Raw genomic sequence first — 230,000 nt, 5'->3', positions numbered from 1 at the left:
GGGGTGAAACAGGAGGTTCTCTGATCCTCACCCAGATCCATCAGAACCTAAACCATCCCAGCCGAATTTGTCGATGTTTTTCAGATGTTACAGATGTAAATTTCTGCAGATCCACTGAACGACTCCGTTACGATTAAAATGGACAAAAAAAGACAAAAGAAAGAAAACAAGCATTGTGGAAGCATAAAAACAGGAGAAACTGAGTAACTGGCAACACAACAACAATATATACTAATAGTCTTCTGACATGCACTCAGAGGGATCTGAAAATGCTTTGAGGATGGATCCAGAACACATCACCCAACATCACACTGCCTTTGATGCATCATGGACATATTTTAAATATTGGAGTGTGTGGGCAGCTAGTGTCCACAAATATACTGCAATTCAGATAAATGAGTAGAAATGAAAGCTGACTGTGTGAGTGACTTTTAAAATAGCTGTAATTATGTGCTGGTTTTGAATAAGGTTCATTTTTGGAGCTGGCAAATTTGGTTCATTTTGTGCTGTTAACACAGAAACTGTGTGCTGGTCCCGGTAAGTACTTTCTGAGTCTGTCAATAGAATAAATTTAGTTCACCCCCCCCCCCCCCCCCAAACCCAACCAAAAAAACAAACAAACAAAAAAAAAAGTCACAGATGCTGACTCAGCTTGCAACTTAATCAATTACTCCCACTAGGTGGTGCGGCGGGGAACAACTATTCTTCCCAATAATCACTTTTTAATTCAGATCATAATTATTTTGCCAACTTCAACAACCACAAATAAAGAAAAGTCCAGTTTAGACAGCAGGAGTGTGTTTTTGTTGAATCTCCCATGAGTGTGACATTCATCAGACACTCTGGACTGTTCTTTTCATCTGGTCTGTTCTTTTCATCTGGTCTGTTCTTTTCATCTGGTCTTTTCATCTGGTCTGTTCTTTTCATCTGGACTGTTCTTTTCATCTGGACTTCTTTTCACCTGGTCTGTTCTTTTCACCTGGACTGTTCTTTTCATCTGGACTTCTTTTCACCTGGTCTGTTCTTTTCATCTGGACTGTTCTTTTCATCTGGACTTCTTTTCACCTGGTCTGTTCTTTTCACCTGGACTGTTCTTTTCATCTGGTCTGTTCTTTTCACCTGGACTGTTCTTTTCATCTGGTCTTTTCATCTGGTCTGTTCTTTTCACCTGGACTGTTCTTTTCATCTGGTCTTTTCATCTGGTCTGTTCTTTTCATCTGGACTGTTCTTTTCATCTGGACTTCTTTTCACCTGGTCTGTTCTTTTCATCTGGACTGTTCTTTTCATCTGGACTTCTTTTCACCTGGTCTGTTCTTTTCACCTGGACTGTTCTTTTCATCTGGTCTGTTCTTTTCACCTGGTCTGTTCTTTTCACCTGGACTGTTCTTTTCATCTGGTCTGTTCTTTTCATCTGGTCTGTTCTTTTCATCTGGACTGTTCTTTTCATCTGGACTTCTTTTCACCTGGTCTGTTCTTTTCACCTGGTCTGTTCTTTTCACCTGGTCTGTTCTTTTCATCTGGTCTGTTCTTTTCATCTGGACTGTTCTTTTCACCTGGACTGTTCTTTTCATTTGGTTTGTTCTTTTCACCTGGACTGTTCTTTTCATTTGGTCTGTACTTTTCACCTGGACTGTACTTTTCACCTGGTCTGTTCTTTTCATCTGGACTGTACTTTTCACCTGGTCTGTTCTTTTCATCTGGACTGTTCTTTTCACCTGGACTGTTCTTTTCATCTGGACTGTACTTTTCACCTGGACTGTACTTTTCACCTGGTCTGTTCTTTTCATCTGGACTGTTCTTTTCACCTGGACTGTTCTTTTCATCTGGACTGTTCTTTTCACCTGGACTGTTCTTTTCATTTGGACTGTTCTTTTCACCTGGACTGTACTTTTCACCTGGACTGTACTTTTCACCTGGTCTGTTCTTTTCATCTGGACTGTTCTTTTCATCTGGACTGTTCTTTTCACCTGGACTGTACTTTTCACCTGGACTGTTCTTTTCACCTGGTCTGTTCTTTTCATCTGGACTGTTCTTTTCACCTGGACTGTACTTTTCACCTGGACTGTTCTTTTCACCTGGACTGTTCTTTTCATCTGGACTGTACTTTTCACCTGGACTGTTCTTTTCATCTGGACTGTTCTTTTCACCTGGACTGTACTTTTCATCTGGACTGTTCTTTTCACCTGGACTGTTATTTTCATCTGGTCTGTTCTTTTCATATGAAATTCTGAACTCATTTGTGAGTTTCTGAATGTCAGCAGGTTGCTCGCTGTCTCCACATCCCCAACATGTGCCATTCTTCACTTTTCCACACCTCTGTGTCCTCCTGCATGTGGCTGCAACAGAACTGGACCTTTGACAGCTGACAGGCAGGTGGCGCACACGTCACAAATTTACTCACTCACTCATTTATATTTTTGCAGCACGAGCCCTTTGTTGTTATTAGCATAAGAAATTTAAATTATGTTTCGAGTTCCACCTGCCTTATGTTTGGATTTGCATGGGCTTAATAAATGTTTCATACGCGGCGGACCGACGGTTGCCATGAAGCAGAAAGTCACACAATCTGTAAATGTGACAAAAAAGAAAGGAAACAAAACAAATCACAGCAGATAAATAAGAGGTCGTGTGCAAAAGACCTTAAAATCTGCACCCTGCCAATTTTCTTAAAGTTATTGTTTAATATAATGAAATTAAATGATGAAAAATGATTGTTCCTCTGTTGGTGGAAGTTTCTTTTTTTTTTTTTTTTGTCCGAGTGAATTTTCTTGTCCACAGATATTTGATCACGAAAGAGTGAAATCAAGTGATTCATCTGCTGCACACATTTTAATAACTTCACCGAAACGTTTATGAAAGACACAGCATTTAACACTATTTAACAGTGAAGTTTAGAAGAGTAAGAAAATGTCTTTTTTTTTTTTTTAAAGCGAGTTCATGTGGAAATTTGTAGCAATTGTTTGGTGAATTTGAAGAGGATTTTGATGAGTCATCACCGAGCGGTTCTGGTTCTGGTGTCGGGAGCAGCAGTGGACCAGAAAAACACACACAAAAACCCGGTATGTAATAGTTTATTTGCCCGTTGAGGCCGTTTGAAAAATGTTTGAGTTTGGTGGCGGTCACCCCTTTTAAATGATCTTTTTACTTTTGGCAGTGGAATCAGTTACAACCAGTGTTGCCACAGTTACTTTGAAAAGTTACTTTTTTAAATTAATTGTAGTTTATGGCAAAGACGGTGTCAAAAAAATTCTTGAAGGTCCACATCGTTTCAGACATGAAGAACTGAGATTTTTAAAGTTCCGAGTGGATGATGGAACATTTCAGTTCAAATTGGGTGGATAGTTTTGTGGACTTTGACATAGAGTGGATGTTTAGAAGACACGTCTCAGTGGGAACCTGCTGCTGTTTCTGTGTAGGCTCTCAGTTGTCCAGGTGGTTTCCATAGTAGAGAAGCTTCTGTTTATTCTTCTCGACAAGGGTCAGACAGTATGGGGTTAAAATGGTCTCATTAATATTTGTACATGCACACAGGGTGATCTACAAATAATAATTTATTTGCAAATGTGTTCAGATATCCACAAATGCAAATTTCATATTTGTAACTTGTAAATTGGTCTTTGCAAATAATGTATTTGCAAATAGAAAACTTAATTTGTAAAAAAAAAAAAATTACATTTGTAAAACTGGAAATTGTATTTGTGAATTGAGTTTCAGCATTTGTGGATCACCAATTACATGCAATCATCGCTTTCCTCTGTGACGTAATTTTGAGACATTCTTTTCGCGAAATCCACAGATCCACAAACAAATGCCTACTGATTCACAAATACACACTCACGCACACTGGATATCCACTAGATGGCAGTGTGGTTCCATTCATTGATGTGGCTGAAACTGTATGCTCAGGGATGAGAGAAGACCGACATTTCAGAATAAATCATTTCACTTTACCGTAATGGAGGCATCTGATGGATGGGTATGTATGTGGCGATATTGTCTGCAAGGTCAGTTATTTTTTTAAATCAAGCAACCCAGCCCATTCGAAGATTCAAGCTTCTCTGCTACGCTGCTGTTTTCTTGTTCGGTGACACAAGTACTAATTAAAATGTTGAGAAGAAGCCACTTCAGCATCTGGGGCACACAGGGGCTGATGGGAAGGCATCGGGACAAACAAATGCACGTGCTTGGCGGCAGACGCACGATAAATGGCATTTCTCATTAAAAATAAGCATAATAAATGTTTCCCAGTACATTGGACTGTGTTGTTACGGAAGCGTATTGCATTCACTGGATTAAAAAAAGACCGCTGATCTCGTAGTTAGGAGACAAGATCAGGTGTCTAAATTGTTTGATGTACGAGGTCTGTGAGAAAAGTATCCGACCTTTTTATTTTATGCAAATAATATATGGATTTGATTCATATGTTTTTACATATGACCTCGTATATATTCTTCCGTCCTTCCAGTCCCTCAGTAAAGAAGCGGGCTGAGCTTCAAACCCCTTCAGACGGAGTTTGAGGAGCTGCAGTGTGATAATGACACCCACTGCTGTTCAGTTAGTTCTTTCTCAGGAAGAACAAAGATTTGTGTCAGGCTTTGGGTCCTGTTTGCTGGTTTTGGTTTGCTTATATTGTTTTGTCTCTTGCTGGGGGGTTTTTCCTGTCTGGATCTGTCTGTCGCTTTCTCTGTTGTCTGTGTGTTTTCTGGTTGTGGGTGTGTCCTTCTCCCTTGCCACTCCTTCTTTTTGGGGCGTTCCACACACACCTGCTCTCAATCTGTACCTCATCACCTGGGTGTACATAAGCTCCTTTGTTTGCCTCATTTCTTCGCCAGATTGTTGCGCCTTGTGCCTACTCTCCAGCTCTGTATTGTATTCTTGTCCTGCCTGCTTCACGTGTGTTACGACTACCTGCCTTTATCCTCGACCACGCCTACTGCCTGATGTTTCTGTTTGTATCACTCTTGTTGGACTGCCTTTCCGTGTACCGAACCGCGTTTACTGTTTCAGTAAACTGCTGTGTCTTACAGAGCTTGTTGTCAGAGTCCTGCATTTGCATCCAGCCTATTCCACCCTTCAGACCTGACAGAAGAATCTGGCCAACAATGGACGCAGCGGACTCTACGACTTTCCAGCTTGCGGTACGTCACCACAGTAAGCAACTTGCCCAACAAGAGGATCAGCTCACCGCTCTTAGCACCGGTCTTGGTGACTTAGCTCAGCGACAGGATGCTTTCATGACGTCCGTGAGCTCCCAGTTTGAACAGCTCCTGTCAAAACTTCCTATTCAGGCCAGCCCGGACCCAGCAAGAAGCAACACCTGCTCCCCGGTGCCACTTCCGCCCGCCGCCATGACGACCATTGCACCGGAAGCAGCCATCTGTACTCATCTTTCCCGCCCTGAACGATTCTCCAGGGAAACTGGTGACGTCATGCCCTTTATCACGCAATGTGAGTTGCATTTTGAACTGATGCCCTGTATATTCCCGTCCGATCGGACGAAGATAGCATACTTGATCTCCCATTTGTCGGGCCGGGCTGCAGCGTGGGCTACTGCGGAGTGGAGCCGTCAGTCGCCATCAGTCGCCATCTTGCTCCTCCTTTCAAGCTTTCACCGCGGCGCTCGAGCAGATATTCCAGCACACACCGCCGGGACACGAGGCGGCGCGCTCCCTACTGAGGCTCAAGCAGGGCACTCGCCGAGTGGCGGATTACGCTGTGGACTTCCGCATCCTGGCCACCAAGAGCGAGTGGAATCCAGCTGCACTTCAGGATGTGTTCTTCCAGGGACTGTCCGCCGAGATTCGTGATAAGCTGATCGCCGCCGAATTACCCGAGGAGTTGGACTAGTTGATCGCACTGGCAATCTGGATCGACCGACATTTGGCGGAACGATCTCGCCGTGAGCCGCCTCGTCTGCCCCCGCGCCTTCGCCTCGCACCCGAATCCCGCCACGGCTCTTCACTCCGACGTCAAACGGCCTGGGACTAACGAGCCGACGCAGCACGGACGCATGCATCTGTTGCAGGAGGAACAACAGCGGAGACGTGATGAGGGACTGTGTTTCTATTGCGGTAAATCAGGTCATTTGAATGCTTGTTGTCCAGTCAGGGGTGCTTCTGAAGACCTCAGGCCTTAGTACGGGTGAGTCACAGCTCTATTTTTTCTTGTAATTTGCAGAATTATATTCCTGCTCAATTGCAATCTGATCACAATTCAGAAATGGTGCATGCCCTCGTAGATTCTGGGTCTGATGCCAATTTAATATTACTCTCCCTCGCCAAGTCCTTGCACCTTAAATTGTTTTCCATCTCACAACCTCTGGCAGTCAGGGCGGTGGATGGACATGAGCTTGGGAGAATCACTCATCGCACTCAGTCCGTCCGACTAATTATCAATGAGAACCTTGTGGAAACAATCAGTTTTTTAGTGCTGGATAAAATGACTCACTCCATCATTCTGGGACATCCCTGGCTGCAATGGCACAGTCCCAATTTCGATTGGGCTAAGGGTACGATAACTGGATTGGGGCCTTCGTGCCCCGGAAGATGTTTAATCAGCCATAAGCTAATGCCTACGCTCGTTCAGAGGGACCTGGCCGGGGTCCCGCCTTGTTATCATGACCTTGCAACAGTGTTTAGTAAATCTAACGCTAAATCACTCCCACCTCATCGTATGTACGATTGCGCCATTGACTTGTTGCCTGGGGCCAGTCCTCCCCGACGGAAATTATACTCGCTGTCCACCCCTGAACGTCCCGCCATGCAGGCATACATACAGGAATCGTTGGACGCAGGATTAATACGGCCCTCATCGTCCCCTGCAGGGGCAGGATTTTTTTTTGTGGAGAAAAAGGATAAGATGCTTCGGCCTTGCATAGATTATCGAGGGTTAAATGACATAACTGTGAAGAACCGTTATCCCTTACCTTTGATGTCATCCACTTTTGAATCACTGGAGGGGGCTAAAGTATTCACCAAATTAGATCTCCATAATGCTTATCATTTGGTCAGGATTAGAGAGGGGGACGAATGGAAGACGGCGTTTAACACCCCCTCCGGTCACTGCGAGTATTTGGTGACGCCATTTGAGCTTACTAACGCGCCGGCTCTCTTCCAGAACCTAGTTAACAATGTACTATGGGAGTTCTTGAATACGTTCGTGTTCGTATATCTAGATGATATACTGGTTTTCTCCCCTGACCTAGAAACGCACACCCGGCATGTACGGACTGTGTTACAAACCCTTTTAAGGAACGGATTGTATGTCAAAGCGGAGAAATGTGAATTCCATAAGCCTACTGTATCCTTTCTGGGTTTTGTTATTTCGGAGGGCAAGATTCAGATGGATCCTGAAAAGGTGGCTGCAGTACGTGATTGGGCGGTGCCCAGTTGCCGTAAAGAAGTTCAGAGGTTTTTGGGATTTGCAAATTTCTATCGCAAGTTCATCCGAAATTTCAGTTCGGTCGCTGCGCCACTTCATAATGTAACGTCATCGCTACGTGTGTTCAAGTGGACACCGGAATGTGACGAGGCCTTTAAGATCCTAAAGCAACGGTTCACTACCGCCCCAGTGCTACTCCTTCCTGACCCCGCACGGCAGTTCGTTGTTGAGGTTGATGCATCCAATGTAGGCCTGGGAGCAATTCTGTCTCAGATGTGTCCCACAGACAAACGATTACATCCGTGTACCTTTCTTTCCCGTAAGTTGTCTGCCGCAGAATGTAATTATTGCATCGGCGATCAGGAGCTGCTTGCGGTCAAGGTGGCCTTGGAGGAGTGGCGATACTGGCTTGAGGGGGCACAGATACCATTCTTAGTCTACACTGATCATAAGAATTTGGCTTATTTACGTTCCGCAAAGCGACTAAACGCTCGCCAGGCTCGCTGGGCAATATTTTTCAGCCGATTCAACTTTGTGATCACTTACCGGCCCGGGTCAAAGAATGGTAAACCAGACGCCTTGTCCAGACAGTTTGATGACCCCAATGCTCCAACAGATCCCGGTAATATTTTTCCATCCACATGCTTTGTTTCTGCGATCACTTGGGACATTGAATCACGCATAAAGGCCTCACTTGAGAATGAAACCATACCTACCGAATGTCCTGTCGATTGTTTGTTCCGGTTCCTCTTAGGGGGGCAGTTATCGAGTGGGGCCATAGCAGTCGCTTTTCCTGCCATCCAGGTATTAAAAAGACTGTTTATTCTCCAACAGTGGTTCTGGTGGCCTTGTATGAGTAGGGATGTTACTGAATTTGTTAATGCCTGTCAGGCTTGTGCCATGCACAAGTCCTCCACTCGTCCTCCTTCTGGGTCATTACTGCGTCTGTCAATTCCTAGACAGCCCTGGACTCATATCTCCCTGGACTTTGTTACTGGACTACCCCCTTCAAGGGGACACACAGTAATTCTCACTGTTGTTGATAGGTTTTCCAAAATGTGTCATTTTGTGCCTTTGCCGAAATTGCCTTCTGCCAAGGAGTTAGCAGAACTAATGCTCCAACATGTTTTTCGTCTCCATGGGTTTCCACAGGACATAGTCTCCGACCGAGGTCCACAGTTCATCTTGGGATTTTGGAGGGAATTCTGCCGTCTCCTAGGGGCCACCTCCAGTCTCACTTCCGGGTACCATCCGCAGGCAAACGGTCAGTCAGAACGGTGTAATCAGGAATTGGAGAAAGGTTTGCATATTTTGTGCTCACAACATCCATCCACCTGGTCCTTACAATTGTCATGGATTGAATTAGCACATAACAGTTTACCGTCAGATTCTTCTGGGTATTCGCCTTTTCACGTGGTTTTCGGTCATCAACCTTCTTTGTTTACCCCCGCTGATCTGCAATCTCCGGTTCCGTCTGCCCTCAGTTTGATCGTTCGGTGCCAACGGACCTGGGAGCGGGCTCGGCGGGCGCTCGTCCGTTCTTTGGCTCTTTATAAAGCTGCTGCCGATTGCAGGCAGACGGATGCTCCGGCCTATACTGTTGGTCAGAAGGTGTGGTTGTCGACGCGTCACCTCCCGCTCTGTGGGGTTCCTCGTAAATTGGCGCCCAGGTTCGTTGGTCCCTTCCCCATAACTAAAGTCATCAATCCTGTTTCGGTTTGTTTTCGGTTACCTGCTTCCATGCGCATCCACCCCACGTTTCATGTTAGCCAGGTTAAGCCTTATCGGTCCAGTCCGCTGTGCCCTCCGGCCGTTCCCCCTCCTCCCGCCCAGTGGGTGGACGGGGGTCCGTTTTTTACGGTTCGCCGGTTGCTTGCTTCGCGCCGCCGGGGTCGCGGTCTCCAGTATTTGGTGGACTGGGAGGGTTACGGTCCCGAGGAGCGGTCCTGGGTTCCCTCCTGTTTTGTGTTGGACCCCGGTCTTATTTGTGCCTTTCATGCGGCTCATCCTGCGGCTCCTGGGCCGTCGGGGGTCGGCCCTTGAGGGGGGGGGGTACTGTCAGGCTTTGGGTCCTGTTTGCTGGTTTTGGTTTGCTTATATTGTTTTGTCTCTTGCTGGGGGGTTTTTCCTGTCTGGATCTGTCTGTCACTTTCTCTGTTGTCTGTGTTTTCTGGTTGTGTGTGTCCTTCTCCCTGGCCACTCCTTCTTTCTGGGGCGTTCCACACACACCTGCTCTCAATCTGTACCTCATCACCTGGGTGTACATAAGCTCCTTTGTTTGCCTCATTTCTTCGCCAGATTGTTGCGCCTTGTGCCTACTCTCCAGCTCTATATTGTATTCTTGTCCTGCCTGCTTCACGTGTGTTACGACTACCTGCCTGTATCCTCGACCACGCCTACTGCCTGATGTTTCTGTTTGTATCACTCTTGTTGGACTGCCTTTCCGTGTACTGAACCTCGTTTACTGTTTCAGTAAACTGCTGTGTCTTACAGAGCTTGTTGTCAGAGTCCTGCATTTGCGTCCAGCCTATTCCGCCCTTCAGACCTGACAATTTGAAGTATTTATTGCACAATACTGACACCATCTGGTGCCTTTACGTCAGTACTGCAGGGTGCTGTGGAGGGAAATCGTGCCATCTGTTGGTCACGATGCTGTACTACACGCTAATTAGGCATGAATGTGGAGCTTTTAAAACGTTGTATCCAAATCCTATCTTTGTGTCCTCGCTGAAACCTCTGCTTTTCATTGTTTTACTCCACAGCAGGAGGAATGTTTGGGCCACGTCCTTCTGCAGATGCCAAGCATTCTAACATCGACCCTGACAAAACTCTGATATTCCTGGAAAACAAACACTGGTCAATCAGAGGTGAATAAACGTTTACTACATCTATTGAAGACCGTTGATGACATTTATAGACATTACAAAAATGGATACTGTTAATAATGCAAGCTTTTGGGAAATAGACTTATACATAGTTGTTGTTCTTGCTGTGCTTTGTTTGCTTTGATAAATTACTGCATACTCCATACAATAGATTTCATTTTTAGCAGTTCAGCAGATCAATAAGATTTCTTTGAGGGAACATTGAGTCTGATTGGAATTGAGGGAAGCTTTAAGTTGAAACTTCTGCACAAACCCAGTAATGTTTTAAAAAATACATAAAGTTTCGGCTGTTTTGTTTGTTACTAAATGTCCAAAAGAAAAACTACCAGAAGTCAAGTTTGTTTTATTTTCAGTTTTGTTGAGAAACACTTTTCAAGTCAGTCTCCTTTTTAAAAGTAAAATCTGAATAGTTGTGGTCTTTATGACATCATCATTGTGCATCTGCTTTAATTCTCCCATAAACAGAAACTGCACGTTGATTTAAAACAAATAAACAAGCATTCAAACTTTTACGAATATTTAGATTTTCAATCAAACACTGTCAGTTGAAACCAGTCTGTGCTTAACTCGCTGCCTTTGGGCTCCTCTTCTTCTTTTTCTTCTGCACTGGCTTTTCCAAGGAAGTGGCAGCTTTGTTGGCTCCATGTTTTGGCGTTTCCTCTGATACCTGACTTGAATCGGGTAGCAGCTGCTGAACCTCTGGTGTGTCTTCAGGTTCTCTGAGAACTGTCTTCTCTGCTGATAGTTCTGGGTCTGCCTGTGGATCAACTTTGACAGGATCTGGTACAGATACCGGCTGCTGGACTTTCACGTTGTCAGCTTGGACCTCTGATGTGTCCTCAGGCTCTTGGAGCACGGTCTTCTCTGGGGGCGGTTCTGGGTCTGTCTGTGGATCAGCTTTGACAGGATCTGGTACAGATACCGGCTGCTGGACTTTCACGTTGTCAGCTTGGACCTCTGATATGTCCTCAGGCTCTTGGAGTACGGTCTTCTCTGGGGGTTGTTCTGGGTCTGTCTGTGGATCAGCTTTGACAGGATCTGGTACAGATACTGGCTGCTGGACTTTCACGTTGTCAGCTTGGACCTCTGGTGTGTCCTCAGGCTCTTGGAGTACGGTCTTCTCTGGGGGCGGCTCTGGGTCTGTCTGTGGATCAGCTTTGACAGGATCTGGTACAGATACCGGCTGCTGGACCTCCTCAGTCTCACTGATTTCCACTGATGGTGCTTCATGTTTTGATGTGGATTCAGAGTGTTCTTCTGATCTGGACCCATCTGGTTTCTGACCATCCTGGGCTGGAACAGAGTCTGCTGTTTCTGATTTGGTTTCTCCTGCTTCTTCAGGAGGACGATCCACTGATGAAGGTTTGCTTTTGAACTGGATGAATGCAGAGGCCATGATGTCTTCATCCAGGTGTACTTCGTCCTCAACCTCATTGTCGATGGAAGTGTCAAGTAATGAGGCAGCAAACAGCTGCAGCTTGGCCTGCTCCTCCTTGAGACGGGCCATGTCCTCCGTTAGGACTGAGTCCTCATCCTGGAGCTCCTGCACCTCTGGGGTTGGGAAAAGGAGCGATGTCCCGGCAGCCTCGGTGATGACTTTAGTTGGGAATGTTGCCTGGCGAACATCTTTGATCTTGTTGTAAAGTCCTTGTCTCTCATCTTGCAGCGTTCGACACAGCTTCTCTAGCTTCTGGATCTTCAGGACGAACAGGTCAAACTCCTTGGATTTCTCACTTCTCTGCAGGACACAGACACACACAGTCAAAGACGCAGCCAGACTCCTCACAGCAAGAACCACTTAATGCCCAAAAACATCCCAAAGTCACAGTTCAAAGAGGAATCTGTTCAAGAAGACGGATTCATGTATGTTTGTGTGCTTTGGGTCACTTTGGGTCACACACTAAAATAACAAAGAGGCCTGAATGAGAATTTGATGACACCTAGTAGCAGGTTTTTATACTGCAGCCCATCCAGTGTATGTTCTGAAAAAGTGCACGTGCCAGCTCTGCACAGTTTTTGATCAAATGGAGGTATCTTCATTTTTCAAGGGGGGGTTGCCTAGCACCGACCCTGAGGTGGGTTTTATTCTGTTTGATGTTTGATACTAACATCACTGTAAAGCTTGCAGAAACAGTGTGAATTTGTTTTTCATCAACTCAAGCTGGATAGCTTTAATTTGCCAGCGACCCCGGTTACCTGACTGAGCGTCTTTCACAGTCATTGGGCCAAACTTGAAATAACCATAAATCTTGTGTTTTGTTTTTGAAAACGTTCATGAGGTTGCTTGTGAGTTTTGATGAAATCCACTCGAGGTTATTTTAAGTGCACAGTCAAAGTCTGGAGTCTCGGATTGAAAATCAGTAAGGTCCAGATCACAGTCAGGGGATCACACGAACAAATGGACCCGAATCATGAACCCTAGAGTGAGCTTAGAACCTATGACTTCGACTCAGCGCTCCGCCCCTGCAGAATATCTGTTCAGAACTTTGATATGTTGTGCTGACAAACAGACCCAGTACCTCTTCAGTCATGTCAGTCAGAGCTTTGTTACAGTTCTCAAACCGCATCTTCCAGAGATCTGACTCTTTCTCAACTCTCTTCATCTTATCAGTCATCTGAAAAATGGAGAAATAAAAACTAATGATGGAAACATGTTGAGATTCAGGATTTAGTCTCAGTAAATCCACTTCAGGCCAAAGTTTGCTCACTTTTAAAAAAAAAAACAAAACAAAAATTGCTTTAATGTGACTAGTTAGTAACCAGATGATTAACTACTTAATGTCTGTTTAAAAGATGTTTGAAGGCATTCAGATGCAGACATCAAGCAAATCCATCATTTAACGAGCTGTCTGAGAAAATCAGGCGGGGGTGTCCGGATGGCCCGACTCGGATTTTGATCAAATTTTCACCAGTTACCCTTCAAATAGATTGATTAGCCATGGTGAAGTTAGTTTTTCATCAGACCAAATTTTACCCCATTTTTGGTCAATTCAAAATTTGACATCAAAACACTCAGAGAATCCGTTACATTAAAATATATAATAAAAATGGCCAACTTTGACAAAGTGATTTTCAAATCTGAGCACATGGTTAGAAAAATTATGCATGAGGCATCATCAGGAAGGCCCTGAACCTCTGTAAATCACTGTCCGTTCAGTGGTACTTTTCCTTACATTTCTATAATCAACACTTTTTGAATTTTATAGGCAGAAGCTTTTAGGTTGGCCCTAAAAGCTGGTGAGCGGGAAATTTGAAATTCATCATATATTAGTCAATATTTTCAATCAAATCAATCTATTTGAAGGGTAATTGGTGAAAATTTCATCAAAATCCGAGTCAGGCCATCCGGACACCTACATGGCCACCTGCATGATTTTCTCAGAGACAGCTCGTTATTCTATTTCTATTTCTACCTCATTTTCTTATGTCTTGTACTGTTACAGGTATTATTATTATTATTGCTTATCCTTGCACATGCTGTTTGATGAACATTTTCCTCTACTTGCACCCGTCTTGTGTGTCTTTTAAGAGCTGACGTAACGTGAATTTCTCCTCTGTGAGATCAATAAAGTTTATCTTATCTTAAATTCTGAATCATGCAATTATTCGTGACCAATTAAGTCAACTGATAAGTCAGTTAAGTAATTAGTTTTAAATGACTTTGAGACATGAGTGAACAAACCACAGCTCATTGATTCATGAAACTACATTTTTAAATTATTTACATAAGTAGATAAAACTTTGACAAATTATTTCTTCATTTACCATTAAAAAAGACAAAAACCAAACTGTTTCCCAGACTCTTGGTCACCACCAACCTCATTCATTTGCTGTTTAAAGCGGACGTAGATTTCGTTGCTCTTAGCCAGCGTCGCCTGAAACTCGTCAAACTTCTGAGCGTAGAGGGCCAACTGACGACAGACAAACAGATATCAGTGACGGACAAACAAGATGTCACATCTGACAAAACAAAGACATCTGGTTCCAGCAATGCATTCTAGTCCGGGTGCCGGACTGTGGCTGCCCACTGCCCCTAGTGGTTAGACTGTGTCTGCCAGTAATGAGGATGGTTAAATGCAGAGGACAATTTTAATTTTGTGTGTGTGTATGTATGTACAATGACAATAAAGACTCTATTCTGTTCTAGTCCTGATCCAACTGGCTCCAGCACATTAGTCCAGAAGGGAGCTCTTTAATCTCTTTAGGTGAAATTTCAAGTCATATTTTTTTTAGAAAATTCTTGCCCATTCCACCTTGAAGCTGGATAAGTGGTGATGCAGTTTCTCCAGCCACAAAGAATCCTATAACTCCTTCAGAGTTCTCTGGGTGTCTTAGTGGCTTTCCTCACTCATCTCCTTGCATGGTGAGAGCTGAACCTCCAGACAGATTTACCAGACAGTACCAGACTGTTTGTATTTCTTACAACCCCTGGCAATAATTATGGAATCACCGGCCTCGGAGGATGTTCATTCAGTTGTTTAATTTTGTAGAAAAAAAGCAGATCACAGACATGACACAAAACTAAAGTCATTTCAAATGACAATAATTGTGGCAGTCAGTAACGGTTACTTTTTTAGACCAAGCAGAGGGAAAAAAAAATACGGAATCACTCAATTCTGAGGAATAAATTATGGAATCACCCTGTAAATTTTCATCCCCAAAACGAACACCTGCATCAAATCAGATCTGCTCGTTAGTCTGCATCTAAAAAGGAGTGATCACACCTTGGAGAGCTGTTGCACCAAGTGGACTGACATGAATCATGGCTCCAACACAAGAGATGTCAATTGAAACAAAGGAGAGGATTATCAAACTCTTAAAAGAGGGTAAATCATCACGCAATGTTGCAAAAGATGTTGGTTGTTCACAGTCAGCTGTGTCTAAACTCTGGACCAAATACAAACAACATGGGAAGGTTGTTAAAGGCAAACATACTGGTAGACTAAGGAAGACATCAAAGCGTCAAGACAGAAAACTTAAAGCAATATGTCTCAAAAATCGAAAATGCGCAACAAAACAAATGAGGAACGAATGGGAGGAAACTGGAGTCAACGTCTGTGACCGAACTGTAAGAAACCGCCTAAAGGAAATGGGATTTACATACAGAAAAGCTAAACGAAAGCCATCATTAACACCTAAACAGAAAAAAACAAGGTTACAATGGGCTAAGGAAAAGCAATCGTGGACTGTGGATGACTGGATGAAAGTCATATTCAGTGATGAATCTCGAATCTGCATTGGGCAAGGTGATGATGCTGGAACTTTTGTTTGGTGCCGTTCCAATGAGATTTATAAAGATGACTGCCTGAAGAGAACATGTAAATTTCCACAGTCATTGATGATATGGGGCTGCATGTCAGGTAAAGGCACTGGGGAGATGGCTGTCATTACATCATCAATAAATGCACAAGTTTATGTTGATATTTTGGACACTTTTCTTATCCCATCAATTGAAAGGATGTTTGGGGATGATGAAATCATTTTTCAAGATGATAATGCATCTTGCCATAGAGCAAAAACTGTGAAAACATTCCTTGCAAAAAGACACATAGGGTCAATGTCATGGCCTGCAAATAGTCCGGATCTTAATCCAATTGAAAATCTTTGGTGGAAGTTGAAGAAAATGGTCCATGACAAGGCTCCAACCTGCAAAGCTGATCTGGCAACAGCAATCAGAGAAAGTTGGAGCCAGATTGATGAAGAGTACTGTTTGTCACTCATTAAGTCCATGCCTCAGAGACTGCAAGCTGTTAGAAAAGCCAGAGGTGGTGCAACAAAATACTAGTGATGTGTTGGAGCGTTCTTTTGTTTTTCATGATTCCATAATTTATTCCTCAGAATTGAGTGATTCCATATTTTTTCCCTCTGCTTGGTCTAAAAAAGTAACCGTTACTGACTGCCACAATTTTTTTTCCTGATTTCTTATAGTGTTTCTTAAAGCCAGAAAGTTGCCATTTGAAATGACTTTAGGTTTGTGTCATGTCTGTGATCTGCTTTTTTTCTACAAAACAACTGAATGAACATCCTCCGAGGCCGGTGATTCCATCATTTTTGCCAGGGGTTGTAATGACTGATGGAATTCACATGTTCATTCCCTGACTATCTCAAGCAAACATGTGAAAGGTAAAAATAATCTTTATATTTAGTTTGTCCAATTACTTATGGCCTCTAAAAATGGAGGGACCTTATATAAAAAGGTGTGTAATTTCTCAATGGTTAATGTGATATTTTTTACTAAAGCTGAATGTTTCATTTTTAACTCCATTATGATGGAGAACAAAAGCAAAATACTGTCCGAATACTTATGGATCTGACTGTATTCAGTCACGTGCAAAAACTAAGCATAATAGAAAACAAACTGAAAGAACGTGATGAAAGTTAAATATCCATCAATTAAAAGAAAAAAAGAGTTTTGTTCCAAATCACAGTGGAAGTTGAATGCTTAAGGGAATTAGTTCCATTTCTGTTCTTGTCTAAAATGCAAACAGACGCATTCTGCAGTCAGACTGAGGGAATGTGGACTTGAGGAGGAAATCTGTCTTTGTGGTGGTTTGGCTGCTTCGGTTCTGTGTATTCACCTGCGCCTGCATGACTGCCCCCTGCTCTGCGAGTGTCTGAGCCTGCAGCTTCCACTCAGCCGCCTGAACCAGTAACTGGTCAAACAGAACAGAGACACACATCATCAACACGCGTGTGCTTTACCTTCTTCTTCATGGCCAGCTCCTGCTCCTTCATAGCGAAGCAATTCTTTGTTTTGTCAATAGCCTCTCTGAGCAGCTACAGAGACGACAACACGTCATCACCACACGCCAGCTCAGCGTGTGCATGAGAAACACACGCATCATGATCATGAAGCTGCTGAATGAGACGTCTCCACACTCACGTATTCTTTCTCCCGCTTGTGTTTCTCCGTGGCGTCGGCGAGCAGCGCATTCGCCTGCTGCAGTTTGGCTTCAGTCAGTTTGTGCTGCAGGTCACGATGATGAGTGATTTTCTCCAAACTCTAAACGCACACGCCATGAATAAATCACTAAACTTTATAAAATAACACTTTCATCATTTCAAATCAGTACGTTCAGCAAAAAGCTTTACGGTTGGCGGGTCCTCAGACTGCGCACTAATTGATTTTGAACTAATGGGTTTTAGATCTTAAAACCTTCTTCACATAGGTGAGAACTGGTTAAACCAGTTTAAAACAGGTTCAAACTATTTTAAGAGTCAACCAGTTTAGACTTGGAGAGAAAACAGTTTACTGGACACTTCAAAACCAGCTTCACAGGTCAAGTTGAGACTGAACACTTTTGTTGTGTGGGCCGCTGAAGAGGAGGTACTGCTGGCCCACCACCACCAGAGGGCACCCTGCCTGGAGTGCGGGCTCCAGGCACAAGAGGGCGCTGCCGCCTCACAGGAGCAGCCGGGGTGACAGCTGACACTCATCACCTGTGACAGCTGTCACCACTCATCTGATCTGCATCGGTATATCAGCAAGACGGCATCTCCACCTCTTTGCCGAGATATCGTTCTACCTGAAAGGTAATATTCTCAGCCTGACTGCTTGATAGAAAGCCTTTTTTTGTGATTTTTGTGAGTGATAACAGACTTTTTCTCCAACGAGAGGTGGAGGTAGCTTCCCTGCCGTGCAGATTGCTGGGTGCAGACGCACCCACGTTTAATTGTTTCTTTGTTCCTCGCCAGCAGTACCAGGTCCGACACGCGGAGGCAGTGGCCACCTGGGAGTTCGGGACTTGGCGGCTCCAGTATTCCCGGGGTCTGGTGGCGGAGGAAATCGTGTGGTTCCGGTTCTGCTTTGGACAGGCGTCTCCTATCTTCGAGCCTGCCCACACGACACCTTGTAATTTGACCGCTGATCTATTGTGTAATCTGTTGTGTTTGTTGTGCACGTTCGCAACAGTAAAGTGTTGTTATTTGACCTATTCCATTGTCCGTTCATTTGCGCCCCCTGTTGTGGGTCCGTGTACTTACACTTTCCCAACAACTTTTTCTGGATTCTCCCAGTTTTACTTCACTGCTGGTTCAGAAAATCAGCCAATATGTCGTTTTAAAAGCACTTAACTCGTCTGTTGCTGCTCCAGTCAAATTAAAACACACGCACACTTTCTGTGACTTTGTTTTTTAACCAGGTTGAGCCAGTTTGCCATTTAAATCCAGTGTAAACTATTAACATTGTGGAAACCAGTTTAATCTGGTCAGTGACTGGTGTAAGAAAATTAAATTTTTTTCTAAAACGGACAAAACTATCCAGCGTTAGTTCGTTTATAACTCACTAAGATAAGTCACTCTGAGTTCGAAGTGAAACTAAAGCTGTTCAAATCTTGTTTCATCCAGATTAAAAGTGTTTGAATGGAGTTAAAAGCAGCTCATCAGTCTTAAATCTGAAAATATAAATGAACTCATTTCAAACTGGTTAACTGTTAACAAATTCAGAAGAAGTTCAAATTGTTCAGACCAGTTTTACAGCAGCTGGTCCAGTTTAATCCGGTTTGTGTTGCTGGTTAATGCTGCAGTTTTGAAAAGTGCTGGAAGTGTTGACCTCTGACCCCTCACCTCCTCCCTCAGCTCGCACTGGTTCATGAGGCCCTCCAGTTTTTCGGTCAGGTTGGCGTTTTCATGGCACAGGTTGGCGTTCCGGGTGCTTTGCTGGTCGATCTGAGCCTGGATCTCAGTCATGGTCTTCTGGAAGTGGGAGCTGATCTCCTTCCGCTTCTCCTCATCCTCCCTGCATCGCTGAACAGTCTCCTCCTGCAGGAAGCCAGCAGGAGTCACTTTTCTCTGTCATCACAAAGTCCTCAGCACAACCTCTGACAACCTTCTGTTTACATCAGGAGGTCAAAGGTGAAGTGGGTGGGTGTGTCATACGTACCCTCAGGACGCCGTAATGTGTCTGCAGCTCACGGCACAGAGCCTCCAGCTTCTTCCGAGCCTCGGCGCCACGGCGGCACTCGTCCGTCAGGAGGGACACCCGCCGCTGCAGGGCACAGCGCTGGTTCTTCTCTGAGTGCCGCAGTGTTGCCTACACACAGTCGAGGCTTCCATCAGAACACCCTGAATACCCCGCGGCACCACTTCCACCAAGTCCAAACACTTTTCTCCTTCTTGAGCCAGTTCAAACACGGTTTAAACAGCTTGAGATTTTATTTTGAGCAGTTTAAAAACAGTTTCTCCTGGATGGTTAATGTGTCATTTAAACTGGTATAAACAGGATCTATACCAGTTTGAAGCACTCTGTAGGTCCAACATCTTATCAAATAGGAAATCAAAAGGTCAGTTTGTGAGATCTTGACCAGCCTTTCTTAAAGAGTGGTCCGTGGACCGCTGGTGGGCGGTGAGTGTACTGGTAAAATACCACATTTTAAATATCATCATATTCTAACTTCAGTGTTTCTCAGACGGTTTAAAAATGACTGGACAGTCTGATAGTCGTGTACATGTAACTGAGGAGACAGTTGTCAATATTAGCTTGTAGTCTTTCTGAGTAGGAAGCAGAGCTTTGGGAGAGTCAGGTGGTCTGTGAGATGTTTTTATCGGTTAGGTTTGAGAAACACTGATCTAGACAGACAAAAACACAAGCATTACTGATGTTCCCGCTGAGCCTTGGGTATAAAAACCAAAGCGAGACATATAACGTACATGAAAATATGGACACCAGAGGAAAAGACTCACCAGTTCCGTGTACTTGTGGAGGAGGTCTTCTAATTTCTCCTCTGGGGACGACAACGAGTTCAGACTTTGTGTCATGACAGACACCTCTGTGGAGACAGACGCCTTATCAATAAAGGGTTGAAAATAATATTTAGGTGTAAATTTATTTTAATTTGGACAAGTTCGCCTGAGGAGGCGAAACACTGACCAACATCGACATTGAGTTTTTATGGTTGAGTTTTCATCAACATGATATTTCTTATATACAACCCCTGGCAAAAATGATGGAATCATCGGCCTCGGAGGATGTTCATTCAGTTGTTTAATTTTGTAGAAAAAAAAGCAGATCACAGACATGACACAAAACTAAAGTCATTTCAAATGGCAACTTTCTGGCTTTAAGAAACACTATAAGAAATCAGAAAAAAAGATTGTGGCAGTCAGTAACGGTTACTTTTTTAGACCAAGCAGAGGAAAAAAATATGGACTCACTCAATTCTGAGGAATAAATTATAGAATCACCCTGTAAATTTTCATCCCAAAAACTAACACCTGCATCAAATCAGATCTGCTCGTTAGTCTGCATCTAAAAAGGAGTGATCACACCTTGGAGAGCTGTTGCACCAAGTGGACTGACATGAATCATGGCTCCAACACGAGAGATGTCAATTGAAACAAAGGAGAGGATTATCAAACTCTTAAAAGAGGGTAAATCATCACGCAATGTTGCAAAAGATGTTGGTTGTTCACAGTCAGCTGTGTCTAAACTCTGGACCAAATACAAACAACATGGGAAGGTTGTTAAAGGCAAACATACTGGTAGACCAAGGAAGACATCAAAGCGTCAAGACAGAAAACTTAAAGCAATATGTCTCAAAAATCAAAAATGCGCAACAAAACAAATGAGGAACGAATGGGAGGAAACTGGAGTCAACGTCTGTGACCGAACTGTAAGAAACCGCCTAAAGGAAATGGGATTTACATACAGAAAAACTAAACAAAAGCCATCATTAACACCTAAACAGAAAAAAAACAAGGTTACAATGGGCTAAGGAAAAGCAATCGTGGACTGTGGATGACTGGATGAAAGTCATATTCAGTGATGAATCTCGAATCTGCATTGGACAAGGTGATGATGCTGGAACTTTTGTTTGGTGCCGTTCCAATGAGATTTATAAAGATGACTGCCTGAAGAGAACATGTAAATTTCCACAGTCATTGATGATATGGGGCTGCATGTCAGGTAAAGGCACTGGGGAGATGGCTGTCATTACATCATCAATAAATGCACAAGTTTATGTTGATATTTTGGACACTTTTCTTATCCCATCAATTGAAAGGATGTTTGGGGATGATGAAATCATTTTTCAAGATGATAATGCATCTTGCCATAGAGCAAAAACTGTGAAAACATTCCTTGCAAAAAGACACATAGGGTCAATGTCATGGCCTGCAAATAGTCCGGATCTTAATCCAATTGAAAATCTTTGGTGGAAGTTGAAGAAAATGGTCCATGACAAGGCTCCAACCTGCAAAGCTGATCTGGCAACAGCAATCAGAGAAAGTTGGAGCCAGATTGATGAAGAGTACTGTTTGTCACTCATTAAGTCCATGCCTCAGAGACTGCAAGCTGTTAGAAAAGCCAGAGGTGGTGCAACAAAATACTAGTGATGTGTTGGCGCGTTCTTTTGTTTTTCATGATTCCATCATTTTTTCCTCAGAATTGAGTGATTCCATAATTTTTTCCCTCTGCTTGGTCTAAAAAAGTAACCGTTACTGACTGCCACAATTTTAAGACCTGTTCCAAATGGAGGCTAGCTGGTATCGTATTAGCAAGACGTGTCCCATTATCCATTATTAGAAAATCATGCTGGACGTGAACACTTCCAAAAACGGATCAGTTCACAAAAAGTTGAAAGACACAACTGGATTCAACAGAAAGTTTTCCATCACATAAAAATGTTACCGTTACCTGGGTGTGATACTCAGACTAATTAGCATGACTTGTTAGCATAGAATAGAAACTTTGTTATTGCACAGATACATGTGCTTATGAAAAGCTGTTAAATATCTAATAGTTAGAAATAAATAGAAATGTGTGACTATTTTGCCTTATTTTAGCTGATAAAAGTTTATAATTTGTTGGTTTGCAGAAATTGATATGTGAGTCAGGATTTAGTTAAATAGGTTTCAGAAAGAAAACAAAACTTCTTGGGACACTATGAAGTTTTTATTCTTATTAAAATTGTTAGTTGATTAGGTTCAGTAATGAAATGGGGAAATCATAGTTGATTGTTGGTGGAATACAAAACACTGTGTACCCGATTGATTATGCATGATCAGTCACAGTCCAACATATTTTAGTTAAATTAGCTTGAGTGGGTTTCACCTGTCTCCACAGTAAGAGTGATGTCATCAACTGTCTGTGCCTTCGTTTCCGTCTCTGCATCTGCGGTGCCCTGAAACATTAAGAAAACCATCTTCATTAGTGGAGAGCTCGTATTTCATCATCTGTTTGTTCAAACCCAGACGTTCTGTGCAAAATTCTCATTTTGAAACTTGGACAAAACAAATTCGCGTCAGTGGCCAGCTGTGAGTCGTCGACATATTGCTGAGTCACCATTTGTTCAATGTGGAGACGCTGTCATGTTAGCTAGTGGTGTTGCATAACACAACTCAGCTCTGCTGCAGTATAAATATTATTCACGTTATTAGCGTGTTGTCCGTGGGGATCCACGGGCTCTAGATTGGGTCGTGTTTATAAAATAAGTAGCTGACATTTTTCAAGGGTGGGAATAAATTATGCAAAGTTTCTATTGTGAGTTGGAATGGTGTGTGAGTCCAGAATGTTTTTAGAACCTTAGACCCCAACCGTTTTTAGAAGAACTCAACCCTTTTATTTCTTGTTAATTATATAATTTTTTAATGTTAATTTACCATTTTAATGGATTTATAAATGTTTAGGTTCTTGTTATATACGTATACATTATTATTATAATTATTATTACTTGTGTTTTGTTGTTTGATTTTTAAATGGACCACAAATGGAAATAAGTTTTACTTTCTTGTGTCATCCATGTATTTTTAATGTATTTACAGTTATATTATGTACTTACATTGAACTTACTAAATAAAATCACGCACATACGCAGACACTACTTCACTTTTAATATAAGAGATAAGACTTTATTGATCTCACAGTGGAGAAATTCACGTTACGTCAGCTCTTAAAAAAACACACAAGATGATTGCGAGTAGAAGAAAATGTGCATCAAACAGCGTGTGCAAAGATAAGTAATAATAATACTTGTAACAATACAATAAAATAAGAAAATGAGGTAGAAATAGAATATATATATATATATATATATATATATATATATATATATATATATATATATATATATATATATATATAAACATGATTGGAATTAAAAAATAGGAGCATCTTATTTACAATATGTGAAGTGGAATTTAGATGTGATAAGGCGACACTAGTGCTGGGATTTGTAAACAAGTTGTTATTGCACGTGATTTGTGGACATATTATTGCATGTGGTTATTTCACAGTGTTATTGTACACCCTGACAGCAGCAGGGAGGAATGACCTGTGGTATCGTTCCTTCCAGAATGTAAATATCAATGCCCATTGTTCACTGCTGTTAGCTAATATTCCTAATTACTCCAAAAATATTAGTCCTATCAAATTTATGTTTTTGCAGCATTCATCCTTGACCCAAAATACATAAATATACCAAATGGCAAATGTCAGCTCTCCCCAGTTTGTCCGTGATCAAAGCCATACGCACGCACATGTACATGTACACAGACGCCACTTAGCTTTTAATATATAGATGATTAAGTCTGTAGGCTAACAAGAGAAACAGTGACAACACAACACTAATAAAACATAAACAATAAAATTGTATTTTGCCACAGGTAAAATTTTTCCGTTCATTTATCAACAGTAATTTGAAGGCAGAAAATTAGTGTTGAACAATGTGTCAGCATTATTTTTTAGTTTCATAATTTATTAACTGAATGTGAGAAATTCTCTTCAAAATAAAAGTTGCATTTTACACATTTTGTTTGAAGTGAGACCAAATCTCTTCTGTGTACCTGCTCCAGAATGTTGGTGGTTGAGCTCCTGATGATGTCCTCCAGTCGCTGGTGGAACTCCTTCATGGGGTCAGAGGGCTCAGAGGCCCCAAAAGTCAAAGGTGGAGACACCATTGCTGCTGCCATTTGACTGTCAGGACTCTGATCACCCATGGAAGAGGAAGTGGCACCAGGCTGCATCAGAACCTCGACTGGCTTCACCGAGGTTTCCATCATCAGAGAGCTGGAGGTCAGAGACACAACATGCCTCAGTCTGCCGCGCATATGTCAGTGTGAACGTGCCGCACGGTCCGCCACGAGTATCACTGTGAACGCGCCGATTCAGTAGATTCTCACAAATCCAACAAGACCAAGCATTCATGATATTCACACTCTTAAGGTTATGAAATTGGACTATGTGAGGATTTGTGAGAATCTACTGAATCTACTGGTACCTTGTTTCCCATGTAACAATAAGAAATATACTCAAAACCTGGATTAATCTTTTTAGTCACATAGCACTACTATTATTCTGAACACTACTGTGTGTGTTTAAGTCGTGTAAATCCAGCAGACTTTTTTTTCACTGCTTCGGGGACGTCACTTTGTTGATGATTCAAAATGAAAATACATTTAGAAGCTTTTTAAACATGAACTTGTGGAGGAGCTCTGAATGATCACTGCAGGTGTTTATGTCATCACACAAAGGATGGATACACATTTTGCTCGTGTTGTTGTGGAAAGAGGAGTATTATCAGCTGTTGGGTTAAATTTAGCCTCCTGATCCAAACGCCGTCACGCAGACAGCTGTAGGGCTGCGGCTGAATTTAACCCCGTCCAAATATGGTTAGAAACCACATCCTGCTGCTGCAAACAACACCGTCAATGAACAAACAAAAGAAACAGCAGCAGAAATAATATAATCTAAAGTGCAGCAGTAACTGCCCGAAAATGTACGTCACATGATCACTTTCACACACATGACGGCAAACAAACACAGCAAATGTTCTGTTTCCAACCAAACCAAGAAGTCAGTAAGATTACTGAGTGACCGTGTGGCGTTCAGGAGCAGCTGATGAATAAAACACGACATTCAGCACAAACTCTGAGTACACACACAAAAGTACCACATTTAACTGTATCGATCTGCAAACAATTTATCAGTTAATTATTTCCAACATAATAAACAAACATTCAAAGCCTTTTCTGCTACCACACTGCAAATTCCTGTGTTATTTGAAGGCATCAGTCAGAATGAGGGAGAAAAATGATTTTCTCTCAAACTGTTTATGAAACACATTAAAACGCTCAAATAATAAACATACTGATTTTATTTAAAACACCTCACACAGAGGTTGTCTTGACAACCGTTCACAAAATGTCCTCAAATTGAAACTTTTGTAATTCAGCATTAATTCCATATAAAAACAAAGAAATAAAGATGTTTCACTGAGTCTCATCACTGCTTCAGATTTAAAGAGGCACAAATTAAGTCAAGAAAAACATTGACAGTGACACGATGGAGTTCAGTAAACCAGTCAATTAGCCAATCAGTCTCATCAGCTAAATGTCTCTCAGAGTTGACAAAAATACAGATTTAAAAGTCTGATTCAACTGGTTAAATCTTGGTTAACTCAAGTAAGACATCTGGTTGAAACTAGTTTAAATCCTTCTGTGGTTCTCCTTGTAGAACCGTGAACATCATTTTAATGGTTTTTGACATGAGTATAAAACCAGTTTGATTTAAAACAGTTTGATTCAAAATGAGTCTGGAAGCAAATCTTTGACAGAAAATCTGAAATGAGTTTTTTTGATATCCTGCAACCAAACAAACTGCTTTGGTGAGCATCAGGTTTAAACGTAGAGGAGTTTTAACTTTGGAAAAAGAAGCAAATCGTCACATTTGAGAAGCCGTAAGAGTTTATTTGATTATTTAAAATGGTTTATTACTTTAGTTATATGTCTGTCATTTAACAGATTAGTTAACTCGTTATTTCAGCTTGAACTAACTGCTACAATTCAAACTTTACTTTTCTGGTTCAAAGGTGTGGAAAAGGAATGAATCTCAGAGGTGGAAGAACTATAAAAGTGTTAATTATTATCTGTGTAGAGAAAAGGAAATTGTCTTACCAAGACCTGTGAAGTAGCTTGTGTGTGTTCTGACGGAAGCAGCAACAGCTGAGCCCCAAAATAACCCGACAGGCTCGCGCTCAGTAATGTGAGGACACCTGACAGCGTGCAGAAAGGCCGGTGCCTTTAATAAGTGCTCACTGCTTTTCACCTTTTACCTGCTTTATGACGTCACAGATGAATTTACAACACAATGTGCACCTTCATGCAAAATTATTGAACTCAAAGTAAAACTGGATCTCTCGGACAGAAATACAAATTTAAAGCCCAGAACAAGGGCCAGCTTTAAGAATCGGTGTTCCGTAAGCATGGAGCCAAACCCGGGTCTGGACTCTGCTGGTTCAGAGTTTGGATGTGGGTCTGTGCTGATTGGGTGATCCTGATGACATCAGCGTGGGTTGACCCCAGAGTCGCAGCCGGCTGATGCCGCCATCCGGGGCGATGACCAGGCGAATGTGAGTGATTGGCCGTCTCAGCATTAACTCTGCCCCTCGGTAGTGATGTCTGTGATGAGGATGAAGCTGCAGCACAGACAGAGACTTTGCAGTGATACAAAGATTGTTTTGGTTGCTTAATTAACTATTAAAAGTCATTATTTTCAGCTCAAATGAGTCACCAAAAAATCATTATATGAAGGAAAGGTAATTGCACTATTTTGTTTTACATTGATGATCAAAAGTATTGGTGTCTCTTGAAACAGATTTTCCTCCATCAGAACAGGATTAGTTTGTTTATTTTTGGTCCTACTACTCTGTGGCCCTGGGACCTTCAGGTCACTGTCCTTATTCTGTTTTCTTCCATTGGTTTCCTTCTTCTTTGATCTTGCACTTGTTTTTCTTGCCTTGTTACGGTTCCACCCTTTGACAGCTGTCATGGTTTGCTGTAAGGTCTGCATGACAGTCTGGTCATGGTAAGAGAACATCAGCTACCACATGGTCTCCAGAAAAACTCCGGTCATGATCCATCATGCAGTTGCCGCAGTGTTGAGAAGGTTAGGGCTACGCCAATGTTACATTTGGCCAAGGACACGTCCACACTTCACCTTGTTGCATCAGATCATTTATTATTTTGGAGAAATGTGGATGGACTGTAGTGTGCCTGGGTGGTTGTCATCCAGGACCCAAAGCATTTCCATAGAGTGGTGGATGTGGTGGCACATGGCACCAGCGATTGCTCACAAACCTGACCTGCTAACACGGGTGGGCAGCGAGGTCCGAGACACTGCAGGTTTTCCTTGGTACCAGTAACCTCAGCAGGTGATTTCATGAATGATCGTTAATGTAGAAGCTCATCAACAGCCCACCAGCTGAGGTGATTGATTACAAGGAAAACCTGCAGTGTCTTGGCCTTTGTTGCCCACCCCTGGTAAATGATCATGTGACTTCCCCAGGGATGGTGATAAATGACATCACAGGCATAGTGCTCATACTTTTTGTGATGGAAGCAGCAGATCCCATTTCCCAGCAGAACAGCTGGTCCAGAGGCACTGATCTTCCTCCTCTGGAGTCAAAGTGCATGCCTCGATCCTGCAGGAGTCTGGGTAGTTACCTGGATGGAAACACGTGTTCTGTTGGCTTCTGTGGTTAAAGTTGTGGGAAAAGTGGTTTGAAAAAAAGATGAGATGATTGACCTTTGAAGTGGCTGGTGTCGACCTCGATGCTGTTGATCACGCCACAGTGACCGAGCCGAAACACCGCCCACTCTGAGCCGGGTACCTGCAGGATCCCACGCTCGTCCACCTGCAGGACGCTCAGCACAAACAGCCACAGCGATGAGAACATGAGTCATGACGTGATGCTGCCTTTAATTCAGTGGACAGTAGATTTAAAGTAATCAGTGAAAGTCAGTAAACTGATCAAAGTGACTCAGAGTCAGTTTAATGACCAGCTGTCTGAGGCGCCCCTTAGGGCTGATGAAATACACCACATTGATGAAACAACATTTGGTCTTATATCGATAATAGAAAGGCAAGAAAAGCAGGCTTGAGTCCAGAAGGTGACAGGTTCAAATCTCTGAGCAGACAGGAAGTATGGTCGGGGAAGGTGAATAAGCTTAAGTCATTCTCATGACCAACTGTAAGAGGCCCTTGAGTAAGGTCCTTACTCTCTAACGTGCTGCTTGTGCGCAGTACAACTCATGGCAGCATGCTGACGCGTGTGTGTTTGCGTGCATGTGTGTGCGCGTGTAAAATATCTTTGTCAAGCGCTTTAAGCATTTGCATCAAATGGTAAAAGTGTGATAGAAATATAATGACATATTAAAACTGATCTTGTAATCATGGTGATGGTATCTGGAGAATCAACCTTCAGTTCTTTGGGTCGGTCCAGTTGGCGGGCCGTTTCCCATCCATCCGCCATGTTGACAGCAGAGCCGAGACCTGTGAACACAGCAGACTCATCTTCTCCTTTTTTGTGTGTGTGTGTGTGTGTGTGTGCAGGTGAGAAGTGCTGTCAGTGTCTGCATAAAATGGAAAAACACTTGAGCGTTGTCGTCCTTTTGCTGTTTAAGAAGATGGTTATCTAAGTGTCCCACCAATCACATTGCGTGGATGTCCAAAGTGGGCGTCACTGTAGCTCAGGCAGACTCCACCATTAGTCAGTGCCACCAAGTCGATGTCCTGGTGGGCGGAGACTGATGACCAGTCTCTCTGTCCGACACCATACACTCTCAGTCTTGCAATCCCACCATCTGACCACACAGAGACGAACACAGCGACAGTATCACCTGTGTACGTGGGTTTTGAACAGGTGTGTGTGTGTGTATACCTACCTGGGTACATGTTGAGGCGCAGGTGTGTGACTCTGTGGGGGAAGTTGACATGGAAGTAGTTATGGCAGCTGTCGGAATAACCAGGTTTCAGCTGTGACACGCCCAGCAGCGTTGGCCACGCCTCTGAGCCCAGCTGTCAATCATCCACATTGTTGTCAAAGATCTGTGCCTGACAGTGTCTGTTGCAACTTGATGACTGTTAAGGTGACCAGCTGATTAGCAGCGTTACCTTAGCGATGGCCTCAGTCTCACTGACTGTCGCGGCCATGCCGGTTCGATCTCCTGTGAGGGTGATGGTGGGCGGCTCATCTGGTGATGGACAATGTGACATCATCCCACATAGACAGTGTCAGACTCTGATCCAGAACAGATCCATGAAAAATCTGACTGTGAGTTCAGTCCTGATGACAGAACCTCTGATCCTGATCCCCGTGGATCGGCTCACAGTTCTTACCGAGACAGGTGGCCTGGATGGAGACGTAGGGGGCGTGGTTTCCAGTGAAGAAGGAGGTGTCCACATCAAATCCATATATCTGCCCAGGTATGCCCAGCTGGACCACACACCAGTCATGACCTTCAAAAACAAAACAAAAAAGCCAAATGTTTGTGTCAGAAAGGAAAAATGTTTTTAATGTTTGAAATATTCAATTCTTTTATTTGAATATGGGACATGAACCAGGTTTCCTCTTTCTCCTAGTCTCCCATCCGTCCATCCACTTTCCAAAGGCAGTGAACGCCAAAGGGTCAAAGTGCGGAGGATCCCTCTGTGCAGACACACAGACACCATGAAGAAATATCAAAATATTCAGTGTGAACAATTGGACAGAAAAACTGTGTTCATGAAAAAAAAAAACTTAAAAAAAAAAAACTGGAGAAGAAACTTCTTGGTCTCAATTTTAGTTAAATATAAAAGACAAAATAATGGATCATATAAGATGGCTCATTTCCTGTCTTGTGCACTTATTATTTTCATGCACAGTTTTGAAATAGCAGTTTGCTGAGACTCATTTCTGTGCCCATGGGAGTGTTGGTCAAAAAAAGAGGCATGGTCAGGTGTAGCGTGAGCATGTTATCCATCAGAGAAAAGTGTTACGTTTAAAATCCAGTGCTGTTTTTCCTTATTTTGTAAGCGCAACACTGACACACACCTTAAATAAGTGGGTTCACAATGCACATATACTCTGCCTGCACATATCATCACCAGTCAGTGTATTACAGTCGCTATAGTTAATGTTTTTTTTTAAAACCCAGCATGCAGGTTCCTCAGTGCTGAGGACCCCAGTGGCTCCAAAAGGACAAGGACACGTCCATGTTTCACCTGGCTGCAGCAGATAGATGATGTCTTTGTGGAGGTGCGGGGTGGACCTGTTTGTCTGTCTGGGTCTTTCCTCAATTATTTATCTTCCAGTGGTAAGCTGAAAGTACTTGTTTAGTGAAAACAATTAAATGCGTACCTTCAGCAGGTTGACAGCAGGAGCGAACCATTCGTCTGTAGCAAAAATAACCTGCAGCAGAAAACTACAGTGTCACAAATTACAGTTAAATTGCACCATCAAAAGAAACTGAGGGGGAGAGTTTGTTTAATTAACTAACATTAATTTAGCATTAATAAAAATAATTTTAAAATGACAATTTGTGAACATGTATTACTTTTTACATGACACCTGAATAGATCGTTGTCATTTGATTGGTGGATCTTGTGCTACTTGACCTTCATTTTTTGTCCCATTGCAGACTGTTGTCACCAGTGTGCATTTTTGGTACCATCTGTGTATCTTTCTGCCATTGTTTTGGCACTGTTGCACATCTCTATGACTACTCTACTTGCTTGACACGTAAAATGCTTCCATGATATGAGGAAATTAAATCCAGCAGCCGCAGTCTTCCTGAGGACATCTTTCACGGCTGTTGAAGCTCTTTCAGATGAAGAATTGGAGAAGTTCTTGTCATGATTTTTGTTGTATTGAAGGAAGCAGTCATGTTTCTCGATTCCAGATCACGTTTCACTAAAAGCTCATCAGCGCATCATCTCCCGCTGTGGCTGAACTCAGCGGTGTGTCAGCCAGTCCTGCAGGGCAGAGTGAACTGCTGGGTCCCCCAGCCCTCCACTTTCTCCTCTGAGAGGAAAAGGCTGTGTCATTTTAAATAAAATATCTATTGAGGTGTCATATAAAACAAATAGATGTTTATGAGCACAGTGGTCAGAATATTTGCATGCTTTGAAAGTTGGAACACACACCCATTCCACGAGGCTCCAGCTTTCAATGCATGGAAATATTCTGACTGCTGAGCTCATAAACATCGGTTATTTGTGTCAGGCAAATGCTATTTTGTTTGCATTTACTTTCTGGCAGGATTTGGGACTTACTCTCCCGCTGACACTCTCACAGGCCAGGTCGTTGAACTGCAAGAAGTCTGGTTCTGCCGAGGCCCGGCTGGCTGCTGGTCTCTGTGCCATGCTCTGACTGTGGATCTGGTTTAGTTTGAAGGCAAATATTGGTGAACCCGTTTGTTCTGAGCCTGACACCTGCAGCACAAAGTCCACCAGCTGCTCAGTCACTGACACCAACCTGTTGATTTTTGATAAAGCGCACGCGTCTCTGTAGAAGATAATTAACTACTGGTTCTGTGTTCATGTGTTTTAAATCTGTGGTGATTCCACCCACTCTGAAGCTCGTGAACGATGTCATCGATTATCTTCTTGCAGAGCGCATCATTCTGCAGAGATGGTGCTTAAAGCTCCAAACCACCTGTAGCTTTGATTTGATTGTTTATTTAGTCCCCATGGGGGCAATTCAGGTGCAGTCAGCAGTAAAAAATTACATTACATTCATAAAAACACATCATACAAGTTCATAAAAACACAGCAGAATAAATATACAAAACAAAAACCAAGAAAAATAAGGTGCGAGTCAGTGTAGACTTAAGTGCAACAGTGAGTCCTTAGGTGTTATTTAGGAGAGCAATGGCTGTGGGAATAAAAGAGTTTTTTAGTCTGTTGGTTCTGCATCTGGGCATTACCAGGCGTCTGCCCGAGGGCAGAAACTTAAATTGTGGGTGCAGAGGGTGTGCCCAATCTGCCATAATTTTCCTGGTTTTTGACACAGCCCTTGTTTTAAAAAGGTCCATGATGTCCGTGCACTGAGTTCCCATAATTTTACCACATTCCTTGACAATATTACAAAGACGGTTGCGATTCTTAAGGTTCAATAAGTTGAGCCAACACAGGAAGGAAAAGGTTAACACAGACTCCACAAAGCAACTGTAGAACATGTTCATGAAGACATCATCTACGTTGTAATTCCTAAGTTTTCACAGAGTGCATTCTTTGGTGGTCTAAATCTAGCTGGTGATGGATTTGATCTGGAGTGTTTGATCCGATTGATCACCGTGTGTTGTTGGATTGGTTGGAAAGCCGTGTTGGTGTGGCTGGTCTGGTTTCATCGTGGTCGATATCGTACCCACCTCTTGTATAACAACGTCACTTTGAAGGTGCTTGTGCTGCACTGTGGGCTGTCACAGGGTTCTGTACTGGGTGTGCACGCTGAGTGCTGCAGTGGTTTCCCATCATGCAACAGGACAGCTGGTTTTGACTGTTAGAGTTAGCTTTTTTTTTCTCGTTATCAGGATTGATGTAATGTCATGGCTGGAAAAAGAAGCATGTGTTGTTTGTGACACATTGCTCCTTTTTTCTTCCTGAAACATACATGTTTTACTCCACGACATCAGCTCACCTTCGGTTCTTGTTTGCAGGTGGTGAATGATGGCGTGACGACGATTGCCACAATAACACGCGGTTTGTGTGCACTAAAGTAGTGGGAGAACGTCCAGTTCTGCTGTGATTTTATGCACAAAATGTGTAATAAATCTTTAAAAATAAGATTATGAGAATATCTGTCATCTTGCTTTTGTTTGTTCTTGTTCTTAATGAGTTTATTTATGAATACATTTGTATTGTGTTCAGAATGTTGAAAATAATTATTTTGCAGTAAAACAGCATATTAAAATGTCAAATTTTAATGCAACAATTTAGGCATGAAGCCAAAAAGAAACCTTTAATGATTGCCCTTAATTAAAATTAAAATTTTAACATTATTCACAAATGGTTATTCAAGAGTTGGGGGGGGCTTTAATTTCTCTAAAAACAAAAGATTAAACAAGCAAATGATTTTTATTTTTAAATGTAGTAAGATGATAATCTAAAGAAATAGAGGGAAACGTGGGAATTTTTAATAATGTACAATGTAAACTAGGTTAAAAAACTAAGTAAACTTTAAAACGGATCAGGTGCTTTTACTCGTTCCCAGGTGCTGCCGACAGGGGGCAGTGTTGGACTATTAGTCAACAGTAAAACTGAAACTCCTGCTTCTTGTTACTTACCTCACAAATTGAGTTGGAACCAAGAAATTTTTCACACGATTTCAGAATTGTGAGAGCCACAACTATTAAAATGTGACATTTTTCTTTGACAATATAAAGGTACTTGCTAAGAATTTCTGACGTGCACATCAGTAACTTACATGATTAATATGACGGTTTGAAAAGAAGGACAGATATGAAACATTTTTATTTGTGAATGTATGACATGACAAACCTGAAGCTTGAAAAGTGGAAACTATGGTAGGTAAGAATGTGGACGTGTCTTCACAGGGAGGTGTGGTGAACCAGTCCTCCTCCAGTGACCTGACTCCGCCCTCCTGCTGACATCACACACATTAAAGTGAACATGTGACAGCTGCAGGACTCAAAGGTGAGTCTTTGTGACGTGTTCACTGACAGTTTTCTGAACACAAGTGTGTGTTAATTGTGTTAACAAGTCGTTTAATGTTTGGTCCTGGATGACAGCCACCCAGGTAAATAACTGGTCCATCCCCTCCTCTCCAAAGTAGCCATTGATCTGCTGCAGCCAAGAGAAATGTGGGCGTGTCCTATGCCAGTTGAAATGTGGGTCCTGAACACTAAGACATCTGTGTCCTGGATCACATCCAGAGAAACTCACCACATGGACTAAATGTGGTGTCTGATGTTCCCTCACAGTGTCAGTGATTGTCCTCATCTGAGTCTCACGGTTCATTGGACACAGTCATTCCAGAGGGACCCAAAGATCCTCCACATAGACCTGGGACCAAAGATATCCAGTCTTCACCTGAGGACACTGGTTAGAGTCTAAGTCTCAGGAAAACCAGGACCCTGAAGACTTGGACCTTCATTCTCCTGTGAAGGTTTTCGGTTTCACCACATGGCAGTGGAGTGTGATTGATTGGGCTTCTGAAAACACAAACACTGTCCCTCATGTGTCTCATTGTGGCTTTAATCATAAGAAAAGGTTGTGAATGTTTCAGATTTAAATGACGTCATGATGACGTGGATTGAAGATCTTCCAGCATCACCAGATTTGTGCTTTGCTCAAGATTAAACTTTTTGGTTTAAGTGTCCATCTTTGCGCTACACATCTAAGACCATGTTCCTCCTGAAACAACAGGTCCAGGGCCGTGTGCCTCTGTGGGTGAGAAGAACGGGGCCGTACGCCTCTGTGGGACCTCATTGATGTTTCAGTGTTTTAAGTCAAAGCTGTGTATTTTTTTTTTTTTTTTGTCATCAGTTTTCTGCGTGTGGTTCAGTTTGGTTTGTAGAACAGAGCTCTGCATGGGAGGAAATGACATCACTGTATGGATGTTTTTGTTTTGTTCTTTGTTTTTGATCTTGTTAAAATGCAGCCGTACTGAGTTTTCCTGCAGCGCTGTGATGATGTAACTGGGGCAACGTGTGCGTCTGCTGCAGAAACATCTTGTGTTACATTCAGGAAATGGCTGTAATGTAGGAAAACTGTTACTCAGGATGACCGACTGCCCAGAAACCAAAGGCCTCCAAAATCCAGTGAGAATCTCCAGCAGGAAACCAGAGAAGATGAAAACACAAAGTTTGTTGCAGGGTTCAGATGTCAAAGTTCAACAAATGTCAGTCATTATCTCAAACTGATGACATTAAAAAGGAAACGTGTCATCTTAACCTGATCACTGACAGAAAAACTGAACCTGGAGTTCTTACTTTATTTCATGTTGCTGCTGTAATGATTACTGTCATCTGTAGGGGGTGCTACCTGGACTTTAGACGGTTAAAGTATATATTTCTTCAGTGGTGGGCACAGCTAATCAAAAAGTTAGTTTAGATAACCATTAATCAAATAACTGAAAAGTTATCTTTTGTGATGCTAAACTGATAAACTGCTAAAAAAAAAAGTATCTTTATTACAGATAACTGATAACTTTTAGTATTGATTAGGACGCGGCCACATCAGATTAACTGTTGGCTTCTGATAAACCTGTTTCACTTTCACTTTACGCTGCTGGGTAAATTCAAGGATCACAAACACATAAGAATGCACGAAAAATGAATGAATGACAAAATAAAACCCCAAACTCTGTCATCATCTTTCAAAAGCAGTAAACCACAGTATTGGAAGTCACAGTTTATCTCAGTATTAGATACACCGTCATTTACGAACTAAAAAGCTTCTGCTTTTTTCACACGCTTTGAACTTTGTGGCTTAAACAACTGAAATACATCCATTAATGCATTGATTGGCAGAATAAAAGACACAAAGTAAATCTAAATTCTTACCTGTTAGTTTCAGTGGGATTCATTTGAATAAATAATCCACATAAAGATTCCTTTTTGAAAAATCCAAGACAGTGTCTAAATGTGAAGAAAAGTCCCTCCCTCTGTACACACAGCTGTGCAGTGAGAGCTCCCCCACAGAGTCTTAGTGATTACATTACAGCCACAAAGAAATAAAATAAGATAATGTTAAAATTAGTCCGTTTTGTTTCTGCGTTGAGCAGACGGTAACAGTGTAATGTCCAAAGTGAACCTGAACTACACTACCCACAATGCTCCCTGTGTCGACCGGCAAATCACGTTTTGCGCTTAATGATTATGTCTGTTATGTGCTGGGGTGTTTGGCTGGCTTGGTTTTTGTTTTCTGTTTCTCCCACCAGGTGGTATGCATTCAGGACTGAGTGGCTGAGCATTAGGACCTCACCCTGAACACCTGAGGCTTGTTTTCACGTGCAGGTCATCAGGACTCACAGCTGTGGTGTATTTTGTCTTGATCAGAGATTGTTGCATTTAAACCTTGAATGCACAGTGTGTGATTGCCAGAGACTCGACCTTGTGAGCAGACATGTGAGATCGACGTCAGGAGAACAATCTCACCATCACGGACGCAGAGACCGCTCCAGGTTTGACGCCACAGTCTGTGAAGGAGGATTGGGTGAGGTCTCACGCTCTTCAGCACACTTCCTGAGGTAATTTGGTTTTGGTGACTTTTATGAAGTAATGACAGTGGATTTGGTGTCCCTCACACCTTGTGTTAGTGAGCTGTCACGTTATGCTAATTGTCTAATCAGCTTCTGCTGCAGTGGAGATTTGAACTGAGTTGTTCTGTGCCTGCAGGGTAAGAAGCTGATGTATAGATTTAAGCCAGGAAGTGTTTGCTGATTGCGTGCACCTTTGAGTTGTGTCTCTCTGTGTGGAGTTGGACTCACCTCATGTTTTCTTTCTTCACAGACTCGGTTTGTCGCGGCCACCTGGGGGGTGTCGGCGGGGTCCCTGGGTCCGAACTGCTGTGGCTCCGGACCGTTTGCGCTGTTGAGAGCGCGCCGTGTTTCCACCTCACCAGACCGCGGACTTTTTGGTTGTTTAGCACTGCACACTGTTATGTTTATTAAATTCTGTTATCCTTTGAACCGTGCTCTGCTTATTTTATGCTGGGTCCTTTCAAACGCTGGGTCGGTGCTCCGACCGCGTCCGAAACATAACAGATGTCATCAGCAACCGACGGGCAGCCAGTCTGCTACAAACACACAACAGATGGACTAAAATGTTTGATTTTAGGGTTTACAAATGTTTTTGACTGTTAAACTTTGCTCACTTTACCAGCAAAAAAAAAAAAAAAAAAGTTATCTGAACTAAAATTATTGGAAGATAATTGGTCCGATGATGGTTTTAAAGCTAATCCGCTAACAAGAACATTAGCTTCGCTAATTATCTGCTATCAGATTAGCTGAACTGTGCCCAATGCTGCAATTCTTATGCTTTTAATTACTTAGTTTGACGTCTGGTCTGGTGTGATGTTGTCCTTGTTTCCCTGAGAATCAAACATCAATCCATCTGGGAGGAAATCCTGTCTTTGTCTGGAGGATCAGTGGAGTCCCACAGAGTCCAAAAACCACCATCAGGCCCTGGCACACATAGGAAGAGGCTGATGTGGTGCTGTTTAGTCCAGGTTCAGCTAAACCTCTCCAAATCAGTTCAGGTTTAACTAAACCACAGTGAATCCAGATTCTGGACAGCAAACTCAGTACTTAAACTTTTCAGTCCAGTTCCACTGAAGCAGAGGTTTCAGCCTCGTACCCATGAAACAGGATGTTCTGAGACTTTAATGTCTGACGGTGGGACATAAAGGATCCTCTCATAGGTTTGAAACGTGCTGCTCTTTGCTAATGTTAGAAGTCAGTCAGCTCTGGGGTGGGCGTGGCCAGCAGCAGCTTCTATCAGTTTAAAGCAACCGTTTTTGTTTTTTAAATGGGGTATTTTTGACTAAATCCTTCAACGTGCTTTTAAGATGCCTCGATCCTCTTGAAAAGATTTGGAATCCGTTTTAAGTCTGTTTATTTTGGCACATCGTACACTGCAGAAATCATCATTTTTGAAAATGCGACAATTTTAGAAAACAATTCATTAAAGAATTGTTTCTCATTTTTGGGGTAAATGTAGATAAATAAATTGAATTTGGACAGGGCGGCACGGTGGATTAGTGGTTAGTACTGTTGCCTCACAGCAAGAAGGTGGTGGGTTCGTTTCGCGCCTGATTCTTTTGGGGTGGAGTTTACGTGATTCTCCCTGAGTTCTCAGGCTCCTCCCACTTTCAAACACTTGCAGATTCAGTGAAGTGGTGACGCTAATGAGACCATAGGTGTGACTGTCTGTATGTCTGTCTGTCTCTGTGTCCCCGTGACAGACTGGCATCCTGTCCAGGGTAAAACGCCTCTTGCCCTATGACTGCTGGGATAGGCTCCGCCCCCGTGACTCTTAATTGGAGTAAGCTTGTGTAGAAGATGTTTGGTGTAAACTGAGGAGGATTTAGTTCTGGCTTTGATGTCAGTGTCTAATCTCAGCTTCAAAGACGAACATGATTCCTGGAGGTTTCAGATCAGATTTTTTTTTCTTTTTTGTGCCTATTTTATGACGACAAGGTGGAAACTAAAGGTGCACTCAGAGCGTGCACTCGCACCAGACCCAAACATTACCTGTTCCAGCAGAGACCCTGATCCAGATCTGTGTGACTGATTAAAATCACTGGATTAGATTTGTTGACACCCCGTTTCCACATCTGGATCCTGATCACAACTTAGATTAAAGACCTTCTGCATAGTCTTGTTAACAAACGTGATCACGTGACCTGGTTCTTTCTGTGGTTCAGAGTGTTGCTGTGGAACACGATGTGTCCTGGCAGGTTTTGGCCCACTGACTCAGAGGCTTTGTCAGTGTTTTTGGAAAACATGTCGGCATGACCATAGTGTCTGTCAGGCTCAGGTTCTCCTCTGGAAGCACTCCCGAGCTCCTCCGTCAAGTCCGGCTCTCTGGTCCTGATTGGCAGCCCGAGGGCGTCTTTCCACGCCACGGCCCGCAGTTAATCACTCCTGATGTGTTTTCCATCTGGTCGTCATGGTGACTGTGCTGCATGAGTTTTCCGTTGGTGCTCATTTTGGAAATGTGGTTCTGAATCTGGTTTTTGGAGGACCATAAGAGATGCTGAAGTGGCGGGTATGGGAGTTCCTGTCATTCTGTCTCATGTTGTAAAAATGTTTGTTTTTGTTGAAGCGGTGATGGGGACAGCCTGCAGGTGGCGCCCTGTATGATGGTTGTTTGATTATTTGACATTATCAAATAAGAACTGGTTTAGGGGTGTGTCTCCATGCCAGATGATTGGAAGAGGGCAATGATCCTGATTTCCCGGAGATGCTCCATCAGTGTGTGTGACATGGACTTGAGATTTCTGGCATCATTTCTGGAATGGACCTCCAGACGGCGCTACTGGGTTTATTGTTAGAAAAGACAAGTACACGTATTAATCTGACATGAGGCCAGCTTCTAACCCCCAGAACAAAAATCCTTACTAATTATATCTCCATCTATAGGTGTGGAGGTATAAATACAGACACTGACACAGCTGGATAAGCCTCCGGAACGTTTGTGTCGGTGCATCAAAGCTTCGTTTACATATGTTAATTGTACAGTGCATCCACAAAGTATTCACAGCGCTCACTTTTTCTACATTTTGTTATGTTACAGCCTTATTCCAAAATCGATTAAATTAATTTTCCCCTCAGAATGTTACACACAACACCCCATAATGACAATGTGAAAACATGCTTCACTGTAGGGATGGTGCCTGGTTTCCTTCAAACATGACACCATAGAGTTCAATCTTTGTCTCATCAGACCAGAGAATTTAGTTTCTCCTGGTCTGAAAGTCCTTCAGGTGCCGTTTGTCAAACTCCAGGTGGGCTGCCATGTGCCTTTTACTAAGGAGTGGCTTCTGTCTGGACACTCTACCATACAGACCTGATTGGTAGATTGCTGCAGAGATGGTTGTCCTTCTGGAAGGTTCTCCTCTCTCCACAGAGGAATGCTGGAGCTCTGACAGAGTGACCATCAGGTTCTTGGTCACCTCCCTGACTAAGGTCCTTCTCCACCGATCGCTCAGTTTAGACAGGCGGCCAGCTCTAGGAAGAGTCCTGGTGGATCTTAATTTCTTCCTTTTACAGATAATGGAGGCCACTGTGATCATTGGGACCTTCAAAGCAGCAGAAATGTTTCTGTACCCTTCCCCAGATTTGTGTTTCCAGACAATCCTGTCTCAGAGGTCTACAGACAATTCCTTTGACTTCATGCTTGGTTTGTGGTCTGACTGTCAACTGTGGGACCTTATATATAGACAGGTGTGTGTCTTTCCAAATCATGTCCAATCAGCTAACTTTACCCCAGGTGGACTCCAATTAAGCTGTAGAAACATCTCAAGAATGATCAGTGGAAACAGGAGGCACCTGAGCTCAATTTAGAGCTTCATGATAAAGGCTGTGAATACTTATGGGCATGTGATTTCCTAGTTTTTTTAATTTGCAAAAATCTTTTTTTTTACATTGTCATTATGGGGTATTGTGTGTAGAATTTTGAGGGGGAAAAAATTAATTTCGTTAGTTATAACGAAATGTAGAAAAGGGGAAGCGCTGTGAATACTTTCCGGATGCGCTGTATGGGAATGCTTAGGGTGGGGTATGGACACATTCCATTTACTGCCTAATTACATTTCTCGCTTCTTTTTACCTCCTCTTTTCTCCTCAAAAGCTCTCTCTGTCTCTTTTCCTTCCTCACTCCCCTTCTGTTTCTTTCCTTCTTTCTGCCTGGCTTGTATGTGCTGCCTGTCTATCTCCCTCTGGGTTAGGGATAAGGTTAACCCTAACCCTAACATTAAAATTTTAACCAAACTAATTTCGGACAAGTTGTTTAAATTAACGTCACTTCTGAAGTTTTATAAAGTGAAAATATAAGATTCAAATTCAAAATTCAAATTTATTAATTTAGATAGCACTAATTCACGATGAGATCGCCTCAAGGCGCTTCAAACATCATAAAAACAGAGAAAACTGAATTAAAAACTTAAAAACACAATACAAAGACAAAACCATAAAAGAACACAAGAATAAAAACACATAACACAATAATACTAATAAAACAAGGAAAATAAATAAGTCTTTAAACATGATTTAAAAGTCTCCACAGTATCTGACTGTCGTATGTGTGTCGTTCCACAGAGCTGGAGCTCGGTAGGAGAAAGCTCTGTGACCGGCAGACTTTTAATTCACCCTGGGAACACATAAAAGTCCTGCACCTTGAGAACGCAGGGCCCAAGGTGATACATAGGGCCTTACCAGGTCAGCCAGATAGGGAGGTGCAAGTCCATGAACAATTTTATAAACTAATAACAGTACCTTAATATCCGATCTTGCAGTGACTGGAAGCCAGTATCGGGACGCCAAAATGGGCGTAATGTGGTCAAACTTCCTGCTTTGTGTCAAAAGTCTGGCAGCAGCATTTTGAACCAGTTGAAGACCCCAATACTGGACTGCAGTAAACCAGAAAATAGAACATTGCTGTAGTCCAATCTAGAAGAGATAAATGCATGAATCAAAGTCTCAGCATCAGCCATAGACAGGATGGGACAAATCTTCGCTATATTTCGCAAATAGAAGAAAGCAGTCCTTGTAATGTCTCTAATGTGGAGGTCAAAAGACAACATAGGATTGAAAATTACCCCAAGGTTCCTCACTTTAACCGTATGATGTATAACACATGAACCTAAGCTAAGTGCTAGCTGATCAAATTGATGCCGATACCTCGCTGGAACAAGAACCATAATTTCAGTCTTATCAGAATTTAGAAGTAGGAAGTTACTAGACATCCATCTTCTCACTGATGCAAGGCAATCTTCCAAAGATTTTATGTAGATGAGATTACCAGCAGTTATCGGCATGTACAATTGGGTGTCATCAGCATAGTAATGAAAGGCAATCCCAGAACGCCGCAGTATATTCCCAAGGGGTGCTGCATAAAGGGAAAAATGCAGGGGGGCCTAAATGGAGTAATCCCAAAATGATTCTCCAGCCTATCAAGTGAAATATGATGATGCACGGTATCAAATGCAGCACTAAGATCCAACAGCACCAAGACCGTAGTGGTATCCGAGTCCATTGCTCACAAACGGCCTCAACTGGTTGGTTATATCAGACGGTTGTCAAATTATAACTTGACTTTTTGGCTTTTTGCAAAAGGCTTTTTTTAATATGCAAATAAAAAAGACATATTTTACAAAAGCACATTTATCTGTAAACACCAACGCACACCTCACATTAACGTGTTGGTTTTTACATAGAATGAATGAGTCAACCAATCGGTGTTAGCAGAGGCTGATTTTACCCATAATCCCTTTGGCATCTGTGTTTGTTACAAAACTTTAGAATTGGTGCATTATTTAAAATTAAAAGATATATGTTACATTTTAACAGTACAAATCACAGAATTGACATTAATGGAGTTATTCTATCCGGATTAACTTTTTTTTTTTTTTATCAAAACCATAAGTCAAAACTGCTTTATTTTTCCAAGACCTCTGCCTCATGACGACACTGCTATATGCTGTTAAGGAATAATGACGTATTTTTTGTGTGTGTGTGTAGAGTTGAGCTTCGCTGCTCCTCTCAACTGCTTCACTGCTGCAAAATATGTAGTAAACAGAAGCTTCCATTAGTGGGCAGGGTGCACAAAGACAGAAGTGCTGACTCATTGTTTGGGTCTCTGGTCGCCTATGATGCAACCAGAAGCGATTGTGGAGTTAAAACTCAAAATCAGCTTGTTAGTAGTTGCAAGTGTACCGGAGACAATACTGGCCGTTATCGGTTAGCTGTAGCTTCTGATAATTTTTTGGGTGGTTTATTGGTTTAGCTTCATAAAAGATAACTTTTCAGTTCGCTGATTAGCTGTTATCGAAGCTAACTTTTTGGTTAGCTGTGCCCACCACTGGTAAAGGGCTGTTAAGGTTACAAAAAATTGGCACACACAGTCTCATTCCAGTCAAAATACCAAAAGTTGGCAACACTGGATTTGTTAAAATACAGTCTGTCTGTCTGCACAGGTTTGCGCTCCATGTGTCCGTGGAATCTGGTTTCTGAGCCCTGCTGTGGCTCACTGGTGGATTAAAAGAAACAAAATCGAAGTTTTACACAAAAATGCAGAAAAAGTGAGTTTGTGATTACAGTCATTCAGACTTTGTGGCTAATTGAGGATTAACAAGTTTTATCAGTGAGTTTGACATTCAGCAGAATAATTTTTTGAGCTCAAATCAGCTTTTGCAGTTGTTTAAGGTCACATGTCTGTTTGCATTTTTTGAACCTGGTGAGTATTTTTTCAAGCGGCTAGAAAAAGTTTATAAAAATTAGTTTTACATATTTATATTTATATTTTAAGAAAACCGTCTGTGGCTGATGTGATTTTAATATTTTTAAAGCAGAATAATTGAATGCAGACGATGATAAAAATGTGCTTTTGTGTCAAAAGGTGACAAGATTTTATATTATTTCTGTTCTCAAATGATGAAATGATTTCCTCAGGCCAAAAGCTGAAGAAAATCACCATCTGTAAAATAATTGTTTCAGATTAGATTAGTTGGTTTTTACTGTAAATAAAGAATGAATGTGAGTTGACAGAGGGTCTAGTTTGACAGAATGAAAAGATCCAGATCCTAAACACAAGACGAGACAGATCCTAAAAACTGATGCACCAGCTGGTCCAGATGTTACTGCTGGACTTGGAGGAGCTGAAGTAGGAGGGGCCTGGCAGCATCCTGTTGGAGGTCAACAACGATGACGACGGGAAGTTTGCCGGAATGTTTGAGAGACGTTCACACCAAAAGTCTGAACTGGAAAACGTGTCTGCGTCCTGTGAAAAGTGTCACCAAAATGCACTTCAAATTTCTTTTTGATCATCCAGACATGATGCTGATCAAAAGTTATCAAAAGCTTTTCTCTATGTTGAAGTGTGTGGCCCCTATGACGCCGCAATTTTGACCCTTCACCATGGAACATCAAGTCATGATAACTCCTTCATGCTTCGTCTGATTTGCTTGAAACTTGAGCTGTGTGATGAAGGCCGGCCCCTGAACACACCTGATCACAAGGGGAGGCAGTGGTGCAGACACCAGGGCCCGTATATGACTGCTTGCAGTCCTAGTTTTATTTTGGTCTTGATTTCAGTGTTTCAGAATCTGAGGTTTGAGGAACACAAACACAGCTGGTAAGATCTGGACTCTTGTGGCGTGTATAAGGAACAGGTGCTGATCCCTTCATTTCCAATTCAGATCAGATGAATTCCTTCAATTTGGGGTGGGGGAGCTTTGTCGGTAAAGAATGTAAGGGGCCGCCCGTGGACTGGCAGATGGTCAGTGAAACCAGCCCACAACAACAGACGGCGGACTTCTCCATTGAGGCCCGCTGGTCTCAGCTCAGAACCACAAAGCGGGGGGGGGGTTAGAGTCTGACCTGTAGGGAGGCGGATCTGCTTTTGTGACCTCTGGTCCAAGAAAAGCAGCTGGAGAGAAATTGTCCTCCAAACAACTCTGAAGATTTCTGTTCCAGGCACAAACCTTCAAACCTTCTTAAAACCACATTTCATTAAACACACACACACATACTGAAAGACACAAGTGTTCAGACTGTAAGTGGATTTCTTGTAGTCAAGTGTTCCTAATAAACTCACCCACCCAACTGGATTTGAAACCTCTTCCAGGTGTCAGTGACCTCAAAGGGAAAGGTCAGAGGTCACTGACACCTTCAAGCGTCAGGCGTGTGTTGCGTCGCCATTGACCCTCCCTGTTTCATTGTCAGGATGGGTGTCTGGCTGTTCAAAAGGGCAACTATTCTGACCTTTGACCTCTTCTCAGCTCACTCAGAAAGTGAGTCTGAGGGTTTGTTGAGGTCGCGGGTCAGAGGTGCTGCACAGGTGACAAAGGCATGATTTCGTTTAAAGGCTTTTGTTTGGAAACGCCGGCCACATGTTGTTGACTGTGTTTTTGTTCATTTGTTGTTTGACCCGTTGACTTCAGCCTTTATTGGACACATGTCCACACATTATCCTGGAACAGGCCACGCCCACATGTCACCTGGCTGCTGCATGGTGACAACTGGAGATGGTCTGTGGTACAGTTCTGTGGTCTGGTACCAAAGCAGAAAGATTCAGTTTGAAGAGGGAAAAGAAACAGGAAACTTTGTGAATTCCACAACCCTAAAATAAACAGAGCGAGGTCTGGATTTACCAAAATAAAAGTCCTGTTGGCTGTGATGTCATGGAAGAGGTTTAGAGAGGGGCGGAGTTTGATACAAAAGGAAGGTCTGTGCTCATTGAAGCCCCTCCCTCTCTGTGTTCCCTCCAACAGAGGCGTGAGCAGAGAGGGAGGGGGGAGGGACAGACGGAGACGGAGCGAGCAGCTGGACAGAAAACAGCAAGAAAGAGGTAAAAACTCTTCATAGTTTTATGTTGAAAAAGATGATACCAGTCTTGATCAACTGATCCGTTTCTTTATTGATGAGTGTAAATATGTTTGATCTGATCCTGAAGGTTTTTTTTTTCTGTTGTCTGAAGTTTGATTTTAAAACATACACAATAAAAATAGTTTTGCTTTTGTTTAAATTTCTCTGCCTCCTCCTGATGTTGGCTTCATGTTTAACCCTGAGAGTGGGAGGTTCCAAACGGCGGGCCGCGACTGTCGGAGGGGTCCGAGGCTAAATGTTTCAAGGTGAACAGCTCAGAAACAAAAGGTGTGTTTTAGGATTCACAGCGTGATCTCAGAACCAAGTCTCGAAAGGAGAAATGAGCGAGTGCGAACTTCTAAACTGATCCAGATCCAGACCTGCTCCGGTTTCCACTTGTTGATTGACAGCTGTCATTGAGATCAGAGGATGAGTAAAAAAAAATGTTCAGTCTCACAGTATCAGAGAGGTTAAAAAATGATCTGGAATCCACATCAGGATCCAGATCAGGACTAAAACATGACGGACTGTGAGATCATCATCAGCCAGTGAGCTAGGCTGATTAGCCAAAGCACTAATTTACTTGTTTATTAAAGTTGCTGTGTTTATTAGTACGGTGATAACTCGACCCAGCTAGCTAATGCCATGTTTTCTGCATTGTCGCATGTTGATGATGTCACTGATCATTTTGCAGGTGGTGATGGGAAACACCGACAGTCGGCACAACAGTTTAATTTCTCCTGCAAAGTCTGGCTCGCTCCAGTTCCCTTCCAGGAAACGCCAAGTTCAGTCACCTCGCACCTGGTGGCGCAACAAGAATGATGGCTGCAGGAGCAGGGGGTGGAGCTACCAACCTCACAGCACCACTGGCCAGCTGAAGGTGTCTTGGCGTCACCAGCACCCCGTGCAGGACGACGCGCAGTACGCCACGACGTCACAGATGTACGAGGCACACGGGTCACGAGGGAACCACTTTGGATTCCTGGACAGCGGTGCAGTGAGTAGTGGGATTTACTCTAATGGGACCTCGGTGGCGAGTGGAGGCAGCCCAAAGGTGCTGCTCAGCAAAGATGGCAGCATGCGGGTGGAGTTCACCAAAAACAGGATGGTCTCTGCAGAGCCACAGTGTGTACCAGAATCCTCCCTCTGGACCAGCAAGGGAAGCTCCCTGAGCTCTGAGGGCTCCTGGTACGATTCGCCATGGGGGAACGGCGGTGAGTTGGCCGACAATGTCTTCAGCTGTCGGCAGACCCCGGGGGTCAGTGCTGCCGACTCTTCCAACCGGACAGAGGACCCCACCTCTGGGAATGCCTTCTTCACATCCCAAGTCAAAGACGTCTCACCAGGTTTTAATGCCAGTTTCCTCATTCCTGCTGCTGATCTTAACTTCGGCAGCAGCTTGATGCACGGCTGCAAAATCTTCTCACTGGGACAAACTGAGGACAGCGGAATTGGGGATTCAGTGATCCTTCCACCTGATGTCAAAGACTTCAGCCTGATTCCAGGTCCTGATGTGTCACTGGCTGATGGCTACACGCTGCCCGTCTTCCAGACAACGCAGCAAAGGACCTTCTCCTCAGGGCTGGTGGACACCTACGTCCAGGAGGATGAGGGTTTAGGAGGGGGCGGGGACCAGCTCTTCTCTTTCCACACACTGCCCTGCCCCAAGGCGGAGTCTGTTGCCTCAGCAACAAGGACCAGCCGTAAGGACTTTCTGAAGAGCCGCATCAGACAGCTCAGTGATTGGACAGGCAGCCTGAGCAGGAAGAAAAGGAGGATCCAGGTGAGATGTGAAACTGTCATCAGGGTGTCCAACCTCAGAACAGGACACAGTGTTATCGTTAATAGTGTTAACAGTCATTGTTATAACTAAAATGCATGACTGTACCAGTTGTTACTGTCCTGTCACAATAGAAGCTGTTGATGTTTCAGGTGTAATGCTGTCAATTTGCCAGAAGATGGTGCTATACAGAATAAGCAATGTAACCGTAGTCCCTCATCCGCCACAGAAAGTGAGATAATTTCCATCTTTAAAACTCTAAAACACACCAATTAATGATTCAGCTGCAGTTCACCCATATGTCCAGATGGTGGTACTGTGAGGAATAGTAATCCCGTATTCTTTTATAGAGGCTTTGCAGACATGTGACCTGGCCACTTCCAGGCCACTCCCCCTGGCCATGCTACCGGTCAAGTGCAGGGCTTTCAAGATTATTCACATGAGAAACTCCTTACATACTGTGAAGTTTTGGACAAGCTTTGAGATAAATTCATCATCTCTGAACCTAATAGTGGAGCAGCTGAACATACCAGGAGTCTTTCTGGTGCTGAATTACTGTGGTACAATGAAAAAAATTGCTGTTTTTGGGTGCTTGTACACAGCAGTTGACTAGACCTGGAGCAACATTATCACTGCACGTGTATGTACATGCATTAACGTAATAAGTTAATTGAGGATTGTAAACTTGCATATTTATAATAATGTTTAGTGAAAATGTTTCTCATTCTCACGTCTTCCGTAGAAAAATGTGTAATGCTTTTGTGGTGTGTTTATTTTTGATTTCAGTATTTCTAACCCTAACCCTTTGTGATATTGTTTAAAATTAACTTTATTGAACGTGGTGTGCCGCTGTGTGTTTGTGGAGAGAAATCCAGGTCACTCTTTTTTTTCTTTTTTTTGTGGTCCCTTGGCTTCCTTAATGTTTTAGTGGCACTTTTTTTTTTTCAAAACTTACTATCTCTAACCCTAGCTATGATGTAATAGAAAAAAAGGGAGGAAAGAGGAGCTGAGGTGGCTTGTTTTCACAGCCAAAACTTGACCTGCAGCCGTGGGTGGTCCCCCTGTGACTTCACGTGCAAAGCCTTTATAGGGTGAGCGAACCTGATGGCGCTACACATGAAAAACACTGGTTGCTTGAAATAAACCAGAATAAAGTCGATTTCAGAGTGCGTTGGTTCACCTTTTTTATTGTTTATGTTTCTGCGACCACAACCTGGACCGGAGCCTGTGTGGACATTTAACCGATCTTATTCACATTTTTAAGTGTAAAGTCTGTTAAGTCGTCATTGTTTCTGAGATCTCGCTCCACACGGACGAGCGGTTCTGATGATAGAGATGATAAACTTCCTGCCTGGTTTTGCCTCAGGAACCATGGAGCTCTGATGCCGGCACCAGTTTCCTCACCGGACTCTACTCTGGGCTGGATGGATGCGGAACTCTGTGGGCCTCTGATCTCCTCCACTTCCAGAACCAGGTACCTCTCTGCAGCTCTTCCAGAACCCTCAGTCCGACCAGCGATGCCCAGCGGCAGAACATCTACCAGAACTTCATGCAGGAGCTGGTGATGGGCGGCAGCAGCTTTGCTGAGCGGACGGACCCGTCAGAGGAGGATGGTGAGGAAGAAGAGGAGGTGGAGGAGGAGCCACATGCGGTTTTTGAGAAGGAGCACGATGCGGTGCGGCGAGCCGGCTGGCTCTCTTTCAAAGCTCTCATCACCATCGGCAAAGACAGGAAGGTGGAGTTGGTTGCTTGCCGCAGGTGGAGTCGCCACTGGGTCACACTGAAAGGTACAAGACAAGGACCGGCTACCACCAAATTACTGAAAAAAAATATTGGTGCAACTCATTTCCTGTCCATTTCAAAATAAAATGTTCCTTCTTCAAAAGAAATAATAATAATAATAATGATAATACAAAAAATAAATAGCTAAATTGTTTTTGTTCCACATCTTGTGTTTTTGTTCTGTTGTTTGACTTTGTAAAATACCGTTTGTCCACTTTAATATTTCTCAGTTTGTTTTTAGTTTGAGACCGATGAACTGATCCAGAAATGTTTTTTCAGGTTGCACGCTGCTGTTTTATGAGACGTACGGGAAAAGCAGTGGCGAGCACAAGCTTTTGCCTCGTTACATCCTGCTGGCCGACGACAGCATCATCCAGGCCTTCCCCGAACACCCCAAGAAGGAAAACGTCTTCTGCCTGAGCAACGCGTACGGAGACGTCTACCTGTTCCAGGTCAGATACCATCGGCCCTGACGACTCTCTGATCGTCACCTTTGTGTTCCGTTGTCTTTATCGAAGTCTTTGTTTTCAGACTCTGTTGCCATGGCAACCCAAAAACTCTCCAAGTCAAATGTTGAACTGATGAATGTGACGTGCTGTTTGTCTAAAAGTCCAAAATGTTAAACAAATAAATAAATCTGTTCACATGCAATTAAAAAACAGAGAAAATAATCAAAATTCCCATCCTGGGAATGTTGATTCTAAACGTCATAAATGACGTCAGAGGAGCTCACAGGGCTGTGAATCCAGAAACCCAAACCTAAGTCCACCTGTTGTTACTCTGATTCTGGTTCAGGCCGGCAGCCAGACGGACCTGGAGAACTGGGTGACGGCGGTCCACTCGGCCAGCGCCTCACGGCTGGCCAGACGTCACAGGAGAGATGACACGCTGCGTCTCCTCGGTGACCGGAGCCGCTTGCTGCTGCACCAGATTGACCTGGACGCCAAGATGAAGAAGATGGCGGAGCTGCAGCTGTCCGTCATCACAGAGCAGAAGAAGAGGCGAGCTGTGGAGAATCAGGTGACTGACAGCTGCAGGTCGTTAAATCACATCCTGGCCGTCACGACGACAAACGTTCTGAGATGTTTCATCAGCTGCAAGGCTCTTCATGCTGGGGTCAAAGGTCTCTTTGTCAGGCACCTATGGCACCGAAGTGGGAGGAGCTAATTTGTTGATTGGGTGACTTTGATTCCACAAACTGTCAACAGACAACAGTCAATCTTAGAATGAGTAATTAAAATAAATAAACAATAAATAAAAAACTATTTTGCAATAAAAAGCAGCAGAAATGATCAAATTTCCCCACACATCTCAAACTGTTGAAGGAAAAATGTAGTTCTGAAAAATATTGATTTTTTTTTTTATTATTATTATTATTTAAAAGCTTTTTGCAACAAAAGGTATACATTTCTATGGATTTTTGGGGCGAGTTTGATAATTTCGTAAATCAGTGATTTTGAGAATACACAGTCAGTCTGATCCCGTCAGGTCTCAGAAGCTAAGCAGTGTGGGGCCTGGTTAGTACTTGGATAGGAGACCTCTTCGGAACACCGGGGGCTGTGTGTGTTTGTCCAGGTAAAACTGGAAGGGCATCCGGCGTAAAACTTGCCAAATACCAATGCAGATCTAGCTGTATCTGCTGTGGTGACCCCAAACAAACGGGAGCAGCCGAATGGATGACAACAACAACAACTACTACTGATTTTGAGAATAAATTAGTAAAGTTGTGTTACAACTTGTGACTCTTAAATCTTTATCTTTCTGAAACATTCATCGGGAAGTGACATCTTGAGTAAAATGTGTGGGCGGAGCTTCGGCACAGTCTTGTCCTCACGTCAGTAACCTTCAGTGTTTGTGATTCAGATCCAGCAGTGGGAACAGAACCTGGAGAAACTGAACCTGGATCTGTTCCAGGTGCGCTGTTACCTCTCCAGCCTGCAGGGCAGCGAACTTCCCAACCCCAAAAGCCTCTTGGCAGTGGCCAGCAGACCCTCCAAGAGCATGCTGGGACGCCTGGGGGTCTTCTCCGTGTCCTCTTTCCACGCTCTGGTAAGAACCAGAACCGTAGAGTCTGACTACAAATACGCGTAATGATTACATTTAATCAAAGCTGAATCTGCTCGTCAGGTGTGCAGTCGAGACGAGGCGATGCTGCGGCGGCGAGGCTGCTCTCTGTCAGGGGGGTATCGCAGTCGGCGTGGCCTGCCATCCTCTTTGAAGGTTCTCCGCAAACCATGTAGACGCAGCTCGGACAACAAACTCACTCAGGTGACTTTCCTACTCAGAGACACAGAATTTTTATTATTGTGCCGTAAACTGTGGATAACTGTTCAACCCAAATCCATGATGTGAGAACACTTCTGACCTTCAAAAACAGCAAACTGAGGGCAAGATGTCTGTGGTTTTGATGATGATTTTGACTGATGATGATGATGATGCGTTTGCTGTCTGTGATTTTGACGATGGTGATGATGATGCGTTTGCTGTCTGTGGTTTTGACGATGGTGATGATGATGCGTTTGCTGTCTGTGGTTTTGACGATGGTGATGATGATGCGTTTGCTGTCTGTGGTTTTGACGATGGTGATGATGATGATGCGTTTGCTGTCTGTGGTTTTGACGGTGATGATGATGATGATGCGTTTGCTGTCTGTGGTTTTGACGGTGATGATGATGATGATGCGTTTGCTGTCTGTGGTTTTGACGGTGATGATGATGATGATGCGTTTGCTGTCTGTGGTTTTGACGGTGATGATGATGATGATGATGATGATGATGCGTTTGCTGTCTGTGATTTTGACCGTGATGATGTGTTCTTTGTCTGTGGTTTTGACGATGATGATGATGATGCGTTTGCTGTCTGCGGTTTTGACGTTGATGATGATGATGATGCGTTTGCTGTCTGCGGTTTTGACGGTGATGATGATGATGATGCGTTTGCTGTCTGTGGTTTTGACGGTGATGATGATGATGATGCGTTTGCTGTCTGCGGTTTTGACGGTGATGATGATGATGATGCGTTTGCTGTCTGTGGTTTTGACTGTGATGATGATGCGTTTGCTGTCAGTGGTTTTAACCGTGATGATGTGTTCTTTGTCTGTGGTTTGACGACGACGGTGATGATGCGTTTGCTGTCTGTGGTTTTGACTGGTGGTGATGGATTCACTGTCTGAGTTTGACTATGATGATGCATTCACCTTCTATGATTTTAATGATGATGTGTTCACTGTGATTTTAATGATGATGATGATGCGTTTGCTGTCTGTGGTTTTGACTGTGATGATGATGATGATGTGTTTGCTGTCAGTGGTTTTAACCGTGATGATGTGTTCTTTGTCTGTGGTTTGATGATGACGGTGATGATGCGTTTGCTGTCTGTGGTTTTGACTGGTGGTGATGGATTCACTGTCTGAGTTTGACTATGATGATGCATTCACCTTCTATGATTTTAATGATGATGTGTTCACTGTGATTTTAATGATGATGATGATGCGTTTGCTGTCTGTGGTTTTGACTGTGATGATGATGATGATGTGTTTGCTGTCAGTGGTTTTAACCGTGATGATGTGTTCTTTGTCTGTGGTTTGATGATGACGGTGATGATGCGTTTGCTGTCTGTGGTTTTGACTGGTGGTGATGTGTTCTTTGTCTGTGGTTTGACGACAACGGTGATGATGCGTTTGCTGTCTGTGGTTTTGACTGGTGATGATGTGTTCTTTGTCTGTGGTTTGACGACGACGGTGATGATGCGTTTGCTGTCTGTGGTTTTGACTGGTGATGATGTGTTCTTTGTCTGTGGTTTGACGACGACGGTGATGATGCGTTTGCTGTCTGTGGTTTTGACTGGTGATGATGTGTTCTTTGTCTGTGGTTTGACGACGACGGTGATGATGCGTTTGCTGTCTGTGGTTTTGACTGGTGATGATGTGTTCTTTGTCTGTGGTTTGACGACGACGGTGATGATGCGTTTGCTGTCTGTGGTTTTGACTGGTGGTGATGGATTCACTGTCTGAGTTTGACTATGATGATGCATTCACCTTCTATGATTTTAATGATGATGTGTTCACTGTGATTTTAATGATGATGATGATGCGTTTGCTGTCTGTGATTTTGACTGTGATGATGATGATGCGTTTGCTGTCTGTGGTTTTGACTGTGATGATGATGATGATGCGTTTGCTGTCTGTGGTTTTGACTGTGATGATGATGATGATGCGTATGCTGTCAGTGGTTTTAACCGTGATGATGTGTTCTTTGTCTGTGGTTTGATGATGACGGTGATGATGCGTTTGCTGTCTGTGGTTTTAATGATGATGTGTTCACTGTGATTTTAATGATGATGCATTCACTGTCTGTGGTTTTGACTGGTGGTGATGGATTCACTGTCTGAGTTTGACTATGATGATGCGTTCGCTGTCTGTGGTTTTGATGATGATGATGTGTTCACTCTCTGTGATTTTAATGATGATGTGTTCACTGTGATTTTAATGATGATGCATTCACTGTCTGTGGTTTTGACTGGTGGTGATGGATTCACTGTCTGAGTTTGACTATGATGATGCGTTCGCTGTCTGTGGTTTTGATGATGATGATGTGTTCACTCTGTGATTTTAATGATGATGTGTTCACTGTGATTTTAATGATGATGCATTCACTGTCTGTGGTTTTGATGATGAGTTCCTTGACAGTGATTTTGACTGTGATGATGATGATGCGTTTGCTGTCTCTGTGGTGGTCGTTAGTCAGATTATTACTCTGATGCACCAACCTGTAATTTTACTGTGGTTAACCCCCCCCATTTCGTCTGGTCTGTTAACGCTTCTTTATCTACCAGGTGGGCATTAGATAGTTGAGGTGGACAGCTGATTGGCAGGAAGTAAAAAGGTCATGGAGCCTTTAATTCTCCCAGAATTTAATCCCCCCCACCTCCTGCTGTCACATGACCTTTTCTCATGTTGTTTTTCTCTTTTTGGCTCTTTTTTTCCTCCTCTCATCATGATGTGTTGTTTCTTCTTCTCATTTTCTTTCTTATCCACTTCCCCCCTTTCCCCGTTTTATTCCCTTTCTTAATATCCTTCTTATTTATTAATTTCCTTCCCTCACTTCTTCACTTCTACTCCTCTTGTTTCCTTCTTTCCTTTCTTCTTTCTGTCGATTCTGGCTCCTCAGGTCTGATCCAGACCTGGATGTGACCACATCCTTAGCTCTTGGCTGAATTTCTTTCCTTAGGCATTCCTTTGCTCTCTTATTTCCTCTCCTTCCTTCTTCCCTCCTGTCCCCCGTCCAGCTGGTGATGTGTTTAAGTGCTGAAGTTGGACTCATTTCTTTCGTCTTTTAAATATCCCACATTCCACATTGTTATCGTCATCATTATTATTTGGTTGTTGATGTTTTCTATCGTCTAGTGATCACATCTTCAACTAGCCCTAAGCACTGACTGAGATCTGTGGACCCACTTTTTGTCTTCCTTTGTACTTCATACATTTATCTCACATTTTTAGTTTTTTTTTTCCACCTGTTTGTCATCTTTGTGTTAAACAACTTAATTTATTTCTGGGATCAATAAAATCATTGCTCTCCAGAAAAAGAAGAGTCCAAACAGTAGGACGCGGTGCCATTTGTAGGTCAAACGTTTGTACTGAATGTGCAATTCTAAGTTTTTTTTTTTTGTCAGTGGAACAAAGTCCCCAACTTACAGAATGTCTCTGAGTTTTAAGGTGTCCACAACAAATGAAGCAAATAAATAAACAAACAGACAGTGACCAGGCCGACCGGTCTGACCTCAGTGAGGAGATGATGAAGGTGACAGTCTGAGTGACCCTAAACTGGACGTGTTGGCCTGCAGTGTGAGGCATTGTGGGTAAGGCAATGGTGCCCAGAACAGCAGCTACAAACGTCATTGGGGACGTGTGGGAGGTCTGAAGACAATGGAACACAGGTGTGGCCGTGATGATGTGTTCAGGGAACCTCAGAGGATGAAATGATGCACGTACATGTAAAACTGTGGCTTCATGCAGGAAAAAAAAACTGAGAATTATTCAAAGTCAGGTCAGTCAGTGAACGCATCGTCATGACAGAATCACATTTTTAACTCTGAACTTTTCTCTGAGGTTGTTCAGGTGTGCGGTGGCGAGCCGTCAGCTGTCAGCATTTTCACCGTGAGTGTCTGCCGACAAGACGACATCCCGGATTTTGGTGAGAATTTGACTCCGCCCTCTGTTTTGCATGTCAACGTCACTCTGAATTAAATTTCAGGTTTTTTGGGAGATCAAATCAGACAAGTTAAAAAAAAATCTTTTCAAGATACTTTTGTTAAATTTGACCTTTGACCTCAGCAAAAGTAACACTCACCATTGGTATGATAAGTGACAGGCTTCTTTTTGGGGTCATTTTCAGGTCAGTTTGAGGTCGTGTTCTGACCACAAAGAGCACAACCATGCAAGCTGAGAGGTGAATGGACATTTCTGTCAGAACTGTTGGTCTTTTGTTTTTGTCTAAATTCTGGCCAGAAATGGAACTTTATCAATTTTATGGTCAAGATGAAATTTAAAGAGCAAAGATGGAGGGTCTTTGTGTTTTTAGTCTGTATGTTGACGGTTTCAGATATGGAGCTGCAGATGCTGAGAATCTGCCTCTAATCCAGAACCTGACCTTCTGGCATAGCGCCCCCAAGTGTTTTTTAACCTCCTGCTGTTTTCTGACTGCAGGTTTTACAGTGACGGGTCACGTGGACCAACGGGGAAAAAGTCACGTGTTTGTCAGCGAGGTCGACCCGCTCGGACCATCAGCCAGCAAAGGTAAAAAAAAAAAAAAGAAAAGAAAATCTGTGAAATGTAGCTCAGTCAAATTAACCCCGCCCTCTGTGTTCGCCGCCCCCACCAGGTCTCAGAGCTGGAGACCAGGTTCTGGCGGTAAACGGAGTCACTGTTTCCGGACTGGACCTGGACCTCCTTCAGAATCTCTTCAGTCTTCAGGAGCTCCAGCTGCTGCTGACCAGAGATGAATCTGATCCACAGGAACTGGATCCTGGTGAGCTCAGCCTGCCGCTGGCACCGGCTCACCTCCTCCCAGCATGCACTGCAGGTACAAATATGTTTTTGCCTTTGAAGTTTACAAAATTAAATATATGTATAAAACAAAAAACAACAACAAAAAAAATCAGCATGTGATGTCATATCCTGTTGTGTGTCTTCTGTTGAATTTTGAGTAATTGTTTTTCCAGCACAAAAAGAGACTTTTATTGTGAAGGCTAGTTGGCCCCAGGGGATTCTGGGAATACACACAAACTTTTTTCTGTGTTTGTCAAATTATTACAGAAAACCTGCTATTACAAAAGTAAATTTAACTGTGGGGGGTGAAAGGTCATAGGTCACAGTTTAGTATCATCGGAGCTGGAGGAATTTCTGATTTTGTGATTTCTGATTATTTTTTAAAAATCTCTGATTTATGTTCATCTGTTTGATGTTTCAGCGAGAATGCAAGCAGATGACGAACCCTCCAGACCGGTGAGGTCATTACAACACACATTCCCAGAATGCACTGCTTCACTTTATCCACAGTGATTCATGTTGTTTTCAGCCTTTTTAAATCATTGTTGTCATCAAAATGCATTAAAATAAAATTATCATAGTAAAGAACACAAAATCTTCAAAAAGTATAATGAACAAAACATTGAATAACAGATGTACTCTAATTCTGAAGTCCAAAATAAAATAAGTAAATAAGATATTAAATCATAAATTCTATAAAATCCATATATTTTACATTTTATATAAAATACACACAACTATTATTAAATGTGAATCATAAAAATAGTATTTGTAATAAAATGAACAAAGTCAATAATCTGATAAAATAATAACAAATGCAGATTGATTGATTTCTTTGACACTCTGCACCGCTGAGGGTTAGAACCAACAACATGCCGTCCTGCCTGAGCGCCGATAGCCACCAAACCAATCATAAAGATAATAAAAAGGAGAAAAAAATCTTTCAGTGATTTAAGGTTCCAAAAGTCTTCAAGATTATTAGAAATTATTTCATTTTTTTCTGTAATTTAAACTATAGATTTCATTAGTTTAAAGATTTTTATTTTGTCCTGTAAAAAGACATGAAATGTGTCTTTTCCACAGGTTCAAGCGCTGCTTTATTTCCCAGAAGCCTCTGGTGCTTCCTGTGATCCTGTAGAGGCAGATAATCCCACCTCTAATCCCAGAGCGCACTCTGTGTGTTTTTGGATTAATGGCGTCGTCAGAAAAAGTGCAGGATGTTGTTTCTGAGGAGTTCCTCCGGCGTCGCCCCCTTCATGCGACCTCTGATCCTGAGGGTGGGTGTTCTGTGCTGCGTCCTGCCTCCAGATGAGGAGGGGGAGGGGCCTCAGGAGGAGGCGCTGGCCGGCCTCGGCCTGGCGGAGTGTGCTGCGGAGGCGGCGGCCTTCTATCCGTGCTGCAGACGTCCTGCTGACGGATTCGTGCTGCTGGTAAAAACACGGCCCGGCTCCAGACTGAGTAGCTGCTGCAGAACACACCTTTAGGGGGCGCTGCAGTGCTTCCTGCTTAGCTCCTACGTGGGTGGTCATTGGTTCCGAACTTTGACATAAAGTTTTTTTAAAACTGAACATAACGAATCTAAAAGACTAAATGAATAAAAAGCTTCAGTGATGATGAAGCTTTTGTCATGTCAGTGAGACCGAACGACCAATCAGAGCGCCCCTACAACCCCGATTAATTACTCTTTTCTTCATATCTTTGACATTTTTTTACAGAGGAAGTGTTTTAATATTGGATTTGATTGTTTTGGGTCGTTGATGCTGATTTTGTTTCTTTTCCTGTTATTTTGGATCTGTGACCTTTGACCTGTCCTCTGGCCATTCTTCCTCAGGAAACGGACCACCTCTCCTCACTGAGCGACACCTTCCCAGAAGGCCGAGCGGCAGACAATTGTCCACGGAAGCCATGTCGTCAACAGGCCGTAAGCCCCTCCCACCTGAGCGTCTGCCAACGTCTTCGAAAAGTCATCGAGGAGCTCGTAGATACGGAGAAATCCTACGTCAAGGTCTGAAATACTGCAGTACTTCTGCTGCTCCATCTGAAAGTACTTGTTAGTCCTGTTTCTGCTACTATACATAGTACTGCTACGAGAAACACCTTTACTGCTTTTCTCCACTTTTAATACTAGTGGGACTGTTACTTCTACTTTGAGAGTAGGTTCTGGTACTACCAGTACTGAGGTAGTCCTCATGTGTAACTGTTCCAGGACCTGCTGTGCCTGTTTGACGTCTATCTGACGCCGCTGCAGACGGAGACGTTCCTCAGTAAGGACGAGGTGCGTTTATGTCATTATGGCTGAGTTATAAAGTCCTGAATCTTGTAGCAGCTGTGACCCCAAACGCTGCGTCTCACCGCCAGATGGAGGCGCTGTTCGGCAGTTTGCCTGATATGTTGGAGTTCCAGAGAGTTTTTGTCCAGACGCTGGAGGAGACAATCGCTTTCTGTCCAAACTTCAGCTGTCTAGAGACGCCTGAAGAGTTCAAGGTTCCAACATTCCCTCTGCTTCCTGTTTATATCTGCACCCGAAGAAACATCCACTATTCGCTGTTTCATCTTTTTCTTCTGTGACTGTTATTTTGAACTAAGTCGACATTCTGACTTTAGGTTGGTTGGAAATGTGAAACATGTGAAGTTGGATGTTTGAGTTCTGGTGTATGTAAAATTCTGCCCTCAGCTTCTCTCTCAGTGTATTTTTTTAATGCTCTGAAACTGATTTAAATTTTTGTGTTAGATTTTAAGCTGGTTTAAGGTCCATTTTAAGCACTTGTGTCTGGACTCTCAGAAGGTTCTGGTCTCTCTGGGAGGATCGTTTCTGTATTACGCCGACCACTTCAAGCTGTACAGCGGCTTCTGTGCCAACCACACCAAAGTCCAGAAGGTTCTGGAGCGAGGTCAGCGTCCACATGGACCTCTCTGCTTCTTCTTCTGGTTTTCTTTTGTCCACACTCACAATGATGTTCATCTGTCTCATGGTTCCTGCAGCAAAGACGGATGTAGCTTTCAAACAGTTCCTGGAGAATCGGAACCCGAACAAGCAGCACTCGTCCACGCTGGAGTCCTACCTGATCAAACCGGTCCAGAGAGTTCTGAAGTACCCACTACTGCTCAAAGAACTGGTCTCTCTAACTGATCCTGACAGCCCTGAACACACACACCTGACAGGTGCGTATTCAAGCCCCGCCCCCATTCCCACCCTGCTCTATATCACTATTTTTTTCCCCTTTCTGAAAACACAAAACTCTGAATCTTTCTTCTAGTGACACCTAGTGCATCATGTGTTGTTGAGGTTCCTGGTCCACAGACGGTGAACTGTCTTCGTTTTAGTGACTGAAGTGGTCCCACGGGTCAGATTTGAATTGATTTCAGTTTTAGTTCATGTATTGAGCAGCTTTCAGCAAACTCCTTCCCGCTAATACTAAGTATTTGCATGCAGACATATTTGACTCGTGAAGACACACAAACCCAGCTGTTACCTCACATCTTAGCCACGATGACATTAGAAAGTTACAGCGCAGAAGACAAGGAGCTGGAAATACTGATTATTTTACTGGAAATACTGACTTGGACCCGCAGAGGGTCGCGTGACCCCTCACATCAGTGACACATCAGCTCACCACTCGCTCACGAGAAGTGAACGTGTCAACAGAATGACACCACGTCAACAATGAACCTCAACTGAAATGCAGCGTTTATCGCAAACTTCATTATATTCTGTGACCTTTAAAAAATGGAGGTGGTTACACTCCCTTCAGAGACGTGGTCCAGGATTCTCCCCAGACATTTTTAGTATAGCGGTGCTGTTGGGAACTATCACCGCGCGCAACACTTCCACTCGGCGTATCTGACCTCATGTCCTGAAGCTTTTAGTTCTGTTTCTGGTCTGATTCTGTGCTGAATTGTTGATTAGTTACATTAATCTAAAATGTTTGTGTTTTGTTGACACACTGTATGTAACAAATGTTAAATAAACTTTTTTGAAAGAAAAAAGTAATGTGCAGAAAGATTCCAGACTTTTTTACACTTTCCCCTGCAGTTTTCAACTTGAAAAATTTGAATCACCAGCCTGGGGTCCTTCACTCACTTCAGAGTGTGAAAACCTCAGCTTGTCCATGTGGTTCAGATTGTGACACCCCTCTATACTGTTAAAAAGTAGAAAAACAAACGGTCCAGCTTTCCTCCACGAGGCAGCAGGTGGAAAACGTCTTATTACTCTGCGTTGTATTCTGCATCTGTCAGCATTTCTCAGCGTGTGATGCTCATTTTAGGAAAAGCAGAAACATCAGGCTGACACAGTGAAGAAACGAACACTGCTTCATCCATTAACGAAGCTTGTGAGCTTTCATTCGAAACTAAAGGTTCGGATTCACAGAGGCTTCACAGAGAGACAGGGGGTGACACACTTCACCCCAAAACTCTTAATTTTGTCAGAGTCTGTTGGATTTTGGATTCTAACGTGTGGTGACGCTGCTGTTTGTGTCGCTGGACACTGTTTTAGTCTCGCCGTGCGCGTGCACATGGAGAGTCTTCATGACGCGGTCTTTACAGGCTGGACACGCGGATGGATTTTTTTTTTTTTTTTTTTTTTTTACATTGGGAAAAAGTTGGAATACGTTATTTTCAGGAGAAAATGGACTTTCTATCTAACCGTGAGAGAACTTGGTGAGGAGCGTGGGGACTCCTTTGGTGGAGCAGACCGTGGAGATCACACGTGGATGACTGTTCTTCTCAGTGGAGCTGGTAGGGTTTATTTTAATTTTAATTTGTCTGTCTTGACGTGTTCTGTAACGGAACAGCGCGCTCCGCAGTGTGCATATGCGCACTTAGTTTTTGCACAGTGGAAAGCAGCTCCTTTTACCGTGACTGCATCAAAATGAACAGTTCTCACTTAAAAAACGAGTCATCATAACACCACAGCACACTTATGGAAACTTTGTAATTAATCTGACAACTAAAGACATGGATGACCTCTAATTTCCTGCTTTTAAACTCAGATAAAACTGAAGTTATTGTACTTTGCCCCACAAATCTTAGAAACATGGTGTCTAACCAGATCCTTACTCTGGATGGCATTACCCTGACCTCTAGTAATACTGTGAGAAATCTTGGAGTCATTTTTGATCAGGATATGTCATTCAAAGCGCATATTAAACAAATATGTAGGACTGCTTTTTTGCATTTACGCAATATCTCTAAAATCAGAAAGGTCTTGTCTCAGAGTGATGCTGAAAAACTAATTCATGCATTTATTTCCTCTAGGCTGGACTATTGTAATTCATTATTATCAGGTTGTCCTAAAAGTTCCCTAAAAAGCCTTCAGTTAATTCAAAATGCTGCAGCTAGAGTACTGACGGGGACTAGAAGGAGAGAGCATATCTCACCCATATTGGCCTCTCTTCATTGGCTTCCTGTTAATTCTAGAATAGAATTTAAAATTCTTCTTCTTACTTATAAGGTTTTGAATAATCAGGTCCCATCTTATCTTAGGGACCTCGTAGTACCATATCACCCCAATAGAGCGCTTCGCTCTCAGACTGCAGGCTTACTTGTAGTTCCTAGGGTTTGTAAGAGTAGAATGGGAGGCAGAGCCTTCAGCTTTCAGGCTCCTCTCCTGTGGAACCAGCTCCCAATTCAGATCAGGGAGACAGACACCCTCTCTACTTTTAAGATTAGGCTTAAAACTTTCCTTTTTGCTAAAGCTTATAGTTAGGGCTGGATCAGGTGACCCTGAACCATCCCTTAGTTATGCTGCTATAGACGTAGACTGCTGGGGGGTTCCCATGATGCACTGTTTCTTTCTCTTTTGCTCTGTATGCACCACTCTGCATTTAATCATTAGTGATCGATCTCTGCTCCCCTCCACAGCATGTCTTTTTCCTGGTTCTCTCCCTCAGCCCCAACCAGTCCCAGCAGAAGACTGCCCCTCCCTGAGCCCGGTTCTGCTGGAGGTTTCTTCCTGTTAAAAGGGAGTTTTTCCTTCCCACTGTAGCCAAGTGCTTGCTCACAGGGGGTCGTTTTGACTGTTGGGGTTTTACATAATTATTGTATGGCCTTGCCTTACAATATAAAGCGCCTTGGGGCAACTGTTTGTTGTGATTTGGCGCTATATAAAAAAAATTGATTGATTGATTGATTGAATCTGTGGTTCCGATTTTAACATTAGCAGCATTCAAGTGCGCGTTGAAACGTTTTCATCTAAGAAAAGGAGAAAATGAGATGACACTACACTATAGCGGCGCTAGATGGCAGTATGATGGAGTGGCGGTGTTCCCTTGTCTGGGGAGAACCCTGTGTTCTTTGTGATGTCACTGACCTCACAAGCTCAGATTAACTGCAGGTTGCTGTGCGATCTGATGGACCAAAAACAAGCTTGTTGATGTTTGTCATCAGTCTTGTTGTGATTATTTGTGCAAACATGCTTCCAGCGTACATTTGTGACATCACACATTTGTGTTTGATGATGAGGCAAACCTCTGGCCCCGCCCATTTCTTCTTGTCATTTCCTGTGCATTGTGACACTAATGGGTTTGTCCACATAGGGGCGCTGCGAGCCATGGAGCAGGTTGCCAGCCACATTAACGAGATGCAGAAGATCTATGAGGATTATGGCTCCGTGTTTGAGCAGCTGGCTGCAGAGCACAGTGACCCCGACAAACAGGTGAGACCGCCGCCGCACATGCTCTTCCAAACGAGTCACTGTGAACAGATCCTCTGCAAAGGTCACAGCCACAGAACCAAACAAAGCTGTTGGATTTGGGTCAGAGATTGTTTGGAAATCTTCCTGCACCACAGACGAATATACCAACACTAAGGGTGTTTTTAATGGAGTCTTTGTCCGCCATCTTGCGATGGTCAAGCAACTGGAAGGTCAGTTGGCATTACTTTGTTTTCACTGACTCTTTAAACTAATAGAATGATTTGATCAGTGATGTGACATCATTTGTTTTGATGTTTGGCTGAATCATTTTTTTTTTTATTCCTGTTTTAACCTCTGGCATCATTAATGCACATACACAAAGTCTGAACAAGGCAGTCTTTTTAGTTCTTAACTATTATTTACCTACATAAGATGGTGGCTGCTAAATAGCAGTTTACTGTAGTTCTGTGGTCCAGATCCAGACCAAGTCCTTTTTTTTGTTGTTTTTTTTAAATCTTACCTTGTTTTGCCCCCCATGATGCACCTGTGCTCCAGTTAGGAGAACAGACAAAGATCCCTTTGTGACAGTTATTTCATTGTGATGTCATCAGGTGTCCGAGATCTCCATGGGGGAGTTTCTGGTCCATTCCTCAGTGGCTTGGTTGAACCCATTACCCTGCATGGGACGCCTGAGGGAGGAACCGGAGCTGACTCTGTTTGGTGGGATCAGACATAAAACACATTTACATGTATACACCAGATTAAAGAGCCATTTTTCTCACGGCTCAAACCCAAAGCTTCGGCTTTCATGTTGCGTGAAGTCAGAGTGACTCATAGTAACGTCTGTTGTTGTTCTCAGTGTTCAAGCGGGCCATCGTTCTGGTTTACCGTGAAACGAGCAAGCTGAAGAAGAGGATGGTGAGTCTGCATCTGAAGGAAGCCAGAAAACCCAGTGTTATAAACTGGCCCGAAGGGCTTTCTGCCCCGTATTATAAACCAGCCCGAAGGGCTTTCTGCCCCCTGTTATATACCGGTTCGAAGGGCTTTCTGCCCCGTGTTATAAACCGGCCCGAAGGGCTTTCTGCCCTGTGTTATAAACTGGCCCGAAGGGCTTTCTGCCCCCTGTTATAAACCGGCCCGAAGGCCTTTCTGCCCCCTGTTATAAACCGGCCCGAAGGCCTTTCTGCACCCTGTTATAAACCGGCTCGAAGGGCTTTCTGCCCCGTGTTATAAACCGGCCCAAAGGCCTTTCTGCCCCCTGTTATAAACCGGCTCGAAGGGCTTTCTGCCCCCTGTTATAAACCGGCTCGAAGGGCTTTCTGCCCCCTGTTATAAACCGGCCCGAAGGGCTCTCTGCCCCCTGTTATAAACCGGCCCGAAGGGCTTTCTGCCCCCTGTTATAAACCGGTTCGAAGAGCTTTCTGCCCCCTGTTATAAACCGGTTCGAAGGGCTTTCTGCCCCGTGTTATAAACCGGCTCGAAGGGCTTTCTGCCCTCTGTTATAAACCGGCCCGAAGGGCTTTCTGCCCCGTGTTATAAACCGGCTCGAAGGGCTTTCTGCCCTCTGTTATAAACCGGCCCGAAGGGCTTTCTGCCCCCTGTTATAAACCGGCTCGAAGGGCTTTCTGCCCCCTGTTATAAACTGGCTCGAAGGGCTTTCTGCCCCCTGTTATAAACCGGCTCGAAGGGCTTTCTGCCCCCTGTTATAAACCGGTTCGAAGGGCTTTCTGCCCCCTGTTATAAACCGGCTCGAAGGGCTTTCTGCCCTTTGTTATAAACCGGCCCGAAGGGCTTTCTGCCCCCTGTTATAAACCGGCTCGAAGGGCTTTCTGCCCCCTGTTATAAACCGGCTCGAAGGGCTTTCTGCCCCCTGTTATAAACCGGCTCGAAGGGCTTTCTGCCCCCTGTTATAAACCGGCTCGAAGGGCTTTCTGCCCCCTGTTATAAACCGGCTCGAAGGGCTTTCTGCCCCCTGTTATAAACCGGCTCGAAGGGCTTTCTGCCCCCTGTTATAAACCGGCTCGAAGGGCTTTCTGCCCCCTGTTATAAACCGGCTCGAAGGGCTTTCTGCCCCCTGTTATAAACCGACCCGAAGGGCTTTCTGCCCCCTGTTATAAACCGGCCCGAAGGGCTTTCTGCCCCCTGTTATAAACCGGCTCGAAGGGCTTTCTGCCCCCTGTTATAAACCGGCTCGAAGGGCTTTCTGCCCCAGGTTATAAATCGATTCGAAGGGCTTTCTGCCCCAGGTTATAAATCGATTCGAAGGGCTTTCTGCCCCCTGTTATAAACCGACCCGAAGGGCTTTCTGCCCCCTGTTATAAACCGACCCGAAGGGCTTTCTGCCCCCTGTTATAAACCGGCTCGAAGGGCTTTCTGCCCCCTGTTATAAACCGGCTCGAAGGGCTTTCTGCCCCCTGTTATAAATCGATTCGAAGGGCTTTCTGCCCCCTGTTATAAACCGGCTCGAAGGGCTTTCTGCCCCCTGTTATAAATCGATTCGAAGGGCTTTCTGCCCCCTGTTATAAACCGGCTCGAAGGGCTTTCTGCCCCCTGTTATAAATCGATTCGAAGGGCTTTCTGCCCCAGGTTATAAACCGGCTCGAAGGGCTTTCTGCCCCAGGTTATAAACTGGGGGGGTGTAATTAATCTGTCTCTGCAGACTATTTTATTACTATTGTGGGTTCTTTTCCAGACCGGGTCTCGCTCCACTGATCTAGACCCCTTCAGGTTCTGCTGGTTAATTCCAGTTTCGGCAGTGCAGGTCAGATCGGTCACCATCACAGGTCAGTGCAAAAAAAAAAAAAAAAAAGTTGAGCCTTGTCAACTATTATAATCCAGATTTATCTGTTAAGTTGTGAAAACCAGTTGAATTTGGACCAGCAGGGGGCACTCTGCTGCAGTTGATTGATGGTGATAATTTATTTTAATTTTCAGGCTCAGAGGATCCATGTGTGTGGGAGCTGGTCCACAGCAGGTCAAAGGTCGAGGGACGACCGGAGACGGTATTCCAGCTGTGCAGCAGGTAAAGACTGAATTACAGCTTCAATATGAGTTTCAGGTGATTCATAAACACACGATGTTGCAGAATGTTTCAACATTAATCTCACTGTAGATTCAGGCTCCGCCTCCATCCTTTGGTTTGAACTTTAATCCACAAATATCAAATAAATTTGCAAAGAATTAAACAAAATACTGAAGCCCTAAAACATGAAAATTTGCTTTTCCAGGTCTGGTTTCTGGTTTTTAATTTCAGAAGTCGTAATATATCAAAATAAAATCAGAAATCAAATTAAAGTGACCTTTAACATTCACTGATGTCAGTTTTGTTGATACAGCAAGAATTTATGTGGATTCACTAAAAGTGGAAAATATATTATCTTTGTGTTTTGTTTCTTAGTAGTTGAAGCTTTTAAATTGTTAATTTGCATCACTGTCCAATCAGCGGCTGCCTTCATACTCATAAACGTCACATTTATGACACCTGCTGTAATTCTGCAGGGCCGGATCCAGGGGTGGCCATTATTTTATACTGTGATAGCTATTTGTCCATTCACTGGCATGACCTAGCTTGAACAGTTTGGTGCTAAATTGGTCAGTAATGCCTTTGGAGATGTAATATATTTATTATCTGATTTTTCTTATTGCTGTTGTGTGTCAATAGCAATTGGCCACTTTATTAGGTACGCGCCTCGTCTGAGTGAACATTCAGTTACTAATCAGCAATATTGATCTTTGAACACGTATTTTTTAACAGCAGTTTAAAAATTTTTTATTCTCATACTGTTAGCTGATTAGTTACGTTGAATTCAGTGACATCAGAGCCGCCCCTCAGACTTCAGCTAACATGATATAATGGGCTTTTTCAGTTAGGAAGTCTGAACTTTCTGAGCTCAACAAATGAAAGTCACCAAACCTACAGCCCCACCCATTCCACAAGACTGTCCAATAAGATTTCTACCTTCCATGACCACAGAGTCGATATTAGTCTGTGTGTAAATAACATCAGCGGTGAGGGGGCGGAGCCAGACAGACGATCAAATCAGTGGATCACTTATCAGGAGTGGTGGATTCATTTTGGTTTGGATCTCTGACCCGGGTCTTGTGGGTTTTGTGACAGCGGTTTGGAGGCTAAAGCGAGTGTGGTGAACGCACTGCGCTGCCTTAGAGATGGCACCAGGCACAAAGGCACTTCAGCGCCTCAAGGTGGCGCCGGTGCTCTGAGGAGGCAGCAGCAGTGCTGCTCCAACACCCAGAGTACACCTCGTCACGTGGAGGGCGGCACCGTCCTGAGAGGATCCTGTTCGGAGCAGCTGCTGCCGAGTCACAACACCGCCGAGCCAGAGGCTGACTGTGCAGGCAGGAGGTTCCGGCTCTGCTCCCTGACCGCTGACCTGGAAGCTCAACTCCAAAGACTGAACGTCACTGAGAAGGAGGGGGCGGAGCATCAAGGAGCCGAAAGGAGGAGCTGTAGTTGGAGGCGGAGCCCTGGAGGAGAGGTGGCGGAGGTAGGCAGCGTCTTGGAGAGAGACTTTAGCATTCAGAGCATGAAGTCCTTGATTAATGAGGACTGCTTCTACGACTCGGTGCAGGGAATTCAGTGTGACTCGGCCAACACGAACGCCGCCGGAGCAGAAAAACAGAAAACTTTGGAGGCTGATTCTAGAAACACTTAAATCTATTTGACTTTATGATTCTCTGCCGTCCAGCAAACGCCGCGCTCACATTAGCATGTTAGCATTGAGCTCTTAGATTGTTTCAGTGGGCATGGCTCGCTATGGTCAGAAACATTTGAATAAGTCATGCAGTTAAACTGGGCGGACCCTTAAGACAACATCCAAAACTAGCTGTAGCTCTCAGCACCATGTAATCCAGTGCAATAAAATCCTGTTTAGCGGTTAAAAGTTACTTTTAAAAGGAGAGTGAATAGTACAAGTCAAATCACTTCTTGAAGTTAACTGAACTGGGTGGCAACCACATTAGCCAGCTAATTAGCATGGACCAGTTACCACAGTGGCTGTCCATGCTAGTTTAGCTATTTAGCATCTTGCTGACTTGTTGAGCCGCTTTGTAATTAAATAATGTTCATTTGTTTTGCTAATGTTTGTTTATCACATAACGCCAGGCTGCTGCCCGTTCATAACTTTGTGCAAAATTTTAAAAGTAAAGTTGTGATTTTAAATATTTATTGATCATTAGCGCCACACGATGTCATCAAACCTCCAGCCCCGCCCATTTCTCTGCACTGCTCAGGTGATATTAGTTTTACACTCTACTGCCGCCCTGCAGGCAGTGAACTTACACGTTTTTACGAACTCTTCAGAGAAGAAAATGTAAGCTGTGTCGCTGAATGTAGTTTTTATGATTCTTTGGTTTTGTAGTTATTTGTATGTTGTAAACATTTTCTGTTGTTTTTCTTGACAAAAACAGTTTCCACATATATGAAGCTGTTTGACTCGTGTTCATCCTGGGGATTTTCTTTCTCTCTTTGTATATTTTGTGGATTTCTGTGTTATTTTGAGAAACATTTGTTCCAAAAAACTAATTACCTTTGTTAATTTATTTATTTTTAATATCTTTGTTCATCTTTTTTAATGTTTTTGTAAACATCGAATAAACTGTAAAATATTTAATGTTTTTCCAAAACCTTTGGCGATTTAATTCAGACTTATCGTTATTTGCATGTATTAGCTAGCGAGCTTCTCATAAACCTGCTGTACTTAGCATGCTAACACTTAGCATGTGATTTTTAATAATTTAATGATAAAATCATGTGAGCTGTCCAATATCAGTGTTAGCCTGTTATGCTAACAGCACACCCATTGTTAGAAAATCCTGCTTCATTCTGCTCCGCCTCTTTTTTAACTTGACCTCACAAACATGGTGTCATTTTGGAGCAGCAGGCAGGCGCTGAACTCGAGCTGCACGCCAGTGAGCATTTGGTCCCAAATAATCCAGCACTGATCCGTACGGACGTCGTCATGCAACCTGCTGCTGAGTTTTTTGACACTTCACTTTCTGTGACTTTGTGAACTGATTTACTTTTGAGATGATCACTGATTTAAAAAAACAAAAACAAAACAAAAACTGTTCAGTTCCAATGGAACAATCCCTCCTCTGAGCACCCATCCAATCTGACTGATGCTGTTGTTGTTCACTTATGTTCATTCGCAGTCGCCACAGCGGGGCCAGCACAGGTCTGCACTGGGTTTTGGCACAAGTTTTACTCCAGATTCCCTTCCTGACACAACTTGTTTTACGTGGAGAAACACACACACACAGCCCCGGTCTTCTGAAGTCATCTCCCATCCACATACTCACCAGGAGCCCACCTGCTTAGCTTCTGAGACCTGAGGAGAGCTCAGAGCAGACTGTCTGCATCGAGTTTGAAGTCTAATTAATCAAAAATAAAAACCTTTAGATTCTGCAAATTTGAACAATCCTGGAACTTTCATGAGACAGGTGTCTTGTGTGTGTGTGGGTATATGTACATGCATACGTACAGAAAAAAAAAAAATTAGACCGCTGATCTCATGAGATCAGCGGTCTAATTTTTTTAATCCAGTGAATGCAATATGCATCTGTACATACATCTGTGAGTATATATGTGTGTGTGTGTGTGTGTGTGTGTGTGTGTACAACCCCAATTCCAATGAAGTTGGAACCTTGTGTGAAATGTAAATAAAAACAGAATACAATGATTTTCAAATCCCCTTCAACCTTTATTCAATTGAATACACCACAAAGACAAAATATTTAATGTTCAAACTGATAAACTTGATTGTTTTTGTGCAAATATTTGCTCATTTTGAAATCGATGCCTGCAACACATTTCAAAAAAGCTGGGACAGTGGCAACAAAAGACTGGGAAAGTTGATGAATGCTCAAAGAACACCTGTTTGGAACATCCCACAGGTGAACAGGTTAATTGGAAAGAGGTGAGCATCGTGATTGGGTATAAAAGGAGCATTCCCAAAATTCTCAGTTGTTCACAAGCAAAGATGGGGTGAGGATCACCACTTTGTGAACAACTGCATGAAAAAATAGTCCAACAGTTTAAGAACAATATTTCTCAATGTTCATTTGCAAGGACTTTAGGGATTCCATCATCTACAGTCCATAATATAATCAGAAGATTCAGAGAATCTTGAGAACTTTCTACATGTAAGCAGCAAGGCTGAAATCAACATCGAATGCCCGTGACCTTCGATCCCTCAGACGGCACTGCATTAAAAACCAACATCATTGTGTAAAGGATCTTACCACGTGGGCTCAGGAACACTTCAGAAAAGCATTGTCAGTTAACACAGTTTGTCGCTACATCTACAAGTACAAGTTAAAACTCTACCATGCAAAGCAAAAGCCAAACATCAACAACATCCAGAAACAACGCCGCCTTCTCTGGGCCCGAGCTCATTTGAAATGGATAGACACAAAGTGGAAAAGTGTGCTATGGTCTGATGAGTCCACACTTCAAATTGTTTTTGGAAATCATGGACGTCCTGTCCTCCAGACAAAAGAAGAAAAAGACCATCCAGACTGTTACCAGTGCAAAGTTCAAAAGCCAGCATCTGTGATGGTATGGGGGTGTGTTAGTGCCCATGACATGGACAACTTACACATCTGTGATGGCACCATCAATGCTGAAAGGTACATCCAGGTTTTGGAGCAACACATGCTGCCATCCAAGCAACGTCTTTTTCAGGGACGTCCCTGATTATTTCAGCAAGACAATGCCAAGCCACATTCTGCATGTGTTACAACAGCGTGGCTTCATAGTAAAAGACTGCGGGTACGAGACTGGCCTGCCTGCAGTCTAGACCTGTCACCCATTGAAAATGTGTGGTGCATTATGAAGCACAAAATACGACAATGGAGACCCTGGACTGTTGAACAACTGAAGTCGTACATCAAACAAGAATGGGAAAGAATTCCACCTACAAAGCCTCAACAATTAGTGTCCTCAGTTCCCAAACGCTTATTGAGTGTTGTTAGAAGGAAAGGTGATGTAACACAGTGGTAAACATACCACTGTCCCAGCTTTTTAGAAACATGTTGTAGGCATCCATTTCAAAATGAGCAAATATTTGCACAAAAACAACAAAGTTTATTAGTTTGAACATTAAATATCTTGTCTTTGTGGTGTATTCAGTTGAATATAGGTTGAAGAGGATTTGAAAATCATTGTATTCTGTTTTTATTTACATTTTACACAACGTCTCAACTTCATTGGAATTGGGGTTGTATGTCAAATAGTCATAACAGTCCCTAGTTGCACCAGCATTTCACACTTTATATCTCTGTTACATACAGTATTTTACGATGGCACAATTACCAAGTGGTTTGTGCGCTTGGTAATTGTGCAGAAGGTTCCCGGTTCAAACCTCACCCCTGCCACATTTCTCCATGTAATGTGGAGTTGCATCAGGAAGGGCATCCGGCATAACACTTGTGCCAGAACCAACGCTGCAGGTCCACCTTGGATCTACTGTGGCGACCCCGAGTGAAAACAAGGGAGCAGCCAAAGAGACTAACATTTACAAGAATATTATTAATGTTTTTAAACAAAAATATCATCAAAAATTTCAAGAAGCACATAGAACCTTTATTATTAAACATACATAACAGAGCCTGTTTCCTGACATTGCTCCATGCAAATGTTATTTTAAAGATTGACCAGCAGATGTCGCCATATGTAATTGTATCAAAGCTTCAAAACACTGAACCATTGCTTCATATTGATTCAGTGGTTCAAAATGCTTCGATTTCTCAGTCACTAATTCTCATGAATAAAATACATCAACAGCCACTAATTATTACCACATATCCCGGATAGACTTATAATCATGAATACTTTGACGCTGTGTTGCAAACCAGGATGTTAATTAACGTGTGATGACTTTTAAACGCTTACTGAAGAACGAAGCAGAGAGTAACTCACCCAGATAGTATCACATAATGTCTAATCCAGTGTGCTTCTCTGTGCGCCTTTAAAACAGACTGATTCATAGCGCACGCAAAACACTTTGGCATAAATTTAAAAATTATTAAATATGCAAAAATGTGCAAACTAATTCTCATTCCTATAGCTGTCAATCAAAATGGGATTCAGCCTTTCAACTGATCATCCAATCTTTGTGCAGAACTCCAGTGTCCAGGCCCGCCCACAGCTCCATTCACCCCCAGAGACGCTCAGCATCTGGGGGCAGGTCAAAATCGCGCTTTAGCCAATGACCATCGCGTTTCATGACAATGAAAAAACCTTTCCAGGCAGGTATATTGAAGTGAACAGAGGCTCGGCTTCTACAGGAAAATGCACTGACCACAGACCGAATGAGAAAAGATTTATGAGAAGTTAACAAAATGGTCAATCAATTTGTGATAAGTAGCTGATTCTGAACGAACTCATCTTCAAGATGAACGTGTTTGAATGCATTTGTAGTCAATGAAATGATAACGAACTGTACATATTTGACCATTTAATTTTTTGACATTTTAGGGGAAGCCTAGCTTCACTTGTGTTCACTTGTACACCACCTCTGGTGTGTATATACAGTTGTATGCAAAGGTTTGGGCCCCCCTGATAATTTTCATGTTTTTCCTTTATAAATCATTGGTTGTCTGGATCAGAAATTTCAGTTAAATATATCATATAAGCAGATGAAGACAGTGATATTTGAGAAGTGAAATTAAGTTTCTAGTATTTACAGAAAGTGTGCAATAATTATTTAAACAAAATTGGGCAGGTGCATAAATTTGGGCACCCTTGTCATTTTATTGATTTAAAACATTTAGCACTAATTATTGGAACACAAAATTGGTTTGGTAAGCTCATTGACCCATGACCTCCTTACACAGGTGAATCCAATCACGAGAAAGGATATTTAAGGTGGCCATTTGCAAATGTTTCCCCTCTTTGCATATCTTCTAATGAGTGGTAACATGGGAGCCTCTAAACAACTCTCAAATGACCTGACAGCAAAGATTGTTCAACATCATGGTTTAGGGGAAGGATACAAAAAGCTATCTCAGAGATTTCAGCTGTCAGTTTCCACTGTGAGGAACATAGTGAGGAAATGGAAGACCACAGGCACAGTCCTAGTTAAGGCCCGAAGTGGCAGGACAATAAAATTCTCAGATAAGCTGAAGCAAAGGATGGTGAGAACAGTCATAGTCAACCCACAGACCTGCTGCAAACACCTACAACAAGATCTTGCTGTAGATAGTGTCTCTGTGCATCGTTCAACTATACAGCGCACTTTGCACAAAGAGATGCTGTATGATGCTGTAATGCAGAGGAAGCCTTTTCTATGTACACGCCACAAACAGAGTCGCTTGAGGTATGCTAAAGCACATTTGGACAAGCCAGCTTAATTTTGGAATAAGGTGCTGTGGACTGATGAAACTAAAATTGAGTTATTTGGACATAACAAGGGGCAGTATGCATGGCTGAAAAAGAACACAGCATTCCAAGAGAAACACTTGGTACCTCCAGTAAAATTTGGAGGTGGTTCCATCATGCTGTGTGGCTGTGTGGCCAGTGCAGGTACTGGGAATCTTGTTAAAGTTGAGGGTCACATGGATTCCAGTCAATATCAGCAGATTCTTGAAAACAATGTTCATGAATCAGTGACAAAGCTGAAGTTGTGCCGGGGCTGGATCTTTCAACAAGACAACGACCCTAAACACTGCTCAAAATCTACTAAGGCATTCATGCAGAGGAACAAGTACAACATTCTGGAATGGCCATCTCAGTCCCCAGACCTGAATATTATAGAAAATCTGTGGTGTGATTTTAAGCGGGCTGTCCGTGCTCAGAAACCAACCAATCTGAGATGTTTTGTAAAGAAGAATGGTCCAAAATACCTTCAACCAGAATCCAGACTCTCATTGGAAGCTATAGGAAGCGTTTAGAGGCTGTTATTTCTGCAAAAGGAGGATCTACTAAATATTGATGTATTTTTTCTTTTGAGATGCTCAAATTTATGCACCTGCCTAATTTTGTTTAAAGAATAATCGCACACTTTCTGTAAATCTTATAAACTTCATTTCACTTCTCAAATATCAGTGTGTTTGTCTGCTATATGATATATTTAACTGAAATTGCTGATCCAAACAACCAATGATTTATAAAGGAAAATCATATATATACATATATATATATATATATATATATGTATGTATGTATGTATATGTATGTATATATATGTATGTATGTATATGTATGTATGTATGTATATGTATGTATATATATGTATGTATGTATATGTATGTATGTATATGTATGTATGTATATATATATGTATGTATGTATATGTATGTATGTATGTATATATATATATATGTATGTATATGTGTGTGTGTGTGTGTATGTATATGTATGCATATATATATATGTATATATAAAATGAATGTGTGTGTGTGTGCTGGTGCATTCACATGCATGCAGATAAAGAGGTTTGTTTCTCTTCCCGTCAGTCTGATTATTGATTGCGTCTCGGGAGACTTGGTCTTGGGCAGATGGTTTGAATTGACTCCAGAACAATTATCGCTGCTGATGTGAAACTGATGTGGGGTCAAATGTCAAACTTCCAGCTTTAATGTGCTCATTTCAGCCATGTTGAATCAAAGTTTGCTGTTAATGTGATGTAAAACCAAAATGTTCACGTCAGAAACACCCACACATCCTTTTTTCATGTGTTAATTCACTTTGGCTGGAAATCTTTTGAAAATAAAAGCAGTAATTCTGCATCAGAAGTAAAAACCCAGCAGAGCATTCCGAGTGCAGCGTCTTCCACGAATTCTGGACTCATATTCTCACGTGTGTTTCGCCTGACTTATTAGCAGCTCACTGTTTACCCCAGTCAACTGTTGACCTTTAGGGTTACTTAGGGTTACATACTTGCATATACTACTTTTTGGTAAGGGACTTTACAGTTTTTTTTTTCACATATTTACGCTACATCCAGAAAGTATTCACAGCTCTTCACTTTTTCCACATTTTGTTATGTTACAGCCTTAGTAAATGGATGAAATTCATTTTCCCCATAAACTTCTACACACAATACCCCATAATGACAATGTGAGAAAAGGTTTCTTGAAATTTTTTTTTTCAAATTTATTAAAAATAAAGAACTAAGAAATCACATGTACATAAGTATTCAGTCTTTGCCATTAAGCTCAAACTTGAGCTCAGGTGCCTCCTGTTTCCACTGATCATCCTTGAAATGTTTCGACAGATTAATTGGAATCCACCTGGGCTAAATTCAGTTGACTGGACATGATTTGGAAAGATACACACCTGTCTACATATAAGGTCCCGCAGATGACATCAGAGCACAAACCAAGCATGAAGTCAAAGGAATTGTCTGTAGACCTCAAAGACTGGATTGTCTGGAGGCACAAATATGGGGAAGGACACAGAAACATTTCTGCTGCTTTGAAGGTCCCAATGAGCACAGTGGACTCCATCATCTGTAAATGGAAAAAGTTTGGATACACCAGGACTCTTCCTAGAGCTGACCACCTGTGTAAACTGAGCGATCAGGGGAGGAGGACCTTAGTCAGGGAGGTGACCAAGAACCTGAATCCGATTGAACATCTCTGGAGAGATCTGAAAATGGCTGTGCATCGACGCTCCCCATCCAATACTTATGTACATGTGATTTCTTAGTTTATTATTTTTCATAAATTTTCAAAAATTAAAAATAAATAAATAAAACTTTTTTCATGTCATTATGGGGTGTTGTGAGTAAAATTTTGAGTGGAAAAATGAATTGACTCCATTTGTAATATAACAAAATGTGGAAAAAGTGAAGCACTGTGAACACTTCATGAACGTACGGTTTCAAAACAATGTTCAGGTTTCTTAACCAAAACAACAAACATAAAACAAAAGAACAATACAGTATTTCTTTTTACAGTGCCGTTACTGTCCTGGATTAAACTGCTGCACCTCATCTTGATATTCATTTAGAATATGTATTTTATGACCTGCTGGTTTGTTGCATCCAGACATCATCCTTTCATGGGTGAGGATGAGCCCGGCGACGCCCACAGAGGCTTCCATGTTCCCACAGAGGGCGGCTCTTTGTCTTCTGCCTGGGCAGGTCTGATAACACCGGATGATTATGGTAATAACAGGCTGGGACTGCGACTGGACTCACTGCAGGGTCCCGGTGCTGCCGCGCAGGTGGGCGGGGCTCCTGGCTCTTATCAGTATGTTGCAGGAGGCGATACTTCACACAGTCACATGACAGGTGACAGTGCAGCCCAGCAAAGGATGAAATGGCGAGCTGATGGTGCACGACGACTGTTTAAAAGCTGAAATAAGCCTGTCAGTCATGAAAGGCATGGCGGCGAAGAACTCGGATACTTATTCTGAGTAATAACCAATAATGAGCTTTTACCGTCACGGCGGTAATTTTCCTTCAAGAAACGCTTTCACCACGAACTCTGAGAGCGAGGAGACAAAAACTAAAAAACATCACGTCTTCTGATAAACTGCTGCTTTTGGGAGGTCAGCTGCGACGCAGAGCTCCATTTCTGCAGCGTTGCGTGACGCAGTCGTAACTCGCCATCAACTCATCTGATGAGGATGCTGGTCTGCAGCTGCACTGACCTTCAGGCTGCAAACAAACCAGAACCACACTTTGGTTCTTCTGCTGAGAAGAATCCTGGTGCATCTGCTCCAGGACACCGGGTGGCATGAAGCTCTGTGTACTGTTGCCAAGGAGACAACAGTCAGAGGCGGGAGTTGAACACAGCCGTCCTCCACACAGGTGAGACTGATCCGGTTTTTGGACTCCTGAGTGCTTCTGTTGGAGCTCTGAGGGGATGAGGTAGGAAAACTTCTTGGAGCTGAGTGCAGACTTCCTCCACAGTGCTGATATTCCAGGAGCGACACTGCAGCTTTAAACACACATAATTGAGTGTCTGTGGGTCCGCGGGGACACGGAGTAACTAACACCGGCAATCAGTGAGGACAAAATAAAAGCAGACGGCCAGAAGATTTCCATCAGCAGCCTCAGCTGTGCGTCCGTCACGCTCCCTCGCTCACTTCAGTTCTCATTTCTCGTTCCGTTGCATCCCGTTGGCGCTGGTGCTGAGGAATTATCTGTTGTCAGAACCTGTGTGAGACACCGCCGCACCAACGGGGACCAGAGTGCCAGAGGGTGCTGAGCCATGCCGCCAGCCGCCGTTCAGATCCTGGCGTTGGCACTGGCGCTCCTGGGCATCCTGGGTGCCACGGTGGCCACTGTGCTCCCAAACTGGAAGGTGAGCATTGGCGTGTGGTTCAACATCATGACCCCCATCTCACAGATGCAGGGTCTGTGGATGGACTGCGTCTGGTACAGCTCCGGCGTGTTCAGCTGCACCATGAAGAACTCAATGCTGTCACTGCCGGCGTACCTGCAGGCCACGCGTGCTGCCATGGTGCTGTCGTGCCTGATCGCGTCACTGGGTCTCTGCCTGGCGTCCCTCGGGCTCAAATGCACCCGTTGGGGGGGCAGCCGGCGGGCAAAAGGACACACTGCAATGGCTGCAGGCGGCTGCTTCATCCTGGCCAGCGCCCTCTGCCTGATCCCCGCATCCTGGTTCACCAACGAAGTCATCACTGCCTTCCTGACCACGGACGCCCCAGACAGCAGCAAGTACCAACCCGGCGGAGCTCTGTGCATCACGTTCATCTCCGCCGGATTCCTATTAGCCAGCGGCATCATCTTTTGCTTGTCCTGTCCGGGGACAAGAACGGGACGGCCAGACTCCTCTGTGTCCACTGACCCTGATGGACCTCAACGGCGTGAGCTGAAAAGAGAGCAACAAAACCAAACAGTCGGTCTGCAGATGGACGGCGTGAAGCCACAGAAACCAGAGCAGCACTTCCACCTGTCCCTGTCCAGAGTCCCTCCAAAAGACGTGAAAGACAACTACAGCCTGAAGGAGTACGTTTAACCCTCACCACTGCAGAATGCTGCTGCAAAGACCTGCTGCTGGATTCACAGCAGGGTGTCCAGAAACAGAAGAGTGACCAAAGCGCACACTCGTGCATCCTGTCAAACCAAAGATCTGAAAACAAAAAATCCCAGCGCTCACTCTGCTGTGAAAATAAAACGTGACGGCACACGTTTGTGCAGCTGCTTCTGCTTCTTCATTTAAATGGAGCTGAAAAACGACGGGATGCTGCTGTGAAAGACTCCGATTCTGCCCCCAACCCTCACCTCACTTCAAAAAAAAAAAAAAAGACAGTTATGTCTTCTTCTTCTTTTTTTTAAAGATAATTATGGTAAAAAAAAAAAAAAAACAAACAAACAAAAAAAAAAACAGTTATAGTAAAAAAAAACAAAATGCAGCAACAAAGACAATAAGGGCATGTTTTTTTTTAGACAATTAAGATTTTTAAAAAGAGATATAGTATTTATTTTTAAATAAAATTGTGGTTAAAAAATGATTATCCAACAAAAGAAAAAAGATGACTGTTAAAAATAAAAGACAGTTATGGTTTCAAAAAGAATTACGGGAAAAGATTTTTGAGATTAGTGGTGGGAAAAACAATTATGGTTTTAAAAAGATAATCATTAAAAATACCATTATATTAAAAAAAAAAGATGACAAATGGTAAAAGACAATTATGGTTTTAAAAGAATTATAAAAATGATGATTATTGTAAAAACAAATACATTAATTAATAATGAAAAACACTTGATTGATTCTGGGTTTTTTAAGACAGTTATGAAAAAACTGTTACAAATTATTCAGTACCATTTTGGTAATAATTAATTTTTTTTATTATTATTCTAAAAAAAAAAAAACAGATGATTATGGTTTAAAAAAAGGAACAGAAAAGTTGATTGATTCCAGATAAGCGGTTGAAGATGAGTGAGTGAGTGAAGATGATTATGGTTAACAAAAAATAAGATTGATGGGAAAGAAGCATGTTTAAAAAGTGATGATTATGGGTTTTTTAAGACAGTTATAGAAAAAAGTTATGTTTTATTCAGTACAATTTAGATTTAAAAAATCTAAAATAAAGATGATTTTGGTAAAAAAAAAATAGTAATGGAAAAAAAGATGTTTTTTTAAAGACGGTTTAAGACAGTTATGTTTTAAAAAATGGTTATGCAGAAAAGGCCATTATGGTTTCTTAAAAAGAAGTGATTATGGTTAAAAAAAAAAAAAAAGGTAAAATAATATGATGGTCATAATATGCGTTCATGGTAAAATAAAACAATTATGTATAAAAAAAAACCTGTCTTGCTCAGTTTTGTCAGCTGATTGATAAACAAGGATTGTGTACCACCTGATGCACTTAAAAAGTATTTAGTCCTAATTTACTACATTTATGTCTGTTGAAGTGCTTCTTCTGGATAATTAAATGTGTTCCTGGTAAATATATAAATGCAGTGACTGAGTGAATTTATGTATTAATTAATTGTTTCATTTTTGTTTTCCTGACAAATAAAGGTCACATTAAATTTATTAGTTAATAAATGGATTAAAACTTTATGTGCAAATTAAAAACATCAGTCTTTAATATAGACTGTGGTATTTCTGAGTGTTTTAATTGTGGATTTCTGCAGATGCTTTACAGAGTTCACATTAAGCCGCTGTGCACAGCCTTGCTCAGCGGCGCTTCAGTGTTCTTCATGGCACTCTCTGACTGATCTGTCTGCAGTGAACCTGCAACCTTTGACAAATTCTAACCAGTCAAAAACAGGCCAGTTCGTTTTTTGGAGGTCGTTCCACGTGATGAATGTCCAACCTGAAAAAATCTCGCTTTTTTTTTTTTTTTTTGTGATTTGAGTCTCTGAGTTTGGTCTGCTTCAGGTTTCTTCCTCTTTATCATCAGATGGAGTTTTTTCTTCCCACTGTCTCCTGTCTGATTTTCAGACTCTACTTATGTGAAGCACCTGAAGGCAGCTTTGTTGTGATTTGGTGATATATAAATAAAATAAAATGAAATTGAATTAAATTGAAATTGCGGATACAAAGCTGATTCAACACATATCTGCCCCCTGGTGGATAAAATATTGAATGTTTCATCTTCACGAGGTTCCAAAGCAGAGATATCTTTGTGTTTGCATGAAAATGACTTTTTTAAAAGCTTATAACAGGTTTTTTTTTTTTTTCTTCTCTTCATAAAAGAAAAAAAAAAGACTGAACTTTAAAAAATGATTGTTTGGGATGAAGGACCGGGATGAGTCCGGGCGTGAAGGACGCGGTCTGCTCCAGGGTTCGCTGCGGGTGCAGGAGGTGCAGCGCGGCGTGGAGCGAGGTAATGATGTTCTTCATTTCCCATCATCGTCTCTCCACGGCCGGATAAACACGCCTCCTCCCCGTCCCCGCCCTCCTCCCCTGCTGTGCACAGAACGTACACCCTGACGCAGCGTGCACAGAGTGTGCATGTTAGCTTTGCCCTGAGCAGAGCTGTCAGTCACAGCTGACGTGAACGGCCACACGAGTGGGGCTGTTCAGCGGCACAGACAGAAGCATGAAACTCTCAGGGTTTGTTCTTGATGACACGAGCTTTAACTGAAGATGTCGAGGTCTTTTCAGTTTGACCTCTTGGGTCAGCTAGAGGTCAGTGACCTCCAGGATATGACATTTGTACGCATGACGTTAGAAACGGGTGTATCTTAGGACCTAAATGCGATGGAAATGGAAACCAAATATGTATTTCCATGTTTCTGTGAATGGGAAACTTCTGTCTGTTGGGTACAACACCCCCAGAGGTCAATATGGGGTCACCAACAAACTGAAGCAATCCTCCACTTTGACTCCTGGCTGCAGACGCTGACTTTGGAGACTCACATGCTGCTCTTTGTGAGGTCATTGAGGCAGCCTGACTTTGAGTGCTGGCTCTACATCTGCCTTGGATGTTTGCTCTTGACCGCGCCCATCATACCAGGTGGCTTTCAGTCCATGTGAAGAACACGGTCCAGCTGTCTGAGACTCATCCAGTGAGACATTCAGAGTTTGACTAGACAGTTTGTCATTCAAAAGAACAGCAACTGACCACTGCCATGAGCAAAATCATTGCGCAATTAAATGTTGTGGAGGAGCAATGGGACCGACTGAAAGACCAGCAGCATTGTGTTGGTGGATGATTGCTGGACCTGAATTAGCAAGACTCATATCAGAGTTTGAACACTCAGAACTCATAGTGAAATAACAGAGCATCATGATCAGCTGCCAAGTGTCCAAAATGCCTTTCATGATGTTCTTGTCTGACACAAGCCATGGATGCAACAGGAAACCCATTTCTGCAGACAAGGAAAGATCTGTGGTACTGGATCTTTGAGCAGGTCCCACTGGAGCCAAGATGCCTTCACATTTCATTTCAAACATGAGTCCAAAGAATTTTGATTTCGATCTCAGAGTCCTAATGTATACGAGGTCTGTTAGAAAAGTATCTGACCTTTTTATTTTTTTCAAAAACCATATGGATTTGAATCATGTGTGATTGCATCAGACAAGCTTGAACCTTTGTGCGCAAGCGTGAGTTTTTTCATGCCTGTTGGTTGCGTCATTCGCCTGTGAGCAGGCTTTGTGTGAGCACTGGTCCACCCCTCTCGAAAAAAGGTTGGATACTTTTCTAACAGACCTCGTATGTCACAAAGCATTGTGATGAAACCTTTAATGATTGGTGCTTTGATGCCTAACCTCTGCAGTTTTGAGCACCATCTCAGAATTTGTTGTTGGTGTTTGTACAGGACTTGGACCATTTGTGTCTACATGGAACAGTGTTACATTTTTGCACATTTTGAGAGCCTCTGAAGAATATCTGCTGCCTGCTTGAGTGGATTAGAGTCATTTCTGGGAAGGCTTCTTGAGGGTAGCATTTGTGTTGTCTCCTGATATTTTGAACAGTAATTTACTTTGGAACGTTTTGTCTATATGTGGAGAATATCTGCTGCTTGTGGAATGGAGTATGAGGCGTCTCCTCCACTACCTGCTCTATTTGGAATTTATTTGACCACTGAAATAGAGGCTGGCATTTTTTCAGGATTCCCACAGGATAGGAGTCAACTTTGCTATTTATCACGTGATTGGGACGGTACAGGATTAAAAGTTCATGGGAGCAGACGAGAGTGGGAACCAAAGTTTTAGGCAGCGAGCCTAAAGTCTTTAGCTGGCCCCACGCTCACCTGCAATTTTTGAAAAAGGAGGTCAAAAAAATAGCGGGCAGCTTTGCTTAAAGCTGTCTAAAATTAGGACTGGGTTCGATTGCTGCAGCCGTCTGTGTGTGTGTGTGTGTGTGTGTGTGTGTGTGTGTGTGTGTGTGTGTGTGTGTGTGTGTGTGTGTGTGTGTGTGAGAGAGAGAGAGTTGGCTGGATGGGGGGCAGGGGAGGGGTATGAGCGGCTTCAGTCAGTGCAGAGTGAGCACGCTGAGAGCAGAATGAAGCAACACAAACAAAATGTGGCCCTGCATTTATTTCTCCATGGACTGTTCTGACGGTTCGTCCTGTGCACATGCACGTTGATGACAGTTAGACTGAAATTATGAGATGAAATAAATGGTCAAAAAATTCCTTAAAAAATGAGAATATATGAATGGACGTTATAAAAATCACACGTGTGTTTAAAAAAAACCTGATGTGGAGAAACTCTGCAGTGATGTTCAGAAGCAGAAATCACATAAAGCAGCTGAGAACTCTGAACTTGAACAGGCTGTTATTTCACAAAGATATTTCTTTTAGATGACTTAATGTCGTTATTTTATGTTCAAGCACAAAATGTGACTGAGGAGGAGAAAAAAGAGGAAATGAACTCTAGTCAGAATAAAAATACACAAGCTGCTGATTTTTGTTATTTTACAAAGTTATTCGTCTGCAGCTCTGCATTTAATTTATTTCAAAGTAAGTTACCTCTTATCATTTTCAAAAGTCATGAGTCAAATCAGTCTGCATTGTTCAGTTTTTCCTGCGCATTTGTGTATTTTTTCCTTCTTTATAACAGTTTAGTGTTTGTTCTACAAAGTTTGAAAAAGCAATAAAATGTTCACACTTTTCTTTATAGCAGTTCAGTAATTTCAGAAATGGAACAGAAACAACCACAAATAAAAAAGTAGGGACTGTATGAAGATAAAATAAAAATGTTGTTATATTCCCAGTTTTTTCACTCACACCCACAGAAGCCAAACATTCTTTCAGAGTTGTGTCTTGGTGGCTTCCCTCACTCGTCTTCTTCCAGCATGGACATTTAGTTTTTGACAACTGCCTACCTGACACAGATTGACCATAAAGTACCACACTGTATGTATTTCTGAACAATCGACATAAATGAAGTCTAAGAAATATTCAGTGACTTGGAAATGTTCATGTTTTCATCCTCTGACATTTCTCAAGAAAACTGGCTGTAAAAATTAATAATAATTAATTCTTACATTTAGAATAAACTGCCCTGTTCCAGCCTTTTTTTGGAAAATGCTGCAGGCTTTAAATGCAGGAATGGATATATATTAACAAATAAATAAATAAAAATAAAGGTGACAACACAAAACATGAAACATTGGTTTCATACAGTCTGCAGTTACAGAAATAGAAATCAAAGTAAATGTCAGGATCATTACGTGTCCATCACCACCACATTTTGAAAAACTATAAGACCACAGGCCGTGCATTATTTATGTTTTGTGTCTTTTACTGAAGTGTTTTTTCTTATTTGGATTAAGGCAATAAGTGCCTCCCTGTATTACCACAGATGAACTCTTCCTGTTGCCACATCTTGTGAAATAAAACTGCAGAACACTAAAGCCTAAAAACTAAAAGAAGGACAAAATGGGAGCAGTACAGGAGCGGGAGTCATTCTGAATGGGAGTCATTTTACCAGGAATGGGAAGGGACAGGAATTTTTTTTTTTTTTTACTCTGGCCCGGGAGTGGGACGGGACAGGAGTGAAAATCTACTCCCGTGTCACACTCTACACTGGAACCAAAGAGCCAGGTCACATGACACACTTGAAATAAGTGCAGTATTTGATTATGTGCAATATCTACTGCCACTGAAATATCCACAGTTTTGTACATACTTTTCTCATATATATATATATATATATATATATATATATATATATATATATATATATATATATATATATTGCTACTACGTACTTGTATATTTTTTTTTCTTTTTGAATTTGTGCTCTGGACACACCTATTTCATTCTGTTAAATTTTCTTTCTTTTCTTTTCCAGACCTTTGAGTCTGCGTGTGGTTTTCTCTGGTTTATATTTGCACTGAAAAGCTTGAACCCTTCCTTTCGTTGTACTTGTTACAATGACAATAAAGACTCTGTATTTAGGATTTCTGTTTTCCTACTGATCCATAGAATGGTGTGTGATGTTGGAGCATTTATAGAAGAATCCAGTTCTGCTTCAGCAGGATGAGAGAGCAAGAAGTCCGTTAACCAGGGAACAGTCCAGGATCCAATCCTTCCTCTGGAAGGTCAAAGCTGCAGCGAAAGATGAGCTGTCTGGGGAAAAGTCCAAGGTCCAAATTCTGTCAAAGTTGGGCAAGAACCCATTGGGATGAGTTCAGTTCTTTGAACCACAGTCCAAGATCCAGCCCTCACTCTGCAGGGTGAAAAAACAGAACGGACCTGTTTGGAGGGCAGTCCAAGGTCCCTTCCCCTCTGTTTCTTTCTTGGTGTGAAGATCCTCCTTTCTACAGCTCTTCAAATTTTTTTTGAATAAAAGGAATATTATGGGGGAAAAGCCAGTCCACTCATTTTGAGTTGTTTGACACTTTCCTTTCACTGTCTCACATTTGTGCAGGATTTGAATTCCTCATTATGAAATAGAGACTGATGCCGTCTCTGCATCGTATTTCATTTTCAGGCAGATTTCTCTTGACAAGCTCTGAGCCGAACACATCCACATCCCCATCTCCATGGCCACCGTCACTCCAGGGACAACAGACATTCCTGGAAAAGTGTGGAATGTAACTCCTATCGTGTTGTCCGTGGGGATCCACGGGCTCTAGATTGGGTTGTATTTATAAAACAGGTAGCTGACATTTTTCAAAGGTGGTAATAAATTAAGCAATGAGTTGGGATAGTGTGAGTCCAGAATGTTTTAGAACCTTAGAGCGCAACAGAAGAACTCAACCCTTTTATTTTCCGTTAATTATGTATTTTTTTTAAATGTTCATTTACTGTCTTAATGTATTTATAAATTGTTTAGGTTCTTGTTATCATGTAATCACTATTATGTTATTAGCACAGTGGATTAGTGGTTTGCACTGTTGCCTCACAGCAAGAAGGTTGTGGGATCGCCTCCCACCTGGGCCTCTGTGTGGGTTCTGTCTGGGTGCTCAGGGCTGCCACAGACATGTTCTTTAAAGTAACCGTGAGCGTGTGATGGACTGGCGTCCTGTCCAGGCTAAACCCCGCCTCCTGGATAGGCTCCACCACCTGTGACCCTTAGTTGGAATATCTGGATGTAAAATGTCAAGCCCCTCATAGTGGGGCTATAGCGCCCCCTGCAGGTTGACATGTCACTATAGCCAAGGAGCAACAGGTTGATCAATAACATTTTGATTAGTGAGCTGCTATGGATAATCGTTGATCACAGACTTCATGTTCACTTTGCAGCTGTTGTCTTTATGAGAAATAAATCATTAAATCTTAAGTTGTATGTTCTGTGAATTAAAGTTAATTTATAAATAACTGATGGAATGTGAGACAGTACGCTGATAAATATTTGAATATATTTTTTACTTTTGAATTTAAGTTTTTCTTCTGTTAAAGCTTTATTTCATTATGATGGTATTTTTAGTTTATTTGGTCAGATGCTGTTGAAGTGACCTGAAAATCTTCTGTCTGTTGGAACTTTACAGGATGTGAATCTGCTTAAAATGAATTCAAAACCAGAAAAGTAATATTCTTAAAATGATTTTAATAGAATTTGTATTTAGAGTATTATTTTTTCTGACCCCAGTGACAAAATCCTGATTGGCTCATGTTCTGGTGCTCAGATCTAAACCAGTTTCTGAGAGGAAACCTAGACCTGCTGCATCCAGGTGATGTGTAGGCGGGGCTTCAACCTGTCACAGTGTCCTTAATCACATTCACCCCAAACAAACAAAACCAAAATCCTGTGGTGAAAAACATTTAGGATCATCCTTGGAATGTTTGTGACTTTCTAAACCTTTTGCAAACAAAGGTGTGTGTGAATATAATAACCACTTATTAAGAAAATGATTTTATGAAGAGAAATCTGAAATTATTTGACCAATAAAGTGCATTCTGTTAGGACCAGGACACGCTGGAGGGATTTCATCTACCACCTGGTTTGGGAATGCCACAGGATTCCCTGGGAAGAGCTAGAAGACTTGGCTGAGGTTAGGGAAGTGTAGGATGAAGGAGGTGGTGGTCTAGTAGTTAATCAGTGGGCCTGAGAACAGGGGATCCTCGGTTCAAATCCCCGTCAGGCCAGAAAATCACTGAGGGCCCTTGGGCAAGGTTGTTAAAACCCAAAGTTGGTCCGTGTGTGTGTGTGTGTGTGTGTGTGCACGCCAGGCACCATTGTAAAGTGCTTTGAGCTTCTGATTCAGATGGAAAAGTGTCCATTCAGTCCATTCACTGTGCTCTGTCTACTGCCACCGTAACCTGGATAAGTGAGTGATGGTTGAGAACTTATCTGACGAGGATGGACGCCAGAATAATAAAATAACAATGATACCGGTGATGCTAATAATAATGTGCATATGATAAGAACCTAAACAATTTATAAATACATTAAGTAAATTGACATAAAAAATATGTAATGAACAGGAAATAAAAGGGTTGAGTTCTTCTAAAAACTGTTGAGGTCTAAGGTTCTAAAACATTGTGGACTCACGCACCATTCCAACTCATGATAGAAACTTTGCTAAATTTATTACCACTCTTGAAAAACGTCAGATACCTGTTTTATAAACACGACCCAATCTGGAGCCCGTGGATCCCCACGACAACACGCTGTTTAGTCGCACCTTGAAGAACAGCTCCCCCTGGCGGTGAGCCGTGAGGAGCGGATGGATGTCAGCCTGAGCTCCAGCAGCACCTCCGTCCCTCCTCCGGGTGACTTTAATCGTTATTACGGGGATGGAGGAGGGCCTAGCTTTGATCAACATGGCGGACAACAAAGCCCACGAACTGGGGTAGAGCTCTCGGTAAGCGGCACCATGGACCAAGTCCACAGCTCCCATGAAGGCTTCGCCGGCGGCGGCGGCAGCTCCTACAGCCACTACCCCAACTACCGGACCGGTGCTGCCGGCTACGGGACCAGCGGATACGGCGGCATGATGAGTCCGTCCCGCCAGGGGAACTCCAGTCTCCTGGGTCCGAACAGCGGCAGCAGCAAAGCCGCCAGAGCCGTCGCCAGCTCTCCGGCCGGAGCTGCAGGCGGCGGCGGAGAGTTCCGAAGGTTCCCGCAGCCGTCGGGGGCCACGCCGACTCTCAGTCAGCTCTTAACGTCTCCCAACCCGATGATGGGCGTTTATGGAGGCGGATATTCTGATTACAGCAGCGGGCAGCAGGCGAGCGTGGGGCCAGCTAAAGACACCCAGTACGGCTGGAGAACACACACGGGGAACAGCACGCAGACCGGCGGCAGGACGCAGGTGAACACGGCCTCACTCGGCTACACCCAGCGGGCTTAGCATGAGCGCCACTAATTAGACGGAGCCATTGGGTTACGGCTAGCGTAGCTGCTGGGCTAGCTGTTGTTTTTATTCCCTCCAGACGGACGTCACCCTAACTTCCATTTATTAAAACTGCGCAGTGGCCCATAAATAAAAGCTGCGCAGGATAACAATGACTGAATAAAGTCAGAGTTCAGCTTCTGTGCCCAAGGTGACTCCGTTCTTAGCTGGCTGTGCTAGGCTAACATTAGCACGGCAGTTAGCCCCGTTAGCCTGTGGTTCAGGCCTAAAATGCATAATGATTTTAGTCACACTTATAGATGGTGGCTAATTCCTGAGCGGTGTGTTCTACCGGTGGTGAACAGGGCTATGCTAATGATGACGTGTGTTAGGAGAGAGCCTTAGAGCCCTCTGACCTTCACTCATGCAGATTAGCCACGTGGTCAAAACATACAGCTGACCTCTGCAACACGTGACTGATGGTCCTGAACCTCCCTCTCTGTCCATCTACCCTCAGACTCTGCTGTTACACTCCCTTTGCTGTTCATGTCTCACCTTGGACAACTTGTAAACATGACCTTTGCCTTGATTCCGGTGTCACTGACCAAACGGTCCCCCCAAAAACTCGGTCCGCCCTGCCTTCACTGGGCATGCATCATTAGCCGCAGTTCACCGATTAACACCTCATTTCTGCTTCAAACTGCCTCCAGTCATCATCTGTCTCAGTGACAGATATCTGAAGCTTTTCTACAACAATCTTTTCTACATAAGTTCAGCATTATTTTGTAATCAAAGACTGATAAAGTGATCAGAGCGCAGTGGCAAAATGAGCTGCGAGCTGATGCATTCACTGCGCATCAGTCATTTCAAAGGTTCATGGAATTTCGCCAAGTTTCTGCTTAAAACTGACTTTAGAATGATTTAAGAGGTTTTACTTTGTCATCTGATGGTTAATAATCCATTTGATCGCTTTAGGTGAAGAGACTCTGTCACACATGCTGCTGTGGTCCAAAATGACGCATGTGCAGTGAAGGCAGGGCAGACCCATTTTTAGGGGGTCCGTTTGGTTTGCAACACCAGCACCCAGTTGTTCCACTCAGATTGCACTCTGTGGATTCTTTCTGCACCCAGTTCTCCACCTGCTCGTCCTCATCCAACAGACTTTTAAAACTTTTCAGGTCGTCTCACTGCAAGCTGACGTCTGACTCCTGATCGGCATTAAGCCTCAAACGGTCTTATTCCTCTTAGTGTCCCGTCCTCTGTCTTCCTAAGTCCTAACCTAGTCTTTCAGTTCAGTATGTATGGTTAAGGTCTGGACTTCATTCTTCTCACTTCCTTGTTCCTGTGGCTGCACAGCATGATATGACCTGATCTGCAGCAGGTGGACGGCTCTTTAATCCTACAAGTCAGCACATCCTTAAGCAGGTCACTGATGCTGACCCACTCTAGCTGGAATCTGGTCTCTTCTGGTGATCCTGTGTGTGTGTGTATAGATAGATAGATAGAATATCTTTTACTTTTGTTTTTAACTTTTTTTTATACTTTCATGGCTTCATTGGCCATGAGTATGGAATTTCATTCCTTTTCCTTTCATGTATGAACCTTGACCTTGATGTGTCGACAGCGTAAACCTTCAGCTCAGGAAAGTCCATCCACAAACCTTGGAGGACTAATCATCTTATTGTTTCCTCAGAATGGAGCTGCTGATGTTGATCAGTTGAAGTAAACCTGCTGTCAGTTGTCTTCATTAAATAAAATGTTCCACCTCACACAGGCTGATATCTGAGAATATTGTAAATATTTCAGTCTATGTTTTGACATAAACCCTTTTTAAAAGTGACTTCTGTTTTGGGGAAAAACAAATCAGTTACTTCATTTCAACTTGAGTTTTTGAGAAACATTTTTAAAACCAGCATTTCCTCACTTTGTGCTGAATATGAGCTGAGAAGATCCTGCTCTTAAACATGATGCGAGTGGTAGAATATGAAACCATCATTTGTACTTTTTCATCCTCAGTATAAGTTCATTCTTTTGACTGTTTTAAGTGTGTTAACTTTCTAATGTCAATCACTCAGGATCTTACAATGATGACCATCTGATTTGATCCTGAAAAAACTGAAGTGGTAGAAAAGTGTTTCTTCCTAAGTGGAAGAAAATATTTAGATATATATTAAAAAAAAAAGTAAAGAGAAGAACAGAATAACTCCAACAGTGGGTTGGAGTTTCACTGGACATCTGCAGCGAGAGACTCCATGTCATCCAGGCCGAGTCAGCTGATCACAGCCGCCCTCTTCCAAAAGTCCTGCTTCTGTACGTGCACAGTACAAGGCCACAGCTGAAGGACAGAAGACCAGAGGACATTTCATCCACTGATCTGGATTCTGGACCTGCTGGTTCCCTCGTGGATTCAGACATGTTTTACAGTCACTGCTTCACAGACGTCATGTCTGATGAAATCAGCAGCAACATCCAGAGTAGCTTCAAATGAGATTGTTTTTGCTTTTCTTTAATGGCAGTTACCAGAGAACCGACACCAGGAGGAGACGCACAGATGTTGACAGGGTCCTCCACACAGATATGACTAATAATGTGTTTGTCTTATTCTAAATAGGTGACTATGGGTTACAAGTACAATTGTGAAAGATGGAATGTTGCATCTTTTGCTGAATTAAACATCCATTCCATTGAATGAATGAGAAAACATTCATTATTTGTTTTATATAACAGCTAAAATTGATCTTTGTCATTTGATATTTTATTAATTTATAAACAACAGAAAAGGGACTTACATTTTGGTGTTTGTCACTGGTGCTTAACAGTCTAACACAAACTTTAAATCGGAGTCTAAAATTGTTCTCAGTCAACGTGCAAAAACAGATATTTCAAAAACAGTTCTGACGATGTAGTCCGTGACGCCGGGGACCAAGTTTGTGTACTTCCTCAGTCCAGTGAAAAATCGCATCAGAAATTTGTCCAGCTCATCATCCTAACAGCTCTTCATGTCTCCAGATGGTTTATGGCATAATGGACTTTTTTGTTTTGTGTATGAGAAGAATTAACACCGTCTGCTTCAAATCGTCGTCCGTCAGCAAAACAAACTCTGCCATGTTTAGCTAAATGCCACCCCCGGTAGTGTGAGGGTGCATGGTGGTTGGAGCGTGCAATAGTACATTTCATATAGTACCGAAATTATTGTGGGCAGTCTAAGGCACACCTGTGCACTAATCATGGTGTCTAATCAGCATCTTGGTATGGCACACCTGTGAGGTGGGATGGATTATCTCAGCAAAGGAGAAGTGCTCACTATCACAGATTTAGACTGGTTTGTCAACAATATTTGAGGGAAATGGTGATATTGTGTATGTGGAAAAAGTTTTAGATCTTTTGAGTTCATCTCGTACAAAATGGGAGCAAAACCAAAAGTGTTGCGTTTATATTTTTGTTGAGTATAATTGACGATCACTTGTAGAACTTAAAAACATCAGAATCACCAATTGTTTAAGTGAATGATGGGAAATTGGTTGATTTTAGGTTAAAGTGATTTGTGGAATCTCATTATTTCATTATTTCCCCCCTGAAGGTGGCGCCTGCAGATGCAATGGCAATGAAACGCTCACAACTTTACAGTACAATGAACAACCCCTATTCTCAGCAGCAGGGGGCGCAGTACCCTGGTCAGTCATACAGCTCACTGTCGTCTCACCAATATCCAGCTGAAATGAGTGGCAGAGGGCACATGGGGATGGCAGGGATGCAGTGTTCACAACAGGTATGACACTATGACCTTTGACATACTTTGGAGATCCCTTGCATTCCAGTAGCACCTGTAACATTTGTTGTACCTGCTGTTCCATATCTGCATGGAATCAGGAGGTTTTCTCAAAGCACCAGCTGTTCTATAGATGCACGATGGGCTTTCTGCAGTGTCGGTTGTTATGCTACGGTTCTTTGTACGCACACCACCTGGTACATGTTTCATCATCAGACTAGGCACTAGATAGCACTGAGTAACATCAGTTTGAGCAGATGGGATGAGTTCGTCAGTGAAATCACCTGCTGGAGTCAGAGGCTGCAAAGGAAACCTGACCCCTCTTGGCCCTTTCTGGAATGTACGAGAACCACCACACAGTCCTGCAAAATATGACTTAATAAACACACAAACCTGGGTCAGGTGGGTCGGACTTGAGAGGGGCGTGTTCATGCATTTTTCATCACATGTAGAGTCATGCATGCTCCACCCCTTTATGCATTAATGAGTTTGTCGTCTAGCTGCTGTGAACATGGCACAGTACAGAATTTAGCCCAGACACGGGCTAATAGCTCAGACACGCAGGCTCCGTCCATTACAGATACAGTCTGAGTTAAACGTGTCTGATCTCCACAAAGCAGGAAGCTTTTTTCAGATTTTAAAGAAATGCGCTTTAGCAGATTTTGTCTGTTGGCCGTGTGACGTCTGACCGAAGTGTGCTGCTTGTCGCTGTTAGCACAGTAGTATGTTTTAATCCGTCCTCTGTCCTCAGACGGGCTCCCAGTACTCTCAGCACCAGAACATGTCCGGATACGTCTCACCCACTCAGCCGTCATACTTCAGCCCGCCCCTGCAGCAGACCGCCACCCCCAGCCAGTCGACATACCTGCAGCCCCGCCTACTGCCCCAACAGGTAGGACTGGGAGGTTGCGAACTATCACGAGATTTCTGATCATGATTACTAGTTTATATACACAGGGAATTTAAGCTCTAACTGTGGGTGATGAAATGATGTGAAAATACTTTTTTTTTTTTTTTTTTCTCTTCCCGAAAATAATCTCTTTCCCCTGTATTGGGGTGTCTTTTAGTTATTGTGCTTAATGTGCACCTTTTAATATTTAGCTATTTAAAATGAGGGAGATTGTGTGTGTTTTACCAATAATTACGTTCATGTAGCAGGAAGATGTCGGTGTGCTGTTCAGATAAATATGGACTGACCTCACATTCAAATGGCTCATTTGTCTTCAAAATTCTCTAAATATTCATCTATGACTCTAGAAATACACTTCATTACTTTGTTGGTTAGAAAAGCGCCTCGCCACTGGTCAGTGTTGACTTGTGTGGATTTAGTGTAGAGCTGCAGTGCCGCCACACATGACTGCTGAGGTAAGAAGCTGCCTGTAATCAGTCACTTTAAAATGTTTGTTACGTTTAGTGAGCTCAGTATGTGCACATGGGAATGACTCCTGTTGATAATATTTTGGTGTGTTCAGTCTTTTACTCTCACCCCCCTGCGTGTCCAATATGAAGCTGTTTATTAGCTTGTGACATTTTTAAGGTTCAAAATAATTATGTGCAAGTGTGTCGCACAGTGTGAGAAAAATCATTTCATTTATAGCAGCAGTGGATCACATGTTCTGAAATAAACTTTACTGTGTAGTTTATGTTGGAATTTAAATTTATGGTCTGAATTTCACTTTGAGAAGTTCTCGGTCAGTATTGAGTTGTGCAATTAATTCACAGATGTGTGTGTGTGTGTGTGTGTGTGTGTGTGTGTGTGTGTGTGTGTGTGTGTGTGTGGGAAACGCTGCAGGAGGCATTTGGTAGGCGAGGTCATTCTGCTGCTATGACTCCTGGGAAGCCGAGCCGTGAGGATGTGAGCCAGGAGGACAGACCGTCCAGCCTCCCGGTACGTCCGACATCTCCAGACAGCTTCTGGTTGAACTGGTCATGTGACCCTCAAATCCACATCATGTCAGTTATGTTGGCGTTTATTTGAACATCATCAAGTTTTCATTCAGTTGTCAGTCACAGCAGAGGGTGGAGCTGAAAGTAAATTATCACCATGAGCGTGTTGTGCAAACTGTACATTTTTATTTCAGGATAGTTACATTCAAACCAGGTGCGGGAGTGACATCACTGAGGAGCCAAAAGTTAGTGGACAAACTAACTTAAAAATGTGAAGCTTGTTATTTTTGTTTGAACAAAACTGAAGACAGACTGAGGAAAAGTCAGATGCAAAGCAGTTCATGAAATCACTCGAATTCCACTTCCTGTCACGTTGATGGTCCATTATCAGTCGAAGGCAGAACCTTCAACTGCAAACTCAAATTTACTCTTCATTCAAATAGGGAGGCGGGAGTAAATCTAATAACAGAGATCACTTCAGGTTTTCATAGAACATCACATTTTTTGAACCTTTAATGTTCAGTAACTTTCCAAAATTCTTTCTGTTCATTATAGGAAACCTGTGATGTGAGAATCTTCTCACCAATTAAGCTATTGAATCTTTTTAAAAACTCTGTTTGTAGTGTCTTGATTATGATTCAACACAAACATATTTGCTAATGATCACTCAGTAATAAAATCATTTTTACCTGAGGCCAAAATATGGCCATCGGGTATTGTGAAGACTTTGTGTCCGTCCGTCCATCTGTCTGTGCTCAGCATAAGTCCAGTCCTGTTACTGTCAGGGTCTTCAAATTCACAGGAAACATTCTTGGGACACAGACCTTACACGGGTTCAAAGATGGCTACCCTTGACCTATTTTAAGAGGTTAAAAAGTCACATTCTTTCTACACACTCTTTCATTCATTACATCCATTCTCTCTGTTGTCGCTGTGTTACATTTACAGGGTGTAATCTCAGGATAATGAACTTGCAGGACATTGAAGGGAGCTGACCTTGGCCTACTTTCAGGATTAAAAGGTCACATTTTATGTTGGGGTTTGTCCACCAGGGCAGTATATTGGTATTACTCTGAGTTGGCCAAGTGAAATTATATGTTGCATTTCCTATTTTTATGCTCAAATGGCCGAGGGTACTTTAGGATTGCATTCTATATTTAAAACCTAATGAGGTAGAATTTCATTTGCAAGAATCACAAAATGCAGATGCTGTAATTTTCTTACCTAAAATAATTGATGGATTTTTTAAAAGTAAAGGTGGTCATATTTTAAGTATTTATATTTAATTCTTTAGTTACAGGTTGAAATATTTACTGGTTTATATTGTTGATTATTTATGTATTATATGTTTTAATGTTACCAGTTTTGTGATTTTTTTTTTTTTTTTTTTTTTTAATGACTAGTTGTATTTTTATACGGTGTGTGAATAGTTTCAGTTGGGGTTAGAGAATCTGACAGAGTTCCAGCCCCTTACGATGTTTGAGGAAATAACTGTCAGCTTGTGAATCTGGATCTCTTCATCATCTCACTTCTTCTCTCAGAAGCTCCTCTTTGAAGTTTCTGGGTACTGTTGTTGCTATAGTAACCAGGCAGAAGGAAATGGCACAGTACAGAAATAAAAAAAATTAATGAAAACAGATGAGCAGAGTGGCCACTTTATTAACATTATTCATTATTACATTTCCAATCAATAGCTGCTTTGAGCGAGTGCTGTCCGTCAGTTCATTTGCTGGCTTGTTTTTAATAATTACGTGTTTAATCTCACAGTTTTTAAATACAACTGACATCAGAATTCAGTTCAGGGCATGTTTGCAGCAATTTCAGTGAGAACCATTTAAAACTAGATTAGTTCTATTTAGTGTTGAAGGCATGCTGCTGGTTTAGAGTCATTTGAAATTGTCGGGAAACAAGAAGTGTGCTCCGTGGCAGACATGGGGCCAAATACAAAAGTATTTGTATTTGAAAATACTTAAATACATTTTTCAGAGTATTTGTGTTTTTTGATTTTGAATTCAAAGTATTTGTATTTGTATTTCAAATACATCGCCGATCCCAAGTATTTACAAATACTTTTTCAAATACCTTTCAGACTTGGGAATCTTTGTGACACCGTGTTGAGACACACCAGATATGACATTTTATTATTGTTTTGTGATATTAAAGCAGATAACCCCTAAGCTGGAGAGGAAATGGCATCTCACTAATTTAGAAGATCTTCATTTAGCCTGGAAAAAGAGTTTGTTGCTCTATAAAAAAGCCCTCCGTAAAGCTAGGACATCTTACTATTCATCACTAATTGAAGAAAATAAGAACAACCCCAGGTTTCTTTTCAGCACTGTAGCCAGGCTGACAAAGAGTCAGAGCTCTATTGAGCCGAGTATTCCTTTTAACTTTAACTACAACCCCTGGCAATAATTATGGAATCACCAGCCTCGGAGGATGTTCATTCAGTTGTTTAATTTTGTAGAAAAAAAGCAGATCACAGACATGACACAAAACTAAAGTAATTTCAAATGGCAACTTTCTGGCTTTAAGAAACACTACAAGAAATCAAGAAAAAAAAAAATTGTGGCAGTCAGTAACGGTTACTTTTTTAGACCAAGCAGAGGGAAAAAAAAATTTAGAATTCATCATAGTACAGAAACAGCATTAGTGAAGGTTACAAATGATCTTCTTATGGCCTCAGACAGTGGACTCATCTCTGTGCCCCTCCTGTTAGACCTCAGTGCTGCTTTTGATACTTTTGACCATAAAAATCTTATTACAGAGATTAGAGCATGCCATAGGTATTAAAGGCACTGTGCTGCGGTGGTTTGACTCATATTTATCTAATAGATTACAATTTTTTCTTGTAAGTGGGGAGTCTTCTTCATGGACTAAGGTTAATTATGGAGTTCCACAAGGTTCTGTGCTAGGATCAATTTTATTCACTTTATACATGCTTCCTTTAGGCAGTATTATTAGACAGCATTGCTTAAATTTTCATTGTTACGCAGATGATACCCAGCTTTATCTATCCATGAAGCCAGAGGACACACACCAATTAGTTAAACTGCAGTAATGTCTTACAGATGTAAAGACATGGATGACCTCTAATTTCCTGCTTTTAAATTCAGATAAAACTGAAGTTATTGTACTTGGCCCCACAAATCTTAGAAACATGGTGTCTAACCAGATCCTTACTCTGGATGGCATTACCCTGACCTCTAGTAATACTGTGAGAAATCTTGGAGTCATTTTTGATCAGGATATGTCCTTCAAAGCGCATATTAAACAATTATGTAGGACTGCTTTTTTGCATTTGCGCAGTATCTCTAAAATTAGGTCTTGTCTCAGAGTGATGCTGAAAAACTAATTCATGCATTTATTTCCTCTAGGCTGGACTATTGTAATTCATTATTATCAGGTTGTCCTAAAAGTTCCCTGAAAAGCCTTCAGTTAATTCAAAATGCTGCAGCTAGAGTACTGACGGGGACTAGAAGGAGAGAGCATATCTCACCCATATTGGCCTCTCTTCATTGGCTTCCTGTTAATTCTAGAATAGAATTTAAAATTCTTCTTCTTACTTATAAGGTTTTGAATAATCAGGTCCCATCTTATCTTAGGGACCTCATAGTACCATATCACCCCAATAGAGCGCTTCGCTCTCAGACTGCAGGCTTACTTGTAGTTCCTAGGGTTTGTAAGAGTAGAATGGGAGGCAGAGCCTTCAGCTTTCAGGCTCCTCTCCTGTGGAACCAGCTCCCAATTCAGATCAGGGAGACAGACACCCTCTCTACTTTTAAGATTAGGCTTAAAACTTTCCTTTTTGCTAAAGCTTATAGTTAGGGCTGGATCAGGTGACCCTGAACCATCCCTTAGTTATGCTGCTATAGACTTAGACTGCTGGGGGGTTTCAAGTGACAAGTGACAAAGTTTTTTATTCGGCACACAAAATATTCAAATAGAAAAAAATGAACAATTCCACAAACAAACACAGACAAAACTAGTGAGTCCGAAAGGGTGTGGGCTGAAGCAAAGCTTATTAGCGCCCACCCCTGCTAGTACAAGTCCAACAATTCTAATCAGTCATATTTACATAAATATAAATTCACTACTACATGTCGACACACAGACATACACATCAATATACTATTCACTTATAATTATATTTATATAGTACCAGATCACAAGAAAGTCGAATCAAGGCACTTTACGCCAGTAAGGACTAACCTTACCAACCCCCAGAGCAAGCACTAGGCAACTGTGGTGAGGAAAAACTCCCTATAAGGAAGAAACCTCAAGCAGACCAGGCTCTTGGGGGTGACCCTCTGCTTGGGCTGTGCCACATATACCTATATACATACGTATATACTTTACAAACATAAATATATACATACATATACACAGTCACTTATATACATATACACCTACCCATATCTATATATCTACATACGCATATACATACCCACACATTCAAATATACAATAAGTCCCACTTATAAATTGAACATTCCATATAAATCAAATTATATTTGCTTCTTTATGATACTTAGACATAATGTTCTTTTTCTCACTAAGGTACTACTCATTCTAACCTCTGTTGAACATTTGTTCCATTTCCTCACCCCAACCACAGACACACAAAAACCCTTTACATTTGTTCTTACTGGTGGTTTCATAAAAATTGCACAACCTCTTAAACTATATCTGGATTCCCTCAATCGGAACAGACTCTGGACATGTCTCGGTAAGGCTTGGTTTTTCGCTCGAAATAAAGTTTGAATTGTAATGTAATCGACCAAATCAATGAATTTTAATAAATTTAAAGACACAAATAGAGAATGAGTTGGTTCACGATATTGTTTATTGCAGATGATTCGTATGGCTCGTTTTTGCAAAAGGAATATTGGATTGGTATTTGATTTGTAAGTGTTTCCCCATGACTCAACACAATGTCATATATGGTACCATCAGAGAATGATATAAAGTAAGTAACCCTTCTTGCGGCAGTAGGTCTTTGGCTTTATACAAAATGGCTATAGTTTTTGACAATTTTGAGTTCACATAATTTATATGTGGTTTCCAGCTAAGTTTATTATCAATTATAACACCTAAAAATTTATTCTCTGTTACTAACTCAATTTCCTTATTGTTTATAGTTAAATTTTTACATTTGGGTGCCTGTTTATTTCCAAATATAATACATTTAGTTTTCCCAAGGTTGAGTGACAACTTATTAGCGTCAAACCAAACCTTAAATTTTTCCAGTTCTTTCTCCACTATGTCCAGAAGCTGTTCAAGATTTTCACCGCTACAGAACACAGTTGTATCATCCGCAAAAAGGACACATCTCAGTGAACCCGACACCCAACTTATATCATTTATATAGATTATAAACAACAAAGGACCCAGCACTGAGCCCTGCGGCACCCCACATGTGACATCCCTGAGTTCAGAATTTGTATTATTGAATTGAACATACTGAAATCTGCCTTGTAAATAACTAGCTATCCATTCATATGCCAGACCTCTGATTCCATATTTCTGCAGTTTACTTAATAGTATTCCATGGTTAATTGTGTCAAACGCTTTCTGTAAATAAAAAAAAAAAACACCTATTGTGTATTGTTTATTGTCAATTGCAGTTGCTATACTTTCCACAAAGTCCATCAAAGCATGTGATGTAGTTCGAGACCTTCTGAATCCATATTGTTCTTCACAAATGATGTTATGCTTCAGTAAATAATCATTTAATCTTTTAGCAAATATTTTTTCCAAAAGTTTGGAAAATTGTGGCAGGAGTGATATAGGTCTATAATTAGAAAATGTGTGTTTGTCACCAGTTTTAAACAGAGGAATTACTTTGGCTATTTTCATTTGAGAAGGAAATTTACCAGTACTTGGTGACATATTGCAAATATAATTGAACGGTTTTACTATACAATCAATAACTTTTTTTAATAAAGCCATATCCAAATTATTAAAATCAGTCGATTTCTCACTTTTTGAACCATGAACCAGATCAAGTATTTCCCTTTCGTGAGTACCACCAATGAACATTGAAACAGATTTGTTAAACGTTGAATTATTTACCCAGAAGTTATTAGTTGATGAGTCAATTTTACTGGCAAGATTTTTACCCACATTAACGAAGTATTCATTAAAGTGTTCAGCAATAGACTCGTCGTTATCAATCGTGATGTAGTTGTTACTCTGAAAACATGAAGGATAATCTCTAGTTACTCTATTCTTTTTTACTATTTCATTTAATATGTTCCATGTGTTTTTGATGTTATTTCTATTTTTGACAAGTAACTCATTATAATATGTTTTTTTACTGAGTCTCATGATATTGATTACTTACTTTCAGCTTCCTTAGTTAGTAGTTTTATGAATTGTTTATATAGTATGTTTTTCTTTTTACATGCCCTCTGAAGTCCCTTAGTTATCCATGGTTTGTTGCTATATTGATTTCTATATATTTTGTCAACAAATGGACAGTGTTTATTATACAAACTGGAAAAAATGGAAATGAAAGCATCATATGACCTGTCAACATCATCAACAAAAACATCTGACCAATTCTGACTTGATAAATCCTCCCTTAAATTATCAATTGTTTCAGGTGTTACTTTTCTACTCATGAATTTGATATTGCTTCGATACTTACAACAACCCTCCAATGCAAAGACTGAGAAAACTGGCAAGTGATCACTGATATCACTGACCAGTAGTCCCCCACTAAGATTACCGGATATAACGTTAGTTAAAATATTGTCAATGAGAGTTGTTGTATCCATAGTTATTCTGTTAGGATGAATGATGGTTGGAAACAGTCCTAAACATTACAAGGTGTTTATAAATGAGGTAATTTGTGGATGATTGTGAGGGTTTAAAAAATCTATATTGAAATCTCCACAGACAAATAAATGCTTATTTCTGTTGATTTTGTTGTACATTCCTAAGATAATGTCTTCAAAGGTGTCAATATTTGTCCTAGGAGCTCTGTAAATGCAACTAACAACTATGTTTTTGGAGTTTATAGATGTCATTTCTATGGTAACACATTCCATGATGTTGTCCACTGTAAATGACATGTTGTTAATGAGTTTACAGTTATAATCTGACCTTACAAACAATGCAATGCCTCCGCCCCTTCTCGTCTGCCTATTAACCAGGAACAATTCATAACCATCAAGATATACCAGATCTTTATTATCCTCATTTAACCATTCCCATGATGCACTGAGTGTTTCTTTCTCTTTTTGCTCTGTATGCACCACTCTGCATTTAATCATTAGTGATTGATCTCTGCTCCCCTCCACAGCATGTCTTTTTCCTGGTTCTCTCCCTCAGCCCCAACCAGTCCCAGCAGAAGAGCCTGGTTCTGCTGGAGGTTTCTTCCTGTTAAAAGGGAGTTTTTCCTTCCCACTGTAGCCAAGTGCTTGCTCACAGGGGGTCATTTTGACCGTTGGGGTTTTTCTGTAATTATTGTATGGCTTTTGCCTTACAATATAAAGCGCCTTGGGGCAATATAAATAAAACTGATTTGATTTTGATATGGTGGATACAAAAGGATGCAATATTGATGGAAACAGAATTTTGTGAATAGAATATTGTGATAATTTGATTATTGCCTGTGATATTATAATAGTGAATTTGTGATCAAACATTCAATCCTTTACTTATCAATAGTATTTGGTCATGCTATTTTCACAATAAATTGTCACCGGTTTACCAGGTTTTCTGTTGATTTGTTTATAGTTCATAGAAAGTATTTGTATTTGAAATACTCAAAATATAAAGAATTTGTATTTGGAAAAAGTACAAACTATTTGTATTTAAATACAATGCAAAGTATTTGACCCCATGTCTGCTCTGTGGGCCATGTGCCAGGTCCAGGAATTATACAGTGCACCCGGAAAGTATTCACAGATCTTCACTTTTTCCACATTTTATGTTACAGCTTTATTTCAAAATGGATTAAATTAATTTTTTTCCCAAAATTCTGCACACTATTCACCTTATTCAGGAAGTCGGGTGGGCAGCTCCATTTTGTCAAACAACTTCCGGTTTGCCACTGCGTCTGATGATTAGCTACGTGGGAACATAGTACGTTAGAAGTGTCCAAAGATAAGCAGCATTAATTGTTCAGTTTGTGGGCACCACAACAACTGGAAGAAGAGGAAAATATCGCTTTCAGACTGATGTTTTGAACATGGAAAGGAGAGATCTGAGTGCTGTGGACCAGCATTTAACTTGTTCCCTCCTCCATCCTAAAGGCCCTGAATTTGAAAAATCCACCCAAACGTCCCTATGTCTGTTCATTTTATTTTGTGTAGAAAAAATCCACACCACTGCATCCTTACCCAGAGAATGGTTGGACTACAACGCTCCGTTGAAGAAGCCAAGGCAGATGCTAGTGAGACAAACGGGTTAGCTGTGTTTGTAGCGTCAGCTGCTATCTAATTTATTAATTTTCTGGCGCTTGATACAACCAGGCACTGCATGAAATAACACCATACGTATTTTAATGTTACGTAATCTTGTTGGGTAGTATTTTAACTTGATTCTAGCAGATATTGATAGGCTTCGGTGCTTTTATAGTTCCTCATAGCCAAACTGTCCACACAAAGTAGTTAATATCGGCGTACATAATCGAGGGCCGGTTTTTCATGACATCTTCCCGCTCCGTTATGACCTGTGAGTGAGCCAGAGTCATTCCCTTTGAGCTTTTAAAGTAGACCTGCATTGAAATAAATGTGGTCAGATTTCAGAAAGAAATAGCTGATATGTATTTATAAGACCCTTGTGAATGCAGTAAAGTAAATCTGTAAGTCCAGATTTGTAATTCAGCGGAGAAATCTTCGTTTAAAAATGACAAATTTGCAGCTAAAATTTAGCCCTCTGTGAAAAGTTTGTACAGCCGTATCATTTCCATGACGTCAGGGACAAGACGACGCGCTCCCGCCTTCAGTCTGATCCCGCATTGAAATTGATTTTATCTGTTAGTAATGTTACTTATACACATCCTGGTTTCAACGTGCAAAAGTAAGCTGCAATGAATGTGAGATACAGATCTGTGTGCTCAGATCAGCAACGACATCGACAGCGGGCGCCGTTCTTCCTCTCCCGCTTTCTTCCTCCACTGCGCTTATTAAGTCTGCGGGCTCGTTATCCGCCGACGCGGGCCACTCACACCCCCGTGTCTACTTTGCAGCCGGTGTTGTCAGATTCAGCGCACAACACCGGCATCACCTCTCTGTCTACTGAACGGAGCTGCAGCACACTTGGCACAAGTCCTGAGATTACGCTCGCTGTTTTAATGCGAAGCGGCCGGTACACCTGTTGCTGCGAGGACAGACTTCTTGCGGCAAAATCCACAGCACCGCACGTCTCGGCAATCGGAGCCCCAGAGCTCCATGGACGCTGAGAGAGGTTTATATATTTTTAATGACTGGGATTCTTTGCGGGTCTCGCCTCCATATCCCGCGATGGTACCGGAGGCGAAAGACAGTAGATTTTCATTGCGACACCACTCAATCAAATGTGCGTATGAAAAAGTCCCCCAAAATAATTTTCAAGCACAAATAAAAGAAATGTGTACTCACCAAACGTGCCGCAAGACAATATGAAGTTTTAAAAAAGTAGATCCTTCTGTATAAGACAAGAAAAAGGTGCAGATGCAAACTGATGTAAATCCACAAATTACAATTGGCGCAATGCATGCTGGGAGAGGGTCTTGTCCGTGACGTCTCAGCAGCGTCCATGATGAGAGGGACAATTTTGCAGAGGGCTAAATGTTAGCTGTAAATTTGTCATTTTCAAATGAAGATTTCTCCGTTGAATGACAGATCTGGGCTTGTAGATTTACTTTACTACATTCAGAAGGATCTCGTGTAAATGTAAGTCATTTTTTGTTCAAAAAATCTGACTGCATTTTTTTCAATGCAGGTCTCCTTTAAAAATGTTTTTGTTTCTACCTGTCTAATATCTTCTATTGTTCTATATGGAAAACACAGCACACCGGAAGTCCTAAGACAAAACGGAAATGCCTCTGTTGTAAAAGTGGGTGGGGCTGAATAAGGTGAATGACGATGTGAAAAAAGTTTTTTTTTTTTTTTTTTTATAGATCTTTGAAAATGTATTAAAGATAAAAAAGCCTTTGCCATGAAACTCAAAATTGAGCTCTGAGAGGTGAGATTGAGATGGTTTGAACATGTACAGAGGAGGGACCCAGGGTATATAGGGAGAAGGATGCTGAGGATGGAGCCACCAGGCAGGAGGAGAAGAGGGAGACCAAAGAGGAGGTTCATGGATGTGTTGAGGGAGAACAAGCAGGTGATTATGAGACAGAGGAAGGGTTGGGGTTTCCACATTTGTGGAAGTCTGCTGAAAACCTTTTGAGTAACAGCCACACTGGTCACATGACCTCTTTGGTAATGAGATTAAACCACACCACATGTTCATTTGAGAGTCTTGAACAGAAGACTTTTGTTGTTTTGTTGCTGTGCGTGAACATCACGTTAGAATATCTTCCATCATTTTAAGGTCTCAGCTGTGATGCACGTCGAGCTGCATGCGATTGGCTCAGCTGTTGGCAGGGGGTGGAGGGCAGAGGATGGGTTGCTGTGCTGCTATTGGCTGGCCTGAGGCCCAAGGACAGATGGGAGATTTCAACACAGTGCTTTTTTCTTCTTCAACTCCTTTTCTTTCTCATCCTGTCTTTTCTGCATTTTTCTTTTCCTTCTTTTATCCATTGGTTCTCTGGTGTCTCTTCTTTTAGTTTTTCTGAACTCTGCTGTTCTTTTCTGCTCCTTTGTTGTCTTTTCTCCACTCTCTCTAGCACCTTACTAGTTTCCTTCCCTCATTTCCTTCTCTGTGTTCTTTATTCATCTTAACATGCTCTTTTGTCACGTGTTCATGCTTTTCTGACTGAGTTGAGATAAACTGGTTTTAACTTTATTTTACATACCACAGTCCAGCATTAGGGGTCTTCAGCTGGTTCAGAACGCTGCCGCCAGACTTCTGACACGTAGCAGAAGGTCTGAACATATCACACCCATTTTGGCATCTTTGCACTGGCTCCCTGTCTCTCTGAGAGCAGATTTTAAGGTTTTGTTATTGACTTATAAGGTTGTTCATGGACTGGCACCATCTTATCTGGCTGATCTGGTGGAACTTTACGTGCCGGCCCGGGCTTTGCGGTCGCAGGATGCGGGACTTCTCTGTGTTCCCAGGGTGAAGAAGAAGTCAGCAGGTCAAAGAGCCTTTCTGTATCGTGCACCCACCCTGTGGAACAGTCTTCCTGCGACCGTGAGGCAGTCAGTCTGTGGACATTTTTAAGTCAAGACTCAAAACCTATTTTTATTCTCTTTCTTATGGATAGTTTTTATTTTTATTTGTTTTATTCTTTTACTTCTGTTTTTAATTTATGTATTTGAATTTTTTATTCATTTTTAATTATTTATTCAATTTTATGTTGACTTGTTTTATGTAAGGCGCCTTGAGACAGCTTTTGCTGTGATTTGGCGCATTATAAGCTAATTAAATTAAACTACAATACAACTTTCAAATGTCATTGACTAAATGAGCACCAATCTGGTTTTAAACTGTATTTGCTGGATGTAAACTCATGGTCAGCTGGATTTAAGGCTAATATTAAAGGATTATTAACCTCGCTTGCTTGGTCTGTACGAGGTCTGATATTTCCCCGCACAGACCGAGCAAGCGAGGTTAATAATTAGTTCATTATGTGGCTGTTCAGAGCTGTGTTTGCGTCTTGTTGGTCTTCATGTCCACTTGAGCTCGTTTGCTGTTAATTCTTCCAGTTCAAACTCATCAGTGTAATAAAATTCGCTTGGCGACTGCTCCTCTTCATTGCTCAGAATTTCTTTGTTCACTTTTTGTTTTGTTTAATTTTGCGCTGTGATAATTGTAAACCATTGCAAATCTGATCCATGATCTGAACCGATTGTCATGGCAACAGTCTCATATGGGAAAATATTACACCAGAAATCAGCCAATCAGAGCGTACGTACTGTCATAGCCATATAATGAAATCTTTTATTGTGGTGTATTTTATAGAGAGAGTAAGGTTAGATGTTATCTGTGTCACAGTAAGCTACTAAATCTCATATTCTTCATACAGCCAGTAGGGGGCACTAAACATCTGCATCAAAATTTACAAAAATGGTGAAATTTGAATGTTCGTTGTCCCCACTTTCAGAATGGTTATGATGTTGATAATCCATCAAGACTAGGTCCTAAGATGATACCAAATCTACCACACAGTTGCTGAGGTCCAGCTCCAGATGGACAGATGTTCTGAGGTGTTTTATGTGGGTCCCAGGGTGAATTCACAAAATTAATCAATAATGAAAAGTTATGAAAAGAAACTGATTGTTTCAGAAATGTTCTTTTGTCAGACTTTTTGGTACGTGCTGGAGATAATGTCGAGCTGTCAGCAGCGGATCTGCCAGGATTTTAAAGCCTGTTTCTTCACACATCGACTAATTTATTGGATGGTGACGGCTCGCCGTGACTCTTCGGGCTTGATGTAGTTTCGTAGGATGCAGTTCAGTTTCTGTGTCTGCCTTTGATTTGGACATGGTGGTTTTCCACATGCCATGATGTCACTCAAAACCTGTGGGACACTCGCATGACTCAAGCACAAGCGTCACATTCCTCATGTGTCCTCAGGATCTGTCCGGCTCCATTGATGACTTGCCCACAGGCACTGAGGCAGCGGTAACCTCGGGGGCACCAGGCTCTGGGGCCACTCAGGCTGACCAGGGGAACTCTGCCTGTTCACCCTTCTCCCCAAATGTCTCACCACGCCTCCCCCCGCCCACCCGCACAGCGCCCTCCCCCTCCCCTTCACCTTCCCCCACGGGGTCCAGCAGCCAGTCACGCTCTGGCCCGCTGTCGCCCACCAGCAGCGCAGCAGGTAGGACCACCCACTGCAGAGCTTTTTCAGAATTTTTTTTTTTTTAGAACATGGCAACAAAAGTAATGTATTTTTGAGTAAATTTGACAATATGGCTGAACAGTAGGTTTGATTTTTGTCCACTTTTGGCTCTGCCTCCATCAGGTTTCCCTCCTGCTCTGCAGCGCAGCACCCCGGGGCCCCAGGTCGGCCCGCAGCACTTAACACCGCCCGTGTCTGCTCATCCATCACCAGGGGGGCCCATGCACCAAGGCACCTACCAGCAGGGCGGTCCCTCCTACAGCCAATACGGGCCCTCAGGTACAGGACTCCCCCACCATCAATTTAAATTGTTTAATTTAAATTAATAGTAAAAGACTTTGAAATTAAATGATTGATTTGAGATGGCAGTTTCCTTTCAGAATAAAATAAAGCAAATGTTTCTTTGTTGGTGTTGCCACAATGCTGTCACTCCGCCTCCAGGGAACTTCCCTCGGCCCCCTCACTACGGTGGGGCCCCGAGCACCAACTATAGCGGCCCTGGCCCCAGCCTGGTTAACAGCCAGGGGCTGAACGCCAGCAGCCCGATGCACGGTCAGGGCCCCTCCACCCCGTCAGCCTGCAGCCAGGGGCCTGGCACTGGAGGACGGCCTTACCCCGCTGGAGGGAGCACCATGGCTCCCACCTCCCCTGGTATGCCACAGCCTGCTGGACAGGGCATGGGGCCTCCGGGGCTCATTGTCAGCCGCAAACCCTCTGACATTGGTCTCAACAGCGGATTAATTCCAAACTCTTCCTCTTCCCCCTCGTCGTCCTCGACAGCCGCCCAAAGCAGGTGAGTGTGGGTGGAGGTGATGTCACCAAGCAGCGTTCACAGTGGGGGGGGGGGCACCCACCTATTTCAGTCTGAACTTATTTTTATATTCTGGATTTTTTTGTGTGTATTATGTGTATTCATCAAATTGTCTTTTATGAGTACATTTTAAAACGAATGTCTAAGCCTGAGTAAAAAATCCACAGTTGTGTCACAGACTAAGTTGTTTTAAATTTAAAATCCAAGATAAATATTTTTGTTAGTGTGTTTGTTCACTCAGGTGGCTCATGCCAAACTATGATTTTTGCATTTGAGGTGTTGGCATTCTAAAATTTGTGACTTGTTTATGTCAGTGGGATAAGGAGTCGGTGCAAACACTGTAGACCTGGGTTCAAGTCCCGGCCAGGCTACCTCTCTCCTTGGGTCAGACACTGCTTCTGCATCATCCCAGCCCACCCAGCTGTAAATGGATCCTGGCTTTGGTCAGAGAAGTAACCTGTGGTGGGCTGGTGTCACCTCCAGGGGGAGTCGTAGACCCTCAGAATCTGGAGATGGGCTCTGGCAGGCCTCAGGCCCTGTTGGACTCAAGTCACTTGTTTTCTGTAAAACATTGCTCTTCTGTGTCTGAATATTATATTATTTCATTTTTAAAACTGTTGACCTCCAACAGTTTTTGTTACTTCTCCTTCACCACCTCCATCATCCAGGCCTCCCTTCGCTCGCTCCCCTTTCTGTCACACCCAGTCCTGGCCCTGGGCCCAGTCCACCCTGTCTCCTACCCTCCACCTGTCCCACCCTCCTCATCCTCACTCGCAGCACAGCGTCAGTGCTCAGTTACAGACAGCTGCTGAGCATCATGGGTAGGTTTAGAGTGCCAGAGCCTTTGTACTCTGCATTCAAGCTGCCAGCTCGCCACTGACCTTTGATCTGACCCTGTCTTCTTCTCTTCGGTGTTCAGACAGGGCAGTTACCCCAGTATGGTACCAATGGGCCCTGGAGGCCTCTACAACCACCAACTCAGCAGCGGCTCTGGGGGCATGATGTCACAGGGCCTCTCCTACAGTGCCACGCCCTCAGGTGAGGCAGAAAGTTATCAAATTATCTGCTGAAAAAGACAAATGTGCACACTGCTGAGGTCATGCAGGATCTCCCAAAATCAATGTCAGGAGGTTACACCCGGACAGATGGGAAGACAAAAGAAGTCACAACATTAATCTCCAATTGGGAAATGATAGTTACATTTTTTTGACATGACTTGTGCAGTGAAGAAAAGCTGTCGAGCTTAAATAGCTTCAGTTCCTGCTGACACATTCTTGTGTCCAAAAAAAAAAACCTCATTTGTTTGCTGAATTCAGGCCGCATGATGATGACAGCAGAGGGTGCTCAGACAGATGCCAGACACAGGGCGGAGCTCAGCAAAGAGGGTGCCAACCTCGCCAATGATCCGCTCAAATCCAAGGTATGTCATCTGGCTTCACTGACCTATCAGGATAGTTGTTCTCTGTGCTGAGCTCCACTCTGCTCAGTGTAGACACAAATGAGCCTTTATGAAGCAAATGAACCAATTGCTTCAGAAAAAAATTTCTGTATCAAAATTTCTCATTAAACATTCCATATTTGTTTTAAGCCGTGGTCACATGGCACTAACGAAGGACACCGAAGCCAAAACGAAATGAAAAATCTGGAATTACGTTGACTTTCGGAGATATCATTTAACCGTTGTCCAGCTTCGTTCCTGCAGCTGGCGCTTCGTCAGAATTTTTGAACTTTGGAAAAAGGTGAACGAGCCCCAATGACAACCTTAATTCATCCATACGCCACTTTGCTTTCCGTCTTGACGGTTCTTCTTTGTTTGCATAGTTCCCGTACCCTCAACATTCTGTTTGATTGTTGTCCAACTTCCCAAGTCACACGTCTTGACCGAATATTGACAATATCTGAACAGATCAATAACCAAAGATCTGATGAGCTGAATGTGACTCATCCATGTGTGGGACGAAAAGCAACGTTGTCATATAGAAACAGGAGTGGAAGAACATTTGATCAACTACTTGAACTATTTACGTACGTTCCAGCCGTCTGTGGCTGGAGAGGCTGTGCACACACACAAACAGCTGTGTGCACGTTCGCATGCTGGACTGGAACATGTGTGTGCACGTTTTTGTGAAGACAAACTGTCAAGACGACCAGAACTCGCACCTGCAGGTGCTTTGGAGAGCGCACGTTGACTGCAGAAATGGTCACAGGTTGGCGCTCGGTCAGAAACCTGCTGTCACATCATCATGAATGTTTTGATTTTGTTTAAAGCGTCAAGGTCGCCGTTAGCTTTGGTTTTGTTTGTCTTTTATGTGCTCTGGACTTACAGGCTTTTCTTTGATGGGAGAAGTGCCAGCCCATTCGTCCTCTTTTTCTCAACAATTTGTGACTTTTTTTTTTCCTTTGTTCAGCGAACGCTGTGTGACTGGGCCCTTATTTCAGCTGAGCTTTTTCTTTGTCTTTGCATTTCCTGGTGTAGCTGCTGTGCGTATACTGCCCCTGTGGTTGATGTGGGTATTGCAGCTCCTAGCTGCTATTATTAATTGTATCATGCACAAAGAGTGCTTAGAACAGAGATTGGATACGTGTGTGTGTGTGCTTTCAGGCCTCAAGTAAAATATTTTCAGATGCCTCTCACGTGACGTCACTTCACGGGTTGAGATCCCCAGCTTACGTGAGAAATGTTTCTCATGAAACATCCGTGACTTTGGTGCCACTTTTATTAAATGTCTACATTTAGAAACTGATAACACACGTGGAGCGTGAGGTGAAAGCAGTTAATGATGTAAACGATTAAAGGCATTGCGCTGCGGTGGTTTGAATCATATTTGTCTAATAGATTACAGTTTGTTCATGTAAATGGGGAATCTTCTTCACAGACTAAAGTTAATTATGGAGTTCCACAAGGTTCTGTGCTAGGACCAATTTTATTCACTTTATACATGCTTCCCTTGGGCAGTATTATTAGACGGTATTGCTTAAATTTTCATTGTTACGCAGATGATACCCAGCTTTATCTATCCATGAAGCCAGAGGATACGCACCAATTAGCTAAACTGCAGGATTGTCTTACAGACATAAAGACATGGATGACCTCTAATTTCCTGCTTTTAAACTCAGATAAAACTGAAGTTATTGTACTTGGCCCCACAAATCTTAGAAGCATGGTGTCTAACCAGATCGTTACTCTGGATGGCATTTCCCTGATCTCTAGTAATACTGTGAGAAATCTTGGAGTTATTTTTGATCAGGATATGTCATTCAAAGCGCATATTAAACAAATATGTAGGACTGCCTTTTTGCATTTACGCAATATCTCTAAAATCAGAAAGGTCTTGTCTCAGAGTGATGCTGAAAAACTAATTCATGCATTTGTTTCCTCTAGGCTGGACTATTGTAATTCATTATTATCAGGTTGTCCTAAAAGTTCCCTAAAAAGCCTTCAGTTGGTTCAGAATGCTGCAGCTAGAGTACTGACGGGGACTAGCAGGAGAGAGCATATCTCACCCGTGTTGGCCTCCCTTCATTGGCTTCCTGTTAATGCTAGAATAGAATTTAAAATTCTTCTTCTTACTTATAAGGTTTTGAATAATCAGGTCCCATCTTATCTTAGGGACCTCGTAGTACCATATCACCCCAATAGAGCACTTCGCTCTCAGACTGCAGGCTTACTTGTAGTTCCTAGGGTTTGTAAGAGTAGAATGGGAGGCAGAGTCTTCAGCTTTCAGGCTCCTCTCCTGTGGAACCAGCTCCCAATTCAGATCAGGGAGACAGATACCCTCTCTACTTTTAAGATTAGGCTTAAAACTTTCCTTTTCGCTAAGACTTATAGTTAGGGCTGGATCGGGTGACCCTGGACCATCCCTTGGTTATGTTGCTTTAGACGTAGACTGTGTTTCATAATTATTGTATGGCCTTGCCTTGCAATGTGGAGCGCCTTGGGGCAACTGTTTGTTGTGATTTGGCGCTATACAAGAAAAAAGTTGATTGATTGATTGATAAAACCCCTGATGACTCGCAAAAGCGACAAACACTGCTGTCTGACACTAGGTGTCTCCACTGAGCTTGTGTGAATGCCCTGTGGTGTTTCCAGTCCCAGTCATGAACTCAAAAAGTTTTGTGGTTTGTTTTTCTGTCATAGGACAGATACAGCTCCCTGTCACCGATGTCCCCCAGCTCAGTCAGTGTGTCCTCCTGCATCGGAGGGGATGCTGATGGTGTCGGCAGCTCCGCCTGGTCCAAGGCCACCAGTAACCCTGTAAGTGCTTGTTGGTGAGAGCTAGGACTGTATTGACTTTAGGGGGATTCACTGGAGCACCTCATCCACATCAGCACTCTGATTAGAGAGCGAGGCCGGACACAGATAAACTTTTGTGGGTCTTTAATGTGAAGCAGAGATCCACTTTACAGCTTACAGCTCAGTTGTTGGTACGTTTTGAATGCCCACTGACTCTCTGAACAATGTTGTGTGGATAAATTGTCTATAACATCTGTAACATCTGCACAATAGCGTCTGTACTGTCTGGTATCTGAAATAAAGAAATAAAATACACATGAGCTAGCTCAATAACAGGTTAACATGAACATCGCTTAGCTTAGCCACGAAATGAGGAACATGCAAAGAAACGCTTTAGCATTAGCACACGAATTAGCGCCAAATTGACCGCTTCATTTACATATTAAAAGAACTCATTAGCATTCATATACAACTCATTTAACCAACCTTCATCACAAACTCAGACAGAGTGAAAGTAGAATGATGTAATCTGCCGTGAATGGCCCAATACTACCGGCCTAATGACCCCTTAGCTGCCCATGTGAGCGCCTGAAGGAAAAACACAATAAAACAGTCCTGAACCGTCCCAACTAAGGCAGTAATAAGGGAATTTATAACAGTGCTGCTGCCCTGTGTGTGTGTGTGTGTGTGTGTGTGTGTGTGTGTGTGTGTGTGTGTGTGTGTGTGTGTGTGTGTGTGTGTGTGTGTGTGTGTGTGTGTGTGTGTGTGTGTGTGTGTGTGTGAGACTGAAAGAAAATCTAACTTTCTGAATATACTCTATATCATAGCCTAAAGTTGTGAGTAAATCAGTTCGAGTCCCGCTTAGACAGGAACATCATTCAGGTTCCTTGGACAAGGTCAGGTGAGCGCCTTGGATGGCAACATGCTGAAATCTGTGTGCGAGAAAGAAATGCATCTTTGTAAAATGTTTTAAGCAAAAATAAAAAATAAAAAAAATCAGCACAATATCAACGCATTTAGTGGAACTTCAAGACAGGTGGCAGCAGAAGCAACAGGAGGAGGAATGATTCGGACTGCAGCAGTCACGATGGCGTCTGTAGTTATTCTTCTGACCTTCCATGTGTTTGGTTTCTGACTGTGGACTCTCTGTTCCCGTCTGTCCAGAAGTCCAACATTGCCTCCATGACCAACGAGAAGATCACACGGTTATACGAAATGGGCTGCGAGCCGGCGCGGCGAATGTGGGTGGACCGGTACCTGGTTTTCATGGAAGAGCGTGGGACGCCTGTGGCCCACCTGCCGGCAGTGGGAAAGAAGCCGCTGGACCTGTGCAGACTCTACCTGGCTGTCCGAGAGATCGGAGGCTTGGCTATGGTCAGGCGTTGCTCAGATTCCATCACCTTCTCGGTCCTCTCCTCCACAGTCTCATTCATGTTATCCTCTTCAGGTGAACAAGAACAAAAAGTGGCGTGAGCTCTCCACTCTGCTGAATGTGGGCACATCGAGCAGCTCGGCGAGCTCTTTGAAGAAGCAGTACATCCAGTACCTGTTTGCCTATGAGTGTAAGGTGGAGCGAGGAGAGGAGCCTCCACCTGAGGCCCTGGGAACCACAGGAGACCTGAAGAAACCGCCCTCACTTCAGGCAAAGGTTCAGCCACCCTCTCCTGGTAAGAATCACTCCAGACCGAGATCTGAATGGTCTGTTGCCATGGTAGCAGCCAGAGTATGCCAACCTTTAGTTTGCACATTAACAGTGAAAACATCACAGCCATGGGAAACGGTAAAAAAAAAAAAACCTCACATAGAGGCCAATGCTACGAGGCTGTGAAAAGTCAGAGGAATCCTGCGGATTTTGTCATGGGGGGGGCTGGCTAGTGTTGTACTCTGCTGATGGTCTGTAATCGTGATTGTCACAAAGTAGGGATGCAGCAGTACCACTTTTTCCCAGACTGAGTACAAGTACTTACATTTGGGTGCCCGTGGATACAGAGTACCAACATGAATTCTTAATGATACATTACAGTTTTATGATGACTTTCTAAATGTTTTATTCATCAGCTGTTCCTTACTTTTTGACTATAACTGCTACCACTATCATTAGCTTTTTTTTTTTTTTTTAAGGTGTGTCCGTGGAGACTCTCCCCATGTTAGCATTTAGCGTGTCTGTCCTGACGGGCTAAAAGCGTGTCTCAGTGTGGACGTCTGTCATTTCTTGTCTTTGCAGCAAACTCAGGGTCTCTGCAGGGTCCCAACACACCTCACTCCAGCAGCAGCTCTCTGACCGACGCCCCCGGAGACCTGAAGCCACCGACCCCCTCCCCCACTCCACATGAACACATGACCCTGCACCCAGGGCACAGGTAGACCAGGGTTCAAACAGGGTTTGCCTTTTAGAATAAATAGTTGTGTGCCTTAAGGGCACCATAATCTGAAAAGTTTGGTGCCCCTCAGAAAAGTTCGGTACCAAACCTACCGCTACGCAGCATAGTGGCAAAGCAACTAGGGGGTCTGGGGGCATGCCCCCCACAAAATTTTGATATAAAAGGATGCAAATTGTGCATTCTGGTGGTATCTGGGGCAGATTTGGGGTGAAATTATGGAAGAACAAAAAACGAAAGAGATCTGCACAGCCAGTTAGCTCCCAAACAAGCCTTTAATAACACACCAAAGGTGACGTTTCGGGCCTCGCCCTTCATCAGACAGGATGAAATTATGGAAGGGAATTTGTGTTTTTGGAGTAATATTTTCTGAAATTTCGAAACTTTCTAACCTTGTCAGAAGCTGAGATGACCCCATGCCAATATGCACAGGCAGATTGGCATGGGGTCATCTCAGCTGCCGATGTTTTATTAAACATCCAGCCCATTAACAATCATGGCTGCCGTGAGTGTTGATTACACTTATGATTACAGAAAATCTATTAGCAGTCATCATGGTCATCTGCCATTCTCTGCAGCACTTCAAGGTGTTCTTCCTCAGAATCAGAATTAAGATCAGAATCTAAGGCAGCTCTTCCCTCAAAAACTCTGTCATAATTGTGTTTATAAACCAGTCACCATTTGCTTTTATTATACATCTGTGTAGTTAATAAATAAAATAATCTTCACAGATGATTTGCTCGCGTGCACCCGTAGAGAAATATAAAAAACTCTCCGCTGGCTGCTGTTCGCTCTTCCCTCAAAGACGCTCCATTTGATCTGTGTATAATAAAATGCAGCATTACAAACAGAGAAGAACATTTTTTGATGACGTTTTGTGTATGTGTCGGTCTCAGAAAGTCAAATTCTGCGCACATTTTGTCCAAATTTGATAGATTTCTGTACAGTTATGAAATAAAAAAGGTGGATTCCAGTCGGGAATGCAAGTCTAAAGAATTGTGTGCCCGTCCCCAAAGTAGGGTGCCACGGGTTCCCGGGTAACCGCTAAAATCGAACCCTGGGTTCAAACCCACACCAGCATCTTTTATATAGTAATGATTACCGGCTCTGTCTGGAGCTGCCTTCCAGTTTGACACTAGTGATAGGATGATGATACCTCAAGGAGTGTATTGACACACTACACAAACCGTATTGACACTGTGTTGGTCACTCAATAGTGACCCCTGCAGTAATTATAAAATCATTGCAGGTAAATAAAATAAAAAGATGGAAAAGCTAACATGAAATAGTTAATTGCCAGTCCTCTATTTAAAATATGATCTCATAATTGCATAATTTCTCAATTTGTGTGTCGAGTTAAGCTGTTCATGAGAAGAGTTTAAAATTTGCTTAAAACCTTGTGTAAATGCTAAACTGAGTTTTGTAAAATATAGCAAATTTGGAGTTAAAATTTATAACTTATGTATGGAAATTTGTTAACTTAAGTGTTAAAGCATATGAAGTAAAAGACTAAAAATATTCATTTATGCATTTTTATTGAGGAACAAAGGTTTCTGAATGCGATTTCTCCTCTTACACACCAGTTCCCCTGCCTTAGAAAAAACTCTTTCACAGGGTACAGATGAAGATGGTGAGCAGAAAGATTTCAGTGCGAGTTGATAAAGGTGTGGATATGTTTTCTGGTTATTCTTCCAGTATTGTAAAGGAGTACAAACATATCTAATTGGAAAAATAACAGTAAACAAAGATTTATCTTATTTGGCGTCAAAAGATCAAAATTATTCCAGACTGGGGAAACGTCTTTGAACGATCCATGAAGTCAGTGGAACAAGGTGAGGGCAAGCAAAACTCCATCCAACAAATCCTCAACATGTGGATTCAGTTTGTTTCCTTATAAACACAATTTGGCGCGGCGCAGCCGAACAACACAGTTCCTCTTATCAGTCACATGATTTTTTTTTTTCTTAAAGTGATACATGAACCAATACGGGGTTTCACTCTTGTGTGCTCGGCACAGTGCTGACGCACCAGTGTTGTTCATCCCATCACTATTTGACACCGTCCCAGGGGATACAGGGTTCAAACCTTCCCACAGTACCCATCATGTCCCACAGGGAGCTCAGTGCTCACCTTATTTTCCCCCTTATTTATCTGATCTTTGTCATATAACGAGCGTCGTTATATGAAATGTGTAACGATCGTGAAGCCTTCAGCACACAAACACATTCAACACTTTTTTTTATATATATATATATATATATATATATATATATATATATATATATATATATATATAGTGGGTTCATGTGGTTAAAGTCCTCATGTTCCTTGTGGTTCATGTCTCAGGAGTCTTGGAGGAGTAAGCATCCAGGATCCATTCTGTGAAGGCAACGATCCAGCCTACCATGGTAAGCAAGGCCCAGGGCCTGCTAGCGCCCCCTGTCAACATGGAGGAGCTCCAACAGATCCCACCCTGGGGATGCAGTATGATGCTAACAAAGAGGCGTACAGAGGACTGAGGAAGGGTGAGGAGGGTTAAAAAAAAATTAAAATACCCCTTAATTATCCTGTGTGCCTTCTGGCAAACACAAGCCTAGGATTTCAGCTTGTTAAAAAAAAAAAAAAAAGTTTTGGTTCAGGTATGACATCCAGTCCAAATGGTCTCTTGCTGACACTTTAAATTTTTTGGTCATCTTCTCATATTGTCTCCTGGTGCGTCTCAAGATGTCTGTATGTGACAGTGATGTTTTATTAAAATAATAAAGTCTGGCCGACTTGATTATTTTGTGGTTTAGATCAGTTTGGCATAAAAGCACAGTTTTCTCAAACCTTTGTAAAAAGAATCGATAATATTTAATTTTGGGTTAAATCGACATTTAAAGGCTGGACTTTTTGTAGTTTATTAGAGTCCAGGTTTCTTGAGTCTGGAGTGGGCGTGTCTACTGAGAACCAGTCAGGGTTATTGATCATTTGGTGGTTGTTGATTCTGATGTTTCAGTTTGTGTTCTTGAGGAAACAGGAGGTCAGTGCAAGGTGGGACTCTCTGTCCTCCGCTCGCTCAGACCCTGTTATGACTCAGCAGGACAGGGTTTGTTTTTTTAAACCACATTAATTAGTCTGTTTCTGCCTGAACCTCCCTCAGGTCCAGGACTCAAGGAGCCCTTTGGTCCCAGCCATGTGGCCAGTGGTACCATGCAGGACATGTGCCCACGTGGGCCACCGCCTCGCCCTGTGCCAGGACTGGGATCTCGGCCTCAGTACCCCTACAGCCCCAGTTACGAGCGGAGGTAACCTGTTTACTTTGACAGATGCTAAAAGATGAAACATTTCCTCTGTCCGGGTCGGCGTCTCCTTTAATCATGATCCTCTCGTGTTCTGCAGGACAGACCATGTGATGGTCCCAGAGGGAGGCATGGCGCCCCCTGGAGGTCCATCTGGAAGGGAGCCTGGCTTGTACCCTGCTAACAGATACGTTCAGCAGAGGTGAGGAAAGCCATTAGAGATAAAGACTGAAATAGAGAGACTTAACATGGTGACATTGTTTTTATCTGTTAGACACGAAGGCTACGGGCAGCAGTTCCCCCACAGCATGGCCTACAGTTCCCATCAGCCCCTGTACACGCAGCAGCAGGTGAGCAGCTTGTCCACATGGGGGCACTTTTACAACACCTTCAGCTTGTAAACAGGAAGTTTACTCTCAAACTGTTAATTTTAAAAATAACAACAACAAAACAAATCTGTATTGTTTATCACGTAAGGTCAAAGTTCCACTGTCCTGAACTTTCCCTTTGACGTGATGAATCCTCTCATTCTTGGTGGCTCCAGGTTTCATAAAAAACAGAGAGAGGGGCCTGTTAAACTCCAGATCATGTGAGTGAGACTGTTCTGTTGTCAGGGCTACAAGCGTCCTCTGGACAGTGTGTATCCAGCAGCCAAACGTCACGAGGGCGAGGCCTTCGCCATCCAGCAGTACGCCACTCAGCAGCCTGATGTCTTCAGTCCCTACGGAGGGGGCGGGAGCTTCATGGGACCAGAACGGCGTCCCATTCAGGGCCAGTATCCATGTCCATATAACCGTGACCACCTGCCACCCGGAAACCAGGGGCTCTCACAGAACAGTGTCATGGGTGCAGGGCCTCCCGTTGGGCCAGCGGGCCCCAGGGAGGGACTACAGGGTAGCACATGGCACCCCCGAGCAGAAATGAGCTACTCAAGCCGACAGGGAGAGCACTACACCAGTGTGGGCAGGGGGGACGACCTAGAGAGCAGGGCCCCCCAGGATGGCCAGTGGCTCCCGAGTCACCCTGGCCAGTGCCAACCCCAGTACCCCCTACACTCCTCATCCTCATCCACCTCCGTGTCTGTCCTCCCATCCTTTCAGGCCACACCCACAATTCCAAACCACCTCTCTCGTGCTCATAGCCCCTCCTCTTTTCCACGGCCCCTTGGCGGCTCCTTGTCCCTGAACAGTTCCCCCTATGTGCCAACCTTAAAGAAGGCGGGGCTCCCCGGTGCCGTCCCCGGGCCCCTGCCAACACAAAACCTCCCCGTCCTGCACAGAGAGGTCTGCTTCCCGCCGGGGTCTGTGGAGTCCACATCAGCCAAACTGACACCACGACCACGGGTGACCGCCAAGGACGCAGGTCAGACATACGACACGCATGCACCATGACCACACGTGTTCAAGTGCTATCAGCTGATGCTCTGAACTCGTCCTATCAGGGAGCCCGGAGGCATGGCGCGTGATGATGTCACTGAAGTCAGGCCTGTTAGCGGAAAGCACCTGGGCTCTGGACACCATCAACATTCTGCTGTATGACGACGCCACCGTAGGCTCCTTCAACCTCTCACAGGTCCGCCACACAGACCCGGACAGGAAACACTTCCTGTTTGAATATTTTATTTTGAAAGGACACATGGAACAGTTTTCTTAAAGTTCTGCTCATCTCTCCTGCAGCTTCCTGGTTTCCTAGAGCTGATTGTCGAGTATTACCGCCGCTGCCTCATCCAGATCTTCGGGATTCTGGAGGAGTGTGAGGTGGAACCTAACAGCAGGACGACCATGTTGATGCAGAGCAAACCCCAAGTCTCCGCCCCCAAGACAACTGACCAATCATCTGGGGAGCAGGGGGTGGAGAAGTTGGACGCTGAGGAAGCAGAGCACCTGGACAAGGAGAATGAGAGTGTGACATCACAACCCCCAGACTGCAGCCAGGTCACAGCAGAGCCCCGCCCCCAGCAAGCCAGCAAGTATGACAAGCTGCCAATCAAGGTTGAGGAGAGTGATGAGGATGCAGAGATGATGGAGGAGCGCTGGGCGGAGCTAAACCGCCCTAACTGCTTCATCAGCGGCATCCTGCACTGGAAAGCTGGAGGCGGAGACACCACCATCCACATCCAGACGCACTTTGAGCCCTGCACCGGAGACCCCGCCCCCCTGAACCCTCTGGAGAAGGGGGAAGGGGGCGGAGCTCCTGATGCTGAGGAGAACCAGCTTGAAAGGCAAAGAGGTGAAGGTGCCAAGAGATTTTTTATATTTTAATTTCAGATCTGAAGTCTGATCCAGTTTCTTTTGTTCCTCCTGCAGACTCCCTGCCTGAGGGTCAGAGGTCACCTGTGCAGAGTCCCATCAGCCAGCTGGAGGATGAGCCACGGTGTTGGGACGAGGCGCCGCTGTCGACAGCGGAGCCCTGGCAGGACTCACTCGCCCGATGCTGCGTGTGCGTCTCCAACATTGTGCGCAGTCTGTCTTTCGTCCCCGGAAACGATGCTCACATGTCCCGACACCCGGGTCTGGTACTGATCCTGGGTCGGCTGGTGCTGCTGCATCACTACCACGCCCGGCGGAAACGGGCACTGCCGACCTACCAGCGCGAAGCGGAGCAAGGCCGAGCCTGCAGTCACGACGAGTGGTGGTGGGACTGTCTGGCGATGCTCAGAGAGAACACGCTGGTGACGCTCGCCAACATGGCGGGCCAGCTGGACCTGTCCCAGTACCCGGAGAGCATCTGCCTGCCCATCCTGGACGGGCTGCTGCACTGGATGGTGTGTCCATCGGCCGAGGCCCAGGACCCGTTCGTGGCGGGGGGCGGCGGCTCCTCGCTCACGCCCCAGAGGCTGGTTCTGGAGTGTCTGTGCAAGCTGAGCATCCTGGACAATAACGTGGACCTACTGCTCGCCACGCTGCCATTCAGCCGCCAGGAGAAACTGTTCACCACTCTGGTGCGCCTCGTGGGCGAGCGGAAAAACCAGATGTGCCGTGAGATGGCAGTGGCTGTTCTGTCCAACCTGACGCAGGGCGACCCGGTGGTGGCGCGGGCCGTCGCCCTGCAGAAGGGCAGTGTGGGAACATTAATCAGTTTCCTGGAGGACAGCGTGGCCATGGCTCAGTACCAGCAGAACCCCCAGAACCTGCTTCACGCCACAGCGCCGCCGGAGCCGCCCAGCATCAACATGATGTGCCGCGCTGCCAAGGCGCTGCTCGCCATGGCAACAGTGGAAGAAAACCGGACAGAGTTTGTTCTGTATGAGAGTCGGCTGCTGGACATCTCTCTGTCCGCCGCGCTCAGCTCGTCCGTGGCCGCCATCATGTGCGAAGTACTGTTCATACTCAGCCGCTCGTGACACGTACACCACTGTGGACGTAGCTCCGCCTACCTGCTGTGAATCAAACGGTTCTATTTTTATTTAAAGAACAGAAACAAAGTTTTTACATATAAATATGTGCGACGCCGTGTCGACGTAAAGTTCTGCCCTTTTTGTGAATTTACAAGTTTTAGTTTTTCTGTTATGAAATAAAAATATAAACACTTTTTTCTGTCAGTTTGAAGAAGTCTTTTTATTTGATAAATTATAAAAAAAAAAAATGTGTGAACTTTTTGTCACTCAGCTTATCAGCTGTTTATTTGGAATTTTTAAATATTGTTAATATAGAAAGATTTTTTGTCTTTCACCAAAGTTCAGAGTTTGGGTTTTTTTTTGTGGGCTGAGTTAGCTGGCTGTGGGTGGAGTCAGATTAATTTAAATCTTGGGAGGGGCTGTGTCTGCTTAATTGTTGTTTTGGTTCTCATTTTGGATTTTTGGGGGTTATTAAATGTGAATTTTATGATGGTCAGTATTTTGGATGGTGTGACATCACTCCGCCATCTTGCTCCTGTAAATAGACGCTATAGATTGGAGCGCCACTTTCCCTTCCAGCAGATGATGTCATCATTTCCTGGTGGACTTTTCTGCAGAGCTGAATAATGCATAGTCTGTATTTTACAAAAATCACCTTCAGGATGTGTTTTTTTTGCCTGCACTTTGTGTTTTCATTGGACAGACTGTACTGGCGAGGGGGCGGGGCTCTACTCATAACTGACAGTTGTAGCAGATGTAAATGATGCTGTTTGATTGGATTGTTTATTGAAATCTTTATATGTTCCACATGTTGTAGAATAAATGTTCATGAACTCTGGTCGAGCACTGTGAATGCAGTGCCGGCCTTCTTTTGTCCACTAGAGGGTGATCAACAACCACCTGAGTCCTGTTTTTTCCTTCCTCAGTCTCATTTGTCCACAAGCATCGACAACCACTGGGGGGGCAGTATTATGTCCCTCATTTATTTATTTATCGACTGTCAGATGTATTTTGATGACGTGTTATTGAAACTAAAGACAGCCGCGCGTAACGCGGCTTTACAGCAGGGACAGAGTCCGAGTCCAACAGGATGTGCAGGTTACAGTGAGCCAGCTGTTTGTCCTGTGAGTCCTGGTAGTCCAGTCCACCGGAGTCTGGACCCAGTTTCACCAACAAACAGCTTTTAGCCTCAGAATTTCCATGGACATGGGCCAATGCCTGATTTTCAGCAGCAGCTCATTTGGACTTGAAGACTGCAGCCCAGTCCAGCGGTTCAGAGGCGGCTTTCTTTGGGATGGATGGGAAGACGGTCTGCATCTTCTGCTGGAACTCTGACAGCTGGAAGATACAAGAACACGTCCTTAAAGTAATAAATTTATATAGAAACAAAAAGATGTCAAAGCCGGTGAAAGTTTGAGATTTTCCTTCCAATGTCTTTAATGATGGAACGCTCGCCACATTTTAGTGTCCACATACGTTATGGACGTCCAGAAGCTTCCAGATGGCAGTGCTGAGCAGCCCGACCCCACAGCAGGCCCACAGCGACCCCCAGCCCAGTGCCCGCAGCGCCAGCCCCGCCCCGCTCTCTGGAACTGCTGCCGTTGCCACCACACCCTGCAGAGGACAGGAAGTCAGGACAGCTGAATCAGACAGACAATTTAATGAAAACTTCAGTAAATGTCCCCCAAAAGGTCAAAGTGAAGCCTGAGTTTGCCTCCTTGTGCTAAATTTACTTTAAAAGCCCAAAAACAGTTTATCGGTTTTATTTTCTGTGGTTTTCTTTTCACCTTATTGAAGCAGGCTGGACTCTTCTTCTTGGCCAGCGCCAGTGTGGATCCAAACCCTGCCATCATCCCTACAGCAGCCACTGCAGTCAGAAAGGCTGCACCTGCAGCCCGGAACACAAAACCCAAAGAACCCAGGTCCACGGTTCAGAAGAAACCAAAATATGTTTGCACAGTGCCCCTACTGGTGAGACAGGGAAGTGAGCCAATGAAAGGGTCCATAAACTAATTTCAGATGGTCAGTCAGTCACTGGAGGATGGGGTGGATCAGGGGTTCCAGCACCTGCCTCCTGTGCAGAAGGTCACTAGTTTGAGTCCAGGGTGGGTCAGGTACTTGACACCACCCAACAGCAAATGGGAAACCTGATGGCAAGGAAAGGAACTGATCACCCTCATCGGGCCACAACCTGGAACACATGCAGCTCTAACGACCGCCAACCTCCCCGGTACGAGACTGGCCCCAGTGACAAAATACAAAGTCCTTAAAAACTGGAGACCCAGTGACAACTTGGACTCAGGTTTCTACTGATTTCTAACAGCTACTGATAGTGACAGCTACCAGAGGAAACCCCACTACAGGAGACTGTTAATTCTTCCCCCAGTTCTTTCTGTAATACTGTCCCTTAAAAAGTACAAACTTGAACTATTCTGCACTTTTAAATTTAATCAAAGTCACAGCAAAAATAATCAGGCCTGTGTCCTGCAAGCTCAGCTAGGTCCTCGGGCCTCTAAGGCAGATAATAAGAATGTGGGACCGAGACTTCTGGGACCCCACAGGGCTGCTGTTTAAGTCCAAAACTACAACCCCTGGCAAAAATTATGGAATCACCGGCCTCGGAGGATGTTCATTCAGTTGTTTAATTTTGTAGAAAAAAGCAGATCACAGACATGACACAAAAATAAAGTCATTTTAAATGGCAACTTTCTGGCTTTAAGAAACACTATAAGAAATCAAGAAAAAAAGATTGTGGCAGTCAGTAACGGTTACTTTTTAGACCAAGCAGAGGAAAAAAATATGGACTCACTCAGTTCTGAGGAAAAAATTATGGAATCACCGGCCTCGGAGGATGTTCATTCAGTTGTTTAATTTTGTAGAAAAAAGCAGATCACAGACATGACACAAAAATAAAGTCATTTTAAATGGCAACTTTCTGGCTTTAAGAAACACTATAAGAAATCAAGAAAAAAAGATTGTGGCAGTCAGTAACGGTTACTTTTTTAGACCAAGCAGAGGAAAAAAATATGGAATCACTCAATTCTGAGGAAAAAATTATGGAATCACCCTGTAAATTTTCATCGCCCAAACTAAAACCTGCATCAAATCAGATCTGCTCGTTAGTCTGCATCTAAAAAGGAGTGATCACACCTTGGAGAGCTGTTGCACCAAGTGGACTGACATGAATCATGGCTCCAACACGAGAGATGTCAATTGAAACAAAGGAGAGGATTATCAAACTCTTAAAAGAGGGTAAATCATCACGCAATGTTGCAAAAGATGTTGGTTGTTCACAGTCAGCTGTGTCTAAACTCTGGACCAAATACAAACAACATGGGAAGGTTGTTAAAGGCAAACATACTGGTAGACCAAGGAAGACATCAAAGCGTCAAGACAGAAAACTTAAAGCAATATGTCTCAAAAATTGAAAAATGCACAACAAAACAAATGAGGAACGAATGGGAGGAAACTGGAGTCAACGTCTGTGACCGAACTGTAAGAAACCGCCTAAAGGAAATGGGATTTACATACAGAAAAGCTAAACGAAAGCCATAATTAACACCTAAACAGAAAAAAAACAAGGTTACAGTGGGCTAAGGAAAAGCAATCGTGGACTGTGGATGACTGGATGAAAGTCATATTCAGTGATGAATCTCGAATCTGCATTGGACAAGGTGATGATGCTGGAACTTTTGTTTGGTGCCGTTCCAATGAGATTTATAAAGATGACTGCCTGAAGAGAACATGTAAATTTCCACAGTCATTGATGATATGGGGCTGCATGTCAGGTAAAGGCACTGGGGAGATGGCTCTCATTACATCATCAATAAATGCACAAGTTTACGTTGATATTTTGGACAATTGAAAGGATGTTTGGGGATGATGAAATCATTTTTCAAGATGATAATGCATCTTGCCATAGAGCAAAAACATTCCTTGCAAAAAGACACATAGGGTCAATGTCAACGAGCAGATCTGATTTGATGCAGGTGTTAATTTGGGGGATGAAAATTTACAGGGTGATTCCATATTTTTTTCCTCTGCTTGGTCTAAAAAAGTAACCGTTACTGACTGCCACAATTATTTTTCCTGATTTCTTATAATGTTTCTTAAAGCCAGAAAGTTGCCATTTGAAATGACTTTAGTTTTGTGTCATGTCTGTGATCTGCTTTTTTTCTACAAAATTAAACAACTGAATGAACATCCTCCGAGGCCGGTGATTCCATCATTTTTGCCAGGGGTTTTATTTGCACTATACATACACGGCCGTATCTCCACCCAGGACAGTAACATAGATATTAAGTACGCAGATGATACGACCATCCTTGGACTCATCAGAGGGGGAAATGAGTCATCTTAAAACTAAGGAACTTATTTTGGACTTTAGGAGGGGAACCACCAGCCGCTCATCATCCAGGGGACTGTAGTGGAGCGGACAAACAGCCATAAGTTCCTGAGGCGTCACATCTCTGACAGTCTCAGTTGGGTAAAAAACACTAACAACAATGAAAAGAGCTCAACAGAAGCTGCACTTAAACAGCAAGACTTAAACACCAACCAAGTCTACAGAGGAGTCATTGAAAGTATCTTCACCGGTGGTATCACAGTGTGGTTCAGCCACATCACCTGGCTGAGAGGAAATCACTGCAGGGGGTCCTTAGAAGAGCAGAGAGGGCGATTGGCTCCAATCTGCCTTCTATGGGCACAATTTACACCCAGCATGGAGCATCATCAATTCAGGGGACAACCTGAGACAACCTCAGAGGACACGTCTCCACAACAGCTTCTTTCCAGCCGTTGTCAGACTGGTGGACCAGGACATCAGAGAGGGAAGGAAGCACCTCATTTCAACCCAAAACTAGTGTGTGCAATAAAATCCAACACACAAGTTTAATACGTATGTGCAATATCTCATACACTAAATGTGCAATACTTAACAAAGCATGTGCAATAATTAATGATGGGTGAAACCACAGTATGTCCTCACGAGCTACTAGCTGGTCTTTTTTTTTAGATTTTCAGTTCAGAGTTGGTTTGTAAATAAATCTATACCTATACAATAAATATTGATTTTATTCTACCTTTGTGTTTTTTCTGTTAATTTCCACTATTGTGCTTTATTTATTTTTAAGAATCTTTGTGATTCAGAGAAATGCACAAAAATTACAATGTGCTTGCACTTGCTCAAATAGCAAATAAACTTTATTCGTTCCTAACCTCTGACCCCTGACCCCTGACCCTGAGCCGTGGTTTCCTCTCTGGCTTCATACCTTCAGACTCTTGTAAAACTACTAACGGTGACGCACTGAGAGAATAAACCTGGTTTCTTTTTAGTGAACTGTTTGCTGATCTTCCCTGTGAACGGGTCGGATCCGGATCAGAATCAAATCATTTTGGACAAACTGGGATCCAGAATCTCTCAAAATGGAGAAAACGGTTCTGACTGACACAATGTACCGATGACGTCAGAAGAAGAGTAGAATAGAAACCTTTTATGACGTTAATTTTGTCCTCTTTGATCGTGGATTCTTCTGCGGATGACATGACGCTGCTGCGGTCCGTCCGTGAAAACACGACGGACAGAAACAACACCGGAACAGGAACCAACACAATAAAAAAAACTTCAAAATAAGACGACGTTTGTTGAAGTAAAGTTCCGCCGTGTTGCAGCTTGAAACTGATGGATGCAGCTGCAACCTGGAACAGCTGCCTGTTGTCCCGGTGGCTTCCCTCACTCAGTCTTTGAGACCTTCCTCCTGCACACAGATTTACTGTCCGGAACCACACCAACGGAAATGAAGCTTCAGAAAATGTTCGTGTGTTCATCCTCTGAAAGGAAACTGGCTGTAAAAGTGTAGTTTACGTCATGTTTGTGCAGGTTAGTTCTCACTGTGTCCCGGCAGGCGGAGGGCGTGCGGCGGGTTCACCCCCTGACGGGACGCCAGTGTCCAAAATTCACAAGTCTAAAAGCTTGATTAAGGATTCATGATGAAGAAAATTAGATATTTTAACAACGAACATTTTCTGGCATATTCTGCAACATGAAAAATTATGTGAAACGATTTAAGTATGAATTAAAAAAAAACATGGACATGTTTAAAAAAGTTTCATAAAACTTTTTTCACCTTCAAGATCTTTGAGATTTCGAGATAAAAAACAATTATACAAGCATATAAAATAAATGCAGACAATTGGCACATAAGTTTCATAAAACTGAAAACGCGTGGACGTGTTTTATGACGTGGTCAGTGTGCTGTTACACTCCGGGCCACAGGGTGGCGGTAAATGCACTGGAACGATAGTGTAATTGCTTCAACTTGTGGGCGTGGTTTGATGACACGCTGGTGTATTGTGGCGTTTCTATTGGCTGAGCGGGAAGTTTGAAATGTCGATGACGAAGAAGAAAAAGAAGCTGTTATTGACGTCGTTTAACTGTTGGTGAAAATAAAGGTTTTTTTTATTTTATTTCATTATTCTGAGTGGAAAAAAGATTTAAAAAGTAAAAGTTGATATTTCCGGCGTTTGTTGACAAAGTGAGCGCGGAATGGACGTGTTCACATATTTACAGTGAGTGATTTAAGCTATAAGCTAACGTGTTAGCGGCTGTGTTCCGACAAATTCACCTTTTGATCAAATCTTGTTTTTCACTGTTTCAGGTGTTTTAAAAATACGATGAGTTCGTACACAGGAGACGATCCTCTGGACGCCTGGGACAAGTAAGTTAAATAAGCTTCATTAAACTAATGGAACAGCTGAAAGTGGCTAAGGAATATTAGTTTTTGATTAAAAAAGAGTCCGTGTGGTGGTTTCTGACTCAGCTGAGACTGATCACTGTTGTTGGAGCATTTTGAACTCAAATGTGTGACAGAGTTTGTTCAGTAATGCGGTGTTTGGGCAGAAAGTTGGCCACAAGGGGCTACCCACATGGAATATTTAGTGTTGCAGCGAAGCTTTTTGTGACCACAAGGGCTGTCCAGTGGGTCATTTGTTATCACATGTGGTTGTAGGTTTGTGGAATACCTGGTTCAGAATGTACCTGCAGATGGCGCCACTGAGCTGGCTGTGGTGTTGGACAGTCTGGTGCAGACATTCCTGAATATTGACAGATATGCAAATGATGTCAGATACGTGAACTACTGCATCAGATGTGTAAGTGGGACCAGAACTTCCCCAATGGACAAAATAAAATGGTCACTTTATTGACGTGAACTTATTTGTTCTTTCTTGAAGGCAAGTTTGGATGCTGAGCCCGTCGCTCTCTATAACCACATCTACAGTCAGGGTGTTGGCACACAGACTGCTGCCTTCTACGTGGCATGGGCGCAGCAGTGTGAGACGCGGGGTTTAATTGAACAGGCTGACACTGTATACCAGAACGCATTAGAGAGCCACGCCCAGCCCGCTGACATCATCATCAATGAATACAGGTGAGGTCCGGTGTGACCATCCCAACGGGACCAAACAGGAATACATCATATGTTTAGGACCATAGCTAACTGATTTCTATAATCAGATCACTTCATGATTGATAAAATCATCATATCTCTTTAATTTGCTGCAGACTGATGACGTCACATCAGCTAATCCTGCAAAACCAAAAGAAACAAAGATCGAAAAATGTGTTGGTCAAGATAATTATATTGACTTATCGTTCCATAGGTGAAGAGGAACACGTCCATTTAGGTGGACTCGGTATGTCGTTCTTTACATGCATGTTTGTTCCCGTAGATCGCTGACATTTCAGTGAGCCGTACTGCTTCTGTCCCTCTCAAGGTTGCAGGGTTAGACCTGCTGTCTCGGCCTGCTCTCCTTTAAGTCCCACGTTTTAACGTCTGAATCTGAAACTAAAGGATACGTGCCGCCACTCGACCACACAGCAGCAAATGAGAGACCACTGTGAACTCGGCGTCGTGTTGAAACTGCAAACCAAATGGATGAAATGTTGTTCTGCTGCAGGGAAACGATTTTAAAGTTAATCAGAAATAAATTCAAATGGGGCTGGTTTGACCAAAAGGACCAAAACGCCGACCCAACTTTTTTTTAATCATCATTTGACCTGACACCGTGTTCCAAAGTCATGGGGGAAAAAATGTCAGGTTTTTTTTCAAGGGCCAGTTTCATCACTGTTTAAGTGATTTGCTTATTTGTATTCTGAGCTGCTGTTTGGTCAAAATGATGACATAGATCATCAGAACCTTTTCTGGACTGATGAATTAATTAATCACCTGTTGATCTGCTGTTTCAACAGAATCTGTTTCCTGCTTTGGTTTTGATTTTCTTATTGAAGTGACATTAACCAAAAGGTCTGACTCTGTTCTGCAGACTGTTTCAGACACGGACAAGAGCTCAGACGGGCAGATCAGGTCAGTGTCTTTGAGGTTTTTTTCTTTCAGAACTTCTAAATATTATTTCTCACTCATCGTGATGTTTGTCGTCACATTGTGTTGCTAATGGTGGTTTTGTGAAGGCGGCGGTCGCGCTCCTCTACAAGAGTCTCAGCTGACCAATCAGATGTGGCTACAGACAGACTCGGCCACTCAGAATAAGGTCTGTTTCCACACACGCAGTGACACTTTTCCATGTCTGACACACACTAACGCACTGTCCTGTGTTCCAGGCGTGTCCGAGCCAGCAGTCTGCGCACGGAACCCTCATAACGTGAGCACCTTTATTTTCATGTACAAACTGGTCAAACCCGTGACGTGTCCTCAGTCATACTTTAAGTGCGACATCACCTCTGCTTTCCCTTTTAAGTTGTTTGAACAAGCCATGCACGCTTTTATTTCTTCTCGTTTAGACTACTGCAATGCACTTTATTCGGGGATTAGCCACTTTCCCGACTGCAGTTAGTCCAGAATTCAGCAGCTCGACTTTTAACGGGCCAGAAAGCGTGAGCATATTACCCCAATTTTGGCTTCTCTGCACTGGCTCCCTGTATGTTTCAGAATTGATTTTAAGATACTTTTGTTTGTTTTTAAAGCTCTGAGTGGACTGGCCCCGCAATATATCAACTGCCTCCAGGTTTGCACTCCAGCACGAGCTCTGAGGTCCGAGGGCCAGTCCCAGCTCATGGTGCCTAGGACGAGACTTAAAACTCGAGGGGACAGAGCCTTCTCCGTGGTCGGTCCCACACTCTGGAACGCTCTGCCCCTACAGGTCCGATCTGCTCCCACTGTGGAGTGTTTTAAGTCCCGTCTTAAGGCCCACTTTTATTCCTTGGCTTTTAACACTGCGTGAGTTGTACGGTCCTTGTGTCTTATTTTTTTTTTTTTTATTGAATTTTTTTATCATGGTTTTATCTATTTATGTATTATTTTATCTTATCTATTTTATTGTTATTATTGCTATTTTCCGTGTCTATGCTTTTGTTGTGCAGCACTTTGGAGACTCGGGTCTGTTTAAATGTGCTTTATAAATAAAGTGGATTGGATTGTTTCTGCACTGCAGTGTGTTGGACTATTTGAGGACAAACAGTGCCGTCCGTCTCTGTCTAACTGGCTGATTTAGGACAACTTGTATAAAGTGTGGGACATCTATGTTTCCAATCATCACTGCAGAAATCTTGACCACCCCAGAACTGCAGGTGGTGCCACACTAAATTTTCCATTAAATGTCATCCACAGGGTGTCGCGCTCCGAGAATGTAGGCGTGACTCGGCACCAAGACTCGCATCTCCCGAGCGTGTCGGCCTACGACAAGGACAGGCTGGTTTGTGAAGGTTCTGAGTTCTGCTTCGAGGAGCTCCGAGCCAACGATTATTTCTCTAAAGACAAAGAAAAAACAAAGAACAACCGCATGGAAACCAGTCAGTGAATACTAAATCACCACACAGGAAACCCACTTTTGTGTGTGTGTGTGTGTGTGTGTGTGTGTGTGTGTGTGTGTGTGTGTGTGTGTGTGTGTGTGTGTCAGTATGTTGAGCACCTGCAGCAGATTGAGAAATGTTACAGAAATGTCAATTTTTCCATTTGTGGGTTAATTTAAAGTTTGTTTTTCCTCCTGGTTTTATTTTAGAAGAAGAGGGACTAACGGAAACGGCCAAGTCTCTGATGGGGAAAGTGTTCCAGGACCTGGAACTCCACACAGAAAGACTGTGGACAGGCCACGCCCTTTCACAGGTCACATGACCCAAAATCTAATCATCATTAAAATAAGTCTGTTTTACTTGGATGTGAGACTGTGACTTCAGGACATCTCCAGCAGAACCTGTTGTGTAACAGTCTGGTCCATAAGTATTTGGATGCATCCTCTCCGCCATAGTGGAGTTAAGATGGGAGACTCCAGCTGTGATCGTTCTGTTAACTTTTCGCTTTAATTCATGCAGTTCCATAAAAATGTCACATTTTCATACAGTCATTTCGTTTTCACAGATCACAACTAACTAGACAGACTTTGATACAAATTATCACTTTTACAGACAGTTTTCTTCACATAGGTCAGGGGATGAATACATGAACACTTTATTTCCTTTGGTCATTCATAAATGCAGACAGTTTGTGGTAAGTCTGAGCTGCCTAACTATTGATCCAGCAGATGAATGTGTGACTGCACACTGACTCCAGCCACAGAAGTACAGAACTCCTTCAGAGGTGTTTTGGTGGCTTCCCTCACTGTCTCCTTGCACAGTCGCTCAGTGTTTGAGAACTGCCTCCTCCAGAGGAGCATCATAATGTTTGTGTTTCTGAATGATTCATGTAAAATGTTCATGTGTTCTTCCCCTGATGTATCTGAGAAAACTGGCTAAAATAAACCATATTTTATACGAATGAACAAAGTTTAATAAAAGTTAATCTGTCTGAATTTTGTCAGGCGTTAATTAAAAACTGGCCACTTCGATGAGGAGTTGGTTTGCATTTTAATGGGAAGTTGATTTATTTTTAGCCCTCTGCAGCAGAACCCGGTCCTGGGCTGGCATTGAACTCGACCCAGCTGCCCTTTGGACAGCCTCGCCTCCCCCATTATCTGGACGTCACGCAGGTGGGATTGGCATCCTACGCTGATCCGACTTCCAAACAGGAGTCCAGTGCAGCTCCTGAGCTCCGTCCACAGCAGGACCTTGTCTGTGTGTCCGTCCCCCCATCCAGTGACAATTCTTTACGTGGATCAGAACCTCCTTCACAGTCTGGTGCAGATCAGCAGCCTGTGAACCAGTCTCTGCTCGGACCCGTCTATGTCTCTGCTGTCTGTTCCGACTCAGTCTGTCAGGGCCGTCGAGATGAGATCCGTCAACCTGACAGCTGTCGGTGAGTGTCTCTGATTTTATGAGGAGCAATCTTTTAAAAAGAATTTAGAATTTTCAAGAAGGAAAAAAATACACTCTGCAGCTATTCTGGTTATTTTTGGTATTTGTGTTGTGAGTTCCAAGCATTTTTGGGTCTCTTTCTTTTACACAGTATTACTGTAAATTAAATATCTTTAGATTTTGGCTTTTTTGAGTTAAAGACTAAATAAATCAGTTAATAGTATGTATATAAATCTCTGATTTTATTTAGTTTTTCCTTTGGATGTGAGTCATGGTGATTAGTATTATTTCGTGTTTATCCATCCATCCCTTTTTTATACCCGTTTACTTCAATTAAGGGTCGGGGGGTGGAGCCTATCCCGGCATTCACAGGGTGTGAGGCGGGTTCACCCTGAACAGGACGCCACGCTGTTCCACGGATTATTTCATGTATAGATTTATTTGTTTTGCTTTTATGTGAGTCTTGTTGATTAGTATTATTTTATGTTTATTTGTTTTAATTTTGGTTTCAGGGATGTGAGTCTTGGCGTCGAGTCTGAAGAGAAGCTGGACAGTGAGTCTGAAGGTTCTGAAGTGGATTTGTCAATCTGAACGCTTAGGTTTCTAGGCTGTCTTTCTGTCTCAGTGTCACAGGGGGGCGCTGCTAACCTGTCCCACGTTACTCCTAACAACTCACTGGGGTATGTTCAAGCCACGCCCTCAAGGGTGCTGCCATCACCCACCGTGAACACACGCGAGGCACTGGGTGAGATTCGGGGTGGTCAACAAAATGCCGTCACTGCAGTTTTCTGTGTCACTGCGAGTAACGCTGCTGTCATACCGTCTAGATGTGATCATGGACATGTTCCAGGCCCCGACCCTGCTGGAGGACCCGTTTCCTGACACGTCTGTGCTCCACGCCGCGAAATCGTTTGATGCCACCAGCTACACGAGGAATGGTAAACCACGCACCACAGTTCACAAACAACACAGCGTGACATCACCATCACGGTTAGTTAATTTAATGAATCAGTTTAGTCAAAACTCTTTTTATCTGAAGTTGAAATGAAATTTAAAACTTTTACATTTAACTTGTTCACATAAAATCCATTATGATGTGATTTTTCTAGTTTCTGTTTAACTGCATCATAGAGACTTCAAAGTTCTGTTCACTGGTTTTGAACCGTTTCAAACCAGATAAAGTGTTTCTGTCAAACCGCTTTATCTTAAAGAATAAAAAAAAACAGCAAAGTTTCAAAGTCAAAAATTGATTTATTTTTTTATTATTCTTCAAAGGATTAAATGTTAAATGAGGTGATAATTGAACTGTTAGCTGTGATTAATGTTATGTATCTCTAAAATCAGAAAGGTCTTGTCTCAGAGTGATGCTGAAAAACTAATTCATGCATTTATTTCCTCTAGGCTGGACTACTGTAATTCATTATTATCAGGTTGTCCTAAACGTTCCCTGAAAAGCCTTCAGTTAATTCAAAATGCTGCAGCTAGAGTACTGACGGGGACTAGAAGGAGAGAGCATATCTCACCCATATTGGCCTCTCTTCATTGGCTTCCTGTTAATTCTAGAATAGAATTTAAAATTCTTCTTCTTACTTATAAGGTTTTGAATAATCAGGTCCCATCTTATCTTAGGGACCTCATAGTACCATATCACCCCAATAGAGCGCTTCGCTCTCAGACTGCAGGCTTACTTGTGTTTCCTAGGGTTTGTAAGAGTAGAATGGGAGGCAGAGCCTTCAGCTTTCAGGCTCCTCTCCTGTGGAACCAGCTCCCAATTCAGATCAGGGAGACAGACACCCTCTCTACTTTTAAGATTAGGCTTAAAACTTTCCTTTTTGCTAAAGCTTATAGTTAGGGCTGGATCAGGTGACCCTGAACCATCCCTTAGTTATGCTGCTATAGACGTAGACTGCTGGGGGGTTCCCATGATGCACTGTTTCTTTCTCTTTTTGCTCTGTATGCACCACTCTGCATTTAATCATTAGTGATTGATCTCTGCTCCCCTCCACAGCATGTCTTTTTCCTGGTTCTCTCCCTCAGCCCCAACCAGTCCCAGCAGAAGACTGCCCCTCCCTGAGCCTGGTTCTGCTGGAGGTTTCTTCCTGTTAAAAGGGAGTTTTCCTTCCCACTGTTGCCAAGTGCTTGCTCACAGGGGGTCGTTTTGCCCGCTGCGTTTTTTACGTAATTACTGTATGGCTTTTGCCTTACAATATAAAGCGCCTTGGGGCAACTGTTTGTTGTGATTTGGCGCTCTATAAATAAAATTGATTTGATTTGATCTGGTACGTGTGACCCTCCCACGGTGCCCGGAGTGACGAGTACAGAGGTTTTTATTTCTGCGTTATAATTGGATATGATTTGAAGCAGGAGAAAAGGCCAGACGTGATGTTTTCATGACTGTAACTGCAGGTACCAGGATGCTTATTTTAATTCGACCCAGGGGGGGGGGTAATAATTTAATTGTTTAAAAAATAAATCTTGTTTTAGCTCTTCAGCATTGGTTATTTTGTTTCATGTGTCATCATTTGTTGTTTATGTATTTATTTTTCTTCTTCTTCGAAGGAGGCGTGGCTTTTCTTGTGGAACCGCCTACCGCCGCCCCATTCACCATCTTCCAGGACGATGACAAAGAAAACTGCAGGTAGAGTCTGGGGGATCATCTGACAGTGGCTTAGTGGTTAGCACTGTTGTCTCACAGTAAGAAGGTCCTGGGATCAATCCCCACCTGGTCCTTTCTCTCTGAGCAAGGCAGCATCTCTCCATGTGCAGTCAGGTGCCAGACTGTGGCTCTCTACTGCCTCTAGTGGTTGGTTTGTGTCTAATTGTAATTAGATGGTTAATCGCAGAGGAAACGTTCTGGCTCTTCTTCTTTGGTTCTTCAGTGGTCTCTGATCTCATGGAAATATCTCCAGATTGTTTAATTTTTTTCTGATCCAAGGAATTTATTAATTATTGGCTCTTGTTCCTATCACATTTTTGTATTTTTCAGCGTGATTGGTGACACTGCTGCAGAGAAGGGACCAATCAGAGCTCTGGCTGAAATCCCAATGAGAAAATCAGTCAAACCCATGGTGAGTGCCAGCATGTGTGGAGCGTGTCTGATGGACTTGTCCTCTTTTTACATCTTGAGCTCTTTGATCTGTGTCTCCTGTTCAGGAAGCACTTGTGGACTTGATGCCAGATGAGAGCACCACGTGGGGAGCTCACAACAACTCCCTCAACTCGCTGGCGGCGTGTCCCAACAGCACCTCAGACTTCGCCATGTTGGCCCAGTTTGTCTCCACGCCATTCACACACAAATCGTCTTTCAACAATGTCTACCAGGACCAAGGTACTCACGTGGTCTCAAACCTAGCACCTGGTTTAAGTGTCTTTTTTGCAGTGTCGGGAATCAGAGGAAGAAAAACCATCTGAGTGAAGCCCTTTGACCTTTAACAGTCGCACTTTGTTGCACTTTCATGATCTCAGGTTGCACTCAAGTTTGTGAAAATATGACACTGTAGTGATCCCTCGTTTATCGCGGGACTTACGTTCTAAAAATAACCTGTGATTGGCGAAATGCGCAAAGTAGTCAGCTTTATTTTTTACAATTATTGTAGATGTTTTAAGGCTATAAAACCCCTCACTACACACTTTATACACTTTTCTCAAACAGGCATTAACATTTTCTCACTTTTCTCTCCTGTGTAAACAGTCTCAAAGTTCAAACCTTAGTAGAAAAATAAGTCCAGTATTATAGAATGAAACCAAAGATTAAAACCTGTTTTCAGGCCCAAACATTTGTTTGAGAAATAAAAATAGAATGTTTTCCTATAAATAATTATGATGGCTTTTAGAACTAACAAATTAAATTTTAACGATCAACCTACGAGGTTGGACACATAAGAAATTATTAATAGTGACTGACCAGTATTTCACAGTTGCTCTGATCGCGCCTCAGCGAGTGACACCTTGGTGCAGGTGTCTTTTTCCAAGTGAAGAACACAGTTATGGGTAGTTGTTGGCGCTCTTTTTGTTCTGGGTGAGAAGATTCTTATAAACAGACACACGCAGAACACAATGCGCGTGCTGTTTCTTCACTCACTGCCTCCAGTGTTACCATTGAGGGACAGATGCGGGACCCGCAAAGAGTACAAGTCATTAAAAAGATACAAACTTCTCTCAGTGGCTACGGAGTTCTGCGGCTGCAGTTACCGAGACCATGCAGCGCTGCAGATTTTTCTGCAAGAAGTCTATCCTTGCGGGCTGCCGGAGCACTCTGCATCAAAACAGTGAGCGTAGTCTCTAGACCTCTTGCCAGAGTTTGGCCGCAACTCCGCACAGCAGACAGTGGGGCGGTGTGAGTGGCCCCCTGCGGCGCTTACCGAGCCCGCAGACTCGGTAAGCACATCGGAGGCAGTGAGAGCAATCGTGGTGATGCTGACTGGTGCCGCGACCAAGCCCGCCTGATAAGGACGTAGAACACAATGCGCTGTTAGGAAAAAAAAAAGAAGCAGCATGCAAAATTGCACAAAAAAAAAATCTGCGAAACTGCGAGGCCGCAAAAAGTGAACCGCGTTTTTGTGAGGGACCACTGTAATGTCTTTGACGTGTGTCACATGATTCATAATTAAATGTAACACAAGTTTTATTTATTTGTTTGTTTTTGCAGAAACTAACGGTGAGGGTGAAGATGCTGATGCTTATCTCAGACGTCAGACAAATAAACTCAGGTAATCAATAAACTGATCAATGAGTTCATCATGTTGAAACCATAAATGACTTTTTCCAGAAAGTGTTTGATGTCCAAATGTCCTCAGAGAGAAATAAGAACTTTAAACCATCATCTGGTTCTGCTGGTAACTGGTCACTTCAGTTATTGATCCGTAACTGATCATAACTGAAAGCAGCTGATCGGACGGGACATGTTTTACTGACTCCTGAAGAAACCGGAATGTTTGAACGATTTTCATGTTTCTTGTTGTTGCTGTTTTTGTTTGGATGGTTGGACGTCCCACACGTGTCCAGCAGTGTTTCGTCCTCCTGCTGATGTCTCTCGAGTCACTTCTCTGTAAATGTTTCTCTTTCAGTCCCATCATAGAACAGAGTCCCTCAGACGACACGGGTTCGGTGCCCGCCGTTGACCAGCTGGCGCCAACTTCAGCCAGACACGGCACCATCGTGGGCGACGAGCTCGCCGCCGCTCAGCACTGCATGACGTCCACCATCACCATGGCGCAGGCCGCGGTGGAGCTGTCCTTCAGGGACCAGACTCTGGCTCCCACCGACTCCTCTGTTCCCAGGACCACAGGTCCAGACTGGACTGTGTGCACCAGCACCGAACTGATACTGGACACCTCAGTCAAATCTGGGGGAGCAGGTTTGGACCAACACGCCAGTCCAAATCAAGACCACAGTCCCTTCTGTGATGTCCCCATGAGTCCAGAGAGTGCCCCCAGATATGACTGGCTGAGAATTCCGAGTCCAGAGGCCACAGATGAGCCGGACCTGGACGCCTTCTTGAGTCCTGTCTCAGACAAGAAATGGAACATTCCTATGAGCCCAGAACGTGCACCGCCATGTTCTGATGTACCCATGAGCCCCGAGCAGCAGCTTGACTCTGATGAACCCATGAATCCAGACCAACACCTGAGACCAGCACTGACCGAACCCGGGTCAGCGGCAGTCCAGTTGGTGTCGGATCCGTGGGACAGTGACCTCTTAGCCAGTCTGCTATCTGCACTGAATCCGCCTCTCACCTTGCACCCCCACTGCATCACCTGGCAGTGTGCGCTCCCGTCCATCGTCCCAAAGATGACCATCAACATGGGTGAGGGTCCCATTTACGGTCATCAGGATCAGTTAAAAACAGTCTGATCTGGATCCCAGACATTTTTATTGCCTCAAGTACAACCCCAATCCCAATGAAGTTGGGACGTTGTGTAAAATGTAAATAAAAACAGAGTACAATGATTTTCAAATCCTCTTCAACCTATATTCAATTGAATACACCACAAAGACAAGATATTTAATGTTCAAACTGATAAACGTTTTTGTGCAAATATTTGCTCATTTTGAAATGGATGCCTGCAACACATTTCAAAAAAGTTGGGACAATGGTATGTTTACCACTGTGTTACATCACCTTTCCTTCTAACAACACTCAATAAGCATTTGGGAACTGAGGACACTAATTGTTGAAGCTTTGTAGGTGGAATTCTTTCCCATTCTTGCTTGATGTACGACTTCAGTTGTTCAACAGTCCGGGGTCTCCGTTGTCGTATTTTGTGCTTCATAATGCGCCACACATTTTCAGTGGGTGACAGGTCTGGACTGCAGGCAGGACAGTCTAGTACCCGCACTCTTTTACTACAAAGCCACGCTGTTGGAACACGTGCAGAATGTGGCTTGGCATTGTCTTGCTGAAATAATCAGGGACGTCCCTGAAAAAGACGTTGCTTGGATGGCAGCATGTGTTGCTCCAAAACCTGGATGTACCTTTCAGCATTGATGGTGCCATCACAGATGTGTAAGTTGTCCATGCCATGGGCACTAACACACCCCCATACCATCACAGATGCTGGCTTTTGAACTTTGTACTGGTAACAATCTGGATGGTCTTTTTCTTCTTTTGTCCAGAGGACACGACGTCCATGATTTCCAAAAACAATTTGAAATGTGGACTCATCAGACCACAGCACACTTTTCCACTTTGCGTCTGTCCATTTCAAATGAGCTCGGGCCCAGAGAAGGCGGCGGCGTTTCTGGATGTTGTTGATGTTTGGCTTTTGCTTTGCATAGTAGAGTTTTAACTTGCACTTATAGATGTAGCGACGAACTGTGTTAACTGACAATGGTTTTGTGAAGTGTTCCTGAGCCCACGCGGTAAGATCCTTTACACAATGATGTCTGTTTTTAATGCAGTGCCGCCTGAGGGACTGAAAGTCACGGGCATTCAGTGTTGGTTTTCAGCCTTGCTGCTTATGTGTAGAAAGTTCTCCAGGTTCTCTGAATCTTCTGATTATATTATGGACTGTAGATGATGGAATCCCTAAATTCCTTGCAATTGAACATTGAGAAACATTAACTGTTGGACTATTTTTTTTTTTTTTTTTTTTTCCACGCAGTTGTTCACAAAGTGGTGATCCTCACCCCATCTTTGCTTGTGAATGGCTGAGCCTTTTGGTGATGCCCCTTTTATACCCAATCACTCACCTGTTTCCAATTAACCTGTTCACTTGTGGAATGTTCCAAACAGGTGTTCTTTGAGCATTCATCAACTTTCCCAGTCTTTTGTTACCACTGTCCCAGCTTTTTTGAAACCTGTTGCAGGCATCCATTTCCAAATGAGCAAATATCTGCACAAAAACAATGTTTATCAGTTTGAACATTAAATATCTTGTCTTTGTTGTGTATTCAATTGAATATAGGTTAAAGGGGATTTGTAAATCATTTTATTCTGTTTTTATTTACATTTCACACAATGTCTCAACTTCATAGGAAAATGGAGTTAAAAAATAACTGATTACTTCATTAAATAGCTGATGTGATGATGACGTGGCTGTGATTGGAGATGCTATCCACTGACCTTTAACTTCACATGGACCCTGCATTTGTCTCTCAGGTGTCTTTAAACTCCAGACTAAAATACTTCCTGTTCCATTCTGTCATGATGCTGTGACTGGAGCAACATCAGAGTCCAGTCTCTCCAATCACAGCTACTGAAGCTTCGCACTCCTCCAGATGTGTTGGTGGCTTCCCTCACCTGTCTGCTTCATGGTTCCATCCCACTGATTTGTATGAGGACAAGCGGCTGTAAATGCCATTTTGTTGTTTAACTGAAACTTTTCATGCAGTTCCATTTATGTGTGTGTGTGTATATATATATATATATATATCTCATGTATTGCATGAAAAGTTTCATTATTTATCGTAGATAATTTGGAGAGATTTTGAGCTCTAAAGTGCAGTGACAGTAATGTCCAGCAGAGGGCTCTACTTACCTGCAGCTGTTTGATTGACAGGCAAGGCATCCTTACGAGTTGACAGCGTTCTAGGAGAGGGGGCGTTTGCGACTGTCTACCAGGCCACTGACCCCATGACCTCAGAACGGGTGGTTCTAAAGGTGAGATTTCTAAATCCGCTCAATGTCTGTCCAGAAACACTGTAAAGTGCACGGCGAGCGCCCTGGGTCATGAGCACGATGAGGTTGGGTCTCCAGGTGCTCCTGTGTGTGCGTCAGTCAGACCCAGCTGGTGACTGTCTATCTCTAAAGTGAAGCTGTCTTCTGTCCTGTGATGTCAAAAGATTTGTGTTCTTGACCACGCCTCGGCAGGTGCAGAAGGCGGCAAGTCCGTGGGAGTTTTACATCAACACGCAGCTGGACGCTCGGCTGCAGCTGCACGAGCGACACCTGTACAGCAGCATCCGCTCGGCTCACCTGTTCAACAACGGCAGCGTGCTGCTCACTGACCTGCACAACTACGGCACGTTGCTGGTACGACCGTGCTCATTACTGCCACCAGCAGGCAGACAACAGTATCTCGAGCAAAAACTAAAATCAGTTGTGGTTTAACTGATCAGAAAACATTAAGAAAAGTCTTTTTTTTTTATCAAATGACATTTGAAAATCAAATGGTCATTCTTATTTATTTAAATTGGCAAAATTTTATCACACACCGTTTGTCCAAAAAATGTCTTCAAGCATTTTTCTTTGGTTTAAATCCATTTCAAAGTAGGCTCATGTGTTTTTGAATATTTTGGACTGTTCAGACATTCAGAGAAGTTTCTTCTTTGAATTATTTTTAATCTTTTAGAGATTGAAAATGATACTTATCTGGTGAGCATGTCTCATGATCAGAATCAGAATATTTGCAAGTATCTACAAGAATACAAGGAGTTCGACCCCTGTTTGAGTTGCACTCTCAAGCATTTGTTATAAAGCTATAACAGTGTTTTGTGTGTATAAATATACACTAAACGGTGAATAATTCACTGTAAAAATGCAAATACAGTCATTGTTTTCTTATGATTGGCGTGTTGACTCCGCCCCTAGAACGCAGTGAACTTGTACAAAAACTTGAGTGACAAAGTGATGCCGCAGCCTCTGGTCATGTACTTCACCGCCTGCATCCTCCACATGGTGGAGCTGTTGCACAGTGTCAACATCATCCATGCAGATGTCAAACCCGACAACATCATGCTGGGAGAAAGGTGCTGCTTTTTTCCTTCTTCAGTTTTTAAAAGAATCGCTGAGACTCTGTCACTGTTGTCATGATGACACAGAAACCCATAAATCTGTTTTAACTCAGTCTTTAAGAAGGTTTTTATTTTATTTTAATTCATTTAATTGTGGTGCTTCAGGTTCTTGGAGAACAGGTGTTTGGATCCGGGGGACCTGGACCATGGACTCGTCCTCATTGACCTCGGGCAGAGCATCGACATGGAGCTCTTCCCACGAGGCACCGCTTTCACCACCAGGTGTCTGACGTCTGGCTTCCAGTGCACAGAGATGCTCAGCGGCAAACCGTGGAACTATCAGGTGACCTCACACACGTGACCGTCAACATGTCGTCAGAGTCCAACATGAAGACTTGGCTTACAGAAAAAGAAAAAAAAAAAAAAAACACAGGAAGTGTCACATAGAGGCCAAAAAAAGAAAAACAGCTGCTGGAAGTCAGTTCAGATCTGAAAGCTTTAAAGGTGTCAGTCAGAAAATGACTGAAGAATCACTGGCAGAGATGAGCTCTAGTCTGACATGTGACCTCTGACCTTGTTTCATTGGGTAAGATTATCTTAATTTAAATAGTGATGACCTTTGGCCTCTTGATGTGGTCATATCTGATCAGATGTAATTCATCATTCAGCTAAAAATAATCCCAGATTTTTTGAGATGATTTATTTCAGGTCGTTAATACAAATTAATATTTTAACTTCACAAATGATTCAGTCATAATTTGAGTTTTCGTTTATGGTATCTTATTTTTCACTGTTATTGTTTTACAAATAAAACCTGCTGCATATTGTTTCTTCCAAAATGATTTTCCTCTTGGTGCTCAGATTTTCTGATTACAGGGTGAATGTGGAAATATGTTTTTAACTGTGTGTTGGCAGCCCTTTATTGTGAAGGTCCTTTGTGTGTTTTCAGACGGATTACTTTGGCGTGGCAGGAACGGTGCATTGTATGTTGTTTGGGACGTACATGAAAGTGACCAGTGAGGACGGCTGGTGGAAGACGAACGCGACTTTCAGAAGGTAAACTGATCTCAACACGTTGTCTCTGAAAATACAAGAACACAGTCAAATGTCAAACTGATTTAACTATTAACCTGTTAATGACTTTAAAAGAGTCAGGAAATGGTTTGAAATCATCAGATTTTTTTATTTTGATTTTGTCGAAGCAGAATATTCTGTTTAATGTTAAGTGGAAACCAGTTTGTTAGTGGTTCATGACCCGTGTCACTTGGCTAAAAATGTCTTAGAGCAGTAACTTCCTGCTGCAGGAAATTTAAAGTTTTACTAAGATAAAAACCACGTTAAAATATTTTGCTGTTAGAAACATTTAAATCACCAATGAATAAAACCAGTTCAAATCTATTATGACACATTTCAGGTGGACAAACATTTTGCCTGAAATGCAACTGTAGAATTTCTTGATAAATATTCAGACCTTAAAAATGCAAGAAATATCATTTTAAAGTTTAAGATATCAGCTGGTATATTTTTATGATGTAAAGATTTTGTGTCGGGCACAGAACAGACTCCCTCAGTGTGTGTCTGAATCACAGCTTTTCTCTAAATCCTTCACAAAGCTGCACCAACTGCACATCAGTCACGTGTGCACGATTAGTACATGTGAGTCCCGCCCTGCAAACTGCTGCCCCTCCCACTTCACAAAGAGACTCTGACTGACAAATTCCTACAAAACAAAAACAAAACTTCTTCAGACTGGAATCAGCAAAGTTCTGTGACCAAATGAGCTGCTCCAAGGCTCCAACTGAAGTTCCTTCCCTCAGTTCAGGAGGGGGAGGTGCCAAAGGGGAGGTGTAAGGGAGATGCTAGTGTGACATCTAGTGGCGTTAGATTGTGTATTGCACCTTATTTTGAAGATTGGCCAGCAGATGTCGCCACATGTAATTGTATCAAAGCTTCAAAACAGTGAACCAGTGTTTCAGAATGCTTAATTTTCTCTGTCACTAATTTTCATGAATAAAATACATCAACAGCCACTAATTATTACCACGTATGCCCGGATAGACTTATAATCATGAATACTTTGATTTTGTGTTGCGAACCAGGACGTTAATTAACGTGTGATGATGTAAAACACTTACTGAAGAACGAAGCAGAGACCAACTCACCCAGATCGTCTCGCATAATGTCTAATCCAGTGTGCTTCTCTGTGTGCCTTTAAAACAGACTGATTCATAGCGCACGCAAACCACTTTGGCATAAATTTAAAAATGAATAAATACGCAAAAATGTGCAAACTAATTCTCATTCCTATAGCTGGCAATCAAAATGGGATTCAGCATTTCGACTGATCATCCAATCATTGTGCAGAACTCCAGTGTCCAGGCCCGCCCACAGCTCCATTCACCCCCAGAGACGCTCAGGGTCTGGGGCAGGACAAAATCGTGGCTTTATCCAATGACCGTCGCGTTTCGTGACAATGGGGAAAAACCTTTCCAGGCAGGTATATTGAAGTGAACAGACGCTCGGCTTCTACAGGAAAATGCACTGACCACAGACCGAATGAGAAAAGATTTGTGAGAAGTTAACAAAATACTCAATCAATTTGTGATAAGTAGCTGATTCTGAATGAACTCGTCTTCAAGATGAATGTGTTCTAACGCATTTGTAGTCAATGAAATGATAACAAACTGTATATATTTGACCATTTAATTTTTTTGACATTCTAGGGGAAGCTGAGCTTCACTTGCAGTCTGAGAGAAATCTGCTCCTGGCGTACCCAATCTTACGCCTTTTCCAAGTCCACAAAACACATGTAGACTGGATGGGCATACACCCCTCCAGGCCCCCCCCCTCCAGGATCCTTGTAAATTGGACTCATTTCCTCTGGGGGTTGTGCCTCCACCAGTGCTGCACCTTGTCACTAATCCTGTTTGTAATATTCATGGACAGAATATCGGGGTGTAGTTCCGGGGGGGTGGGGTTCCATCTTGGTGGCCTCATCACAACCTCAACACTCAAGTTCTTGAACATGGAACATTTCACAATTTGACACCAGTTTACACACATAGTACACCAAACTGTACTGCACTGCCATTATCTTCGGCCAAACAGATCCTGGGGTTCACAATGACACCGACCTTAACAGAATAGAAAATATCAACAAATTTAGACTTTCAAAATATGGAAAAATTCCTCAGTTGACAAAAGAACATTATGTACATGCTACAATGTTCACACCACCTTCCAAAAAAGAGAGAGGTGTGTGTGTGGGGGGGGGGGGGGGGAGAATGTGTGATCTAAGTAGAGCTGGGTAAGTAAGTCCCTTCGGCTGCTCCCTTGTTTGCACTCGGGGTCGCCACAGCAAATCCAAGGTGGGTCTGCATGTTGAATTGGCACAGGTTTTACGCCGGATGCCCTTCCTGACGCAACTCCACATTACATGGAGAAATGTGGCAGGGGTGGGATTTGAACCTGAAACCAAGCGCATTAACCACTTTTGATTCAAATTTAAAGAATGGATTCCGATTCTTAAGTTTCAGAATTGATTATTTCGAATTAATTCGATCCCATCTTGATTTGGGTTAGGGTTATTAAACCATTTTTTGAGCTGTTACCTGATTGTCTAGTTATGCAACACATTAATACTACTTCACAAAATGTGGCCCTCAAAATGCAGGCAATAGTGTTTCAGAGAGTTATAAATTAAAAAAATTTTCAGGGGGGAAACAGCCCCAGTCTCACCCAACATAACTTGCACTTTTAGCAGAACTCCTGCTGCGGTGGAAAAGTTCTCCTAAGTTGTCCTGCAGCAGGAGAACACGCCTATGGAATAAGTACTCACACAGTCCACCCCAGAGAACCCTCGTGCGCTGTCCCATGGAAATGGCACATTATGAGCAATGAAAAAATACAGAAAAGCTACTGTGAGAAATATAAACGGTGGACTATTCTCTTTTCTTGCCTGCAACAACAGTCCTGTTGTCACCGACCAAAAGGTCCCCCCTAAAAATCAGTCTGCCTGCCTTCACCGCACATGCCTTATTTCAGACCACAGCAGCTCGTCTGTGAGAGAGACTCTCTTCATCCAAAGCAATCAAAAGGAATAATGTGATTATTAACCATCAGTTGATAAAGTAAAGCCTCTTAAATCATTCTAAAGTCAGTTTGAAGCAGAAACGAGGCTGTTATAAGCAGAAAACAATGCCGCGGTTCACAGATTATCACTCGTTTCTGTTTAAAACGGCACACCAGTCATCATCTACTTCAGCAACGGATATGTGAAGCTTTTGTACAACAATCATTTCCACATAAATTCAGCATTATTTCATCATAAAAGACAGAGGAAGCGATCAGACCACCATGGCTACACGAGCAGTCCCAGCTCCTTACGCATTTTTTCCATCATCGCCCTTCTCGTGAAAGGGTAGTTCAGTAAAGATCGCACCGGTGAGGTGAAAGCAGCTTCTCAACTGTTATCGTCGCCATCATCTCTATGCCTGACTGAATGACCTGATACATCATCGCTGACTGTAGCAATCTAATTTTCCCGCATTTTCTGTAGCAGGGGCGAAAATTCTATCGCCCCAACCCATTAAATCTGGCGCTGCAGATTGGCGAAATATTTATTATTTTCTTTAGCAACCATACACAATTGGTCACTTTGCTGCACTTCAAGGGGCTCTTGAGTGGGCGCTCAAGAAGAGAAATGATATGTTCTGTTGGTGTAAATGTTGTTTTAATAATTCAGATTAGATTTAGGCACATACTATTAAGTAAAACTGACATTGATAATACTTTTTTAAAATGTATATATTTCATCATTGTTCTCCACATCTGGGAGGGCAGCACCCGAGCGCCTCCTATGGGCCAGGCGCGACTGCCATAAATAAATACAAATGTTTATTATTATAAATGCGACAGGAGATGATTAAACAATGACTGCAGTGTGTTAATTAGGATTTCTTAATGAGACATAAACTTCATGATGAAATAATTTTATAATTGAGTCATTTCAACTTTAAATTAAGTCCTCAGAGTATGGGATTGCCATTAATGTAATCAGGACAGAGCAATTTTTACCTCCGCCAAGGAGGTTGTTTTCAGTCGCATTTGTTTGTTTGTTTGTCTGTCAGTCTGTCAGCAGGATAAGTCAAAACGTTTTGAACGGATTTTGATGAAATTTTGTGGAGTGGTTGGAAATGACAAGCGGAACAAGTGATTCAATTTTAGATCACGATCCGGATCCAGATGCTAACATGTTAGCATGTCTATGGCATTTTCAATGTTAAAAGTTAGCATTAAGCAGTTGCAGCTGTCATCATGTTCGGGTGCATTTGTTTTCAAATTGTAATATTTCTTAAATTTATTTTTGTTTATATATTAATAATATGATTATTATATACAATTTTAGAGAAAGAGACAAAAAGAAATAGATCACTGTGCCAAAGAGGGAATCTCTTTAGCGTTAGTGACCCTATGACCTTCTTTAGAGAAGTGTTTCATAAATGTTAAAAAATTCATATATTTACAGTTTAGTTAAATAATAAATTTAATTTTGTCTCATTTGTTTTTGTCTATAAGCACATGCAATATCAAAATCAGTGCTCAGATGACAGTAGCTTCTGGGAAAGGTGCAAGTTGCAATAAACTGATGCCAAGTGCTAAGGATACATGCTATCCAGTCACAGCAGATGAAACTTTTTTACTACTGAGCAAACATCATTGTTAGACTTTTTTCTCGCCAGTGACCCCATGGCCTTGGCGGAGGTTTGTGCTTCTAGTTCAAACATGAATTTGACGAGTCATTGTGAATGTTTTAAAATTATGCACAATAGGGATGGGGCTTCTACCTGTGCAAATGTCTTTTTGACTGAACTTTGACTTCATGAACATGTTTTATGAGCCATTCATTTAATGTTAAAAGATAAAATGAAACAGCTTTTTTTAATTAATAAAATATTGCTGTTTAAAGAGCTTTTGATTTATTTAGAAGTTTAGCAGCAGGTGATGGTTTGCTGGACTCTCTGGACATTTAGCCAGATGAAAGTCTCCTCTGCAGCTTCGACCTCTGGTGGACTTTTTGAAGACACTTTTCTCCCATTTTGAATAGCAAAGATTTTTTTCTTCCCGACTGGAGTTCATGATGTCCAGCTCATCACTGGAAGGTTTTGAAGTGTGTCTGTATAGCAAATGTTCCTGATTGTGGGACAACAAAAAAAAAAAAGTTCTTAAAATATAAAGAAACAGTAAAAAAGAGAAATAAAAACTGTTACTTAAAATGGACTTTTTTTGTGGTCTCAGAAGGAACCAAAAAACCTGTAGCTTCATTTGGGAAATTTAAAATGTACACTGAACCACTTACAATTAAAACATTCACTCAGCTCGACTGTGATTCTGCAGCTAAAAAGCTAAACTAACATTAGCAGAGCATTAAATCTTCAGAAGTGCAGTATCATCATGTTTTATTTTTAAATTATTCTCACCTCAGACAAATTTGCAGAACTAAGCCCTGTTGCTCAAACTGGGTGTTTGTATATATCCAAAAGTGATGAATTTCAGAATGAGTGGGTCCTTCAGTTCACATTATGCCGGAGTGGCTGTTGTTTTTGAGGGTGTGTATTGGAAAAATGATGATTTTTTCTACATTGATTGCAATCTGCTTGAAGCAATGAAGCAGCACTGCGACCCACTGGTTCTCTGCTTCGCTGCTTTTCAGAAGTGGCAGGTCCACAATTTCTTAACGCCCCCTCAAAGCCATTTAAAGATCTGTCGTGAGTCACCTTTATGCTGATTAAAGTCATCAAACTTATGTTTTTATAGTTGAATTTAAATAATAATCTCTGACCTCTAATCAGTGAACTCTTCACAAACAGGTAATACCTGATCAAACGCACAGAGGGAAAATGTCAAACTGAAGGAAAAATAAATGTGATTTGATTCAGATCACTTCAGCTGGTAATATGAATGTTGCTGACAGTTCATGTACAGGCTGAAAAACAGGTGATGCAAAAAGATGAAGGAAGGTGTGTTTGTGTTTGTGTTTTGCGAGCATCCCCAGTTGATCAGGTGACCTTTTGTCCCCGGCCCCTCAGGAAACCACACAGTGACCTGTGGCTGGACTTCTTCCACACCCTGCTGAACTGTGGCTCTCTGCAGAGTCTGCGCCGCCTCCGCAGCTCACTGAGCGCCGCCCTGCTGGACAACTACAGGAACAAGCTGCAGTCGCTGAAGAGCCACCTGGTGGTGCTGCTGCTGGAGAGCCGCAGGGCGAGGAGATGATGTCGTTGTCCTTGTTCCACTTCAGAGGAAGCTGAAGCATTCTTTGTGTGAGAATAAAATCACTTGTAGTTTTTATTTCCTTTGAGCTAAATTAAACTCTGCTCTTCGGGTCTTTGTTGACTCATTTTATTTTATTCTTTTCGAAGTTTGTTGTTTCTGTTTACATTTAATTCATGTTGTAGGATTTTGGAGGCTTTGAAGTGGACATTTGAGAAAGGAGTGTTTGTACATTTAAACATGTAAATAGTCATATTTGCATACTAAATTTGTACTTATTGTATGTATTATGTATTTATTTTGGTGAATATTGTTTCTTTTTCATAGCCTGACAGAAACGGAGCAGGACGGGTCCAAGCTTTTTTTTTTTTTCTTTTTTTTTTTTGATGACTCTCCTCAGTGCAACCGATCAACAATATTAATTCAACGTCTGTCCATCAATGTATCATACCCTAATCACAACCACAGATCCGATCAACACTGAACAATGTGCGAGCCTGAGCTCGGCAGAACTTCAGAAAAAGGCTTCTGCTCACCTTGAAATGTGGCCACTATGTTCAGTATTGAAGAATCCGCCGTCCCAAATCGGTAAAAAGGCCTCAAATTCACCAACATCTTGCCGCTGAACTGGGCGGAAACACCATTTCTGTTAGGTTCTTTTATCACAGTGAGTCATAGCCAAAGAATTGGACACTTCAGATGTTGAGATGTTGTATTGTAAAGAGTTGTTACACTGATACAGTGAATCATCTCAGCACTGGGATCTGTACACCTGCAACAAAGAACCCAGATTTCCTTTCTATGCTACCTTTTCTTCCTTCAGCCTAAGCCACTCCCATATGGGCGGTCCTTAACCTGGCTTGTATCAATGTCTATGTGAGCTGGCTGCAAAGTGAGGTGAAGTAAGCGGGCGTCTGTTTGCGTTGCATTCAAGGTTGTTATGTAAAAATCTTATTGTGCGTGTTTATGTCTGTAGTGTCACGCAGTACAACAAGAGTGTTGCTGATTGGTTTTATAAATTAAACATCTATAAAAAGATCAAATGGTTTTATCAATTAGTCAGTTGTAGAGAAGCTTGAATCTTCGACTGGACTGGGCTGCTTGACGCAAGGACGTTTTGCTTGTAATTGCATAATCTTCCTCAGCTAAATTTCTTGCTCTGGTCGTCTGACTTCTGTCTTGACTCTTGTAGAGAAGAACAACCAGAAGCCACAAAAGCTGGCTTCTGGTTGTTCTTCTCTACTATGGAAACAACCTGGACAACTGAGAGCCTTCACAGAAACAATTAGACAGTTGTAAAAACATCAGATAGTTTGACCAAATACAAGGACATTTTGTGCGTCAGCCGTTTTGAAAAACAGTTCAGTTAAGATCAGATAGTTACAAGGACATTTTGGATGTGCATCATGGAACACTTACAGGCAGTTGGCTAATATTACACAAACGTATCTCTTTAAAATAACTGGTCTCCTTTAATATTTGAAAAATAGTTTTAAATTATTTGCAGAATATATACATGTCTTGCAAAACAGTAAATAAGGTCATTTTTGAGCTAATCACAACACAATAAGCCAGGTTAGCTGTGTCTGAGCCAGTCTTAGCTTGGCAAACTAATTTGCTAGCTTGGGGAGGTGATGGTCTAGTGGTTAAGCGTTGGGCTTGAGACCAGAGGATCCTCAGTTCAAATACCAGCCTGACTGGAAAATCACTAAGGGCCCTTGGGCAATGTTCTTGTTGCTCCAGGTGTGCAGTGAGCGCCTTGCATGGCAGCACCCTGACATCGGGGTGAATGTGAGGCATTATTGTAAAGCGCTTTCAGCATCTGACACAGATGGAAATGTGCTACATAGATGCAGTCCATTTATTTATTTAAGCTCTTTTCCTCTGTCAGTCTGGAGCGAGATCTCAACAGCTGCCGAGTTTAGAGAGAAAATTATTTAAAGCACATTTGAGACCTTTGACCAAAGTTCTGTATTTGGACATGGATATGTATGAAGGGCATCTGGCGTGAAACTTGTACCAAATACCATTGTGGATCTGGATGTATCCACTGTGGTGACCCCAACCCAAAACGGGAGCAGTCAAAGTGACAATACACAGACATGCATATGCATGGATGAAGGAAGAAAATCTAAATTCCTGCAGGGGGACAGAGACACGCCAGTCTGAAAAGCAGGCGTGTGGTTGTTTCATCAGCCTGCACGTCTTTGTTCCAGCTGATCAGTTCAGATACTTTCAGAGAGAACAGCTTCAACATCACAGAATCCGAAAGAGGAAACCAGTGAGGGAAGCCACCAAGACAACTGAAGGAGTTCTCAGCTTCTGTGGCTGACTGGACAAACTTTTGCATTTACCATTTTTATTATTATTTTATATATATAAAGAAGACATTTCAGTAACAGTTTACCGATAAGGACATGGGCGATGAGCCCTGATTTGATCTGTTGTCTTAAAATCCTTTGTTCCACTGTGAAGCTCTAAAATCGATGATACAACTGACAAAAGCTGCAGATTCTGCAGCAGAGCTGTCTTGGTGGCTTCCCTCACCTGGCTCCTTGTCTTTGAGAACTCTCCTCTGTATTTATTTACGGTAAACGTTAATATTTTCTTAATAAAATCAATGTTACCATTTTAGCTTTATATTTGTGCATCAGTGTTAAAAATATAGAAATACAGGTTATTACAGCTAGGATTTAAAAGTTTTTTGCTTTTTGTTTTTTCTTTTGTGCTTTTTTTTTTTAGTTTTGCTTTTTGTTTGTGGTTTTTGTTTGCTGTGTTTTTCTGTTTATTTTTTCTTTTTGTTTGTGTTGTTTTTTGTCGACGTCACTTGATAAGATCAGGGAGCGCTGCTGTCACCTTTGACCCCTGTATGCACTGCGGTGATCTCTAACTCCGCCCACGTGAGCGCTCGCGTGCGGAGCGGAACTGAATCAGGCGGTGATTTTTCTTTTTTTCCTTCTTCTGCCGTTTTCAAATTTAAACCTTTAAATTTTATTTCGGTTTTTCGCAGCGGACGCTCACGGTAAGTTTAATTTGATGTGACGTTTATTAATTCTTGTTTGAAAGTAAAGGTGAACGTTTATTTGTAAAATCGTCCTTAAAATCATTTAAGTGAACTTTGAGTGTTTTAATTCTGCGAGTAAAAATCGTCTCAATATCAGAAACTTGTCTTTTAAAGCTTCTTTCTTCATAAATCGAAGTGAATTTAAAACTCAAACCCAGCTGTAAATATTATTCACGAACGTTTATTAATTTGTGATCGACGGATTTAATCTGTGAAAAATGTTTGGTGACGTCGATCAGAATCCAACTGAAATTTACGGACAAAAAGTTTTTCACTCATCCGAACTATTTTAAAATAATCTGGTTTTAAATTTCGAGCAGCTGATTGAGAAAATTTCAGGTAAGCTTTAAATATCTTGATTTTCTGACCCAGTCTGGTTTGATTCGTGCAGCGTTGCAAAATCACGATTAAAGCAAGAAATGTGGTGTTAAATTAGTATAAAAATCAAAGAATTCATCAAAAATCGTTTTGCTTTTAACTTCCAGTCTAAAGAAGTTTATCACGAATTTAAAAGCATTTTATATATCCATACTTTAGTGCTGTTTAAAAAAGACTTGAGTGGTGTTTTTCTGCTTTCTTTTAGGACATGCTTTTAAAAATATTTAAAGCAATTCTATCTCATTATTGATCCCAAATCAATACCTCCATTAAACCAGATTCAGGCCGATTTAAAGCCTCAACCTGGTGGCCTTTTTAAAACGGTAGAAAGAGTTTTCCATAAAAATTCAATTTCAGAACATTTCAAACAACCATTTAATGCTTTATAATGGCTGCAGTACCGGGCACTGACAGTAGGGGCGCTGTGATTTCAGAATACTATTTCAACATTCTACAAGTCAAAGTTTGACATGAACCACGGCCCGTGGGCTCTGTGACCACCGCCAGAGGTTTACTTCTCAGATTCCAAAGGCAGAACAGCTTTTGATTTTGGATTGATGTGGTGCATCAAAGTTGAGCAGATTTTAGTGAGGTTGTCCTCATTATGTTCTCTTTTAATGTGATTTAGGCACAGGTAAAATACAGTGAATGAACAGAAAGATCAGTGATAAAACAGGATAACTTAAAACTAAACACTTCATCACCTGTTTGGACCAACCAAAATGTGCTTTAACCCACTAAATTTAGGGCTTAGTGCCTTTTAAAATATTGGTGTCTGGGCTCTAATCCCTAAAAAGAACTTTTTTTTTTTTTTTAGGATGTTTTGATCACTGACAATGTAACTGTCCTCCTTTCATCCTCAACATCTTTTTTTCCCAATCAAAAATTGTGATGTAAAATGTAATTATAATCGGTTGAAACACTTTTTCAGTTGTGATCTCATAAATGACCTCAGCGGGGTGGGACTCATTTAGTTGGTAAGAGAACAGGTTCAGGTACCAGGATGGGATGGGTCAGCAGTTCTGATAAAGCTGCTTTGACTTCCTTCAGTGGTTGTGAAACATGGTGACCAACGCCTGAAACTGTTTGTTGGTTTTTGTTTTCTCAACTAAAGTGTGAAATAAAATCTTTCAGTGTTCTCAGCAAACACAGACTTTATCACATTTCCAATCAGTCTATTTTTACTTTCTGTTTGTGGTCTGCTGATAATCCGGTTAGTCTGCCAATAACTTGGCTTTTGAGAAATTGATTTATTTTTTACTGCTTTTATTTTCTGTATCACTGTTTTTATCTGAACAATGACTTTTTAGCATGCTGTTTTAACAGATAAATGTTGCAGAATTGGAACAGTTTAAAGAAATCAGTGAAACCACAGACAGCCAGAGTGCCATGAATAGTTTGAATTCTTTCGTGTGTGTGTGTGTGAGACAGACTGAAGGCGTTGTTCACTGCTCTCGCCACCTTGTTAAACATGAACCCTTTCAGAACCACAGACTTTGGATCAGTTTCAAAGTATTTCAACTGACAGAAAAAGATTACTTCAATATTAATCTTTAAAATAAAACTGTGTTCTTGTTTCTCAGATATGATAAAAATCAAATCAATTTTATTTATATAGCGCCAGACTACAACAAACAGTTGCTCCAAGGCGCTTTATATTGTAAGGCAAAAGCCATACAATAATTACAGAAAAACCCCAACGGTCAAAACGACCCCCTGTGAGCAAGCACTTGGCAACAGTGGGAAGGAAAACTCCCTTTTAACAGGAAGAAACCTCCAGCAGAACCAGGCTCAGGGAGGGGCAGTCTTCTGCTGGGACTGGTTGGGGCTGAGGGAGAGAACCAGGAAAAAGACATGCTGTGGAGGGGAGCAGAGATCGATCACTAATGAGTAAATGCAGAGTGGTGCATACAGAGCAAAAAGAGAAAGAAACAGTGCATCATGGGAACCCCCCCCAGCAGTCTACGTCTATAGCAGCATAACTAAGGGATGGTTCAGGGTCACCTGATCCAGCCCTAACTATAAGCTTTAGCAAAAAGGAAAGTTTTAAGCCTAATCTTAAAAGTAGAGAGGGTGTCTGTCTCCCTGATCTGAATTGGGAGCTGGTTCCACAGGATAGGAGCCTGAAAGCTGAAGGCTCTGCCTCCCATTCTACTCGTACAAACCCTAGGAACTACCAGTAAGCCTGCAGTCTGAGAGCGAAGCGCTCTATTGGGGTGATATGGTACTATGAGGTCCCTAAGATAAGATGGGACCTGATTATTCAAAACCTTATAAGTAAGAAGAAGAATTTTAAATTCTATTCTGGAATTAACAGGAAGCCAATGAAGAGAGGCCAATATGGGTAAGATATGCTCTCTCCTTCTAGTCCCTGTCAGTACTCTAGCTGCAGCATTTTGAATTAACTGAAGGCTTTTCAGGGAATTTTTAGGACAACCTGATAATAATGAATTACAATAGTCCAGCCTAGAAGAAATAAATGCATGAATTAGTTTTTCAGCATCACTCTGAGACAAGACCTTTCTAATTTTAGAGATATTGCGCAAATGCAAAAAAGCAGTCCTACATATTTGTTTAATATGCACATTGAAGGACATATCTTGATCAAAAATGACTGGGAGGATCTGGTTAGACACCAAGTTTCTAAGATTTGTGGGGCCAAGTACAATAACTTCAGTTTTATCTGAGTTTAAAAGCAGGAAATTAGAGGTCATCCATGTCTTTATGTCTGTAAGACAATACTGCAGTTTAACTAATTGGTGTGTGTCCTCTGTCTTCATGGATAGATAAAGCTCATAAAAGATAAAAGGTCGTCTGCTGTTGTTTGAAATGGTTTTAACTCTTTCCTGCTTTGGTGACACAATGATTCATGCTGATTTTAAAATGCTTCAAAAGTGATGAGTCTCGTTTGGAGCTGGTTTGAAATCTAAATCGCTTGAAATTTATACAAATACTTTCAGTTCATCAAAGTGATGAGAATTGGGATTTAAAATGTTGAACAAGGCTTCACAAGTTTGAGGTCTGATAACACCATAAATGATTAAAAAAAAATTTAATATAGCTGAATTAGGGATAATCTGGTTTTAAACTGTTACCAGAAAAGTAGATATTTAACCCTAACCCTAACCCTAACAAATGTATTTTAAAGTAGATTTAAACCAGGTCCTATCTAATTTTTAACTGTATTGTGATTTGTGTGTACATTTGTTACGTCCCACCCACCGTCGATCTGACGAGACGCCCGATACGCCCACGGATACTGCTGATGAATAAATCAGATTATCCTGAATGGGTTTAACAGTAAATGCACAGAATTTTTTCCCAATGGATTTGAATGTTTTCAGTTTTGAATTCCATCCCAAAATTAATGTTTCCTAACAGGTTAGAACAAAAACATTGTTCCCGAACCGGTTAATAATCTAGATTGGTTGTGTTTATAAAACAGGTAGCTGACAATTTTCAAGGGTGGAAATAAATTAAGCAAAGCTTGTATAATGAGTTGGAATGGTGTGTGAGTCCAAAACGTTTTTTAGACCCTTAGACCTCAACAATTTTTAGAAGAACTCAACCCATTTATTTCCTGATAATCATGTATTTATGTTAATTTGCTGTTTAATATATTTATGAATTGTTTAGGTTCTTGTTATCATATACACACTATTATTATTATCATTGTTGTTTTATTGTTTCTTGGACCACAATGGAAATGTGTTTTCACTTTCATGTGTCATCTGTGTATTTTTAAAATATTTACAATTATATTATGTACTTACATTGAAATTAATAAAAAAAAAATAACTTGACACTCATGCTTTTAATATAAAGATGACTTACTGCCCCCTACTGGAATGGCATGTGAGACCAGAGAGTAGTTAGCAACATCCATTGTAACATTTTGGCAGCATTCATCCTTGGCCCAAAATACATAAGCATACTAAATGGTAAATGTCAGCTGTCAAGTTTCTCTGTGATCAAAGTTGCACACACGCATGCACAACTGTTGTAAGCAGTGGCTTTTAATTTGACAAACACAGACAATAGCAGAAGACATTGAAAAACACTACACATTTCAATCATGGTACCAACACGAGACTTAACTCACAGTAAGAGCAACATTAGACTTAACTAAACTGACTAAACCAATTGAACTACAAAGCCACAATAAATCACTAACATTAACAACACTGTTAAACCAACATGAACCTCAATAACAACATTTAAAACTTCAAAACCAGAACTCCCATAGTGCATTGCAGCACAGTGTCCGTTGTTTACTGGTTAGCTAAAACTGCTGATTTCTCCAAAAATATTTGTCCTATCAACTTTCCTTTTTTGCAGCATTCATCCTTGACCTAAAATACATAAGCATACCAAACGGTAAATATCAGCTCCCCGGGTTTTTTGTGTGATTGAAGCCACACACACATGCACACAGAGGCCACTTGGCTATTATAATATAGATGTTAGCGGGTGGGCACTGAAAACACTGTATATGCCAGACCTGTATGTGGCGCTGTAATGCTCCCTCAAAAAAATGGAGACAGTACAGCGTACTGTAGCAGGCAGCAGAAGCTAGAACTTTTCAAAACGAATAAAAGATGGAGTAAAATAAAGCCTTCCAAGAGAAAGAGGGTCTGACCACCTCAAATAGCCTTACTGTGTATTTACACGGTGGTGTGTTGCTCTCAGCCTCGCAGAGAAGCCTGAGCAAACCCACTGCTGCCAACAATAACCCCTAACTATAACAATGTCAATAATCCCGAACCATAACAAAAAAAAAGCATAATAATGACCTGAATAAATGCAGTGTTTTTAAAGGAGTCTGTCAGTGTTTGTCTGCTCCAGGTACGTTTCTCAGTGTGAAACACGGAACGGCAGCATTTTGTCTCCGCCTGCAACATCCAAAATAAATAGCACAGCAGATAACCGAAACAAATTATTGGTTGAGTTAATCAGGTTTGAGAAAGGACTAGTTTGCACCATGTGTCATGTTTAGTTGTCATGCTATGGGGTAACACGTGTCACATGTCATAGAATCTAACGGATATAAACCTTGTTTGACCTATACTTTGGAGACCAAGCATTCAGCACAGTCAAAACTATTCCATTTATTAATCCTATGAGTTCAACCAATAGTTTTTAGTCCAAACTATACCTTTTTAGAATGTTAGATCACATAAGAGTTATTCAAAAGAGTTAATGTCTCAGGAGTATTTGTGCAGAATTTAGTGTTTGTTTCACCATTTGAAGGATTCCTCTGTATATATTCTGTTATCTGCTGCACTAAAACGACAGGCGAAAGTGAACCTTGCTGGGTCGCCGTTGTCTTCTTCTGTAGAGATTATTGGTAGTTTGCAAACTGACACAGTGCATTACTGCCACCAAGTGATTGGGTGTGGCGCATTAATGGAGTCTGACATCCACACCGGGTCATTGTAAACACAAATCATTTCATGAACAAAATAATAATAATAGTATTAACGGGTTTCCATTATTTTAAATAAACAATTTTGTTCTGGAACATAAAAACTATGAAGTTTCAGGTTTCATTTTCATTCCTAGCAAAATACCAAAGGTTTCTGTTCAAACTGGTTCAAAGCCTTTTGTCATACATGACAAAGCACGATGAAGGCCAGCAGCCCAAAGTCACTGACCAGAAAAACAGGCACTGCTCTTCATTTCTAGTGATTATGAATTCATAAGAAGACAATCTCATGAACATTTTCCTTTTTAAAAAAAACTGCTAAAAATGACAAACTGGGTTAAGTGTCTATTTGTCTAATTTGTTTTTTTGAACTGTCCACTAAAGAAGTTCTTAGTGTTCATCAGGTTATATTGAAATAAATCTTGTTCTGTTGTGCAAGAAATTGAGATGATTAAAAAAAATACTGATTTGAGAAACTGTGAGGTAATTATTTCTACATGATTTCATCATTTGTGCTACTCCTGTGTAAAAACTGTTTATGGAGCATGATTTTATCATCTCAGTTATGCAGGTTGAACTAAAAACAGTTTTCTTCTCATCTGAGTTGCTGTTTTGGATTTTGACTTGAACTAATCTTTCTGTGTAACTATGCTGCTGAAATGATTAATGAGGTCAAATTAATTATTTTCAATGAATGTTTGTCACATTCATTTAAAGAGAGAAGATGAACATGATCCAATATAGTCAAAAATCATTTTGTTTTTTGTTTTTTTTTTTTTCCAACAGCCTCCCTTCTTGCCATGACAGCCAAAACCAAGTGGGGTGCAGTGAAGGAATGCATCAGTGGAAGCCCCGCCCATGACTCCGAGGCCTCACTGGAGGCCAACCTGCAGAATGCAGAACCAGAGCTGTGCATTAGACTGCTGCAGGTGCAGTTAGCACCCACTGCTGTATCCATTTAACATCACATTTGAAAATGTGAATTTCTTCATTAACGCCGAACACTGATTTTTGTCTCTGCCTCCTCTGGTGGACAGTTTGTGTCATTAAACTTTGTGTAATTGTGAAGTGGTGTTCAGTCTCACAAACGGGTCTGAATGTTGGTGAAAATAAACAGACCTGTTTCAGTGTCGCAGACCAAACGGTCCACCCCTAAAAAAAAAAAATCGGTCCACCCTGCCTTCACTGCACATGCAGCATTTCAGACCACAGCAGCACATCTGAGACGGAGTCTCTTCACCCAAAGTGATCAAATGGATTAATGTGATTATTAACCATCAGATGATAAAGTAAAACCTCTTAAATCATTTTAAAGTCAATTTGAAGCAGAAAGGAGGCCATTGTAAGCAGAAAGTTGGTGACGCTGTGAAATCACCAACATGCAGTGAACGCATCAGCTAGCGTCTCGTGTCGCTGCAGCGCTCTGATCACTTCCATCTTTTATGATGAAATAATGTTGAATTTATGTGGAAATGATTGTTGTAGAAAAGCTTCAGATATCTGTGGCTGAGACAGATGATGAGTGGAGGCAGTTTGAAGCAGAAACGAGGTGATAATCACTGAACTGCGGCTAATGACGCATGTGCAGTGAAGGCAGGGGGACCAGTTTTTAGGGGGGACAGTTCAATCGGCGACACTAGTGCACTCACAGAATTCAACAAATGTGCTAAATGACCTCACCGTGTCACCTCCAGGTTCCCACGGTAGTAAATTATTCAGGGCTGCGCCGGCGGCTGGAGGCCTGTGACCAGGATTGGATGGTGCAGTTCCTGGAGCTGCATGGTCTGGACTTGCTGCTGGAGGCGCTGGAGCGGCTGTCTGGCCGCGGCTGCGCCCGCATTGCCGACGCCCTGCTGCAGCTGACCTGCGTGGCCTGCGTCCGAGCCGTCATGAACTCCTCTGCCGGTCTGCACTTCATGCTGGACAATGAGGGTTATGTCAGGACACTGACCCAAGGTGGGTTCACCCCCTGCATTTGTGGGATGTGGGGACACTACAGAGGTGTCACATGATCTGTGCGTGTGCGTCCTCAGCTCTCGACACTTCCAATGTCATGGTCAAGAAGCAGGTGTTTGAGCTGCTGGCCGCGATCGCACTGTTTGATTCTCAAGGTCATGGCCTCGCCCTGGATGCTCTGGAGCACTACAAGGTAACGGGATTAACCCCACCCACAATCACATTCAGGACCTTGCTAAGGGTCAAAGGTGAAGAGGGGCATGTTTGTAGACTGCAGGATGGAGCATTGAGTCCTCACAGGAGGACGGAGGATCATTTAGAGTCGAATATGAGTTTGGAACAGATGGAAGTATAAAACTCAAAGCTTCTCAAGGATTCAAGCAGTATGACCTCACTTCCTGTTTGACAGCCTCGCCGCTGATAAAAATTAACATGTATAATTATGAGACTTGGCTTGAACATCAACTGTGAACATTTCTATGAAGATGAGGCAAAATTTGTGGCCTGTTTATTTATTTATTTATTTATTTATTTTAAAGACTTTTCTGGAAAATCCAGAAATTGATGTCATAAATCTCATTGAAATCTGCTTGATCCAAGTAATCCAGAGAGACCTGATATTTATAAATTGGACACGTTTCAAACATTGCTTAAACGCATGTTCAAATTTGATGCATTGGTGGCGCTGTAGATGAAGACATGAAATTTGGTGAGAAAAATGACATGACTGTCCCCAGTCTACTTCTGTCTGCTTCCATTAGGGGTCGCCACAGCAGACCAATTGTTTCCATCTCACCCTGTCCTCTGTATCTTCCTCTCTCTCCAACCACCTGCATGTCCTCCCTCAGCACATCCACAAACCTCCTCTTTGTCCTCCCTCTTCTCCTCCTGCCTGGTGGCTCCATCCTCAGCATCCTTCTCCCTATATACCCTGGGTCCCTGCTCTGCACATGTCCAAACCATCTCAGTCTCACCTCTCTGACTTTGTCTCCAAACTGTCCCACCTGAGCCGTCCCTCTGATATGTTCATTCCTAATCCTGTCCATCCTCATCACTCCCAAAGAAAATCTCAACATCTTCAGCTCCGCCTCCTGTCATTTTGTTAGTGCCACCGTCTCTAAGCTGTCCAACATAGCTGGTCTCGACTTTCTCCTTCACTCTTGCTGATATTCTTCAGTCACAAATCCCTCCTGCCACCTTTCTCCACCCTGCCTGCACTCTCTTCTTCACCTCTCTACCACACTCTCCATTACTTTGAACAGTTGATTCCAAATATTTAAACTCATCTACTTTCACCACCTTTACTCTTTGTAACCTCACTATTCCACTGGGCTCCCTCTCATTCACGCACATGTACTCAGTCTGGCTCCTACTGACTTTCATTCCCCTTCTCTCCAGAGCATATCTCTACCTCTAGACTCAACCTGCTCTCTACTCTCACTACAAATCACAATGTTATCTGGGAATATCATGGTCCATGGAGACTCCTGTCTGATCTCATCCGTCAACCTGTCCATCACCACTGCAAACAAGAAAGGACTCAGAGCTGATCCTTGGTGTAATCCCACCTCCACCTTGAATGAGTCTGTCATTCCGACTGCGCATCTCACACTATCCTTGTACATGTCCTGTACGACCCTCACATACTTCACTGTCACTCCAGACTTCCTCATACAATACCACAGCTCTTCTCTTGGCACCCTATCATGAGCTTTCTCTAAATCCACAAACACACAGTGTAACTCCTTCTGGCCTTCGCTATACTTCTCTCTGTCAATCAACCAAACTCCACAATAGTGGTTGTAGTGTTGACATGAAATGAGATGGATAATCTCTGTGTTAGATCAGTATTTTTGGTGTTCAGAAACATTTGAACAAAGACAAAACGTGAGCTAAAGTGAGGGATGGACAACATTCTACAAATGACCTCCTGACCAGAGAGGACTGTGGGAAGAAGCTTGACTTTCAGTGAAGAGGTTTAACTGCTGCACAAACATCAGTCCAAGTTTCACACCTGCTGTTGTCCAGGCTTGCCCTTCTGGCAACCCAGGTGCATGATGGGATACGATGCTTCACTGCAGTGTGGGCGAGGTGGTACATGTCTAAACCAAAATCACATCTATTCCACAAATCACATTCCAAATGTTCAGCTGAAGAACTCCTTCAAATGTTCCCTTTATGTTGCCTGTTGTGTCGCTGTAAATGTTAAAGCGCTTTGAATTGAACAATTTGCATCTAAAGCGTGCTGCAGAAAAAGAGCTTAATGAGTGTTTGTAGCAAGAATTCCACTTTTCTGAGAGCGTTTTGAAGTTTCTAGTGAAACAAAGCAAACTGAGAGGATCCAAATGTTCCATTTCTCAGTCATGTGTTGCACATCTGTTGATGATGATGATATGGAGTTGGGCACAACTCCTACAACAGGTCAAAGGTCACTTAGAAGCTTTAAAAATAATTTAAAAAAGGAATGAAATGAAGCTCTTCTGTGGAATAAAAAAAAAAACAAACAAAAAACCTGAACTTTGTTTTGTTTTTTATTCTGAAACGATGAAACCTTTGTTGTGTATTTTGACTGTTGACAGAGTGTGAAGAAACAACAGTATCGCTTCAGCGTTGTCATGAGCGAGCTCCATGCCACAGACAACGTGCCCTACATGGCCACGCTGATGAGCGCCATCAACATGCTGGTTCAGGGTCACAAGGATCTGAGGAAAAGGGACAAACTGCGCCGCGAGTTCATCGGTACGCAGCCCACACCTCACTGACCAAAACCGCACCATAACCAACAAGTGTGTGTGTGAGTGAGTGAGATATGAGACTCGCTGACATCTAGTGACCCTGTCATTTGGTTGTCATGATGATTGCTGGATAAAGACTTCTTTCTGAAAGGAGAACTTCAGGCTTTTTGTTTTTGTTCTTTTTTTTCCTTCAGGGTTGCAGCTGCTGGACCTGCTGTCCAGACTGAGGTACTTTACAAGCAGGTTTTTATACAGTTCCAGTTCACACTGGATGTCTTCATGGTTCAGTCCAGCTTTGGGATGAACTTGATCAGGATTCTGTCAGTGCTGTAAGCCCTCCAAGCCAGGAGGGGGCGGTCCATGGGATTCCAGCAGCGTATTGTGATTTGGGTTTGAATTATCCCGGTGCACACAGGAGGGTTCTTTAAGAAGAATCTGTAAAAAAAAAAAACAAACACAAAAAGTCCAGTTTGTAAAAGCTGCACGGGGAAGGGAAGGTCCAAACAAGGATCGTGTGCTCATGTTTGTCAGCTGAGCTCTGTGTATTTGTCATTTTTGGAATGTGTCTGAAGGTTCACATCACAACATCCAGATGTAACCTCACTGATTTAACGCTCTGCTTCAACTGACAAAATCAAACCTGTGTATCTGTGTGGAGAACCCCTGACCTCCTGAAGGAGGACTTAAACCAAGACTGTGTCCAGGGAGTCGGAGGACGAGGACCTGAACATCCAGTGCGATGCATTCGAGGACTCGATGGCTGAAGACGAGGACGAGATGGAGAGACTTTATGGTGGAATTAACATGAACAGCCACCAGCAGCTCTTCAGCTCCATCTTCACCAAAGTACGAGTCTTCTCCATGGTGACCAGCTGCAGTTTGGTTCCCACAGACTGACCCGTCACCAGGCTGTCTGTCCTTCTGTCCAGGTCAGCAGCAGTCCGTCCTCTGTGCAGCTGCTGTCCATCCTTCAGGCCCTGATGACCGTGGATCCGGACCGGGCCGAGGTCTGGTCGGCTCTGGAGTTCCTGGCGGAACGAGCCATTCTGCTCGCCAATGATCGTAAGTTCCTCCAGGTTCACAGCTCACCAGCTGATCTGACCAGAGGCTGAACAGCGCCCTCTTTGTGTCATCATACTAATGTCTGATGGCTTTATTGTCCCGCTCCCTCACTAGTGACAGAGCTAATGCTTTAAGGCTGACATGTGACGCTGGTGTCGTTTCATTCCCGCTTGTAGGTGGCTCCAGCTGAACGCTCACGTCCCACGATGACATCTGTAAAAATGTGATTGAACCCTAAACAAAGTGTGTATTTGTTTCTGCAGCACAGCTGGAGTCTACAGACCAACTGCTGGACAAACTCCTCTGCTTCAAGTCCAGCTCCACCGTCAGGGTGCGGACCGTTGATAGGGCGGTGCAGACCCAACTCCCACACAGTCCCCCCATCCAATCAGAGCAGCCACTCAAAACTGACCTCACACATGGTCCTCCTCCCTTACCCGGCAAGGCGCCTCCTCCGCCCTTATCTGGCACGGCGCCTCCTCCGCCCTTACCCGGCACGGCGCCTCCTCCTCCTCCTCCGCCCTTACCCGGCACGGCGCCTCCTCCCCCTCCTCCGCCCTTACCCGGCACGGCGCCTCCTCCCCCTCCTCCGCCCTTACCTGGCACGGCTCCTCCTCCTCCGCCCTTACCCGGCACGGCGCCTCCTCCCCCTCCTCCGCCCTTACCTGGCACGGCTCATCCTCCTCCTCCTCCAGGTGACATAATTGTAGTCCAGGTGGCTCATGGGCTAGGAAGTTCATATTATGACTCCACCTCCAAGCCAAGCTCCACCCCCTGTCCCACTGTCCACATGAAGAAACTAAACTGGCAAAAACTTCCATCCAGAGTTGTTACAGGTCAGTATTATACTGGGGCATGCTGGGAGATGTAGTTCCTGACGGCTCAGGGTCACTTTGTTTATGGCACATTTCTTTGATCATGTTCGTTTAACAGACAGATCTGTTTTTTTTGTTTTTTTTTTACACTGAGAGACGAGTGCAGCGTTGTCGCACCCTCAGCTCTCTCTTTATGGGACCATGTGCTTCATATCTTCTGAATTGCTATCACACACCTTTGGTCCCAGGTTAAGAGAAGAGTGCTGCTTCTGGGGTAGGGACTAAAAACAAGTTCTTGGTTAGAACTTTGACATCCCGTCTGTCTGTCTCCAGCTCATGACTCCATGTGGACGTCTGCGTCTTCAGATGCCATGGAGCCAGATTACTGTAGTATCGAGCAACTCTTCAGTCTTCCACTGATGGAGACCCAGACCAGAACCAAACCCAAAGCAGAGCCCAAAGAGGTGAAGTGTTCCCAACATGTTTTACAGATCTGTGGACAGTTTTTGTCCATTTGAAACGCGTCTAAGTTCCTTGTCTGCCTACAGATTTCTTTCATTGATGCCAAGAAAAGTCTCAACCTGAACATCTTCCTGAAGCAGTTCCGATGGTGCCGTAAATATTAACAAACCTGTCAACATGCAGTCACGCTCATGCTGCATGCTAACGTTCTCAGATGAGCATGCTGATACACTTTTCATTATTAGAACAACTGTGATGTTAGCATTAGCATTTCACACTGCTGTGAAAAGTTAAAGTTCATATGATTTTAAAAAATACCATGTAGCACTCACAATGTCAAGAATACAAAGTCTGCATTGAATCAGTCCTCCAAAATAATGTTAGCACGCTGAAGTTAGCGCGCTGTTTGCAGCTGATGTTGTCTTCTGGTCTCACCTGCAGCTCTAACCAGGACTTTGTGTCTCTGATCCGGAGAGGAGATCGATCCAAATTTGACATTGAAGTCCTGAAACAGTTACGCAAGCTGCTGCCAGAGAAACATGAGGTCAGAGGTCACAGAGTCGCTGATCAATACTGCTGATGTCACGTGCCTGTCTTCCACTGATCTGGGTTCAGTTCCTATCTTTTTCTAGGTGGAGAATCTGAAGTCCTATCAGGCCGATCAGAGCAAGTTGGCCTCAGTGGACCAATTCTACCTGCAGCTGCTGGATGTTCCCAGGTATGAGCACAGCGCCACCTGCTGATGAATTTGGTGTTCAGTGTAGTAAAACATGTGGTCATGTGTTCCAGTTACTGTCTGAGGATCGAGTGCATGTTGCTGTGTGAGGAGAGCAGCAGCGTGTTGGAGACGCTGCGACCTAAAGCTCAGCTGCTGGACGCCGCCTGCCAGAGTCCGTCTTCACGCTCGTGTCTTTGTCCTTGTTACTGTCTCTGTTCCACCGGAGGTGGTCTAAACGTTTGTGTTGTCTTCAGGCGTGATGGAGAGGCACTCGGCTGCCCATGTTCTGCAAACTAATCCTGGACATTGGAAACTTTCTCAACTATGTGAGAACTTTCACGCTGCATTTGACATTAAACAGGAAACTGAACTAAAATCTGTTTCATTCATGTGGTTTAGCTGCAGTAATCATCAGAAATAGTCAACGAACTGATCCTACGATCAGTCTGAACCTTTACCCACTATGTGATCGTTTATGAAGGTGTGAGAACATGGAAGCATGAGGTCCACAACCCATTCAATGTGAACTCCTGAGTTAATGTGCCAGACGCAGCCTTTCACCTGGTGTGTCGCCTCTGGTCCCATTCTGGTGCGGTGTGAGCTAATCAATGTGTTCTGTTCCACATCTCAGGGGACTCACACGGGGAACGCTGAGGGTTTTAAAATCTGCACTTTGCTCAAACTGACGGAGACCAAGGCCAACAAGTCCAGAATGACCCTGCTGAACCACATTCTGCAGGTAACCCACCACAGTGTGAGCGGTCCTGCTGCTCCGACTCCCACGCTGGCGGTCCGAGTACTGATCCTGGTTCTGGATGAACTGAGAGTCCTGTCAAAAATCCTACATGACTTATTTACATTTAAGTTTCTCTGGTTGGTGTTGAAGCATCATTATCATCTGAGGACTTCTCAGGAGAGAAGGTAGAGTCTGTGCATGGCCACAAGGGGGCAGTCATTGAAAACCAAAGAAACAGTTCTCAATTGCCAAGGTACCTTGACACTTGCACAAATTTGATCCCCACAGTGGCACTCAGTCAGAGGTGCCAGTGAGTAACCCCTTGTAAACTGTGTGTGGCTGTGTGCCAGTGCACAAAGAAAATTTTGAAATGTTTAAAATTTCTAGCACGCGTTCGATTTGTGAACCAGTCATGAACATTGTGCAACCTATTTGAAAACACTGTCATTGCTGCAGTGCATCTGAACGATTATAACGAGATGTTACATCTGTAATAAACATAATTTACGGATTTTAAATTTATTTTCATTTATACTGCACCAAATCACAACAAAGTTGCCTCAAGGTGCTTTACACAAGTAAGGTCTAACCTTACTAACTCCCAGAGCAAGAACACAGGCGACGGTGGTAAGAAAAAACTCCCTCTGATGATTTGAGGAAGAAACTTCAAGTAGACCAGACTCAAAGGGGTCACCCTCAGCTTGGGTCATGCTACAGGCACAAATTACAAAAAATTCACAAAACGAATATACAGGAAATGTTGCTAGTGCACAGGATGGGAGGGTTACAGAAACAGACACCACACCCATCTCTGGATGGAGCTGCATCAGAAAGACACAAATACAGTATAATTTGTCAGCATTAAGCAACAAGAAAAACAGGAAATACTAAGGTGATTGCCGGCCACTAGCCCTAAGCTTCACTAACAGACCCAGAATTTAGATAAAGTTGAGGCCGCGGCACGCTCCGTTTACTCATAAAATGAATTAAGAGTAAAAAGCATAGTAACATACTATGCCAGTATGCTAGCCATACGAAAGGGAAAATAAGTGCGTGTTAAGTCTGGAGTTGAAAGTCTCCACAGAATCTGACTGTTTTATTGATGCAGGGAGATCATTCCACAGAACAGGGGCACGATAAGAGAAAGCTCTGTGACCCACTTTTTATTCACCCGAGGGACACAAAGTAGTCCTGCACCCTGAGAACACAAAGCCCGGGCCGGTACGTAAGGTTTAATTAGGTCAGCTAGGTAGGGAGGTGCCAGTCTGTGAGCAATAGGCTAGTAGCAGAACCTTAAAATCTGATCTCACCGGGACAGGAAGCCAGTGAAGAGATGCCAAAATGGGTGTAATGTGGTCAAACTTTCTGCTTCCTATCAACAGTCTGGCTGCAGCATTTTGAACTGATGGGAGAGCCCTAATGCTGGACTGCGGTAAACCAGAAAATAGAACATTGCAGTAGTCCAATCTAGAAGAGATAAATGCATGGATCAGGGTCTCAGCATCAGCCATAGACAGGATGGGACGAATCTTCATTATATTTCGCAGGTGGAAGAAAGCAGCCCTAGTAATATCTCTAATGTGGAGGTCAAAGGACAATGTAGGATCAAAAATTACCCCAAGGTTCCTCACTTTGTCAGTGTGATATATGACACACAAGCCTAGGCTGAGCGTAACTGGTAAATTGATGCCGATGTCTCACTGGACCAAGAACCATCATTTCAGTCTTATCTGAGCTTAAAAGTAGGAAGTTGCTAGACATCCAACTTCTCACTGATGCAAGGCAATCTTCTAAGGATTTTATGTGTAAGAGATTACCAGCAGTTATAGGCATGTGTAACTGAGTATCATCAGCATAGCAGTGAAAGGTAATCCCAAAACGCCGCAATATGTGCCCAAGGGGTGCTATATAAAGGGAGAAAAGCAGGGGGCCTAAGACAGACCCTTGTGGAACCCCAGATGTCATGTCACTAAGGTTAGAGGTTGTGTTACTGTACAAAACGCAGTGAGAACGACTGGTCAAGTATGACGTCAGCCATGCAAGGGCACTCCCAGTAATCCCAAAGTGATTTTCCAGCCTATCAAGTAGAATATGATGATCCACTGTATCAAATGCAGCACTGAGATCTAACAGCACCAGAACCGTAGTGGTGTCTGAATCCATTGTAAGCAGAAGATCATCACCACTTTAGTGAGAGCCGTCTCTATGGAATGATATTTTCTAAAGCAGACTGCAGTGACTCAAAGAGATTATTTCAGTAAGATAGTCTACGAGCTGCCGTGACACCACTTTTTCCAGAATTTTAGAGCAAAATGATAGATTTGATATCGGCCGATAGTTTGTCGATACACTAGGGTCAAGATTAGATTTCTTAAGTAATGGTTTAATCACTGCAGATTTGAAACATTTAGGAACAGATCCAGAAGTTAAAGAAAGATGAATAATTTCCAGCACAGTCGGCACAAGAGTGGGCCACAGGTCCTTAAACAGTTTTGTTGGTATAGGATCAAGTAAACAGGTTGTGCTTTTTGTAGATGTTACAAGTTTTGTCAGCATGTCTAGTGAGATACTATTAAATTCTGTAAATCTAGGTATTACCTCAGTAATGGCACCCACCTCAATAGCAGGGTGTAGTGGCTGGATTAAGGCAAGCTGGGATATGTTTAACCTAATGTCTTCTATTTTCTTCTCAAAGTAATCCAGGAAATCTTGTGCTGTAAAAGGAGAGCGAACTACAGGTGGTTGTCCATGAATAAGTGTTGCCACCGTGTCGAACAAGAACTTTGAGTTATGCTTGTTTTTGTTGCTCAAATCAGAGTAATGGGTCCACTCTGTAGCCAATAATGCATGTTTATAGTCTAAGATAGCATCATGCCACGCAAGTAGGGCTGCCACAACTAGTCGACTAGTCACGACAACGTCGACTAATGAAACCATGGACAACTAATTTAGTAGTTGAGTCGTTTATTTTATTTAAGTCTTTGTTTTGCTCTCAGTTCATAGTTTTAGGCAGCGAGCCATCCTGCCGTCATTTGAATGTTCAAACTTGGATAAGACGGCCGATTAAAACAGTGGCCGTCTTGTTCAAAGCTGTCTAAAATGCGCAGTTTACCGGAGGAGCTGGTGTGTGTGTGTGTGTGTGTGTGTGTGCGTGCGCGCTCACAAGCAGAGTCAACTCACTGCAGACTGCGACCGGAGGCACGAGACGTTACATTCTGCTGAGAACCATCAGTGCACGTGACACAGCGAGCGCGGAACAGAGAGAGGATTTTAACCCGAGTGAACATATAAAAAAAAAAAACAAAAAAAACAAACAAACGTGGAGCTCCCTTACCAAAAAATAGTACTGATAAGTATATAAAAAGTAAACTGGAAGTATACTTGAAACATACTTGCATGTACTACTTTTTGGTAAGGGCTGCCTTTACTTTTCTCTGCTCTTTCTCTACTGGTGTTTTTCTGATGGCACCATCCTGTTCACATCATGGGCGCGTCGTATACTGAATTTATGAGATCATGAGATGAAATAAACGGTCAAATATCCTTAAAAAATGAGAATATGTAAATGAACTGAGGAAAAATTATGCATTCACGGGTTAAAAAACCCTGCTGTGGAGAAGCTGCAGTGATGTTCAGAGGCACAGATCACAAAAAGCAGGTGAGAACTCTGAACTTTAACAGCTGTTATTTTCCAAAGGTATTTATTTGTTCTTTTTTTTTTTGTAATTTTTTTTATTTTTAAGTTTTCAAATACATGAAAACAGAGGGGAAAAAAACAAAACAATTAAAAAAAAACAAAAAAACAATGGGGAAGAGTGCTGTTACATTTGGTCAGAAAATGAATAATCAGTATTCATTGATAAAAATATTGTTCAAGTAAAGTCCGACGTTGTATATTTCACATATTCTGTCCACTTTGTCCATATTTCGTAAAAAGAGTCTCTTTGGTTCCGAATGATGGAGGATAGTTTTTCCATCTCGTAGATATCGTGGACTATTTCTATCCATTCTTCCACCGAGGGAGGGTCTGCCTTCAACCATTTTCTTGTGATGGCTTTTTTACTTGCTATTAATAGAATTGCCAATAATGTTGTTTCATCCCTTCTCCAGTTCTGAACATTTACATCTCCCAAATATAAGCATTCAAATATAAACGGCACTTTAGAGCCAAAAACATAATTTACATGATTGCAAATCTGTGACCAGTATGATTTGAGAATACTGCAATCCCAAAAAATGTGATAGTGGTTGGCCCCAGAGGAGCCACACAGCCTCCAACATGAATCCCCACTCCCTCTGTGTCTTTTTTGAACAGGTGTGGTAAAGAACCTCGTAATACTCTTCCATCCAAACTCTCGCCATGTATTAGATCCTGTGGTCTTCCACTGAAGATGACAAATCTTTTCCCAACTTTCAATTTAAATATTCAGATTGCCCTCAATTTCCCTTTTTTTTTCTTAATGTACTCTGTGATACCTTCTTTACTTAACTGAATTGCTTTATACAAATTAGATATATTTGTTCATTCTTAAGCTTAATGTAGTGTTCAAGCACAAAATGTGACTGAGGAGGAAAAAAATGACTTCATCACACTAAAATGAACTGGAGTCTGAATAAAAAAAACAAGCTGCTGATTTTTGTTATTTTTCAAAGTTATTATAAGCTGCAGCTATATGTTTTAATTATTTCAAAGTGAGTTACCTCTTATTTTATTCTGATTTATTTATACAAAAAATATGGGGAGTCAAATCAGTTTGCATTGTTCTGTTCAGTTTATATCAAAGTTTACCTGCACATGTTTGTGTATTTTTTCCTTCTTTATAAGAGTTTGGTGTTTGCGTTTGCTCCACAAAGTTTTAAAACACAATAAAATGTTCACACATTTCTTTATAGCAGTTCAGTAATTTCAGAAATGCAACAGAAACAACCATAAATGAGAAAAAGTTGGGACTATAAATTGATAATTTTGAATTTGTAATAAACGATATTGTTGAAGTTGTAATAAAGTTGTGTAACTTTTTTATACTTTGCCTTTTTATATCTGCTTGTGTATAAGTGTGATGTGTATATACACACTTCTCAAATATATGATGGTTACAGGTGAACAAAAAGTAATGTCTCCTTCCTAGTACAGTGGCAACATTATTTTGCATAAAAATATGCAGACAAAATAAAACAATCTGTTTTTTCATCCAAATTCCGCATTTTTTTTTCTATTTCTGTCTATAGAAACCTATAGGTTTCTATAGGCAATGGAGCCTATAGGTCCTTATGTCCTATAGCTATAGAAACCTATAAGACCACTATAGAATCCTATGGAAACCTGTCCTATGGAAACTTTTTCGTAAGGGAATGAAGATAAAAATAAAAATGTTGCACTAGTCCCTGTTTCTCCACTCATAGAAGTCAAAAGTTCTTCCTGAGTTGTGTCTTGGTGGCTTCCCTCACTTGTCTCCTTCCAACATGGACATTTAGTTTTTGAGAACTGCCTCCCTGACACAGATTTACTATAAAGTACCACACTGTTTGTATTTCTGAATGTAAGTCCCCTCGGCTGCTCCTTTGTTTTGCACTCGGGGTCGCCACAGCAAGTCCAAGGTGGATCTGCATGTTGAATTGGCACAAGTTTTACACCGGATGCCCTTCCTGGCGCAACTCCACATTACATGGAGAAATGTGGCAGGGGTGGGATTTGAACCGGTACCTTCCGCACTGAAACCAAGTGCACTAACCACTTGGCCACCACCCCTGCCTGTTTGTATTTCTGAATGATTGATGTAAATAAAGTCTAAGAAATAGTCACTGATTTGGAAATATTCATGTTTTTATCCCGACATTTCTTGAAAAATGCTGCAGACCTTAATTTAGGAAATTATGTATGATAGTCGACTAATCGCAAAAATAATCATTGACTAGTCGACTATCAAAATAGTCATTTGTGGCAGCCCTACACGCAAGGTGTAATACTTCTAATTTTGAATTACATTACCGTTCTAGACCTCTTGCTTTATGCTTGAGGTCACACAAGTAATCACTGAACCAAGGTGACTGTCTTGGGGGACGTGGCTTTAATAAAGGTGGCGCAATCATGTTGAGTATAGTTTTGAGCGCTGAGTTTAAACTAGACTGTCTTCTGTCTAGACATTTTCCAAACATGAAGCTAAGATATCAGGCAGTCTAGCTTCGAGTTCAGTCATAGTTAGTGTGAGACAGTCCTGCATTTCCATTACTTTTCACAAATTGTGATGGAGTCTGGCATTGTTATTGACAGTCAGGCTTCAGGTTTGACGTGTGTTTTATGATCTGACAAATGGGCCATTTGTCAGATCATAAAACACACGTCAAAGTGGGACATCTGGTCACCCTAGTCATAGTTGAGTAGTTGATGTGTTGCTGTAGTGATAAATAAGGTTGTTGTTCCACTAAACACAGCAGCGAAACTGTAATCTTAAGTGAGTGATCAGAGACCACTGACGCAAGAGGCATGATGCCAATATTCATGACAGCAGTACCACGTGTGAGAACCAGATCCAGGGTATTTTCACTAATGTGCGTCGAATCCCGAATGCTTTGCCGAAATCCTAATGCATCCAAAATTTCCATAAATGATTTGCAGAGGGGATCAGAAGTCTTATTTATATGAACGTCAAAGTCACCAATAATCGGAATGTTATCTGCACTAGTTGACAAGTTAGAGATGAACGCACCAAATTCATCTAAGAATTCAGAATATGGGCCTGGGGGCCTATATACAGTGACAAAGTGATAAGGATGATTTTTATTCTTTTGACCTTGGCAATACGTAGCATTGTGGGCAGAGCGGACAATCAGATGTTCAAACGAGTTATATTTGTGACCCCCAACAGATAATAAACTAAACCTTGATTTATAAATAAGAGCAACACCCCTGCCTTGCGTTGTATCATGAGGGATTGACTAAATGTGTATACTTGTGGGCAGGCCTCATTTAAGGGGAGGACAGGTGTAGCTTTAAGCCAGGTTTCACATAACCCAATCATATCTAAGTGATGATCAATAATTAGATCATTAGTCAACAATGATTTTGAGGACAGTGATCTTATGTTAATGAGACCCAGACTAAGGACCTCAGTGGGGTTGACAGTTGGACTGTTTGGTTTAGGGGTGGTTCCAGGGTAGCATATATAAGATGCCTAGAAGTAGGTTTAGGTTTGAGACATTCCACGCGGGTTTTAGGTAGCAGACACAAAATATTTGATATTGCTGGAACAGCCAACGGGTCATCCTCAATTTCAGCATCATAGTACTGGGTATTAAGTTTGTACAATATTTCCCTCTATGATTTTTATGGACACATCTACGGAAGCAGGCCACAGTCTCAACTTGATGATACATTATCCAACTTACAAAAAGGAATGAAAATGCAGCTGTTTCACCAATCTATCACAATATATCTGTATTATAAATAATTACCTTTGAGACAATTCCAAATGCGTTCTCCACCATACGATGCGCATGAGAGAAGCTGCAGATAATTTCTCTGTGATTCTGATGGTTTCACGTTCTGAGAGTAAATGCATTGTTGGCTATGAAATTATTATTTTTATAGCGTGGTGTCAAGTGGGACACATTGTCACGAGGAAATGTGCGGCAGTGCAGGGATCAAATTCGAGCAAGTGTCAAAGTGCCTTTAGATTTTTGCACAGTACTGCTGACTGAAGCGCGTTGAAGACTTGGTGCTAATGCTAGCAGGCTATCCATCCTGCTATGTGTCGCTTTGTTAGCAAACATGGTGTTTGCTTTGTTGTGACACCTGGACTTTGAATTTATTTATTATTAATTAATCATAAAATAAAGTCATGTTTGAGTTTATTTGCAAGTTATCAATAAGTCCATTGGTAAATGTTCCTGCTGCATTTAGCACAAACATCAATAACTGATAGTTGGTCAAAGCCTAAACTGAACTCGTGCTGTGACGTGTCTTTGTGACGCGGCTCTTCCTGTCTGACAGGAAGTGGAGCAGAGCCATCCTGACCTGCTGAACCTGCCTGATGATCTGGAGATCTGTGAACCAGCTGCCGGGTAAGAACTAATGTGCAGGGGGTCAAGTTCCTGCTCTTAGTTCCAATGAGCCTGAAGTGATCTGGAACTGAAGTGGGCCTTCTCAGGTGGACAGACCTCTGTTGTGGTTTCAAACCCACTTCCTCTTTGGTTCCTGCATTGATGAGTAAACCCTCTAATGTTCCTGGAACCTGACCTGGTTCCAGTGATACTTGTTGATTGTTCATTCACAGCTCCCTGTGACATCATTACATGGCATGCAGTCACGTTTTGGGGATGGATTAACTGATTTATTGATTAAGTGATCTGTTTTTATCCCCCCTGAATGTCTGTATGCAGGTTGAACCTGGACTCCATCCAGACTGAAACCAGAACTCTGATCAAACAGCTGCAGACAGCTGAGAGGAGGATTTCTGCCTCTGCAGATGACCTGAAGGAACAGTACCTCACCCCCATCCAGGTACCCAGTCCTGCCAGCGCCCCCTGCAGGCCACAGTGATGTTTATTTTCCAAGCGTCTCTACATGGTTTAATTTTGGGAAACTGCTGATCAGTTTTTTTGTGTTGTGTAATTTGATGTGAGCCGTCTGTCAGGTTGCCAGGTTGGGGTGTGTTATTCCCCTCTGTGTGCTGCTGGTTTGTAGGACAGTCTGCGGGCCTGTGAGGACCTTCAGAAGCAGCTGTCCTCCGTGGGGGACAGGAGGGTGGACCTGGCCAACTATCTGTGCGAGGACAGCAGCCGGTTCTCTGTGGAGGAACTCTTCAGCACCATCAAGACCTTCAGAGGACTCTTCCTCAAAGCCATCAAGGTCAGCAGCCAGTCAGAGAGCAGCATGCTGGCTGTGCTTCATATCACAGAATGAACCATTTGACTCACTGTTCTGGGATTGTGTTTGCTGTTATTTTTAACATCAACAACAAAAACCTGAAGCTCTATTTTTATTTGTGGACTTACCAGTTGTCATGAAGACCTGAATCCTGCTCCAAGGTTCACATTGAGAAAGCTCTAAAAAAGAAAAAAACTGTAACCAGTGACCCGTGTAAAGGCCACGCCTTCTCTATTCTTGCCGTGTGGAATAAACTCATAATTATTGATCTTCATTCCTTCTTTCAGGAAAACCAGAATCTGAAGGAGCAGGAGAAGAGGAGGAAAGAGCGGGAAGCGAAGAAACGGCAGAAAGGAGAAAACGGAAAAATCTGTACGTGAACGTAAACCTGAGATCTTTATATATATATATATATATATATATATATATATATATATATATATATATATATATATATATATATATATATATATATATATATATATATAAAACCTGTATCAGTTTCAAAGTGCTGAATCCTCGACCAGCGACGTCAAACATGAAAAAAATGTCAGTTCCTGCTGGTTGAAGGATTTTATAATTAAATCACATTTTCATGAGACTGATCTGAGACAGGAACACCAGACACTTGGTAAAGAAGGCACAGCAAAGACTCCACTTTCTGAGAATTGTCAGGAAAAATAACATTAACCAGAGATGTCTGGTGCCTTTTTCCTGCTCTACCATGGAGAACATCCTCACATACTGCCTCTGGATGCGGTTTACCAGCTGCACGGGACCAAACAGGAAAGAGCTCCAGAGAAGATCACTGGGTGCCCTCTACCCACACGACCTTCATGGCTCTGATTGTCTCAGGAAAGCCAACACCATCCTAAAGGACTCGTCCCACTCTTGAGACGCTCTGTTTGAGCTGCTGCCATCAGGCAGACGTTACAGGGTCATTAAAGCAAGAACAAACAGACTGAAAAACAGTTTCTACCCAACTGCTTGTAGAGCTTTGAATGGAACCAAACAGCCAGGTCACATGACACACTGGAAATGAGAGAAATATTTGTATATTGACAGTTTTGTACATACTTTTCTCTTTTTCACATGTATGTAATCTCTTTTTGCTCCTATGTACTTATTATTTTCTTTTAAGTCTGCGTGTGGTTTCCTTGGGTTTATATTTGCCCCTTTACCTTTTGTTGTACTGGTTACAATGACAAAGAATCTGTATGGTCACTGCTGATCTTTGTAGTTATCTGGACACCATGGAGGTGACCGTAATCATGAAAACAGAGAAATGATAGAAATCGGTGGTTGTTCTGTGGAACCGGTTTTTATTGACGGGGACTATGTCGATGTTTGTTTCCTGCAGTCAGGAAGAGTGCGGCGGTGCAGGAGGAAGGCTGCATTATCGATAATCTGCTGGCTGAGATCAGGAAAGGCTACAACTTGAAGAAGACCAGGCCTCAGTCCAAGCTTGTTAGCCTGCCACCTAGTGGTGGGGCGCAGGACAGCAGACACTTGGGTGAGAGCTGTTCTCCATGAAACATGAAGCAGAAGAACTCATCCAGACTTGTGCTTTTAAACATTCAGATAATTTTGTTTTGTCAGTGGAGATGCATCACATGGCAATTGACCAGTGAAATGAGCTCCTCTAGATTGATCTTCATGAAGATTTTATGACTTGTTTTCAGATCATTCTGAGAAGTTGGAGACCTTACCAGCTGTGGAGGAACCTCATGCTGCTATTTCTACCCAACCACAGCAAGAACATCCTCCTGAGGCGGTCCAGCCCTCCACAGCTGACCACGCTCAAACGGGACCAGAGTCTGAGTCTCCTGAGACCCAAAACCCTGAAGACCACCAGAGCCAGGACTCTGCTTTAGGCTTGGTACCTCATGTTGAGACCAGAGTCACAAGTCTGGAAGAAGATGGAAATGTTGACCCCATACTGGAGGATTCCGAAGATGATTATGTCAGCATTGGGTCCCAACCGAGGACGAGTGAGGAAGCCAAACCAAACGAGCTTCAGGAAAGTCCACCGTCTCATCGAAGTCCAAATGGACGAGCTGAAGATCCACACAGACCAGCAGAAAACTTCAACAGGACTTCAGCAGGTAAAGACAAACTTGTTCTTTTAAGAAATTAGACCATGATAACTTATAGTGCAGCAGATAACTGAAACAATCATTCAAATGGTGATAAAAGGATCAAATTTGGCACAAATACTCCTTAGACACTACTTTTTTTGAGAAAAAAAAACAAAACAAAAAAACGATTGGCCACTTGAATTTTCAGTAGGGGGCCAGGTAGAGATCAATTAAAGAATTACACAGGAGTCAAAATTAAAAGATGCTCCAGTCATATAGAAAACTACACCACATTTACCTGATCATAAAGATTCCAAAAACATACAGTTTGGACAATCTGTGACTGAATGTTAAGGAGTTATGGGGTAAAAACAGCAAAAATGGTGACAAAGGTCAGTTTCAGTTTGTACAGGGGTCAAAAGTTAAAGTTTCTCCAATTTTGCTAAAAAGTGATGCAAATTATTGGTCAAACTAATAGGATTAATAAATGGAATATTTCTGACTGTGTTGAATGTTTGGTCTCCAAAGTAAAGGTCAAACAAGGTCAACAGCCATTGGATTCTATGACGTGACATATGTAACCCTGTAAAATTGATAACTAAGCATGACACATGGTCCCCGGGGACAGGCGCTGTGCTCCGCTTTGGCTCCGGACGGGGCAAAGTCCACTTTGGACACAGAACCAGAACTCTGTAGATCATCCATCGCCAAAACGAAGGAAGGACGATTCAGGCGGACAGACCGGGTGTAAGAATGGGTTTGAATCTCCCCGGAGAAGACAAACTACCCACTCGTGGAAAAAAAAGTTTGCAGACAGGACAGCCTGCCTGTTTGTGATCAGGGTTTAGAACTTAAGCTGCATTCACATAGCTGAAGTGACTTGAATCTGACCTTTTTTTGTGTGTGCCTGCATGTGATGCAGTGCACACTTTAACAAATTACAAGATATATCTACTTAATCTAGTTTTGTGAACCCTCAGCACATAATGTGGTTGTTCAACAAAATACGAGGTCTGTTAGAAAAGTATCCGACCTTATTATTTTTTTCAAAAACCATATGGATTTGAATCACGTGTGATTGCATCAGACAAGCTTGAACCCTCGTGCGCATGCGTGAGTTTTTCCACGCCTGTCGGTTGCGTCATTCGCCTGTGAGCAGGCTTTGAGTGAGAAGTGGTCCAGTCCCCTCGGCGGATTTTCATTGTCAGGAAATGGCAGAATGATTTGGGCTTTTTTTCCATCAGAATTTTTTCAGAAACTGTTACAGACTGGCAGCTGGAAACCATTAGAAAAATTTATCTGGCTTTCGGTGAAAATGTTACGGGCTTCACAGAGAATGAGTGTTACTGTCACTTTAAGGACGACCCCCAGCGGCTGTGGGGCGCGCCGCGCTCCGAAGCCGCCATCGACAGGCTGAGTGACCATTTCATTTCTAAACGGATGGCTGTCTGGATCCGTGACCATCGTATGCCATTTCTCTGGTTATCACAAGAGCTGGACATCAACGATTTTCCGGCAGATTTCACTTTTAACAAGAGATTTTGTCATGGAAAGCTGAGCGGAGGCTTCACGCGTCACGATGGATTCACTATTGGAGCGAGACAAAACCACCTCCGTTTCGGTCTCACAGGACAGCTTTGAGATGGCGTTCAGACAGCTGGCGGTGGTTTTTCCATCAAGTGATTATCCGAGAAATTGTGGATGTGCCTGGACATGCCGAACATGTCCCGTGAGGCTTCATCACGGCGTTGCTTTGCGCCATGCGGCACCGCCGCAGCGTGCGAAGCCTCCGCTCCTCTTTCCATGACAAAAACTCCTGTAACAGTGGAATGTGCCATTCATTTCCAAACTGGACGCTGTGTTTTATCCGGGACGTCGTCTGACTAGCACAGGAATTGTGAAAAGACGTGGACATCAGCACTTTTTCGGCACATTGAGACAGACGTGCGGAGGAATTCCGCGCGTCATGGCGGTGCCGCATGGTGCAAAGCAACGCCGTGATGAAGCCTCACGGGACATGTTCTGGCATGTCCAGGCACATCCACAATTTCTCGGATAATCACTTGATGGAAAAACCACTGACAGCTGTCTGAATGCCATCTCAAAGCCGTCCTGTGAGACCAAAACGGAGGTGGTTTTGTCTCGCTCCAGTAGCGAATCCATCGTGATGCGGCGAAGCCTCCGCTCGGCTTTCCATGACAAAATCTCTTGTTAAAAGTGAAATCTGCCGGAAAATGGTTGATGTCCAGCTCTTGTGATAACCAGAGAAATGGCACACGATGGTCATGGATCCAGACAGCCATCCGTTTAGAAATGAAATGGTTGTTCACCCTGTCGATGGCGGCTTCGGAGCACGGCGCGCCCCACAGCCGCTGGGGGCCGTCCTTAAAGCGACAGTAACACTCCTTATTCTCTACCAAGCCTGTAACATTTTCACAGAAAGCCAGATACATTTTTCTAATGGTTTCCAGCTGCCAGTCTCTAACAGTTTCTGAAAAAATTCTGATGGAAAAAAGCCCAAATCATTCCGCCATTTCCTGACAATGAAAATCCGCCGAGGGGGCTGGACCACTCCTCACTCAAAGCCTGCTCACAGGCGAATGACGCAACCGACAGGCGTGGAAAAACTCACGCATGCGCACGAGGGTTCAAGCTTGTCTGACGCAATCACACGTGATTCAAATCCATATGGTTTTTGAAAAAAATAATGTCGGATACTTTTCTAATAGACCTCGTATATAATTAATTTAACAAAATATACTATTAATTGTATTTTACAATATATTCTGTTTAATATTTAAACCAACTGAGGAATGTGGGGCAGAGCTAGATGAAGTGAATATAGCAGGGTGTGTTCATTCAAATTTGCAGTTCGCGGATGTTTTGTGTACGAGGTATTTTGTAACCTGCCATCTTTTGATGTCAGTTTCAATTTCAGGGGCACTTCTAAAATCTTAAAAGTAATAATAAAAAATCTGACCTGTTTGTGCAAAAATTTTTTTGGGGGTGGGGGGGTACTCGCTCAGAGGAGCTCACGCCTGGGGAGTAATTGAGTGTTGAACCGTCACTGCTGGTGGTGGCGCTATATCACACTACACTCACCAACTGGAGGGTTTGTTTGATTTCCACGTGCAGGTGTTGCAGAAACCAAACACAGGAAATGTAAGAAATATAAAAAAGGTTGTGTGTCACCAAAGCAGATTTCAGCCGTTCTCCATGAAACATCAAGCAGAAGAACTCGTACAGACTTGGTCTTTTAAACATTCAGATAATTTTGTTTTGTCAGTGGAGATGCATCACATGGCAATTAACCAGTGAAATGTGCTCCTGTAGATCTTTTGGCTGATCTTCATGAAGATATTATGACTTATTTTCAGATCGTCCTGAGACATTTGAGACCTCACCAGCTGTGAAGGAACTTCATGTTGCTGCTGCTTCCAGCCAGTTACAGCAAGAACCTCCTCTGGAGGTGGTCCAACCCTCCACAGCTGACTACACTAAAACAACACCAGAGTCTGAGTCTCCTGGGATCCAAAATCTTGAGGACCATCGGAGCCAGGACTCTGCTTTAGACCTGGTACCTCATGTTGAGACCAGAGTCACAAGTCCTGCAGAAGATCGGGAGGTCAACCCCACATTGGAGGGTTCCCAAGATGATTATGTAATTGTTACGTCGCAACTGAGGATGAGTGAGGAAGCCAAAACAAACAAGCTTCATGAGAGTCCACTGTCCCATCCAAGTCCAAATGGACGAGCTGAAGATCCACACAGACCAGCAGAAAACTCCAGCAGGAATTCAGCAGGTAAAGAAGACCTGGTTCTTTTACCGTCATCTAAGAACTGACATCATGCTAACTTAATCATCCTGATGGTGACATTGTATTGCCACAGTGACCAATCAGAAGGTTTCTTTGACTTCCAGGAACAGGTGTTGCAGAAACCAAACACAGGAAATATAAAAAAGTCTGCATGTCACAGTGAGGTGAGTCAGACAAATGCATTCCACAAACAGTGTGCATGTGTTAGCATCTGATAGCTGTTTGCAAGCGCTTAGACACACCCCTCATTATTTGATTGGCAGGTCAGCAGGTTAAAGGTTGTTGAGGCGGAAGGATTTTCAGACTGTGTGGAAAGAGAGAGTCAACACATTGGCCGTTTGTCAAATAACTGGCTCTTTAATACGAAGCTTCGGACACTGTGTCAACCAGGGTGTTCTGATTGGAACAGTGTAAAGTTTGGCTTTCTTAGCACTGCTTTATCCGCAGGGGGGCATGTCTAAGAATGCATCTGTTCAAACATAAACAGAGTTAATTAAAAAGAAACAGGTTGTTAAACCAAAGTCCCAACTGAAGACTGAATGAATGTCCTCCTATCTACAAGAATGACAGGGCTGTGATGATCAAAGAGTCCCTTTTATCTAAGAGCACGTCTTTTCCATCATGGTGGGTATCAGAGGTCACTTGGAGGTTATGAACAATGTCCCACGGTGAACCTTGCCTTTTATTTAAGACAGTGTGTTTTCTTGCATTTTGATCATACTTACTTACAGTGTCACTCAGAGGTCATTTGTGTGATAATGCTCAAGAGATTGTTTTATCAAATGTGCTGCAAGGCTGAAGGAATGTCTTATCAGATGCCTTTCACAGGTTACAGCGGTCAAACAGAACATTTCGTTAACAGAAAAGCAATATTTATCATTTTGGTTTCACAAGGTGCTTTCAAATTTTACATTTCTAGGACTCAAGGACCTCAGTGAAATAAATCACGAAGAAACATAGAGTCCGACTGAGTTCGGCTCATAGACTCTCATCTGCTTCATTCTACTAAATCTGGACATAAGAACCAAGATTAATGGCTCTCAGAGCCTAAAAACAGCCTTGTTCCTTCTGTCTCTGCAGCCACAGCCTAAATATGTCTGACCAAGAATGTGGTTGGACTAGACTCCATATGCAGAAAATGATGCATGTTCCGCATGTCGTGGCAAAAAATCAGTGCACCTTTAAAAATGAGTTTTTTAACTAAACATTTTCTGTTTTTTTTTGTCCTGCAGTGTTTCATCTCCAGAACACCAGAGAGTGCCACATCACCACAAGCACATCATGCAAAGAAACTTGAGCACCAAAGAAGACTGATGATCTTAAAGTATTGAAAACATTTAGCAGATTTTCTCAAACCGTTTTGAGTTTGACAAATGGGTTCTCAGTTTTTTATTTCTCTCCCACACAGTTTTAGAAGGTGTTTGAGTTTTGAACGTTCATTTTACTGTTGTCCTGAAACTTGTTAAGGCAGGTTTTGTTTCACAAGGTTTTTGTAAAATTTTACCACACAGGTTCAAAGTTTATGAAGCAGAGACTGCCCCCCCCTCAGTCATTTGATGTTTGAGAGCTTCTTATTTCACTGTTTCAGTCACTTTTTGGTGTTTTTTTAAGGATTCTAGCTTGTTTTCTTTACACATGTTCATCTGCAAATGTTTCTAATAAATGTCAATGTTTGAAACAGGAAGACCTCAATCTGAATGTTTGTAAAGGAGTCGTTAATGTCTCACATGGATCCAGTTCAGTTTAGGTTACAAAATGTCCAGAAAAACCTAAACGCCGTCAACGCTGTGAAACCCTTTTTTCCTGCACAACACTGACACCTAGTGTCTGAGCAGAATATTCTGCCTGGGAGTTTTAATTTGTGCTCAGTTTTTCTGTTCAACATCCTGAAAATTCCTCTGAGTGAGGTCACTGACAACAGGCTGGAACTTAAAATCAATGAAACAAAGATGAACACTTTATTATAAATACGACCAGCAAACGAGATCTGACTTTATTTATTTGTCTTCCCCTAAAATCAGAATCAAATGTCCTGTGTTGGATGTCCTCTTCCTGTTTGCAGGCTCCTTTTTGAAAGGAGCAAAAGAAGCGCCTCCCTGGGGCCGGTCCGGATCACTGGTCCAGATGTGTCATCCATTCTGTGCTCATTTGTTTCAGATCTGGTCTTTGGATAAATGAAGAGTTTTTGGTTTGGAGCCACTTGTGGTTCCACCACCTGCTCACGGTCTTGAAGTAGAGGACTGTTGAACTGACTTGTGGTTTTCTGTCAGAAAAACTGCACTTGATCTCCTTTTGACTGCAGTCAGGAACTCAAGTGTAGGATGTTTTTGGTGTCTGTCCTGTAGGGGTCACTGTTTGACTGACTTACACTTGCAAATCAGACAAATAGAACAGAGCCTTTTATTGTCATTGTACATACACACATACATAGAAGTAAATCTTGTCCTCTGCATTTAACCGTCCTAATTAGTTCGACACACTCCAACCACTAGGGGCAGTGTGCAGCCACAGTCTGGCGCCAAAACACTGACGGTCAGATTCATTTAGACTTTTGACTGAATCAGATGTATTGCAAAGAAATGATCAAAGCTTTGTGCAAAGTAACAGAAGAATAAACAAGGAACAAAGCTGTGAGCTTTTTCTCCTGATTTCAACAGTTTGTGGAGACGTTTGTGTTCAAGATGTTTGAAACGTGTCTAAATGGACAAAACTGCAGTGCAATTTTTAGTGACTGAGGACTAACGTCTCACATAACCATAGTGTGTGTGTGAGAGAGAGAGGTCACTGTTGGCCACACGGTGGCAGTGGTGAGCTGTGGATGTCTGTTTTTGATGTAATAAAATAATCAGCGTTTATTTATTTATCTGTCTGTTAGCAGGATTACATCAAAACTACTTGACAGATTCTGGCCAAATATTTAATAGTGCTGTAAATACAGCGTGCACATGCAAATTATAACTTTTTAAAATTGAAAAGACACTTATTGCTGTTTTATTTTCATTCCTCGGTCGCTCAGTGGTGTGGCCTCTCGACGGGAAGAGCATCTCGTCAGAACACTGGATCTGGATTGGCAGACGTCCAAAATCTCTGATTGCTCTTGTTTTGGTTATGTGAAGGTGACCTGTTGACCTCTGTTTAAACTCTGTTGGTGAACAAGGACCTCACAATGTGTGACCGTGTGTCTGTGACTGTTTTTGGGTCACGGGTTCGACTCTGTTTCCTCTCCAAGTGTTTGAAGTCTGCTGGTCAAACATTGAGGGGTTGATGGTTTTTAGACACAGTCCGCTCACTGTCTGGCTGAGGGATCGTTGGACTCTGTTTGCTCGGTTCTGTCATGGCCTGTATGTCGGTCAGCTCATTAGATATTAATTACTGACTGTAAATTGTGTAACCTGCAAACTCTCTTGTTCTTTGAGTTCTTGATTACCCAGAAATCAGCCGTATTTTGTTCGTCTGTCTTATTTTCCAGTGCCTCTGGTTCCATAAAGCAAGCTCAGCATAGTTCAAACTAAGTTACCACAGCTACATTTGCTGTCAAACTAACCTGGTCGTTACCAGGCTAATTGTCAGGCTTAGACTGAGCTGCTGTTTAACCAAACCTGTCAACTCTGGGAAATATCAGAGAGGGAGATTTTATTTGCCATAAATGTATCATGAATGTGTAGCCCACCCTTGAGCCCTGTAGAGTGCCGTGCATTTTGTTCCTTCCTTTCTTATTAATTAGTTAATTAATCCTAATTAATTAATTTATTGCACAGTATGTCCATCCATCCATCCATTTTCTTCCGCTTTATCCAGAGTCGGGTCGTGGGGGCAGCAGCTCAAGCAAAGCCGCCCAGACCTCCCGATCCACACACACCTCCCCCAGCTCCTCTGGGGGAACCCCAAGGCATTCCCAAGCCAGCCGAGAGATGTAGTCCCTCCAGCGTGTCCTGGGTCTTCCCCGGGGTCTCCTCCCAATGGAACATGCCCGGAACACCTCTCCAGCGAGGCGTCCAGGGGGCATCCGGAAAAGATGCCCGAGCCACCTCAATTGACTCCTTTTGATGTGGAGGAGCAGCGGCTCGACTCCGAGCTCCTCCCGAGTGACCGAGCTCCTCCCGACTGACCGAGCTCCTCACCCTATCTCTAAGGGAGCACCCAGCCACCCTGCAGAGGAAACTCATCTCGGCCGCTTGTACTCGCGATCTCGTTCTTTCGGTCATGAGCCAAATCTCATGACCATAGGTGAGGATCAGAACATAGATCAATCGGTAAATCGAGAGCTTTGCCCCCCTACTCAGCTCTCTCTTCACCATGAAGGTCCGATACAGCGACTGCGTCAATGCAGATGCTGCACCGATCCGTCTATCGATCTCACGCTCCATCCGTCCCTCACTCGTGAACAAGACCCCGAGATACTTAAACTCCTCCACTTGAGGCAAGGACACTCCACCGACCTGAAGAGGGCAAAGCACCTTTTTCCGGTCGAGAACCATGGCCTCGGATTTGGAGGTGCTGATTTTCATCCCGGACGCTTCACACTCGGCTGCAAACTGCCCCAGTGCACGCTAAAGGTCCTGATTTGACGAAGCCAACAGAACCACATCGTCCGCAAACAGCAGAAATGAGATTCTGTGGTCGAACCTCAGATTCAGGAGGAGCAGTGTGGTTTTCGTCCTGGTCGCGGCACACTGGACCAGCTCTACCCACTCCATCGGGTGCTTGAGGGTTCATGGGAGTTTGCCCAATCAGTCGACGTGTTTTGTGGATCTGGAGAAGGCGTTTGACCATGTCCCTCGGGGCACCCTGGGGGGAGTGCTCCGGGAGTACGGGGTCCGGGGTCCTTTGCTAAGGGCTATCCGGTCCCTGTACGACCGCAGCAGGAGCTTGGTTCGCATTGCACAGTATGTAAAACAGTTAAAAAAAAAAAAAAAAAGTCCAGTAGAGCTAAGTGCCACTCTTTGCCGATTTGAGTTCATCTTCTGTAGGTTTGAAGTCACTGGCCTTGCAATCTGAGTTGAGTTTGAATCGGAATCAAATTTATTGCCAAGTAAGTTTGCACATACAAGGGATTTGATCTGTGGTTATTGGCGCATTAAGAAAAGAAAAGGAAAACAATTCTATAAGTAAAAGTCAAATAGACAAAACTATATTCACTGTTAAATAAATAAAATGGAATGGAATACCAATGCACACGCTGAAACATGAACAACTGCTGGCCACCACTTCAAGTTGGACCAATGCCATGCATTCTGGGTAAGATGTACTGATAAATAAATGTCCTTATTCTGTAGATTACGATGCTTTATGCTGCTGCTGTTTTGAACATGTTGAAGTTTCTTAGAAATTGTTAAAATTATGTCTGTAGGTGTTTTGATGATCTTCAACTAATGTATCATTCCATTAAAAAAAAGTTTTAATTTGTTTTATGGAGTGACACCTTTAGTTTAAAGTTATTTAAATTAATGTATCACCCCCTAAAAAAGTTTTAATTTGTCTTTTGGAGTGATACCTTAGTTGAAAGTTATTTGAAGGTTGAAACGGACAACACGTCAGAGTCCAGAAAAAAAAAATTAAATTGACATTATCTGGTTTTTGTAAACATGTAGGAGAAATTTCTGGGATCACTCCAACATCATGACACTCGGCATTTTGAACTTTGTGATCCAACCCAACTGCTCACTTGTGGTGTCATGTTGTTCCATAATTTAGACATCAAAAACACCTACAGACATAATTTTAACAAGCTCTAAGAAACTTCAACATGTTCACCACAGCAGTAACATAAAGCATTGCAATCTGCAGAATAAGGACATTTATTTATCAGCACATTTTACCCAGAATACATTGGATTGGTTTGTTAATCATACACATTTATTCAATGCCAGCCTTTCTCTCTGAGTTTATTTATTGCTGCCGTGTTCCCTCTTTTCCTTATAAGATTTTTAAATTCCTCATAGGTCTCCATTATAAGTGCTGCGCTGAGGCAGTGAACGTTGCTGCTGGCGCTTTACATTTTGTCATGGTGAATCCAGCTGATCTGTGTTCGACCTCATGGGCTGCCTATGAAGGGTGTGGACACACAATTAGTCTGACTGGCTGAACCTGTCTTGACTTAATTTGATTGTGTGAATGTGGCTCAGTCTTTATGGAACCGCTTTAGCTTCATCTCATTTGTTAGGCTTATTCAAGTCAGGTGTTTCACATTAAGTGCCACCTTTCTGTTTTCCTGGTTCTACTTCTTCATGTTTTCCTGGTTTGGGTCTTTTATTTCGTGATGTTGGCTGTTTTTTGTTACCTCTGCCAAGGAAGTTTTGTTTTCAGTCATGTTTGTCTGTCTGTTTGTCAGCAGGATAACTCAAAACGTTTTGAACGGATTTTGATGAAATTTTGTGGAGTGGTTGGAAATGACAAGAGGAACAAGTGATTAAATTTTAGTGGTGATCCGGATCACGATCCGGATCCAGGAATCTTTTAAAGGATTCTTCACCATTGCGTGATGGGGGAATTTTGACATTCTAGTTTCTAACTCCACAAAAACAAGGCAGAAAGGCTTGAAAAAAATTTAGGGTGTAACATAGTCAAATGTTCTATCAAACAACAAAGTTTGGTGACGATCGGATCCGGATTCTGGATCTGGTGATCCAGAATATGCAAAAATATAGGGAAAATAGAAAATGCGTCAGTGTGAGGTGACAAATGAAGCTAGAGATGCACAACTAACACCAAACTGTAGCTGAATCTGTACTGATTCAGTAAGGTGTCATCAGATTTGATGTAGCTTCAAATGTTATGGAGCTAGATCCAGAAGAAAACCGCCATTACCGAAAAATCGTTTTTAATACAATAACTTTTGAACTAATAAAGACATAAAAGTGATTCCAAGTTCTAGTGGTATGTTTTCATGGTCAAGGATGTAAAATATACAGGAAAGAAAAGTGTATGTATCATAGTTTTGATTGTAACACTGAACTGTTGAATAGATCACTGTGCCAAGGAGGGAATCTCTTTAGGGTCAGTGACCCTATGGCCTTGTTTAGAGAAGTGTTTCATAAATGTTAAAAAATTCATATATTTGCAGTTTAGTTGAATAATAAATTTAATTTTGTCTCTTATTTGTTTTTGTCTATAAGCACATGCAATATCAATATCAGTGCTCAGATGACAGTAGCTTCTGGGAAAAGTGCAAGTTGCAATAAACTGTGATGTTTATTGCAAGGGATGTTGATCTCTTGCTTGCCTCTACTGGTGGTTGGCTCTCACTGCGGTATTGTATCACTTCCTGTTCCGGAGCACAGCGGTGTTTTTCTGTATCTGTTAGCTGTTTAATCTGCGCAGTTAGATTGATCTAGTTATCTAGATTACGATTTGTTTCCCAGTGTAATCTTTACGTGCCTTAACTAAAGCACTCCTTCTGCTGAATCACCTCTAAATTATTTACACATTATTCACTTTGCGTGTTTTTAGGAATCCGCTAGCTTAGCGTAGCTACTAGCTCTTAGCCGATTTAGCATGGCGGCTTCTCCTGTCTCTCCCGCACTTTTCTGCTCTGGGTGTGAAATGTTTAGTTATTCCTCGGCCTCCTTTAGCAGTAATGGTACTTGTAATAAGTGCAGCTTATTCGTAGCTTTGGAGGCCAGGCTGGGCGAATTGGAGACTCGGCTCCGCACCGTGGAAAATTCTACAGCTAGCCAGGCCCCTGTAGTCGGTGCGGACCAAGGTAGCTTAGCCGCCGTTAGTTCCCCTCCGGCAGATCCCGAGCAGCCGGGAAAGCAGGCCGACTGGGTGACTGTGAGGAGGAAGCGTAGTTCTAAACAGAAGCCCCGTGTACACCGCCAACCCGTTCACATCTCTAACCTTTTCCCCACTCGACGACACACCCGCCGAGGATCAAACTCTGGTTATTGGCGACTCTGTTTTGCGAAATGTGAAGTTAGCGACACCAGCAACCATAGTCAATTGTCTTCCGGGGGCCAGAGCAGGCGACATTGAAGGAAATTTGAAACTGCTGGCTAAGGCTAAGCGTAAATTTGGTAAGATTGTAATTCACGTCGGCAGTAATGACACCCGGTTACGCCAATCGGAGGTCACTAAAATTAACATTAATCGGTGTGTAACTTTGCAAAAACAATGTCGGACTCTGTAGTTTTCTCTGGGCCCCTCCCCAATCAGACCGGGAGTGACATGTTTAGCCGCATGTTCTCCTTGAATTGCTGGCTGTCTGAGTGGTGTCCAAAAAATGAGGTGGGCTTCATAGATAATTGGCAAAGCTTCTGGGGAAAACCTGGTCTTGTTAGGAGAGACGGCATCCAGCCCACTTTGGATGGAGCAGCTCTCATTTCTAGAAATCTGGCCAATTTTCTTAAATCCTCCAAACCGTGACTATCCAGGGTTGGGACCAGGAAGCAGAGTTGTAGTCTTACACACCTCTCTGCAGCTTCTCTCCCCCTGCCATCCCCTCATTACCCCATCCCGTAGAGACGGTGCCTGCTCCCAGACTACCAATAACCAGCAAAAATCTATTTAAGCATAAAAATTCAAAAAGAAAAAATAATATAGCACCTTCAACTGCACCACAGACTAAAACAGTTAAATGTGGTCTATTAAACATTAGGTCTCTCTCTTCTAGTCCCTGTTGGTAAATGATATAATAATTGATCAACATATTGATTTATTCTGCCTAACAGAAACCTGGTTACAGCAGGATGAATATGTTAGTTTAAATGAGTCAACACCCCCGAGTCACACTAACTGTCAGAATGCTCGTAGCACGGGCCGGGGCGGAGGATTAGCAGCAATCTTCCATTCCAGCTTATTAATTAATCAAAACCCAGACAGAGCTTTAAATTCATTTGAAAGCTTGTCTCTTAGTCTTGTCCATCCAAATTGGAAGTCCCAAAAACCAGTTTTATTTGTTGTTATCTATCGTCCACCTGGTCGTTACTGTGAGTTTCTCTGTGAATTTTCAGACCTTTTGTCTGACTTAGTGCTTAGCTCAGATAAGATAATTATAGTGGGCGATTTTAACATCCACACAGATGCTGAGAATGACAGCCTCAACACTGCATTTAATCTATTATTAGACTCTATTGGCTTTGCTCAAAAAGTAAATGAGTCCACCCACCACTTTAATCATATCTTAGATCTTGTTCTGACTTATGGTATGGAAATAGAAGACTTAACAGTATTCCCTGAAAACTCCCTTCTGTCTGATCATTTCTTAATAACATTTACATTTACTCTGATGGACTACGCAGCAGTGGGGAATAAGTTTCATTACACTAGAAGTCTTTCAGAAAGCGCTGTAACTAGGTTTAAGGATATGATTCCTTCTTTATGTTCTCTAATGCCATATACCAACACAGAGCAGAGTAGCTACCTAAACTCTGTAAGGGAGATAGAGTATCTCGTCAATAGTTTTACATCCTCATTGAAGACAACTTTGGATGCTGTAGCTCCTCTGAAAAAGAGAGCTTTAAATCAGAAGTGCCTGACTCCGTGGTATAACTCACAAACTCGTAGCTTAAAGCAGATAACCCGTAAGTTGGAGAGGAAATGGCGTCTCACTAATTTAGAAGATCTTCACTTAGCCTGGAAAAAGAGTCTGTTGCTCTATAAAAAAGCCCTCCGTAAAGCTAGGACATCTTTCTACTCATCACTAATTGAAGAAAATAAGAACAACCCCAGGTTTCTTTTCAGCACTGTAGCCAGGCTGACAAAGAGTCAGAGCTCTATTGAGCTGAGTATTCCATTAACTTTAACTAGTAATGACTTCATGACTTTCTTTGCTAACAAAATTTTAACTATTAGAGAAAAAATTACTCTATAACCATCCCAAAGACGTATCGTTATCTTTGGCTGCTTTCAGTGATGCCGGTATTTGGTTAGACTCTTTCTCTCCGATTGTTCTGTCTGAGTTATTTTCATTAGTTACTTCATCCAAACCATCAACATGTTTATTAGACCCCATTCCTACCAGGCTGCTCAAGGAAGCCCTACCATTATTTAATGCTTTGATCTTAAATATGATCAATCTATCTTTGTTAGTTGGCTATGTACCACAGGCTTTTAAGGTGGCAGTAATTAAACCATTACTTAAAAAGCCATCACTTGACCCAGCTATCTTAGCTAATTATAGGCCAATCTCCAACCTTCCTTTTCTCTCAAAAATTCTTGAAAGGGTAGTTGTAAAACAGCTAACTGATCATCTGCAGAGGAATGGTCTATTTGAAGAGTTTCAGTCAGGTTTAGAATTCATCATAGTACAGAAACAGCATTAGTGAAGGTTACAAATGATCTTCTTATGGCCTCGGACAGTGGACTCATCTCTGTGCTTGTTCTGTTAGACCTCAGTGCTGCTTTTGATACTGTTGACCATAAAATTTTATTACAGAGATTAGAGCATGTCATAGGTATTAAAGGCACTGCGCTGCGGTGGTTTGAATCATATTTGTCTAATAGATTACAATTTGTTCATGTAAATGGGGAGTCTTCTTCACAGACTAAGGTTAATTACGCAGATGATACCCAGCTTTATCTATCCATGAAGCCAGAGGACACACACCAATTAGCTAACCTGCAGGATTGTCTTACAGACATAAAGACATGGATGACCTCTAATTTCCTGCTTTTAAATTCAGATAAAACTGAAGTTATTGTACTTGGTCTTGTCTCAGAGTGATGCTGAAAAACTAATTCATGCATTTATTTCCTCTAGACTGGACTATTGTAATTCATTATTATCAGGTTGTCCTAAAAGTTCCCTAAAAAGCCTTCAGTTAATTCAAAATGCTGCAGCTAGAGTACTGACGGGGACTGGAAGGAGAGAGCATATCTCACCCATATTGGCCTCTCTTCATTGGCTTCCTGTTAATTCTAGAATAGAATTTAAAATTCTTCTTCTTACTTATAAGGTTTTGAATAATCAGGTCCCATCTTATCTTAGGGACCTCATAGTACCATATCACCCCAATAGAGCGCTTCGCTCTCAGACTGCAGGCTTACTTGTAGTTCCTAGGGTTTGTAAGAGTAGAATGGGAGGCAGAGCCTTCAGCTTTCAGGCTCCTCTCCTGTGGAACCAGCTCCCAATTCAGATCAGGGAGACAGACACCCTCTCTACTTTAAGATTAGGCTTAAAACTTTCCTTTTTGCTAAAGCTTATAGTTAGGGCTGGATCAGGTGACCCTGAACCATCCCTTAGTTATGCTGCTATAGACTTAGACTGCTGGGGGGTTCCCATGATGCACTGTTTCTTTCTCTTTTTGTTCTGTATGCACCACTCTGCATTTAATCATTAGTGATCGATCTCTGCTCCCCTCCACAGCATGTCTTTTTCCTGGTTCTCTCCCTCAGCCCCAACCAGTCCCAGCAGAAGACTGCCCCTCCCTGAGCCTGGTTCTGTTGGAGGTTTCTTCCTGTTAAAAGGGAGTTTTTCCTTCCCACTGTCGCCAAGTGCTTGCTCACAGGGGGTCGTTTTGACCGTTGGGGTTTTACATAATTATTGTATGGCCTTGCCTTACAATATAAAGCGCCTTGGGGCAACTGTTTGTTGTGATTTGGCGCTATATAAAAAAAATTGATTGATTGATTGATTGATGTCAAGCGCTAAGGATACATGCTATCCAGTCACAGCAGATGAAACTTTTTTACTACTGAGCAAACATCATCGTTAGACTTTTTTAGGTTCAATGATTCCACGGCGTGTAGATGTTATGGCGTCAGTGACCCCATGGCCTTGGTGGAGGTTTGTACTCTGAGTGTTTCTAGTTTTTCCTGCTTTGGGTCTTTTATTTATTGAGCTTGGCTGTTTTGTTTTGTGTTGTTTCCCCCCCCCCCCCCCCCCCTGCTTTGGGTCTTTTATTTATTGATGTTAGCTGTTTTTTTTTTTTCCTGCTTTGGGTCTTTTATTTATTGACATTGGCTGGTTTATTTTTTGTTTTTGATGTTGGTTGTCTTTTTTTTTTTTTTTTTTCTTGGTTTGGGGCTTTGGGTTTGGGTTTTTTATTTATTGATGTTGGCTGTCTTTTGTTTTTTGTTTGTTTTCCTGGTTTGGGTCTTTCATTTATTGACGTTGGCTGATTTTATTTGTTTGGTTGATTTTTTTTGCTTTGTTTTGTTTTTTCCGGGTTTGGGTCTTTTATTTATTGACGTTAGCTGTTTTATTCTGTTTTTTTGTTGTTGTTTTTGTTTTTTCCTGGTTTGGGTCTTTTTATTTATTGATGTTAGCTGTTTTTTGTTTGTTTTTGTTTTGTTTTTTCCAGGTTTGGGTCTTTTATTTATTGACGTCAGCTGTTTTATTCTGTTTTTTTTTTCCTGGTTTGGGTCTTATTATTGATGTTAGCTGTTTTTTTGTTGTTGTTGTTTTTTTTCCTGCTTTGGGTCTTTTATTTATTGACATTGGCTGGTTTATTTTTTGTTTTTGATGTTGGCTGTCTTGTTTTTTTTTCTTGGTTTGGGGCTTTGGGTTTGGGCTTTTTATTTATTGATGTTGGCTGTCTTTTGTTTTTTGTTTGTTTTCCGGGTTTGGGTCTTTCATTTATTGACGTTGGCTGATTTTGTTTGTTTGGTTGATTTTTTTTTTTTTTTTTTTTTTTTTTTTTTTTTTTCTGGATTTGGGTCTTTTATTTATTGACGTTAGCTGTTTTATTCTGTTTTGTTGTTGTTGTTTTTGTTTTTTTTCCTGGTTTGGGGCTTTTTATTTATTGATGTTAGCTGTTTTATTCTGTTTGTTTGTTTTTGTTTTGTTTTTTCCAGGTTTGGGTCTTTTATTTATTGATGTTAGCTGTTTAATTCTGTTTTTTTTTTTCCCTGGTTTGGGTCTTATTTATTGATGTTAGCTGCTTTTTTTGTTGTTTCCTGCTTTGGGTCTTTTATTTATTGACATTAGCTGGTTTATTTCATTTATTTGTATTTAATTGATCACTTTTTTTGTTTAGTTTTTTGTTTGTTTTCCTGGTTTGGGTCTTTCTATTTATTGATGTTGGCTGTGTTTTTTTTTTTTTGTTTTTTTTTGGTTCTGTTACGGGCCCTGGCCCCTCTTCTTCTCTGTGCAGCACCTGTTTCTTTCCTCTTTGATCCTGATTGAGTTGTCCTGAGTGGATGCAGGACATGCGGGAGTATATTTTAGTGCTGAGACCTTTAACGTGGACTGTTCTCTGGTCTCCAGACAACAGCCGTGACCTTACAAGATGTCAGAGTCAATTCATATTAACACTCCAGCTGCTGCCCTTAATCCCACCCACGTCACCACCAAGTGTCCCTTTCCCACCGAAGATCAGCAGGAGGACACAAAGTCTCATGACAGCTCCTTCATGAGGAAAGTGTGTCACTAGGTTTACATTTGGAGTTTACTTTAACACTAAAACATTTAAAACTTTATTTATTCACAGTTGAATGAAGCTCAGGTGGACGTTAAAAATGTCTTTGACCTTTGTGACTCTGAAGGTGAATCTGGTGATCTGACTGCAGCACCAAGCAGCCTGAACTCTGGGCTGATGTTTGCTCAAAGGCACAATGTCACTTTTCTTCACTGTCACTTTAAGGCTGGTGTTTTTCTGTTCCAGTCCACCATGAAGCAACAGACATCTCTCCAATCACAGCCACTCGTGCTGGGAGCTCCTACTTTTATTGGGGTGTCCTTGGACTGGACTGGGTTGCTTGACGCGAGGACGCTTTGCTTCAAATCGCAGGAGCTTTCTCAGTTAAATTTCTTGCTCTGGTAGTCTGACTTCTGTCTGACCCTTGTCGAGAAGTCAGCTGAATCTCCCTTCATAGTCCTTCAAATAATTTTCTGGAGACTATTTTAAAATGGAATGAGTTGATATTTTCATTTGCCGTGTCTTTTTGTGTGTATGTGTAGATCGATTAGTGTAAACTAATGATGAATGTCAAAATTAAGAGCAGTTTGATAAGGTCATTAGAACATCTCCATCTGTCTTTATTCTGACCTCTTGCACCGGTGGAACTAAAATGTTTGACGACTGAGACAATGCTGTGAGCACGTTTTCCTCCTCATTGTGAATCTGTTCAATCAATCAATTTTCAATCAATTTTATTTATATAGCGCCAAATCACAACAAACAGTTGCCCCAAGGCGCTTTATATTGTAAGGCAAGGCCATACAATAATTATGTAAAACCCCAACGGTCAAAACGACCCCCTATGAGCAAGCACTTGGCTACAGTGGGAAGGAAAAACTCCCTTTTAACAGGAAGAAACCTCCAGCAGAACCAGGCTCAGGGAGGGGCAGTCTTCTGCTGGGACTGGTTGGGGCTGAGGGAAAGAACCAGGAAAAAGACATGCTGTGGAGGGGGGCAGAGATCGATCACTAATGATTAAATGCAGAGTGGTGCATACAGAGCAAAAAGAGAAAGAAACACTCAGTGTTGTTGTCTTTTTTTTTTTTTTTTTTAATCTGCAGGAGAATGACTGTCAACAAAATGGAACACAGTTCTGGATGAAAATAAAATCAGACACACATTCCACATGAAGGTGAAGAGCCGTCGAACACAGAGAATTTTTCACAAAGTTACTCCAGCAAAGGGTCAAACCATTGGCTGAGCAGCACCTTGACAAATAGAACGATGGAGAAAATCTGATGTGTAACATCACGAACAGTATTTGAGACAAATACTATTAAAGCGTCACGCTGTTTTTTGTTTTTTTGCTCACGAGCACACAGGTAATAAAAACAGGTGCCCTGCTGTTGGATTAAATCCATCTGATTGAACAACTTTAGCCACGATAGCTTATTTTAAAGGGAAAATGCACAAACAGGTGTCATGGCTGCCATCACCATGGAAACAGCTAAAGGAGAGAAACGGCAGAGTGAAGGTGAAGAATAAACAAGTTTAAAAGATGACGGACAAAACGTTAACATGTTCAGAAGGAATTTTTTTAAAGCGTAAGGTGGCTAAAGGGGGAGAAATTAAAGTTACCTTGATAAAAGTTGGGATGGTACTGTTTTAGCATTAGCATGCTAGTGCTCACAGAGGTGTTTGCTAACAAGCTGAGTCATTGCAATGATCTGAAGGAGGAAACAAAGACAAAAATAACTACAAAAAAGAAAAACTGAGGAAAAGGGCTGAAGATGAAATGTATGATGAAGAAAAAAGGAACTTTTATTTTTTATGACAGGCATGTAAGGTACCAAAATACAAAAGATTACAGAAGACAAAAGTAAAAAATAAGGTGCAGTACATTAGCCTTTGACATCATAGATCAAGGTCATGTTAAAGTTAGACTATTGTCTGCAAACATGGTAAAGCCAGTTTTGCTCCTGAGATAATACAGTAATTTTACTTATGTAAACCAACAGCTAGTTTTGCATGTTATGTTTCATGCTAACATTATTCTGAACATAAAATAACTTGGCATTCTGACGTATATATTAACGTACTAAAGTTAGTGGTCCAGCTCAGCGAGAAGTTGTCCAATTACTTTTGGTACTTCTCAAATGGGAAAGAAACAAACAGGTGGAACATGTTTCACCTGCTGTGAAAGTAATTATCCTTAAATTAAAGCTAACAGGCTGCAGTCAGCTCATATTAATGATTTACCTTTCATATGTTTAAACAGGCAGCTAAAACGATGACTGTAAAAAGCTGGTTGTGTATGTGTGTATAGGATGTGTGAGGAAAATAAGTATTTGAACACCCTGCGGTTTTGTAAGTTCTCCTACTTAGAAATCATGGAGGGGTCTGAAATTTTCATCTTAGGTGCATGTCCACTGTGAGAGACATAATGTAAAAAAAAAAAATCAGGAAATCACAATGTATGATTTTTTTTAATCATTTATTTGTATGTTACTGCTGCAAATAAGTATTTGAACACCTGCCACCCAGCAAGAATTCTGTCTCACACAGACCTGTTAATTTTTCTTTAAGAAGCCCTCTTATTCTGCACTCTTTACCTGTATTAATTGCACCTGTTTGAACTTGTTACCTGTATAAAAGACACCTGTTCACACACTCAATCAATCACACTCCAACCTGTCCACCATAGCCAAGACCAAAGAGCTGTCTAAGGACACCAGGGACAAAACTGCAGACCTGCACAAGGCTGTGATGGACTACAGGACAACAGGCAAGCAGCTTGGTAGAAGATATGTAATCATAAGTTATGATTATTTATTAGAAAGTGGAAGAAACACAAGATGACTGTCAGTCTCCCTCAGTCTGGGATTCCATGTAAGATCTCACTTTGTGGGGTAAGGATGATTCTGAGAAAGCTCAGAACTACACAGGAGGACCTGGTCAATGACCTGAAGAGAGCTGGGACCACAGTCACAAAGATTACATTAGTAACACATGATGCTGTCATGGTTTAAAATCCTGCAGGGCAGCAAGGTCCCCCTGCTCAAGCCAGCACATGTCCAGGCCCGTTGAAGTTCACCAGTGACCATCTGGATGATCCAGAGGAGGCATGGGAGAAGGTCATGTGGTCAGATGAGACCAGAATAGAGCTTTTTGGAATCAACTCCACTTACCATGTTTAGAGGATGAGAACAACCTCAAGAAAACCATCCCAACTGTGAAGCATGGGGACAGGACGACCCCTGGACGACTGCACCATATTGAAGGGAGGATGGATGGGGTCATGTATTGTGAGATTTTGACAAACAACCTCCTTCCCTCAGTAAGAGCATTGAAGATGGGTCATGGCTGGGTCTTCAGCATGACGATGACCCCAAACACACAGCCAGGGCAACTAAGGAGGGGCTCCGTAAGAAGCATTTCAAGGTCCTGGAGTGGCCTGGCCAGTCTCCAGACCTGAACTAAATAGAAAATCTTTGGAGGGAGCTGAAACTCCAAACCTGAAAGATTTGGAGAAGATCTGTATGGAGGAGTGGACCAAAATCCCTGCTGCAGTGTGCAAACCTGGTGAAAAACTACAGGCAACCTTTGACCTCTGTAAATTCAAACAAAGGCTACTGTACCAAATATTAACATTGATTTTCCCAGGTGTTGAAATACTTATTTACAGCAGTAACATACAAATAAATTTAAAAAAAAAATCATACATTGTGATTTCTGGATTTTTTTTTTTTTTAGATTATGTCTCTCACAGTGGACATGAACCTAAAATGAAAATTTCAGACCCCTACATGATTTCTAAGTGGGAGAACTTGCAAAATCGCAGGGTGTTCAAATACTTATTTTCCTCACTGTATATATAATACCATGTGAAAACTTGGCTGCCTGTGTCCCCTCAGCAACCTGCAGCAGTGCATTATGGGTCATCATTATCCCTGCTGTGCCTGTTAAAGTGGACGACGCCAGTCTTCCCGAGGTGGCGACTGAGACGCCGTGTGGGTGAGCTTCTGTGTTGAACTCCAGGTGTTTCTGCTCCCCTGGTTACAGGATCAGGGAGAGTTCATGTTTTATGTGAAGCTGAACTTATCCATGCAGAGTTAATTTATTTAAAGAGAGACCTCAGTTTTCATGAAATGTCACCCTCAGTCACACAAGCCAGGCTCAGGTTCTGCACAGACTGGGAAGGTGGACTGAATCAGACGTTTTTGTGCTTCCAGCACTGGGCACCACTTCAGGATTTAGAGTGAGACTCCAACCTGCCTTTGAAATCTGTTAAATGATTTAGTTCACAGTTTGGATTTAACGTCTGAGATGCATGAACAAATTCTGGAAATGTGAGCAGTACTTCTATATCTGTCTGTGCAATGGCTTTGCACACTTCCAGAAGTCTAGGATAGTAGCACAGTTCCAATGAGGTCCGGATTCTATAAATTCCCACTTTCCCATATTGTGTTGAACATTAATCATCAGACCTTTGAGACCACAGAAATAAAGCGGTGATTATATCAGCTAGCTGTGTCTGATTATCCGGTTTGATAAAATCCTGCTTTACTGGATCCTAAGTGATTTGAAGGCCGTGTCTATCCATACTGAGCCGTATTTGTATAGTGCACTTCTGTTGGTATGTAGCGTCTCTCTCATTGGTCATTGTAGGTCATATGATCATGAGGTTATGTACTTTTACTTTTATTTGCTATTGATACATAGATTCCTAAACTACGTTAACCATGACACCTAACCCTAACTCATAACTTCCATGTTTGAAAAACATGTGACTTTATTCTCTGGCCAGTGTCCAGCCTGAATAATAAAATGTCATGTAGTTGAGGCTGGAACCAAGCTAGCGACTTACGGTAAACAGATAAAATAGGTTATTGTGGCTAGCTAGCATATATTCATTCATTCAGTTTCAGCTGTTTATCCATGTCCGGGTGGTGATGGCAGCAGAGCAAGCAGCTCATCCCACATTTCGCAATCTTCAGCCAAGTCCTGTAAGTCTTCCCAGGGGGTTCGGAGGTGTTCCCAACCCACCTGGGAAATATAACCTGTCCAGCATGTCCTGGAGCTTCCCTAGGGCCTCCTCCCGGTTGAGAGAAGGATTACTTAGCATGTAGCTTTCTCATAAACGAGCTTTTGGAATTGGAGCTGGTTTAACTTAAATGTAAATACAGCAATGCGCTCGTCGCCAACACTACTTTCTAATTCCACAAATTTTACCTCAGAAAAAATGTTCAAGGTCAAAGTCCTGTTAGGAGAGACTTTTCTTAAGTTAAATTAGATATGATCAAATGTCAGGAGGATGTATTTAGTTCATGCATTTCAATCAAAGTTTGTTTGTAGTGTTATCAGGTTGTTTGTTTTTTTACAAGCTTTTTTCGGTTTCTGAATGCTTTTTCAGTTAATTTTCACAGAACGTTGTTTATCTTTGCTGTGCACAATTTGTCGTTGCTTTTTGTTACGACTGGTAACTGGAAGACAAACAGGCAGAAAACTGGAACCTCCATCCAGTTTTGGTGGTGATGGTAAATCTAGATCAGAAAAATTAGGCACTTTTGACTGAGATATAATGTAAAATGTACATTAAATGCTCTTTTCAATGTTAAATTCAAATGTCCACAATCTAGATCAGATCTGGATCAAACTTTGTCAGGTGACAGTGAGTGCCAGTCTGCACCTCACTTTCAAATATGAGAGTGACTGGGGCACGTTTGATTAAGACAGACAACCTTTTTAAGCCAAAGGTCCCCGATCTCTGCCGGAGAAGAAAACGAGATCTACCAACCGTACTGTTAAACAAAAATACACAAGAACAATAATACTTCCAAAAGGAAAATTCTTTATTTTAACAGTATTTGAGAATATTATTTGAATACAGTTCAGAAATTCAATGAATTGAGAACTGTTTTCTGTTTTTTGGTATATTTTTGTGTAATATTTTTAAAGATTTAACAAGCTTTATATTTTATACTACTTACAAAGTGCAACTGCAAAAAGGAACTTCTTCAGTGCAAATCATGCACACATAGTGCAAACAAGATTTGTGCAAAAAGACAACAACTTTCAAACATCTTGATAAGTCAGTGTGATGGCTGAGACTGACCCTCCTCTGATAGTCGCTTTATAGCTTGGTCTGTAGTTGCTGACTGCAAGTCTGAGACAGTCAGTGAGATGATTATCAGTCAGGCAGTTCCTGTACTTGGATTTAATTATTTTCATGTGTCAAAATACCATCTCACACAGATAAGTCGACCCAAAATATGCATTTACTCTTAGAGCACATTCTGTAAGGGGGGAAACCTTTCTCTGCTCACAAGTCCCTGAAAGTCACTGTCTCTTCACCTGCATTTAAGCTCAATGTCATTCTGCAAGTCAATTATTTCCATATCAACACCACTTTGAAAAGAGAAAACATGCTGAAATTTGGTATCTATCTGTTCTATATCAATGGACATGAACGGGTTTGACACAAATGCAGCAATAGCTTCAATTAAAACGCCTGCAGAATTCAGTACCAAGTTTCTCCAGGTGAGGGCAGTGAAAGTACGTTTGTTTTTGATTGTCCGTGACATTTTGGGAGAGTGTGTCAGCGTCCCGTTTTTAAGTGTGTTGCCCAAAGATCCGACTGGGCTTTGAAGACATCCGCTGAGCTCACCACGGGAAGCAGGTGTCCGTCTTTTAGTCCCCGTAGCTCCACAATTAATGCGTTCAGTAAGTCAGTCAAAAATCCTGGCTCCAGAAGCCTCGAATCGTCAGACAGTTCCTCGTACTCCTCGTTTCTTACAGATAAGAAAACAGCAAAACAAAACAAAAAAAAAAAAACAGCTGCAGCATTTCGATCTCAGCCGGTACGCGGCGCTGTCGGGCTGCAGCGCGGATCGAGTTAAGTTTGACCACCAGATTCATGACATGAGAAAAGTCCATTAAGATAGAATGTAAAACCTATATTATAACAGCCAAGTGGTGTGTGTGTGTGTGTGTGTGTGTGTGTGTGTGTTTGTATTTTGGGTCAAGGATGAACGCTGTGAAAATGGAAAGTTAATAGAACAAATATTTTTGACAGATTTTTGAATTTTTGAAAATTCATTCATTGTTAAAGGACGGGGATTTTTCCTTACTTTGACTTTTGTCCTTTGACCTTGAAAATTGAATCACTTCTTGCCTATCAGGATACAAATCCTCTGTAAAAATTTCATAATGATATATATGAAAAAGTGGGTTGTAGGCTGTTCACAAACAAACAAACAAACAGGTGAAAACATAACGCATCTTCATCGGCGGAATATGGAAATAAAGTGTCATTTTTAGTTTGAAGGCTGTCAGAATTACAGCACGTTTCAAACGTGGATGAGAGAAGTTGAAAGTAGATAATTTAAAAAATAATGAAGCCCATTTTGTGGTCGGTGATTTTTCGAGGAAAACGACCCAACAAACGGGCTTCACACACGTGGTTGGACGTTAATGAGGCAGACTGACTGATGGACTGAAGAAACACTTTGGAGTCATCGTCTCTCCTCAAATCCATCCGTCCAAAAAAAAAAACAAAACAATTTTTTTAACATGAACTCCACAGGTCACCGTATTTATTCAGTCAAATGTGCACTGGAACACACACACACACACACACACACACACACACACACACACACACACACACACACACACACACACACACACACACACACACAGATTATCAGGAAGCCTAAAGATATTTTCTTTGCTGTGATGCCGTTACATGTCTTTTGGCCTGTAGGGGGCGCACTGTCAGACTGAATGTGTTTTTCAGTCCGGTGTGAAGATCATCAGATCATGACCCAGGCCCAGCTGGCGCCTGTCTGAGTTCATGGTCAGTTTTAAATCCTGTCAGTAAAACGGTGACAGTTTGATGGACATGTGCTCCACTTTATGTGGACTTGTCAAAAGTGCTGATCAAAAGGTGATTAAGACTGATGACATCATCATGTCATTGTGGCACTTATTAAAAATACATGTGCTCCCCCCCAAAATATTTTTGAACCAGCTCGAGTCTAGTTGGCTGAATTTCAGTCTTTTTATCAAATGCTCACGCAAACATTTACCAAAACACTGTAAGTTCACACTTTCCTCCATCTGTCTGTCTTTTGTTCTGTCTGCCTGTCATTCTGTCTGTCTGTCTGTTATGTCTGTCTGTTGTTATGTCAGTCGTCATGTCTGTCTGTCTGTCGGTCTGTCTGTCGGTCTGTCTGTCTGTTGTTATGTCAGTCGTCATGTCTGTCTGTCTGTCGGTCTGTCTGTCGGTCTGTCTGTCTGTTGTTATGTCAGTCGTCATGTCGGTCTGTCTGTCGGTCTGTCTGTCTGTTGTTATGTCAGTCGTCATGTCGGTCTGTCTGTCGGTCTGTCTGTCTGTTGTTATGTCAGTCGTCATGTCGGTCTGTCTGTCGGTCTGTCTGTCTGTTGTTATGTCAGTCGTCATGTCGGTCTGTCTGTCGGTCTGTCTGTCTGTTGTTATGTCAGTCGTCATGTCGGTCTGTCTGTCGGTCTGTCTGTCTGTTGTTATGTCAGTCGTCATGTCGGTCTGTCGGTCGGTCTGTCTGTCTGTTGTTATGTCAGTCGTCATGTCGGTCTGTCGGTCGGTCTGTCTGTCTGTTGTTATGTCAGTCGTCATGTCGGTCTGTCTGTCGGTCTGTCTGTCTGTTGTTATGTCAGTCGTCATGTCGGTCTGTCTGTCGGTCTGTCTGTCGGTCTGTCTGTCTGTTGTTATGTCAGTCGTCATGTCGGTCTGTCTGTCGGTCTGTCTGCAGATTTGCTTCCTCCAAACTTCAACCACGTAGAAACTCAGTGGAAAAGTAAAAGTTGACTTCACTGATTCAACCCGACATCTCACGCTTTGTCAGGTATGAAATGCAGCAAAAAGACATAAAGAGGAAATGTGTGGCGGATAGAGCAATCAGAAAGTGAGTCTGCGGCCCTTCATCCACGAGCAGAAAACTATGAGGCTGCTTTAGACCCGCTGTGATGAGACCTGACTGGGCCTCACCATCCTTCTCAGGGGGTGTTTTAGAATCACCCAGTCGAAAATAATATTGATTATCTGGCGGGGGAGACGTTATTGATCTGTGTGCAGCTTCTGTGAAGCAGAATGTGCTTTAAATCAGCTGTCCCCGTGCACGCTGCATGCGCCAAACCGGCTCAGTGTCACCGTGTTTGGTCTTCATCTGTTCTGTCATCGCTCTCGACTGCTGCTTTTCCCACTGTCATAGTTTTATCTCTGTTTTATTCCGTCTCTGGCGGCTCTTTGACTCCGATATTGTCATACTTTCCCATGATGCAATACTTTCTGGATAATTGAACGTTTGGAGTGCTAATGGCACACACGCTAAGAGCAGGGCAAAGGTTACAGACGGTTTCAGGTTCACAGCAGGACGTGGAGCATGAGCCAGAGGCTGTGAGGTCACATCCCTTTAGCTGCTGAGCCAATCACAGCGAGGCATTTAAAAATTAACATCATGCAACAAATATATATAAAAATAAAATTATAAACAACACGAGAAGAACATTTTCAGGTTTTGTGAAAATGTTTGTGTTTCCAAATTTTGAAAAAATTAATCTTCATTTCTTTTGCATCTTAAGATTTAGAAATGTTTGGTTCCACCCAGAAATGCGGTGATAGGTTTGTTATTTTTGCCACGTTTCATGAAGCTGTATTTAGCAATGTTTTAAAACCACCTTAAACTGTCTCTGGCTCTGCCTCTTTTTCCACAGTTGCCCCAAAGTGTGACATGTCTGTTCAACAGTCATCAGTGTTTTTTTTACCAAGTTTAGGGACAGGAACCAATAACCTGCACAATTTTTATCTCTCTCTGCACTGCCAAAAGGTCGTTAGCTCAGTCAGGTGTGCTCATCCAATCACAAGCTGCCGCACACCTGGTGAGCTCATCAGGGAGATGAAACGTGTGCGGCCTTGGGTCCTGGAGGGCCGAGGTTGGGAACGGCAGCTTTAGAGAGTGTGGAGGAAGGTAAGAAATGATTCCAGAGCCTGATCATTTACCAATTGAATCAATAAAATACAAAGATCAGGCCAAACCGTTCACTCGGTGCACAGTGTTAGTGACATTACAGCAGCTACAGAGTTAAAATGCATGAAGGCTGAACTTTGCCCTCCTTCTTAGTTTCACATTAATCATTGATTTTAAGACCAAACTGCTGGTTTTCATCTCAGAAAATCTGCATTAAGGTTCAAGACCTTCACACACAAAAGGTCACAAACTGAAATTAGTTCCAAACCGCTGCTGCTGAAACGTGGACTTTGACTTATTTCTCTCTGTTGGTGCACAAACACACCTCATGTCGTCTGCTTTATTTGGAGCAACAATGTGTGAAACATCTGCACACAGCTGGAGACCTGACTCCATGCAAACAGCTCCTAATGTCCTCCAAATGAAAAATGGTTTGAGGCAGCGTTTCCTGAGAATGATCACTTTGTGCAGCCGGCCATAAATAAAAAAAGCAGCTTATGAATGGAATCTGGTCGTTCAGGCTTTATCGCTCACATTCAGTTTTATTTTCTTGTTGAAATGGCAGAAGCTGCTATCTTCACTCCACCTGACAAACACAATCAAAGTGACGACTCAGCTGAAAACGCCGTCATCCTAAGAACACCACAAAATCCAAAACATCAGGTTTCAAATTACTCACTGATTTCTTTAAAATTTTTTATAAGTTATCAACTAGTTAAATGAAAAAGGAAACAAAAAACTTACATCTTGTGACAAAAGCTATTTGGTGGACTTGAAACAATCAGTTTTCTTCAGTTTGAGACATTTTGTGTCCCTTTGAAACCAGTTGACTTTAAAGCTGTCTAAAAGTAGCACATTAATGACTGACCGCTGGTTTCACATTTGAAGCATTTTGACTCGTCTGTCCTCTTGTCTTTCTGTTTGTGTGTTTTTTTTTTAATAAGACATGTTTTCTGCACTCTGCTCCAGCATGTAGCTGTGACTGGAGAAGCAGCAGTTGCTGAAGCGTCTCCACAGATGTCTTTGGTGTCATGGTGGTGGCTTCCTTCACATGTCGTGGTGGCTTCCTTCATGCACACACACACTCAGGCAGCCACCTCTCCAAAATAACCATCTACCTGCTGCAGCCAGCTGAGACGTGGGCGTGGCCCTGGCCAGCTGAGAGGTGACTGTGTTTTATTGGTTGGTGGCATTCATTCATGGGTTGGTGCTGTTCGTGGGTTGATGGCGTTTGTTCGTGGGTTGATGGCATTTGTTCGTGGGTTGATGGCATTTGTTGGTGGTGTTTGTTTGTGGGTTGGTGACCTTCGCTTGTGGGTTGGTGGCGTTTGCTGGTGGGTTAGGGGCGCTTGTGGGTTGGTGGCATTTGTTGGTGGGTTGGTGGCATTTGTTGGTGGTGTTTGTTTGTGGGTTGGTGACCTTCGCTTGTGGGTTGGTGGCGTTTGCTGGTGGGTTGGTGGCGCTTGTTGGTGGTGTTTGTTTGTGGGTTGGTGACCTTCGCTTGTGGGTTGGTGGCGTTTGCTGGTGGGTTAGGGGCGCTTGTGGGTTGGTGGCATTTGTTGGTGGCGTTTGCTGGTGGGTTGGTGGCATTTGTTGGTGGTGTTTGTTTGTGGGTTGGTGACCTTCGCTTGTGGGTTGGTGACCTTCGCTTGTGGGTTGGTGGCGTTTGCTGGTGGGTTGGTGGCGTTTGCTGGTGGTGTTTGTGGCGTTTGCTGGTGGGTTGGTTGCGTTTGCTGGTGGGTTGGTGGTGTTTGTTTGTGGGTTGGTGGCGTTTGCTGGTTGGTTGGTGGCGTTTGCTGGTTGGTTGGTGGCGTTTGCTGGTGGGTTGGTGGCGTTTGCTGGTGGGTTGGTGGCGTTTGCTGGTTGGTTGGTGGCGTTTGCTGGTGGGTTGGTGGCGTTTGCTGGTGGGTTGGTGGCGTTTGCTGGTGTAACAAAGGTCTTCCTCTGCTGTGTCCTTTTGTGCTGCCTAATTAAGCAGGTTCCGGGTGGAGATCGTGGATGTGTGGCTGCGTGTGTCCTCGCGGTTTGACGGCTCTGGCTTGATGAGGTGCTACAGGCACCAGTCCTTCCCTCACACGTCCTGTCTCACAGCCTCTGGCTCTCCGTCCTTTCTGTCTCATTATTTTCTTACGTGAAGCTGAGCCAGAGTCCAGCAGCTACAAACCGAAACCCGCTGAGAGAGGAGATGTCCTTTCTCTGAGGGAAGCTCCCTGAAAAGCAGTTCGATAGAGTCTGATGACGGACTGTTTGAAAATAAAGCTCCTCCTGCATTTTATCATCAAGATGAACGTTTTGGTCTCATTAATGAAGCTGCTGTTTGCTTTAGTGGGTTTGAGATTTCATAGCTGACAACCAGATCTTAAACAAAAGCTCCAAAGGCCAACATGTGAGCGGCGCTTCAGGAGGATCCGGAGGTTCCGGCTCAGTTTGGCCCAGAGTGGTTTCTGACTGAAGCTGCTCTGAAATGAAACCTGTTTGTCAGCTGATCAATAGTGTCAGTGTGAAAGGCTTCAAGCTCACATTAAAACAAAGACACTAAAGCAGAGACCAGATCCAAAGCCTCATCTCCTCCATCAAGAAAAGACAAACCCCAAATTAAAACCTTCTGATTTACTTGTTCCCTAAATGAAGGTCTGAGCACAAACTGAAGGTCTGTTTTTAGGGGAGACGATGATGGTGTTCAAACACCAGGGGAGATGGTGTGAGGACATGTTCTCCAGGCGAGTTCAGACTGTGGTCTCTGTGTCAGCCCCACGCAGCAAGGAACCTCGAGCTGGAATGTTTAACCTGCTATAATTTAAAGGGACGCACCGGATGAAGACAGAGTGAAGTGTGATCTGACCCCGGTGTCTCTGCACGTAACCATAGCAACAGGACCACTGTCCGGGTTACCGAGACACAAAACCGAGCCAAAGTGACACAGACAAAACTGTTTACTTCCAGATTCAGCTCATAATGACAGTGTGGGGCGACTTTGAAGTCAGGTTTTTACTGCACTTAATGCAGACCACGTAAAAAGTAACATTCTGGAAAAGTAATTTCCCGCCTTGTTCTACTTTAGAAAGATAATGAGCCACGTGGAGTCAACGGATGGTTTGCTAATCAGATTAGTCACTGATATTAACCGTCTGTCCTCTAAATCCTGTCCGCGGCACATTAACATTCAGAGTGGACACACACACACACACGCCGTCTGACCGTGTTGACTGCCACGCGTGGGGCCGACTGCATCACACAGGACAAAAGAGACACAAACTCACCCACATTTCTGAAACACAACAGAAATTAAACTTTTGTTGTATACATTTATTATTAAAACATATGAGAACAAACTAGATTACCGTTGATCCTGAACGTCCATTTAAATCAGACTTTTCAGGACACTGTGGTTTAATTCCACAGTTCAACATGGAATAATGAATAAGATGCTCAGACGGCGTCTCATCAGGGCTTTGACTAAGAAACAATCGGTTTTCACACTTTGCTGAAGTTCTTTTAAAATGACTAGACAGATAAAATAAATCCGGAACTTGTGCTGTGAATCAGTGACTGTGTTTGTCACAAAGAAATATCTTGAGTGAATTAAAAACTAATCGTCTGTGTCAAAGATTAATTTGTTGTTTTTGAATGCAACAATAAATTAATAATTCACTGCTGACGGACGCAGCGTGAACGTCTTCCTGAAATATTATTTTGTTTTTGTTAATGTCTCATTGTTGAGGACACAAACAAAATGACTTATTCTTATTTTTAACCAGCATTTCCACAAAGTTTCAATTAAAAATTTTTTTTTTCACTAATTAAAAAAAGATTACACATTTATTTTTCTGAATAATATAATTTATATCCTGATGACCGATTGATTCCTTGTTGTGCTTTCTGCTCAGTCAAAAACAAGACAAACAACAAACATTAAATATAAATTGTGGCACTAATGCAGCAAAACTTGCCAACTGTCAGTAGCTCAGGAGCAGAAGGAAAGAGCAGTGTTGTCGGAACATCACATGCCGACGCTGCTTGAAGCGCCACAACGTACAAACATTGTCAATAACAATGGTCAAATTACAGCTCACATGCATTCACTGGCCTGTGTGCAATGCATGCTGGTCATTGTAGGCTCATCGAACAAGAATGACAATTTCGTAGCTGCACAAAAGGTTCTTCATTCCCTGTCTGCAGTCACATCAATTCTTTTAGGGAGGAGTCCTGGCCTTTGACCTCGGGGCAGTATAGGGTGGTGCTGACCTCTGACCTCAGGGTCCAACACTCTGGGGATGAAGATGTAATTCAGCGTCGAGCTGCTGAGCGTGTGCGCCGGCAGACATGGTCCGAGTCTCACTTGACCACAGATAAAGAAATTAAATGACCCGAGACATGTCCTTGTCTCCTTGTTTTTGTCACGGCGTCCGTTCGTTCAGCGTCATTTGAAGTGGACCGCGAGCCCGGCGGTCTCAGAGTAACTCATCATTTTTAGCATAATTACCACTCAGCTATTTTTATGCTGACATGATTAAATGATAGCAGTTAGCGCCTGTCTCAATTTAACACCGTGAACATGACGATATCCTCCTTCCAGCCAAACTGTCTTTGTCATTGGGGAACTGATGAGTCCAATCCCTAACCAAGTGGGAAAAGTATTAAACGCGCACTCGCCTGCTTCGCCCCGAGGCAACTTTTTTTTTTTTCAGTTCACGTGTAATCACTCAGGCTGATGCCGTTTTAGCAAGCGAGTGTAATAACACACAGATGTTTTAACTGGATCCTCAGCTGAGGAGGAAGTTGTCATTTGGCCTTACAGCTTCTTTGAACAGGCTAAAGCAAGCTAACGTGTGCTAACACGTGCAGAGACTTCCTGCTTGTCAGAACTGTCGGGTTTTTTTTTTTAATAACACCATTCGCTGGGTAGCCATCTCATGTTGTCAAGCTAGTGACATGCTAACCGTATCGTCATGTCGCTGTTTTCAGCTGGCTAGGCTACTTACCTCACAAGCTAGCTTGGTTGTTGAATGACAAGTAAATAACTTTGTGAAGTTAATGGATTTGTACCGTCCAGTCTCCTGTTAGCGCTAAAGCATCACGTTATCACACTGTTCTTGTTAAAACTCCAGTCAAACATGATAACTAGTGTGTGTTGGACACATTTATGTCTGTCGCATCTTCTAAATGTCAGTTGTTTGAAGATGGTTGACGGGGCAGCGGCAGGAAAGCAGCATCTCTGCAAAGCATCCGGTGCTGTGGAGCGAGTCCACCAGAAGGATTCACACGGACATCAGCTAGCTGCCAGCATTTTACTGCCAAAGAATGAAATGTGGAACCAAAGTGATGAAACCTGGATGAAATTTCAGAGCGGAGCTGTTACAAAAATAAATACAAAAATTACAAAAAATGAAGCTAAATTTCCCCCCAAGAAAGAACGTGTGAGTTCTGGTATTTGGAGGGCAGAAATGTCTTCATACATGTCACAGGAGAGCACGTCTTGTCTTTGGAGGACAGCGGCTGGTGCAGTACTGAGGGGTCGTCCACTGGATGACGTTGTCCGGGTTCAAACCTGAGGCGACTCATGGGTGGGCATCTCTCAAACAGGGTTAGGAACATATAACAAGCTAATGCAGTGCAGACGTCTAATATTGTTGTGCCGTGGCAGACGTGTGCTCTCTCCAAGTGTCTTTCCAGTCTTATGTTGAGTAGGAAGGAGCTCGAGCTTCCCAACATGTCTTGTGGAAAGTGAGAGGGTGATAAAGCTTGGATCCATATGACAAATCGGACTGAAGTTCAACTTGTGTACAGCAGCAGGAGCTGTGCAACAGTGTGGACAGACTAACATTTAGAGGTCAACGTAGTTTAGTGTACAAGTCATCAAGTCGATGTAAAATGACCTGATACTGTGAATCTGAAGCACCAGGAGTGACGAGGCTGGACACGTGGTCCAACACATTCTCTGAAATGTCTCTTCCCTTGACGTGTTATCAAGATGCAACATGAGACAAAAATACAGCGGGACAAATCACAAAGTCACTGGAGACACCCCCCCCCCCCCCCCCCCAATAAAAAAGGGTTAGTGACATCAGATCATGCGTCGGGCCACAGACGAGCTTTCATGGACAACATGCTGACAGAATGAACACGTTTCAAAAAGATTCCATCTGTTCAAAATTCAGCCTCCGTGTCTTCAAAGGTCAACTTCACCCAACTTTCCAACAGGTTTGATGTTTTTTGAAGTAGATCGTTTAGAGGTGGAGCTGCTGAATTTAAAGGCTTTCTCACTGTTCTTTTGAACTGAGGCACTTTCTGTTCAGAATTTACGCTGACGATGTAGATCAGTGGCATCCAAAGACATTCCAGAAAGGGCCAAGAAGGTGCAGGTTTTCTTTCCAACCGCGCTGACTCCTGCAGGTAGCAAACTCATCCCATTTGTTCAAAGTGGTGAGTTCATCAGTGAAATCACCTCCTGCAGAGGAAACCTGCCCCCTCCCCGCCCTTTCTGGAATGTCTTTGGACACTACTGATGATGATGATGATGATCTAATCAGGTTCTGGAGGTCTTGAGTTTCCTTCACCTGTCCAGGATGCTTCTGCATAAATAGTCTTCTCCTGGTTTACAAGATCCTAATGTGCACAAACTCCTCTGCTGAAACTGAAAACATGACTTTCAGTCTTCTCTCCTTTTCACACAGCTGCTTCTGGTTTGTTGGTGTTGCCGTTGGCGGTAGGAGGGAGGATTGCTGCAGTGGGCATGGCCTTTTTGATGGAAGTGAGGCGGATGTGGGAGGTGCTCTGCAGGTAGCTAACCTGGCGTTCTGGGTGAGGGCCTCGACCACATCGCAGCTGGCTGTTGGAGATGGAACAAATGCAGAGACAAATGAGATCACAAAGTGTCTGCAGGTACTTTCAAAACCTTCACTTTTTTTTCTTCTCAAGCCACCAATGTGCTTTCACTCTTTTTGAAAGTTAACAAACTGATTTCCACAAAACTTGGTGAAAATCTTTAACTTTTGCTTCTTGTAAATGCTCTTATTTTTTCTCATAGTGGGATCATTTTTGTTTTTGTTTGTTTTTAGAGCATTTTTGCTTTATGACATCACAGTTTCTAACCTCTACACATGGAGTTGACACAAATGTGTCCCATAATTTTGATCCAGAATATCACCATCATCTACAGTTCTTCATGACAAGATTCTGTCCCAGTGTGTCCACCCACAGACGGACGGGGACATTACATAACCTCTGACCTCCTGAGTCATTGGTGGGGAAATGAGCAATTATTACAGTCGATGGAAAAAGTTCTTTCAGTGAAATTCACTGCTTTAGTTGAAGATATTTATTTAGGTCATGATCCATGTTTCTGCTTCTCTGTTTAATTTGAATAAAACTCCATTTTACTGCTTTTAATCAACTAATTTTAGGTGTTAAATTCCATGTTTCAGTGATTCAGGCGGTAAGTGTCTGTGTGGGATTTAGTTTTCCCCCATAAAGTCTTAATCCTGTAAAACGGAAACGTTAAAGCCGTGTTGGTGCCTGAAGTGAGCCACCAGCATTCTCTGACTGCTCTGCTGTCTGCAGGAATCCAGCAGGTGAATTCTGAGGAACGCTGAGCTGCAGCTGCTTCCTGAAGCTACGTTTTATTTTTCCTGTTCTGAGGATTTGTCTGAAACTTGGAGCCAAACGAAGCACAAAGCTGGTCTGAGGGCTGCTGCACTGCTCCGTCAGGCTCTCGGGGAGGATGAAGAGCCAGAATCATCCGTTACAGGGTGTTCACCAGAAAAACAGAGGTAGGAAAGCTGGGGAAGGAGGAGAACTCCATGACTTCATCACGTGTAGAGTTTCTGGAGTCACGGAGCAGAATGGAGTTCTCTGAAGGCTACAAATGTTCCCTCCTGGGGAACCTTTAATTTACTGTATCCTGTCCACACCGTCCAAGTCATCCTCCCCTTCAGAAATGAACTCGATGAGGTAAAATCAATCACTTAAAAAAAAAAATCCCATAATTTCTGTCTCTTAGTTTTGCTTTGTGCATTAAATAAAAGAAGCTTTTATTTGTTGGATAATGTTATACTGAAAACAGTTTTGCAGGTACGTCGTGTCACATTCACACGTAGATGACTGCACCCATTTATCTCCAGTGCCTTGCTTCAGGGCACGTCAGTCTTCCTTCAGATGTTCATATTTTATACATTTAACAACTTTTATATGCACTGGAACTGTAACTTGCGAGTACTTCAACAGACTGAAACTAATCATATAAGACACAAAATGCTCAAATACACTCTTATTTTGTGCCAAATGTATTATAAAAGCATATTTATAATTATAATAGTTTATTTCTGTAAATGTCAGAGACATTTTGTAGTTCACCAATGAAAAGTAAAAATGAAATGGAACAAGAATAAAACCTTGGGGCACTCCATGGGTAATCTGCATAAAGTGGTGATTTAATGTTCTGGTATCTGGTGGGCAGGAAATCATGTTTTCATAAGCGTCGTACTGTAATGTAAAACAAAGGTCAGATTCTGTTTTGTTCTAACATCAGAATGGAAGTGACTTAAAGGCGTGTGATAGTTTGCACCTGTTGAAGTGGCGGCGGAAACTGTCGCTGAGCAGGTAGAGGGCAAAGGGGTTGACACAGGACGATGAGAAGGTGAGGACTCTGGCGAGCAGCGTGACGATGAGGTGGGCCAGTGACAGGTCCGTCTGGTGGTAATGGAAGGAGCGGTACATGTACAGGATGTGGTTTGGGAACCAGCAGAGGGCGAACAGACCCACGAACACCAGCACGATCTTTGCCAAACGCTTTCTTGTTTCCATCTACAAAGACAAAATAAACAAATGTTGAAGCAAATATTAAATGTAATGTAGTTTTTTTTCCATTTGAAACGCGCTTGTTGATTCCGCTGGGACCAAACTTTGCTCTTATGAGGGTCTGATGCAGTTGGACTCGTGCAGTCTTGGAATGGCGGCGTACAGGAGGTCTGACCTCGTCACACAGGTCACTGCTGATCGTAAGAGACGTGACAAAGGTCGGCTGTGTCGCCAAGATGAACTTCTCCTGTTCACCATGTCAGAATGTCAGTCATTGTGTGTGTGTGTGTGTGTTTTAAGTGCTTCTCAATGTCACTGCTGACACATGTCAGACCATCTGAGATCTTCAGGTTGCTGCTGGTGGACGGTTCATGGTTCTTGTAAATCGCGAGTTCCTGCAGCGTGTGAGCGGAGACGTCGTTGATTACACACAGGTGCAGGCGTGTTTTGTATTTTAGTTGATGACTTTCAGTGAAGCAGACAATGAAGATCGGCGTTAAGGAAGGTGTGACCTTTGACATCACGTGTCCTTGCTGAATGAGAGATCAGAGCAGGTTTATCTCTGGGACTTCATTGTTCACAGCGAGCTCATCTTTAACTTGGCAGATTGTTCTGCTGAAGAATTGTTTTGGCTTTTAACACATTGTTGGTGTTTTTTTTGTTTGTTTTTTTTTTTTGGGCGCCCGGCAGCTTCTTGGAAACGATCTGAGGGAGGTGAGGTCAAAGTGCTGAGGCAGCGCTGGTCTCTGTGCTGCTGCTGATTTGTTTGTTCTGATTTGCTGCCAGCAGTCAGTTTGGCAGGTTTCCTGCATCCTCTTAGTCACCTGTGACGACGGCCACAACTCATCTGGACGGGTCTTCAGACCCTGAACGTGTTTCACTGCATGTGTGCAGAATCAGCTGCAGCCGGCGCCGTGTGCTCCATAATAGTTCCTCCTCGCCTCGCTGGTCAAACATCTTCTCACTCCACCACGCTCTGCTGCCTTTTTCACTGAGGCCTACGCCTGCAAAGCCTCCTGGGAGTTATGCACCGCCACCTCCTATTAGAGGTCAGGAGACATGGATCCCGTCATCTTTCAGTTAACGGTCACCTGACTGTGGCCCGGGACTCCAGCAGTGAAGCAGCAGAGCTCTGCTCGCCGTCTGACACGTCTTTAACACTGAAACTCAAGAACAGGTCTTACTGATTAGATCCCACCTCCGCCCGTGCCTGTGGGCGCTGATCAGAGCAGGACCAGGCCCAACTCTGTGAAGTGGATCTGGATCCACGTGTTTCACAGCTTCATTGTTGGATTGGACTCAGATCCCCTCAGATGATCCATCTGCTCTGAGAGGAGACCCAACCAGGGGCCGGTGGTTCTCCTTCCAACTTATCATGGAAGGGAAGTGGAGGAACCAGAACCAGGTCAGGATCTGATTTAGTGTTTCAGGCCGGACAGGTGGTGCAGCGTGTTGTTTGTTTGGGCGTGTTCATGACGTGACTCAAAGTGTAAATTTTACAGGCTGGTGTCAAACGTGAGGTTCTGTGCTTCAGGATCAAACTGCTTCATGCTTTTCTTCCAGTTTTTAGTGAAAGTCAAAATAATAAAATGAACAAATGGCAAAAATCCTTCTTGGTGCTGACAGAGAACCTGTCCAACGTTACTCACATGTCTTCAGTGTCAGTTTGTGGAATGTTTGTTTGCCAGAAATGAAAATGATCTGTGGAGATTTAACTGGTTCAGTTATCTGCAGTAACAACCTGTCTGCTGTCTGTAATCATCTCTAGTTAGTCTGCCAGATAAAAATAAAAAATCTATTGCTGCTGTCTGCATTTCAGACACTAACAATAATTCATGTTGATGTTTGTTTACACCAACATCACTGTCAGTTATGATGAGAGCAGAAACATCAGCACCTTCATTTAATTCTGGCTCATTTTGTCAGCAGTGATGGACAAACTGCATCAGCACTCACAGTTTCATGGAGCAGGACAACAGATGTCCTTCAAGACAAGAAACCACATCACAGCTGGGCTCCAGTCTCCCATGTGCCTTCTGACAAAGTGCCACTCGAATTTCATGTGTTTTTCTTAAAAAAAAAAAAAATCCTTCTCATGTGTTCATCCCCTGACGGGTCAAAAGAAAACTGGCTGTAAAAATGGTGATTCTTTCATTCATTCACTTCCTGCTGCTCGTCAGGCTCGCGGAGGCACAGGTGACTCATTTGTTGTATTTTTGGAGCACAAACTTAGTATGTCTTTCTTTAAATGTTGTGTTGTAGATATTTATATTCAAAAACTTTCGAAAGCATCATTTTAGAAATTTTGCATCGGTGACTTGATAAGATTTGATGTCATCAAAAAGTTAAATGTTGTAAAAACTTAAGGCCACCAAATGTCTTTGCTCTACTTTTCTGCATGTTTGGAGCGATTTTAAGATTTTGTAGCAACTTCGTCTAATCTTCAGCCGTTCAAAACAACAGCCAAAGTGTGCGTTTGTCATCTACAAAACGACTCCTGTCCGCCATCAGATCGTTAGCTTAGCCACATTCGCACGTGGCTACAGTATCAGCGCGAGCGCCACAATTAAGAATTAAAAAATCTCACAACGTTAAAAACATGACGTTTAAAGTGAGTGCATGAGAAGCACCGTTTAAAATCTCACACGCGGTCTTCTGTTAAACAGTGTTTTTGTCCACGTCGGACAGCTGATGTGTAGTTCTGTAGTCAGCCACTAAGGGGCGCTCTGAGCCGCCTGTATCAGATCATCACGTGGCTCTTTCAGGACAAGAAAATGTTTTCTCCTTGATGCAAATTATGATTCTACAAAATATAGAAACGTGAACAGGTCTGATGTTCTATAAGTGTGTTTGGTGATTATAGCGCCACAGTGAGGCCAGAATAGGTGCTACAACACGTCACCAGACTTTGAGCTGTTTCTTCCTGTCAAAACTCAAGAAGTTAAACATTTTTTAGGCCAAAGAAACAGAACTATGACCTGTTTTTCTGTTTGACTTGAGGTGACAGCTGATTGACAGCTCGAATAATTACACGTTTTGACAGAAGTGGCAGGAAACTATTGTCATTTCCAGTGAGATTAGGCTTCATGTTCAATCAGACTGGAGACTGTTCTCCGCCTCGACAGATGGTGATGGTTTCTAACGGCTCTGAGGCTCAAATTAAAACTCAAACAGAAAATTGGTTTGATTCAAGTGTCAACAAGTCAGGGAGCAGACGTGAAGATAACGAAGGGTGAAAAGAAAAGCAGCAGAGTGTCTTAATCAGCGTTTGGGTCCAGTTTGTGAACCGTCGGCTCTTTGCAGTCTGAACTGATTTTAATTTCAGGGGGATGTGAACTGTGCCAGGAGCCAAAATCAACCTTTTCACTGCTGTCTGTGATTTCAACTTAAAAAAAGAAAAAAAAAATAACCTTCTGTTGAGGAGAACTCTGTCACCCTGTTTGGTGGGCACAGGTAGGGATGGAGTCCCTTCGCCCAGAACAGGTGCCAGGCCTGGTGGGGAGTTCTCAGGTGAGCGCCTGGCGGCCAGGTCCATCACGCTGGGACTCAGACTGAGCCTGAAGAAACACTGTGTCTTCTCCATGTGGGCTCACCACCTGCAGGGAGTCTGCAGAGGGTCTGGTGTTCTTCTGGCAGTGCCCACACAGACTGACACTCTGTTATGGAACTTGACTCTTGGTACGTGGAACGTCACCTCTCTCGAGGGGGACGGAGCCTGAGCGATACCAACTACAAATAGTTTGTTGGGTTCACCTGCACACACAGCATGGGCTCTGGAGCCAAAGTCCTGGAGAGGAGCTGAACTCGTTTTCTGGAGTTGTCCAGGGTGAGAGGTGCTGGGCTGGTGTCAGGATACTCGCAAGTCCCCATCAGAGTGCCATTATTTTGGAGGTTTTGCCGGTGAATGAGAGGGTTGCCTCTGTGACTTCATGTTGGAGAGAGGACACAGATGAACCAAACAGCAGTTCAGAGTATCCAGCCTTCTTAGAGACTTTGAGTGGGATCCTGCAAAAGGTTGCTTCTGGAGACTCCTTAATTCTACTGGGGGACTTCAGTGCTTACTTGGGCAATAATGGGGAAACTTGGAGGGGAGTGAGTGGGGAGAATGCCCCCCCCCCCCCCCGATCTGAACCAGAGTGGTGTTTTGTGGTTGGACTTATGTGCTGGTCATGGATTGTCCATTGAACATCTTGTTTGCTTGCTTGGATGCTCTCTGGACATCTCCCTCAGGAGGTCTTCAAGGCACGTTCAACTGGGACAAGGCCCCATGGACCCAGGACACGCTCGAGACTTTCTACTGGTCAGCTGGCTTGGGAATGCTTCTGGATCCCCTGGGAACAGGACTTGGCCTAGGGTAGGGAGGTTTTGTTTAAATGTGATGTAAAAATATTAAAAAGTGAAACAGGCCACTTAATGTTTCTGTGCATCCTGTTTCTGCAGAAAAAAAAGATGAATCTACTTTATTTCTGTTGGGGTTTGTGATGTGTTATTGGTGGAAGCGGTTTGAATCATTATATGTGACGTCTGATTGACGGCTTCAGTAATTTGATAAAATGACGGCAGTGGACAGAAACCCAGTCAGCCGACAGCAGGTCCAAAAATAACATTCACAATGTAAAAAAACAAAACAAAACAGTGTTTAGGTCTGAAGAGAACGTTTTCAGTCAACAATAAAACGTTAGTTTTGAAATTGATTGATTTGGTCAAGCTTGTATCTCCAGCTGCCTTCTGGGAAACTGCAGCTGAAATTACGTCTCCTCTTTATGAAAACTATTTGCTGTGCTGCTGCATAACTGGTGAAGCAATAGTCAAGTTTCTGCAGCCACAGAAGCCTGTTACTCTGTTGGAGGTGTCTTGGTGGCTTCCCTCACTCCTCTTTGCACGACTGCGCGTGCGCGCGCACACACACACACACACACACGTGCGTCTCTATCTATATATAGCAAGTGTCCCCTCTAACAGCAGGAACTGTTGGAGTGAACGGGTGCAGAGTTTTATCAGTAAGGAGCAGTAATAATGGATTAAGTGTGTGTTCAATAACTCATCGTCACATTGACCCTCCATGATGAGCTTTGGTCGATGCTTCAGAGAACCATGCAGGTGTGGGTGCAAAAAGCTCTGTGTGACCCCTGTGATGCTGTCAGGATGGTGTGTGTGTGTGTATTGTGGGTGCGCTGCTGTCTGAGGCAGTTAACACCGTTATCGCCTTCTGTAAGATGCCGTTTGTAACATCCTGAAACCCAGACGACCTCTACAGTGCATCACTTTCCATCTCCACTTTACGGTCTCCAGCTTTATCTCAAAAATAAAGAAGTAAAGGCTTGAAAATGCCTTAAAATATTCTACAGTGGGGTCCATAAGTATTTGGACAGTGACAGCTTCTCTATCTTTGCCTCTGTTCTTCACCACAGTGGAGTTAAAATGAAACGCTAGATGCCCCGTCTCTCCATGACCATTTCGCCAGTGTATCTGAACAGCCCCGTTTCCACCTAGCAGTCTGGGTTGGTACGGTACAGTGCAGGTCAGAATAGTTAAGTCCGGCTTGGTTTGTGTTTCCACCACCGGCAGAACCCTTGTTTCACAGGTGGAACACTTAAATATTGACAAGCACGTAGTCAAGCATGTGTACGCTGTCACACAGCCACGCCCCTTCCACAGGGAGACCAAACAGAGTAACAGTTTTCAATTTTATTTTAGTCTTGGTGGATCATGGGGTTTATTTTCATGGCGTGTAGAATGCCGAAGAGTCGTCTGACTTCTGTGATAAAAGCTGACCTGAATGACTCTTTCAACTTTTAAAATAAGTAAAATTTCTTGTTGTGGCACAAAGTGCCAGCATTCTCTGGTTCAGACTGAGAAACAAAACACAGAGTGATGTTTCTTATGTTTCTTCGGCCACGACAAGGAACTAAAGAATTTTCAGATGTCCTTTTCCAAAATCAGGACATTTTAGTTTTCGTCAGGCTGTGATGATGAATCTGACCAAAATGAACAGATCAGATTAAGTCTTTATATTTACTCCGTGTGTGAATGATTTTAATATTTGAAACAGTCTGAACTGTTCACATGAGAATTGCAGCTTTCAGCCAATCAGTGGACAGCATCAATGGAAGTATTTCAACTGATCATCTTGAAAAATGATTTCATCATCCCCAAACATCCTTTCAATTGATGGGATAAGAAAAGTGTCCAAAATATCAACGTAAACTTGTGCATTTATTGATGATGTAATGACAGCCATCTCCCCAGTGCCTTTACCTGACATGCAGCCCCATATCATCAATGACTGTGGAAATTTACATGTTCTCTTCAGGCAGTCATCTTTATAAATCTCATTGGAACAGCACCAAACAAAAGTTCCAGCATCATCACCTTGTCCAATGCAGATTCGAGATTCATCACTGAATATGACTTTCATCCAGTCATCCACAGTCCACGATTGCTTTTCCTTAGCCCATTGTAGCCTTGTTTTCTTCTGTTTAGGTGTTAATGATGGCTTTCATTTAGCTTTTCTGTATGTACGAGGTCTGTCCATAAAGTATCGTACCTTTTTATTTTTTTTAAACTATATGGATTTGATTCATATGTTTTCACGTCAGACATGCTTGAACCCTCGTGCGCATGCGGGAGTTTTTCCACGCCTGTCGGTGACGTCATTCGCCTGTGAGCACGCCTTGTGGAAGGAGTGGTCCCGCCCCGTCGTCGGATTTTCATTGTCTGGAAATGACGGAATGATTTGGGGTTTTTTCCATCAGAATTTTTTCAGAAGCTGTTAGAGACTGGCACCTGGAAACCATTCGAAAAATTTATCTGGCTTTCGGTGAAAATTTTACGGGCTTCACAGAGAATAAGGTCTGTTAGTACAGCTTTAAGGACCCCATTAAGGACGCCCAGTGCGCCGCGCTCCGAGCTGTGACGACACGGCACAAACCACTGGACCATTTCTGAGCTGATGGCTCTGTGGATACGAGACCGTTGTGTGCTCTTTCTCTGGTTATCACAAGAGCTGGACATCAGCCATTTTCCGGCAGATTTCACTTTTAACCAGAGATTTTGTCATGGAAAGCCGCACGGAGGCTTCACGTGTCACGACCGATTTGCTTTGGAAACGAGACAAAGGAACACCTCTGTTTCAGCGTGTCAGAGGACAAGTTTGGACGTGTCTATCTCGGCTTTCAATGCTTACCAGTCCAGTAAGTATCAGTGAAATTGTGGAGAGCTGGACATGTCCAAACTTGTCCTGTGACATGCTGAAACGGAAGTGTTCCTTTGTCTCGCTCCCAAAGCGAATCGGTCTTTACGCGCGAAGCCTCCGCGCGGCTTTCCATGACAAAATCTCTGGTTAAAAGTGAAATCCATATAGTTTAAAAAAAAAAAAAAGGTACGATACTTTATGGACAGACCTCGTAAATCCCATTTCCTTTAGTCGGTTTCTTACAGTTCGGTCACAGACGTTGACTCCAGTTTCCTCCCATTCGTTCCTCATTTGTTTTGTTGTGCATTTTCGATTTTTGAGACATATTGCTTTAAGTTTTCTGTCTTGACGCTTTGATGTCTTCCTTGGTCTACCAGTATGTTTGCCTTTAACAACCTTCCCATGTTGTTTGTATTTGGTCCAGAGTTTAGACACAGCTGACTGAACAACCAACCTCTTTTGCAACATTGCGTGATGATTTACCATCTTTTCAGAGTTTGATAATCCTCTCCTTTGTTTCAATTGACATCTCTCATGTTGGAGCCATGATTCATGTCAGTCCACTTGGTGCAACAGCTCTCCAAGGTCTGATCACTCCTTTTTAGATGCAGACTAACGAGCAGATCTGATTTGATGCAGGTGTTAGTTTTTGGGATGAAAATTTACAGGGTGATTCCATAATTTTTTCTTCAGAATTGAGTGATTCCATATTTTTTTCCTCTGCTTGGTCTAAAAAAGTAACCGTTACTGACTGCCACAATTTTTTTCTTGATTTCTTATAGTGTTTCTTAAAGCCAGAAAGTTGCCATTTGAAATGACTTTAGTTTTGTGTCATGTCTGTGATCTGCTTTTTTTCTACAAAATTAAACAACTGAATGAACATCCTCTGAGGCTGGTGATTCCATCATTTTTGCCAGGGGTTGTATATCAACAAAGAGCTTCATTGTACTTTTAACTTAACCATAACTTGTTAGACTCACACCATCATTTTTAATACGGTCGGCGTACGCCGGCTAAATCATCAAGGTGTGACGGGGGGGTCAGCAGTTTTACCCACACTCCCTACATCTGCATATATATGTGTGTGTGTGTCCAGTTACTTCCAGCCTGTGCAGATGAGCAGTATTTATTATAGTAATAGTTTTAGGACTGTTACAGGTGATACTTTCACCACGTTTCATGAGACTGGATTCAACTCTTTCTTCTTCTTCTTGGTATGGAGCCTGTTCAGTAGAATTACAAACCTAAAATCTCAGCAATACCGACAGGAGAGTAATTTCAGTGACATAAAACCAGAGTGTTTGTGGTTCTGAAGAGGCTTTCTGCAGCCGAAGCAGACCTTGACCTACTCAGGGTTAAAGAAAAACTGCTGAGCCGCAGAGAATCAACTTCTGATACAAAAAAAAAAAGAAAAGTGAAACCGAAAACAGAACGGGTGAATAATTCTGGAACTTAAAAAAACATGACAAGATACTGAGAGAAAACCACTGGTGGGAGTCCATCAGATGTTATCCACAGATCTTTTTCCCAGCCACGGTCTCCAGGTCCTCCTGTGGGATGTCAAGACCAGACTGGAGAATGAACTCAGGCTGTTCTGCTTCCAGACGTACATGTAGGAATCTAGATCAGAAACCCGAACCACATCAGTGACCTCAGAGTAGAACCAGAGTGTGGCTCTGCTGCTCTGAGGTCCTTTAGATGCGACACTCATGTTGACTGTCTAAGGACAAGTCCAGAGCTGGTGTCTGCTGTGGCCTGGGGCATGTGGCGAGCTCTTCACACCGTCACTCAAGGTGGCAAATCTCGTCTCACTTACAGTGTCCAGTGTAGACATGTTGTGTTTTCCCACCCTGTTTTTCTCTTGGTCTTCAGTTCATCGCAGCTCCCTCTGGAAAGTCCTCCTGCTTTTCTCATCTTACATGGTCTTTGTGTTCACCTTTGTTCCCAAGTCCTCATTGTGTCTTTTTTTTTTAATTGCGTCTTCAGAGCCACAGTTCAGAGGGGCCCAGCGCCTGGTCATGTCCAGAAGACTTGTCAGTCCTCTCCGGTGCTGCAGTGGTCCTGATCAGGTGTTGGTACACGTGCTAACGTTCATCCGTCCTGAGGTGGTCTTCACCATTCCTGGCCCTGTCGTGATGCCCTGGAGTCTGGTTCATCTACATTCATCACTGTAGTCCAAATGTCGTACCTCAGACGATGGCTGTTACCAGATGCTTCATCCCAGAGCCGCTGCTGTGCGGTCATCAGTACCTCAGGGTTCTGCTTCATATTTATCAACGTTTCACAAAACATTTTCTGATTTCTTTTAAGATCTTGAAGATTTTAAAGTTATTTTCTGATGGGAGTTAATCCAGTAGTTTTTATTTATAAATAAATTGATGACTAATTGATCTTGGAGGGATCTGAATCCTCTGAACCGTGTTTGGTCTCACGCTGGACTGAGAACACAGTCACACCATCACTTCATTCCTCCTTTCACTCGTCTTTCACAGCTTCATTCGTTCACTGGTCACCTGTCTCTTGGTGTGCTTGCTGACTTCGCCCGGCATGTCGTGGGCACTCCTGATGAGCGTTCGGGCGATGTGGAAATAATAAACGGAGATGATGATCAGAGGGATCAGGAAGTAAACCAGGAAGATCAGCACTGAGTGGATCTTTGGATGCATCTGATTGGACAGTGGGTACGGAACGCAGTTCACCAAGGTCACGTTACTGTTGTCCTGCTGACCCTGAGGGGGAGGAGACGAGGAAAAGATAAGGGGCACAGTAAGGCAAGCAGGAGAGGACAAAAAGAACAACAAGATAAAGATCAAATAAGGAGGAATGACAAACATCAAGGAAGTGGGCAAAAAAGGAGACGGAGCAGGAATCGGGACACAAACGTAATCATTTCCATTTTCTTTGACACACAGATGATGTGAAAATGTGTCATCAGTAGCAGAGGGTTTGTGTTTTTTACCTGCATGGGGACGACTTGTGAGAAAATGGCCTCTGGGACGGCCAGCAGGACAGACAGCACCCAGATAGACCCCGCCTTCAGACACGTCCAGAAAACCGCGCTGGACGTTTGGATGTCCATCGGGTTCACGATGGCCTTGTATCTGAAAAACGTGTCACTGTTAATGTAACAACACTCAACAGAAGACTAATACAAAAAGATAATAAAGACATCGACGATTAAATCTGACGATTTAACACACGAGGAAATATAAAAACAAACATCGTCCTGGTCCGTCTTTAACGTTGGATGATGTATTGCAGCAGATAAACCCATTTTATCAGGAAAATACTTCAGTTAGACAAAGAAGCATGAATTTTTTTTTTTTTTTTTTTTTTTTTTTTTTGCACATCTTCTCTGCAGATTGACTCAAAATTTCAAGACGGCCGCCAATCATGTTTTTAATCACACAGGATATGTGCTTCTGGTCATGTTTATGAATTTTTGTTGGTTTTATATAGCCTATGCAGTGTCAATGGACAGGAGCATCATGTATTTTTGCTAAAGATTTGATTTAGCAAATATAAACAAAGATGGAAGCCAAAATCCTTTGCTGTTTCTCATATTTCAGTCGAAACAAAAAAAAAAACAACACTCTTTTCATAAAAGTTTATTAAATGTGAGACTGTTCTGTGTAAGTCATTGTAACACATACCTTTGTAGCTATTAATTCATGTCGATGTACAATTTAGATGGTGGTGTTTGTGATATATTTAGTCTGAAGGTGTGAATTTCGGTGCACAACCAGGACACACTGGTGACTTCACTGCTGTGAAACTCAGCATGGGCTTCAGTGTCGGCTCATCCTGCTTCACTAATGCCTCACCTAGCTTTACTAACTCCAATATGGTAGAATAGTACTAGTTTTAGTGTGGTTTAGCTTAGTTTAGTGTCCCAAATGCTGTCTAATAGCCCCATATCAGTGAGCTTGTAGAAAGTAGTTGGTAGATTTTGTCAGACAGCTGCACCTGAATGGACGGGATGTGCCAGCACGCGAGAGCCAAGGGTCAAAGGGGCTACATGGTTTGTCCATGTATGTACCTGGATGGTGTTCAGATCACATGGGACTTAAATGGCACTGGATGAATGAACAGGTGAAGTGTAGGTCATGTGGAAGCTCGTCGTATCCATACATCAATGTGCGTATCAGATAAAGGTGGTAAAAGGATAAAACCTCGACCTTCGTCTCACAACGGCAGATTTGAATCAAATCACAAGTGGAAGAAAAACTGACTGGAGCAAATGTTGTCTTTACCAAGAAGACAAGACAAATGTGGGTCTAATGTCTCCATCTGCATCTAAACACCACAATCCAAAAAATGATGGGTACATAATGATTGTAACAAACGTGCCGCCGCTGTTCCATGAGATTTGTGAAATGCCACTCAACTTTGACCCAGCGAGGCTGGATGAAGGCAGTGGCATAGAATTAACACTACGACAAAACATGGCCAAGTCCCACCAGAGCTGCAGACTCGTGTTTAACAACACAAAACTCGACTGTGCAAGAAAAGATGATCTAGAGTTGAAGGTGGAGCCCCACAGGAAACGCAAGCTAAACAGTGGCGAATAAGTCGTGACAATGATGCGTGGATTTTTTTTGTGAAAAAGTGGCACCTGCAGCAGATCTTCACGGGATCATTTATTATGCATATCAATACAAATCCTAGAAGCAAATTCTCATGCCTTATAAATGAAGGCGTATCGAAATGAGATTTTGGTTTTTCTTCTTGTTGTTAAACACCAAAAAAAGTCTCTCAGTGGTCATTTTCTACACCAGCTTTTATCACAATGCTGAGTATATTACTTTGTGGCATTTTCAGTTACCTGTTCTGCAGAGTAGGACAGGGTCTGAATGCATAATTGAGTATTTTTTTCATATGTAAACACCATCAGCAGGCATCTTGAAAAATGGCGGTCATATTGAAATTTTGTGTTGCTATCCATACTTTTCAAAAGAGTGAGTCTTAATGAGCAATTGTACCAAATTTTAGGATTCTTTAACAAACTGACGTATTTTTCTGCTTATCTGCTGCATTAATGCGACTGAGCGGCGGACGTGATCGAGCTGTTTGTTGTTGTCCCCAAACTGACATTTTTTGACATTGGCACAGATTCTAACAGATTACCTGAATGAATTTTTGACCCTAAAATGAAGTAAATTTCATTCTAACGTTTTGGTGTGACGGTAATGTGCTGCCGCCTCCTCACTGTGCCACTGTGACCACACAGTCAGAAAATACAGACCTTTGGAAAAACTGAACCGGTTCCATGTTCAGAGTTTATGGAGACATGGGGTCAGAGGTCTTTGGTGATGCTGACATCTTTGCAGCACGTCCAAGTCTTTAGGGTCCTGGTGCTTCCTGAGACTTGGACTCTACCCAGTGTCCTAAGGTGAGGACTGAATGTCTTCGGTCCCAGGTCTCTGTAGAAGATCTTTGGGTCCCTCTGGAATGATTTTGTATCCAATGAAGGTTACCTAGTGAGACTCAAATGAGGAGGATCACTGACACTGTGAGGGAACATCAGACACCACATTTAGTCCATGTGGGGAGTTTCTCTGGACATGATCCAGGACATGTTTGTCTCAGAGCCCCAGAGACTGGAGAAGGACAAGGACTTTCTCATGCTTTGCCTGACTGCAACAGGTAGATAACTATGTCAGAGAGGTGGGATTGGACCAGTTGTCTGCTTGGGTGGTTGCCATCCAGGACCTGAGGTGAATCTGTGGTGTGGCGGCTCCAGCGCATGGAGCCTGACCTGACTGGACTTATTTCTCAGTTGCTGATGAATAAAATGTAATCATCTGCATAACGACGACTTTTTACTGTTTGTATGTGAAACTGGACGTCTGATTTTTATTGATGTTCCCAGAATGCACTGCAGTTGTGCAAGAATGGTGCAGGTTTTCCATTTTCTCTGACCTTTGACCTTGTAATGCTGCATGTATGATTTTTTTTTGAGCTGCTGAGTGAATTTCATTCCATCTACATAACAATCAAAAGTGCATTCTGCACCAAAATCAAACAGGAGCAACTTTAATGATGTCATTTTTCTTTGGCAGCATAGTGTGGCCTCTTGGGTCGTTCATTATAAACTCCATCAGGCGTCTGCAGCTGCATAATGCACGACAAAGAGGAATGTGTAGAACGTCTCGCCATGCTCGTAATTAGTCTTCTTGTGTAATCATGGAGCTGCATTTTAAATGGGCAGAAAGTCTGTGCAGGAGCAAGTTACACTGTTCCAACAGTGAGGGTTGTTTTGTATTTTTCATTTTGAACCGTGAGCCACCACGCTGCAAAATATTACTAAATATGTGTGAAACACCCACTTATAAAAGCTCCCTGACTTCTTCAGTGAACGTGTTCATGAATCCTAAAGAAGCCTCTGTCTGGTAGGATGTTGGTGATGGTTGAGACATCGCCGACACACACAGGCATATCAGAGCATGTGTCATCAGTGTAGCAGTGACAGCTAACACCACAGATACGTCTGATCTGACCCAGAGCATCAAAGTAGAAGGAAAATACTAGTGGGCCTAAAACAGAACCTTGTGGTACCCCATATGTCACTGTGGAAAGCTTTGAGGTAGGAAACACCTCAGAAGTAAGATCTGAATCAATAGAATACCTGAACAGAGCTTCCAAAAAAAAAAAAAGCTTTGTCGTCCAACACATGGAGGTCATCAGTCAGCTCCAATAATTAGTGATGTTGAGTCTGCATCAAGAGATTGTAATAGACTATAGAGGTTCAAAAACGTCCTTTCAGACAGATGAGGAGCTGCTCAGAGACCACTTTAAGAACTTTGAACTGTCAAACCTGAAATAGTCAACCTAAGTTTCTTCTTCAAAAAAGTTTTCTAGCAACAGTTTGAAAGTCAGCTCTGAAAGCATGCACTGCCTCCACCACAATACAGAATCACCTTGGGACGTGGCTGGCAACCACTCAGGCAGGCAACCGGTAAACCCAGTTTTTAAGATGGCTGGAAAAAGTCCAGTGATAACTTGACAGCATCCAGCCCCACAAATCTGTACCGGACTTCTCTGGCAGTGGATCACAGCAGAGGAAGTTGAGCAGCTTGTGGTCTGGTGGCCCACTCCGGTCTGGCTGCAGTATCAGACGGGGCTTTCAGAGTCTGCTGGACTGGAATAGAACCGAGTTTACACCTCCAGCCTCGATACGCCTCAGAGAGCCGGCACCTTTCTGCGGCTGGCGTGGTGTTTTCTTATCCTGACTGGGGCAGTCGAGTCCAAGACACTGTCATCTTCACCGTCTGTCATCAGCTCCACCCACTCTGTGAGAGTGGAAGGGACTATAACTGTGGGTCACCGTGTCCACAGGAGTCTCCGTTATCTGGGTGCTGGCTTCAGTCATCTCGGTTTTGTCATGTTGGATCATTCTTTGTTGTCTTTTGTTTATTTGAGTTTTGCTGTTGGTAGTTTGGTTGACACAGTTGGTCACCCTGATGAGTCCAGCCTGCTTGAGGTTTCTTCCTGAGGGAGTTTTCTTGGCCACTGTCGCCTTCGTGCTTCCTCTGGGAGGTCCATGATCATGTTTGCCCTAGAAATAAACTGATTATAATCAAAAGTTTTGTCATTGGGTGACATAGGATAAATATTAACCATCTGGTCCAGTTTGACATCTAAACCACTGATATTAGCTGAAGTCCTACAGCGAAGGTGTTTGGACCACATGTACCTGTACAACCTGTACCGTTCTGTTTTTGGGACCGTTTATGCTCCGGTGGATCAGGATTGAGTCCAGAGAGCAGAGCCAGGTCTGCTTAATTCAGTCTGTGCTCCAGATTTCGGTGGGCTATGAACACATGAATAACACAGAATGTTTGATGTGTGAGGCCGTGCAGCCGTGTGATGTCACGTGGGACCGATTTAGGCTGCGACCCTCAGCCGACAGCTTCTCAATGATGAATGTGACTTTCCCAAAAACCCCAGTGCTTTTCTGCTCGGTGCTGGGACTCGTGCCTCAGGCTGCAGGCACTAAATCCAAAATAACCAGGTTCCTATACAGTCAGGTCCATAAATATCTGGACTTATTAAACAACCCAAAAGTTCTTCTACTGTCGACGTTCACCTTTAATTCAAGAGATTTAACAAGAATGTCACATTAACCATTTAGGGATTAGACATTTCTACACACACCCTCCATTTTCAGAGGCTGTAACTGGACAAACTAAATCTAGAGATATTTTTAATACAAATCATTTTCCATTTTTAGTCAGAGGACTGACACATGAACATTTTACTGGACTTAATTTTCATCAGTCATTAAGAAAATACAAACTGTGTGTTACTGCACCGTGAATCTGTCTGCAGGAGGCTGTTCTCAAAAACTGAGAGGCCGTGCAACGAGGAGACTAATGAGGGAAGCCACCAAGACACCCAAACAGTTCTGAATGTTTGTGTATTGCAACAACATTTATACAGCTTCATGGTGGAACAGAAGAATTTTCATACCAGAAAACAGATTAGATGCCACAGCCAGGGGTGCTGGACTGGGGGGGGGGGGGGGGGGGGTAAAGGGTACTATGTACCCAGGGCCCAGAGCATGGGGGGCCCCACAAAAAACTGGCATTAAATACATTTTTGTGTTGCATGTTATTAATGTCCATACAATTCATGTTGTAAAAGAATATAATTAGAATGAATGTATAAATGTTGCAAAACATAATTCTGCTCCAACAATAATATTGAAAGATCTCTGAGGGCCCTTCACCCCTGCACAGTTCTACAATGGTTTAGTCCAGGCTCACAGGCGGCACCCCCCCCCCCCCCCACACACACACACACCCCCCAAACGGGATCTGACAGAAAGAGGTGTTTAGTAGTGCTGAAACAACTAATCAATTTAATTGATTATTAAAACAGTTGTCAACTAATTTAGTCATCAATTAGTTGTTAGATAACTTTGTTTTACTGCAAATGTTTTGTTTCTTCCATATAAATCAACTGTTCCTGCAGCGCGGCTTTGCTTTGAACCTTGAACCAATCGAAGCAGTGATTTGATCTGGTGCTGTTTTATTTCACTTAATCTTAATTTTTCCCCACTAAAACCCCAAAGAGCATATGTCTGTGAGCAACATTTACCTTTTTATGTTAAACTGACCTGTTATGGTCTTCTGAAACAGTTGATAGATGTATTTTATAACTTAAAAACGGGACCGATGCTAACGCGTTAGCATGTCTATGGCGTTTTCAATGTTAAAGTTAGCATTAAGCTGTTGCAGCTGTCAGCACATTTGTTTTCTGTATAATAATTCATGGCTCAGCGTTTGTTGTCGTAAAAGAGTCAAATGTATTACAAATTGTAATATTTTATTCATTTATTTTTATTTATATAATAATAATAATAGTAATAATAACTAATAATGCCACAATACAGTTTTAGAGAAACGGACAAAAAGAATCTGATAAAACAAAACAGAAAAGATTAAACCAACTAACAATGAACATAAATAAATATAGAAATAAGTGTTTCCTGTGAACACTGAGTGACTCTTAAACCTTCACTTCATCCCTGTTTTATTAAGTTTAATGACAATTTGTTTCAGTCAAACCACATCTAAGCTGTGTTTTTACACAAGAAAAAAATAAAATGCAGTAAACTGCACATTTGTGTTTTTTTTCATAAAAATATCTTCTTAAATATAACATATTACACTTTTGTCAGGCCTTTAAAATACTTTTGTGGACTCTTGCTGTAATATGTTGTCAGTGGTTGAGATAGTTGCTGTCGGCATCTAAACCTGATGGAAATCTCTCTGTGGTGTGTCGGTGATGTATGTATGTGCAAAATAAAACTAAACAGTACTCCAGGTATGTTTTTGACCAGAATATAACATAACTTTGTTACGAGCTCAAAGGTTGATGTTGTGTGATAAAGGCCTTTTAATAATAACTCACTTAAAGAAATAATGGCAAAACTCACATGTAAGTAAAAAAAACAAAACAATCAAAAAATAATCGACCGATGAACTGATTAGTAAAATAATCGTTAGTTGCAGCCCTAGTGTTTAGGCTGAAATAAAATATGTTTTTCCTGAAATAAAATCTAAGAACGGATTTCAAAAAAGAAGAGAAAAAAGGACAGGGAAAGAAAACTAAATGAGGGAAAGCAGCTGCTAACCAAATTCTTTGAAAAGACAGGTGAGCTTGAAAGCTAGCTATACTGAGTTGGGGGGTCTGGGGGACCAAATTGCACCATGCAATTTGGTCCCCCAGACCCCCCAACTCAGTATTGCTCCCCCAGCTTTAAAAAGGGTTCTGACTCCCAGGTGTGATCTGGTATACATGATTTAGACCTGGTTTGACTACACATTAGCAATTTGGTGTTTGCATTAATAAAAAAGAACATAACAGTGGTGGGGGGGTCTTCAGTATGGCTAGTACCTAGGGCCCAGAATTTGGTGCTACGCCCCTGTTCACAGCACTTCATTTTTCCACATATGTTATAGCCTTATTCCAAAATGAAGGAAATCCATTTTTCTCCTAAAATTCTCCACACAACTCCCCATAAGGACATGAAAATTTTTTTCAAGGAACGTCACAATATTTTGAGTCATGTGGAACCAGTAGTTAAAACAAAATGAGAATAACAAATGTTTATTTTCTTTGTTGATTAATCTGTTGAATTTGTTTTCATATCACCCTATTCCTGATCTGAAAAATGGTTGGTTTTGACTTCTTTGGTTAATATGTGGTGAAATGGTTCTCACCATCAACAATGGGTTATCTCTAAAACAAGATCAGCATCAGAAAACATTACCTTTCAAAGAGGTTTAATATGGGTTAACTGCTCTGATATTCATTCACTTCAAGGGGCGTGTGTCAATCGACATGAGACCACCCACTTCTGTAGGGGCGTGTGTCAATCACTCGTGAGACCGCCCACTTCCATAGGGGCGTGTGTCAATCACTTCTGACAACAGCATGAGGCGCTGCAGGAATATGTTCATAATGAGAACATGAAGCAGTGACAGCGTGAACGTGCAGCCTGCAGTGAAATCTGTCGCTTCTGTTTCACCTCCAAAACAAGATTCTGCTCTTTTGTTCTTTTTCTTGGCTTGTTCACAGAAATCGGCTTTCATATTGTCGCTTTGTCTCCACCAACCACATGCAGCAGTAACACCCCAATAACGCTGATACTTATCGATTTATGATGGAAGAATAAACAGCAGCCCCTGATCTCCCAAAATATGTATATAATAATCAAGTGAATGTTGAAATTATTCAGGAAAATGTTTTTAAAGTGCTGATTTTTTAATGCGTTTTGTTGGAGTAACATTCAAACATTTTAGTTTCAGTTGTTTAAAAAAAACCTTTGTA

At 42.6% G+C, this 230,000-nt stretch overlaps 9 protein-coding genes across 16 annotated transcripts in view; 5 read left to right on the top strand and 4 right to left on the bottom strand.

Moving 5' to 3' along the window:
- Positions 1 to 10,624: 10,624 nt before the first annotated feature.
- Positions 10,625 to 26,249, bottom strand: LOC117503275 (beta-taxilin-like). Of its 4 annotated transcripts, XM_034162487.1 has the most exons (12): positions 26,154 to 26,249; positions 24,045 to 24,267; positions 22,315 to 22,384; positions 19,947 to 20,032; positions 19,147 to 19,296; positions 18,831 to 19,025; positions 17,149 to 17,268; positions 16,968 to 17,042; positions 14,084 to 14,176; positions 12,785 to 12,880; positions 11,458 to 12,003; positions 11,077 to 11,327 (listed from the first exon to the last, which is right to left on the bottom strand). In XM_034162487.1, exons 2-12 carry the CDS (start codon positions 24,258 to 24,260, stop codon positions 11,202 to 11,204), a joined length of 1,773 nt encoding a protein of 590 aa, XP_034018378.1. In that variant the 5' UTR covers positions 24,261 to 24,267; positions 26,154 to 26,249; the 3' UTR covers positions 11,077 to 11,201. The 4 variants fall into 4 exon arrangements, with proteins under 4 accessions (XP_034018376.1, XP_034018375.1, XP_034018377.1 ...); XM_034162485.1 differs by having other exon boundaries at positions 10,625 to 12,003; positions 19,147 to 19,292; positions 19,943 to 20,032; XM_034162484.1 differs by having other exon boundaries at positions 10,625 to 12,003.
- A 147-nt stretch (positions 26,250 to 26,396) lies between these two features.
- On the bottom strand, positions 26,397 to 31,418 carry allc (allantoicase). The gene is made up of 11 exons (XM_034162488.1): positions 31,291 to 31,418; positions 30,377 to 30,427; positions 29,599 to 29,686; positions 29,377 to 29,496; positions 29,152 to 29,231; positions 28,923 to 29,055; positions 28,686 to 28,841; positions 28,457 to 28,530; positions 27,784 to 27,892; positions 27,583 to 27,701; positions 26,397 to 26,674 (listed from the first exon to the last, which is right to left on the bottom strand). Exons 1-11 carry the CDS (start codon positions 31,378 to 31,380, stop codon positions 26,495 to 26,497), a joined length of 1,200 nt encoding a protein of 399 aa, XP_034018379.1. The 5' UTR covers positions 31,381 to 31,418; the 3' UTR covers positions 26,397 to 26,494.
- Positions 31,419 to 44,994: 13,576 nt separating this feature from the next.
- On the top strand, positions 44,995 to 67,862 carry LOC117503331 (T-lymphoma invasion and metastasis-inducing protein 2-like). 3 transcript variants are annotated; one of them, XM_034162549.1, is made up of 22 exons: positions 44,995 to 45,050; positions 45,762 to 46,850; positions 48,214 to 48,634; positions 48,909 to 49,081; positions 49,425 to 49,649; positions 50,493 to 50,678; positions 50,757 to 50,897; positions 54,739 to 54,823; positions 55,336 to 55,425; positions 55,511 to 55,711; positions 56,099 to 56,133; positions 57,509 to 57,682; positions 57,884 to 57,952; positions 58,036 to 58,161; positions 58,460 to 58,568; positions 58,660 to 58,839; positions 62,214 to 62,332; positions 62,923 to 63,031; positions 63,171 to 63,229; positions 65,004 to 65,094; positions 65,246 to 65,333; positions 66,429 to 67,862. In XM_034162549.1, the coding sequence occupies exons 2-22, from the start codon at positions 45,768 to 45,770 to the stop codon at positions 66,982 to 66,984; spliced, it is 4,320 nt and encodes a 1,439-aa protein (XP_034018440.1). In that variant the 5' UTR covers positions 44,995 to 45,050; positions 45,762 to 45,767; the 3' UTR covers positions 66,985 to 67,862. The 3 variants fall into 3 exon arrangements, with proteins under 3 accessions (XP_034018440.1, XP_034018441.1, XP_034018442.1); XM_034162550.1 differs by having other exon boundaries at positions 54,748 to 54,823; positions 66,429 to 67,861; XM_034162551.1 differs by lacking the exons at positions 44,995 to 45,050; positions 45,762 to 46,850 and adding an exon at positions 47,826 to 47,938 and having other exon boundaries at positions 66,429 to 67,857.
- Positions 67,863 to 76,255: 8,393 nt separating this feature from the next.
- Positions 76,256 to 77,265, top strand: LOC117503108 (claudin-20-like). The gene has a single exon (XM_034162276.1). The coding sequence runs from the start codon at positions 76,493 to 76,495 to the stop codon at positions 77,261 to 77,263; it is 771 nt and encodes a 256-aa protein (XP_034018167.1). The 5' UTR covers positions 76,256 to 76,492; the 3' UTR covers positions 77,264 to 77,265.
- A 9,040-nt stretch (positions 77,266 to 86,305) lies between these two features.
- Positions 86,306 to 120,410, top strand: LOC117503005 (AT-rich interactive domain-containing protein 1B-like). Of its 2 annotated transcripts, XM_034162151.1 has the most exons (22): positions 86,306 to 86,912; positions 90,514 to 90,702; positions 91,454 to 91,594; positions 92,495 to 92,590; positions 105,273 to 105,519; positions 105,664 to 105,819; positions 105,982 to 106,333; positions 107,020 to 107,172; positions 107,271 to 107,389; positions 107,668 to 107,771; positions 110,490 to 110,606; positions 111,750 to 111,959; positions 112,033 to 112,252; positions 112,810 to 112,945; positions 115,310 to 115,488; positions 116,106 to 116,250; positions 116,345 to 116,446; positions 116,519 to 116,594; positions 116,859 to 117,606; positions 117,686 to 117,816; positions 117,921 to 118,473; positions 118,551 to 120,410. In XM_034162151.1, the coding sequence occupies exons 1-22, from the start codon at positions 86,325 to 86,327 to the stop codon at positions 119,585 to 119,587; spliced, it is 5,799 nt and encodes a 1,932-aa protein (XP_034018042.1). In that variant the 5' UTR covers positions 86,306 to 86,324; the 3' UTR covers positions 119,588 to 120,410. The 2 variants fall into 2 exon arrangements, with proteins under 2 accessions (XP_034018042.1, XP_034018043.1); XM_034162152.1 differs by lacking the exon at positions 107,020 to 107,172.
- Positions 120,411 to 120,545: 135 nt separating this feature from the next.
- On the bottom strand, positions 120,546 to 125,178 carry tmem242 (transmembrane protein 242). The gene is made up of 4 exons (XM_034162153.1): positions 125,071 to 125,178; positions 121,369 to 121,469; positions 121,058 to 121,195; positions 120,546 to 120,919 (listed from the first exon to the last, which is right to left on the bottom strand). The coding sequence occupies exons 1-4, from the start codon at positions 125,123 to 125,125 to the stop codon at positions 120,818 to 120,820; spliced, it is 396 nt and encodes a 131-aa protein (XP_034018044.1). The 5' UTR covers positions 125,126 to 125,178; the 3' UTR covers positions 120,546 to 120,817.
- Positions 125,179 to 126,039: 861 nt separating this feature from the next.
- On the top strand, positions 126,040 to 147,597 carry bub1 (BUB1 mitotic checkpoint serine/threonine kinase). The gene is made up of 24 exons (XM_034161920.1): positions 126,040 to 126,148; positions 126,238 to 126,297; positions 126,589 to 126,730; positions 126,812 to 127,008; positions 127,904 to 127,944; positions 128,049 to 128,128; positions 128,199 to 128,239; positions 129,205 to 129,386; positions 129,596 to 129,699; positions 130,463 to 130,824; positions 131,336 to 131,376; positions 131,449 to 131,568; positions 131,651 to 131,761; positions 133,383 to 133,461; positions 133,810 to 133,891; positions 133,977 to 134,151; positions 135,472 to 135,532; positions 135,890 to 136,629; positions 138,824 to 138,924; positions 139,135 to 139,296; positions 139,855 to 140,012; positions 140,163 to 140,340; positions 140,947 to 141,053; positions 147,086 to 147,597. Exons 1-24 carry the CDS (start codon positions 126,126 to 126,128, stop codon positions 147,270 to 147,272), a joined length of 3,534 nt encoding a protein of 1,177 aa, XP_034017811.1. The 5' UTR covers positions 126,040 to 126,125; the 3' UTR covers positions 147,273 to 147,597.
- A 2,548-nt stretch (positions 147,598 to 150,145) lies between these two features.
- Positions 150,146 to 181,060, top strand: LOC117503225 (inverted formin-2-like). Of its 2 annotated transcripts, XM_034162428.1 has the most exons (25): positions 150,146 to 150,291; positions 156,923 to 157,065; positions 157,831 to 158,092; positions 158,170 to 158,285; positions 160,672 to 160,831; positions 161,022 to 161,055; positions 161,532 to 161,673; positions 161,757 to 161,889; positions 162,153 to 162,725; positions 163,038 to 163,168; positions 163,253 to 163,314; positions 163,608 to 163,710; positions 163,799 to 163,884; positions 163,956 to 164,072; positions 164,150 to 164,210; positions 164,516 to 164,623; positions 172,611 to 172,681; positions 173,000 to 173,120; positions 173,304 to 173,468; positions 173,774 to 173,858; positions 174,847 to 174,999; positions 175,169 to 175,591; positions 178,942 to 179,367; positions 179,487 to 179,546; positions 180,615 to 181,060. In XM_034162428.1, exons 2-24 carry the CDS (start codon positions 156,937 to 156,939, stop codon positions 179,543 to 179,545), a joined length of 3,720 nt encoding a protein of 1,239 aa, XP_034018319.1. In that variant the 5' UTR covers positions 150,146 to 150,291; positions 156,923 to 156,936; the 3' UTR covers position 179,546; positions 180,615 to 181,060. The 2 variants fall into 2 exon arrangements, 1 of the variants encoding a protein (XP_034018319.1); XR_004558520.1 differs by lacking the exons at positions 173,000 to 173,120; positions 173,304 to 173,468; positions 173,774 to 173,858; ... (3 more) ...; positions 179,487 to 179,546; positions 180,615 to 181,060 and having other exon boundaries at positions 163,956 to 164,056; positions 164,139 to 164,210.
- A 28,275-nt stretch (positions 181,061 to 209,335) lies between these two features.
- nmbr (neuromedin B receptor) overlaps positions 209,336 to 230,000 on the bottom strand; it is a 21,955-nt gene continuing 1,290 nt past the window's right edge. Inside the window, exons 2-5 of the mRNA XM_034162097.1 lie at positions 221,620 to 221,761; positions 221,174 to 221,389; positions 211,233 to 211,471; positions 209,336 to 209,498 (exon numbers count right to left, since the gene is read on the bottom strand). Of these exons, the coding sequence (XP_034017988.1) occupies positions 209,336 to 209,498; positions 211,233 to 211,471; positions 221,174 to 221,389; positions 221,620 to 221,761 (760 nt within the window). The remainder of the gene's footprint in view (positions 209,499 to 211,232; positions 211,472 to 221,173; positions 221,390 to 221,619; positions 221,762 to 230,000) is intronic.

This window comes from Thalassophryne amazonica, chromosome 21, assembly GCF_902500255.1.
Source record: "Thalassophryne amazonica chromosome 21, fThaAma1.1, whole genome shotgun sequence".
In the NCBI taxonomy this organism is placed as follows: Eukaryota; Metazoa; Chordata; class Actinopteri; order Batrachoidiformes; family Batrachoididae; genus Thalassophryne; species Thalassophryne amazonica.
Note: the sequence above shows the minus strand (reverse complement) of the source record. Positions and strands in the feature narration are given on the sequence as shown.

Excerpts from the sequence above, each read along its gene's own strand:
- LOC117503275 (XM_034162485.1), bottom strand. The coding sequence starts at position 24,260 with ATGATGGAAACCTCGGTGAAGCCAGTCGAGGTTCTGATGCAGCCTGGT. Across the intron at positions 20,033-22,314 it reads CACTCTTACTGTGGAGACAG|AGGTGTCTGTCATGACACAA; the intron begins GTGAAACCCACT and ends CTGTCTCCACAG. Across the intron at positions 19,293-19,942 it reads CAAGTACACGGAACTGGTGA|CACTGCGGCACTCAGAGAAG; the intron begins GTCTTTTCCTCT and ends GTGTGTAGGCAA.
- allc (XM_034162488.1), bottom strand. The coding sequence starts at position 31,380 with ATGGCACAGAGACCAGCAGCCAGCCGGGCCTCGGCAGAACCAGACTTC. Across the intron at positions 28,531-28,685 it reads ACATCCACGCAATGTGATTG|GTCTCGGCTCTGCTGTCAAC; the intron begins GTGGGACACTTA and ends CTGTGTTCACAG. Across the intron at positions 26,675-27,582 it reads TGCTGCTTCCATCACAAAAA|CTTCATCCTCATCACAGACA; the intron begins GTATGAGCACTA and ends TCTGTGCTGCAG.
- LOC117503331 (XM_034162549.1), top strand. The coding sequence starts at position 45,768 with ATGGGAAACACCGACAGTCGGCACAACAGTTTAATTTCTCCTGCAAAG. Across the intron at positions 63,032-63,170 it reads ACCGGAGCTGACTCTGTTTG|TGTTCAAGCGGGCCATCGTT; the intron begins GTGGGATCAGAC and ends TGTTGTTCTCAG. Across the intron at positions 63,230-65,003 it reads GCAAGCTGAAGAAGAGGATG|ACCGGGTCTCGCTCCACTGA; the intron begins GTGAGTCTGCAT and ends GTTCTTTTCCAG.
- LOC117503108 (XM_034162276.1), top strand. The coding sequence starts at position 76,493 with ATGCCGCCAGCCGCCGTTCAGATCCTGGCGTTGGCACTGGCGCTCCTG.
- LOC117503005 (XM_034162151.1), top strand. The coding sequence starts at position 86,325 with ATGGATGTCAGCCTGAGCTCCAGCAGCACCTCCGTCCCTCCTCCGGGT. Across the intron at positions 105,520-105,663 it reads GCCCACCAGCAGCGCAGCAG|GTTTCCCTCCTGCTCTGCAG; the intron begins GTAGGACCACCC and ends TGCCTCCATCAG. Across the intron at positions 118,474-118,550 it reads CCAGCTTGAAAGGCAAAGAG|ACTCCCTGCCTGAGGGTCAG; the intron begins GTGAAGGTGCCA and ends TTCCTCCTGCAG.
- tmem242 (XM_034162153.1), bottom strand. The coding sequence starts at position 125,125 with ATGTCATCCGCAGAAGAATCCACGATCAAAGAGGACAAAATTAACGTC. Across the intron at positions 121,196-121,368 it reads GTCCAGCCTGCTTCAATAAG|GGTGTGGTGGCAACGGCAGC; the intron begins GTGAAAAGAAAA and ends TGTCCTCTGCAG. Across the intron at positions 120,920-121,057 it reads AGCTTCTGGACGTCCATAAC|CTGTCAGAGTTCCAGCAGAA; the intron begins GTATGTGGACAC and ends TGTATCTTCCAG.
- bub1 (XM_034161920.1), top strand. The coding sequence starts at position 126,126 with ATGGACGTGTTCACATATTTACA. Across the intron at positions 140,013-140,162 it reads AACATCATGCTGGGAGAAAG|GTTCTTGGAGAACAGGTGTT; the intron begins GTGCTGCTTTTT and ends GTGGTGCTTCAG. Across the intron at positions 140,341-140,946 it reads GCAAACCGTGGAACTATCAG|ACGGATTACTTTGGCGTGGC; the intron begins GTGACCTCACAC and ends GTGTGTTTTCAG.
- LOC117503225 (XM_034162428.1), top strand. The coding sequence starts at position 156,937 with ATGACAGCCAAAACCAAGTGGGGTGCAGTGAAGGAATGCATCAGTGGA. Across the intron at positions 158,286-160,671 it reads ATGCTCTGGAGCACTACAAG|AGTGTGAAGAAACAACAGTA; the intron begins GTAACGGGATTA and ends GACTGTTGACAG. Across the intron at positions 164,211-164,515 it reads TTGGAAACTTTCTCAACTAT|GGGACTCACACGGGGAACGC; the intron begins GTGAGAACTTTC and ends TCCACATCTCAG.